General features: G+C 42.9%; 19 protein-coding genes and 3 long non-coding RNA genes across 54 annotated transcripts in view; 8 read left to right on the top strand and 14 right to left on the bottom strand.

The window, feature by feature from the left end:
* LOC120957098 (reversion-inducing cysteine-rich protein with Kazal motifs) overlaps window positions 1–41,252 on the top strand; it is a 53,572-nt gene extending 12,320 nt beyond the window's left edge. For all 6 annotated transcript variants that reach the window (XM_040379102.2, XM_040379101.2, XM_049609283.1 and 3 more), the window contains 5 exons: window positions 23,875–23,930; window positions 34,792–35,272; window positions 35,353–35,769; window positions 37,854–38,963; window positions 40,144–41,252. In XM_040379102.2, the coding sequence (XP_040235036.2) occupies window positions 23,875–23,930; window positions 34,792–35,272; window positions 35,353–35,769; window positions 37,854–38,963; window positions 40,144–40,943 (2,864 nt within the window). In that variant the 3' untranslated portion in view covers window positions 40,944–41,252. The remainder of the gene's footprint in view (window positions 1–23,874; window positions 23,931–34,791; window positions 35,273–35,352; window positions 35,770–37,853; window positions 38,964–40,143) is intronic.
* Window positions 12,450–14,272, top strand: LOC120957101 (general odorant-binding protein 45-like). Its single transcript, XM_040379107.2, has one exon. It carries the CDS (start codon window positions 12,865–12,867, stop codon window positions 13,933–13,935), a length of 1,071 nt encoding a protein of 356 aa, XP_040235041.2. The 5' UTR covers window positions 12,450–12,864; the 3' UTR covers window positions 13,936–14,272.
* LOC120957100 (general odorant-binding protein 45-like) lies at window positions 18,342–20,694 on the bottom strand. The gene has a single exon (XM_040379106.2). The coding sequence runs from the start codon at window positions 19,660–19,662 to the stop codon at window positions 18,445–18,447; it is 1,218 nt and encodes a 405-aa protein (XP_040235040.2). The 5' UTR covers window positions 19,663–20,694; the 3' UTR covers window positions 18,342–18,444.
* On the top strand, window positions 29,710–32,690 carry LOC120957102 (uncharacterized). The gene is made up of 2 exons (XM_040379108.2): window positions 29,710–30,762; window positions 30,841–32,690. Exons 1-2 carry the CDS (start codon window positions 29,983–29,985, stop codon window positions 31,003–31,005), a joined length of 945 nt encoding a protein of 314 aa, XP_040235042.2. The 5' UTR covers window positions 29,710–29,982; the 3' UTR covers window positions 31,006–32,690.
* Window positions 33,466–34,768, bottom strand: LOC120957103 (uncharacterized). The gene is made up of 2 exons (XM_040379109.2): window positions 34,106–34,768; window positions 33,466–34,027 (listed from the first exon to the last, which is right to left on the bottom strand). The coding sequence occupies exons 1-2, from the start codon at window positions 34,664–34,666 to the stop codon at window positions 33,839–33,841; spliced, it is 750 nt and encodes a 249-aa protein (XP_040235043.2). The 5' UTR covers window positions 34,667–34,768; the 3' UTR covers window positions 33,466–33,838.
* A 1,874-nt stretch (window positions 41,253–43,126) lies between the features above and the next one.
* LOC120955364 (digestive cysteine proteinase 1) lies at window positions 43,127–45,713 on the bottom strand. The gene is made up of 4 exons (XM_040376192.2): window positions 45,531–45,713; window positions 44,748–45,068; window positions 44,359–44,616; window positions 43,127–44,277 (listed from the first exon to the last, which is right to left on the bottom strand). Exons 1-4 carry the CDS (start codon window positions 45,571–45,573, stop codon window positions 43,256–43,258), a joined length of 1,644 nt encoding a protein of 547 aa, XP_040232126.1. The 5' UTR covers window positions 45,574–45,713; the 3' UTR covers window positions 43,127–43,255.
* A 732-nt stretch (window positions 45,714–46,445) lies between these two features.
* Window positions 46,446–47,893, bottom strand: LOC120955365 (39S ribosomal protein L39, mitochondrial). The gene is made up of 5 exons (XM_040376193.2): window positions 47,750–47,893; window positions 47,486–47,668; window positions 47,174–47,416; window positions 46,658–47,103; window positions 46,446–46,564 (listed from the first exon to the last, which is right to left on the bottom strand). Exons 1-5 carry the CDS (start codon window positions 47,808–47,810, stop codon window positions 46,505–46,507), a joined length of 993 nt encoding a protein of 330 aa, XP_040232127.2. The 5' UTR covers window positions 47,811–47,893; the 3' UTR covers window positions 46,446–46,504.
* A 1,870-nt stretch (window positions 47,894–49,763) lies between these two features.
* Window positions 49,764–55,652, bottom strand: LOC120955363 (sister chromatid cohesion protein PDS5 homolog B). The gene is made up of 7 exons (XM_040376191.2): window positions 54,548–55,652; window positions 52,156–54,469; window positions 51,251–51,387; window positions 51,096–51,172; window positions 50,759–51,021; window positions 50,329–50,682; window positions 49,764–50,259 (listed from the first exon to the last, which is right to left on the bottom strand). Exons 1-7 carry the CDS (start codon window positions 55,015–55,017, stop codon window positions 50,116–50,118), a joined length of 3,759 nt encoding a protein of 1,252 aa, XP_040232125.2. The 5' UTR covers window positions 55,018–55,652; the 3' UTR covers window positions 49,764–50,115.
* A 7,897-nt stretch (window positions 55,653–63,549) lies between these two features.
* LOC120955970 (uncharacterized) lies at window positions 63,550–71,371 on the top strand. Its single transcript, XM_040377257.2, has 2 exons — window positions 63,550–64,091; window positions 69,302–71,371. The coding sequence occupies exons 1-2, from the start codon at window positions 63,861–63,863 to the stop codon at window positions 71,201–71,203; spliced, it is 2,133 nt and encodes a 710-aa protein (XP_040233191.2). The 5' UTR covers window positions 63,550–63,860; the 3' UTR covers window positions 71,204–71,371.
* On the bottom strand, window positions 65,650–69,295 carry LOC125907401 (uncharacterized). The gene is made up of 2 exons (XR_007452614.1): window positions 66,184–69,295; window positions 65,650–66,101 (listed from the first exon to the last, which is right to left on the bottom strand). It is a non-coding gene; the product is annotated as an uncharacterized LOC125907401 (long non-coding RNA).
* A 45-nt stretch (window positions 71,372–71,416) lies between the features above and the next one.
* LOC120955969 (centrosomal protein of 131 kDa) lies at window positions 71,417–76,545 on the bottom strand. Its single transcript, XM_040377256.2, has 6 exons — window positions 75,890–76,545; window positions 73,515–75,771; window positions 73,166–73,442; window positions 72,013–73,089; window positions 71,650–71,943; window positions 71,417–71,557 (listed from the first exon to the last, which is right to left on the bottom strand). The coding sequence occupies exons 1-6, from the start codon at window positions 75,914–75,916 to the stop codon at window positions 71,425–71,427; spliced, it is 4,065 nt and encodes a 1,354-aa protein (XP_040233190.2). The 5' UTR covers window positions 75,917–76,545; the 3' UTR covers window positions 71,417–71,424.
* A 1,155-nt stretch (window positions 76,546–77,700) lies between these two features.
* LOC120956684 (signal recognition particle receptor FtsY) lies at window positions 77,701–83,220 on the top strand. Of its 3 annotated transcripts, none has more exons than XM_040378356.2 (5): window positions 77,701–78,079; window positions 79,157–79,168; window positions 81,596–81,837; window positions 81,947–82,123; window positions 82,206–83,220. In XM_040378356.2, exons 1-5 carry the CDS (start codon window positions 78,061–78,063, stop codon window positions 82,290–82,292), a joined length of 537 nt encoding a protein of 178 aa, XP_040234290.1. In that variant the 5' UTR covers window positions 77,701–78,060; the 3' UTR covers window positions 82,293–83,220. The 3 variants fall into 3 exon arrangements, with proteins under 3 accessions (XP_040234290.1, XP_040234288.1, XP_040234289.1); XM_040378354.2 differs by having other exon boundaries at window positions 77,704–78,079; window positions 81,914–82,123; XM_040378355.2 differs by lacking the exon at window positions 79,157–79,168 and having other exon boundaries at window positions 77,706–78,079; window positions 81,914–82,123.
* Window positions 82,499–85,036, bottom strand: LOC125907402 (uncharacterized). The gene is made up of 2 exons (XR_007452615.1): window positions 83,989–85,036; window positions 82,499–83,843 (listed from the first exon to the last, which is right to left on the bottom strand). It is a non-coding gene; the product is annotated as an uncharacterized LOC125907402 (long non-coding RNA).
* Window positions 85,037–85,167: 131 nt separating this feature from the next.
* LOC120954918 (plasma membrane calcium-transporting ATPase 1) lies at window positions 85,168–150,970 on the top strand. Of its 20 annotated transcripts, none has more exons than XM_040375245.2 (6): window positions 85,169–85,300; window positions 88,994–89,014; window positions 93,112–93,777; window positions 111,056–111,113; window positions 124,582–129,080; window positions 141,411–150,970. In XM_040375245.2, the coding sequence occupies exons 5-6, from the start codon at window positions 125,492–125,494 to the stop codon at window positions 141,446–141,448; spliced, it is 3,627 nt and encodes a 1,208-aa protein (XP_040231179.2). In that variant the 5' UTR covers window positions 85,169–85,300; window positions 88,994–89,014; window positions 93,112–93,777; window positions 111,056–111,113; window positions 124,582–125,491; the 3' UTR covers window positions 141,449–150,970. The 20 variants fall into 20 exon arrangements, with proteins under 20 accessions (XP_040231176.2, XP_040231184.2, XP_040231179.2 ...); XM_040375260.2 differs by lacking the exons at window positions 85,169–85,300; window positions 88,994–89,014 and adding an exon at window positions 89,628–89,765 and having other exon boundaries at window positions 124,582–128,774; window positions 128,982–129,011; XM_040375259.2 differs by lacking the exons at window positions 85,169–85,300; window positions 88,994–89,014 and adding an exon at window positions 89,628–89,765 and having other exon boundaries at window positions 124,582–128,774; window positions 128,982–129,080.
* On the bottom strand, window positions 111,124–122,749 carry LOC120954920 (uncharacterized). Its single transcript, XR_005751754.2, has 4 exons — window positions 122,660–122,749; window positions 122,286–122,544; window positions 122,152–122,204; window positions 111,124–122,084 (listed from the first exon to the last, which is right to left on the bottom strand). It is a non-coding gene; the product is annotated as an uncharacterized LOC120954920 (long non-coding RNA).
* Window positions 150,971–161,721: 10,751 nt separating the features above from the next.
* On the top strand, window positions 161,722–165,893 carry LOC120957073 (uncharacterized). Its single transcript, XM_049608286.1, has 2 exons — window positions 161,722–163,007; window positions 164,796–165,893. The coding sequence occupies exons 1-2, from the start codon at window positions 161,722–161,724 to the stop codon at window positions 165,190–165,192; spliced, it is 1,683 nt and encodes a 560-aa protein (XP_049464243.1). The 3' UTR covers window positions 165,193–165,893.
* A 16,556-nt stretch (window positions 165,894–182,449) lies between these two features.
* LOC125907220 (uncharacterized) lies at window positions 182,450–190,580 on the bottom strand. The gene has a single exon (XM_049608285.1). The coding sequence runs from the start codon at window positions 187,550–187,552 to the stop codon at window positions 185,321–185,323; it is 2,232 nt and encodes a 743-aa protein (XP_049464242.1). The 5' UTR covers window positions 187,553–190,580; the 3' UTR covers window positions 182,450–185,320.
* Window positions 190,581–193,481: 2,901 nt separating this feature from the next.
* On the bottom strand, window positions 193,482–196,092 carry LOC125907344 (protein toll-like). Its single transcript, XM_049608966.1, has 3 exons — window positions 196,010–196,092; window positions 194,466–195,936; window positions 193,482–194,409 (listed from the first exon to the last, which is right to left on the bottom strand). The coding sequence occupies exons 1-3, from the start codon at window positions 196,090–196,092 to the stop codon at window positions 193,969–193,971; spliced, it is 1,995 nt and encodes a 664-aa protein (XP_049464923.1). The 3' UTR covers window positions 193,482–193,968.
* A 27,938-nt stretch (window positions 196,093–224,030) lies between these two features.
* On the bottom strand, window positions 224,031–226,991 carry LOC120959435 (protein toll-like). The gene is made up of 3 exons (XM_040382814.2): window positions 225,815–226,991; window positions 224,838–225,365; window positions 224,031–224,781 (listed from the first exon to the last, which is right to left on the bottom strand). The coding sequence occupies exons 2-3, from the start codon at window positions 224,991–224,993 to the stop codon at window positions 224,398–224,400; spliced, it is 540 nt and encodes a 179-aa protein (XP_040238748.2). The 5' UTR covers window positions 224,994–225,365; window positions 225,815–226,991; the 3' UTR covers window positions 224,031–224,397.
* A 3,759-nt stretch (window positions 226,992–230,750) lies between these two features.
* On the bottom strand, window positions 230,751–251,555 carry LOC120957371 (caM kinase-like vesicle-associated protein). 5 transcript variants are annotated; one of them, XM_040379557.2, is made up of 10 exons: window positions 250,634–251,555; window positions 247,172–247,362; window positions 237,929–238,019; window positions 236,194–236,397; window positions 235,746–236,087; window positions 235,531–235,683; window positions 235,326–235,470; window positions 235,015–235,225; window positions 232,326–233,125; window positions 230,751–232,265 (listed from the first exon to the last, which is right to left on the bottom strand). In XM_040379557.2, exons 2-10 carry the CDS (start codon window positions 247,203–247,205, stop codon window positions 231,207–231,209), a joined length of 3,039 nt encoding a protein of 1,012 aa, XP_040235491.2. In that variant the 5' UTR covers window positions 247,206–247,362; window positions 250,634–251,555; the 3' UTR covers window positions 230,751–231,206. The 5 variants fall into 5 exon arrangements, with proteins under 5 accessions (XP_040235491.2, XP_040235493.2, XP_040235495.2 ...); XM_040379559.2 differs by having other exon boundaries at window positions 232,326–233,122; XM_040379561.2 differs by having other exon boundaries at window positions 232,326–232,504; window positions 250,634–251,551.
* A 1,035-nt stretch (window positions 251,556–252,590) lies between these two features.
* On the top strand, window positions 252,591–261,504 carry LOC120954908 (transient-receptor-potential-like protein). 3 transcript variants are annotated; one of them, XM_040375221.2, is made up of 9 exons: window positions 252,591–252,876; window positions 256,544–256,627; window positions 256,744–257,239; window positions 257,313–257,455; window positions 257,532–258,139; window positions 258,216–258,882; window positions 258,974–259,337; window positions 259,409–259,631; window positions 259,696–261,504. In XM_040375221.2, exons 3-9 carry the CDS (start codon window positions 256,811–256,813, stop codon window positions 261,216–261,218), a joined length of 3,957 nt encoding a protein of 1,318 aa, XP_040231155.2. In that variant the 5' UTR covers window positions 252,591–252,876; window positions 256,544–256,627; window positions 256,744–256,810; the 3' UTR covers window positions 261,219–261,504. The 3 variants fall into 3 exon arrangements, with proteins under 3 accessions (XP_040231155.2, XP_049465358.1, XP_040231156.2); XM_049609401.1 differs by having other exon boundaries at window positions 256,706–257,239; XM_040375222.2 differs by lacking the exon at window positions 256,544–256,627.
* A 62-nt stretch (window positions 261,505–261,566) lies between these two features.
* On the bottom strand, window positions 261,567–275,022 carry LOC120954909 (uncharacterized). The gene is made up of 3 exons (XM_040375224.2): window positions 273,758–275,022; window positions 273,195–273,664; window positions 261,567–264,615 (listed from the first exon to the last, which is right to left on the bottom strand). Exons 1-3 carry the CDS (start codon window positions 273,910–273,912, stop codon window positions 264,452–264,454), a joined length of 789 nt encoding a protein of 262 aa, XP_040231158.2. The 5' UTR covers window positions 273,913–275,022; the 3' UTR covers window positions 261,567–264,451.
* Window positions 275,023–286,468: the final 11,446 nt, after the last annotated feature.

Genomic DNA, 286,468 nt, shown 5'->3' with positions numbered 1-286,468 from the left:
GTATGGCGTGTTTTTTTTTTCATTGCCCCGTGTTTGGTATTTTAAAGCGTCTGCCGAGTTAAACTGTTGCCTCATAAAATGTAATTTACCCTTTCATTTTTTACCGTGGGATCCCCTTTTGCAAGAGTCGGTACAGACAGGCAGGGCACTGCAGTTCCATCCGGTGCAACACTTAGCCTCAGCGTCAGCCCTTGGTCTTAACCCGCTAATTGATTGAAGTGATATAAAACGGTATATAGCAGCGGTTCATTTCCTCCCGTTTTCGCTAGCCAAATGCTTTTGCCAGCTGTCAGCAAGGAGTAAAGCTTCACCGTCCTCTTGATGCTTTAATTAAGCTGTCAAGCGGGGATGCGCGGCTCATGCAATGTAAAACGGCTCACGGTGTTATTTGATGCAGACGAAATCATCTGGCATCTTGTGTTGGAGTGGAAGTAAACCATAAAAATCATGGTTTAGCAAAAATGAATTATTGGAAAATATTTCCCACCACTCTCTTGAAAAGGAAGTGTTGCATTGTTAATAGTTATTAATCAAAATAAATTAAAATAAAGCTACTTCCGGTGCATATTCCCTGATGTTGAGTGACAGAGTAATATTAAACAACATTCGTCTGATGACGAAATTTAATATAGAATCATAATTGGAATGGCTTTTTAAACATGTTTTATTGCGTTCATCACATCCAACCTTGGTACGATGGTACATAGACAGACGGAATAAAAAAACTGGAAAAATGTCTGAGCGTATTCATTTAATCATAAGTGGGAGGTATGCAACGCGGCACAAGTAGAAGCACTCCTTTCCAATTCATTTACTAGCACATGTTTTTAAACGCGAAATCAAAAGGACGATTGCATTTTATGGTGCAATATGCAAGACCTATTATATTACTGCAGCTTTTGATAATATTTGTTTCGTATCGCTTTGATTTCACATTCCATTCTGCTGGAATGCATGCAATAACCAACGCTTTGATTATTCAACAATTGAAGCGTGCTTAATGTTCAGTAAGCTCAGCCATCAATGGTATGTTTTGAGCAGCTATGCAAATTAAATGGTTCAAGAAGAACGTAGACATCAGATGTAAGCTGTAATTAAAATTTATTCAATTTATTTTACTGGGTGAGATGAAAAAACTGCAACAAGCTTTTATTATTTCCGACTGTTATTATTTCTGAACCGCTCATCTGAAAGATATCAGATTTATTCCAGTGGCAGCTCATTATGTTTGAAAAGATTTGAAAATTAAAAAAAAAACTTAGCTTTGCCAACAGAACTTAAAAACCCGAAACAATGTGAGCTGCCATCACCGCCGATGGTCTCTATCAAAAATAGGTCACAATAAAAGCGAAAATATATCGCCAAAATATTTGGGAGCTAACCCTGGGCACGGAAACATTTCGGCCACATCCCTTGGACATCCCAACAGAACTCAGTACAAACGCACGCAGCATGCACCAGCCACGAATGGTAACAAAACGGGGTTGCTCGATTCGTTTACACTTCACGATGACCTTCAATATCACTAGATGCCAATCCGTTGAACTATTTTGATACTATTGTGACAGTAAGGTTTAAACTAAAAAATAATGGGCCAAAATACCGCAGAACCACCTTCGGACAGCGTGCGATGGCTTCATCGACCGTCGGAAGGCTATTATTTGAGCCAATTCGAATAAATTAACAATTGATTCTAAAATATGATGATATTTCCGAGATGTTTTGCTTTCCCTTAATATAATTAAAATTTGAATTAAAAACATATTCAGTTTTACTTTGTTGCAGTTTTTTTATCTCACCCTGTAGTTTCTCATGGCTGAAGTTTTCATTAACATGATAATATAATGTTCTACTTTCAGTTTATATTCTAATAATTTAAAATGACTACAATGCCTCAGCTAAATAACAAAAAATGCGCCTCAAAGTTTATGTATATTGAATGTTCTATTTAAATAACACTGAATTAACCATTTTATACGATTAATCGGAATAATAAGATCAAACACGTTACGCTTCATTACAATTGAAGGCTTCAACACCTTTTTTAGGTGTTTGTATGCTCTCTTTTAATTATTAATAATTAATATTTTGTTAATGTAGTGCCATTAATCCGAAAATGATTGTAAATTATTTTTTGATCGACTGTGCCACCATCCACGGAAAAGATTTTATCCTTTCTTGCTTCAAAATCAAGAAATTGACAGATTTTCCATTGGTTATAGTAGCTTTGTTGCACTTTTTTTTTATTTTTATACACGCATATAAATATAATTGAATAAAGCCATTGTATACAATTAGCATCCTCAAGTGGAAATGGTATTGTAGCGACCTTGGCCGCTACGATACCGTCGTACGAGACCGTCGATGACAGCTGATAACGGCGGCCGTATCCGTACAGGCGGCTAAAGTACACGAACCGTGAAATAGGAGAGGAGGTGAGAGAAAGATCATCGTGAGAATGGAGAGAGGACAAGGTTGACGATCGAAGGAGCCAACGGGCGATGGCGGTAAAAAGATGAAGGAGATTCTGGTGTCGGTGCTTGGCTTGATCGGAAGTGTAGTAATTGAAATAAAAGTTCTGGTGTTGGGGAGCATAAAATTAAGCATTTTATTTATAATAAATAGTTCTAACCGTTTCATCTGGTGACAGCGGTAAAGCGCAAAATTTAGCGCATATAAAGTCATTTCTGGCTGGTGTTCTTAACCCGGGTAATTTGGTAACGGTAAATATTTTAGTGATAAGTGGTGCAGGGAAAACGCAGCGTCATAGTGGTAATTATAGCTAGTGAATTAATTTTAATATACATATATTTAGTGGCCTAATAGTAAAGTGCATAGTTATTAAAATATTTTGAAAAAGTTATAGTGTCAGAAAAAAAAATCTTTATTTAGTGAATTTTTTTTTATTAATCATAGTCACATATTTTTTCGTACATATAACATATAAGGTAATGAACAACAAAGTTCTGTCTCTTAGGAACAGAACTGTTCAAATTAACACCGAAAATATAACAAATATTCGTATCACCCAGACTGCAAATCATTTAAATTCAACAACAATTAGTGAAGCGTGTTTAACTAAAAATTATAGCTTCAAAGAACGCCTTCAAATACTTAAAGCAGAGCTTCTTAATCAAAGCGCGGAACTTGATAGAGCAATAAACGGATCGCATAATAGCATGGCTTACGAGTTTCCCATTAAACAGGCAATGCTTTGCATTCCTGAATTTAACGGAGATGCAAGAGATCTGGATGGTTTTTTGTATCAGATTGAATATTTTGCAAATCAGATTCCGGAGGGAGAGGCTGAAGAGGATTTGATTCGCACAGTTATGTTTAAGTTAAAAGGAAAAGCAGCTGGTTTTTTTAATCGTATTTTGGACGATACGTGGGAAAAGGTGAAGATGAAATTGATTAGACAATTTGGAGAAAAATTTGACATCGAAGCCATTTTTCAACAAGTTGAGACGCTTCATCAAGGGGTCAATGAACCTTTCTCGGAATACAAAGAAAGGGTGTTAACACTAAAAGAGCAAATCATCAATAATGACATAAATAACACGGAAGATTCATACGCGATGAAAAATTTAAAAATTCACTTTTTGGCCGGTTTAAGGAAGCCAGAATTGCAAACACTCGCGAGAACAAACAAACATTTACATTTTAATGAACTGTTAGAATATCTCCAGGAAGAGGTAGTTCAAATAGAACACATCCGAAAAATAGAAGAACGATTAAATCGTACAATGATTTCCGAAACAAACGACACCATAAACAATGCTCTTTTCACCAATTCAATCCACAATAGTGTTGATAACGGAAGCTCATCCAGCCCACATGTCCAAAATCGCGGTATTACTAGAAACCAGCAGTATGTAGATTTTCGGAATAATAGTAGAACACGCTGCGATAATTATATTAACAGCACTCAAATGTCAGACCCGAATCATTTTGGGCTACCACAACATAACAGCACTACATACAATCCTAACATTACTAACAACACCAACAATTTTTCACGGCCAAAAAGATTTCCAACGCCGTATAGAAGCTATGGTGCACAACATATTCCAACACAAAACAATTATTCACAATATACTCCAACACAAAACAATCATCCACAAGGGCCTTCTCAATACAACCATTTTAGAAATACATATAATCCAGCCCAATCACATAACAGTACAAATCAAAAAAACTACAACACGGAACACTAGTCGGTCTAAATAAAAATTCTAGTGTTCCCATCGTTAAAACTGATTTGTTCTGCCTTAGGGCAGAAGAAGCACACACAATCGAAAGGGATCCGATAACAAATAGTGAATACATACACAATTATGAATCACTAGATATAGCATTCACTAAGGAAGGTAAACTGATGGTTCAAATTTTATCAGAGAGTGAAAAGAAAAAAAAGATTAATTATCTAATTGATTCGGGAGCATGTTCGAATGCATTGAGTTGGGAATTAGCAAAAGAGCTTGGGTGTTCTACAATAGATTATCAGGATAAAGTAACGTTTTCAAGTTTTAACGGAACATTATCCGACACTGTGGGTTCAATTTTTATAAATTTATACGTTGGGAAATCGTTGTATAGAACAAAATTTTATGTTATAAGAACACTTGGTGTTCCTGGAATAATTGGGGCAGAATTTTTAATAAAATATACTGTTAATGTTGGGGAAAACTTTCGAACAATAAATTTAAAGAAACCATCAGGTGAAAAAATAGAGGAAACAGAAAAAAAATGGGAACAGAATACAAATACTGTTATCGATGATAATAATACTATACCACAAGATAATTTTGAACTTCTCCCAAATATTGAGAAGCAACTTACAGATTGTGATTTAATTGAAACAAGCAAAAGCACTCCATTGGTGGGCTTAGAACGATTTGGGGAATTAATGAAACAAATCAATATCGATCATTTGGATAGTTCAATGGCAACGGATATGAAAAAAATTCTCATTGAGTATAAGGATATATTTTACTTGCCGGGAGATAAACTTACATATACCCAAGCGGCAACGCATGAAATCGAAACAAGCTCTAACGTCCCCATTTACAAAAGGCAGTACAGATTCCCTGCATTATTAAATAATATCATGGAAGAGCATGTAGAGGAAATGCTGAAACAAAAAATTATAACCCCAAGCAAAAGCCCATGGAATGCACCCGTGATGTGCATACCAAAGAAATCTGATAGTGAAGGGGCACGAAAATATCGTATTGTTGTTGACTTTCGTGCGTTAAATTTAATAACAAAACCATTTATATACCCTATTCCGAGGATAGATGATATTATGGACAATATTGGAAACAGTAAATTGTTTTCAACAATTGATTTGAAATCGGGTTTTTTTCAAATTCCCATAGCACGCAAAGACGCTGCAAAGACTGCATTTTCAACGTCTAAGGGACACTATGAATTTTTACGAATGCCAATGGGTCTTAAAAATAGCCCATCAACATTCCAAAAACTAATGAACACAGTCCTATACTCAATTCAGCCTGTCAAAGCGTTTGTCTATCTAGATGATATTGTGGTGTTTGGCGAAACGGCAGAGGAGCATAATTTTAATTTAATTAAAGTTCTTAAAGCGCTAATGCAATACAATCTTAAAATTGAACCATCAAAATGCAAACTTCTTCATACAGAAATTAATTATTTGGGACATACTATAAATGAACAAGGAATTAAGCCAACACAAGGAAATGTGAAAGTTATATTGGATATGCCAACACCAAAAAGTATAAAAGAATTACGATCGTTTTTGGGAACAATTAACTTTTATGGTAAATTTATCCCTAACGTGTCTGAAATCAGGAAACCATTACACGAGCTACTGAAGAAAAATAAAAATTTCGTTTGGGATGAGCACTGTGAAAAGGCATTTGAAAAATTAAAACAATTTCTAGTTTCAGAGCCTTTGCTGGTACGACCAAATTATAAAGATACCTTTGTCATTACAACCGATGCTAGTGATTATGCTCTTGGGGCAGTATTATCCAATGAAACAACGGTAGACAGACCAATTGCATACGCTAGTAAATCCCTTGTAGGAGCGGAAAAACGGTACCATCCTATTGAAAAGGAACTTTTGGCTATTGTATGGGCCGTTGAATATTTTAAACATTACATTTATGGGCAAAAATTCCTAGTTTATTCTGATCATCGACCGTTAGTATCGATTTGGAGGCTCAAAGAAAACTCTCCGATACTATCAAGGTTAAGATTACGACTCCAAGGGGTGGAATGCGAAATTCGCTACAAAAAGGGAAAGGAAAATGTAGTCGCTGATTTTTTATCAAGGCTACCAGAACTTAATCGGAACGAAATACAAGAAAAACAAGCAAACAAGACAGTAGCCGTAGTTACACGTCAACAAAGTAAACAAATATTAGAGTCACTAAATAACAAAAAAGAGAATAATGTACAAGATGATGTTGTGAAAGACGAACAAGAAGATCACTGGGGAAATTTGTTAAAAATACATTGGGATGGGGATCTAAATGGCAAGGAAATGCAGAGAAAAGAACAACTAGATAAGATTAAACAAACAGTTAAAACCAAATTTAAAAATTACAGCTCAGATCTAGACAGGATTGAAATTGAAAGAAGCGAAGTCAATACCGTGCTTCAAGAATTTCACGATGCCCCATTAGGAGGACATGTAGGGGTAAGAAGAATGAAAAAAAGAATCAAGGAGTTGTTCTTTTGGAGAGGAATGGATAGTGACATTGAAGGGTATGTCAGATGTTGCAAGTCATGTCAACTCAATAAGATAGGAAAATTTAACAAAATCCCTATGCAGATTACCACTACCTCGAAATACGCATTTGAAAAATTATATATGGATATCGTTGTCCTACCAGAATCAGAGGGGGGTAACAAGTATGGGCTTGTCATTCAAGATGATCTTACAAGATATCTTATAGTTATTCCCTTAGAAAACCAAGAGGCAACAACGGTTGCAAAAGCGTTTGTTGAAGGGGTAATCTGTCTTGTAGGTACCCCATCCGAACTAGTAACAGATCAGGGCACAAACTTCATGAGCCAAGTCATGAAAGACACTTGTAGGTTATTGAAAATTAAAAAAATTAATACTTCGGCATACCATCCACAAGCGAACGTAGTAGAGAGAGCAAACAGAGAGCTAAAAATTTATCTGAGACAATTTGTGGGAAAAAATTATCAGACGTGGGACAGAGTATTGCCATATTTTGCGATGGAGTACAATACTAGTGTAAACTCCTCTACTGGGTTTACGCCTTACGAATTGGTATTCGGTAAGAAAGCTAGATTGCCAACATCAATATTCCATAAAACAGATCGTAAAAAGTCATATACGGATTTTTGTGAGGAGTTAAGAACAAAACTAAGGGAAATACACGCTATTGCTAGAGAAAATTTAATTAATTCAAAAACAAAGAGGAAAGCAAAGTATGACCAAAGTACAAATGAATGGCAGCCCATGTGGGGAGAAATGGTTTTGGTGAGGAATAACCAAACAGGTGTAGGGCAAAAACTACAAGGCATTTGGAGAGGGCCATATGAAGTAGTGGAGATACCCAGCAATCAAACTTGCGTGGTAAGAAATGGAAAAAAGTTGGAAAAAATTCACAACAATAGGCTTAAAAAGTTTTATGATTAAAAAAAAAAAAATAATAATGAAAAAAAATGAATAAGGTTGATACCAATATACCAATACGTCAATAGATTAGGCATAGATTTAGAGATAGGGAATAACGGAAGTATGGGATATAGATAGCCAGATAGATAGGAGTTATCATACATAGGATATAGATAGTTAGGTAATTAGGATTAGTAGTAGGATTAGGATTAGGATAGGTAAATAGGATATGAAAGATTTAATTGTGAATAGATATATATAAACACAAGTATAATAATGCATTAAAAGAAGAATCGAATTATGAAATCGCGCAGAACTTTAGCAATTATACGGTTTTTATATAAATCTATGGAAAAAGTTGTAAATTAGGAATAAGGATTATTAAAAAAAAAAAAAAAAAAAAAAAAAAAAAAAAAAAAAAAAAAAAAAAAACTAGAAGAACTAGCACCTCATAACTTTTACGCGACACTTTTAGCCTACACACACGCACACATCAGCAAAATTGTATACGGTACACTATACACACATGGAACAGCAGCGAGCGGAACAATAGAAACACGGGTTCAGGGAGGTCGGCACAACGCCAAATGTAACACCAACAATGTTACGAGTTGCTTTCGTCTTCACACATGACGGCACCGATGAAGACGAATTTTATGATAGAGGTTGAGCTGGTGAGGTTGAGCTGTAGATTGAGCGGCGCAATTGAATGATGAGGCATCGAACTAATATGCAAATAGCTCCCCCAGCATGTGTTCGACTCACGGTTAGCAGCATTCAATTTATAACGAGCGGTCAGAACAATATACCCTATCAAATAAGAGAGAAAGCAATTACACAAAACCGAAGCATTATCAAATTAAATAGATATACTTATTTAGCGAGGTACACCAGCACCAGCACACGTCTATTGAAAGCACGAGGAAGGTTTGCCGGATGCGAAAAAAAAAGGGCAAAGTTCGGCAATATCGATATGCATGAAAAAAAACAATCCACGTCGGAATTTTCTTGCTAAAGCTTCGTTAAAAAAAAAAAAAAGTGTAATGACATGTAGCGACCTTGGCCGCTACGATACCGTCGTACGAGACCGTCGATGACAGCTGATAACGGCGGCCGTATCCGTACAGGCGGCTAAAGTACACGAACCGTGAAATAGGAGAGGAGGTGAGAGAAAGATCATCGTGAGAATGGAGAGAGGACAAGGTTGACGATCGAAGGAGCCAACGGGCGATGGCGGTAAAAAGATGAAGGAGATTCTGGTGTCGGTGCTTGGCTTGATCGGAAGTGTAGTAATTGAAATAAAAGTTCTGGTGTTGGGGAGCATAAAATTAAGCATTTTATTTATAATAAATAGTTCTAACCGTTTCAGTATGCTAATATTTAATTCTGGCTTGTAAAATCATGTAATGTTTCACTCTAATGAATGATTTTTCCTGTAACTTGCTCTAATGATATTGCAAATACGATACAATTAAAAATATTTTCATATTTACTTTAACCATGCAAATAACAGAAACCAATTTCTCCATACAATACAGTAAGATGGCTTACTGACTGCTCCACGGACACTACGTAACCCGTCGTTCCACCGTTTGTCACCTTTGATTAGAATAAATGCTGCTTTAGCTCAGCTGAAGCCAACAGCAACAAAAAAAGACAACCGCACAGCACGCAAACCCTTTTTCCCGAACGATCTTATCCAATCGCCCATTTATAGCTGTCACGTTGCATTCCGACGCACACGTACATACCACACGTCCCAGTTTACCGTGCGCACATCAAGCTGTCCGATTCGATCATGCAAACTGCAATTGCATTAGCCGTCCCATCGCCCACCGTACCCGAGGATCGTGCGGTTTTGGCTCTTCCGGAGCATGATCGCCACGACCCACGGCAATGCATTGTAGAACATTGTGGCCAAGCGCAGCCGTCCCATGGTGAGCGCAGGCAGCGAGTTGATTCAGCTTAACCATATCCTTTGCCCTGGGGGCGTGAGGAGCCGAAACACGGTATTGCACCCTCAGCGTGCATTTGCATTTGGTTGCATCTTTCCACCAAAGTGTGAGAGCATCGGACTGCGCGGTACGGTATGGTAGTGCTGCGTACACTTCTTAGTCGCACTTTGACAGACGATTTATTTTCGATTTTTCGCAACACGCCGGGGTACCATTTTCCGTGGCCATAAGTAAATACGAGGAGAGACGAACAGGACAAAAAAAAACAACAAACCACAACTCGCCTGCAAATCCCGTCAACTGCAGCACGCTCACGCGCCTGGCAAAGTTGCGTCGATAAACCCTGCAAACCACCACGAGGGTCATAAATTATTTTTGTGTGCTTCGCACAAAAATAAATCCCAAACCGCAGCGACGTTCCCGGGGGCTCATGTGAGCTGTGTGAGGAGACTTTGGGGATGGGCAGAAGACACCACCAGAATTGGAGAACCTTACCCCTCTGGCGCAGGGTGAAGGTTCTCGCACATTTCGCACAGTCCCGCTTTCATTCTGTTTCTCCTCCTGTTATTGTCGCTTGTTGCGCTTTGTTTGCTCAATTTTCTCGGCGACACTTCCCGCTTCCCAAAACGGTGTGAAAATAACGGGCGCGTGAACGGCGCATCGAAGCTGATGAGTGCGTAAGCAGGGCATGTTTTTGTTTTAAAGAGATTTTGTTGAAGGTTTTTTGTGTTGGTTTTCGTACACTACTTTGCGTAATTCTATGTTTGATTTAATCGCACCACTGTCACACAGTTCCCGTGGCTGTGTAATCCCAACGAATCGAGAGCATCCACGGGCCACAGCCCACGGCATGTTGGTAAAACATGTGTAATAAATTAATGTTGCTTTCGGTTTGGCGGCTACGTTGGTTTAAAAAAATATATATATATGATCGGGCACGATCACCACTCGGCCAGGGCCATACATCCTCCGGACGGCGGTATGTCAACGTGACAAATGTGACAGCTTCGCACAGAGTATCAGGCCATTTTTCTCCACTGCTCGTTGTGCGTACGGGATTAATGACGCTTCCTATGCCCAGTGTCGTGTCCAATGTCGAGCAAATCTTTTGCCATGTAGGAAGTAAAACGGTGAATAAAAATCCCTTATCTAGCACTCATTTCTTTCATTTGGTGAGCGTATGTCTTTGTCCCACACGTTGTGTTGATTTGTTCAAAGACTCATTGGACAATTTTATGTCCCCGATGAATCTGTTTTTTTTTTTTTATCGAATCTTCCCTTGCCTAACTCAGCACGGCAGGTAAGCGCCATACGGTGCGTGCGTCCAGTGCGTCTCGTGCGTCCATTGCGTCCCAATAGGGCTGATACATGTAAGGTTATGGTTATTTATTTTCCTGAAGTTAATGACGGTTCATTAAGGCGAATCGGGCGGTGCACACAGCCCAGCCAACTGGTCCGGCAGTTTTTAACGCTCGATTTCAATCAGGCGGTAATAAAATAAAGCGCTTCATTAAGTGCGTGATCCGTTGGCGTGATCTCGGCACCGGACGCCACGACCAGCAGCAGCAGTAACAGGACGCCCGGTTTTGCTAGTTTCTGGGGACGTCTTCGAAACTCTCCGACGGTTTTCTTGATTTCATGGGCGGAGATGCAAATTATAGGGAGTGGTGCGTGCGTCGCTTCTTGCGCATATGCTTCTCCCGTTGTTTGGTCCCGTTTCACGTTGCATCAGTTTGTGCGACGCGCTCTCTCTCTCGCCTTCTTGTCTTGTGCGAACCCTTTTTCTTTCGCCTGCAAGGGTTGCATACAACGCAACCCTGACCACAGTAGGCTGTAGATGATGAGGATTACTTTGAGTGATTTTATATTCCCGTCTCGGTGCCGTAATTTCAATGACGCTGGTTTATGATGAGAATTTAATTAACTGCACAATCGCGAAAACCGCGCTGGTCGCCGATCGACCGAAACACAAATAGGGGCCCTTTGCTTTGGGACAGTAAAATTTATACCAGTATTGCTTTCAGCTTTTTTACCTGCTATTATTGTTATTATGATCGTTTTACATGCAAGAAACAAGAAACACGACGCTACATTCCGCGTGTGCACCTGAGGGGTTTTTCATTAGCAATCAGAGCTGCGGTTTGCGATAAAGTTGTTAAGTTTGGAGCTTTGGAAGGTAGGAAGATAGGGATAACGCTGGGAGAAGAAACACCGTAAATGAATGCGTTTTTGGTTTCTTTTTTACGGTTTTCATTGTGCAAGTGTGCAAAAGAAATGAAAACAACTGACTTTTACACGTGAAAGCGTTCGAAAAATGTGTCACTTTTTTGACACATTTTAACGATTCATTCATGAAAGTTTGTGATTGGACGTTGGAGATACAACGTGAAAGTGCAAATTTTTTGGCTATTTGACTGGCAAAAACTTATCTTTGGCAACTGGTTTTAGTTTAATTTATTGTAGCGAAGAAAAAACAGCATCATTGTAAACTTTTAGATGACAACAAACCAGTTTCGATGCAACACGACACCGCTTGGAGCATTTAAACCATAACAAAATGGCATTTTTTGCACTTCCTGTAAACACACGTCTGCGTCGAAGCGTGTTGGTTTTATTTGTATTAATCATATAAGCCTGATTGTTTGCAAACGCATAAGAACGTACACCGCGAACTGTCCAGTTGGCCTAGTAACCGGAGCAGGGTTCGATAAACGTTGCGTTCGTCTGAAAAATAAGAAACTAAAGTGTCGGATAGTGCCCTCGCAGTGGTGCTCCACCGTCCACTGACCTCGGTACCAAACCTGATGGAGGAGAAGGGAGGCAAGGGAGAAGGATGAATTGCAACCCCTGATTGCGTCACACCGCACGCTGCACGTGCAGTTTGGAGTCAACATAGCCCGCGACGGCGGACCCTCTGCCGGGACACTTCGGGCTAGTGCGGCGGGAAAATAGATGAGCGACGGATGCGCCACAATCGGTGGTACAATCCAGTGGTGTGCAGGACCGCACACTAGGGGAGGCAGACCGAGACGCAAGGGGTGCCTATAAAAGCTCATCCATATTCATGTCGGTCGTATCAGTTGAGCGTTGCCCGGGACCAGGACCACCCGCCACCAGCAAGCGCACGGACACTCGACCCCGACCGGCAGCGATTTACGGGAGAGCGCGCGTACCAATCGGGACCGATCGCGCACATTAGCGGTGCATCGTAATTGCCGTACAATTATTGGTAATTTCTCATAATATCTTGCACACGCCATCGTCAGCAGTATGCAGCGACGAAACGCCAGTGGAGGGGGGGTTGCCGTATTGCTTACGGCGATCATGGCACTGCTCCCGACCGGATGTGACGCGTCGCTCGATGTGCCGCATCTTACCCTGTCGAAGAGCTTCTCGCGCGCGCTGCAAGACTGCATGGAGTACCTGCAGGTGCCGGGCTACCGGTACGCCGAGTACGCCGCAAACAGCTTTCCCGACGATCCCGAAACCAAGTGTCTGCTCCGGTGCGTGGGTCTGAATCTGCGCTGGTGGAACGACACCACCGGCATGCAGACCGCCGTCATCGAGGGCTTTTTCCATCCCGATCCGCTCGACGAGCTGTACGAAAACCGCACGGCGGAGTGTTTGCGTAAGGAGCTGTCGCACGCCGATACGACCGACTGCTGCTGTTTGGCGTACGACAGCTTCCGGTGCTATCTGCAGCACTACGGCAACTTGGTACCCTGCGCCCGGTTCTACCCGGAGGATGAGACGAGATTCGTGCGGGCGGCACAGGACTGTATCGAGTTTCTGCAGATACCGCACAAGCTGCTGAAGAGCTACAGTGCCGGCAGCTTCCCTGATGCGCCCGAAACGCGCTGCCTGCTGCGATGCTTCTTCCTGCGCACCGGTGTGTTCCACGTCGACACGGGCTTCGATGTTGAGCGGTTGTATACGCGTGACTACGAACAGCCGGACGAGCGCTATCTGGCACAGGAAACCGAAGCCAGGCTACACAAGCTGCGCGGTTCCACCGGTGACCAGTGCACGGAGGTGTACCTTGCGTATCGGGATGTGCTTGGCGAGTTGGGCAGGGCGTACTATGAATACGATGTGCTACAGGCGGCAGCCGCCAAGATGACGGTGTGCGAGGTGGCCGTAGAACCACCAGCAATGACCACCACCACTACCACTACCACCACCACTCCCACAACCACTACAGCGTGTCCTTCCACGACCGAGTTCAACTACAAGGAGCTGAACTGTCAGAACTGTGGGCGATTGTTCATATCCAACAACGGTCGAGTGTCGTGCTGCAGGTGTATGAAGTCCTCCACACCGTTCGGCAAGTTCTTCTTCTAGAAGCTCGTGTGTTTGCTTTGAGCGCTAAGTTTGGTTTAATAATTTATTACTCTATCAGTTAATAAAAGGTTTAGTACACATTTGATGAAACGCCTATCTCATTCTAAGCTGCATAATTCCGGAATGTGTTGTCCATGACATGAGATGTCCAAACCGCACGCGTAAGCGCGGACTTGTTTCACAACAATTAGAAGCCATCCCAACACGGACAGTGGCCCGCTAGTGACCACACAGTGTTATTTATGTCTTGCCACTCCAAAACAAAACGTGCGCTTTTGTGCCACATTCCTCGTAACCAAATGCATTCCGTGCGTATGACGCGTGAGTGCGCGTTATGTAAAAGAGCTTTTGGTTGCGTATGTAAAACAAATCAACACAATGCATTAAAATGTATTTCGTTTATTAAAAAAACATAAATATCAAATAGACAACATGGCTATGGCTATACTACCTAAAAACTACGTCCAAAGTGTTCTGCCTTGCATGTACGGTGGAAGGAGGGATAGGGCGATCGTTGTGCGTATGATCGTGCCGGCAGTGCTGACAGAGCCGTTGCTGGCTTATTAATTTTGTGTGATATACTGACAGGTGCTGGTTTCGTACATGGTAGTGGCAGCTCAGGATAGACCATCGGTTGCGGGTTTACTGTTTTCTCAAAGGGTCCTGTCCTACGTACCGCGGGATACAACGTTTCGACAGGCACTACCTTTGGGACTGATCCACATGTAGAGCACACCGGTGGCCGATGGCTGCATGTAGGCGACGTGCACTTAACAACGTGCACAGGAAGTGTTGGCTTCGGTAGTATTGGTGGGAAAGCTACCCTTGGCACGACCGGTTGATAAGAAGCGTAACTGTAACCTTCTTCTTCTTCTACTTCTTTTACTACTTCTGCAGCAACTACTTCAACTGATAGTGGAAGCACTTGTTTGTCCTCGCAGCACACACCAAGATTCGTGAGTGCGATGCGGGACGCCTCAGCAATGATACCGCTCGTATACCCATCAACACCGATACCGGTCAAACAGTCGCGGTGCGTGTTGTACACTTCCGAGCATACATCACAGCCGGACATTCGAACGCGATCGCGGCAGGCTTTCGTTTCCTTGCTCAGGTACCGCAGATCGTTCACCTCTAGATCGCGCACGTAAAACCGTGACAAATGTATGCCACTCTCGGTAGTGTACAGGCCGGTTCGGTGATCGATACAGTGGTACAAACAGCGCGTCTCCGGCACATCCGGCAGATCGCCCTTGCTGTAACACTGCAGCAGATCAGTCGGCACACGGAGCACGGTTAGGCAGTCGAGGGCGGCCTGCGTCGCCTGCAGCTTCGTCGCGGGCACATACTGTGGGCAGGTCACTAGATTACCAAACTCTCGGAAGTAACACTGGAAGGTTTCGTACGCCTGGCAGCAGTTGTTCGGTAATTCCGCTGTGTGTACATTCCGCTCCAGGCACTCACTCGTTCGCTTCTCGTACTGGCGATCGCCCAGTACGGGCTGGAAATAGTTCATGATCGCCGGAACCTGTAGCCCACACGTGTTGTTCCACCAGCGCAGATCCGTACCGACGCAGAAGATCAGACACTTGGTTTCCTCGTCCGGCGGAAACTCGTACGCTAGATACTGGACCAACCGATGCTTCGGCACCTGCAGATACTCGGCACAGTCGTGCACCGACTGGAGAAAACTCTTCTCGATCGTCAGTCCCTTGGTGTCGTTGGACAACACTTCCAGTGGCATCAACGCCAACACGCAAATCGTCAGCAGCACCAACTGCTTCATGGTGACACACCTTGTTTTCAACTTGTCCGTACGGCACGCAACACCGGTACCGAGTGGCGCTTACTTTATGTGGTAACTCGTGAAATGATAAACGGGTTATATACTTTTACCAGACTTAGGGCGTTAAAGCTTGCAGTTGCGGCTTCATGTGGCACGTAACCTATGTTGGTGCGTTGTCCACGCTCTGTGTCCATCTGTATTGTTGAGTGGAAAAAATAAAGTTTATACGTCGGGTGGTAAGCCGAAGATGTGGAACGTTGTTGTCGAAACTGTGAAGATAGGCTGACCGGATAAGGCTAGATAGATTTCGATAGGATTTTGGTTACACTGAATTGTTTACAGCAGTTCTCAGCACTTGATCACGATCCTGGCATTTTTAGCTGTAAACAGGCAGGTTTGCTTACAAAATATAGAGCAATGTGAAAGGCGCCTATGAAATAAGACCCAGACTTCAAGGTTAGAGATATAAAGAAAGAAGCATTCGTTGTCCATGTTTACAAATTTCTTTCATTAAACGCTGTAATTGATTGTGCGTAATTGGATAGGACATTTGAAAGTGAGAACAAATACATTAGCCACTGTTAAATTTTTTTATCGAGCCTCAACTTTATTATTAATTAAGTTATTTTGATAGCATGCAACCATAAAAAACCACATTGATCAACAACTTATGTAGTTGTTGTGCATAACCCAAAATGACTTATCTACAGATTTTTGTTTCTGATTTACTTTATATCCTGCGCTTTGAGTGTGTCAAATATTACCACTATTTTGTTTAATTTTAACAGTTTTTCGCGTTTTAATCATGCGGAAAAACCCTATCTGGTTGCGATCGACTTATCCAAAGTAAACAATATATCAGATGACAGATCGAATACCGCTTCTGGATAATAAATCCGAAACCCGATCATGATACCGACAACTATATAATTAGTTTAATTATTTATATATTTGAGACTTTGTGCCTACTGGCTTCATTTACCTCAGAATACCGACCAGTTTATTGACTTTTCTGTTCCTAGTAGTGATGGGCAAAATTGGTCAGCAGCCAGATTTGGATTGATTCGAATCCGACAGCTTTCGGATTTGAATCCGGATCAATGCTGGCGTAAGTGGGAAGCAGGGCGGTTTGGAATGGAATAGAGTTTAGCCTTTATTGTTAAATTGTAGGAAAAATTTCACCATCCATTGCCATTATTCAAAACAATAAACTCATAACTACACTTCGTAATATACATTCCTTTATCTGCACTATTCAGTGCCACTAGACTCGACATATCCACGCTACAAGCTATCAGTTTCCAGTAAACTTTCTGATCAGATACTCACGATTTATTGTTAGCTTTCAGAAACAATTTGGATTTAATAAATTTATTTGTACTATTTAACAAGGTATTGAACGTTGCGCTAAATTGTTTGAATTATTTGATTGAAAAATATTTAGAGAATGGCAACTAATTGTATAAACTTGCAAAACATTTACGGGAAACTGTTTGTAAATTGTTGAAAGAATCCAAACGTATTAAGGAAGCAAACCATACATCATGAGAACAATCATAAACAGCTGTTTGCTTATATGTGTGGCTATGAATACACCAATGTTAGCTAGGAACTAGGGTTGCTTGCAGGCTTAGTTTTTAGTGTAAGTATTTGGTTCTACGCATTAAGCATGATAATAAAACGGATTCAATGGGTTTTTTAATTTGATAGGGGTAATTCAATCGGAGCCAATTGAATCTGTATTCGTTCGAAGCAGCGGAATTCGAAGCCATATTTATTTCCGAGTCAGATCTGGATTAATAATGACGTAATAAAAGTGGATTCATGAATCCAATCCGGAGTTCCCATCACTAGTTCCTAGTGATTGTTTCCAAATACGCTTTTCAACTTTAATTAAAGTTATGTTAAAAAGACCGAATAGTTTCTGCAGTATCTTAAAAAATGTATTTAAATGTAGGGTATATTGATTGGTAGTTTTATTCATTTTTATAGTAGTAGAACGTCCTTCTGTTATTTGTCAGCCATTACTTCGTTAAAAAATAAAGTAATGCATGGCTTTATTTTTAAATGCAAGGTCCAGCTTAACCAGATTAAAGTCTTTCTGCCTATACTAGTATTTGTGCCTTTGCCTTTTAAATAAAATAATTTAAAATAAATAGCCTTTTCTATACCTTTCAATAACCACATGATTTTGTACAGGTTTTATCTACTGTCATTTTTTTTGTAGATGAGTTGAATATAGCAAGCAACTGCAAAACAACTGGATGAGGAATGGCCTAGCTCTTTGCTCATTTTAAACCTTCCAATTACTATAAAATTGACATACATACTAAAGTATTAAAGTATATTTTTACGTCTGAATAAAGGAGCTAAACTTAACGGGGAACAAGATTTTTTTTTTAAATTATTGAAAAAAATAAGAATGAACTATAAACAATTTTAACGGGCGTTTGCTTTATATCAAGCTTTTGCAAATTTTTCTTTTTGAATAGTTCAGTTTTTCTCTTATATGTATCTTTTCTTTCAATTCTTGTTTTCAGAATGCAAGTAGAGAATCATGCCTTTCAAATTCATTTGGTTTCATTTCAATATGTTTTATTGAGAGTTGTCATAAATTAAATACTGTTCACTAAACATAATCACTACTTTAGGTAAAACATAAACCGTCTATAAAGAGAACGACTTATCCAATTGAATACATTTTAACTAGCGCAACACGTTCACTAGTGACCTCGGCCACCACATCGGCTGCAAGAGCTCATGCGTGACTTGTAGCCAGGATACGACAGGTTGTAAACCTGTCCCGTTCCTGAGGCCTTGCTGCATGTTGGCGACGGCTTTCGGCCACCGTAAGACAGTGCTACCGCCGGCTGTACGCTAGCCGCTGGTGATGAGTAAGCTGGTTTGGCCGGCTCATGCCGGTTACTGCATACCGAGCAGGGTGGCTTGGTCGGTGCCGGATAGCCTTTCGCAGAGCACGGTGGCTTCATCGGACACTTTGTCGGATGGTAGGGCAGATAGTTTGTGCTTGGTGTGTGATCTGAAGTGCAACCTACACACAGGTTAGTCAGTGCAATCTTGGCCGCCGCCGTAATGATACCGGATGTGTAACCTTTCTCGCCCAGCCCGGACAAACACTCCGTGTGTGTGTTGTACACCTCCGAACACTTGTCACATCCGGACTGGCGAATGCGATCGCGACAGGCCTTTGTCTCTTTGCTCAGATAGCGCAGATCGTTGTAGGCCGCATCGCGTACGAAGAAGCGCGGAAGCGAAATACCATTCTGCGTGTACAGTCCCGTCCGGAGGTCGATGCAGTGATACAGGCAGCGAGTTTCGGGCGAATCCTCCACCGTACCGCTTGCGTACACCTTCAGCAGCTTCTCGGGATAGCGCAGCATTACCAGGCAGTCGAGTGCGGCCTGCGTCGCCTGCAGCTTCGTCGAACGCACGTACTGGGGGCAGGTGACCAGGTTTCCGAACTCCTGGAAGTAGCACTGGAAGGTTTCGTACGCTTGGCAGCAGCTGTTCGGTGAGTCGATCGCTCCCACCCGCCGCTCCAGACATTCCTTGGTGCGCTTTTCGTACTGCTTGTCACCCTGCACCGGCTGGAAGTAGCTCACAATGGCGGGTACCTGCAGACCGCACGTGTTGTTCCACCAGCCCAGATCTACTCCGACGCAGAATAGCAGACATTTTGTCTCATCGTCCGGCGGGAACTCATTGGCCATGTACTGGCCCAATCGTTCCTTCGGGATCTGCAGATACTCGGTACAGTCGTGCACCGACTGGAGGAAGCTCTTCTCCACGATAAGTCCTTTCGTGTCACACTCGGCGACAATCAGATTTGGTGTCACCAAAGTAAACACAACTATACACACCAGCTGCTTCATTTTGCCGATTGTTTGCTCGAGCCTCTGTAGAAGTGTTGTGATGCCCATTTGCACCCAGGCATGAGTTTATATACGTACTCAGTTGTTGGTAACACGCTGCTCCGCCAAAAACCATACAGCACGTTTGTAAGCATTTGTTGTCGTTTTTTGTACCAACTCGTTCTACTATCATGTGCCAGTCAAGAAAGTAAAGAAAGCATGCGCTTATACGCTCTGATGTAACAAGGGCGTGCGTTTACACAACTACGAGCACGTGAGACAGTTTGTTATGTTTTTTGTTTTCCCATTCGGCTGGGCGCAATGCGTGTTCCAAAAGGTAAAACTGGCATGGTATGAGAAGTCTCTTTGAATTTGGCTGATGTTTCCACTTCTGATTGTGCTCTTAGAAGCGGTGCTTCTTAGCGGTAGACAGGAAGGAAACATTCGTCTAGACAGTTTTGTTTGTTTTGTCTCCAGATGTTGAATGCAGACAATGGACTTGCAAAGATGTTGCTGCAAACTAAAAATACATTCATATGGCACAGGTTTATCACCTTCTTCATCGATCGATGTCTTATTTTTCCCCCAAACAAAGCGGCATCATCCTTTTGGTTATTGGGTTTATCGATGAATAGTGTGGATATCCATCTGTCAGCAAAACGAAATCCACACTTCGATATTCAATATTCTGAAACGTCAAATATTCAAGCACATTTCCTCAAAGGTGACCCGCGAAGTGCTTGAACGTGGGTAATACAAACAAGAAACGCACCTCGCATCTTTTGTCGGCATCATTTTCACACACTTTCGCACTCATGACAAACAGAAGAACGGTCGCTTTGCGAGGTGAGATATCTCGTGCCCCGGAACCCAAACATTTCCCTTAGAATGGGGACACACACGCACACTTTGCTTTGCATGGGCGGCGCGCCGCTGTTCAGCTTCTTCGATGGCGTGGAAGGGAACGACTACGCACTCTTGATGTAGGCCAAGAACTTGTCGTGCCGTGGTGCGAAGATTTCGTGATGATAGATGATGAACGGTGATGCGAACTGACGGAGGACAAACTAAATTTAGCCGCGCGTTTGTCCGCTCCGCTTGACGCGCTTCGCTCGATATGGAAGCGAGACGTTGAGGTGATCTTTTTAATGTTTGGATTTTCGCACCCATTCTCCGTCTGGATGCAACATGGCGAAACGGGGAATAATTATGTTTCCCCGCACAAAAAAAGGGAAAAGCGATGGTTCCGGGGAAGCTGTGCGAGTCCCATGATTTAGTACGGTAATTTACGCGATACAACAAACAAACGAAGTGAGGTTCTTTCCGTACCGAGTTACAATAATTTATACTCTTGCTTATTATGCCGAGTTTGGAGCAAAAAAACAAGGTTACAGATCAACCACATCCTCGAGTAACACCAGCAGTGCTCAAGTTCATTGACTATCACGTTTGGTAACACATCTGGAGAAAATTACTATTAAAAATAGCTTCGTTTGAGCGTTTAGGATTTGGAGTGTCCTTATCATTAAAGAAGCAATGGATTTTAGGTATTAGTTTTCTATTAAATACGTTTTGCCAAGATAAACTCTCCAGAGAAAAGCCAAAAAAAGAGGGATGAGCCTTATAGCAAAGAGGAAAAGGAAGAGTCGTGTTGCAAAACGTATCACTTATCGATCCTAAGGTTCTGTGGTATAATTTATGTTGAAGCGTTATAACATTTGTTATATCCATGTAAGCAATCATTACACGACTGAAAATGCTGCGCAGTTATTTTGGAATACAAGTATCTGCTGCCAGCCCAATGTAGTTCCAGATCATCTTAAAATCTCAGATATTTAATTATATTAACAACCGCTCAAACCGAGTATAAAATAGCACTTACCACTAGTGATGAGTCAAGTACCACTTTTCACTGTGTGGTGCTGTGGTACCACGCACAGTCTACTGTGCTGTGTGTGCGTGGTACCACACTTAATGTGTGGTCGCACAGTAGCTGTGTTCCCGCACAGTTTTTGCACAGTTAGTGTGCTTTGCACACTTTTTGTGCTCCGCACAGCTACCACACAGTTTGCACAGTTTGTGTGCTCCGCACAGTTATTGTGTGCTCCGCACAGTTTCTGTGCTCCGCACAGTTATTGTGCGAGCACAGTTACACCGCGCTCTCGCATCAATCGAAACAAACATCATACGGACGTCACACGAGGCGTAAACTTTGACGTAAACTGGATTAAGCCATACAACTCTATAATCTTTTGACGGGAAGTTTATGCTCTCCCATACAAATCAAGCGTGAACTTTTTGAGTTTACGCTTCGTGTGCCGCTGGTATAACCAGCAAATCAGAGTCGAACAAACGTGAGGATTTTCCGTCAGAAATCACGAACAAACAAGACAAACATCGTCTCGAACCGATCAAATTCACAACAAATGTGGTGTCTTCTTCGATTGGTGTCAGAGCGCGGTGTAATTGTGCGCGCACAATAACTGTGCGGAGCTCAGAAACTGTGCGGAACACAATAACTGTGCGGAGCACACAAATTGTGCGGAGCACAGAAACTGTGCGGAGCACATAATAACTGTGCGGAGCACACAAACTGTACGGAGCACAGAAACTGTGCGGAGCACACAAACTGTGCGGAACACACAATAACTGTGCGGAGCACACAAACTGTGCGGAGCACACAATAACTGTGCGGAGCACAGAAACTGTGCGGAGCACAGAAACTATGCGGAGCACACAAACTGTGCGGAGCACACAAACTGTGCGGAGCACAGAAACTGTATGAAGTACAGAAACTGTGCGGAGCACAAAAATCGTGCGAAACACAAAAAATGTACAAAGTGTGACACCACAATTTTATAAAATGTGCAGTTGTGCTCGCACATTTTACTGTGCTGCGTGTGCGTGGTGGCACAGTGCTACTTGACTCATCACTACTTACCACATACATAGTTCAATACGGTTGTATCTACAGTCTAAATTAAACGCCAAACAAAACAGCGATAGTTCTTTATCATCGCAATGCAATAGCTCAGACGGAGATCCCCTCATGTATGTCTCTTAGTTCAGCTCGTAGGGAGTGAACTTTTGTGCTTATTTCGTCTCTTGGTGACAGTTTCTATCACCTGAGAAAAACGGATTTTATTTTTGTATAACCGAGGTCTTTGAAAGCTTGGCTGAAAAACCGCTGAAGAATAGAGGCGCATGCAGATCACAAGTCGTATTATTCACACCAATCTAAGTCGTCATATGGTACGATCTAACAACATACTCGCCATAGATTCAAGCTGTTACATTGTTTTCCGAGTTGACAGCAACAGTATTTTTCAACGCCAAAGTAAAGAAATCAGTGAGCCAAACCCATCAATGGCCAAACCGGCAGGCTTAGTTGGTACCGTAGTTGGTTGTTACACCAATAAAGAAGAGGAATCACGGTGTATTTAACGGACTTCTTCCATGCATTTAACAGAGCACCCATAAACAGAACCGCCTACGTGCTCTATCAGCCAACTAACTGCGTGCCATAACATATGATAAAAAGCACAAAAGCATTTGGAAATAGAATACGAAATTGAACACAAAACTTTTACTCCTCATATAACCCTTGCTTACCTTTTCAAACTTTGGGAAGAGTTGCTTTATTTAAACTAAATCCAACAATTGCACCAAACCTGCCTTTCCCATTTTATCGCTTCTTTTGTAAACTATGCAAATCCTTCAAAGCGACTCTCAAACTTTCCAACGACCATTGCAGCTGCAGCAACCTTGCCCTAACCTGAATTACAACCAGGTGAGGAAAGTCCATAATCCCCATTCCAACACACGATGGGCTTTCATGTTTCCCATTGTGCCGTCAACTTTTTGCAATCTTATAATTGATTCTGGGCTGGCACAGCTTGATACTATTATGGGTAGGGCAGAGCTTAACATTTGCATAATAAATTTCACTCACCTTCTTCTTCTTCGTCGTCTTCCGGTGCCTTTGTGCGGTACCTTAAATCCGTCTGCTCGATTTAACACCAGCGCCGAGCCCACGCAAACTACGCCCGACCTGAAAAAGTGCACCAATCAAAATCGGTGGTAGAATGCAACGACGAGTTACGGGGCTGGTGCTCTGCCGTACGCAGTTGAGGGTTATGTACGCTGTCGCCTGCCGCGTTTAATTCATTATCCGTTCATCTGTGCCTGTCATGTTGCTTTATCTTCACGACGAGCGGTTCAAGCGCTTACCGATACGTACGGGCATGTATCTAATATTTCCTTTCCTCTTCTCCTTCACAGATGTGTTCCGATGCTGTGCCGAGGTTCAGGGATCTTGCAAGGCGGCCTGCGAGAATGTAAGTATCAATCAACATCCCCCCATTCGAACGCACCTTACTTCCCGCTGAGCAACAGCACCCGATCGAAAGAAGAAAACAAATGTCTTACCTTGATCGCATCACAGGATCATGACGATGAGAGAGTACACGTGAAACACGCGATATGAGAACTGGTGGAGGTTATGATGGATCGACGGAGCAGCGATATCGTAACCGCACGTCGAGCACCCTTCGATAAATGTCTTACTTAGCCACAGGTCTTCCAAATCTTAGCCAAACCAATGAAGCCTGTGTTGCTTGGATGGTTGAGCATGTAAGCATTTTCAGAAATGGTTGTTCTGACGTTTCACCCGTTCCCGTGTGTTTTTTGGTAGGGCCATTATCGCTGAAGAACCATCTGTCATTTTATTAATTTTCCAAATTCATATTCTATCCCGGTTTCTCATACCCCTCTAGACTGAAAGTTTCCTCTCCCTGTCTCCTGGGGCTCTCGACCCGGGTGCTATCCGAAAATTCAAATTAATGTGTGTGCGCCATGCTGCGTACTGGTAGCAAGGCTCAAATAAATTGAATAAGCAAGAAGAACCGAACAAATACAAGGCAAACAAAACGAAATTTTATTCATAAACCCCCTAAACGTGGGCCCCCCTTTATTCGACACCAACGAATTTCTTCTTGGAAGTGAAATCATAAGAATAAGCAAGTATGATTTATTTCGCTGGTTGCTTGTGGGGTTTGGTCGCTGGTCCCACATACAGCCATACTGGTCTTCAGGGAGTTATGCTCAAGTTCTCGGTATTTGAAACTTCCTTCCTGGTGTTTGAAGCATTTTTGTTCTCGAAATGATCACATTGTGTTGCTTGTTTTTTCTCTCTCTTAATGTTTTATTTAATCCACGGGAGTCCTCGCTGTTCGATTATCTTGATCTGCGTGCCCTTCCTGTGTTGGCTCGATAAATGTCGGCTTCTCCCACCCATTTAGCCGTGGTTTGATGATCGGGAGCTCAAAAAAGAAAGAAGATTGAATGCAAAATTTTGGAACCTACCTTTGCTCATTTGAATATACGGCGGCAAGTGCGAACAGACAATCATCAGTGCTAATGTTTTAGGTGATAGCGTATTTACGATTATCGGTTTTCGATGCTGTTGCATTTGATAGGAGTGTTTGTGCATTATTGGCGTATGATTGCAAGTTGATGGAATGTTATTAATGTGTATCAAAATAAATTACTGCTCTGACCTGTTCTTTGTAGATGATAATATTTAGCACAGCTTTGCATAAGCCAATCGTTTGGTACTTATTTTAACGGATATATAGCGGATATTCGATCCTCCCGTTTTCACTGTACGATTGTTTTACATTTACATTTTTCAACATACACCTGTTCTCATTTTCAAGTTCTGTTCCTGTTCTCATGAGTTCTCAAGTGAGAATAGGTGTAATTGTGAATCAAACACAGCTACAAACAGATTCCCGAAAAGTTTGTTTAAGATTATTTATACTTTTTTTCGTCATTGATGCTTTCTGTAATCTTAAAACTTCAACTCAAATTACACAAAAATCGCCAAAAGTGCAATTAACAGAAAAAGAAGAAAATTTGAAGAAAATCTGCAATAAAATGTAAAGTGAAAAAAAATGAGAATGATCAAGAGCTCAAAGCAGTGCTGCAAAATGTCACTGTCTATGTCGTATGCCAACCAGGCCGTCCTTACGAGAAATAAACAAAAAACTCAATGTCAGCGTCATTATGACATTCCTTTTTATACAATTTTGTTTGCGGGATATGCGTCACATCTTATCTAATCCTAACTTTCATATTATTGTATTTTCTCAAGCGATGGCACCGGAGGAAATAGGCTTATAGAATTTAATGTCATTAGATTTTCTAGATACGATCGGCACCACAATTTAAAAATCGTATAATAAAGGGTCTTTTGGGAAATAAACCAGCTCGGATGATTCAAATATGACAAAATTTTCCATGAATGTATATGTATAAACTCAGTTTGAAAATACCCTGTGTTAGATGCACCACTGAACACAAACCAATATATGAGGTTAAATTTAATTAATACAGAAGATAACAGTGTCATGCCATAATGTAAGATTGTTACTCAATTATATAACAAACCAATTCCAATGCCGCCTCCAGCAAACCTTAGCTGCAGCTTAGTTAGATAAACTTTATTGATGACGCATCAATGCACAAATAAAACAGCTGGATGAATTTTCTGTGTAAAGGAATATTTACCGGATTATACCTTATCTCGTGACGGCTGAAAAATTGACGACTTAAAGGCGTGATAAGCTACCGCTAACGATGGTCAATCGAATTTATTTCGCAAAAGCCGGTCTCTCGCTCTCTCCCTGTTTGACTGTCGTGGAAACCTGTTGAAACACCACGGCCGAACTTCGTTTCATACCGAACCTTTAGTATACGAAACCGCTGTCGATCGGTGCACGGTTTGAAAAATTCGTCCACAATCTGGTTGAAGGTTTTTAATTCGGCTCTTTTTTTCGATCCCCTCGATGTCAGGCGAAATGCTTTGCGGTTACGATTTGTTGCCAGTTTGTTTTCAAGTTCATTCTAGCGTTCACCTTCAACGGTTTCCACGCGGAAGGACAAACAGAGAAAATCTACACACACACAACAACAAGCAATCGTCGTCACACGATCAGCAATAAATTATGAGGCATATTTCTTGACCACTGATTCCTCACTGGATCTTCACCTCAAAAAGATGGGTGAAAAAGAGAGATACAAATAGGTATGAATAAGGGAGAGAGAGGAGGAAAAGAAAAAGTATCTCTTCCATGCACCTTCGTCAAACGGCTGGAATGCTCATGAGATGACATTCACTCGATATTAAGATTCAGTTTTTGTGTTGTGCTTTGTTTTAATGACGATCGAATGAAATTTCTGATGGAACGTACTTCTGTCGTCATGTTGCTGCGGCACTACAAGCACACACACACAGTGAGAGCTCCAATCGGTTTGTTTTTTTTTTTTTTGAATAATTTTGAATTTTTAATTAACCAACCTCCGAACGATTTCACCGTTTTTTGCTTTTGGGAAAGGGATCAGCTAAAGGTTGGCCACGGTTTGCCACAATTAGTTAAGCTGACACACAACAGACAAAACATCGGAGAGCGAGATATTTGATACCACGCTCCACCAAACAGGGTGGAATGCTAATGTAAAGTCAACAGGTTCTCGGTTCTCCGCCCAAGGACGTTCAGTCAACTTTACAGACAATTTCAAGTAAACGAAGATAACTGTAATTAATACTCACGCAGCAGCTAATGATCCTGCCCGCTTGTATGTGTGTGTATGTTTTTGTTTTTTGTGCCGCCATCAACGACACGTTCTATTTAGAACTTTCACTTGCTTTGGTTTATTGCGAAGCCGCAGCAATGCCCACATTCACTTGCACTAGCAGCAAACACACGACACCCGGGATGTGAAGATTGATTCATTAGTGGAATCATGATCCGTTTCCTAATACGCCCGAAACGCTGCCGACACGGTCGTCCTCTATATTTGTCACCATCAACGTCCTCTGTCCCGTCCCAAAGGACGATGCTGGCGTAAATTGACCACATCGCGCACGGGATGTGCATGTAGCGAATTCCTTCCAGACTGATGCGTGGGCTTTTGGGATGTGAAGTGAAAACGCACCCGATGACGGTTTAATGGTGCAGCTACCAATTAATTAACACATGGCTCTGTGGCCAATGGCTCGGTCCGTCGGCTTGGCTGGCTGGTTGGTCCAATGAACGGAATGCAATTAGCCGTCGGGATGAAGCGTCACCAAGCGAAAACCAGTTCAGCTTTCGTTGGCATATATTCGGAGCGTTTTCATTATTTCTCTCCACGCCGGCCTCCGTTTCGCTGCAAAACGGCCGGTCAGTATATTATTACATTGAATTTACGATAACGTTTCTCACGATGGTGGGTTTTTAGCATACACATTTCATAGAAACGGAGGGTGTTGTTGTACTCTTTGCATATGAAATTAAGTCGGTGCTGTGATATGGGTGACCGCGAAACATGAGAACGATCATTTGATTTCTTTCCTATAGTCGTCTGAGTCTGACTACCTTTGATGATAGTTGATAAAATCCATAGGTTTGGACCTGACTAACTTAAAATGAGCTATACTTGATTACCGTGGTTTATGACATTTCGTTTCAAAAGATCTTCAAACTTAAATCAATCGTGTATGTTACTAGTTTACATGGCATGTTCGCATGCGTATTATAGGTCATTGTTATCATTGTATTGTCCTTCGGCATGGCTTTATCTTCAGAATTACTTTCAAAAATAATGTAAAATTATGTTTCAAGATACGACAATCGCTAAGCATGTTGGCTTAGACCTAACTGTTCTTGAATAAGCATGTTTAAAAATTCTGGTTTTTGCAATCTGCTCTTCTGTCAGTAAACCTACACCTAACGCTTATGGTTTCCGTTGTTGCGGAAATAACAAAAAAGGCCACCTCGTACCTGGCATTCACGCATGATGTTAATATTTGTAAGAAAAACACCTAGAACGACCCTTTTTGTCAGCTAATAGATTGCATAATATTTAACAAACGTGAATAAAATATGACTCCCATTCGCTCCATGCATGCCATAATGTTATGTGAGAAACATGTTTATCCAGTTTTTGCCTAGTACTACCATGGCTTTTCTCACGGTACATTTGATAAGTCTACGGTGTCAATGTACACCAGAGCACAAAAAAAAACCTCGAATTGAAAGGAATCTCTTATAGAGTGGAAAGAGTAGTCCATCATTATCTAAATTGTGACCCAAATGAAAAAAAAGTTATGACTTTTTCCTTTCAACCTGTACAAATGCATGTAGCCTGCAAAAATCCAATTTTATTTGTAATTTCAATTCTAATAAAATTCGAATTCAATTCAGTTTCAATAAAATTCAATTTTATTTTAAAATCTAAATGCTGTAATCATACTTCACACAGCTCATTTTGTGCTCATAATCTAATGTTTTGGATTTACTACCACTTTCTATCCTTAGCTTATTTAAGAGCAAATTTTCAAACAATACTGTGCTAAAACAGATGTTTGTATCATTTATGGTAATTTTTTCTGCTTTAAAAGACGTTTTTAGACAATCAAATTACGAAATACAGATAATTCCAAATAAGCTGGTTAAAAACAGGTGCGGTAGTGTAAACTTCCCATCACATAAAGCTCACTTCCCTCAAGAAAAAGTCAAGAATGTGTCCCAAAGTTATTGTGATTGTGGAGGACATTTCGGTTTTTGTACTAGTCAAGTTTATTCTTGGGCGTTTTTCAGTTTGTATGACTTTAAAATCTCAGATACATTGAGCGATTATAAGTATCGCCCAATTCAAGCCCCGAATAGACCGTGACCCCATACGTAGGACTGACTATTCTGCTATATCAATCAATCAATAAGTCACTAAAAGCCATGCCCACTAGTGTGTGGGACAGGCAAGCCTTGACTGACATCGGTTGTTGAGCCAAAGAAGACGAAGAAGAGGATTATTCTAATGTATAATTATGAAATACTAAACATACGTAAAACCCATAATTAATTTAAACAAACAAATAAGCCAAATTAATTTATACGCGTAGACACGTCGAGAAAAATTCTGCCAATATGATAAGTTTGTAATAATAAATGGAATAGTAAATCGAATAAACACAGCATAGAGTCTTTTAGTAAAACATCGGAGATTTGAACTAACCCAAAATTAAAATAAAGCACAATTATATAAAATACCATTTGATTAAAAGTTTTCAAATTCTACGACAACAAAAGACTTCCAACAACAACAGAAAATGAACGCACTCGGTCAATACTTGAGCCTCGCCACGATCATTACCGAGCGCAAAGTAAAACTGAACGATCAGCAATCAACGCATATTCCACATGCAAAAATAAACCATACATCTCTCAACCTGTGCAAACCCTTTTACGCTGTTGACCGAGCCGAGCGTTTCATGCCTCGCTTATTTATGTTCCATCCGTTGCGCTTTTTACCCTCCGCACCACCGATCGGATACGATCACGTAAAATGCCTTCGGTCCACGTTGTCACCACATCTGCGCAGAGCTCCGGTCACCATCGGGAAGGTGAAAATGGTAAAAAGTGTCCACCCAGCGGTGCAATTACTGTTTGCCTACGGCAAATCGATAAATCAATCCTTCCGCCCGGACCCTCACGCCCAGCTTTTCTCTTTGCTTGGAGGCGAGTTGGGTCAGGTGCGTCTAGGGTTCGGACGAAAAACCACCACCTCTCACATCGTTATCGCCATTCGCTAGTTAAAGATCGCGTTCTAGACACTATGTCCCGCATCGTATCATTCATCAGCCCTGTTCCGCTGTTCTTGTTGCTCTCGCTGGCCACACTACGCGGTGACCCGTTTGTTGCGCTGCGTACATCCACCACCAATCGGACGCTGCTCTGCTGGGCCATAAAACTGTCCCCGACGGCGTACGTCACCGATGCGGAGTGTGTCCGGTCCCATCGAAAGCACCAAATTGTGATGATTTATGGTGACATTGCACCGAACCGGACCGTACAGGAGCGCTTGGGTCGAAAGGTGGCTGGCTTGCGGCAACCGGCCTGTCGCTATCGGGTGCCTTCGCTGGTGCTGGTCGGTGCCCCGGACGACAGCGAGCGATCCGTGCTGAATCGAACGGTACGCAACTTTATCGCATCCTACGGTATGGTGCAATGCGAGCAACAACAACAGACCTGCCGGGAGTGTCGAGTGCTGGCAATACGACGAAACCTTCCCTGTCCGGTCACACCCGGCACGATGGCCGTGGTGTACAGCGACTGTCTTAAGCAGGTGGCGTATGCATTCGTAGTGTACAGACTGTACAGAAAGTAAGCACCGCAACGTCTTCTATCTCTCACTCCCTACTAGCTGGACGCCATCGAGATCGAACACGCTGCCAAGGTTACGTCGCAGTGGGACACTTGGGCCTGGACGTTACGGCGAAAGCTCAAAGCAACACTGTACACCGATCTGGAACGGATGGGCCGGGCGCGGATGGAGATGCTCAACTTTATGACCGCAGCAAGACGCTGAACTGGTCAACTGGTCAGCGAACGAGTCGTTCGCATAAAATGTTGCAGCACGGTCGTAAAAGCTTTAGTCGTTTAAAGTGCAGTCCGGTGCCGATGTGGACGTGCTTGGTTTGTGTCCTAGAACAGGTGGCGGTACTACTTCTGTACCCTTTCCCGCCACGAGTGGAGAAGCATTTTATGGGATCAAATGCTGAGTAAATTCTCACAACAGTTGCATATTGATTGCTCGCCACTCGACTCGATACGTGGGCTGCAATAAAACAAATACTGTAGATGCATGCGATAATGAGGCGACAGAATTATTTTATTGGTCTACTATTGAAACAGCTTGCAGGTGAAATAGTTCTTTTTACTGTTTCTAGATCAGGGGTGCACAACTGGTAATATCTACTGTTTCTTCGCCCGCTAATGTTTGATATTTCGAAAGCTCTTTAAATTTTAGAATACAAATGTTCAACCACGATGATTCAACCACGCTAATTTTATTTTTTTTCCTTGTAGTATACACTAATTGTCCTTGATTTAGCAGAATTTATGATTTGGCATATTTATTTATTAATTTATATGTTTACAATTTATATCACTACACTGAGCCGTAGATTATTATATAAAAGATTATTTTATCACTTAAACTTCTAAACTTCCATAATGTTATGCGTTTTTAAACGTGAATATGTAATGAATATAGAATATAATAATGTAAGAACTAATGACTAATTCCCATATGACATTTTTAGCTTATTTTATTCATATCTGTTGAATGGTATTCATGAACTTCCAACAAGAGATAGAGAGAAATAAAGTTTTGGCAAAAACTGTACCGAAACATTAATTAAACGAACTTCCTAGCGAGGAACTATTGATGGATGGATAGCATTTTTTCCCCGAAGTCGGATTGATCCGGGTCCAGGCTGACTCGGAGTTTGATTCGGAGTTATTCCTGATTTTACGAGTGGGATAGGGGGGAGGTCAGGATCTGGACTCGATCGGACTCGGTTGTGGAGTTGTGGAGTTTAGCCCAGTTTTGGTCCAGAGCCGTCTTCAGTTTTTCAGATGCGGAGTCGAAGTGCCCTTAGGAAGCAATACTAGAATGCTCACAATCATACGTTTATGTTCATCGAGGGTCGTTATGTTTCAAATTACAGATAGCTTCAAACTCCGGACACACATCTTGTTTTTATTTGCCTTATTTATATAAATGCCATGCTCTACTAAAATCAATTAAAAATGTATCTGACCTGTAGGTCCTGATGTCACAGCCCAAATAGCCAGCTCGAACTCCATAGCTGATTTGCGGCTGTTTAGCGAAAAATCGTTTTAATGTCTAACTTTGTGGGTGATTAAGAGATGAAACGGTACTTGGTGGAACCATAAAGCTTTTTAACAAGTACACGGTACTCTTTGGAACCTTTCGGCTTATTAGTACTATCTGTACTAATGTAGGGTGTAATGTGTAATGTGTAAAGGGATCTGTGTAATGTAGGGTTGAAGATGGAACTTTAAGGCTTTTTAAGAATGTGTACCGAACTTGGTGGAACTTTATAGCTTTTTAATGCATGCCATCGGTACAAGGTGGGTCTTGTCAAAGTTTCAAAGACAGACACCGTCAATCATCTCATTGTTGCTACACAAGTTAGATTAGTTCTTTGAAGAAAGGATTTTGAGGGAAGTGATTGTGATTGTACAGTAAATTGTGTGAAATTTAGTGTAATCCATGAATGTTTAAACATTTAAAAATAAATACATGTACTTAAACAAAACCAATCTTGTTGTCAATCTACAATTATTTCATCGATGACGCTTGCTTGAAAATAAAACACAAAGAAAAATAACCCTCGGCACCGTGGCACAAGGAAGCTGCTTAGGCGCTATTTGGAAGGACCACCTGGAGCTTTAATGCTGTTTATCTACTGCAAAAGGCGAATTCAAGCAGCGATCTTTAGCTTACCAAAATTGGCTGCTTTAGCAATTCTGGCTATTTGGAAGTAATTAAATATTTTATGTTGGTCAGTCTTCAAATCGACGCCAGTGTAACTTCTTCGCTAATTCCTATTAATATCCACGTGCATTTGCAATGAAATACATCGGGATCCATTGTAGAAGTGGTTACTAACGTGAAAAAACAGTGTATTATCAAATTGTGCTCTGAATTTCGTTAAAATCCTTTGTTTAATTCTGTCGGGAATTCAAAGCAAGATTTTTTTTATTTTGTTTTCAATTCCGGACAGTGCCGAAGTGTTAAATTGCATTAAAATATTTGTTTGGACATTAATAAAAACATGAAGAGATATTTGAAGAAAGATGTGCCTGATGACTTAATGGCCGTGCAGGAAAGATCTTCGATTCGCACAGCAGTACTTTGGTTCAATTCCAGAGGAAAGTCACACGCAAACCCCATGTAAGACCGTCGTCCTGTCGGTTCAGGAGGGCACTGGCCTTCCGGACGTAAATATAAATGAAAAAAGTGTAGTTTGTGTGTTGATAAAAATATTAGAAATTACATTTTGAGACCGTCCGGAATATGAATCAAAACGTCCGTAATTTGAAACATGAGCTGGAAACTGTTCGGAATATTAATCAATATATCTTCAGTAAACTGAGTAATGCCGGGGTACGACCGATTAAATATGAATTAGTAAAAAAATATTACGTGCCAAAAATGCCTTAAATATTCGTAATTCGAAGCAATACATACACATACAAGTATTAAATAGATCATAAAACTGATTTTCGATCATAAAACTGTCGTCAACTCTATATTTAATACCTATTGCCTACTGCACTATCGTTTTTCTTGCCCTCATCTTACAATTTTACTATAGCTGCGGGGTTCCTTATATTGAAATGGCTGCCGACCCCTGATCTACAACACTGTTATCGGTGTAGAAGGATTGCCTCGCCTTCTCCAGAAACATTTTATAGTAACGTATGCTTTCTGCGACAAAGCTACCGGTGGCGAATCCATAAGACAAGATGCCCACCAGCTCACTGTTCTCGTTGAATATAGCGGCCCCTGGAAGACCCTGTTGTATCAAGCGAAAGACATTCAAAACATGTTACAAAGTTTTCCATTATGGAGTTATTTTTTCTGCTGAACCTACCTCAATTGTTTGCAACTTTTCGATGTCTTTTCCTACTGGCTTGAGACATATCTGTCGCCCACAATCAAACACTGCGTATTCTTTTTGACATACCCTGCACTTTTGCAGCTTCATGCGAACGTTCACTTTCTGTAGAGACTTATCAACTCCTACAAGTGTTAGATAATCTCCATTTTTCACATCACTCATTAAGGTATTTCGTGTCAACGATCGATGGATGCCTCCACACTTCACTTCCATTACTCCTATATTGTGACTCAGAAAAGTGTACTTGGGATGTAGCTCATAACTAGTTACATCACACTGTGTCTTTGGAGGAACCATTCGAGAGTCTTTTGTACTGGTCAACTGCAATTCCGATGGCTTACTTGAGACTAAACAAGCAGCAGATGTAACGAACAATTCACTCGCAATCTCAACAGCATTGCACACATGTTGTCCATACTTTTGAATGGATTTGACACTAGGCAATGCTGCTGCGAATGTTAAACGATCCTCACTTAAACCTGTCGACAGCAGGCAGACAGCTAACAGGATCAACCTACACGCTGGGTAGAACATTGCTCGACCTCTTAACTTCCGGCTCTGCAACTGGAACTGTTGCGTGGGCTACTAATCGCGACTGCATTTATAGCGTTACCGCTGCTAACCTATATGTGTGTTTTCTTTCTCTCTTTTCCCCGCAGCTATCGCTGGCACGCATCGCCTCCGAACCAGGCTCCCGGGAGGCCAAGCTGCTGGACGTGCGCAAGTACTGCCCCCGGCAGCAGGTCCCCTTCTGGCAGTGCATGAACGAAACGATGGCAGCGGTCCAGCGGGGAGCCAGCTGGCCGGGGCGCATCTGCTGTCCGCTGGCGATGTCCGTCAGGTGTCAGCACGTGTGCGCTACGGGGTCATCGCAGGACGATCTACGGACGGGCTGTCGGGCGAGTGATGAACAGCAGCTGTACGGCTGCCTCAAGCGCCAGGAGGACGGCCATCGGTGCTGCAGCAGTGCCCGCACCGCCGAATGTCTTGACGCGTGCGGACAAGTGTTCCAGCGCTACCAGACCCCTTCGAAGGCGTTGCGCGAACGGGTACTGACGGGTTGTCGCACCAACAACAGTAACGTGATGCAGTGCATCAAGGGATTCATCGATGTGACCTTCAACCGGAACCTGAAGCGATGTAAGTTACCACAAGCGTTCGTAACCTTCCATCGATCTTATCCTTTCCCTCTTTCTCTCCCATACTCCCTGTCACACCAGATGTGCCGTGCTGTGATGCATCGCCGGAACCAAAGTGTCGCCGGGTCTGTCACGAGACACTCACTGCCGGCGGTTCCGACACCGACCCGTACACGGTGGAGGAAATGATCGATCTGCTGCAGCACCGGGGCGGATGTGGCGCACTGATGCCAACGCTGCCGCTGTGGAAATGTTTCCTGGAGGCCGACAAGCAACGGTCCGCCGGTCAGCAGGCCAACTCGAACGAGGTGTCACGTATCAACCAGATTGGTATGGATTCGGCCAAGCAGCACTGCTGTCTGAAGGCCGAATCGGTCCGATGTCGGCGCCTCTGCTCCACGACGTACGCGAACGAGTGGACGACGAATTTGGTTGACTTTGAGCAGGAATGTTTGGCGGCACCGGAAGAACACGCCCTTCGGCAGTGCATCGACGAAGGTAAGGTGTGCGAATGGTCACACGATACGGTGCGGCCTCGATGCGCCGCCGTACACTGACCCGGGGGGACGTTCCCCCGGGTCCCAGGGGTTCCAGGGCCCTTATCTGTGCATGTGTGTGTGCGTGTCGTGATGCGTTAAGCTCATTCACTATTCGTTACACGATGCAGCGGCGCCATGCGGGAAAGAATTGTTTGTTTCTTTGTGTATTTTTTGCTTGTCCCATTTACTTTTTTTGTTTTCTTGTTCATGTTTACATTCCTTTTTACTTTGTCTTGTCAATGGAAATAATATACACTAATGCATGAAAGCAAACCACATGAAAAGTTGTGTTTTATTTCTAGCCATATTAACTGCATGCTTACGTAAGCTATTAAGAAATTTGTGAGTTAAGATATTAATGGGCAATTATCCGTGAAAACTCCAAAGATGTTTAGTCATGGGAGTGCAATATTTACACGATTCAATTATTTATAAAGATTCACAGATTGACAGGGACTTTCAGATGTTCACATGGAACAGAGAAGAAGCCTGGAATCGATGCTCGGGCTGTTCGGAATGACAGAATTCTATGACAAAATTTTATGGTGTAACGACTTATTGTGCTTCGCAATAGTGGTGGGTCAAACGATTCAACGATTTCGGATGGGGTATTCAACATACCTTGACCCACCCCGACCCGAACTCGCTGCACGAACGGGTCAGAGTTGCCTATGCTTTCTTGAACCTACTAGAATCGTTGCACCTACTGAACCTACTTGTACCTTTCGGATCGGCCCGATCGACTCTGAGTCGCTTACGGATGTTTCCGACCCGATAGGTTCGATCCGATCATCAATATACTTCCGATAGTTAGCTCTTGCTGGGGGAATACGGGTCGTGAAAGGATTCGTTCCGTCAAGCCTTTTCCAGAAGCCAGCGAATCTATAGAATAAACAATCCTTTTTGGGCGCTTCCGACAGCACATTTTCTGCAAGTTTGCTCCAATCGTTGCATCAATGACTGAGAAATCGAAACAAAACCCGATGCAACTCGGCATTAGAACCAATCGAACCTCCATACATCCTCTACAGAAGTAGCTCTTTTGAATTCTATAACTAAACTGTGGTTTGGCGATGCTACCGAGACAGTGACTGGTGTTGAGTGAGTGATTTTTATTTTTATTCAATGTTACGATTTTAATACTGGACCGATGGTTTGATTCCAATCAAGACTCTTCTTCTTGTACCTAGGTCTGTGTCTATCCAGTTGTGTGCTAGTAACATGACTGAGAAAAGTGTGGAACAATTCTTCTACCGTGTTTCTTCTTCGGTTGATAAGTGCAGTTTGGGTTAGTTTAGGTCCTCGTTTGACCTTTGCACCTGTCCGTATGCTAATAATCCAGTGGTCTTGCACCCGTTTCGAGGAGAGAAACAATAAAGAAATTTAGCAAGTGGATCAAGTGTGCACATTCGAAGACGATCAGGAAAGAAGAAGGTCCTCTGCCTTCGGAATTCAGGCCTTAAATTCAAATCAAAACGTCTCATTAGTCTTCAAACATTATATTGCACTAATGGTTGAAGAATTAAACCCATAAACAAAGACTACTCATATATTGCTCTTGCTAGAATTCTTTCCCAGAGCGATTACTAGCTTAATAATTAGCTAATAATAGAGATTAGAATTGGTAGCTTATGCTTCACAAACATCATTCGAGAAAGTGCATCTGACCAATTTTGAATTAATGGAGCATGTAGGAAGAGATCCCATTTTTCTCCTAACCATTCATCAAAAGTCTTTCAACAGACTTTAAAATTATAATGATACTTATACTACTCAGTTCAACCATTATCAATCGAAAATTTAGGAACAAAATAAAATCAAATAAAATAAAATAATAAAATAAATAAAATTCCATTGTTACTAAAATCAAAAAAAAAATCAAAAATATTTATGTACCACTATTACGAACCAATTGCGAATTGCAAAATTGCTAAGCATGTCTCGCATGAATCTCCCCTCCCTCTCTTCAACCAATCAACCTTACACTCTCCCCCCAAAAAAAACCCACGTGTCCACATATGTGCTTCGCTTCTCCCGTTGCAGTCGACGAACCGTGCGAGCTGGGCTGCGATGGGCTGTCGTTCTGCAGCAACTTCAACAACCGGCCAACGGAGCTGTTCCGCAGCTGCCGGCAGCAGTCGGACATGGCCGCCCGGAGCGACGTGCAGCAGTGGCGCCAGCAGGGCTTCCTTCCCTTCCCGGGCAACATGCTGCTGCCGATGCGCAACGAGACCGAGTGTTCGTACGAGATCTGGAAGTCGATCGCCTGCACGCTGCAGATCAAACCGTGCACCAAGGGCTACCACACGAACCACATCTGCCGGCAGGACTGCTACGAGGTGCTACGGAACTGCGTCGACTGGGAGCGAATACCGGGCGGCCATACGGTGTCGTCGCTCTGCCAGCAGCTCGCACCCCAGAACAACTCGCTGCCCTGCATCTCGATGGGACGGTTCCAGCCGCACGGTTTTGGGGCGGCCGGAATGGACGCGGACCGGGAGCGCATCATAGCGGACGTAACGCTCGTGTCACCATGCAAGGGTAATCCTTGTAATGCGACACAGATCTGTGTTGCCAATCGCGATGGTACATTTGGTTATCGCTGCGTTAACGGATGTCCACTGGGGGAGGCTTCGTCGTACCTTGTGCCGGTTGGAGCGTTCGTGCGTATTCCGGTGTCGGTCACGCAGAAAGGTTGCCTTAAAGTGTGCCGCTGTGGTGAGTCGGGTCGGATTGAAAAGTGTCAACCACTGCCGTGTATTAGCTACGATTCGTGTACGCTGGCGGGGAAGCGGTTCGCGCATCTGACGCACTTCTACGTCGAGTGCAACGTGTGCAGTTGTTTCGCGGAGGAGATTACTTGCACCAAGCGACAGTGTCATGTGCCAGGGCTGACGGTCGATCGATCGTTCACCAGCTTGCCGTGCAACTGTCCGGCGCACTATGTGCCGGTGTGTGGACGCAACGGCAACACGTACCCGTCGGCCTGTGTTGCCAAGTGTGCCGGCATACAGGAGGGTGACATCGAGTTTGGACCGTGCCGGGCGCGAAACCCGTGCGATCAGGTCGACTGTGGGCCGCTGTCCGTGTGTCTGCCCGACTGGAACGTGTGCCTGTCCGGGATGCATAAACCCTGCCCACAGTATCGATGTGGTAAGTGGGGAATTACTTGTGTACTAGTGATTAGAGGTAGTGTGAATGTGAAAAAATGTGTTTTTAGTAATACTTTCTACACAACAAGCTTAAATTTGATTCCTGGTGCATCTGATGGATGAATATGTTAATTCAAATTAATCTCTTTTAATACTCTTCATTAATATTTTCCTATCTTCAGAGAATTAGTTGCCTAAAATTATCGACGAACGACAAAAAAAGATTATAGGCATCATCCATTAATTACGCAACGCATTTTATTATACAGGTTTTTCCCGAGTTACGCGAATAATGCGTTAAAGAGACATTCGCGTAGCTCGGATTTCGCGTGAGTTGAATATCACGTTTTACAACCAAAATATGTTTAATAATGATTTTTGGTTGCATTTAGTTCATTTATGTAATTTATTATTTATTTAATGCAATTCGTGTAGAAAATTAGGTTATTTCTGTCTTTTTAGAGATTTTTTTTTTAATTGCAGTTTATTTTTAATTTGATGGATGCAATTTATTTTTCAATTCATGGATAAAATTATACCGATTTGACATCTGAACTGTCAAAAATATAAATTCTCGTAACTCGAGTGTCGTGGAACTCGGAGAAAGACTGCAATATTAACCCATATCCTTTCGAATTCAGTCTGGTATTAAAGAAAATGAGATTAAGCTTAAAGCAGTGTAGTGTTGGTAAAATCGGGATTCAGAGGATTCGATGACTCATTCAACAAAAAGATTTATGACTGATCGTATCTCATTTGACGAATTCGACTTGCATTCGGAGAATCGCTTTTGTGGATTCGATTGGGATTCTGATTGGCGGTTTGAGCTGAATTCAAATAAATTTCGATCAAAATTTCTGTGAGAAGAGATTGGAGGATCCAATGATGGCCAATTGGGTTTTAGGCACAATTCGATTACACTGCACAACAGTTTTAGTGTTACGTAATTAATGAATGGCACCTTGAGAGGATGGATGGCACCTAAAATGGATAGGATCAGTTTGACCATTTAATTACCCTTCATTTGTGCGTAAATACTTATTTTTGAGAACTTCTGTTACAGAAGTATTATTGAAAAACTCAACATTTCTTTCTCACTTTCACTCAACCTGTATACGTACCTTAAAACAGAATCGATCGTACAACTAACATCCTCCCCTCATCTCAATCTCTTCTTCCAGTCAATCTTACCTCCACGAACTGCTCCACCATCACCGACATCCGTGACACGAGCCTGGGCTACCATGCGAACCTCTGCAGCATGGCATTCGAACGAGCCTCGTACGCGTATCAGGAGAAGTACCGCAAGGTCTGCGAAACCTCGCGCCGCCGTAGTCAGGTGTGCGGCGTGAACGGTGTCACCTATCGGAGCGAATGTGAAGCGTGGAGCGATTACTCCACCGTCGACTACAACGGACCGTGCCAGGAGGTGGGCCTGATCAGCCCCACGCTCGATGCCCGCTGCTCGTCGATCAAGTGTCCGCGGCGAAAGCTGACGAACTGTAATCCGGTGCTGCCACCCGGTGCCTGCTGTCCGGTGTGCGGCACCGCCCTGCGCATCGTGTACTCGCGCAAACAGATCGATCGTGGCCTCTACGCACTGAAGGGTCAGTCGACGGAGTATCTTACGCTCAAGTCGATCTTACGCTCCCTGGAAGCGCTCCTGCAGACGGTCGAATGTCGGCTGAGCGGTCAGCTAACGTTCGAAAACGATCTGTATGTGGTGCTGGAAACGTTGAGCCGAAATCCGTCCCGCCTGCAGACAGAAATTTGTGCGCGGGAAGCGGAACGGCTCGTGACACTGGTGCGCACGCAGAGCCATCGGATCACGAGCGAGCTGAACCTGAGCGCACTAACGGTGGCGACACTGGTGACCGAACCGAGCGGTGCCAGTCGCTTGTACAGTAGGGTAATAGCAGGTTTAGTTGTAACGATAGTAAGCTATCTGGTCGGTGCCACATCATGGCAGTCGCGACTGTGAGTTTAGTGAATTCGCACGTGCCAAACTAGGGTGTAGGGATGGGAGGGAAATCAGGGATAGAACACACCAAAAGCGTTTGGTTCCATCACTGAAAAAGCCACCAAACTGTGATGCTAGTTCGTAGGTAGCGTAGGAGTACGGGAGCTAGACGGGGGACGTTAGCATTATGACCGGTTGATTCGTTCGTCGTTCGCCAAAGCAAAAAAACAACAAGCAGCAATCATTGTCTAGTCTAAGCTTAGCAGAATTCATCACTCGTTTGTAAGGAACGATGCCGCAACGCCATATAATTTAACGATACTTTCCTAATGTTGGGTTTACAATCATTTGGTGATATATCCGAAGATTTGTCGAAATGTTTGATTTTTTCCTGGTAATAGCATCAAAAGTAAGTACACTTTTAATGTGGTAAGTAAATATCTACTTAAATCTATGCAACAAACAATTGCTGCATTTACGCAAATATCATATTGCGTAAAACAGGGCTCGGCAAACTTCTTAAGATAATGGGCAAGAATTAAGCAATTGAAAAGCCTACAGGTCAGATATTTCAATGATGCCTTCTTATTCTGATAGACTGTTTTGCATTTGAAAAATGATGAAATTTGAGAAATTTATCAAACTTCAAGATTTTCAAAAAGTTGTGCTATTGCTAAAAGTTCTGTTTTTCAATGATTTATTTTCAATTAAAATTTAAATTATGCTCATAGCAGTTGAAGTGGTTCGGTGCTTTTTGTATAACTACACTGTGTTTCATAATGATATACTCACCCAGTTTTTGCCCATTTTTGATCGGAAGTATAGGAACCAGGAGCCTCACCAAGTACATGAGTATCGGAACATTTTTAAACAAAAAATCTCTACAGATTGCACAAACAAATATATTCAATAGATTTATCAAAAATCGCGCAGGCCTTTACAATTGAATTAACCATTGGATCGGTAAAGTTTCAATTAACCCTTATTCCACAATACAAGTTGTTTTTGAAAGCACATATTGCCAATTTGGCCGGTCTGGTGATACAGTCGTAAACTCGTACGACTCAACAACATGCCCGTCATAGGTGTAAACCTCAAATGGACCATGCCCCCATACGCAGTACTTGACAATCCTGCTATGAGGTAAATCAATAAGTCACTGAAAGCCAATCCCAATAGTTATACAGGCCGACCTTGACCGACAGCGGTTGTTGTTGTGCCAAAAAAGAAGAAAAAGAAGAATGTTAAATTTGTGTTGCTTGAAACACCCACACTTATTTATTACACACAATATTTCTTAATATCTAGAATATTTCATACATTTTGTGTATTTTTTTCCAAAATATTGTTCAAATGCAAAAACGTGACTTTTTTCTTCTTAAAATTTCTCTGATACACGAGGATTAACGAAAATCGTCAAAAATAGTTGATGCTATGATTATAAAATGCATTGTATCAGAAATTAAATTCCAATCTCAAAAACTTTAATAAAAAAAACTCAAATTTTATCTTTACTTATAAATGTTTTTTTTTTATTTGCTTTTATTCGTCAAACTAAGATTAGCTGCATGTTCAAAAGGATAATTTAAAAAAAATCTGGTTTCAGTTGTAACTTTTTGCAAATATTTTCATATTTCACCAAATCAGACAACGCACGTTCAGAATTTACGGCAATAGATATCCTACAAATAATGATATCACCAAATACATTTTGCATGGTTTTCCCTTATTTTCCCACGTACAAAAAAAACCCTTTATACTCAGCGGTACCGGCCAAACTCCGAGGAACTTTCGTCGCGATCTTGTGCGATCAACGTTTTTTAACGAATGAGTTGACCAGTACGGGTAATTATTTCATACTTCGTATTATTTCAATTCGTTTTAATTCTGCTCTTAAACATTTGCCAGTATTTTTAAACTTTTATAATATACGCATTCTATTAAATTAACAAAACTTAAATTCATGTGTCCTCTGTAAAGAATACCCCTTTCATGCTGTGCAAAATTTTGTCACTGGCCAGATAGTTTCTGTTGAGAAGCCCTGGCTTCCAACGTTGCCTATTCTTGCTTCCAACGCAGAAAGCACGCAAACAGCAATGCAAACAAAGCAACCTTCTCCGCAACCCCAATTGGCTGCGCTTCATATGAGAAAGGCAAACAAATGCCGCAAAAGTGTCGGTTGAGAGATGACAAACAAGAGGTCGTTGACTTTTACGATGAAGCATGTTGTAAGAAACATTTTTTTTATTGAGAAATTCATGAAATTCATACTTAAACGAAATAAACCCCCCGTTTATACCAAAATAACACCGGACGACGCTCCGGAGCCGCACTCACATCAGCACATAGGTGGCGTCAGTCGTCAGACCACAGTTGTTGTCCTTTACCGCCATCAGTGCGTACCCATCGTTGCCCCAGTAGTTGGACCACGAGTTCTTGATCAGCCAGTAGTCTTCGCCGTTCAGCTGCCCGTACCCGACCGCCAGCACCGCGTGGTCCAGCTCGTCCAGCTTGTTCTTGCACTCCGGCTCGTAGTACACGCCGTTCGAGTAGAAGCTGAATGATTTGTGTCCGGCATCGATCGCGATCGACAGTGGGCCGTGCTTGAACAGGGCCAGCTTGAATGCGTCCGGATCGCCCGACGTCACGTTCACCCAGCCGGTGATCGGTGCGTACAGCGTCATGTTCTGCACGTGACAGTACCCATCCTGTCCAAGGTAGCCACCGTACTCGTCCTCCATCGGGACACCACCGACCTCCATCATCCACTGGTACGCGCGGAAGTCTTCTCCACCGTCGCACCCATTGTTACCGTATCCCCAGGAACAATCGATCAGGGCCTGCTGCGAGAAGCGCACCAGCTTCTGTGTCTTGCGGAAGTACGCGCCCTCGATATGTCCGATCGTACCGAACGACCAGCAGGAACCGCACACGGACTGATCCTTAACCGGCGTTACCGCACCGCTAATGCGCCAGTCCCAGCTGTCGGGCAGATCGGCCATATGTTTGGGCGTGTCGTACGGGAACGGTTGGCCCCCGTTGTAGGTGCCGGACGAGCGGAAGCCACGCAGCGCCTTCAGCTCCTCCTCGGTCCGATCGGCCAGATGGTTGACGGCCACGGTGAAGCCACGGTTGGCACGGTTGTGCGAGTGGATGAAGCGCAAGTTCTGCCGGAACACGTTCAGGCGACGCTCGTGTTCGAGCGGACTGGCGTACGATTTCCCATGCTTGTTCTTGAACCGACCGAACTCGTTGTGGAGATGCTCCTCCGAGCGCGGATGCACGAACTCCTGCATCGGGTTGAAGGTGGCGTAGTGTCCATTGCCCGGGCCGGGGAACCCAACGCATGGGTCGCCTGTTGGGGGGATTGAAAAGAGGTTCAAGGAAGTTTAGTGTGTTTATAATTAAAAAGAAAACAAAACAATGCTACACTTACTCAGCTTCACCTCGAACACGTCCTCCGGAATGTCCTGATGGTCGTACGATTCGTAGTCGAGGTAGTAATGGTCGTAGTGCGAACCGAGCAGCGTATTGTAGCCCTTCATCTCGTACCGGACCGGGATGGGCATGCGGGCGGCCGGATACTTGGGCGATTTCACGTACCGCACCCAGAGCGTGTAAACATTGCGCTTCTGCCCGATGACCTCGGTCAGCCCGAACTTATCGCACTGATAACCGCCACATTGCTCCGTGCCTGGGGAGAAAGAGAGTCGCGGAATGGTGCGTCGCATTAGTGATACGATTCGCCACTTGTTTACGAACGCGATCGATCCATCCGCTGGTCCCGATCGGTTGAGTCACCACCGATCGACGGGGCGAGCTTACCGAGCAGCTGGAAGTCGCGCACGTACGGCAGGATGCCCTGCACGTCGATCTTGTACGAAGCTGACCCATTAACCTGCAGGCAGGTCTCTTTGTTCATCTGGTTTTGCGTCGTGACCGGGGCCAGCTTCAGGCTGACGCCGTAGTCGCCCTGCTTGGTGAGCTGGTACGTCTTCACCATGCCGCCATAGTAGTCGACTCGGGAGCGTCCGTTCGTCTTATCGTACCAGGCGTAGAATGGTTCGTTGATTTCCGCGTACGGTATCGTCAGCATGCCGCTGACCGAGTACACGTCGGGCCATTTCGGGGGTTTGGTGGCAAAAGCTAGGCGATGGGAGAAGGAGAAGTTAAATATTAAGCGAGACGTGTTTGGCAAGCGATGCCGAAGAATGAGCGGGAAGCGGAACATAAAAAGCATGCACCATTTTGTGCCCCTTGGATGACCCGCTTGGTTTCCATTGCTAAGACGCCATTTACAAAAGCGATTCTAAGTGGCGTAATTTTGTGAAAGTATTTCATGGTAGCCTGAGAGACTTTCTGCTTTAATATTTTTGAATATTCCTTTAAAATTTATGATTGTTTCAATTTTTTAACAATTGGATTTAATTAAAGCTCAATTATCTTGTTTTTTCTGACACCCTTGCCACTTCCTAGACGACGCACACGACGCTCTCTAACAGGGTCATCCAAGCAGGTTGTGCTTATGCCTTCGAAAGAGAGGGCTAGAGAACCCAAGGTAAGGAAACCGTAACTTTACGCAATTTTTAATAACTCCCTCGTACTTACCGCCTGCCAGCAGGCAACTTAAAACTACCAGCACGAATTTCATCACAAGAAAACACACAGTGACAACACAACACACACACAGAACTAATCCTATTTAAAATCTGCTCCACTCAGCGCATGGACGTCCTTTTCCGTTGACGGTCCGCGAGCAATTGTGGTTCGTCGGCAACGGTGTGGTCGTCTTTTACTGCGCCACCGCGTCTCATCATAGCAGGCCGTTGTCGGACGAACGAACACATCAACGCAGTACCCGGCATCGGTCGTGTTGTGTGTGTGCACTTGTGCGCTTCTTCGGGTCGCTTACCCGGGTACTGTGAGGTGCCCGGTGTGAGGAGAACAGATTGATTAAACGGCCATTATCGCCGTCAGACAGCGGCAGCAGCAGCATCCCCAGTACAACGGGGATCTTGATTGTAGTGGTGCCCTTTTTGAAAGCGTTAGAACTGTTCACTTCCATCACGTTTTTTTGCTCTTGTTCTCCCGTAGACAGGCAGTGTCCCGATAACAAAAGCAGGCCCTGGAAACGCAGGGTTCGTTTGCCGCCTGCTGTGCCTGCTTGGTCTTTCTTTTCTTCTAATCCCCCTTTCGTGGTGCGTTCTTTCCTTCTTTACTTTGCGTAACCTTTTTTTCCTGCATTCACTTTTCTGTTTAAGCTTTGCTTTATGTGCATCAGCTCTTGCGCTCACGTGTTTTACAATGTTGTCCTGCGGATTAAATTGATGCGCTTTTGTCCGACTGCACGGAACGTAATCGTGCGCATAACTCTACTAGGGGGTTATGATAAAACGTATTATATTGATGAAGAGGGTTATTTTGTAATTCAATGTGAAATATTTCTAAAATATTTTACTAAAAAAATATTCAAAATATGCTAAATCGAACAAAAATAAAAATATGTTAAAATTACAGCAAAAATTCGTATTGAATGTGTTTTGTTTTTATTATTCACTGATCCTTCTAATTTATTACACGCTTTATGCTACTTGTTCTGCAACCGTATCCTCAAATGGTTCATTTGGTAACTTGGCCGAGTTCTAAACACATTGAAGGAAAAATAGAAATATTTTGATGAAACCCTTTAATTCAAGCCCAACAACCCTTTTTACCTTCTTCCAAAATACACTTACCAGCTTCCGCGAACGGTTCTCCAGTATGTTGTACGCAAAGTGGCCGATGCGTAAAACGGCCGGCAGCGCAACGCCCTGCATCCGGTAGAAGTGCTTCCCCCTTTCGCTGCCCTCCTTGATCGGGTGTGACGCCGAGATCGTACACCGGCCGAGCAGTCCGGTCGAGCCCATCATCGGTCCCTTGCTGATGTCGACATGCTCGCCCACCCGGTACACCGTAACCTGGCCATTGTTCTGGGCCGCCACGCTCGGGATCTGTTCCCGCTTGAACGGATTGTCGTGGAACATTTCTAGCGCCAGCTCACTGCTCACATCCAGCCGCTCGATCGGGAGATCTTGCTGCGACAGTTTGATCATTTCGATCGATAGCGCACGCAGCTCGGGGACGGTCGGATTCCAGTGCTCTTCCGCCAGTACGATATCGTGCACGAAGCTGCCAGATTTAACTGCAAATAAGGAAACGAAATAGAATTTCGACACGCTCGAAGAAGTCGTTCCGCTCCCTACTGTACGTACTGTTCGGTTTCGGGAAGCTGTGTAGGAACAGGCCCGCTTCCGGCTTGAAGCTCGCCTGCAGCACGGCCCCGAGCAGAAAGGAACAGGAGCGCCAGAACGCTTTGTTCGCGATGTGTGGTTCGGGCGAGGTGAAGTTCAGCAGCTGCAGCGTGCACGAATCGCGCAATGGTCGACGCATATCCCACGGCGTTTTGTTGTCCAGCAATGCCAACGCCGACTGCCGGCAGTACTTTTCACCAATGTCTGCACAGAAAAGAAAATCCAATAGATGTAATCAACATGCCCAATCTAGCCCTTGAAGAAAGTACTTACGCCTCGCACAATCGTACGGTGTGGAGAGTTCCCGGTTCATCACCAGCGTCGTGTCGTGCGGTAGGCCAAGATATCGGACCTCAATCTTTTCGATACGGCCCACATTTTCCCGCTGTCTGCGCTGTTCGTCGGTGAACAGTTCGCTCGCCTTGGCAGTGCTTTTCGAAGCGACGGAATAGTGCTCTGAATCAACGGAAGGTACCAACGCGGTCATGAAAGCTCATTTTAAGAGAAATCATTTTAAAAACAACTTTTGCAACTTACTCTTTATCACATGGTGTAACTGCAATGCTGGATATCTGATTCTACGTATATTGAGAGACATTTTTAGTGGTTTTGGGAAGTATATGGTCGCGAAAATGTGTTTCTGTTTATTTGCCCCCGGCACTCGCTTATGTCACATTTGTTTTGGGGCGCAAGGGAAATGTCAAAACCGGCAACGGTAGAGCTCTGAGCCGCGCCGGGAGGTTCTGCTGTTATACAGATGCTGTAGTACAGTTTCAAAAAAGAAGACGTATAACATTTACCGAGCAAACGGACGCTAATGAGCTATTTAAAAAAGAGGAAATTAAAGTTGAAATTGAAATGTGGATCATTCAAAATTTAGTTAAATATCTCTCTCTCTCTCTCTCTCTCGCTCTTGTTGGCCTGCTCACGATAGAGGACGTCGAAGTGACACGGCCCGGTCAACAACAATTCTCCAGGATGCTCGGTCCCTGGCTGCAGCCTCCCATCCATGCAGACACCCGATCTCCGACAGGTCTCGCTTCACCTGGTCCAGCCATCGAGTTCGCTGTGCTCCCCTGCGCCATATGCCGAAGTGGGGATCGCTGTCGAACACCTTCTTGGTGGGACATGAGTCCGGCATCCTCATGACATGCCCAGCCATCGTATCCTGCCATCCTTCGCCATCGTCAGGATGCTCGGTTCGCCGTACAGCTCAGCAAGCTCGTGGTTTATCCTTCTCCTCCACGCTCCATGCTCGAACACATCGCCAAAGATGGTCCGGAGGATGTGTCGCTCAAACATGTCCAGATTCTCCGGCAACCAGGTACCTCGTCTTCGTCACAATGATTCTCAATCCAATTCTTGCTGCTTCGCGTTTGAGTCGGATGTACGCCTCACACACCTTCGCTGTTGTTCTGTCGATGATATCGATGTCATCCGCGTAGCCAAGAAATTGGAGATACCGGTAGAGGATCGTGCCACGGATGTCGTTGTCTAGACCCGCGATTCGAATGACACTTTCCAGGGTGATGTTGAAGAGCAGACAGGAAAGTCCGTCACCTTGCCTCAGACCCTTGTGAGGCTCGAACGATTCCGACGCCAATTTCGATACTCTCACCTTGCACTGCACCCTGTTCATGGTGGCTTCTAACAGCTGGATCAACTTCCCAGGGAAATGGTACCGCTGGATGATGCTCCATAGCTCATTCTGGTCTATGGTGTCGTAGGCCGCCTTGAAGTCGATAAACAGGTGGTGCGTAGGAGTCTGGCGCTCTCGGCACTTCTGGAGGATCTGCCTCCAACAAACCCATCTTGGTAGCTGCAGACAAAATCTGTAGCAAGGGGCGCAAGTCTGAGAACAGAACAGGATCTGGGACAGGATCTTATAGCCGGCATTAAGGGAATTAAGCAGTCCAGCCTGTCGCCCTTTTTGTAGACTGGGTGAATGACAGTTTCCACTCCTCCGGTAGTTCCTTCTGCTCCCAGACTTTTACGATCAGCTGATGCATTTCGACGGTAAGCCTCTCCGGCCCCATCTTGAAGAGCTCGACCGTCAGGAGATTTCCTTCCTTTAATCTCTTGTAAAACAAGCGGATGAAACATGAAATGTATGTAAACTGTTTTAATAAAGAAAATAGTAAAAAAAATACCCCAAATGCGTCACTTTACCGTACTTATTTTTAATATATTTTTGTCACTTTTGTAGTCAGCATCATTATAGCTACAGGTGCTGTATTTCATAGTCTCGCAATTCATAAACGTTTAAGCTTTATGCTTAGCCCCCTCTCTGGTATTCAAAAAAAGCGTTCGTTTCTTTTTTACCTTTTTCGCAGAGTCCTTTCTGCTTAACAAGGTTCTAGCAGTACGTATTGAGAAGTATCGTGTCGCGCCCTCTCTTTCTCTGTTAACAAAAGTAAAAGGCCCGTTTTGAGTATATGCAGCGAGAGAAGGTGGTAGTGATCTGATAGTTAATGCCCTCTACTAATGTTTTGCGGAATCACCACCAGATTCTTTGCTCCTTTTAATTGAGCAACACACACACGCATGCATGCAGCCTTCCGAAGAGTTGTTTTTTTATTATCAAAGAAGGTGTTTAGCAAATATAATCAATCGTTTACAGTCGCTTCGGTGTCCAGTGGGTGTGTGTGTAGTTACTTATGTTCCAAATTTGGATCTATGAGCATGTCTTTAGCTAACCTAACAAAAACATCCTTCGCGCGCCGTCCTTATGGGCGTTTGTATCCCCCACTCGTCGCTTCACCCGTCTAGTCTTTGTGTGTGTCACTGTACATAAATAACTTATAGCATACATCAATCTCGCAGTTTTATAAAATAACCACGCAGCACGCACGCCGAAAGGGCCTCCTATCGGATGGGATGGTGGCTTTGGGGCCCGTCATTGCTTATAGATTGGCACCGTCGGCTGCTTTGTAGGTTCGCTTGGGGGGTGGTGGACCGGTATCTTCTCCCTCGTCCTGCCCATTGTTGTGTTCGTCATCGTCGTGAACTGCTTGGCGAGCGAATTTCGTTTTGAGTTTGTTCCGTTCCTAAAATACAAAAATACGAAACATTAATACACCTCTCTAAAAAACAGAATTAACTCTCCCAATTTTTACCATCGCTGACGAACTAGATGTGACCGGTAGTGTAAGCGATGAAGAGGAGGACGCGCAGGCTGTCGCGCTGGATGACGAGGACGAAGCGGATGCGGAAGTGGTCGGGGCTTGGGGTTTGGGTTTGGCCGCAGGCGCCAGTGTCTTCGAGCCGGACGGGACCGCACTGCGACCGCTCCGATCCGTTAAGTTGTACATGTCATCGGGAATGTAGTAGCGCGTGTTTTGGAAGTCTTCCGGCTGGGCCTGGAAGTACATCGACGGTATGCGTGCCTCGGCCGGTGCTTCCCGCATATCGTAGAACGTTAGACGGGTGAGTATGAGCCCCATCGCGACATCACAAATGGCCCACAGTTTCTGCAAAGTGGAAGGAAACATAAGAACATTGTTGTCGCAACTTTACACGCGTCTACGATGAGCGTTGAAGACTTACGTGATTCGTTTCCTCGTCCTCGGGCTTGAGGGCGTCCTTGTGGTGTTTAATACGTTCGATCAAATTTTTGTAGAAGCTAAAGCAGAAGAACTCCTTGTTCATGACGAGTGGTTCCAGTACGAGCCACAGGCACCGTTCTATCTGTCGCAGCTGGGCCGGATCGTTTGGGCGCGTAAAATGAGGATCGTGCGTCAGAACCGTCACGGCAAACACGAGCATATAGTCCGGTAGAATGTGTGGCAGCTGACTCATGCCACGCTCAACTGGAGGATGAGATCGAAGGGAAACCGATTAGCTGCGAACGATGAAGGGGACGCAACCTCATTATGACGCTTACCTGTGGTGAAGTTTTTCACGTACTCTCGTCGTCTGTTGACGTCTGTCTCTATGTTGGATCTGATTTGAGCGAACAAACTGTAAAGTTTAATAGGAATCATAAGGACTATGTTAAATCAAATCTTCGAACTTCTGTTTAGCTTTCTCCGCACTTACGTTTGATCTGTTTCTCTTCCGCCGAGCGCATAGTAGCCCATGAAATCAAGCGGAAGGCACTTGTGCGGAATGCCCTTGCTCAGGCCTTTGTGTAGCTTCTTCACGAACGTATCGCGCACCTCCGGCACTGGATCAGTCTGAGAATAAAACACAAACAAGTAAAAATTCGATGCCCTCCGAACTAGTGATGGGAAAAGTTAAGTTTTTGTCGGAATCGATTCCGGCTAGCTCCGAAGTTTTCTGGTATTGGTTCCGGAATCGGTTCATCGGAAACGAAATCAGATGCGCAATCGGAATTGAGTCCAAAAACAGAATCGGCACCGAAATGGAGTCAGTATCTCCATAAGAATAGGCGTTTGGGTCAAATGATGCTACGTATTGATAGCCGCAAAGAATCCAAATTTACTTGTAAACGATCCATTATCATGGAGATTCCCGGACAAATTTCGCTTCTGAAGCTTATTTTTTTCAATTCAAGAACTGATTCTCATTCCGAAGCTAATTCAATTTCTGGAGTCAAGCCTGATTCCGTTACCGGAGTAAATTGCGATTCCCAGGTCAATTCCGATTCCGGAGCCGATTCTGATTCCGGATCCGATGCTGATTCCGGAGCCGATTCCGATTCAGGAGCCGATCCCGATTCCGGAGCCGATTCCGATTCCGGTGTCGATTCTGATTCCGGAGCCGATTTCGATCGCTGAATCGATTCCAGAGCCGATTCCGCTGGAATCGAATTCGGAATTGGCTGCGGAATCGACTCCGGAATCGACTCCGGAATCGGAATCGATTCCAGCATCGAAATCGACTCCAGTATTGATTTCGAACAAGGAATCGGGTAGGTCCGATTCCGACCTCCCCCCCCCCCCCCCCCCCACTACTCCGAACCAATCATTTCCGTTCCCTACCATCAACTGCGACAGGTTGTAGAACTGCTCCGCAATGAACTGATCCCCTACGCCCTTCTGCTCGCAGATCTTCAGCATCGCCTTGCCGGCACTGAGGCGCAGCCACGACTTTTCCGCCGCCGACAATGCGCCGCCCTGCTCGAGCAGGTCGCCCTTCTTGCTGATGAACGCGTTCAGCATGCGGAACGTCTTCTGCGCCGACAGCACGTCCTTCTTCAGCCCGAGCAGCCAGCGGGCCATCGTCTTCAGCCCCTCCACCTTGCAGCGCGTCTCCTCCGGCAGGTCCTGCTCGTCGCACCAGTCCTTCGCCGGTACGTTCGACCGCCCGTCCGAAGTTTCCTTCACCAGCAGCTCCTTCACGATCTTGCGCGAGATAATGTTCTTGATCTGCACGTGGAACTTGTCCGGCAGATTGTACGCGATGTGCCCGAGCGTCACGATCGCCGTGCGGTAGTGCTCGCTCTGCGGGTGCAACGTTTGCTTCATGCCCTCGACAATGTCCGGGAAGATGTCGATCGCGCTGAGGTCCGATCCGGGCGCACCCGTCGCTAGCGGATCTACGGCAGCGCTGTTGCCCGTCTGCGTGTTTACGAACATACAGCGGATCGCGTGCTTCGCCTGCTTCGGTGTGCCCGCGATCGCAAACTCTTTGCAGAGCGGGGCCAACTCCTTCAGGATGGCCGGGTGCGACTCGATCAGTGACTTGTAGCGGCCAAGGTACGTAAACGCCTTCAGCACGTACGGCGCCACGTACGGCTCGTCGAACGACAGCAGCCCGATCATGTGGCGCAGTATCTCGTCGTGCTGGAAGTGGGCCGAAAACACGTACGCCAGCACCGTCAGCAGCTTGAGGCCCCGCTCGCCGGCCGAATCCGTCGGCAGGCTCACCTCCTCGATCACCTCTTTGCCGCCGTTCATGCACTCCTGGATCAGCTCGATCAGCACGCCGATCGACTGCTTGTCCACCATCACCGAGGCGATCCGCTCGAGCAGCATCTTGACCGTGTTGTAGTACGTGTTGGTCATGATCGGCTGGCCGAGCTTCTTCAGCACGATCGCCATCGTGTCGGCACACTCCTTGCACGACACGTCCCGCTTCAGGATCGTCTCCATCTCGACGATCAGCTTTGGGTCCTTGCGCATCTGGGCGGAAAACTTGAGCAGCAGCTCCTGCGCCTTCACCGGGTCCGGCAGCTGCTTCGCGATGTTCGTACACTTGACGTTCATCTCCTTCAGCACGGTCGGCGTGAGATCCTTCAGCCGGTGCAGTTTGATCCAGTCGGCGACGCTGCGCCGCACCTTCAGCTGGTTCTTCTGCAGCTCGATGAACGCTTTCGTCGCGTTGTCATCGATCGTGCCGAGCAGCTGGTACAGCTTCTTCATGCGCTCCTCGGCCGGCAGCTGGTACGGCACCAGGCAGGTGATGAGCAGCCGCTCGACCAGCAGCCGATCCTCCACGCCCGTCATGTAGTAGCCGTGCAGTATCTTGTCCTTGATCCAGTTGACGGCCTTCTTCGTGGCCGCCGGCACATTCGTGTCGCTGAGGTACTTCTTGTAGATCATCGCCAGCCCGTTCATCGCCTCCTTGCGGATCTTGTACTTCTTGTCGAGCGTGCGCTCCTTCACGAACTCGAGCAGGTCCTCCGACTCGGACACGATCTGCAGGTCCCGCTTGGCCGTCTCCACAATCGCCATCACCACCTCGTAGCGCACCGTTTCGTCCGAATCGTGCTGCCGGATGCGAAGCGTATCGATGATGTCCTTCCGCAGGCTCGGATGGTTGATCAGGAAGTGCATCGTGCTCTGGACGCACTTGATACGGATCGGCACGGCAATGTCGTAAAAGCGGCCGAGAAACTGCTTCCACAGCGGCCCGTACTGGCGGGCGAGCGTTGAGCCTGGCTCGGAAAACATGCGCGCCAGCGTGGACACCGCTTTCAGCCGTTCGGCTTCGTGCGTCGATTTCAGCTTGCACTCGAGCTGCGGCAGCACGGACAGCAGGATGCTCGGCGTGATCACGTTCAGCTCGTAGATGACGTCGTAGATTTTCGGCACAATCTGGTACTGCTTTTCGTTCTTGTCCAGTATGAGGATCTGGTTGAAAAAGGCTTGCGTGTACGCCTCGAGCCAGTTGGACGTTTTGATGATGAGTTCCTTCGCCAGTTCGTATGCGTTTCGCTTCTGCGTTCGCAGCGGCTCGACGATGTTGATGTAGATCAGATCGAGCAGATCGTACGACACCGAATCGGACTCGGTGATGAGCGGTGCGAGAACGTCCAACATGAAGGATTTCACTTTCGGGCTGTGTTCGTCACTGAAAAGGGAAAGGAAGAAAGCATTAGAACGCACACTAAATCATTGGGAATAAAATGTTGGCAACACGATACTTTACTTGACAATTTTAAACATTAAACTAAACAGCGTACAAAACACCTCCTGGCAGTCCTCCAGCTCGAAGCACATGTTGAACGATTTCACGTACGCGAGGTTCTCGAGCAGATAGAAGTAGCGCTTGAACGCCGGATCCTTCGGATCGCGCAGTCCATTCAGCTGCCGGATCAGAAACATAAAGATGCCCTTGATCTGGTCCTGATCCTTGTACGGTGCTTCCGGTGCGTACACGCGCAGCACGTCCGCTATGCAGCAGGCAATCAGCAGCTGCACGTCCCGGGACGGATGCTGCAGAAAGAAATCGTCCGCCAGATGGACGGCCAGCGGAATGTACTGCGTGTACATGCCGTCCTCGTCCTGGCCCATCGCCTGCAGTGTGTGGGTGAGCGTCTTCAGCCGGCGAATCAGCTCGTCCTGCCCGAGATCTTCGTTAATCGGCCGGCATCCCGCCGGGTACGTGATATCGCCCATCGTTCTCTCCGCCGCCGCTCACCGCACCGCGTTCCTGGGTCGTTCTGTGCCGGATGTAGTGAAGCCTACTGCACACGGAGGCCAGATGCTTTTTTGCTCTCTTTCTCTGCACAGCCCCAGCAGTCAAATGCGAGCTTTTAACGGGATCTTTCCGTCTAAAAAGCGCGAAATTGTACACTCAAAAACTTTTCCGGGTACGGAACTACATTCGATTATTTATTGCACCGTAGGCCATCATCTTCCAAGCGCCACCGAACGAACAGTACACCAAACCAATGTTTTGTTCCACCACCACCACCACAAGCGCGTTCTATCGCACTCGAGCCGCTTTTCAAGGAATAGCAACACACACGGCAGCAGCAGCAGAACCAGTCTTTCGGCAGAAAATTGACGCGCTTCTTGCGTCCTTCGCTTCGGTTTGTTATGTTAACCGCGTACACGCTCGTCCGTAGGGTAAAACTCTCAATTTACACTTCCACACCTAGCGCGCACTTGCAGCTTGTCAGATTGGGTAAGAAAATAGTGCTTATTTTGCTGTTTTTGGTTAAAAACTTGTTAAGAAATAAGAATAAAATTCTGCCCCGCTTGCGTTGGGAGAAAAACCTTTCAGAATAGTCAGACGTTTGAAGCAGACGATTGCTTTCCTTGCATTCGATCGTTTCCTTCTCTTTCACTCGCGAAGCGTCTGATGACTGATGAAATCGTTCAGGTTGGTTCATTCGTTGCAGGATTTTAGAATTTGATGACATAAGTGACAGTAGTAGACCATAACATGCATTTCGATTTGGATGTTATTTTCGTCGATTTCAAATAAACAATCACTTGAATAAGGGTAAGTGAGGTAATTTTTTGTTTCATAGAGATAGATAGAATAATTCTTTATTTGTAGGAATTTGCTGATGTCATCCGGGAGTATTCCAAGACGATTACGTAAAGGTTGTTTCGATATTTGGTTTTAAATTCTAATTATGGTGCTGAAGCTCCACCAGACCTGGAATGTGTCCTGGAACGATCTCTAGCCTTCTCTAGACGTTAACCCTGGAATTTATTTTAATGACTATTATGTCCTGGTATTGGTCCGGGAACTAGTCCTGAACCTAGTCATAGTTTATGGATATAGTCCTTAATTTATTATTACATTATTTTTGAATGAAATTTGATGCTAAATCTAAGCTAGTTCGGGATATATTCTCAGATTGTTTTAACCTGAAGTAAAGAGCCAAATAATTAAGTATAGAACCATTAAATTTAAGTGTTTATATTCAAAGCTTAACTATAGGAACAACCCGTTATATGATTGAAAACAACATGTTTTAGTGTGCGTGATTTTTTGTTACGTCTGTTAATTCTTATAAAAAATATTAAAAAATATTGTAATTTAATGGTAAACCTCGAGTTACAGCTCGAGTGAAAAAAATGTGTGTTTTGCTATATTTCATTAAATATTATTCAGAATATGGCTTAGCGTACACTAAAAGAAAGGAAATTAAATTCCACGACTGTTTAAACTAAAAAACTTAAAATTTCACGATCATTTTCTTTCGACCTGTTACCCGGGCTTATCTGAAAAAATAAATTCAAATTCGTACCATTACAAAAATGATTTATTTCTATTTTTCGATCATAAACATGTGTAAACACTTAAAAATAAAACTAAAATAATTTATTGATGCCGCTTTTCGAATCATGTTTCACTCGACCTAACGATTAATTAGTACCCCACGAACATCTACCGCTCTAAGTTGCCAAATAGATAAAGTTGTCATTTTTCCTCCATACAGTCATATTCGTTTCCACAATTGTAGAATTAGACCCATTTAGGAGACACTCACAAGACACATCCTTCACCCGTGAGTCCTCATTGCATCGCACAGTTTGCACCAAAACTGCCACTACAATCATTTAAAGTTGCCCTTCCGGCGCAGCACAGCCGAACTGCAGTCACGAGTTTTGGTCGGTTTCAGGCTCACACCAGCCCTAATGTCGGCCAGCAGCCGATCGTTGACTTCTTCCGCCGGAATGCTCTCGGCGGACGGTTTCTTCCAGACGGTTGCCTTTGATGCTCTGCTCGGTCCACCCGTCCCTGCCAGGAGTGGTGGTGGTGGTGGCGGGGCCAATCCGGAAGCTGGCGGAGGTGGTGGAATCGACGTTGGTTGCTCAGAAGAAGATGCCATTGCGAATGTGTAGTTTCGAGCTGGAATGCACACGGCAAGTCTTTTCCAGCAAAGAGGATAATCAACTCTGGACGTGATGTCTCTGCAGGCAGTGTTGTAGCGTGCAAAGCTTGTTTCCGATAGCCAAAAATCGAAACAATATTCTGCTGAATCACACACTCGGAAGCAAGGGTGGTCGGTTTATCTTATCAACAGCCACAGGTATTAGCGTGCCAATATGATTCACGCACTGGAAGTGGGCTTGCTGTTCCAAACCCCAAAAAAGTGCAACCTTTTTTCACCCTTACTATCGGACAATTCCCTTTTGCCGAACTATGCAACGTATGACTCGCAACGATCGATGCAACGGATGAAACTGTTCGAAGGTGAAGAACAGAAGTGAGCTATCCCATATTGTTTGCCGAAATTTACGGATCACACGCATACTCTCCAGCAGATAGTGAGTACACTTGCGCAGAGTACTTACACATTTACCACTGCGCCGGAGCGGGCGCATCCCTTGCGCATACCCCTCCGTTGCGGGTGGATTGATTGCTCGCACCGAAGTAATTACGCGGGGCCAATACCGCAACACATGGCACAGCTCGAAATCATAGTTGGTACGAATGGTAGGTAAATCATGAAAAATCCAACCATCCCACCCCACCTGTACCTGTGGGGAAGGTCACTTATGGTTCCTCCCGCTGGTTCGTTTAATGTTGCTCTTTGTTGTTTTGGGTAGGTTTGTTTTGTTATTTCCGTCCTCCGTTCCGACCCCCTTCTCAGTAAAGCTCCATCCCCCACAGGCGAATGAAGATACAAATCAGCAAAAAAAAAAACTGGAATGAAAGTAGTTGATGGTGGTTTGGCATAACTCTTTCTCTCTCTCTCTCTCTCTCTCTCTCTCTCTCTCTCTCTCTCTCTCTCTCTCTCTCTCTCTATCTCTCTCAAACATCGTGATTCATCAAGCCCAGGCAAGAAACCTCGAAATGCATGTTATTTGGTCCGGATCAATATATTTTTGACCACTCCATGGGGTGTGTTGTTTCATCACGTTCACCAAGATAAAAGCCGTCGCCATCAAACTGGTCAGCACGCGACAAGAAACCCAATCAGTGTCCCTCGTTTCGTTCGCGTGAGTCATATGCGGTGCGATGGTCATTATAACTGGACAGTGGGGAGTTTTGTTTTAAAATTCATTGTGCTAAACGACCGTTTGGTGCTTAATGAGCAGTTTAGCAGATATGCCATTCATCTGTCTTGATCAAATTTCCACAAACACGAACTATCATACAGAGTTGGAGTACCTCCAAGAACTCTATACATTCCCAATCATATCACTCATATCAGTCGAGGACAATGAGTTTCTTTTTCATTTGTAGGCGGGCTAGGTGGCAAAAAATGCACTAAAACAGCCCTCTCTCTCGCATGACGTCTCGATCGATCAAAGCGCTTAATCCTGCGGGTGGGGTGTTTAATCAGAACTGCACACGATGAGCGCATTTGGGTGAATGCATTCTCTTATCGGGCTTGCAAGATTGTACATATGCAATAAACTTCTTAACCATCTTCTGGTTTACCCAGCTGCATGAGAAGCGATAAGCTCGTTCCCACTTTGAACCATCATGAAATACACGAGGTAGACTTCTTGTAGGACAAACACGCAATTTAATCGCCTCGCTGAGGGTTAAGGCCTTTGTCGGGCGGTCGTTTCGAGACGTGAAGGAAGTAAAGGAATAGGAAATATATTGTGCGGTACTACCGTTGCGTGGATTACCTTGATGCTTTACGCAATTGCAATTAAGAGATGCACGACGTTAGTCTATCAAGTGCTCAAGTGCTATTAAACGTAGGGTACGGTGGGGCAAAAGTGCTCGTTTGACTCAATGAGATAGTTGGTTGTTATGAGAAAAAGCGAAAAAAATAAGATAATGGTAAGTAGTATTGGTAGTATTAATATTATTTTTAGTAGTAACAGTAGTACTTATAGTAGTTAATAAAGAATATTTAGTCTCTTTAGATAACCAATAAAAAAAATTCATTTAATTCAATTTGATTATGATCATGAAAATCTATGAATCTTGTTTTAATTTGATTAGTTTAATTTAATTCATTTTATTTAATTCATGTGCTATTTTCACAGTCTGCCTAGTTTAATTTAAGCATAATTGTAATGAAAGTAATTCAAGAACGTGACGAAGAAAAAAACAATTATATAAAAGAAAACATTGAGAGTAAAAAAATCTACTAAACTTTGAAAACAGAAATTAAATATAAAGAAGTCAATAAAAAGATAAGGAAGACGGACAAAATGTAATAGTACGAGAGCAAAAAGAACTTATGGAGGAGTTGAAGTTAAAGAGATCATGATAGTAGTTAAACCATCTGAAATAGGACAGAAAAGGATCATTATAACAATACAATGTATTCATAATCATATAGGAGACCGGCGACGAAGGCCGCGGGATGGTACATATAGACAAATAGCGGCGAGCAAATCGGAAACATCAATAGAGGAAACAAGTAACCCGCCGATGAAACATGCTTGGCTTACATGACGTCGATGGCTTAGTGACGGCAAATTAAACTACTGCAATCGCGATTCATAGGGAGGTAGTTGTGTAGAGCGAAATTACGTCGATATGCAACCCTGGTTAAATGTCTTGGAATATTTTCTAATCTAGTGCATCCCTCAATACTAGAGGGACTGAAATAATGCTAGCATATTCCAAAATTTGACGAACAACATTGGACGAGCCGCAGAGAGTTCTTAAGCAGGAAAGATCTCTAAAATCAGACGAAAATCAGTGCTTTTACATATTTTTTACATATTTAAAACGTACTCGCAAATGACTGTCAAAATTCAATAAACTTTTCCATTGTTTACCTCACATGTGGTAGCCTCTTTTTATAACAAAAAAAAGTTTCGAAAGAAAAGCTTTTAGAACAACAAAGGAAAGCAGCTCCACAAACTAGGTAGATTCTATTCCATTATTTTAATCAGTATTTCTCATAATTTGAATAAATAAGAAGACAGGGATGTTCTCAGTGACAACTTGCTAATCAAGATTTTATTCTTAACTAGTTACATACTTACAGGGTTTTCCAACGTTTTTTGGTTGATTTTCGAAAAAAAGCTTGCTTCCCATATTTTTACAGGATTTTTCGGGCGTTTACCAGAAGTTTTTGATTCTACTGTATTGATGTCCAATCGGACGATACCAATACGTGAGATCGAACTTAATATCCCATAAACGATGAATAAATTGTGAGATAACCCATAAAAAATTATGGGAATCAATCAGTAAATCGTGGGTAACCCTGTAATAAAAGTTATATGAATTTTGAATGGAATTGGTAAGTCAAACGGCATTTTACAGCGCTTACCTCGTCAGGAAAATGAAGTGGAGTTATCTGTGAAATGGAGTCAACGACAGATACATTTCGGAATTATTCCTTTAATATTATAGGCCCTTTACTCATAGATCACCGATTTACGTTCACGTTTTACCACGAGCACTAATTGTAACTCGAAACAATATAATTTATTTTGAATAAGGTTTATGTTATGCTCAATCATTCTTCTTGTATTATTATTTATGAAGTTTTTTTTAAAACCCGTCTTTTGTTCAGTTACATTTTCATCACTGAGTTGTACTCGTAGCGTAGTAGATGGATTTATTTTAATTTGGTGGGAATTCAATAGTTGCACACTGTTTTGCTGGAATTTTATTTAAACCTTTAATAATTGAGCCACATTTCAGTCACGTTTGTAATACAAACCCGGTGTTAAAAAACGTGTTGAAATCTATTGGCTTTAGGATAAATTCCTATGTTTGTTTGTACAGTCTGTTCCCGAGTTACGCGGTTTCTGCGTTCTCGACGAATCCGCGTAACTGCCATATCCGCGTAAGTCGAATTTAACGTTTTCTGACTAAAATGCTATTGAATACTCGGAGTTTTTTATTCAATTTAGTACTTTTATACATTTTATCAATTATTTGATATAATTCGTGCAGAAACTTCTAATATTTCTGGCTATTAAGCGGTTTAAATTTTTTAGCAAAAATGCATTTAATACCGAACTTTAAGCAAATTAGACTGATTTGACATGTGATCTGTCAAATTTAGAAAACCGCGGATCTCCGAATCCGCGTAAGTCGAGAACCGCGTAACTCGGGAACAGACTGTATAGCATAAGCACAGGGAAATCAATAGTTACCACAATCGGCACAAGGTCAATAGTTACCAAACAATCTAAGTTTAATGAATGAGTTCTGACCACAGATTTTGTCAATTTTCAAATAATTTTGCCGGCGAATAAAAACGACTTTTTTTAAACGAACATTCAAATTTGAATATTTAATAATTATATAATTAAAAAATATTTTTATTAAAATTCTATAATTCAAAACGAACGAAGTAAAAAGAGAAATTTAACTTGCTCTCAAATAGTTTTCAATCGGTGATGGTGCGCACTTTTGCTCCTTCTTACCATACAGCTAGAGTTGAGGCTCCAGCGTTACTGCGCTTACATTATCTTTCCAACGTTAAATGTAGCAATTTTTCTTTACTTATATATTCATAAGAACATTTTCCTTTAAAATGTCATATTCATAAGCACGTTCCCGATGCACAACCGGTCTCAGCCTAAAAGAATCTTTACAAAAATAACTCCAGCCACCACTACCACGATCATGGATCCCTGCGATCACGATCACTTGAATGATTAATAGCCTTTGACTCATGTGCGACGCTTGCTGGAGGGGTAGTGTGTGTTTTTTTGCCCCCTATCCCTGTCCCGACGTTCCTGTGTAATATATTCATCACCGGCCCTGGCCACATGCACGCTGCGGTCAGATTGCATGCAAAAAGCGGGTGGTGGGACCCATCCATATTGCACAAACACTATCGTAACGCTATCAATGTCACAGTCGATCGGGGTAAATTGACGAATGAAGTCCTCGCTGACTGTGTAGCAAAATAAAACATAAATTGAATTTAAATTGATAAGTTAATTGATAGATTTTATGGAATTCCCTGTCGTGGGGTAGATCGATAACTCGTTCGATGATGGGAATGAGTCTTTACCATAGCATTTTGCCACGATTTGGAGTTCTTGCAGGTTTTGATTTTTACAGAACACAGTATGCCGTCATATCTCAGAACTTGTTACCACGATCGTTTTGTTTTGATGGGAAGAATTTAACTAACCATCACTTAAAAACACAGTCCTCTTCCACTCTTTCGCACAGTTTCACGGTCAACTCACACACTCTCCCAACCCGATGGGGGGATTTTTTTTATGTTGACTGATGTTAAATTCAAAACAGATGATGAATCACCGACCTCCTCTTCGACGGAGCGGTTTCAAGTGAGGAGGAAATATGAGTCGACAGCGAACCCTTCCGGGGGTGCCACTGGATTGGCGGTGCTGCTGTTTGTTTGTCTGCCACATCAGAGACAGAGAGAGGCAAGGGAGCAAGCTTTAAACTATACGACCATTAGAGATTTTGCGCCGTCGACCCGCCGACTGAACAGGTTACTGCGGCGCGAGTCGACGGTACAGAGACGATTCAGCAGCCAGCGTGTCAGGTCGAAAAGTGGTGCTGCGAACGCGCACGTGTTGTTTGTGCTTGTGAAAGGAAAGCTGTGCTGAGCCGGTTGTGTTGTGCCGGTTTATATTGTGGACGTACCAAAACGATTTAACGATCTTTTTTTCTTTGCTGTTGTTGCTGTCTGGTATGATTGCTTTAGTTTTCGGGTGGATCGAGATCGAGCTTTAAGTTTATTTAACGGCCCAGGTTTTTTTTCGGGGGGAACCTGCTGCTTTCGCTAATTTGTGTAACAAATGCTGTGTGCCACGGGTTGGTGGGAATTTCGTTTCTCCTTTGCCGGCGCGCATTTTCTCGCCCAGCTAACCCCCTCACTATCGGTGAGCCAGGTGATAGTAGGTGGAGCATTTTAACCGATCTGCAAGACTGGCCAGAGACTGTGTACGAAAACACAACAAGACATGGAATGTTAAGCATGCTGCCCCGTGCACAGCCACTAGAAATTGTAAGCAGATAAAACAACATCACTGCGGTGCAAAAACAAGGGCGAAGAGAACTAAACAGTGTGATAAACATACGCAGCGGACAGCCATAAAGCAAAGCTCCTCACCCTCTTTTCTCCGTCGTTCGAACTGCTTCGAAATCGAAAATCGGAACCCACCCACCCCTTACGCTGATAAGATAAGGGCGCTTATCTTAACGCGAATCCAATCTGCAAAGGGGAAAGAGTGCTAGTGTTAGTGGCTGTATGTAGTAGTAGAGGTAGTACCAGTTGTCATCGATTTCAGCGCTGGAAAGTACACGCACCACATCGGGGCAGTGGCGCGTTTAGTATCCAGACAGTGGCGGGACGGGTTAGTCGTCTCACGTCAAAGGTACCTTTGCTGTGCTGTGCGCGCTCGCACTTCAACCCGATATTGAACAGTCTGGGGGAAGGGTGTTAAGATATCTGGTGCCCTTGGAAAGGGGCTAATAGAGGGTGTGTTTGTGTGTGACGTGGACATTCCTGTGAGACTTCCGCGTGAGAGGGTTAAGACCTTAGTGCAGTGCAGTAAGGTTCAAGTGCTGTGTGGCATAGGTGATCGTAATTTTGAAGTGATCTTGCAGACTGTCATAGTTAAAGTGTGGTGCGACCATGACTCCACCACCGCCGCCACCTCCACCAACACCGGGAGCTACGGTGCCGATCGCTCCACCAGTTGCACCCAACTTCACCGCATCCGTACCGGGGCCGCCGAAAGGTACACCGGTCGGCAATGGTGGCGATCATACCGATCAGCTGATGGCTGCCATTCGTAACGGGATCAATCTGAAGCCGGCCAAAACAAACGATCGCAGTACGGCCGCATTCATCAAGCAAGCTAACGTAAGTTTAGGGCACTGTAGTAACTAGAGTGGAAAGCTTAAAGGGTAGATCACTTATGATTCACATTCCCTAACACTGCTGCTTTAATCATCGAACTGCTCAATAGAGGGCGCACACGAGGTACGTGACACTCTCGAACCGGTGCAAACGGTTATCATCTCGTGCACGTTGTTCAGCTTAACTTCATATCCCTTCACACTTTGGGTCGTGGAATCGCTTTATTTTTTCTTCTCTCGATCACGTTTAATCGAGAGCTAGTTTCTGTTTGCACGTGTACGCTTTCGTTGGGAGGGAAATGGAAAGATTGTTTTCATACTTTTAACAACAACTTTGGGCTCCATCAAAGGGGGAAGAGCGATAAAACGATAATAAATAAATACAGCCCAGGGTTGTTTTGGAAGGTGTAAATTTGCAGCGCCCAACCAAACCTACCAATTCAATGTTTGAGGAGATTTCCTTTTTGGGGCTTAATTTTTGGCGGCCTGTTTTTATGACTTTTGTTTCACTTTGGCAAAAAACTTTAGCTTTACCACGTCCGATTTCTCGTTGGATGGCAAATTCCCCTTCGCTTTGTGTATTTGTGTGTGTGTGTGCGCGTTTGTTGTTTGAACAGTCGCGGATACGCTTACAATTTTTATTGCAACGATGCGCTTTCGTGATAAAATGCTAATAATCTTCCGACCGGACCTGAGAAAATCCTCTTCCACAATCCCTTACGGGGTGAGGCTTCTTTTTTATTCTTTTTTCATTATCATTCGGCGCGGGCTGACGTCAACCGACTCGGATGCTCATCGCTTTGGTGGTGAGGTTAACTGGTTAGGGTGGACCGGAGCTGACGGAGGCTTTGTTTTGGAGCAACTTCCATGTGTACACAAGCAACCCCGGGGCAGGTTCGTCACTGTTGTCTTTAGAATGCATTATTAAGTGGGTTCTGGTTGATGTAGACTGAAAGTGTGTGTGTGTTTGTGTTTGTGCGCATGTATCGCGTCCCCCGGGCCAAGGATTGTCAATTCTCAACGCATGAACGCTAGAGGATCTCTCATGAAGATATTGCGTTCTATAACTTCAAGGTACTGAAGTCAATCCGTAGACCTCCTGTACCAGATATTTTTTTTTATTCGTTATAATAATATTAATAATGCATTTATATCTTATCTGGAAGATATTTGCCTATGGACGATAGCACTTAATGTCACTTATCCTGATCGATTGTACTAAAAAATACTTCTATTCAGCACTGTCCAGAGTGTTTGAGATGATTAAGGCATATCTAATCAAAGTCTCTATAATCTTAATGATGATGTATTTATCATATGTCCTGAGCCAAACGGTTCAATCGAGGAATCTTCTCCAACTCAATTACAGATAAACCGTAGAACTTTACTTCCGACTTTACAAATAGTTTTACATGAAAGTTCTTCTCATTGATCCACATATACATAGAGGACATACATTATGTAGACGTTGTTCAAAGCCTCTTCATCAAATATGTTTAATTATTATTCTAGACATGCTTATTGGGAACTTAATCTTGCTCGTAGTAACAAAAACTGTACAATATGTATTGCAATAAACTTGTTTATTCCATCAATTTTTCGCGGAACACGTCTGTTTACACTACGGAGCACAAGTGGTCCGTGAACCATAGGGTGAAGGTAACTGCTCTAAAGGATACGTAGAGTATGTAAGATCTAGAGCCATTTATACTTTAGGATTTCTACCGCTAGTGATCAGTCCGAACATGTAAGTGCAAATTGGACAAAGGATAAGAAAATTCTTCTCAAAGAGAATGAACAATTATGTAACGTATCTTTCTAAAGCATCTAAGACAGTAAGTTTGTACACAGCAGACAATTCCTGGCTTTAAAAAAAAACTTAAACAAAATAGTTAAGAATACGTTGGATCATCAGGCATATGAGGAGGATAAAGGACAGCCATGAACCGAGCTACACCGAGAATGGTTGCCAACCTGGCCATGTTAGCACGACGTCCTCAACCGTGAGCGACTCCTGTACCAAGGGAAGAAGAAGTAGAAACGTAACGGCACATACACCTCGGTCTTATGATTTTACGACGGTCAAATTCCTTTACCTTGCTTGGTGTGGGGGCGCTGTATTTTGCTCTTATTATTGTTTGAGGAATTCCGTCTTATCGTGCGCTGGCGGCTTGTTTTAAAAGCACCAACCCGATAAGGAGAGTTGCGCACGGGGCAAATTATAGATCGCTACCATTCACACAAGGTTGAACCTCCCATTAAATACTACTCTGCTGCGGTGATCTGTGAAGATGATGTCTGTTTGCAAAACATAACCAAGTATTCCCCCTTCCAGGCCTCAATTAGCTGCTCGCAATAGTTCCAGCGAATCTCTCGCAACGTGTGATGTCGTGAGATTAAAGTCACTTAGTACCCTGAGACACGACAATAGGTTTAGATTGGTCTAGATTAGCAAGCTGTTAGCATTACAGGTGTTGAAGTGGATCCAATGTGGAGGCGCGAAAATGAAAGTTTCCCACTTGAAACTGTGAACCGAGTTCCCATCCGCTCCGACGGTGGTGGACCATCCCGCCGTCGCGAAACCGACGCTTGCAACAATGCACCGAACCGTGGGGCTACCGTGGGAAAACAAAACGGGCACCGGGGCATGGGGATGGGCGTGGTGGGCATGGGAATCTAGCGTCGCTACTGCTTGCATTACATGCAAAATGTAACATTGTGTTGGGGCCAACAACGATGCACGCAACGCCGGCGTCCGGCGGGGTAGGAATTGCACGTGCAAAACAAAGAAAGCAATGGTCCGATTTAAGGCGGTTTCCGGAAGCGGTGGCGTTGAATGGGCAGAGGTCCGCCTCCGAAGGCCAGCTCATGCAACTCGATTGCATCTGCTTTCCTGGCTGTTGTCGTGAATGAAGAGCTTTCGTACGGTGGGGCTGCCTTTTGTTTTGCGATGGCCATCTCTGGCCTGGGTTTCTAATCTGCCGCTGGGTCACAATCGATGGTAATGGAATCGTTTCGTTACCTTTGTCTACGGGATTGAGATGCTGTAAGCTGCTGGTACCTTAAGAGGACAATGATCATTTGTGTCTGAGAGGTAATGGAGCAGCTTTTATAATGCGGAAGATTTCTTCGAGTCATGAATAATATTAATATTATAGATTTAATGATTTTACAATGAAACGTACTTTGCGGTTATTGTTACCTTGTACATTTTTATTGCTACGTTTATTACCCGGTGTCAGAAGCCTCCAGTGGTGTAATGGTATATGCATACAAAATCCCACAAAGCTGGATACGGTTCGATTCCCATTTGGACCGTGCTCTCATACACAGAACGTACAAGTGCGTGGCCATAAAAACTTTACATAGAGCTTCAAACCCATTAAGGTTTGTTGTATCGACCATCGACCTGGGAAAGACCCACAACGCGACAGACGAAAAAGGGGCGTCCAAAGGCTTATGTGTGTGTTATGTGTGTCGTGTCCAACCTTCCTTCCCCCAAATTGGCTCCGAAAATGCATGATTTTTTTTGCAATAATGATCGATTAATCGCAAATTTCGGACACAATCAGCGCGCAAATATATAGCTTAACACCGACAAATCCTACCCAGCAGTAGTAACTGCGGCACCGCAATGACGCACGCCAACTTACGCAAGGGTGTGTGTGTATGTGTATTTATGTGTGCAGTTGTTGAGAGTGGGGTAGCCGACAAATCATCTTCAATTAGTAACGGCCAGAAATCGAACATTGTCACCTTGTAGATAAAGCCGATCGAAATGGACTGATAAAATGCCATTCAGCACACCGCCACACACATATCTAAGTGTGCCCAGCGGTACAGCACAAGCCAAATGTAGAGGAGTGTAAAAGCAGAGCAAAAGCTCTGGCGATGGCTGTTCAAAGTACGGCTTGGGTTTCTGCAACTGTTTCTCAATGAAATAAATGGTTTCAAGTTGGTTGGTAAGTGGGTAAAAGTGAATCATCCTCATACCGTGTTGATTGTTCTTTTAAGTCTCGCTAACCGACGGGCTTGTTCGACTTGTGTTGTATCGTTCATTACGCCAGTGCAGTTGTGGCGCATTCGTTTGCACAGCTTGACTAATTTAGTACACATGCCGCTGGCGGGTATTGATGACAAATGGTGCGTTCTATGTGATGGCCTAGAACGTGTTATTTCGGTGTGAATGTGTTTTACAATTCTAACGAGCAGAGGAAATAGCGTAGCATGAAGTCACCAATGCTTCAATGAAATCAGCTGTTTCAAGCCATTCTGAGAATGGTTGAAATTTTGAAGAAAATATTCAAAGTGTTTGGAAGTATGCATTTCATTTTGAATGAATGGTAAGACTGAATTAAATCATGTTGGTATTAACTGATAAAATGGCGAATATACGATGAATTAATAAACAAGTGAAGGAATGGAACGGGTGTAGGATGAATTCCTAAGTGGATCACGGTGCGTGCTAAAATAAGAATAGAAAGCCCGTAGGCTGTCATGACAGCTTAAATCGTAAGCCATAGCACAAGTAGCAGTATTTAGAAGCCACTTCAAATACATCAATCATCCTCGCAAGTGTATAAAATGTACACAAATTCCTGTGGACATTGATAAATTAAAGCAAATTATGGCCCTAAGCGACCACTCCTGCTAAAGTGTGTAGTGGGAGAGCGTGAGAGAATTTTTTTTTATTCAGGAGGGACGGTTTTGCCGTATTGCTTATGCATGAGAGAAGTTAAAGGAACATAAAATTAAATAATCGTAAGAGCCCGTTCTGTCTAGTTATTGCTAGATTTGGATGGGATCATTACTATTTTAGAATAAGGATATATTTAGGAACAATTCAAATTTGGGATCAAGAGAGTATCGTGATGTGTTCCTAGACTGTAGTAGGTTCGAACTCAATTCCTGGACCTCGAACCTCGTAGAGAAAAATAGCTTCATGATCAGTGATCGTGATGATGGCAAACTTTGCGACCGAAAGAGCCAGGTGAAGAGCCAAATAGCTAAACCAAGCAAAGAGCCGCATGCGGCTCGCAAGCCGTACTTTGCCGATCGCTGGTCTACAAGATCAGTGCTAGATCAATTCGCCTGTGAGATGTCTGGCTTGCAGTTTATCATATCTCCAATGCGTTACGCAGCCCTAATAATTATAAAAATAATTTGAAAAATAAAGCAACAATTCATTTACACATTGTTTTTTCACTATTTTAGGGTGTACTTGATGATAATGACGAACCTGCGCCATCCGTTCTGTACGACAAATCTACCTCCATAGACGAGATGAAGGATGCGCTGCAGGCCGAGCTACGCAACACACTTAAGCGTAAGATCAAAAAGCAAGATCTCGAGGAAGGCGACTGTCGGAAGAATGAGGAAATTGAACGATCGATCGAACTTACGCGCAATGAGGTACAGCTGAAACTGAACGGTCCATCTCCAACGCCCGATATGCCCAAGGTTGACAATCCATTGAAAACGATCGTTGATCTCGTCGACAAGGAGCGTGGCATTGCTCCGGTGAAGCAACCGAGCCCAGTACTGGGTGTACAGAAGAAAGCTGTCTCAGTACCATCTACACCGACAGTACAGCCAGTTGTCAACGGAACTTCCACACTGCGGAAAGTGTCGGCAACGCAACTCCCGAATCACAATGGAACAACGACTGTTATTCAAATTCAAAATGCACCGTCACGGAACGTTGCTACAGCGGCAGTTTCCACGCCAGTCACAAAACCAGCGATCACGTCGATGAATGGTACCTCCGTTAAACCAGTCAATGGTGAGGTAAAAGAGCAACAAAGTCCAACACCAGTTCCGGTCTGTAAAGTGATCTCAAACGGGTCTTCTACTGCGGCTAGTCCACAAGGTTCTCTCTTAACAGCCAGCGTAACGTCTAAAGCTGGTGCTAGTCAAACGGATTCGCCGATAAAGGTAACTCCTGGACGTATTAATGTGGCCCCGTCTAGTCCTGCAAAGCTGGCAAATGGAAGTATTCCGACGGGTAGTTCTGTGTCGAACGGAATTGCATTCAAAATTAACAGCTTCCAACCGAAATCACCTCCAACAAGCTCTACAAATCAAGATCCTGCTAAGATAACGAACGGAAATTCCTACTCAAACACGCTTCCAAGGGCAAATGGAGTATCGGCTTCGAAGGCCACTCCCAAAACATCGACCGGAGCCATTCCGACTACGTACACTAGCACCGTAAAAGTGTCCATCGGAAGTTTTGGAGATAGTTTGCGTGGAGCCAGCGGTAATCCAAATGCGGGACTACGAAACGGCAATCCTACCAAGTCCTACGAACCACTTACCATCGATACGACATCGAACGGGGGAGCAAGCACCGCCAATTCGTCGCCAACCACTCCGAAAGAACTGCTGTCGCCACAGGTACGAAGTGGTGCCGCTTCGATACGGCCGTCACAGATTCGAACCCTTACCAAGGCGGGCAGTGTCGTCAGTCACACGGACATCCTGGAGACGGCCAAACCGGTCAACAAGCTGCCTGTAACGTTGGTCGAACCGGCCCCCGTACTGACTGCTGCTGCTGCCGTATCACCCCCACCGAAGGTGCCCATCGCCAACAACACGGCGCCTCTTCCTTCACCATCACCCGCCAAAGTGGAGCGTACTCCGTTGTTTGAGAAGGCTAACAAAGAGCCACCGAAAAGTTCATTGAATCGGTGGGCTGACAGTAGTAGTAGTAGTGGCAATAGTTCAGTTTCCGGCGGTACAGCACGCAAACTGTTGCTCACACACGGACGACCCAACTTTACGATCAAACGATCCAACTCACGGCAAGGGTTCGATGTGGATGTGGCAGATTCGAAAACCGATTCCGCTAAGCCGGTCTTTCGCATTCTAACAGACTTGGAGAAGATGGAACAGCAGGCAGATGAGGGTAACCAAACCGTAGTGACCGGTCCATCGCAACAAGCGTACGTTTCCTTTGCGAAGGATCTTGCGAACGCGCCAAACAACCATCCGGATGTAGTAGTGGTAACGAAAACCAGCTCGAGTACGGCCCCGACCGATCCGTTCCTAGCGAACCTGAAGGACATTAAGATTGACATTAGCGAGATGAAGATAGTGAATGCGAAAAATTCGTAGATTATTGAAGACATTTTTAGAGACAATTGACAACCCTGGGACTTGTAGGTTAGACATAGGACGGAAAAAGAAGAATTTTTCAATAGCGTTGTTAAGGTAAACTGTACACAATGTTTCGTCTAATGTTATTACATATAAAATAAATAAATATTCCAAATCGTAAACATACACCAAGCCCTACTAAATGCGATGGAATCTACTCAGTTTTTGTCGGATGTATCCTATTTTGTACAGTAATCCATACGCTGCTGTCGTATGATCGCGTCCTGCTTCAAGCAACGTTCCTTCAGCCCGGCAATCTCCTTCTGAAGGGCCGCTATAGTGTTGTCCTTCTTTTCAATTGCCTGTTGCACTCTAGAATACGGATTTGGATAGAGGATTTGTTTTTAAATCATTAGCAATCATTAGCATGATTTTTCAGCAAAGTTGTCCACTAAAGCACATACCTGAAATAGATCCGTTCTATCTCCCGTTCCCGCTCGCGCTGCATGTTCGCCATATCCTTCTGCACCTCCCGGCGTGCCTCATCGCGCATCGTTTCCTTCTCCTGTAGTAAATCATCGCACAGCTTCTTGGCGTGATTGAGCTGTATTTCGGTCTGCTTGGCCGTCGCCTTCATGTTCTGCAGTGTTGCCTCCGCCTCAGCCAGCTTAACGCGCGCATCCTGATACTTTTGCTTCATCAGTGCTTCGGAAGCTTCCGCTTCCTTCTGCTCCACTTCATGCTTTTCTTTTAGGCGACTAAAACATCAAACAGAAATTGAAAGTAAAAATATACGTTATCGCTCATCTTCAGACGTCTATCATTACCTCATTTTGGCATCAAATTCCTGTTGATATTTTTGCGTTTCCGCATCGACCTTCGCCACGATGCGATCGATTTGCTGATCCCGTTCCGTGCGGCATTGTGACCGGATCTCGTTTTCCCGCTGCTCCAGTTCCAGCTTCGACTTCCGCTCGTGCTCCCGCTTCCAGATGGCAAAGTCGGACTCGTACTGCTTCTGCAGCTTCTCCAGCTCGTCCTGATGCTTCGCCTCCCTTTGCTTCAGCATCTGCACGTACTCTTTCTGGGCAAAGTCGAGATTTTTCGTATTTTCGCGCTTTAGATCCTCCAGCTGGGAATCGGCGTACTGCGCCTTGCGGGCTGCCTCCTTCTGGAGCCTTTCCTTTTCCAGATCGAACTCGCTGAGCAGGTGCTGTCGCTGCTGCTCGAAGATGTTGCGCTCCTCGGTTACCTGTCGATCGAACCGTTCTAGTAACGCTTGCCGTTCGCGCTCCAGCGTAGATTCCCGCTCCTTCACCAGCCCTTGCCGTACGTCGGCCTCCTTCTGTTCGTACTGTAGCTTCAGCTCCTCGAGCGCACACATCATCTCGTCCTTATGCTGGCGCTTTAGCTCGCCGATTTCTTTCTGGTGCGTTGCCGTCATCTTGTTTATCTCCAGCTCTAGCCCCTTCACGGTAAGCTCTTTGATCTTTTTCGTGTTTTCCCGCACCCACTTCTCGCGGCGAATCTTCTCGGCGGCCAGGGCCGTGTCGCGGGCACGCTCCAGCTCCGTCTTGAGCCGATGCTCCCAGCTTTGGTTTTGCGAGTCGAGCCGCCGGGTTAGCTGCGTTACCTTGTCACACAGCCCCGACTTATCCTTGATCAGCTGATCGATAAACTCCTGATGCCGACCGATGATGTCTTCGTAGTGCTTTTTCTGCTCCTTCAGCTTCCCCTGCAGGGCACACTTTTCCGAGCGAATTGCTTTCGCCTTGTCCGCCCGCACCGTGGCGATGTGGTTTTTGGACAGCTGCATCGCGTTGCTTAGTTCGTTGGCGCGCAGCGACAGTTTGATCACTCGCCGAGCTAGCTGATGCGGTGGAAGCTCTAGCAGGTCGTTCATTCTGTTTAGTCCATAGAAGAAAGAGCAAAGGTTTTGTTAGCTATAAATGAATTATTTTCTGGCAGAGGTACGCTCACTTCGGTATGGCTTCAATATAGTCCGGTTCGGCAGCAAAATCCAGCTCGGAGCGGTCCGACTCTGAGGGTAGCACACCCGCAGAACCGGCAGCTCCTTTGAATGCACTCTTCTCACACTTCAGCTCGACCTGATCGAGGTAAGAGAAAAGGTCCTTTACCTTGCCTTTGGCCGGTTGGTCCGACGGTTCACCCTCACAGCCGGAGCTGACCTGCGAATCGGTGCAGTCCAATATGTTGCTCAATCTGTACTCCACTTCATTCTTGAGTGCTTGGAAATCTGAACCGCGAGAAATAGGGAAAACCTCGATTAGTTAGAACGCATACAAATTGGGAAAAAGCCCAGACCTACCTGACTTTTGTTTGGCACTTCCACTTACGATCGAATCATCGTCATAGTTCGACTGAACGCTACTACCGACCTCCTCCGGCTGTTCCAATCGCGCCCTCGGCACACTCTCAAAGCTAACACCATAGCCCGTAGGTCCATCGGTAGATTCCGGCATCCCCAAGGTAGAACCACCCTCAGTAACAGTACACTTCCGCTGCTCCTCTCCAGCTACATCGTCTAGCACAGGTCCATCTGGTACGGCCGGGAACGTATCCTCATTACATGACATCCAGCTCACCACCTTATCCATGTGAAACTCGGATATGTTGCTCTCCTCTCGGCACAGACCTGCCGAGAACTTGCCCGAACCAGCACTCCCCCCGTTCGAGCCCGTTCCGACGCTGTTGTTTTGCTTTTTCGCATTACGCAAAATGGACTTGTGCGCATCGGCTGACTTTGGCTTCTCCTTGCTGCCTTTCTTCAACAACAGTGAGTTCTTCGAATGTCCCGATTTGCTTCCGGTAGTGCTGCTGCTACCACTTCCACTTGCCAAACTGCTCGCACTGGCGCTCACAATGTTCTGTTCCTTCACCTTGAAGTAATTCTTGATCACTGGATTCGAGCTACTATCTAGCCGGTTCTTTTCCGTGTTTGAAGACTTCGCCTTGCCGGACGGTAGTACGACCCCCGATGCGAACTGTTTGTCCTTTGGGGCACTTTTCGTACATTCGTTGTTCAAGTTGTGCTGGATCGTATCCTCCTTTTCGTCCATCGATCCGCCCAGGCCGGGTAAGCTGAGTCGGTTCGGCTGTCGTCTCGCTGGCGATTGCTCGGTGATTATTTCATTGATACACTCATAGTACTCATTGATGATGTTCTTCTCCAGCAGCGCGCCACGGCAGGCAGACGGACGGTCCAGTTCAGCATCCGTGTCCTCGGTCGTGCTCTCGATCGCTTTCGTGGATACTGAGTTGACGAACAGATCTTCGGGCGTGTCGGAGGGTGTAAAACACTTCGGATCGTACGGTTTCGATGGTACCGAAACATCTCCCACGGAAATACGCAGCTCCATGTCGTGGCGTCGGTTAAGATCCGCTATCTCCTTCTTGTACTCTTCAATGATTTTGTTCGACTCTCGCACATCACAAACGGGCGATGGGGAGGAACCCGTTCCTAATGTTGCCCTACGGATTTCCAAGGTAGACTTGGCCGTATCGTCACATTTCGTCTCATAGCCCGAGCTGGCTGTAAGATCTTCCTCAAACTTCACACTACCAAATCTCACCGACACTTCCTCCATCAAGGAATCTTCCTGAAACAGCCGCTCGTCGTACATCGCGCTGCTGGAGGAGAATGGTTTCTTACTGTTCGTGTCTTTCGTCTTGCTCGGTTGCTCCGATTTCGCTTCCTTGGTGCTGGTGGCGAACTCATTCTCCTCGAAATCACTGTAATCGATCTCGTACGGTTCGTTGGAGCTGAACGAAACCCTTCCGGGAAGATCAATCTTACGGGACTGTGAAGACTTTTCCGGCGATGTGTTGTTCTTCTTCGCACCGCCGCAGGAGCTAATTTCGATCGCTTTCCGGTTGAGTGGTAATGCGACCATAGGCAGCGGTGGAGATCGTTTCTTTTCCTCGCGGGTACTTCCACCCGCCCCCTTTCCCCTCCAGATGCCTTCCAATTCGGCCTCGTTGTTTGACTCCTGCGTGTCATCCATCTCGTCCATCGTGCTGTCCGCTTCGTCTCGATCGGGATCTTCCTCCTCGGTACTGTCGCGTCTCCTTCGGCGACGATCGACGTTAGTCTTCTGTTTGCTTCGTTTAGTAGCAGTCCCGCTTCCCGTACGCTTCCGCGGTCTGGTGTTCGCCACCGGTCGTGTACTACTCTCTATTGCTTGCGTTTGCGATCGCTTGTGCTGGCGTATGCGTTCTGCGCTACTACAGGACGAGCCACGTGTTGATGTCGGTGGCACAGACCTGGCTAGTGTTCGCGATTCCCAGTACCGTGGAATCGGTTCGGCCAGTAGGCTTTTCAGTAACAGGCTGGATGAGGATGTACTGCGCTGGTGAAACGGTGACGTTGCTTGGTGGGGTATGTCCACTGTACTTCCGTTTGAAGATGGCCGCTTCCGGTAGTGGTACTGCGTGCTGTCTGCCGACAGTGGACGCCTTGGGTGCGGTCCGGCCGCCGAGCAGGGTCGGGTAGGGTGTTGCAAAGCGGACCCTGGCCGCTCTCGGTATTGGTTTGTGGTGGTCTTCTCGCGCGTTGCTAGGCTAATCTGTCAGCGAGTGAAAAGATGGGGGGGGGGCGTGTCACATCAAATGTCACTTTCGAATCTTCAAGCCCTGACCTACCCTGTGGTTGGGGAGTAAACGGTAAACTACACTGAAACTTACCTGCGAACCATACAAACTCAATTCCATACTGCTGCAGCAAAACCTTCACTACGCTTTTTCACAAACAAGCATTGTTTTGAAGGAAGTTTTCACTCATGAAATTCACAATTTCTTTCCACGATTTTGCAGGACGCACCATACGCTTCAAGACTGCTACAAAACTTCAAATGTTTTGTTGTTGAATAAGTGTAAATATGGCAACCGTTAGCTATGGCAAGAAACCGCTGCCAATGGCAACCAGGACACAGGGCGACAAGGGACGCGTTGCCATGGAGCCTAGGGGAAGGCAAAACAAACAGAAAAGCAAAGATGCAGCGAGACCACGTGCTCGGGAGTGCACCTGAGTGGTGGAGGCGCTCTTTAATGTTATTGTTGATCGCGAGTAGATGTAGGGCAACGACACAATCTAGAGGAATTCACGCATGTGACGCAATTTACAGTGCTGTATAGGATTGTGGCAATTCATGTGTGAGCTTGTAATAGATTTTATTACCGAAATATGAATGTCGCTCAATAGGAGGAAATAACTCAACTTAGTCATGACGAAGTTCAAGCAACTCAATGTTTTAAAATGATTTTTTTTGTATATATTTTATCTGTAAAATTAATAATATCTTATACACATAGTTTTATATGAGTAGTTTATTTCATAGATTTATTAACAATAATTTGGCAGTTTCAATACCTGTGGATAATTGAATAAAATAATGAAAATGAAGCCTAAATTTTTGTTTGATTACACCTAACATTTTATTAATTCGAGTATAAACTACACATGAATTTAGAGTACCACCAGGGCGGTTAAACGCCTGAAACTATGCAATATGAAAAAATAGATTTTAATGTTTATTAGTCATGGAAATATTTAAGAATAGCTTCAGATCACTATTAAAATAGTTACAACCGAATGAAATTAAATATCTAAAGCACACAAACTCCTAAGTGCAATACTGTTTAAAGCCGGGCAAAGTATTTGTATTTGTTGTTTTGTTTAAATAAAATAAGATGGATTGGCAGTGTTCATATTTAAAAAAATAATAAAAGTAAATTGCTAAATAAAAGTAAATTGATTCTACAACATGTCATAAAATATGTCATAAAATATCGCAATCGACCGCAAACCAGAGCGTTACCTAACCATACGAGAGAAGTAAAACCTGGCTAAATTGAGAGAGGAACGTGAGAATGAGAAGGAAAACTGCGGCGCTGAGAGGAAACCAGAAGGCTGTCGTATACACCAACCGCTGCATGCAAATAAATGCGCAATAGAAATTGTTTTGAATTACTTGACTTAAAAATCAACACTCCTTTTTATTCATTCAATAATTATTAAACTCTGTAGTGGAAATAAATAAATGAAACAAACTAAAGAAATGGGACGTGAGTTAGGCCAAGACTGAAATTTCGCTTGATGGAAGGAATGTATGCTAGCGCCATCTATCGAGGACTAGCCGTAACATAGGAATAGTGTTCTTCTTTGCTTTCAATGGATTTTAAATCACGATTTGAGTACAGAAAAAATGTTTAAAAAATATTGCAATTATAAAACGTAGAGAATAACAATTTTATTATCCCACTAGAGAGCGATATAACTTTAAGATTATTTAAAATCATTTTTCTTTGCCAGCAATGTTATTTCTAAACGATGCAAAGGGAAATGGGTGGGGGTGGGGGAGGGGTTGAAACTGAGAGAGAACGTGTAAACAACAACATTCCCCCATTCCATCCAACCATCCAACCAATCTTCTCAGAGAGCGTATTTCCGTATATGTTCGTTGCTGCCTGCTACAAACACGCCTCGTGCGCATTTGCCAAGAGAAACATCGACCAGGCGCATTATTTCGTTGACATAGCTCGCGTAGTGAAGACGTACATTGTCCCGGCGACAGAGAGCTCCCGTGTGTTACTTCCACCATCCCTTCGTCTCCCCACCATCCCCGGAAAGCGAAACCAGTTCCGGTAGAATAACGACGAACCTGCAACCTGCATCTCCAACCCGTTTCCGTGCTTCTTCCTTGACTTCTGGTGCACTTTTAGAAATTCGGGCAGCTGTTTGAGCTGTGCATTGCGCGTGTGTGTGTTTGCCCATCCAACCAGGCACAGTTCAAGGCCAACCGTTTTCCACTTGATTTTTCCTCCGAAACGACGCTAACCAGCGAAGCGGCCAAAAGATGTTCAGTGGAATCACTGGTAAGTAGTTACGAACGAACAAGGAAGGAAGACAGTGAAAGGGTGAATTCTGTTTAAGGGTGCATTGCTGAAAAAGACTCCAATATGGAGATGAAAATAGTTACATCCATCCCGCTAAACCGCACCTTCGCGCAAACGTGCGCGTGAAACCGCATCACCTCCACAATTCCATTCCAGTTGACTATTACGCATCAAGTTTTATCCCTCCTCACGCATCACCCTTACACGGCAGTGAGCACAGACATTCGAATGCTTTAGTTCTAGTCCACACCCCTTCCCAGTCAACGCACGAACATTCTCAAACGTTCTTGCTCTTCTGCTGCTGCCGCGTCCTTCATGCAGAAGGAAGCACCATTTGCATGTTTTGTCACCACACAGGTTTCATTATCAACAAAAAAAGACACTTAATGTTCCCGTAGCATTTGAATTTTAATCGGTTTTGATTACGTTTTTTGTTTGTTTTTTGGAGGTAATTCTTGCCTCGTCTTCTCTCCAGACCCATAACAGTGGTTGGGGTTGTTTTGTGTTGTTTTCCTTTTTTATTATTCGTTTGCCCTCCCTCTTTCCGATCCCGGTCGGAGACATATGATGCGCCAGTGTGGCGCGTCCGATCGGAATTCCAATCATGCGCGGCTTCGTTCGCCGTTACGGTTGGGAGGAAAAGATGCGCTGTTCCCTCCAGTCCCTCGCCCACCCATGCACCCATCCACCCATCTTCGCAGCGGGTCAAGCAGTTTCGTGGCCCCCCCACATTGGTTGGTGGGCGCTACCATTTGTTTTGGCCTTTGGGGTGCCCCTCACCGTAATGAAGTAATTGTGTTCGAAGAAGCAGTGGTCCCCGCTATAATTTGATTAAATCGTGTTCTAATTTATTTAGATTTCTCGTACAAGCCGTTATCAAGGTGTAGAAGAATGTCTTCGTTTTCGTTCTTTTTTTCGTAGATTTTCTGTAAACATGTTTTGTTTGTAATTTGTTTTGATTTGAAAAGATCACGTGCACAACACATGATCAGTAACCAATGTATGTGTATTTATAATATTTTAAAACCATTCCTTCCCCTTTACTGGACGCTGCAGGTGGAGCAAAGTGTAAGTGTACTCTCACTATGGCTTATCGTTTAAAAAATCTCTTTTACGCTGAGGTCAAAGAGTCTACAGACGGTGTGACCTAACCAGGGTATCAAGGAGAAACTGTAGTAGACTGATCGATAAAAGTGTAAGGTCCGTCGTCGCATCAACAGCAGTGCGCCAGTGGAATGCGCTGGAATGCGATGACGAATGATAAATGGTTACATTAAATTGTGCAGACATTAGGTCTGCGGTACTGATTCATCTGCAGAACCAGCCCCAAGCTTAGCCGTGTTCACCGTCTGCTTCAAATGACATTGAATACTAATGTAGGAGGAGGGTATGAATTAGTTTTAAACGATTTAAACGACGATGACGTAATATGGAAAACGATTTCTCTGAAACACCGTTTTTTATGATAGTTATTGAAGTCCCAGGGAGCATTCCAACGTTTGTAGTTCACCCATTTCTATGCACTCTAATCGTCTGTGGATCGAAATGAACGGCAATAAACGTTCCACACGTTAGAGAGAAAGAGCAAACCGAGACCAAAACCGGCACGTTTCACAAATTAAGATACAATCGGGCAAACGAATGAGGCTAAAACAATTCACCAACACCACAGCCCGTGTCACACATCATTCTGTGCTTTATAATAGTGGTTGTTGATGTTGGATGGAGGTCACCCACCATCGCGGTTTTTAAAAATCCGTTCATCAACAAAAGAGGAGCCCGAGGTGACATCAACATTCCTTTTCCTTCTCGACTTTGCCATTCTCGTTCGACCGGTAAAGGACACTGCGGATATTGAGCAAAACATACATCTTCCGGTGTAGACATCGAGCAAATCGCCGGCACTATAAGGCGAACATTGCTCTACTTGCAAAGGTGATGCATTTTATCACAATCTTGCAACTGCAAATGCATTTTATCGCATTTCTTTCAAGCAAACATTGCATACACCCCTTCTAGCAGCAGGGTTTTGTTGATCCAATATAATCCGCGAGTGTGCGGATGGGCACAGCTTGATGAGGCAGATGATTTCTTGGTTTAAAAATAGCTCTTCTGCTGTATCTTCTGGTTGCGGCGAGAATCGAGAAAATCACTTCCGAGATACGCGGGAGCGAAAGACGGAGATTTCGGAACAGTTCGTAACATCTGAGGAAGGTCGCAGAAAAGCTAGAGTAAAAAATATAGAACTACATTAAACATTTATCGCCCTCTAAAACCACAAGAACACCAGCACACCAGGGGCTAGCGGTGGATGGAGAAAATCTTACGACGTTGAAGTGCTTTTTGCTCTGGAACAGTTTAAAGAGGGTAGCAGTAGCAGTTTACAACCATTTTTTAGCTCCTAACGTGCATTCGCGTAACCACAAAAAGGAGAGTCAGCAGTAGTACCGCCGAGCGATCGATTTCAATTTTGCCCCGCTTGCATGACATCATCGGATGAGCGGGGGTCGGTCGTGTTGCTGCTTACGGCAACACCACCACAGCGGATTCGACCAAAAACGGTAACTCGGTTTTGCTCGATGATTGGAGTGTTTTGATATTGTACAATTAATTTTTGTATAAAAAAGGTTTGAGATCCCAAGAAATAAGTGTAATTTTGTACATTTTTTCATAACAATCGAAACGATATGCCAATGTAAATTTAAAGAACCCACTACCGTACTGTATCGATCGTACCGGACCTTGCCCTACAGATCGATACAGTGACTTGGCCTGGATACTTTTGGAAGCATTTGACGGACGGACGGTCACGCACCGAGAACGTGTTTTGGATGAAATTAATTCAAAATCAAAAACTAAATCCCCATTTGAACACGCGGCCCATAAGTTTTGAAAGCCAATCGACACCAAAACCAGACCTCCCCCACAATGTAATAGTACCATCTCTCATCTGTGCCATCTCAAAAAACATCATACACTCACACTCAAGTATTATGATACGTTTGAATGATCCCCGGTGCTGGTCGGTGTGGTCGTCGCAGCAATGTTCAACATTCTCGCTGCTCTGACCTTGGCTGCGCGCCGGCGGTCTGTGTCTCTCACCGCGGTGGAGGCCTCCCCACCGATGACATCAGCCCTCGGGCACGGATGGGAGAGACTAACAGCACACGGTCCCGTGGCATGCCACACCGTGCATGTATCTGACTAGCATCAACTTAATGCTAGTGGTATGAAATGTGATGCAAAAAAAGGAACAAGAAAATGAGAAACATTTTAAATCACTCACTGTACTGTGGTGTCGATCATCACACATACGTCTGATCGATCGGGCGCGTTTTGTAAACATGGAAATATTGAAGCCCGAACGGCGGTTACTCATGGCGACAATCAAGCAAGCTGGTGGCGTTGTTTGGGTTCCTTTTAAAGTGCTAACAATCACATCGTGTTCTTATCGATCGCTTCTTTCCCTTTCCCACTTTCCAAAACGCTAATTAGCCTCGTTGAAGAACCTCGGCAGCAAGGCCGAAGGGCTGTTCGATAAGAAGAAGAAGGAGGCGCAAGATCTGGCCAACGAGAAGGTACAGGCCGCCAGCAGCATGGCCGAGGAGCAGGCGAAGAAAACGCAAGAATCCTTCAGCAAGACCAAATCCGACGCGGAAGCATTGGCATCGTCGGCTGCAGGAGAGATTGATGCCACCAAGCAGCAGGCTGCAGCTGCTGCTGAGACAACGTCGCAGGTATGTGTCGTTTGTTGTTCTGTAGTTATGGAAATAAAAATGAATAAATTGCTTTTTCTTTACGATCTCTCCACAGGCGGCCGGAACGTTGATGGACCATGCCAAACAGGCGGCCGAAAATGCCATCGCCCAGAGCGCCGTCGCCGTGGAGCAAGCCGTCGAGGAGCAGATGAAGGTGGCCGAACAGAAGGTGGACGAGGGTATGAAGCGGGCCAGCGAAGAGGTCGACCGGAAGCTACAGGAAGCGAACCGTGTGGCCGATGAGAAGCGGGGCGAACTGGAGCAGGTAGGAAAAGGGTGCAGAGAACCCGTTTTCGAGAGTTGCTCAGTTCTAGGAACTCATCAATTCCGTTTATCGATCCTTACAGAAAGTGAACGATGTTGCCACGAAGGCCCAGGAATCGGCTACCGCCAGTGCTGCCGGGCTGCTGGGCAAGCTGAACCTGGGCAAGTAAGCCGTGCCGTAACGAAGGTCGATGGCCAGAATCTCCAAGCATGCAACAAGATATGAGAGTGATGATGCTTCTGCACCAGGCGAACGGGAAGAGTAATGCCGCTTTCGCTGTCGTGTCCTAGTCGGTGTGCACAGTACACGCTTCGCGGTTTCGCCATCTCGAAATGCCCGTGCAACGTGATGATATTAAGCTTTTCGTTTGGAAGATTTTGTATTTTTTGTTTGTTCTTCTTTACAACTATAATTAATGTACAATTAGCATGCTGCAGCACCGGATGTCTAGAAGATGAAGTCACACAAATAACAGTTGCGATCACGCGTTCGCTGTGAATATTGCTGCCTCGTACAAACAAACCACATATATACCAATGAAAATGATTGCCTTACGCCGATGCCGAGGGGGGATCCGATAACCGTTCAACCGGAAATGGTAAAACTCCCCGCATTGGTGCTGCACAAGAACAATAGAACCGGAATGCCCAACGGCACAACAAATAGCAAAGCAACGTTATGCCTAATATGTGATGCCTTATCGTGCCGCGTTGAATGTTTGCTTGATGGCTACAAAAATACAGCATCATGTCACAATCATTCTACTACTACTCGATGCAGTACAGCAGCCAGTGTATTAGGTGTAGGCACTGCAGCAATGCAGCACTTTCTGAATAGTTTTCCACCAATCGATGTCGGTGTGCAACAATTTTAATGAAGCAAAAAGAAAGTAGAGTTTAACGTTTAACAGTTTAGTTTGTAAGTTCGCTCGAGAAGCAAAGCAAACAAATATCATTTCGGTGTGCATAAATTCGACCGATTTCAATTTGGTTCAAAACATTTTTCCCTTATTTTTTGTGTGTAACAACCTCCAAAGATTGATGGAAATTGCTTTTTATACTGTAGTGGCAAATAAATAGATCGATATACAAACCAAATCTGGAGCTTTCTTTTGCGAATATTGTAGTTATTTTTAAAGACTGTTGACCAATTGCGAATTCTTGTTGGCAAGGCACTGGGGAAATAATCCACGAAAAAATCCTATTTTGAAATTGAAAATAACGTGCGTTTATGTTTAGCACGCGTGAAATAAATGGGCTACTTTCGCGCACAAGATTTTGAACGCTGATGCACTATGGGTGGTTAAAACAAAAGAGCGAGTAAAATGTTCTACTTATTGGCCCCTGCCAGACACACAAAAAAAACTTTCTATTGCTGTCCTTTTCTTGCTATGTGTTTCGACAAGTTTCATCTTATCATGACCTATATAGCCTTCTAATTTTTTGAGCAAAAATCTATCCCAAGTGTCACACATCAACACGCATACAACATCTACAGTAGACTGTCGTAGGTAATGATTCAACCCAAGTTGTTCTGGGTTTGCTTTGATATCACCGTGATATCCCTTGCTGTGTCCAGTTGGAGCTTGGTAGTAGTAATGGGTAATCCGGAGCGGAGTCATGGATCAACTCCGACTCCGGTGCGCAAAATATGACTCCCCAAGTGCCACAAATCCACTAAACGACCACTAAACGGCTTCTAAACGACTCAAGTTCTCTACCTAAACGGAATATAGAAAGACTTTGTTTAGCAGACGGCAAACGACTCATGCATTCTAAAAATAGCGAAAAAGATGGTGGCGCCCCAAGTGCCACAAATCCACTAAACGACCACTAAACGGCTTCGAAACGACTCAAGCACTGTACCTAAACGGAATATAGAAAGACTTCGTTTAGCAGACGGCAAACGACTCATGTATTCTAAAAATAGCAACAAAAAAAAGCTGGTGGCGCCATCTGTTTGTGGGATACCCAACCAGTTGAGCTTCCTCGCTTGGAGGAGAGCTTTCTCGTTTCCTCTGTACTGTTGTATGGTTTCGCATTGAAGTTATGCATCGCTAGAACTAGAACGGCGATGCGATTGTTTAAATACTAAACTCCAACCGAAACCATCAGCACTGAAGCAAGTGAGATTTGAGTAATGGTCGTTGGTGTTGATATCCACGTATCTGACCACACGACCATTCATATAGATTTTTGCTCAGAAAGTTATAAGGCTATATAGGTCATGATAAGATGAAACTTGTCGAAACACATTTCAAGAAAAGGATAGCAATATAATGATGAGTTGTAATACGCCATCTATTGATCAAAACAATGAAGCTGTGGAGCTTTCATTTTTTTCTATGGATATTCAATTTTCCAGTCGTTTAAGCTTAATCTGTGGCGCTTGGGTCCGACTCCGGATCATAGCCGAATTTGATTCCGGATCAGTTTGGATCGATCCGGATCGATCCGGATCGATCCGGATCAGTCCGGATCAGTCCGGATCAGTCCGGATCGATCCGTATCAGTCCAGATCGATCCGGATCAGTCTGGAACAATTTCCCTTTTGATCGAATGTTAAACATTATATCAAAAGTTTAAAACTGTTATATTCAGTGAGAGTCGAATTAAATAATCAATTAAGTGACTAAAACTACCCTTTACTTACAAAATTTTACAAAAATAAGTGATATTTTGGTTAAAAATCACGAGATTCGACTTACGTGGAAATTCGCGGTATTTTGCAGCCATTTTGGGATTTCGATCCATTATGCGTGTATCTCGGGGATCGCCCGTGTGTTGAAACGATGGTTAAATCGTAGTGAGACGAGCTCAAAACAAATTACGGGAACTAACCAATAAATTGTAGAGACCCCGTAACGGGTTTCAAAGTTCAAATTTAAAAGTCGACCAATTCAAACTAGACGGCAGGACCATTGCACGCCCATTGTGCCGGATGACAGCTGTCAAACGGGTTTGCTTCGACCGCGGCTGCACATAAATATGCAATGACAATACATTCGAAGAAAATATAGCCGAACCGCTACCCGCTTATCCGCTTCGACGGGCGATCTTGGACAGGTCGGAATTCCGACGACGGCAGGAGCGTCTAACAAATTGCAAACAATTGCCCCCGGGTTAGCCGTACAGCGGATTTGTGCGAAAAAGAAAGGATAAGCTTGCGGAAATTTCGGTAAGTAACAGAGTGTGTGTCTGTGCTTTTTTCCGTTTTTGGACATCGGTTTCCGCTTTGCCCATACACGTTTCATGGTTCTCCCCCGAGGGTGTCGGTGCGATCATTGATTTTTCATCCTGGTATGTGTAGGTGTAGTGTGCGAAATGAAAGTTGTGCGTGTGTTACCCGGGGGAGGATAGGTTAAGGTTTCTGCTACGACCGACAAATTGAAAGGCACAAAACGCTTTCCCGTCGTGTGATTTCTGCATTGGAGTGGGATTTAAAACTCAGGTGCAAATTTTCCTAGGGACGATCTCTCAACCCAATGGAGAAAGCGGTGTGTATGTATGTTCAGCTATGTTTGTGTGTAGGTGTGTGTGTGCACCGGGCGTTCATCTTTTTCGCGTGTTGGGGCCATCAGTGTGCGTAGCGAAGGAATTTTTTTCTTTGGTTTGTTAAAAGTTACACACTCCACCGAAGTGCCGTGAAAGAATACGTGTGTGGAAGCATGCGGCGTGTGTGCGTGCTATCGATCGATTTCAATCGCCCAGGTGGCCATTAAAATCGCTTCCAAACGTCGCGCGCGCCCGATAATGCATCACCTTCGTGTGCTGACGGACGTGGACGGTGTGTCCAAACTAAAGGTGACTGACGCGAGGAAGCTAGTGTGCGAGAAAGGTCGATTGTTTGATCTGTGTGTGTGCGTGCGTGTGAGTGGATGTGTGCATATAGCAAAATCCATCCCCAAGCGCGGCCTACTGTGCCCGATTTCCGCGGGTACTCGGAGGCAATCTCGCGCATCGCCGCGCAGGTGATAAGGGCCAAGCCGTGCGGGTAAGAGGTGCCATGGTTCGGTTTTGTTTACATCCTTGAAGGCTTACACTTTCCTTTCCACCGTTGCAAGCGCAAGCGAGTGTGCGGACGTTTGGCAAAGCTCACCTCCGACCGCCTCCCCCGGGGGTTGATTTATGGTGCACATTAGCAGCGGCGACCTGGATGCAATTGCTCTGCTACCCGATAAGAACGACGTGTGCCTAGGAGAAAGCCCGAGCAAGCCTGAGAGACGCGCCGTCACAATGGTGACAGGTAAACACACACATACACACAAAGAGCGTGTGGCTGCGGCTCCGGCGGCATCGTAGTTGTCCTCGACCAGACCGGGCTTTTTTGCAGTACCCCCGTCCACCCGACGGACACGCTCTTACCAGCCGTAACGACATCCGGGTGGCAGCCTCAATTAGTGATGAAACGGGGGCCTGGGCGTCATGTGGCCCCGAGGCGAGAGAGAGAGAGAGAGAGAGAGAGAGAGAGAGAGAGAGAGAGAGAGAGAGAGAGAGAGAGAGAGAGAGAGAGAGAGAGAGAGAGAGAGAGAGAGAGAGAGAGAGAGAGAGAGAGAGAGCGAGAGAGAAGGTGTTTGAAGCGCGTGCACCTGAGCGTGTGCGCGGGTGCATCATGCCGCACCGGAGACGTGTTTTTTGACTTCGCTTTTTTTTATTTGTTTTGTTTTAGCGAGAAGGCCATCGAGAAACGGGGGTGTAACATTTATGCTGTCCCCTGCCTAAATGCTTAAAGCCTCCGCACTGCCACGTAGAGAATGTTGCCGAAGGTCGCATCTAATTATTGCAACGGGGGGAAGCGTTTCGGCACCATTCACGCCGTTACGCTCCCTGCCGTGGAATGTGCTCCAAACACACAAAGGGGTCGAAAAGGAGTGGAATTTTAATCGAGTTTATTGTCCTATTTCAGTGTATTTTTTTGCGGAAACTAGAAGAAAATCCGCACCAGAAAACACCCGCACCGCCACAAACCGCGCACTGGCGGACAGAATGCGAAATGTGCGGAAACCGCTGCTAATTAGGCGTCCGGGGCGCCCGCAGCAACAACAACAGCATTGATTGGGCCCTTTTTTGTGCAAGGCTTTTTTCCATTCCATGAAGAAGGGCACCACAACAGGCACATCACCACCAGGCTGAAGGGTGGTCCTTTTACAGTTGAGGGCTATTTTTAGCAGAATCGAACCGAAGCAGAATGGTCGAAAAATAGGCTCTCCACCCACCTGCAACACCCACCCCCTTGTGTGTGTTAAATTATGAAAATTGATTAGCAGCTTCGCGGGGGGAACCGGGGGGCCACGACCGCTAAGGACACGGGGTGCTTTTGATTTGCACATGACAAAGCCAAAAAATCAATCTTCCATTTTCATTTATCCCCACGCTCTCATATGGCCGGTGCGGAATCATGCAAAAACTGCCCCACATCCCCTCCTCCAACCACATCCGGGATCATCGTCACTCCTCCTTCGCATTTTCCCACAGGCACGTTGCATAACAGCGAGCTCGAAATTGAATTTTCCACCTTTTTCGAGTCGCGAAAATCGATCGATCGCTCGTCCTGCCCGTCCACCGCCCGCCGGAGCACACCGTACGTATGTGTGCTCGTGTTGATTCGTGCTCGACCGGGGGGAGAGGGACAGGATAAATCGGTCGGATTCAGCACGGATCAGCACGGGAACGCACAACAGGAACAGGTCGGTTGAAGTAGATTCAGATTGTGTGCATGCATGGGTCCGTTCTCCTACAGACTCCCTGCGATCGAGCGTGGGGACGTTCACCTTCATCACGCTTTGCCCCCGCCCTCCCCTCCCCCATGGCTGTTGTGTTTGGTGCATCTGGCGTCTCGGAGTTTGGCGTTTTGGGCATGATGTGTGAAACGTTTTTCTAAATATAAACATTCGGACTGTGCCTCCGCTGGTGGTGGTGGTGAGCTCGAAGCTGCCGCTTGCTTCCCCATTGGAGGGGCTTCCCGGAGGAGGGAAAGGGAGGATGTTGCTATGAGAGTAGAGGTTTTCCTTCCTTTCCCCCCCGGTAGTATCGCCAATCGGGATGTTCCTCAGCCAGCCGTAGTCGAGCGTTGTTGGGCTAGCGTTGGACCGAGTGTCTGTGTGGAATAATTGGTCGGCTATGGGGATATAGAGGAAGATAGGAAACAAAAGTAGGGCATAAGCGGGGTCACACACATGCACACACACACAATGAGGACATGTGACCAATAATTCATGCTAACATTTTGATTCGACATTTGGAGACTGCAAATTGTTGTAATTTTGTTGGCAATTCTAGTCACAAAACAGATTTAAAATGTTTCAATTTTGCCGTTCATCCCAACCCGAGGCAGACTGGAAGGGATATTTCGGAATGTTAAGGAGTTTTACGTTTAAATAAATATCATTGTTGTCTACATCCTTTAATAGACCTCTTAGAAATAAATATTTAGAAAAAAAGGCTTTAAGAAAAACATACGAAAGTAACTGCTTAGATAAAAATCCGATAAATAGAATTGTACAGAGAGAAAAAAAAAAATGTTCCAGCCTTTGATTATTATAAATATGAAATTATTTACGTGCTCCACATTACCGATCACTATTTGTGCAACTATTTCTAGCTGCATGTTGATAAGATAGTTCGCCTATAGCTATCTAATCTACATTGCGCCCCTCATTCCAATACTTGATAAGAGGCTAAACGTATCAACTGATACGTCGCGTGATATTATAATTGCAAAGCAATTGCGCGAGATTGTGTCTGGTTCGTTTTGTAGGTTACGACCGCGTCAGTTCGTTAAATAATGCATTGTTTTGTGTTACATCATTTTTGGTGATATTTTTGTTTATTTTGTTCTTTAAAAAAAAGTCTGAATTTCTCTTTCTTTTAGGCGACCAAACACACGCGTTCGGTGAGTTCCACGGGCTTGTATTAATTGCGTGTGGGTTCCTTTTGGCACCGAGATCGGGTGAGGGCTTTTCGATAAACAAGGCTCACACAAGCTCATGGCCTACTGCGCTCACATCCACACCACACACAGCTGACTCACACGAGCTGAATCCATCGAATCGGGCTCTTCCCCGTGCTCTTGCTCTCACCGTCTCAGCCGGAAAAGCTCACGGGAAAATGTGTACCGCTTTTCCAGCAGCTCTTCAGCAAGTGCGCCCCCCTGTGAAACTATTTCTCACGCTTTTCCCTCCACATGCCACCGCTCTTTTGAGGAAGATTGAGTTGTTATTCCCCGTGCCCTCAGCACACATATTGCAGGGTACGCCGAGTGTGCTCTCCGTTCACCATCTGCACGCGAAACATCCATCGCGCTCTCCCAGCATGCATTGGAGCATTGAAAGTTCTCTTCGCAACCCTTACATTTTTGGGACTGACGGGGTTCTCTCTTGCTCGCTCACTCTCTCTATAGTATCGTACATATGGCCCAGTGCGCTCCCACCGAACACACAATAAGGTGTGGGGGCGGCGGTGCGGATTGCCCTTATGAAATTGGCCCCCGCGATGTGAGCGAAGTACCGCCTCGGGAGCACACTGTCAGTGCGAGAGCACACACGCTGCAAGTTCGCCGCAAGTGGTCGCGCGCTAGTCTCGCTTTCCGTGTGGTGTTGGTGCCTGTGTCTGCTTGAGTGTGTGGCAGTTTTCCGTTCTGCAAGGTGAAAATATCTAGATAGTTAGTGGCGCTCGCTCGGACAGGGGTGATTTTCGTGAGGCACCTTTCACCGATTGCTAATTAGCAGCAGGGAGCAGAAAAAGAACTCTTGCGTGTTGCGTGAAACACTAAATTCTATGCACACCTTCACACACACACACAAACACATACGAATGCCATATGCAGTGAAGCACAGGTGCGTTACACTGTGGGATGATCTTTATTGGTATCAATCGATTGGTCGACTCCTCCGAAGTGACACATCAGGTGAGCGAACAAGAAGAGCGAGGAAAAAACCGCTCAATAACCTATAATTTCTGTGACCCTGAAATATGGAATTAGAGTGTGTGTGTTTGTGTGAGTGTTTGAGAGTGTGGTCCATTTGGTAGTAGGAGAGGGGGAGGGGGGAGGAGAGAGGGAACGAGGAAAAGCTCTATAATAGCTAATGCATGGATGGATATGGTGTGACGATGATGATGATGGTGATGTGTTGGCAGTGGTTGAAAATTTTCGTCTAAAATCGATCAGATCGATCACATATACTACCGATGTGTGCGTGTGTGTGTGTTTGTGCGCGTGTGGGGAGGAAAAACGAATAGAAGAAAAATCGACGTTTTGGTTCGTGCCTGTGCTCCCCCGGTTGGTTGGTCGAGCGCAGCTCTGGGGGTCAGGCTAGGCGGACGGGTGGGGGGCGTACAACCAACCAATATTAGGCGACTATATTAAGAGCGCAACACAAGCATATAGCTGGTACGGCTGGTTCACATTAGACACAGCGCCGACAATCGAGCAGACCATAGTCACAGCCGTGGTGGAAAGTAGATTTTTTCTTTCTTTCTTTCCTTCTGTTGGCCACGGACTGCCGCCGCTTTGATCGCGCACATTTTCGTTGAATTTTAATTTAGAATCGCGCGCTGTTTTTTTAGGGGAAGCAATAGCTCACCCCACTACCACCATCCTGAATCAATAAAAAAGGCGGTCGAAAGTTAGTCGACTGTGCTTCCTTTCCTGCCAGCGCGAACACACAATTAAAATTGAACCATCGTGTACGAAAATCACTAAAATGTTCCGTGATTGACACACACAAACACATGTGTTTGGTTTGGGTGTTTTTTAGAGGCGAAAAAAAAATGTGTAAAAGTGCACGGTATGCGTGTGTGTGTGTGTGAAATGTTCTTACGGCTGTGTTTGCTATAGGTATAAGGTCACATTTTCGCTTTGAATCATGCTCGTCATCGGAAGAAATTATGTAATAAGTTTTGTATGTGGACGTGTGTGTGTATGTCGTGCGGTGGTGGTGGTGTTCGTGGTATACAGCATTTCCCAGCTCTCAGCTCACACAATTTCCCTCACCGAGTGAACAAGAACTCCCCGCTCGCCTTACATGCCGCTTTTCATCCGCCGCATCCTACTTCCTCACCAACAACGATCAAGTCGGACGGACGGACTTGCCAACCTTCTCGGTTGTTGGTGCTGTGGGTCGATTTTTCTCACCCATCCAGAGCCTTCTTGTTTGAAGAGCCGCAGAACCATCCAAAGAGCGAAGGGAGCAAAAATCGAAAACTCTCAGCGCGTGGGAAATCGGTGAAAACGTGGGAGAAAGAAAGTGAAAGGAATGGGGAAGGGGGGTTCTGTGGGGACCATGCGTGTGTGTTACGGGAAAATGAGGGAGAGAATGGTGTAATGGCTGGCTTTCTCTAAAATAGCTCAACCGAGAGCAAGAGTGAGCTGCGCTAGCCAAAGGAAAGGTGGAAAATTTTTGACGTGCGGAAACCGTATGTTTGTACGGAAATAGAGGAGAGGAAAATTGAGTCTCTCAGCGTGAGAGTGTGAAATGAAAATCGCCAGAGAAGTTGTGGGAGAAAATTGAGCAAAAGCTTTTGAGAAAACTCGGCAAATCGTGTAGTCGTCGTGGTGAGAGAACCTTCCGCGGTGGAGCCAACCAACCAACAAAGCAGCAGCATCATCATCATCGTCAACATACGAAAGAATAGGAAGCAGCAACAAGGAAAAACTCACAACAACAATTCCACAGAACGATACCGTTTTGTACAGTCGCGAGAGGAGTTTGCTCGCCCCCGCGTGCTGGAGAGTAGAACCTATCTCTCGCCACATGGGGGGTTTTCCTCCGAGCAAGAATTTTCCCGAGAAAACTACGAGAGAAAGGATATGATGTGTTAGCCGTGCGACGGTACTGAAGGGCTCACTCGTCAGTTTTCCTCACAACGTTGGTGCGGCCGGAGTGTGTGTGTGTGCGTAGTCTGGTTCGTTGATTAAGGTGGTCACCTTTGTGTTTTGGTTCTTTTTCTGTTTTTTTGTATCCACCCCGCTCCTCTATTTGGACGTGATAGCTCGGTAGCAGGGACTTTCGTCCATTGATCCATGGTGCGTGGTGTGTTACACAATCTCCACTCTAGTCACACCGGGACATATACGGTCTATCCTTGCCGGAGGCGTGGGGTGTTGGTGTTCAGTGTTGATTAAAGATCCAGAGAGCACATTGGTGACACGGGGCCAGGGATTGGATGTGTAATTTTGACGTGAAAAATCCTCGAAAATGGAGGCAACGACTCGAGCAAAGTGATTAAAAGTGGCACATACATCACAGCGACGACGGTCCATTGGATGTTGGAAAAGAGAGCGCTTGAGAGGGAATACTTGCAGTTTGATAAAAGAGAGTTGGTGGTCGTTAGTGTGTATGTTAAATATGTGTATGTGTGAGTGTGTTGGAAGCAATAGAGTGACGTTTTTGTTGCTGTGGCATGTGGACCAAACTGAGCTGTCCTGTTCGTTTGCCATGGTTCCGGAAGCAATCTCTTCCAGTAATAAGTTTCCTCCTAATAGAATATCTCTTCAAGTACTAAGTCGAGGACTTGGCAGATATCTTTAGTTGTTGTTTAGACTACAAATTGGACGGAATATCTCACAATAAGCATCATCCTCCTGGTAGGACATTCTAAGTATTCATCACCTGAGACATTGGAGACATCGTTTTATTGGAATAGTAGATACCGGAAACAGTAGATACTTGATATCTTCTTGTTAAGTACACTCTGCTTTGGTAGATATCTGGCGATAGGTTGTAATTTAGAAATTAGATGAAATATTCCGTCAACAACATGCTCTTGGCAAGTGTTGACAGAACAACAAAGGTCCGCGTCATCTGAGACACTGAAGTACATTGAAGTGTAGTAGGCATCGATTGGTTATGTCAAGCCTCCCCTTCACAGTGACGTGCATTCGCCCTTCCGTCTGTGTGTCAGTTGAGTCAGCCAGTGGTTCCGTATCCACTCAGTGTGGTGTGTCTATCCTTTTGGTTGCTTATTGGTCTCTATCTTTTTCTATTATAGCCAGCCGCAGAAACACCGAACCGTTAGGAATTGTGCGAACGACCACCATCACCGATCACCTGGAGAAACCACGTACGGTGCCCGCACGTGCACACAGCTGCTGCAGCACACATCCTCCTCCAGCTCTAGCTTCGTTGGTGTTGTGACAGTGTGCGCTCACCGACGGGATGGTGTGTGCGTGTGTGCCTGTGCACGGGTTTAGTGTCGTGTTTGTGTAGCTGTTTGTGTATGTGTGCGTGTGCGTTGTGGTGTGCGCCCGTGAATCTCTTCCGCCAATTGATTTTCCGCGCAGCAGGGCCTTTGCTCGACCCTCCCTCCGGAAGTGGATTCGACTGCTGGTGGCTTTTCATTTTACGACCGGGCCAATTATAGATAGTATTATATATAATAACGTGCAACGGGGGAAAACACGGTGTGAAAATATCTCACGTCACTACCACCGGAGGTTGTGGTAACTGGGTGTGCTGTGTATGTGCCGCCGGTTTGCTATTATCTCGTGCTGCTGGAAGTAATTGTGTGTTAAGGTGTGTACTACTACTACTACTACTACTGCTGCTTGCCCGTTTTGGAGATCCAGTGCCGGACCGAAAGGGCGGAAGTTTGTTGTTGTTAGAAGTCGGATGTATTGTGGGGAATAAGTTCGTAAACTTCAGAAGCAAAATTGAGGTAAGTGTGCTCGTATAAAAGTGGATGTTGAGGGGGATCGCATGCTAGTTAAGCAACAAAAATTAGCAGTATGTAGCATGATTGCATCGCTCTGTGTGCATTGAACCGTCCCTAAATCATAGCGCGAATAGTCCATGCTTATTGAGATACGGTCGGTTTTACATAATTATTTGTGAAAAATCGATTTTCCTTCCGACTGGCTAGTGGTGAGCCGTAGCCTCAAAATCAAACGTCGCTGGGAAGTGTGCGTGTGTGTGTATGTTGGTGAGAAAAGGTGACCCAAAAGCGGGTCGGGAGCGTTCAAATGCACGAAGAAGTACTTGCCTTCGTCGTTGCTCAGTTAAACGTATGTCGAGAAGCGGCATGCTCACCCGTGAGATGTGTGTATAGCTCTCACTAAGCTGGGATTTTGTTTTTGCACTTTTGGATTTTCCTTCACTTCAGGTTTCTGCTTGTGAGGAACTCATTTTCTCACTGTTCGGTAAAAGTTTTCAATTTTTGAGCGGGTTACCTAAATCAAAATTCTTCCCGTTTTTACTGTCAGAGAATGCAAGAGCATGAAGCTTTATTTTAATTATTATTTAATAATAAAAGGTATCATTTTTATGATATAATTCAACATTGTGGAGTTTGAGGTAGTTGCAATCATATCAAGCAATTTGATAGTGTGTTCTGTATATTTTGAATAATATTGAGGACATCAATGTATGCTCTTCTAGCTCTTGATTGCATGTGTAGTATGTCCTCTGACACGAGAGCAGCTTGCTTAATTGTTCCACGAAGCAGAAGTGTGCCAACGAGTATCGATTTTAAACGTCGAGAAAAGACACACTTGTCCATGCCCAGCTGAAGATTCTCTGAATGTTTGCTGTGGTGGACGCTAAAGGAGGATTTGTCATAATATGCATAAAAATCATATAGATTTTGTTTTGCTTATTAGGATGTTCAGACATTGTTCTTCTTTTCGTTTTATTTGGCGCCATAACCTTAGTCGGTCTAGGCCTACCTAAGCCGCTAATGGGATTGGATATTTGTGACTAAAATAATATTGAGCCTGCGAAGACTTATAATTTTTGGAGCTTTTGCAAGCAATAATTAAAAATCTCTGCTGATGTGGAGAGCAACCTTAGTTGTAGGTCACTGTCCAAGTATAAAAGCTTCTTTTATGGACCAGCAATCTGTAACTCATTGGTTTTTACCCATAGAAAATTAGTAGAAATTCTCCAAAGAACGGTGAAAGTACAAGGTCCATACGAGATTCGAACATAATGACACGTATGGATTTTAGGTCGTACGTCTTGACGACTTAACTACGGGGCCGCCATAATGCATGTTGGTTCAAAAGTAACCCTATTCCCCCCCCCCCCCCTAAGTAATTCCTCGACATCTTTGATTACAACTTGGTTGCGCTTTTATCATCAAATGTAGTTTTTTAGTGTTGCCTTCTATCTTGTGACATTGTCTTTCATAATTGAAGGTGCTCATTTGAACAATATGCCCTTTTGTCTTGGTGTTGCGTGATTGCGATTGTCTAATGTAACCGCTTTCAAGACGCTTCGCGATGGGAACTGTGTCTTTCCATTGTTTTGTGATTGTGTGGTGCACTAAGAGAATAGTAAATTGTTGCAAGTTAATAAAACATTGTTCACAGATGAAGAATAGTTCATTTATCTTGCTAGCAAGCTGATTACTTCAAGTTTTCTTGTTAGAATTGGCTTCAAGATTTTTTTTTTCAATTTGAAATTTAGAGGACGTAATAATTAGAACAACACTCACATCAAAATCACTCTCCAATTGATCAAACACAAAATCATTTAGTCTCAAAAGCTTCAAAACCCACTGTAAAACCAAGATTATTAAATACACAGTTATTATACAACAATTTAAAATTGCTAAAATGACCAGAAATATCGTTATTTATACACCAGCTGTAAAATCATTAAGCATACCCAAGTATATCTATCATTTGATGTAATGGTCGTTTGTTTGCCATTATCTCGTAAAATATTGGGGCACTCTCGAAGTTATCCATTGCAACCAAAGCCTTTTATCCCTTCTTTTTAAAGCCTCAACTTCAAAAGGCATTCCTATATACAACAATGCCATAAGTTTGTAGACGCTCGCCTAAAGATAACGCTGGAACCCGTTAGAATCGGCAATGGGTAAACACAACGGGCCGAGGTCTCCTGATAAGTTGGGTTATTGAAGCTTTGCTGTGTTGTTGGTGGAGTTGTTTGTGATTGTTAATTTTTGTGACGGATAGGCTCCACTCCCCATCGGGCGGCACACATAGGAAGTGAGTGAACGAGAGAAAGCCAACCAGATAAGAATTAACGCACTCTACTCTGCCTGTGTGTATGTGCGTGATATGAAAAGGGGAGAGAATCATAGTCACGCTCAGGGTGAAGGAGTGAGTGTGCATGCACTGGAAGAAATTGGTGGTCCCAAGGGTCTGGAAAGCACACTAAACTATGGGTAGGGTGAGTTGGACTGATAACACGCAAGAGCTCGGCATGTTGTGGATGCCACATCATCGAACAAGTTGTTGACCTTCCCTGCTCTGGTGAAGTACGGTGTGAACTGAGCTTGAACTTCTTCCTCATTTCCATCATCGTTCTCTCGGGGGCGAAGAAGATCATTGCAAGCTGATCAAATATCAATGGCCATAGACATAGTGATGACAATCAGTCCCGTACCTTCTATTGTTTTTCCCAGCGACGAAGAAGTTCTCAAAGATCTAGCGAGATAAATCGTTCCTAGATGCTTGCTGTCAGATTATTGATAGTAGATTAAACAGCATACGGGGGATAGGGGCCGCCCTAAGAAGAGAACCAATGCCTGATAAGGGTGAAGACGTAGGATGGGTGCTTAAAAACTGATACGGAACCGGAATCGCTGCACATACGTACATACTGTCCGTTCGACCTAGAAAGGTCAGTCGTTGAACCGACCCGGGCATAATCGGTCAGGAGAATCAGTGAACGGTGAGGTCATGATCCGAATCAATCGCTAATTCTTCGAATCGATCTAGAAAAAAAAACATTAATTGCATGTACACACCCAGTGGCTCAATATGCGTGAGATCTAGACATTTTTTTATTGACAACTTAAATAGCTAAAAAGCGTACCGTGACATAAGGGGAGCAGCAACAAAAAAGGAGTGGAATGGGGGGAGATTTTTAACAAAATTATTTCTTTTAGCTCTGAGTATAGCTGGTGTGTGTGTGCGTCTGCAACTGTGAGACGATGCCTAGGGTTAAACATTCTCCTGTCAATGTGCTGCTGCTGCTGCTTCGCCAAAGCATCTTGCTGCGCGCCAGTGCTAAATGATGTTTCGATCACGCTGTTTAGATTTTCACTTGTCTTTCAGCGAACGGGTTTGACAGGTGCTGCAGGCGGATTGAAAAATTGAATTTTCGCCAGAATGTTTGCATGGAATGGCCGGTGGTGGGAGGCTACAATTCTACAGTGTGTGTTGTAATTATGTGTGTTCTTTTGCTTGCCCTTCTTAGTCGTCGCCGTCAGTGCGTGGTTTGCAATTTGAAAGCGAGAAATGACCGCTGTCAAGCGACGGATCGATCACCCTGGCAAGATGATGGACCTGCTGGTTTCAAGCTATGATGTTTACATCATCGTTCTTTTACTCGTGACGGGCGAAAAAAAAACGATAAAGTGTACTATTTTCCTTTTTCTTTTTGTTCCAACCTTACGGTTCGTACGATTTTGCATGAACAAACCCCCCCAATCTTGGGGTGCATCTTCTACTGAAATGGCCACTGTAGGCTGCCCTGTTGTTGGTTGCGCTGTTGGTGGGCTGACAATATAGTTGTCAAGTTTATGTGCCGTTTTTTGTTTTTGTATTCGTTAGTGCTGCTCAGTGGTAGTGGATCATTAAGCAAACCGCCGACAAGCTGACGATAACAGCAGCAGCGCATGGTTATTGTGCTGTGTGAAAAAGTGCAAAATATGTGTGACCAAAAAGGCGAAACCCTGAAGCTCCCCATGTAAACTGAAGCTGGATAGTGTTGGGATTAGTGGAAATGGTTGCACTTCAGTGTAGTTAGTAGCAGCAGGTGGCAGCAGTTTTTAAAACGACCGTTGAAGATGCTGAAAAGCGAGAACAGAGAGTGAGAGAAAGAGACCATTGTCGGCAAAGACGTTTCTGGTTAAGGTTTAGTACACTTTTTTTCTCGTAGCAGTGTACCGAACCACCACTGACTGAGTATTCTGTTTCTTTTTCGATTCTCTCTCTCTCTCTCTCTCGCTCTCTCTTTCTGTCTGCTCTGTGTGTCTCAGGATAGGATTCGTTGTATTTTTCCTTTGCGGCTTTCGGCGGATTCGAGTTTTTCTTACACGCGGAGGCGGTAACATTCCATCCGGTGCAGGGTGGTATAGGAATGGAATTTTCCTCTGTTTTCCAATCCATTTTTCTCAATTTTCTTTTTGGAGAGGGAACATTGAAGGTTTAAAAAAAAACAACTCTTCAATGCGCGTTCGGATTCGATTGTGTTGGAAAAAATGTAGTCTTGTTAGAGCGTTTTTCACTTGTGCCAACCGTTTTCTCTCAGCACCCTCAAGGTGCGCGCGTTTGTTACATTACCTTGGCGCGTATGGAGGAATACACATTGATCCTATTTTTGTACAATCGAATCGTTGTTTGTCCCCCTTTCCCCCCTACTATCACCCCGCTTTTAGTACGTTATGTGGGGCGTTGTACACTACGAACCTACCAGGGGTGAAATAGATGGTAATGCAAAATTGATGGCATCTACGTAATGATTTATTGATTTGTTCTTCTTTCCTAAACACAGAATTACTCCTGTTTTTTATTCTATTTACCATTTTGCTCAAATCAAACCACCGGCTTTCGTTAATCAAAAGAACATCAAGCCTAGAAAATGCAACCAAACTCACTGAACACGTTCGCTCTAGCCGATCAATAGCGCTCCTTCCCTTGACTGGGATACTATTTTTGTAGCAGCAAAATGGAGCAGTCGTCAGTAGAGCATTAGTGGTAACAGTTTTAATCTCTGCAACACAGCATGTGCGTGGGTTTTCAAGTAGAGAAGTAGAGGTTTTTATACTTTTTTTGTATAATGCCGACAGACGCTCAGCCAGAGCCAATATCAGTTGCACGCTGTTGCTACTGCAAGTGGATCATAAAATTAAACTCGAAAGACTGCCGGGGTACAACGGGCAGCAATGGGGCTGGTTTACACATACTCTAGCCCGCCGTCGGGCATGTTCCGGCAGTAAAAGTTGCACCACCGGTGTGAGCTTCTTCCCTTCCCGGCCCTCTCAACAGGGTAACGTCGCACAACACACGCGCACACGCATCTACCCCGTCTGTGGATTTTCTTTTCTGCTCGGGTAGGTAATAGGTTTAAAGAGTGAGGTTTGTCGACGGGCGATGGATGGTTCAGTCTCTGGACGCGCACGGCCATATGGATTTTGCCGGTATCCGGGGCGGTATGTCCAGTGGGGCAGTAGTCGTGTGGGGGTAAAAGGGTGTGTCGTAGTTTTTTTTCCAACAGCTTGGCTCCGCAACATACACACAACACCGTTGGCCATTTCATCGTTGACCTGAAAACGAATTAATTAGATTTGAGTAGTAACAACAGCACGCTCTCGGTAGCTGCTAAGATCCCTGCATAGGAATGAGTAAGGAAAATCGGATTTTTTTTTAAAGAGCTGTTGAAACCCGTAACGTAGATTACACGGGGCGGGAGAGAAAGAGGTAGGATGGTGGTTTATGCCCGTTAAACGCAGAAGGTGAGTCAGAAGCTAATAGAGATTAATTTTTGATTAGCAGACGAATCGCGATTAGTTGAGAGAAAGCAACACTCAGAGTGTGTTAGAGTACACAGTAGCTTGCTGTTATTAGGCTGCGGTCTGTCTGCTATAGAGTAGTAGAAAGGGGCATGGTCTGACAATCTCGACCAAACAAATCAAACGACGCTTAGAAAAAAAAGCATTTCCTCGACAAAGAAAGACAAACATCGCAGTAATAATTATCGGTGTAGTTCGATAGTTACATACGCTGATAAAACAATTAAGGTTAATATTACGGATAGCTTCAAACTTTGGGTATTCTTCATATTTTTATTGAATTTATTCATATCGTGCCTCAGGCCAAGTCGATTTTTAATTTTTCGTGAATGTCATGATGTACTAAATTCAAATGTGTCTAACTCCTGGTGGGTCCTGATGTCGCCATAAATAAATATTTTATACGAGGCTGTTTCGTTTCAAACCGATTCTAATGCAATTTCTTCGATAATTCACATTAATATGGTACATTGTAGTATTGAAGTACATTGTAATCTATTGTTGATATAGTTATCTACATGAAAACAACAATGAATTCAAAGCAAGACGTTTTATCTTGTTTAAAATTTCAGACAGCCCAATTAAATTGTGACTAATCGCACAAAAATGACAGTGATAATAGCATAAAAACAACGACATATGAAGGTAGATTAGACGAATGGATTGATGATCTTATTTTTTTTTTAATTTGGAAGGTTTGCTTCAGTTATGTCAATTATGCAGAGGTATGACCTATAAAATTTGAATTAGTAAGAAACTATTCCATCCCAAAAATATCTTAATTATCATTAATTCGAAGCAACACGGTACCTTGACTGTGAGATGCTTCCAAATGCTTTACAATAGGCACAATTGGAGCTCAAGTTCTTTTTTATCTTCCATAGTATTATGAATATTGCTAATTTTCAGTCATTCATTTCATATTTTTCAAAATGGATTAAAATTTAAATTTTATTGCTTTCATCCAAATATTAAAATATCCAAAACAACCAAATATTTGAATGCTATAGAATGTCCAGAATGCTCTTGTATATATATTCACTGTATGTTGTATCATAAAATATAGCTTAACATTGTTATTAAGATTGGATTGGTTTTTCTTTTTTTCAATATTTGTTAAACGATACCAATGTAAATTAAACAAATTCTTCATTTAACACAATTTGTATGCGTGTAGTGAATGGTAGTTTCATATAACAGACGACATTGCACTGAAAACGAAAATAAAATCTTGTTTCGTTGGCTCATTCGATCGCTGACAAAGCGCTGTCTCAGTGAACTAATTTTGGCTGTGATTTTCAAGTGAAATGATTTGTATTTAATCGTGCCCAATTGTGGTGATTACATTTTTCGCCTACCGACATTGAGATACGTTTGAATATGAATGGAAGAAGCTAATGGTAGGAACAATATAGCAGGAAATAAGCTATCTGGGCTCTGACTCGCTCCAAAAATCCCCAAACCCATATCGGACAATCCTATGTGTGTTTGGCTTGTATATAGTGGAAGTGTGGACGTCAGGTTACGCTTATATCTAGCTTTCTTTTCAATACCCTTTAGATTACATAATGGTGGGCTGTAAAGGTGCGTGTGGTGTGGTTGGTTTTATATTGGATCAAAACGACGATGGCGGCCCACAATAAATTGTGTTCCGTTCGTGGTTCTGCACACGCAAAAGCAGTTGGCATTGAAGCTGCCAAAAAAAGAATAATGATGCGAAGAGCGCCAAGCGAGGAGCCGTCCCAACATGGGCAGAAACCGCCGTCATCCCCATATCCATCATGTTACCTCGCCACGGTCAAATTGGCATTGGTATTTTGGGGTGTGTGCGTGAGCATGTGTTTGTATGTGTATGTGTTTGTGTGTGTTCATAACAAACCTCCACCGTGACACGTTTGATGAAGAAAAGATTTGGCCACATGCGTGATAGTTTTGTTAAACGTATTGAGTAGCACTATTGTTGGTGCTTTTTTGTTCCGTCAGGATGAAATTAGTGTCCATCCATTTTAAGGATTTTACTCTTAACATGCAATGAATATTAACTCTTAAGGTAGAATTTATTTCAAAAATTGGTGGCTTAACGCTATAATTGAAGAGTAAAATTAACCTAAAAGTAAAATATCATGCCACATTATTGTAAGGGGCACACTAGTCTTAGCTATAAGTCAAAATGCTCATATATCGTTTATTAAAAGAGCTGGCATGGACCATAATAGCAATGAGCTGGTCCCGGGCTAATGTAATTTAAAAGTGTACAAGGAGACATATTCTAAGATTATTAAAGGAAACTTTGAGGTTCCTGGGTGGTGTTGTCGATTTAGTTGTCGGCTATATTCGTATCTTTTACTTGTGGTTGTTACTAGTCAATGAGTCTATTAAAATAAATGCCATGTGTTGTGATTCTAAATGGCAAGGAACTTTTAAGTATGTACATTGGTATGTACAGTTAGAATGCACACACATTCACATCAGCTTAATCGTATTTGAAAGTACCGATAAAGAGCATCAGCCAGCATTTGATTCACCATCCAGGGCCAATCTAACTATTGCCCTCCATGTGGAATGTGAAAAAAATGATAATACTGACCTAGTTTTCTACTCTGGGTCTTTTTATTTTATTATTACGATCATCATAAGCCTTCCAAAAATCAGTATTCGAGAAAGAAAGAGAAAGAGTATCTGATGAAGGGAATATAAGCAACATTTCTACACTTTTCACGTTTTCTCATTTGTTGACATTCTCATCGAGCGAGTGAGTTGTGTTGTGTGTGTTGTCTTCCTCAGCATCAACACTTTTCTCACCATTAGATATCAAATCGATCTTCTCACCTCAGATATGAAATAATCTTATCTCAACTCAGCGTACCCGTCCTCTTGAGAAAGATGTTGAACAGATATACTCTCTCTCTCTCTCTCGTCCGCTGTGTACGAGAACTCTTCTCTTCCCTTGCAATTGGTGAGATGAGAGAGGCAGGGTTCTAGTCCAAACCGTAGCGATCTTGAAGAGGTGCGCCTCTTCTCACCAGCTCTTTTCTCATAAGTTTTCATAATTTTCGCTTGCGCCTCTCTACGATGTGAGGTGGTGATTTTCCTCATTTGCTCATTTTCTCGCGCGAAGAGAGACGATACACATTCCCGTCCTAGATGGCGACACTTGCTCCGGAGTGTGTGAGCTCATATGACGTGAGAGACGGGTTTGGAAGCTTGCCCAAGCTTCGAAATGGGTATGGCGGCATCCAGCAGCTGCTGCTGGGCTAGTAGAGTGAACCACCCGGTTGGTGGTAGTGTGGCGATGCTTGTAGGGAGGTAGGTAGGTGGTGGTGGTGGTTTGCCAGCATCAAAAACCTCTTGTGTGTACGAACAACAGCGGATGACAGTTTTTCGGTCAAGGGGATCGAATGACGTCATAAGCGATGAGATGATGAGATTTCGACGGCGCACCTTGTTTCCTCCCTGTAGCGGAGTACGTCCCGGCAATGTACCCGGAGAGACCGACCCCCTGGGGTGGCAGATGACTTTTCTCAACTGCTCCCCAGGCGCGCACTCGAAACGACGGCGCCCTACATACACATAAACACACACACGCACATGCACACAAACATACACTCATGAAGCTGAGGGATTTCTCTTGATCTAGCCTGGGCTGTTGTAGAGCAGGAAAACGGATAAAGGCAGGGCCAAAATCGGTTCTAAAAGAGAGTGTGTTCTTCCATTAGCGAATGGATTGTTTGAAAGGATTATGACTGAGGATGTGAAGGGTTTGTGTGAGTGTGTGTATGAGTGTCGCTCTTATCGAAGCAAATGTCAGCATTGTATCCTTGTAGCCTTGTTTCGAGACCGACGACGAAAAGTTCCCCGGGAAAAGGTCGCATTTTATGACAAGATGTGTTCTCGGACCAAACCGCCGACCAGAATGTTCCCCGATCGATCTCTGTGCAAAAGCGTTGTCTTATGTAGAACGAACGAACTATAAGCAGTGCAGAAGAAACACATACACTTTGTGTAAAGTGCGGTTGACTGCCGCCGTCGCCGCCGGGCGGAAATGAAACAAGAACGTCGATGAGAGTTAAAGACGGCAGAACCCCCCATGGTGTGGCGTGGATAGAAAACGGAACTGCTTACAGCGACAAAATAGTGTATTATGGGTACGTTTTTGCTTCTCTTTTCCCTTGCCCGGGGGGAGCCATGCCATCCCATACATATGTGTGCGCTTGAATTTGGTACAGCGAGAATGTGTCTTTAGCACGATTTTGAGCGTGAGTAGTGTGGGTGGGATTGCGGGGGATTTGGATGTGCGATAGTGTTAGAAGCTGAAAAACCGCACCACAAAAAAAAAAACACCAAACGGGGCGGGCAGCTCATTTGCTTGCTCATCATTATTTATAATTCAGCATTCGTTCATCTTGTCGGCAACTGTTGTTGTTCGCTTCCCTCGCTTCTTCCATTGTGGCCGCGCCCGCTGTGTCTCTATTTCTCTAATGGCTTAGGTGCACGCTGCTGATGCTTTGTCACTTTTGCTGCACACACGCACACGGAGCGCTTGTGAGACATCCTAATGGTAGTTGACGCCGGGGGTGGGTGGAGGCTTTTATTTGCCTTTGCCTCGCCTAAAATGCCGGTACGATGATGCTGCTGGCCGCCGACCGCCCATTCCACGGCCTCTTCGTTGTGTGCTAAAGTGGGAAATTTTGATGAACAATGTGTGCTGCGTGGGTGTGTAGTATGTGGATCATAGAGACATTTTGGTGAGGCGCCCATACACACAACAGCGGTCCCAAAAATGTCCAAACCCCACCCGGCAGTGGTTTTGCTTCTTTCTCCGAAGTGTCAAAATATGCCAATGAGGTGAGGGGGTTGGATGTTGGAGGAGTCCCACCAGAGAGCGAGTTGTAATGCAGAAGTTGCAGTCAGTGGAGAGTTGTCGTAAGCTACAATTTCTGTGACGAATGAGTGGTTTGAGGCTGTGAGTTGTGAGATTCGAAATTGGAAAAGATATGGGTATGTGTAATGTAATGGAATTGTTTAACGATTGCCAAGATTTAACAAACATTTTTACTGTATTTTAGATAGCGTGTGAGTCAATTTGAATCCTAGTTAATTGTTATGCAAATTGTGTTTGTTCTCATTTCAAATTTCTATGAAATTTTCTTTTGTTCAGTAGGATTTTGTATTGTCCATTTTATGTATTTTTTCTGTTATTGGGTTTAACATATTAATCGTATTAACACGGGAAAACACATTTTAGAAAATACCCGAAATTTTAGATTTGATTTCAGACAAGTTTGAAGTGAGGTAAACTGATACTTTGAGTATATTTGGTACATAGTTAGCGTACTTTCTGAACTTTACGTAAAGGTTATTTTTGTTGCTATATATGACATATGGCGTTACGACATATTGTGACAAATTATGATAAATATGTAGCAGTAGTAAAGCTAAGAAACCCTTCATTAATTTTAGCTCAGTGGTAATCTATTCTCAGTGGTAATCTATTCTCAGTGGTAATCTATAAAATAATCGTTTTATTGTCATTCTTTACTTGAAAATATAAAAATATTTACTAATAAATTGATTACTTGTATATCGTATTTTAATATTACAACATTTTCACAACTCAAGACTTGTGTTGCGTTAGAACGATGGGAAGACACGGTCATGCAGTACCCTAATTCATATGGCTTTTTACTCTTTATGGTAAACTTGGTAGGCATGTTTTAAGGTCATGTCATTAACCTTTTCATACATTTCGCTTGGAGAGGAAGCATTAGCAATAATATGGTCATTATCTGTTTTGCTAATGCGATATGAATTGTTGTATACCATAACACTCTATCAAGCCGAAAATTATTCAATTACTTTTTACTAAAGATCAACGTCCTAACCCGCCATTAAAAATCATCATCAGTCATAAACAAATTTATCGTTTGAAATGAGAAACCATCAAACCTATAAATTAAATCAAAATGCAAAAGCACGCAAAACACATTAGCACAAAGGGTCATTAACCTTAATAGTGTCATCGATTGTGTGTATGGAAAAAAGGTGGAAGGTGTTAAAGTTTCCTATAAACGCTCTTTTAATTAACTGAACTCGACAAATCGCTACGTTCCATACGTGTAAACTTTCAGTATATGGAAAAGGCTTTCACTTCCTTTTCGGATCGCTGTTGGGCAATCGATTGCCGGTCACATTCAACTGAGCTGTCGATCAAGCCTTTGTCGTACGTGATGACATTTGTATATTGCTTACTTACATATCAGTGCGTTCACAGTTTTACTTGTTTTAGACGTATTTTTCACATCTGCAAAATCAAACACCCACCGAACGTTGGATCTGGATCTGAGTTCTGCATGGATGCATTTTTGGACCGTTTATCTGTTTGTGTCGGTTGTTCGCAATATGCTGCATTGTACGTTCACAACTAGCGAGTGCATGATGCTACTGTGACTATAAAACGTTCAAATGGATCTAAAGCGCAGCCAAAAACACACCCATTTGATCCTGTTCGATGAGGTTCAGATATTTGTTGGATGGAATGTTTCAAAACTCTGTTTTCCGCGCCATGTGTTGTGATGATGTACGTTAGTGGTGTGACGTGATGATGATAAGGGTGGGGACAGTTTGGAAGCAAAGCGAAACATATGCCGGGCACAATGCAGTTGTTTATGTGCTTTGTTTATGCGCTTGTGCTGGTTTGATCTGTGAGCACATGTTTCCGCACGACCGCGTGGCCGTGTGTTGAAAATGTCGCAGAACGGCACCGCGCGTTTTCAGTGCACGCGGTTGACGTAATAGTTTTCAGATAGTATGAAAACGTGGCCATGGCATGAATCGATAAATGTTTTGTTTCTATTTTTTGGAGGGTTTTTGTTGTTGGTGCCGTTGTTTTGCTATTGAGTTTGAAGGGTACTAAAATAGCATTGCATGAACGGTAGCTATTTGATTATGCCAACCGGTATATTTTTGGTGTTTGTGTAGCGATGGGATATGGAGGACGGTGGCGAGTTTGATCTTTCGTGCATAGCATTCGTTTATATACCGAATTACACATGCTGCTGCTCACAATGTATTTGTATATTATCAGTGTAATGTCATAACATCACGTTATTTTGTCAATGTTTTTTATCAACTCAAAATCAACGTCAATTTAGGATCGTTTTATTTGTAGGTCTGATAAACAGCTTTAAGCAGTCTTTGGAGAAGCAACTACTTCTTTTCTGTCAAGATAGTACATTCTTAACATTATTGAAATTAATACGGAAATCACTGAAATCATTTCAAATATTTGAATCAGCTTAATTATATTGATTCTTTTCAATGACGTTTAAATAATCAAATTTGAACATACGTGTATGTGAAGCCAATATTGATTGAATTCCATGGTAACATTCTTCTCAATTTCACGTATGGAGCTAATTCTGGTGTTATTTTTAAAACGGGATAAGCACAAGACACAAATGATCGTCAAGCTGTCTCGTTCGCTCGGTGCTAGCAATCACTCATTTTGCATAATCTGCGATAACTCCCAAGTGTGAAAGTTAGTTCCAATTTTGAAATGATGCAAGAGAAAATTATACTGATTTATATTTTTCTCAGTAACAAAAGTTAAACCAGAAGCTGTCAGCTATGTTACAACTTCAACTTCAAAAGTACGCTTTTGTAACGTTAGTAAAAGTAGCCGTTCATGCGTATTGTACAACAACGGTTCCTGGTTTAACTGGTCGTTTGATGAAAGGTGTCCTATTACCTAAAGAGGGTCATTACCGATAAAGTTTCGAATTTCTTCCAAGTCTTTCATCTATCCAATCGCACCCCCCCGACCCTCGCTCGTAATCCAACCGCGCGCGTATGTGGTATGGATGCCCGCCTCGTGTAGGAAATAGAACACTAAACGTTTCCTTACTATTTTTCTATCTCTTGAAGATCGCTTTCTAGAAGCCTCTCGCGTCCTGCATTCTGCCTTCCATCTCGTTTCCCTGTGCGTTTGGTGCGGTAGACGGTAGCATTATTTTTCACCATTATCCACGAGAGTGGCCGAAGGAAATCATTCTTTTTTCGACTTTCTATTCACGTGCAAGTAAAAAAAAAGCAATGGTAAAGTGTGGTGTGTGTTGCTGGTCAGTGTGAAGAGTGATGCGCGCGGTCGGTCCACGAGTTAACGAGACGCAGGTGCGTTGAGAAATGATACCTATTTCTGGACCTAGGTTTCGTGAAAAAAGTAGTGACCCCGCGCTCCGGTCTCTATTCTGTTCCTTCGGCGTTTGATTAGTGAGGTATGTCACGCACTCTGGCGTATGGAGAATATATGTTGGCTAAGGGTTTTAGCTAGCCTTTTGTCTTGTGGTTTTAATTATCGGGAGCATTTAGAAGCTGTTCAAAAAACTGTCATGAGCAGGTTTTAGGTATTACATAAGAAATTTTCACATTTTCAGTTTGTGTCCTCATGTGGGACCTCATTGACAGTTGTAAATCGACAACGTTTTTAATTTTTACACTTTTTTACAAAATCGTTGTGCTTTTATGTCTGTCTTTAATTGCTTTGCTATTAAAATGTTTTTGATATTACACGGTTTTTCAAGTTACTTTCGAAAGTAAACGTTGTTATTCACCGCGTTTAAGATCCACATAAATCTGAGATTTCATTTCCATGATAATAATTTTTAATTTCTTCAGCATGATTTTCAACACGACTCGTCCTGGATTGAGTTTGACAGTTTTTTGTTATGTGTTGAAAATAGTGTGTTGAAACTGAAATTTTATTGTGAAGCAAATACACCATCTGATAGCTGTTGGAAAACATCTTGGATGCCGTGAATAGTTATGTGCACAGTCGAACGTGACTTGGAAAATCTTGTATTACAGTGTTTAAACTTTCGAATTTAAAAATTGTTATTCACCGCGTGTAACATGTTAATCCACATCAATTTGATATTTCATTTTCATCACAATATTGTTTTTTAATTTCTAACACGACTCAAGTTGGATTGAGTTCAGTTCAGCTGGAGACAGTTCTTTATGATGTGTTGAAAATCATGTGTAAAAGCTGAAATTTTATTATGAAGCAAATAAATCATCTGGCAGCTGTTGGAAAACATCTTGGAGGTGGTGAATAATTATGTGCATATTAGAAAGTGACTTGGCAAACCCTGTATTTGGCACTACAAACGAGCTTGTGTTGTTGTGTAGTATCTTCATAATAAACAATTATTTAATTATTATGTTTTAAAACAAAAACCATCATGTTTGATCGATTGAATACCCAAAAAAGGAGTTATTATTCTGCTCCGTGTACCAAACTGTTATCGAGTTTGTCGTATCAATTTTCGTGCTGCTAAAACGCATCTAAACGCCATTCATTGACACACATTTTCTTCCGCTTCGTCGTGCCCAAAGCATCCGTCTGTACCGGTTCCACACGGATGGGGACACTTGGGCGCAGTGTTTGTTTTCAAAAAATGGTAGACAAACATTTCAACACCGACCGCGCGGCACTGCGTTTGGGGGTACCGGTTGTACGCACTACAGCTCTCCGCCCGCTCATCGATGGTATCAAACTTGTTCACTAATTAACAACTTCTTTGCTACGTAAATTTTCATCCATCCGTACGCGAGCAGGCATGACGCCAGAGTGACGGCAGACTCTGACGCACCTGATGGGCAGGCGGACGTCGATAGCTTTCCGCAAGTGTACACCACGCAGTGTGCTCTGCTCTGATCCAGTTTATCGTCCACTTAGCGAAGGCGGTCGAATGCGTATTGTTCTGTCCGCGAGGCTGACTGAACTTAGCCGACAGGGAAATGAAATGTACAGGAGACGAACCGCCTGTGTCTGGGTTTGGGAGCGGTTCACGAAGAAGTTGCTTCCGGCAGAGCGCGCTCTAAATGCGAATGTGTTGCACATGACTGGCCACCAACCTTTCGATGATTCGTGCCGATGAGTGTGCTTCTTCCAAGTAGGAAAGGCGGCAGGAGGTGACGTCATTCGCAATGTTATGGTACAGTGACTGCTTTTAGGAAAAAGCTTGATGACGCGGGGAATTGCGCGCTGCTGCTCCACTTAACGCTGGAGAGCGCCGCTGAGCGTGTTCGGATCGGACGTCATCGAATTCATTTGCACCCTCCCTGGAGCGTGGTACCGGCATTGAGGTCATAATGATTGCAAAACTAGGTGATAACACGTCACCAAAGCGTTACCAGTGTGTAATGTATATGGCACACGTGCGTACCTTGTCATATGGTCGCTGTTCCCACGTTAAGCGTTTTCAGAAGGTTGTAGCAATGAATTGTACATGAAGCTACAAACAAATCAGAGAGTGTTTGAGTCATTGTACCGGTTTTATGAAACCACTGATTAGTTGTGACCTGGAACAGCTCCTCTTTGCTAAGAGTTGAGCAGAGCTTAATCGTGCTAACGGCAGCACTTTGTTTCTAGCCTTTTCGTTGTAATTGGCAAGCACAGGTCTATTTTTAATTTCAACAGTTCTAAGCACAAAGCGATGATCCAGTTAGCATGATTGCTGGACTCGGCCTTTCAATTTCATCCCGAGGTCATTGTGCTTCGACAATCCCCTCCCATGGTTCATGGCTAGAAGTTGGCATGCGAATATTCGATCGATTAACGATGCTTGACGATTTATTCTTGTCTCAAATTACCAGCGCTAGCGGGCGCAACACTTGAACTTAACTCTTCATTTGCGTTGAAATGGCAAGCGGTTTAGCGGATGGAAAAAATAACTTTGCAAACGCCAAGTCAAACCAAGGGACCTTCTGCGTTCCCATAAGCCACTTGGGTCGACCTCAACAGCAAATCCAATAGGTCAGGCGAGTTTTCAATAATGAACGAACCGTATTCATTCTGGTTGTGTGATGAAAAAAAAACACGAAATTACGTAACTTCTCTTCTCGCGTTCGCTTTCGTTTCATTTTCCCTATAAGTAAGAAAGTCTTTGTGCTGCAAATGCGTGGATGGTATCGGATGACGTTACTTTTGTGCGACTTGCGGGGGCATAATAGGGGTGGAATAAATATAGCATTTGTGCAGAACCTCCTGACACCTGATGGTTTGGTATTTATGTGTTTAACCTGCTGGGTGAAATTCACACGCCTTTTCACAGGGTAGTTTCACGTGTCAATTGGCGATACGAAGAAGAAGAAAAAGAAAATCGGCACGCGTAAGGTCAACATTACTAGCCACACCACTGCTCCCCCACAGTGAAGAAGGTTTTTTTTCTCGTTTAATCCTTTCCACATTGACGTCCTGATGGTTGGGGTTTTGCGATCGGCGGATGGATTTTGCGATGGAAGAATAGGATTGTTCGATTCCTGGAATCAATTGTAAAAATAGAAACACATTTTATGCTTCATAAATTGAGAGTGAACGATGGTACCAGTAGCGGCTTTTCATCTGACGGTATAATTAATAAAGCCTTTTCCCCTTTTTTATTTGCAGATCTGCCCGCACAATCGTCGCTTTAACTACTATTATTACTAATGAATTCTAGTATAAGGTAAGTTCGAAATTGCATTATATTGCTTCATTTGTCAGGGGGAAATAAATCCTCTACTCGACTAGGCTTAGACAAGAATCTAACTTAAAGATCAATACATAACGTTAATTTCCTGCTCGTACGGATTCATTACGAAATCAGCCAAAAACTGAAATTAAAATCCGCTGCAACGGTTGTAGCAACTCACGGGCACACGGGTTCCGAAGCATCGCCAGAGCAGAGGGGTGGTCTTGGGGCATAGGCAGATGGAAATATGCCAGCATTATTTAATTGAGTGGGAAATCGACGGATGGTGTTACGACCGATCGATTCGATTAATCCACCGTGTTTGTGTGTGTGCATCCTGTGGTGGATTAAGCCGGCGAAAGGGGGGTTAGGTTAGGGTACCGTTCCAACGTTTTCGGACGAGGTGTACAACACCCCGCCCCGATTAGGTGCGAGGAAATTGCGAATGTTTATTCTTTCCCGTACATCGAAACTGCTGCCAAATCCTGCCATCTAGTACAGGCGCGCTGTTGTGCTGTACTCACATGACGGGGGGTGGTAGATCACGGTACGGTGCGCAAAGGTGGTACCGGAGGTGGCCATCCAATAAAATTTCCCAAACGTCGTGTGGCGGAGAAACCTTGAAGCGAGGTTGGAAGCCATTGGCATGGTGTGGGTACCAATACTATCGCTTTTTTCTGGCAGGTTCGGCTTTGCCTATCTAGCACACGGTGGTTGGATTTTCGATAAACAATCGGTGTAACCTCGACCAGTTTAATAAACATTCATCTATATCGATCCGCTACGGGGCGACTCCGAGTCACGAGGATAGAACATCCGAGTCGGTGCACATTGGGGAATTCACTGTCGCGTAACCCTTTTCCCCCAACCGATAAAACGTATGGATCAAGATTGCGACGAGTTGGACATTGATGAAGGCCTGAAACACTGGCCTAACTCACAGGTAACGCGGAAATTCTATCAAACAAGGGGTGAGAATTAAAGGTATACGTCTATCGCTCGGCTAGAGCAGCTAAAACGGCTAGGAAATGAGAAGGAGTAAGTTAGGATCATTACCAGTCGAGCATTCGAGCTCAATGTATGATTCTATATATAGGTAGACATAAGTTCTCCGATGACAAGCCCTTTAAACTTGTAAATTGCTATAAAACCGATCATCTTGCTAATGTGATTTTCGGAACAGTCGGAAGCATTAAACTGTGTGTCGTCCGGTGGAATAGATGGAATAGGTCGTGACTCGATGGAGACACACGGTGTGTGAAGAAGATACCTACCGCTTTTTGTACAGCATGATATGTACCGAAAGTCGTCCACAGTCCTATTTCTGGACACGAACCGAAGATCGCATTGCTGTCTTGCCGTATTTCCTCCAATTTCTAGACTACAAAGCCAAGAAACTCACACACGCACGAACAGCAGACTGAAATCGCGGTTTTTATGGGTGAAGAATCCGAATGGTGAATTGTACAGCGGCACGTACGCCCGGCACGCTGGTGCGTAAGGTCGACGACTCGCGGTTAGCGGTGGGTCTCCCGCCGGTTTTAGAGGATGAGCCGTGTGCTGGTGTTTGGGAACCGTTTGCGATCGCAGGACTTAACGAATGGCGCACAGATGTGCGCGCACACACAGTTGCGAACAAAAACCTCCGCACTAGAGCAGCCGCCCTATCACCACCTGCAACAAAACCGACGTGAAGGTAGGGTTTGCACGATTTACGATCTTTTCGCTTTTCGCGCTCTTGGTTTCAAGTCCAAATTATCTCCTCCTCCGCACTCCGGGACGAGACGATCTTCCCTATACGCGTTGGTGTTCTATTCTGGAGGTTTATTGAAACGATAGCGAAAGGTATTTTCAACTCGCTTCTTTGGATTTTGCGGTGCTGTGGTGGCCAGTGGGGGACTCCCGCTCCTGTTGCGTAGGTCGCGTCGAGCCGAGGGTGCGCAAACGTCCATTTTGTTTTGACGTTTAGTTTCCCGGCCTATAGTGGACCGCCGCGCCGCGGGTGGTTTACACTGTATTTATAGTCGGTGGATAATGGAGGGCGTAGCTTTGCGCAAAAAAATGAACCACACACACAAACGCCCGAGTGAACATCTTTACTTTAACTGGCCCGTATACACATATTAACGTGAACCCCCGTTAGTGTCCGGTTCGGCCGGGGGGTAAGCTGGTTCTCGTACACCCGGCAGTTGATTTATCGGACAAATATTAGCGAAGCTTGGGATTTAAATTACAAATTTGTTATCCTTATGTGTGGGTCGTCGTTTGTAACGAGAAGGGGAGGGTTGGATGTAGCGGGGAAGGGGTACGTGAAACTAAGCAGAGCAATGCGTGTCATGCTGGTTGTGTGCGCTTTGTTGCTCCAAGCTGCTCGGATCGGATGTAAACAGCATCGGAGGAACAACTGGGTGTGCTTGTAAGGTGGCAATATATGCCCGGTTGGTTCTGTACAGGTGAATTATTTTCTGAACTTCTTTTTTCCTTCACTTTTAAAATCGTACTTTGGTTGCCAACAATTACGGGGACATAAATTAAGGATCGACGTGTATGAGAGGAGATGGGTGGTACACGTTTGTGTGCCGGTTTTTAGCTCAGAGCTTAGAAACTTTTAGCTAAATCTACGCTTCGTGCTGCGATAGCCTGTGGTACGGCCAAGGGGGAGGGTTCCACGCGGTAAGATCAATTAAAATAGCTGACTTAGTAATACTTTTTCGATGCGGTTGTGTGCACAATAAGTGTGTCCGATTGTAAAAGCGAACGTCATCGGGCGGCCCAAACGGACGTCATTCCATCCGCCAAAGCTGCGCTAGAAAGAGATAATTAATCAGAAGCCTTTTGTGTGTAGCGTGTGTGTGTCTGTCGGGTGCCACCCGGCGGCGATCGTTAAACGCTGTCGTGTACACGCTCTCTATACTGTCAACGAGAGTGGTGCGCGCACATTCCACAGATTTAAAATCGCGCGAAATCGCACGGCGGCGTACAACGCTACCCTTACCCTCGCACGTAATTGCACTTGCGCCGCGTGGAGGTACCGTGAAGCTTTACCCCATTGGAATTGGAAGGGCTTTGGTGCGGCGGTGGGCGATGAAGCGAAGCGCAAACTGATTGACAAAGCGCGGGCGCGCGCGCACAACCGATGTAACCAATCAGTTAAGAGCGGCAGAGTGTTGTGTGTCGCCCAGTTAACGTGAGAGAGCGGACGCGACAAATGTCATACGCGCGATTGTTTGGCTTGCGATCTCTCGCAATCGCGGGCGGTTACCGGGCACCACGATTTTTGCCATCCTCCCCAATCTCCAGTGCACGATGGTGATAATGTCAGGCCGCCCAGCACATTACATCGGGCGGTGGTGGTTTCGCGTGACGGATTGTGCTATTGGTTGTCCCCACTTCCCCCTCACCCTTCGGTAGTAACGGACTTGTAAAGTCTATCATGAGTATTTAGTCGCACGGGTTGCTCTTCGGCACGCTAATGTATGGGAACTTGGGGTAAAACGGTCATGCTAAGCATGTTTTTTTTTAAGTTTTATGATTTTATCTCTTCAATGGTAGCCATTACGCCTAGGCCTTACGCGGTCATGCCGGGTTCGACAAGCTTTCGAGACTTATTAGTACCCAGCAGCCGACCCTTGCTATAAGTTATCTCAGAACAATATAACTGACTCGTTATTCTGTACTTCTCCGATTCATTTTGGGATTAAAATAATTACAAGGCTTCTAAAATTCTAATATTTAAAAATATCTTTTTTCTACTTGGCGTGACGGCTTACGCGGATATGCCGGCCTTTTTAGGCTTTCGAGTAAAATTTCTTGCTAACCATTGCTAAAATTAAAGAAAAAAATGGAAAACATCATCTCATAATCTTAAATGTAAAGTAGAAAAAATGAATATTGAGGCCCTTCACGAGTCTAGTCAGCATTTTGTATGGAGTTTGACAGTTGGAGGCTGAAATCATGCAAACACTCCATACAAAACCACACATAAACCTAGCTTGCAATTTTCAGTCTTGATTATTCTAGCCTCAAAGCTAGAATTAGATTCGAGTACCTGCTCGAAAAAATGGCAAAACACGGTGTGCTTACATTTACCCCAAGGTGCATTGAAGAGATCAGGTGGGTGAATCTAGAATCAAAGTTTATGTAGACCAGGTGGTCTCATAGGTTGTATTTATAACCAAATTTGAACGTCATTTTTTAAAAGGACGCGTGAAAACTTTAGCTCTAACAGGCTTTCTGGTAGCTTGACGAATACACAAAACATTCTTAAAATCTTCATTCAGAAGCAGAAGCGATAAAAATCAGCCTTCTAAATACATAAACTTAGGAATAAGTCTACCTGTATATTATACCCACTTTGATAGCTGCTCGAAAACTGCACAATGCAAACAGATGACAGGCTGAATTTTCAGGCTACGAACTTAAAACGGAAAGCGCCCCATTGTTAGTTTTTTGGTCGATTTGTAGTCAAAACTTTAATACGCAATTTGTACTAGCGGAATTCAAATTCATTGCCTTCTTTTACATTAAAGAAGATCATCCTATATCTAAGTTATTTGTTAAGACCCTATCACATTGAGGAATTTGGAATAGATTTGTTTCGTCAAAACGCATTTGACAGCTTTTATCTCGGCCGAATAATGGATACGTCTTGCTATCAAATAGACGAATGCTTCTACACAAAATAGTTATTTGAAACAGAAAGACATGCTTTACTTAAATTCCGTTCCATTATTCCAAGTGTGCTATACACTTGCGGAGGGAATTTCTCTTTCAAATGAGGTCAGCGACAGATAAATTCCGGAATTATTCCTGTAATGTAATATGGCCTTTATAGAGCGCTTTCTGCTGGTATCACAAACATAATGAATCATAATTAATATTTCTTCTGATAGTTTTTTTTTATAACTGTCGATATAGAAACCGACATAGTATGGATAACATACTGTTATCAATACATCTTGAGCTTTTGAATTTATTAGTCCCGTCTAATAATGGGGGTCCATTTTGCCCCCTATGCCCCGTACACGTAACCGCAATACCACTAACACCACCAGCGCCATCTAGGTGCATATTACCATCCAGTGAGCCCACATTCCATTTTGTGACATATTCATGGGTTTTATTTTTCCCTCTGACCACGGGCAGGGAAGGTGCGGGCATTGGGTATGGCACTTGCTGGGTTATTCTTTTTTGTTGTTATTTTTGTTGTATCTCGTCCAGTAAAGCTCTCTCGCCGGCCACTGCTCTTCGGTTTCTAGTTTCATGTTTCAGTCACTGGAACGTTCAGTTTATCGTTGTACATTGGCAAAAGGTACTAAAGGCAGGTGTGGTTGAGGCTCATCATGCAAACTTGGGTTGTGGTACGTAGAACGTCCAGTTTTTGTTCGTCTTCAATTTGTCCCGTTCCAGGTCAGTGGCTGATGTTGTTGTACGGAGTAGCCTTTCCGTGTTTGCAGGTGAAGAGCACAAAGGCACACCATGAACATTAGTACTTTTTGTGGATGTATGTTTGTGTGTGTGTCTGTGCGGTGCTTTTTGGAGTAGGTGATGCATGTGGAATTTAAATTATTTCTTCATTTGCTCGGTTGTTCAAAAGCATATCTCCTCCACAGTGGAAATTGAACGTATGGGCAGGGCGGTGATGTATGTGTATTGTTGTTTGTTTTATTTTTCGCTAGCAAAAAATTAGCTGCCATAAAAAATCATACTAAACGACTCTTTTTTACGCACGCGGTGAGGGCCACGCATGGTTTTTAAAATGATTTACGTTAACGCGCTACATGCGCTGCTTAGGGTTACGTGTTGCCAATTTTCAGCAGCGCAACAACAATATCTAGCAAACTACCGGTCCCAAGGTGAAAGAACAGTATGCAAACAATGGATGGAAGGTACAGTGAGTTAATTATACCCATGGTTTGTCCACTTTCAAAACTCACCCCCCTTGTTTTGTTGTTATCGGTTGCACAAGCCGAACACTCACAGCAAAGTCAACGAGACGACTAAAGTTTGTTATACTGGTGCACGATGTGGTAACGAAAGTGGAATTTGTAATTACTACTCACTCATCACCACATGACAGGAGGAAGTTGCAGATACGCTTCTTTTTTTACTAGGTAATTGTGTGAACTATGTGTTAGAATTAGACATAGAAATTTCTGTTTCACCGTTCTATTCTTTCGTACTTGCGAAAACATTCAGAAAAGGGTATCAATTAATAGCACATCTACTTTCTGCGCTTTGTATAATCACATTCTGACACTTGAAAGCTAATAGTGAACGTTGTTACTAGTGTTAGGTTTCATGAATCTTTTGTTGAGATTCATTCATATGAACCTTTAGCGATGAGGGATTCAAATGTCGAACCTAACCTCCAATGACCTTGAAATCTTTAAAGATTCATAAATGTCCAAAGATAAAAGAATCTCTCAAGATTTATGATTCTACAAGGATTTATAAATCTCGAAAGATTAATTAATCTTCAAAGATTAATGAATCTATAACATTGCTGAATCCATTAAGATTCATTAATCTCCAGGGATTCGTGAATGTTTAAACATATATGATTTTCAAAATATTGCATTTGCGCGAATTTTGGAGATTCATATATCTTTCTAACCAAGATTCAGATTCATTGAATTCTTGGATCTTAATCAGTTTTACTCAACACTAGTTTTTACAGGCAATAATACGCCAACGGTTAGAAACACCGAAAATGCAGCAATGTAGCGTTGTCGTCTCCTAAAACACTCCAATAACAAAAAAAAAACTTCATTAACATAAGTTTAGTCATCCATAACTGCTGATAATTGTAAAGCTGCAATTTATCCTAATGAGCCAAACACGCTACTGTGTATGCCTGACGTCCTTCAGCAGAACTTTTTCTCACTTAATAATGCACCACGTGCGCTGCTGGGTGTGTTGGTTGGTGGGTTATGTGGATGGCTTTTGGGATGCGTTTACGTTTGCAAACCTGCAACTGTAATGAAATGCACTGGCCGTGCTAATGGATGTATGTGTGTGTGTGTTTGTTTTATCGAGGTTTTGTGGTGACCTAGCCGGAATAATTTCTTACAACAGACCGATGCTCACTTCTTCGTGCATTAATGCTACCTATCTTCAACCAGATCGATAAAGTAGTGCCGTTCTCTACTACCTATTACTACTATTACTACCTCAAGCAACGCTTTATGGTTGATTGTGTTATTATTTTGATTCGAAAATATTGATCTGAAAAATATATTTAAAAAAAGCTAGAATAAAACGAAAGCGTGTGGGAAACGCACCACACATTGCAGTAACGATCGACGTTTCCATTCGGAATCGCAGTGTATGTGTGTCTATATTTACATTTTGATGACCTCGTTTGTTGTTTCTCTAAACATCTTGTTTGGCTTTGGAACGGTTGCGTTCAGCTATCGATGATGATGTACTCGATGATGATACACGGACGTAAAATTCTAATAGAAATCGTTGCACCCGTCTCCTGAAACACTACCCCCATAAGTGACCGGCCACCAGCCTCGTGGCCGCGCCATACCGATGCGCTGTGGATACAGGCGCTCATGCATATACACTGTACTGTGCAAGGAACAGGCAATTAAGCGAGCTATTATCGTTTAATTGCTGATTGCATTGGTGCCAACGAAAATTACTCATCAAAGCCGATTTATTTGTTGTTTGATTACTATCTCAGTGGAAGAATACATTTTATCGCTTTGTGAAATGAAAATGAATACATTTTAGCAAAGAAAATCGTAACTACAGGGAGGGGCAGTTACTTATCGGTGAGCTAATTACAAAACTTGAAACAACTGCTAGAACAACAATAGCAAAAGGGGACATGTTTAAAGTTTGATAAAGGTGCTTGGTCCTTGAGAATCTATGCTCATCAACACAAGGGCGATGTTGTTGTGTCCCTTCTCACTGTGAAATGCAAACCACTCGGGGGATACTGTCGTCGACGTGGTCGTCGGTTCGCCCGACAAGTGTTGTGTATGAAAGTGTTCTAAAGTGCCGATAAAAAAGGTAACAAAATAGTCTTGTGTACATGGTCTATTTGAAGTTTTTGGGATCTCTCCCCCGTTTTAAGTGTTTATTGATTCTCCCGCTTCCTTGCGACGGCATACGTTTTACACTTTCGCAGTTGAGCATGCTTGCTTTTTTAGCGTTTAGCATTCGCGTAAGTGTTTATGTGTCATCTTGGGCAGTTCGTCACGGTGCCAATGTTTTGCTGCAATGTGGTGGCGGGTGTTTAAGAGTGTGTTTCCCTTTTGATGCGTGGCCATACGCAAGCCAGTTTGGTGTGTGCATCGTGCTAAACGTGTTTATTGCTTCGTGAAGTTTGTTTGTTTTTTGCTGGTACGGAACTTAATAATTCGGTGTGACTCAATGCTAAACAAAAACCAATAAAGTAAAAATGTGTGTGCCACATTTGGAGTGCGATCACTGTTCCCGGGGGGTGATGAGTAGTTCGTATTCCCCGCGAATTGTTGACGCGGCGGCATACACGTACAAATACGATTGCCTCACGTAAATGTCAACTCTCTTCCTTACCGACGGTAGTATACCCAGCAGCGGGTACGACATTTACATACTATCGGTGGTGTAACGTGCAGTAGCGTACCGACTACCTCCTGCACCACCGATGTTTGCATTGCATTGCAACTCAACTAGCAATGCATTGAGGGAGAGAGAGAGAGCTATAGAGTGTGGCACCGGCACGGACGGTCGGTGCGTCTGTGTCGCGAGTTGGTTGCATCAAACCAACTTGTTTCCGAACGAGCTCTGGAGGTTGGAATTTAAATGAACTCACCAATGCACGCGAAGTTGCTGCAGTGAAGTAAACCTGCACTGCATAAATGTAACGTTCATTAGTAGTAATCGGGCATCGGGTGAGATGGGACGTGTTTCCTTCACATTGGAGGATACGGTATCCTACAAACATGGTAAGCCTCGATACAGGGAAGATTTTGCTTACTGCTGCTGCCTCTTCGGCCGTTCGTGTGGTGATTACAGCGGAAGTGGTTTGTCTCGCCATAACGTCGAAAGCTGAAGAGGTTGCCCAAACGCCCCTTCCCCCTGGTCTCAAGATGCACTTGTATCTACACAGAGCGTCTCTAATGAAGCCATTAGCAACGACGTCCGTTGGCTTTAGTTCGTGGCAATAATGTTGTCTGTTCGCAAATCATTATCGGCAGATGCTCGCAACGCTGGGATATCTAAGCTATTATCATCTGAAAAAGCGGTAGATCGGTGGTTTTAAATGTCTCTAGTCGGTAGAAACCTTTTAAAAATGTTATCTACTACTTTGCTGTATCATTCTGCTGAAAGCCTCAATGTGACAAAATTACATTGTTTTGGCCATGTTACATTAAGGCGTATTCAGCTATATCAGCTACATAATGCTTAAGATTAATTACACGATTGAATCCACATAGTTACCGATAGATAAGATACATTAAACTCCTTGTGAAGTCCCTCCAATTCTTCAAAGAGCTATCAGGAGCCTGGCTACGTAAGTGGGTAATATCAGCTCGTTACGAAATGTGAGAATCAAAACCGCTCTAGCAAACCCTCTACATACGCCTTATCTCATTTAGAGTGTCTGCCTTATCGCCGGTTGCTTATCAGGCCGACTGTTAGGCTAAATCCGCATCAATTAGATAAAACAGCTTTTGAAATAATTCAATTTACAGTTGAATACGTCAATTATATGGCAAAAACCGTAGACCGTCGATACCGTAGACGTTCGCTGTCCGGTTTTTTTTTTTTATCAGTTTTATCGCTGTTATGGTGTGAATTAATTTGAAACAGGTTTTGCTCAATGTCCTGTGTTGCTGGTGTTTCCAATCGCACGTAGATTAGATTCCAGTATACTCTGTTAGTGCAATCTGCCGAAGCTTGTTGTGCGGCATTTGTGGAATTAATGTTATCTGCGTTTCTTCTAACTAACTTGTATCAAGGGTTACGATAGTGATGGGAATATTTCCTATTTTACGCAAAGGAACCGTATCTGTTTCTCATCAGGATAGAATCAGAAGTATAATGTTGGTCCATTGAACCTAATTCCAGATCGAAGTTATAAAGCTTCACTTCGTTTTCTAGGATTTCTAGTTTATCCAAGAAACACAACGACCCCAGTAGGTTCGGATCAAAATTCTCATCTCTAGTTTGGGGTTCGTTCTCGCATGAGGCTAACCTTGTTCACAATTTGAAATACCCTGTAGATTCTTGATTTCGAATTCGACAAAAGAAACCAAATCTACAGGATTCAAATGGCCAAGAATACACTTTAAACTAGTGTTTAGAATGTAATAAAATAATGTGTTATTGACTAACGCTGACCTTCTGGGAGGTTAAACAGCGTGTCACGATGGTGGTATAGTCCGAGTGGAGAGCGTACGACACGACCATGACCGAATGTTTTATTGCACTGGGTAACGAAAATAAACAAAATAACGCTACCCACCACCACCAGATGTAAACGTCATCATGCCCGAAGCTGGCCAATGTTCGAATGACACACCACGATCGAAAACAAGATTTGCCGCCGCCGGAGGCTAGAGCAAGTGATCGCGCTTGCAAGTGTTTCGCGATTCCATTTGCACGCTAAGGACGCACCTTTCAGGCGTGTGGATGATAAATCGGAAGGTGTCCGAAAGAGAGCGGGTCGACTTGATCGTTGGGGGGGAAGCAATCGACGGCCGGCATTCAGTTGAAGATATGGTGGTCAGGCATATCTACGCGACTGGTTTTGGATTTGGGACTACTCGGCCTGGTGGTGGTAGAGTGAGGCTATTGGGCTCGGTTAGAAGAGACACGTAAAGGCACGGGGAATGCATAAATATATGATGCAAAACCGGTTTTCAAAGCCCATGTGGCTTTGGCCGTATTGGACGGTGGTGCCGGCTTGGTGTGCCATCGTGTTTGCGACATGTTGAGGGATTTTGCAGTTCAATCTCTTCCCTGTGGAATTATAATTAGTTAGGGATTAGCTGAGAATTCTACGAACACAGAGCTATGACGCGTTTACCACACCATTCCTTCAAATGCACCCGTTTTGTTGTGAAACTGTGTTGTTTGCCACTGTTGAGAAAGAGAATGTGAGAGAGAGAGAGAGAGAGCGAGAGTCAAAGATAAAATATGCGCAAGGTGTAAATCACCTACCGAAACGTTTTTTCTTTGTTGCCTATACGTTGCTCACAGTGATCGGCGGAGGAACCAAAAAAGGACCGTAGATGTATCACACCTTCCCCATGCTCTGCTCCACGAGGGAGAGATCAATTCTGATGACGTAAGAGAGCTTTGCACAGAGCCCGTTCTGTTCCGTTCCGGTTTTGCTTGATCGAGTGGGCAAACTTGATGACGCCACGCGCAATGAAGTATGCCCGGGCTGTGAAATAGTGTCGATGAGAAGTTTCCAAAGCTCGCAGCACAGTGGTATTGAAGACGTTAGTGTTAACGGATAGGCTCACCGGTTCGCTGTAACACTGTTGGGCGCCGGCAGGTTGTTTTTTAAGATGATCCTTCATAATACATACCTGAGAATTAGTCATCTTTCAGTGAAGAAAATATCGCTAGTGTCAACGATCTTCCACTAGCGCTGACTAGCAAGCCTTGGAGTAGTAAGTATGTCACTCGCGAAGAATGTGTGTTTTAATACAGTGGTTAAACGATTCTGCGCCTCCCTCTGTGACGGACTGCGACTGAATTCCCGGTTGTTTCTCAGCTGGAACGCGATGCAGTCCCAAAACAGATGGCAGTGTTTTTAATTGCGTATATTCACTATTAGCTGTGAACTTGACGTCGGGTTTCTTATCACAGCAATTCTTTACTGCATTGTCATAAAAAAAACCCTGGCTTGGAGGGGCTTTTAGAGCAGATCGTGACAAAGTTCAGCTCGGTGAAGATGGACTTTTATGTGTGTTTGCTTTCTGATATCATATCCCACTGATACACGTTGCCAGTATCTCACGAATCTCCGGACGTGCTTTAGTGCGTACATTTACATTAGGATCCAGGCTTTTAGGGGCTTATGGTGGAATATCTGCAGCATTGGATGATTGAGGTGCTTTGGCGATCATTTGATGAAGGACCGAAATATGTGATCGAACTAAACCTTTTGAATAATGGTGATTATTCTATTGTGGATAGCGTTAACTATTTATAACAGGGATCTTCTGATGAATTTTTCAACTCAACTTTTACGATCGACCACTCGCGTAAATAGTATGAGTGAGCCGTTTACAGTTCAAATCATTCTTCAATCTCTAGAAAACTAACAACTCACTCAGAGTGAATTGAGTCATGTATGAGAAGATCGTATTCGAGATTGGAGAGTGAGTGTGTTGAATAGGAAACGAGTGATTCACTGCACAAAATGAATGACAAAATAATGAGTGAATGATTCAAATCCTTGCAGTCACTCTGTCTTTTTGATTCCTTTCATTGCCATTCTTATGCACTGCGTTGTGTCAATAGTATGAAGATAATCTAATGATTTCAAGCCAATGAGATGGCTTCGATTTTGACCTAAAACAACTCACCTCATATTCCTGCATACTCTAGTTGGTTAATCGCTCGCAGGCGGATTACACAATCCCGCCACTTCGCTCGGAGCACGTGCGAACCCCAGTTCGCTACACAGCCTTGGAATGTGTGTTCGTAAAAATGGACAAGCGACATCCCATCCGATTGTAGGGGGTGAGCAAACAATCGTAAAACAACGAGAAATTTGAGCACCTTAAAATGACTCCAGTACACGTTACAGTTGAAAGATGCAGAATTTGAAGTGTATGTTGTACATGACGTCCCATGTGTGCCCAGCTAAACGCACCGGAGACTAGAGTAATGATAAACGATTCTGTACGGCTGTAAACGTGATATCTGCTAGAGTTGGTTGATGATATCCATCCCATCCTTCCCCGCCGTGTAGCGGCGATTGCTGCTGATAAAAGTTACCTGTGCCGTGTGTCGGTCCTCTGCGTAATTTGCTGTGCCGTACATACACAGAGCACGGAACGACCGCAGTGCGTTATTTACTTAGCGGGCGAAGAAACTTATCCTTCCTTTGGCGCACTTTTCGGAGGGAATAGTGCAATGAGATCACAACACACACACATACATCGCCATCCCTTGGTAGAGACGCGCGATATCTTGGGAGCTACTTTTATAAATAGACCGCACTAGTTGACCGAAAGCTTCCACATCGCCTGCCGTGTTCGTACGATCATCCTCTCGATCGGTCGAGTTTAGGTGTCGGTCTCGAGTGTTGGACGGCTGTTCTTGGAGAGCTGCATTTTCTGTAGGAAAAACATAAGCTTGTAAATCCATAGTTTGTACTCTTTTTGATAGTTGGCTTGTACCAACAATTTTGTGGAAATTTTAGTTTATAATAAAAGAAAATATATCCGTGCGGTGAGCTATGTTTGTAATGTATCTGTTTTTTTCTGTTACATTTTAGATAACACATCGTGCCACTACATCGAGACAGGACGGTGACAGTATCTCGATCGATCCAAAACGGAAGCGATTCGATCGACGTGAAGCTGCGTGTGATCGCAACAGAAGTAGACCGTGCCATGTCGCTGCATCCATTGCGCCCATAATTACGGTGTGCGACATTGGGTGGTCCGACGGCACCATTGGACTCGCCACACAGCACCGCCCGGGGAACGCCTCACCGACCCGAAACGCACTCCCGATTGGTGGCGGGTTTGGCGGACGAGGATGCAGATGCTGCACGATATGATGACGTTGCTGACGACAGTGCTAGCACGCCATAGCTTCTGGTGACAGCAGCTCCTTCGCACGCCCAGATATCATCAACACGACGACGGGTCCTTCATTGGCGGCTGGTGGTGTCCAGCAGCAGCGACCGCGCGTTGTGCTCCAGCCGTGTGTCGGTAACCGGAACCAAACTGTGTTTGTGTGTGTGTGTGTGTGTGTGCGCGCATAAGTGTCCGTGAAATATTTCGCTTGAACAAATAGTAGCAGCAGAAGTGGTGCATATGTGTGTGTGTATGCTGTACACGATACTACACGTTGTGCGTGAGGTTCGGTTTGTGTGATTGATTTCATTTGAGTTGTGTGTCCAGTTGTTAGGGTCGAGTGAATCGAAAGTGAGAGCTGTCTAGCGGGGGTGAAACTAAAACATACACACACATACGGAAAGAGACCGGAGTGGTTGGCGGTTTTTGATAGAATATTTAATACCAAAGGCCTAGCCCCTAACGACGACGGCTCGTGATTGCTCAGGCGTGCACGTGGTATAACTTAGCATAAATCGTCAACAGTGGCGGTGTGTTTGCGAAGAGGGTGAGCATAAGAAGCAGTAGAACGCAGCGTAAGGTATATAACATACCCCCGGCAAGATGGCGACTATCGATGGACGACCGGCCCAGTACCAGATCACGCAGAAGAATCTGCGAGAGATCATGGAGCACCGGGGCCGGGAAGCGGTAGCAAAGGTGAACGAGTACGGCGGCGTGGGGGACATCTGCCGCAAGCTGTACACCTCTCCGAACGAGGGGCTGAGCGGATCGACAGCCGACATTGACCATCGGCGGGAAACGTTCGGCTCGAACGTGATCCCGCCGAAACCGCCCAAATCCTTCCTGACGCTCGTCTGGGAGGCGCTGCAGGACGTGACGCTGATCATCCTGGAAATTGCGGCCATCATTTCGCTCCTGCTGTCGTTCTACCAGCCCGCGGACGACGACGAACCGGTGGTGCAGGACGAGGAGGAACATTACTCGTGGATCGAAGGTCTGGCCATCCTCGTGTCGGTGTTTGTGGTGGTCGTCGTGACGGCATTCAACGACTACTCGAAGGAGAAACAGTTCCGTGGTCTGCAGTCCCGCATCGAGGGCGAGCACAAGTTCTCGGTCATTCGCGGTGGCGACGCGGTCCAGGTGAACATTGGCGACATCGTGGTGGGTGACATCTGCCAGATCAAGTACGGTGATTTGCTGCCGGCCGACGGTATTCTGATTCAGAGCAACGATCTGAAGGTGGACGAATCGTCGCTGACCGGTGAGTCGGACCACGTGAAGAAGAACGAGTCGACCGACCCGATCGTGCTGTCCGGCACGCACGTAATGGAGGGCAGCGGCAAGATGGTGGTGACGGCGGTCGGCGTAAACTCGCAGGCCGGCATCATCTTCACACTGCTCGGTGCGGCCGTCGATGAGCACGAGGCCGCCGCCAAGCAGAAGAAGAAGGAGGCGAAGAAGGCGAAGAAGGCGGCCGGTGCAAAGGACGAAATCACCAACAACAGCCACGGTCATCCGCAGGGCATCCGCAGCCAGACGACGGTCGACTCCATCACCTCGGACGATGGTGGCGACGAGGGCAGCAAGAGCGGCGGCGGCGGCGAAGGTGGCGGCCACGGCGGCAAGGAAAAGTCGGTGCTGCAGGCCAAGCTGACCAAGCTGGCCATCCAGATCGGGTACGCCGGTTCGACGATTGCCGTGCTGACGGTGATCATCCTCATCATCCAGTTCTGCATCCAGACGTTCGTAATCGAACAGAAGCAGTGGCGCAACTCGTACGCGAACAATCTGGTGAAGCACTTCATTATCGGTGTGACGGTGCTGGTCGTGGCCGTGCCGGAGGGTCTCCCGCTGGCCGTCACCCTGTCGCTCGCCTACTCGGTGAAGAAGATGATGAAGGACAACAACCTGGTGCGGCACTTGGACGCGTGCGAAACGATGGGTAACGCGACGGCGATCTGCTCCGACAAGACGGGCACGCTCACCACCAACCGGATGACGGTGGTGCAGTCGTACATCTGCGAGAAGCTGTGCCTGGTAACGCCCCGGTTCTCGGACATACCGCGCGTGGTCGGCGAAGCGATCGTCGATGGCATTGCGCTCAATTCGGCGTATACGTCCGGCCTGATGCCCGGGCAGAATCCGGGCGATCCGCTGCAGCAGGTCGGCAACAAGACCGAGTGCGCGCTGCTCGGCTTCGTGAACGGGCTCGGCCGCAACTACCAGACGATCCGGGACGCCAACCCGGAGGACTCGTTCACGCGCGTGTACACGTTCAACTCGGTGCGCAAATCGATGAGCACGGTCGTGCCGAAGCCGAACGGCGGCGGCTACCGCGTCTTCAGCAAGGGCGCCTCGGAGATCATACTGAAGAAATGTGCCTTCATCTACGGGCAGGACGGGGTGCTAGAAAAGTTCACCCGCGATATGCAGGAGCGCCTGCTGCACCAGGTAATCGAGCCGATGGCGTGCGACGGGCTGCGCACAATCTGCATCGCGTTCCGCGACTTCGTGCCCGGCAAGCCGAACATCAACGAGGTGCACTACGACGGCGAGCCTAACTGGGACGACGAGGAGAACATCATCAGCAATCTGACGTGCCTGTGCGTGGTCGGCATCGAGGATCCGGTGCGGCCGGAGGTGCCGGAAGCCATCCGCAAGTGCCAGCGGGCCGGCATCACGGTACGCATGGTGACGGGCGACAACATCAACACGGCGCGCTCGATCGCGACCAAGTGCGGCATCCTGCGGCCACAGGACGACTTCCTGATCCTGGAGGGCAAGGAGTTTAACCGGCGCATCCGCGACAGCAACGGCGACATACAGCAGCACCTGCTGGACAAGGTGTGGCCGAAGCTGCGTGTGCTGGCCCGCTCGTCGCCCACGGACAAGTACAACCTGGTGAAGGGTATCATCGACAGCAAGGTGTCGGCGAGCCGCGAGGTGGTGGCCGTCACCGGCGACGGTACGAACGATGGGCCCGCGCTCAAGAAGGCGGACGTCGGGTTCGCGATGGGCATTGCCGGTACCGACGTGGCGAAGGAAGCCTCGGACATCATCCTGACCGACGACAACTTTAGCAGCATCGTGAAGGCGGTTATGTGGGGCCGCAACGTGTACGACTCGATCGCCAAGTTCCTCCAGTTCCAGCTGACCGTCAACGTGGTGGCGGTCATTGTTGCGTTCATCGGTGCCTGTGCCGTGCAGGACTCGCCGCTGAAGGCGGTCCAGATGCTGTGGATGAACCTGATCATGGACACGCTCGCGTCGCTCGCCCTCGCGACGGAGATGCCGACGCCGGACCTGCTGCTGCGAAAGCCGTACGGCCGCACCAAGCCGCTGATCTCGCGAACGATGATGAAGAACATCCTCGGCCAGGCGGTCTACCAGCTGGTGATCGTGTTCGGGCTGCTGTTCGTCGGCGACTGGTTCCTGGATATTGAGTCCGGTCGTGGCCAGCCGCTCAATTCGGAGGCGACGCAGCACTTCACCATCATCTTCAACGTGTTCGTCTTCATGACGCTGTTCAACGAGCTGAACGCGCGCAAGATCCACGGCCAGCGGAACATCTTCCAGGGCCTGTTTACCAATCCGATCTTCTACTCCATCTGGATCATAACGCTCGTCTCGCAGGTATTCATCATCCAGTTTGGCAAGGTGGCGTTCTCCACCAAAGCGCTGAACATGGAGCAGTGGCTCTGGAGCGTGTTCTTCGGGCTCGGCACACTGATCTGGGGCCAGATCGTGACGAGCATTCCGACGCGCAAGATGCCGAAAAAGATGGCGTGGGGTCGCGGACACCCGGAGTCCGAGTACACCGAGGCGATCCGGCTCGGCGAGGAGCGCTACGAAACGATGGACAATGACAAGAAACCCCGTGCAGGTCAGATATTATGGATCCGCGGCCTTACCCGGCTGCAGACCCAGCTTCGTGTTGTACGTGCATTTCGATCCACATTAGAAGATTTAGAGGAACGCCGTTCCATTCATAGCTTACATAGTCTTAGAAGTTCACGCAGTCATCCCGGAGGCATGAGCACGAGTGGTACAATGACTAGTCAAGGTCTCTCAAATCTCTTATATCCACCAGGTTCCAACATCCAAACCGGCCGGCTAATAGGTACTAATGTTGGCGATCTTAAGTATATTGATGAAGATCAAAGACTTCATAATAATCAGCATATTATAGGTATAAACAATAAAGTAGAATACAGTATCTAAACAAATTCAAGCAAAAAACAAAAACAAAAACAACAACAACAAACAACCCCAAAAACATTCACACACACATACCCACACTCGAAACAGACACATACATAGCATACCTTTCGATCCAAAACAACACAATGTTATACATGATACAGAAACACACACACACACACACACACACACACACACACACACACACACACACACACACACACACACCAATAATACAGCTCATTATCTCCTTCACGTTATGTATGTAATTTGTACACTCACACATACCGGGAAACAATATCCCACAGTTAAAAGCCACATTAAACAACCCACAACAACAACAAACAATACAAGCAGAAAGTGCGCAAATTTTGATCAACCTTCTTAGCGCGAAGTCGTTGCGCATTTGCGCAAAGCGCAAACCCGACCCGAGTTGAAGAAGAGAATGGAGAAAAACTATATCCGTATGTTTTCCCCCTTCCTTCTGTTGGTTTACGTTATTGTTTTTGGTTCAAAGTCAAACAACTTACAAATCGTTACAACACACAAAGATACGAAAAAAAACTCTAACCCACACACACGATACAGTGATTGTTACATCTTACACTTATGAGTTGCTCTTTCGTTCGAGAGCAACTTCCAATCTCACCATGTGCCCTTAATCCATTGCCATTGGTTTTGTTGTTTTCGGTAGCGAGAGATGTTGATGAAGCTGAAGATGATGATGAATACGGCTACAGTTAATTGTTACTACACACGATCCATGCACGGAAAACCATTAAAATATATCTATATATTTACCACCCACACATTACCAAGTACATCAAATGAAAGCAAAACACTTGAACACATACAGATACCTGTCGGTGGAACCTCTGTAGTGCTAGCAGGACCTTTTGATAGAAAGTTTTTTGAGAAGTCTTTCCCGACTGGACGATATATAGAGCTTTTTGGGACAGAATGGAGACGACGTTCAAGAAGACGGACGCGACACAAACACGTACACATTTTAACAACTATTTACCGTTCTGTTTATTTTCTTCTCGTTATTCTCTAGTATTAGATAGAGCACGTTACTATTAGGAATTTGAAAAAAAAAAAGATAAAACGATAAACGAACTCTGTTTGGAATGAAAGCATTACACATTTTTGAAATCACATTCTCTTACTCTTGGATGTCGAGTTGGGCGTATTAGGAATTGTAGCATTTTCGAATTTACTATCGTACTGGTTAAGCACACCAACCACCAAAGTGTAGGCGCGTGTGTATGTGTTTAGTAGGAAAAGTACTTTAAACCAGTTCTCTTGAGTGTATTCCGATAAGAATTTGCAAGCAATCGTAATATGAATAGGAATATTGGAGTAGTAGGCAGAGCAGGAAAGCATCTTGGTGGTGTTCTATTAAGTGTTGACTGTGACACTTTGTATTTTTTTCTAGAACACTTGACTTTTGAGCTAATCTATACCCCCACCCGTCTCCTCCTGTGTCCTCCTGTGCAGATTTCCTTGCGAGGGAAGGCAGATAGAGAAAACAAGTCAATAGATTTAGAGCGTAACGAGTACTACTAACACAACGATTTACTTAAATACTGATGTTCGATGAAAGTTTGCGAGATACGTGCGTTGAGGTTGGAATCACTTACAGCAAATGCATATTCTAGGTTAGCGATAAAACGAAACGTAACCCCCTCCCCTTACACGAGAAGATATTGTGTGAATAGTCAGGTCGAAACGAGAACAGGATATAACAAATGCCAATACTTACCTGCACGATGCTGATACTAAAATACGGTCTGAACTCATTGAAAATAGTGCGCTTTTTAGTTAGAACTGTCAGCCAACTATCGAACAACCAACTAAAACGGCATGCCAATGCTAGAAAGCGTTCAACTATTGACTTCTGACTGTTCGAGGTACACATCAGTAAAGGAAAATTAGTTAGTCATTACTAACGTGCGAGCGCGCACACACACACATACACATATACATATACATTTAAACATATATTACTAATATATAATAAATAGACATGTAAGAGTGCTGTCACGCCATTTCATAGACACAGACACACGTACACTTTTATCTATACACTTATACACGCACACACACACACACCCAGGACCACGCACAAAACCATGTGCAGTGTCAATAGTATACTCCTTCTTTTTTTTTGCTATGCGAGGCCCTGTTAGATTCCCATCAGCAGCGGAGGGATCATTAAGTACATTATGCTTCATGTCCTGTTTATGTGTGTGTGTGTTTTTGATGAGTCGCTTAACTCTGTGTAGTTGCGCAGATGTTGCCCAAAAATTGCAGGAAATTCCTAACCTTCTATTTAATTGTTATATACACCAATAGGAGAAAAGTGGAACTCTGCGAAGGCCTAGAGAAATGGTGGGAAATGGTTAGAGACACAAGACACCACCAGGAAACGCCAAACACATGGGACAAGGGATACGAACACTATTGGACGATGATGAAGGGAAGACGCGGTACAGTTTGAAATGGATCACTACCAACCTTGGGGACTACAACTATACCACTACGACAATGACTTCCACGACTGTTACTTCTGGTTATTTTCTTCTTCTCTCTGGTTCACATACTGACGCAGGATAATTACGCCAGAGGACTTGAACAAACGAAGAAACGACTACCGTACTACTACGACTTTATACGACCATGGCACAGACACAGACAGATGGACGTAACAAAACAATGTATTAACCGCGCACGTGAAACTAAACTAAATAGGACTGCATTGCCAGCGACCATGAGACATTGATCTCACTCATCGAGACATCTCGAGAAATCATTGCATATGAAGCTTTATTTTGCGCTCAGTAGCATCAATGTAGTACAGTCTGACTTCACCCGTGGAGGTTGGATTGCCTGTGCCAACTGTCGAATTTGTACTTATATTAATTGGTACGGGTTTCCCCATGTTTTTACCGCGTTTTTATATCAACCGGAGGTTGCTTTTAAGTTCAACCTTCAGCCAACTTTCGAACATCCATCTAACAAGCATACCAACTATAAAGCGTTAACGTATTGAATTCCTACTGTTGCTACTGAGTTTTTACATCACAGGCTTTTATTGCATTTGGTTTTGCTTTCTTTAGGGCATGAAATGTGCCTTCATTTTAAAGAAAAGGAAAACAAAATACTGCATGGGTCCATTTAATTTCCAAAACACAGTGCAATTCGGTTACTACTTGTTGCCAACAGAGTAAAACACCGACAAGTTTCGTTTAACAAAACTTACCGACTACTATCAAACGCATTGGACGACAACTCACGAGTGTAGGAAAACTTTGGTTGTATTTTGTTGAAATAAAGCTCGTTTCTAAACTTAACGCACAAACAGGAATTTTCCGTAGTCCACCCGCGCGAATACTGTCGCAATCGTCCAGATGGGTTCATTGATTGTTCACCCTTGGACAATGCGATAATCTTCTTCGTCTTGCGTGATGCGTGAAACAATATAGGGACAATTAAAGAGATAAAAAAGCTAAAACTGTTGTAAAATGTGTTCACATTGGTGAGGAAAAGCAAACAATTTACACACTGTAGCTGAGTTTGATTTCCTTCTTTCTGCGCATACACTTTCGTTTAGTTAAGCAATTTATCGTGTTTTCTCCATTAAAGTTGTGTTCCTTGAGCTTAAACGTTTAACTGTTTCAGTTTGTTTTTCTTTGGTTCTGTTTAAAATGATATGATTTTGTGTTTTGCCGGCACCGTGTTTTGCTAGTGTGTATATTTTTATATTCAAAATAATTGGTAAATTCTGCAAAACAAATGCGTGTGTACAAGTGTGTGCGTGTGTCATTTAGTTTGTCTCTGTGTACGCATTGTTAATAGAATGTTTTTCTTTAGTATGTTATGATTGTTGTTGCTCTCAGTATATAATCGCACGATCGGTATGAGAGAGAAAAGAAAAGAGAGAGAGGCATTAAGATGCATTTTATTGGTTATCCAGCTTCTTTGAGGTGATCTTAAGACATCTTTCACCGGGGGTTGTAGGTTCTTTCGTCGCAAATATCCTGTTATTTTTTGCCCATTGCCCAGTAAGCAGTTTTGATCAGTTTTAGGAGGTTCCCTCAGTTTCTCACAAATAGAAGGTTTGTGACAGATTTCATTTACAGGTAGAAACAGCCAGCTAAGTAGAGTCCAGGGTGGTTTTGCAACCGTATTATTTTTAAGCAATTGTCTTAACTGGTAGTTGAAAACCGTACGAACAGTCCTTATTGCTAGTTAGCTCAAAGAGAGTAAGAACGATCTAACCTAACGGTCCCTCATTATGCAATGAAGTATTACGACCCAATTTGCTTTGATACCGCAATCGATTCAATCGATTCATCAATGCACTGTGCCAGAACACTTTTTTCACACGTGTCACGTGGTTTGGCAAAAACCCGACAGGATTGAATGACTAGAACGCGTGTCTAATTGCAGCGTGTAAGGATATAAAGTGAGAGACAATTAGCATAAAGCAACGAAAGAACGAAAAAAAAATCCTATAACCTCCGGGCTTGGAATTGTTAAGTAAAAAAACGATTTGCAGCTAGACTACTGCACACCTCCTCCTATATCCTTATCCCGCTCCATTCCTTTATGTACTTCCGATGATAGCGCCTTCCTTGATTTGATGTTGTTACATGTTGTTGTTACTTTAGTTTAAGTTGTAATCCTTAATTAACTATTAATGATTAATCTATCCCGCCCCGGTGCACGTTGTGTTTTTAGTAGTTTAATAAGATATGGCTGCAGTGAGATCAAACACAACAGGCGATAACATGTGTACGCAAAAGTAGATAGAGAGAGAAAGAGAAAACGAATGCGTTAACACAGGAAACAAATGAATGAGAGAAAGCTTAAGCGGAAAGCGTTACATTTTTGTGTTATTAAGTCAGGATATCTATTTTTTGTTGGTGTTGCATACATGTTGCGCCCGAGCATACATGTCGTCCTGCGCGCGCGAGAGAGCAATAGCAAAATGCATCTGTAATTATTATTTATTTATCTATAAACCACTAATATAATTATGCCGCCCGGAAATTTATTATGCCCCTCCTGAGATACCCCATTTCTTCCCATGTAATAGTGCGTCGCAACCGTCCGCTCGCCCTCCCTGGTTTTATCGTACGCTAATATTATTTACAATTCATGCATGTAAACACAAGCAGCACACTTGCGCCCGCGCTTGACGATAGGAGGGAGAGGGCTCGATGGAGGGGATGCGATCAATGAATGAATGTAATAATGTTGTAGTCCAACCACCTCCCGTTCGGGTTTGGAAAAAGTTGAAAAATAAACATATAAAGGCAAAATCCTCCGCGCGCTTAACGCAACGCTCCCCATCAGTCACCTCCCCCTCCGGAGACTACTAACGCAAGAAGTCTTTTTTATATTTTAGTTTACTTTCGATTTAGTATATTTTGTAAAAAAAAATACAGTGTGTTTTGAATACAGCAAATGAAATAAAATGAAACAAACAACCATAATGTGGCTCTCAAAACGAACGCATACGCCGCGCACCCCGTATCTGCTGCACAGTAATATCCAGCCCATTGCGCGCCACTGTAGGAATGCCGTGTGAATGTTGTGTCCCTCCCTGTCCTGATTTGTGTTACTTCCTTCTAAGAATTTATTCTTCTCCCTCAATTGCTCTTTAACCGTGGTTTGTGTAACGAATAATAGGAACAGGCAGGTGAATTCAATTTTCTAACTTTGCAACTAGCAGCAGCAGTAGCAGCAGCATACACACACACATATAGCAGACATCCGCAGTGGTCCAGTCTTGAATGCCGCTTGGATTAATCGCGTCAGGAAAAATGTTACGAGCTTAAATAAAGGGTCGAACCTTGTCTATACCCGTGTAGTTGTAGTATAACACAATGCCAGCTCACTCCAAATTCGGCCCTGGTGTTTAACATGTGTGTGTGTATGCGCCTGTGGGTGGATTCTGTTCTCCATGGTTTTGTTCCTATTGCTGTGGTATGCTCATTTCCCAGTACTTTGTTTTACATTCCGTTGTTCTCATGTTACCTGCGTCCTGTTGGGTTGGCGGTTGTTTTAACGATTATATTAATTTCATGTTTTTTCTCTCTCTTTTCTTTCCCGTTGAATGATATGTTTCTTTCACTTTGCTAGTTGTCGCCCTTAACAGTAAGGAATTGCGATAAGTGGTTATCTTTATTCTTGGAGTTGTCCCCGTTTTCTTTCCTTACCTCATATGTTGATGTCTCCAATTTGTATAAATGTTCTACCTTTCTTACTTACTATTTTGTTTTCTTTTGATTTTATTTATTATGTATGTGTTTTTATTTAACTTAACTTTTTTTTTCGTCTTTTTTTCAGCTAGCCTAAGCTACAAGTAGTGCCAAAATAATGTATCTTTTTCTTTAATATGTTTTGTGTATTTTTGTGTTGTTGTATTAATATTTGTAAAGTTTTTTATTTTTAGAAACTGGAAACAGACTCACCTCACTCACAACAACAACTACTACTACTACTAACCGCAGACAGCTGCCACAAATCCTCAACTACACTTATAGGCTGAGCTGAAGTCTTACAAGAAAATAATGCAGAAGAAGAAAAGAACTATCAAGTATTATACAAAAGATATCTAACGAGAAAAATGGAAGAAAAACTAGGAAATAACAAGTACATAACAGGCAACAGTAGCTATTGAAAGAACCAAAGAAGTAAAATACAGAACAAGTTAAACACGCACACACTCGTGCACACACACACACACCAGTACAACACATTTCAACACACAACAGCACACAAGGAACGAAGAACGAGTGAGTGGATGGGTGATGGTGCGCTGGTCGGTGATTTTGGTGACAGGAAACGGAAATTAGTGAATGAGAAGAACAAAAACAAAAACTCCCATATGCTGTAGCGAAAATGACGAACAATTAGGCAAAAAAACAAAAACAAAAACAAAAAAACGCATCGTACCAATCCTGATAGCGGCTGATAGGGATGAACTGCTGCTGTGTACAGTGTTAACACGTTCGCTCGTTTGTATGTTTATGTTTTTTTACGTTTCTGTTTCATCTCTTGTATGTGTTCTGTCTGCATGTGTGCGCACACTGACGAGAATGCCATGGATGCGTGTGTGTGTGTGTGTGTGTGTGTGTGAATAACCGGAAGTTAATTAAGTATCACGTTAACAAAAAAAAAAAAAAACAAAAGGATAAGCAACATACGCACAACGTGTGTATATGTGGTCAAATGTTACATAGTAATTTCCTTTTAAATCGTGGCGATGCATTAAGGGTTGTTGGGTCGTAATGTGCTTTAAAGATGATGTTCAATGGAATGTATGTGTGTGGTGGTGTATTGTTGAAGGCACTGTCTTTGCCCACTATTACTCCTTGTACTGTGATTATAGCCTTTAAAAAGGATTTAACCCGTTTCCACCGGTGGTGGTGGCATGCCTCTCTCGTTTGAGCCTCTCGATTGTGGGTGAATGTATTATACAAACATGTTTTAAGTTTGTTCCTGTTTTTCGTTCGCTACATTCATTAGCGTACACGTACGTAGAGATCACCGACTCGTTTTTATTGTTTAACAAACTCATTTCATTGGTGCAATGTTAGTTTCTGTAGTAGGATCCGACTCCTATCATAGTTCCACATAGCAAGTCATAGACATTTTGCATAGCGTTCTTTTCATGTTTTTTTGTTGTTGTGTAAGTCAAACCACACACACTCCCTCCGAACACTGAAACACGTTTCCAAATCACTGTAGTCGTAGAACCCACAAGATCATCCCACACCATCCCACACTAGTAGTGTGAGTTTCTTGTTGTGTACGTAAACTGTAATCAGAAAAAAACCCATCAAACTATTGTTTAAATTCGAAATGTTTGTGAAATGTCTATACGTATCTACACGTGTGGTTGTGCACCCTTTCTCCGGCCCGGTGGATGATGAATGCTCGGATGAATCAGTATGCAAGCGTGTGGTGTGTACCAAACATCACGTGCAATTTGTTTAGTTTTGTGTCCACCTGTTGTCTCACGCCCCACCCAGTGTACATTCCGCTTGTGCCCTATTCATCTAGCGCCCCTAGTGTGCCTGTGCCGCCTGTTGTATGTTTATTGCCTAGTTCATCAGTAGTCGCGGATATGCAGTAGAGCCTGTTGAGCCGCTTGTTCTCCTGTTTGCGCAAGGATGATGATGATGATGACGATGATGGTTCGGTGTTTCGGGTATCCCACAATTAAAACTTCCATATCGACCGTATGTGTGTGTGTGTGTGCTCTCTTAGATATGCATTTGCAGTAACTCGCCGTCTGGCTGACCAAATCCCAAGTTCCTGGCAATCTGAAGAACCCACAAAAGAGCAGCTGCTACCACACTCACACATGCGAAGTGTGCTCTTTATCTCTTCTGAACTCTCTTGGACTAGGGGAACAAGCTGCACAAGTGTCCGCGGTGGAACACAACCCTTCATCCCGAGCCGAGGAAAACATCGTCCGAAATGCCTGCCTGCCTGTGCCTGTTTTTAACCTCTTCTGTTGCGTGCTGCTCTCTCTCTAATGGCCGAACCGTGCGATGCTTGGTGCAAGATACGCAACTCTAGCTCTCTCTCTGCCGTTCTGTTGTAGTGCGCCTCTGTTTTGCAGTGATAGTGACTAAACCTTGTAATAGAACCAAAACGAAACGAAAGAAGAAAAAGTAATACTACATCTTAGAGTAGCGTGTAGTAGCTGTGTTACTACTGATCATTACTGAAAATACTTCCGTTATCGTTGGTACTGCTCTTCTTCGCTCTATTCCATACTACACTAACCACCACTGCACACTGCGCAAAGGGTGGCGCAATTAGAGGAGAGGTGCGCATCTCTTCTACAAAGATGTAATATCCAGCTAGCTATTATAGCTATGAATAGTTTATTAGACGTAGAACCCGTTCTGTTTAGTTGTAAGATGACACATACACCCACAATTACAAACAAACACGCGCACATAAACACAAACACCTACCCCAAAAGTATAGTATTAGAACACGTCACAACACCAACACACACAGTTCGTGGGTTATGGCGTGAATCAGTAATAATAATATGTCATTAATATTGCTTGTCCATATTTTAGACTCTGTTGTTCGATTTTGTTCCCTACAAAACCGTTTGTTGTTACTAATGCAATTATATCGTTGCCTTACCATTTCTCTTCCGTTTGTTAGTAATGAATGAATGAATGTGTTTGTTTTTTTTTGTTGTTGTTTGCACCCATTAAGTTTGCAACAGTAATCAATGCAGGGAAAAAAGTCCAGCTTTTTCTTTAATTAATGCCTCAATAATAAATGCGCGCGACAGTATTAAAATTAAAATGTACTTACCAATGTACGAACCCGCCTTTACGAAGGAAAGCAGGCCCTTTTTGCTGCAAAACAAGAAAGAAACCAAAAATATGGCTATGCGGGTAATTCTTTTTTTGTCTTCTTTGGAGCCGTTGCTTCATCAATGCGAGATTGGAGCGAGGACCCATTCCTGTGGGGAGTTTTTGGCTGCCTGGGATATAGTTCCATCTCTATCCGTATCGTGGGCATAACGATTCTTGTTACGATTTTTACGTTGTTTGATTCTTCCTCCCAACATGTGCTAATCTTTTACTATTTCTTCATTATCAGTTTCAACTTTCAACACAATCTGAAAGCAGTTCTTACATTACATTACGACACAAACTCAAAGACACACCGACATATGCACACATACACAAATCGTTCAAACAATTTGCAACAAAACATTCTTTCTTTACAACATAAGTGTCTCTACAAAACAACAATTCGATGTACTGTTAGTCAGCATCTACCCTTTCTGTCAGTGTGTCTCTCTTTTCATGTAACGTTGCTCTCTGATGTTTTGTTTTAGTTTTGGTTTTGTTGAAATTTTCTTTTATTTTTATTCTCTCTAAATCTCTCTGTTTTCTCTTTTTTCTCATTACATTGTTAATTGTCTTTTTTCTTCTTTTTTCATTTATCGTTGTCAATGTTTAGTTTCTTTAAGTTATTAGCTCCTTTCTATGTGTACTTTCACACTTTCCCTTACCCCTTGTAGCGTACATGTTTTCGATCTGTCGTTTTCCTTCTACCTTCCTGTACTATTAAGTTTTCTTTCGTTTCCCTCTGTTTATAACTTTTGTCTTATTTCAACCTAAAGATTGTCTCTGTGTTCGTCAAAACTGAACACTTTTTGTTTGTTTCTTTTTCACGTTCTCTGCGTAATCTTCTTGTCTTGTCTTTGACACACATTGCAATACTGAGTTTAGTTCGCTCAATGTAAAGATTTAGCGAATAAACACTTCCGTTATACTTCCATCTTTATCGTATGATTCGATTTGTTCGAATTATGTCTTCATTTCTTACCTAATGTCGAATTGGTTGTTTTGTCAATATGGATTTTGCGAAATGTCGTAACGTTTCTAACATTGAACAACTGTGGACAGTGTGAGTGTCATTTGTTAGCTTTCAGGTTGGTTCCCTTCACCAATACATTACAACGCAACATTGTGTGTAGTGTATTTGTTGTACAAGGCGGAAGAATAATGCACACCACAATGAAAGCAATAAATGAAACAACAGCAAAGCAAAAAAAACTACAAAACAAAGAAACACATACTAAAAAGACGATAAAAATACCCCATTTTATACCCACAACTTGTAACTTGCTAGAAATGAAAAAAAAAATGGAAATCTGTTTCTACTTTATTTAGTTAAACCTGTTATTTCGCTGTTCTTATTTTCTATCCCATTAAACATTCCTTCCAAGTAATATCCCGTACAACGCTTTTCCACCCTTTGATCTCTTCTTTTTTCCCCTTTCTTTTCTGTACTACTTAAAAACATTGCTGCTTGGCCACCTTTGTTTCTTCCAAAACTTTTATACTGATAACACTATTTATCTTTCTCTCTCTCTCTCTTCATCGTTTTTGCTACATCTATCTGTTTTCTACTCGGCTTGGTGTAATCTTCTCATTGGAACGAAATGTTTGATTTGGATGATAAACAATGTGAAATATGGCGTTTAATCGCCAATCGTCTCGATGAAAATAGCACGAATAGTTTTATTTCAGTATAACTAGTGCATTTGAAGAACAGAAAACAGTTTTAAACATTTTTTTACTTTTCGCGAATTCGAGACCTGTGTATTATAAATAATTATTCTCAAATGTTGTATATTATAATTCAATTCGATTGACCACTACTACTAGCATTTGCGTTTGTTTGTGTCCCTTTGTGTAGAACATCCTCAAATTGTAATACATTGCTCTTTTATCAAGCATTTAAAAAAAGCAAAAGTAATGAAACAAAAATTGGAAAACTATTCTCTAAGGAACCATTTTAGGTTTCAATAATACAATGTTGCACCCAAAAGTTTTACCTCTTTGCTATCGACATGGATAACACTGTTTCATCCTATGTACAGCACCGATTTACTACTTACCTTGTATTTTAAAACGAGTTGTTTATGCACAGTAAAATCTTACGAAAATAGCTTTGTTTGATTGTATTTCAACATGATTACTTTAACTATATTACTCCGCAAGATGGAGTTCACACACAAACCGTGTTTGTTTCCCACGTTCCAAATGAGATTGCAAAAAAATCATCCATAACTCACTAATGCACCACACTTTGTTTTGCGATCTTCCTTTATGAATCTTCATAGTGTCTTCCCTCCATTCCTACATGCATTTTCTTCCTTCTTCCTATTTCTTTAATTTTTTCTCTTTTATTTTTTTTTCGTTTGCTTCTTTTATGCTACTCTTTTCCTCTGGTTTTACCATTTTTCTACTTCTATCTCTCCTTTTACTCTTTTTCTCCATCTTCTTCTTCTCTTCTTCTTCTCTCTGTTCTTCGCTGGTTCTATTTTTCAAGCGCACGCTCGAAGGAGATTCGCGGTTGCATGATTGTCCACGATCGTAATACCCCCTCGTAATCTCCTTCCTGTTTGTAATCTTTTCTAATATAAATACACAACAAATATATAAACCTTTCTGCTCTGTACCGCTTTCACAAACTATCCAACCCTATCTCTTCTTCTGCATATACAACTTTCCCAGTCCCTCCTGAGCTAATCTAATCCGTTTTCCCTATGATCCGGTTTGTTCAAACGAAACAAACTAAAATACATGTTCCCCGCTCTTTCGAACATCCTAACCCGAATAACATCCGCTCTCCATCCTCGCCAAGCTCCACTCCCACCCGAAAAGAAAAAAAAAGAATCAAAAATCGTCTGCCTAAATTTTACTGAAATGTCTCTCTCAACTTTCCTTTCTTTTTTAATTTCTTACAGAGAAATTCGCGGTATGGACAAAATCGACAACAGTCTAAAATCAGATTCCTTCCTTTGCTCTTGAATGTATAACATGATGAGATGAGGAGATGAGTTAACCCTGAGACAGAATGAGCTGAGAACAGTAGAAGGGAGTAAACAATTCGAACAAAAACTCACACATAAACACACACACATACACTCAGGGTGTGGGTGAACCGCGTTGTAGAAAGCTTTGTGTGTCACACGGGTGGTGGCGTCGCGCGATCCATTTAAACCGAGATAGATCACGCGCCGATCGTCCTAGGTCGTCGCCGAACATGTTGGCTAGGAGACAGTGAGGAAGCGTTACTAGACACAGAAACACACAGAGAAATACACAAACACACACGGTACCTTAGAGCGCGAGCGCGCATGGCTCTAAATGATGCTTCAGCTGTATAGAAACAATGCACTGGTAGTGGCGGCCGAACTACTGTTGTACAGGTGCAATCCCCACGACCGCTGCCGCAGTCGTATTTAAAAAGAACCAAAAACAAACCATATTAGTAAGGCAGAAGCAGTACACTGCATCAAGGGGATGAGCAGAGGCAGCGGGGCACAGCAACAGCAGCAGCGGCAAGTATCAGCAGTATCAGCAACAGCAGCAGTAACAACAGAAGGCAAAGTTTAATAGTTTTATAATGAAAAACATACACACACAATGATTCCACTGCGAGACCTAGAGCCAGTAGAAAGTGAACGCGCATCTTCTCCATTTCGCGGAACAGGAAACTAGGATAAGGCCATGCGCGCGTGCCGCACTTGCGTTCTTGATTGCTCCGATGATCGATGGTCGTTGTTGTTGGCGCACGCTTCGATATTTGCTCCCTGCGATCGTAACCGCCTCTGCGTGTCACTTTATCGAGCTTTTGCGGCACGACGAACCACGTACGACGGTGTCACAGACGGAGAGCAGTGCGCGTTCCAGTTAAAACAGCCGGCAGTTGCGATAGAAAACAGTGCGTAAGGAAACCAAAAGGTATCCTAACCGATCGTTTTGGTAGCGAAAGTGTTGAGCAATAGCAACTTAAAATGAAGAAGTAAACAAAAAATAGTACGAAAAGAGATAGTTAAATGCACGGATTCGTTTGAAGCAGATGCATTAAATTGTTATCAGCATGAACAAAAAATCACAAACAAACAAAACAAAGCTGAAGAAAATGAAAAAAAGCAGAACATAGCGAACATAACAATTTAATTTAAACGAAACAAAACATGTGCAAAAAACGATGAACACAGAACAATTTATCGAGAGAGTATTATTGTGTACCGTTTGATGTTTTTGTTCGAACACGTGTGTAGGCTAATGGAAAAATTAATTATACAAGAAAGGAAAAAGTTCTATGTTACACATCTTATTATTAATGAAACAAACAAACAAAAAAAAACGTCACGATACGGGGCGCGAACGTCACAGGACAACCACTAAAGCAAGGACGATGGAAAATGTCGAAAGAGTGTATAGAAAAAGAGTGTTGAGGAAGATTTGAATGCTGATGAGAAGAGCGTTGATACGCAAAGAAAGGAACTCTCTGTCAGGTGGTAGAAATAATCAAGGACACAAAAACACGTACACATGTGCACTCTTTCACACGCACATACACAAATACACACACACATACATTGATGAATCAAAAATCGAATCGATTGATAGTTAAGCAAGATTCACTCCTTCCCTCCTCACACACTCTTCCCCCATTTGCTATCTAGGATTAGTACTAGTGCACTACTAACTTATTTTAAATATAAAACCCCCCATCAAATGCGACAGACTAGTTAAGCGGAAAAGAAGAAGAATAAGAATAGAACGGAAAAATCCATTGGGAAACAAAAGAAGCAATCAAAGTTGACTCGTTTTTGGATAGAAAGAGAGAGAGAGGTGAAAATTACGAATTAAATAGTAGGCAAGGAAGCTAAGAGTCCGTTTCGCAACATTCACATACGGGTTTTTGAGAAGCTAGGTACAGTTTTCGGTTCCGGTCCGGCACCAGTGTTTCGGTCGGTGAATGGTGAACGGTTTTCAGTTTTGGCACACCTACCATCTTAATGTGGCCCGAGCAAAGCATTGAAAGCAGAAGAAATGAAGCACTTTCGCGAGCAATCGGCAGACACTGGCGAAGAGGAGAAGCGCGTTGTGTGAGGTCACATTCGGGAACGGATGCGGGTGAGCACAGTGGTACAACCAAGAGCAACGGTAGGAACAACACACCGGAGGGATACCTTTTGATTGGGTAGTAGAAGAGGGACCGTGCAGTAGTAGAGTGTGGAATTGGACCAGACAATTGGATAACAGGACCTTTATCCTTCTGCCACTTTTTCCCCTCTCCTGTGTATATCCGTCGATGAAGAGGGAAGCGATACGGCTGGATAGCAGCAAACGGTTGAAAGTGCAGCGTGGATTGTGGCGTGTTTAGCACGAGAGAGAGAGAGAGATAAGAGAGAAGATCTGTGATAGTTTGTGCGTGGTGCTGCCAGGTGAAATGGTCTGCATGCTGGAATGTCGTGATCAGTTGTGCGCGTTGAATTGCGGGTGTTTGTCGCTTCCCCGTTTGAAAGTTGGACCATTTTGTTTGCAATGACTTTGTCGTTTCGTCTGTCTGATGGTGGTGGAATCGCACGCTCTCGAGGATTGAGCTAGAAATGACCCCACCATCCCATATGTAATCCCATTTCGGATGTAACTCTGCGCCGATGGTTTAATGTCGTCAAAATATGCTGTTTAGTTAACATTAGACTGTTGTTGCTATCATTCTGCTTTTTCGGACAGCATCGATCAGAGATCAAATCTCAAAAGATTCTGTCGTTTTAGCTATATGAGCGAGTGACGTCATCGGACATTTCATGCCTCTCAGACTTCAGAGTTCGAAGAACTACCTGGAAGAAGAGTTGGTTCATTATGTTCAAACGCCATATTTCGGCCGACTTTGATTGCTTGGGACAGAGTTGCAACAAATGTGGTAACACCTTGAGCGCTACGTGTGTGTTGAAATGTGTGTGTGTGTGTGTGTGTGTGCGCGTGAGAATCATTGTGCGTGCGTGCGTGTGTGTGTGTGTGAGAGAGAGAGAGAGAGAGAGAGAGACGGAGTGTTTGTAAGCGTCGAAAGCATGTTAGTTACAGTTTCTTCGAAACAATCGTTGCCCGTTCTCGGTTTTTGTGTTTCATTAGGATTAGGAGCGAGTGTCTCCGGTTCGTTCTGTTCAGTAGCCAGGAGAGAGGAGTAATAGTGATAAGTATACAGTAGTAGCCTTTTAAGAAAGTAAACCGGCCGCACTCGGTCATACTTTCTGTCGTCCCACCCCCCACGCAGCTTCCCCACGGGAGTGCGCGAGCGCGCGCGGGATGGGAAAGCGGGAATCGGAAGCTCGGGAGGATCGTTCGGAAGCAAACACTACCAGTTACACTTAAAGTGACAAATTTCTATTTCTATAAGTAAGAGATACAGCACTTTACTTAGTGATAGCATAAGTATAAAGTACACAGATACACACACACACAAACATACTATAACAATCTAGTGCAATACACAAGATATCGAGACAGTGGAGTGGATACCAGCTGGAAAAGAAGGCAAAACTCGAAAGAGAAGATAATTAATCATATAAAACAACAGCCACACTACACCCAACCAACCAACCCGTGTACGTACGTTGACGTTTATTACAATTGCACAGAGTTTTGTTTATAAAAATTTGAACGACCGATCGCACGCGATCGCAGCTAGTCCATACAACGCGACCGAAGGAAGCAAAGCGATATACACGTGGCCAGTAAAGTTTATTGTGCATGTGTGCATGTGTTGCAGATCGACTAAAACACCGGCTTCGCACCATGCAGTATGTCGAAATTGTTACCGAAAACCAAAACAAAACAAAACAAAAATGTGTGCGTATTAGAGCGAGCGAACGTGTGTTGAATACCACAAACAACCAAAACGGAGCCAACCAAATGATAAAATAAAATAAAACTAAAATAAAAGTAAAGTTATCCTCCTTCGCAATAAAGGAAACCAAAAACACACCCACGCCCTTAAAAAGTTATCATGTAACATCTTACAACGGCAACAACACCCGAAACTTGAATGGGGGAAACAAACTAAAAAAAAAAATAATGCAAAACCAGAACTTACCGAAAACAAAAAAATAACCAACCAACCAAACAAACAGTGGAAAAGTTGACCGCAACATCGTTTGAATGTAGTTAATTGCAGTAAATAAAGGCATTTTAATGACAACAAGTTTCGATTCTCGATTCTTTAACGCTAGCAAATCGAAAAGGAGGGGCTAATGGTAGTGAACAAGGAGAATTACCGTGTTGCAAGTGAAATATTTCAAGTACTAGATCCGAGATAGTATCTACAATAGTTTAATAACACTCGGTAGTGACCAGTGTGTTGCGCATGACACACAGACGGAGTTGTGCGATGGGTAATACAAGGAGGTAGGAGGAGTCGTAATCATTTGTTTGGGGAAATATGAACATTCGGATGAGCTAATTAAAACCCATGCACACTTACCAAAAACATGCAAAACGAAAGCGTTCTGGTAACAGTGAACAAACGCACTATGGAAGCAAACTAGCACGTACTTGAAATAAAAAATTAAAACAAAGCAAACAAAAAAAATAAGAAAACTTACATGATGTAAGTAAAGAAAGCGTAACACCAAAGTCAAAGAACTTAAACCAACTCGATGATACATCCCTTTCCCATCCGCACCGCGGCATAACGCCATCCTCCGAAGTGAGGTGTCCTGTACGAGCGGACTTTAAGCATCTGTTCTTCTTTCATCCCATTATAAATGGCGTCGCTTACGATATATCAGTAGAGTATTCCGATACTGTAGTTTTCTGGTCTGGATTAATGGGAACAAAGATTTAGTTACTTTGTCATCCACTTTCTTCACTCTCCCTCAAGTGCTGCTCACAATCTATGTGTTCTCCCTTTTGCGCAAATGTACATCTCGCTGTGAAGCAAAGAAACCCCATTGACCTCATTTTGGTTCCGATTCTTCGATGGTCCCCTAAAACAATTTCCCATTTTTGTGACATTGCGTCATAAGTGGCAGCATTGTACAATGTCTTTTTGTTTTTGCTACTTCTTCTTCCAGTATATGGGATATGGCTCTTACGAAATAAGATTGTAATGTAAAATATTCGCACTCGCGGTTAGTCAAGAAAGTATTAAAGGGGCATATTTACTTACATAGTATAGATAAATAAAAAAAAAAAAAACACTCGGGGCTGTAATGCAGAACTCGGGCCTCGGTGTCACTCGTCTCGGTAGAGATAACCAAACGGAGCGGAACTCAGCCAGGGGTTTGGAGAAGCAAGTGGGGGTTGGGAGCGATAAGAAGCAATTAGTGACATTATTAGTAGTAGTCGTACGGTAATACTATTTATTATGACGTTTCTGACGTTTGTTTATTGCGTGTGTGTTCCACAGCAACCTTGGCTTATCTCTCCCCCCTCCCAGCCACACTGTACTCTTTCGATCGGTAGAGGGGAGAAAAGCATTGTTTACTTAGGAATCGTTAGCACATTGGTGCGTTACTGTTCGTTACCCGTTTTGGATGCGTTACGTTGGTTAAGTTATGTTTAAGGGAAGCGGTGTTCACGCCCTCTTACTATTTAGACGATTGTGTTTCGCGCATGTATTGTTAGAGTTTTGTTCAGTAGAAGTGAAAATAACAACAGCAAACATACACACATTCTACCCGGTATGCGTACTCAATAAATGGTATGCGGTGTGTCGATAAAGTGGACACTACTGTACGTTTACCACTCACCACATCCAGCCACATCCAGCGCGCATAAATGCGTTTTCAGTTGTAACACTTCATAACAGTTATAACATTAAACTCTAGAGTATCTAGATGTGGAGCAATGGTGCGTACGAGGCGTAATTCGAGATAAACGATAAAAAGGGCTAAAACAAAAATGATATCTACGAATGTAGAAATAACAAACAAGTGGAGGTGCAAACCATACCAGAGGAAGATTTTATCGAGGCGAAAAAGCAACTGAAAAAAAAACAATAACCATAAGCCAGCGTACCAAATACAACCGCAAGCAATGAAACAGTACGTTGTAATTGCACTACTTGATATGTAGATGTTCCTCTCAGTTTGCCTTTTCATTGAGCTAGGACAATGACTTATAAACACTTTATCCGAGCGACACTACCATAATATGTGTACAATTGGTGCGTTACTCAGATGTTTACAAACCGTTTGGTTCAAAATCATGGCGAGTGAATGCGTTTCTACGGGGAATTATATTCCCAGATATTCCCTTCCCTATGTTAGACACTTTCATTTACCGCTGGTTTTCTAGAGGCACGGTGACATTTATTGTGATTTTGTAATGATTTCGAGGAAGTTTCTTAACTGTATTCGACCGATTAGGACTACTATGCTGAGTTTAATCATGCGCCTCTATTGTAATATCTCATCCGCTGTTGTAGTAATGCTTTTGTTTCATAAAACCATGCAAATTAATCCTTGTTGTCACCACGGAGTTCGAGGTAACATGACTTAATGTCAATGAGGATTGCCAACTGTGTTAGTTACCGTTGCAGATATGTAGATTGAGAATATTAGTATTTGATTTAATGTTGGTTAATGTCAGATTTTATTAGACATTTTATACATTACGAGGAACTTAATGCTCCTGTAAACTTTTGGCGCTCACCGTGCCTTTACCATGCGCTATATTGACGACTGCCGACAGTGTCGTTTTCAGATAATTTCTTATAATTGTTTACGTTGTAAAATCTTCCAGAGGACCGATTTTTTAACAACCAATAGTGATCGCTACCCTACTCCACCATCGCCTTTTTCTTCCTTCCCCACCTTCTGGGTTCGATAGTCCCCGAGCTGTCTGCTTCCCGGTATAAATGAGGAAGTCCTCCACCCCCCCGTGGCAGAAAATTCGTACTGTCGATATATAGTTAAAAGTTAAAAAAAAAAAAACAAAATCAAGCTTTAACGAGTAGAGAACACTAAATAACCCAGCTCTCCTCTCGACACTCTCGAACTGTAAATCTCTCTTGTACGTTAGTGTATGTGTGTATATCCTCCCTAGCCGGTCAGTCGTGCCAGTCCCTATCTCCCCGCCGGAGTGTCCTCGAACACTTCAGTACCCCCGATTCTTCCTCCAAAATTTGTTCACTTTCTTGTCGTGTCTTATGTTAGAATTAAAAAAAAGAGAGAAAAATGTTAATAAGATGTTTTCCTTCCACTAGCTTTTGGGATGCGGTACAGAGGACGTGTGTGTGTGTATGTGTGCTCCCATTTAGCTACTGGTCACTAAAAGCCTTCGAAACTAAAACAATCCCTTGGTGCTGGTGCACAACAAAAAAGAGTGGAAAACAGTAATAAGAACAGGGCGGTACACAGGCTGGCAATACAGAAGTTGTTTCAAACCGCAGAAATAACATCGCAAAGTAAGAGGCACACATGTGTTAAACCGCACGTGGCGAGAACAAACACATGCAAGAATTTCACATGTTTTCTCTGGTTTAAGTTTGTATCATAGGAATAGAAGAGTAATTAAATAAACAAAACACAGAAGAAAAAACAACCAAATCACATTCAAAACGTATGTATATCTTTAAACAAAACGGATACGATATTAAGTTAGGGTTTAGCAAGGGAAACATGACATAACACTCACTCACACCTGGACACATTGACACACAAAAACCTTGTTACAAAATAAAGCTATGAATGATAAAAAAAAAAAAACAGAAACACACACGCCTGTTTGTGTGTCAGTGTAAGTGTTTGTATTCAAATCCGAGTGAAGATATCTACTTAGAATTGAACGTCTTGTTGCAAGGCGCGTTTGTCCGCACATCTAGGAGATGTTGATGTTTTGCTTTCCTTCGTCCTTTCTCTATATAACAGGATCGTTGTGCATGCAAGTGGATATAGGTGGTATATCTTCGAATGGATTTTACACACAAACATATACACAAACACATGTACTTACAAAAAAAAACAGACATTATACACCTTCTTAAAATAAACACCTCTACTTAAGACCATCCCTTGAGAGCTTGTTTGTTTTAGCGTGTGTGAGGAAGTGTGGTGAAACATTTAATAAACGCCAAAGTGTTGCTCGAACTTTACCAAAGCGCAAGCGATAGTAATGCAAAGAATGAGTCTTATTAGTGTATTAGTAACACAGCAACGCGGGAACAGTCATATGCAATTTAGCCTGCGTTTCGGATAAGGGCTAAAAAACATAATAAGACACAACACTTAACGGTAAACAGTGCATACACTTACATATTACACAAAAAAACCCAGGGAATGTAAGATAGAGCTCCCCCCCCCTTCCCCCCTTTAAAAACAGGAAAGAATGAAAAAGAGATTGTAACCCACCCTATATGAAAAACAATTTTTAAACGGAATACGTTTTACCTCTTGTTCTGTTGAGCGAAAAGTGCGCTGCAACAATGTAGAAAAGGTAACAAGATAATAACAAGAAAGCATATATTTGAATGTTCTTGTTTCTTGAAGTACTATCATATTCTATCTTTATCTTTCCTCTTTTTTGCATTTCATTATCAAATTAGAAGTGTTTATTTATTCAGCGTGTTAGTTTGAGCCTTCTCGTAACCTTTTTGGAGCGTTTTTGAGAGAGAAAAAAAACACTCATCACAAAATTTAACAGCGTAGGAATTCCTTTCAACATTTAACAAACTAAATCAAACTTCACACGAAGGAACCAAAACTATAAATGAAAAAATGAGACAAAAAAAAAACAAAAATAAATTTAAGAACAACGCTCGAAGAGTTAGAAGAGAACAAAGATAGTAAGAATGGTTATATCTAGTCTAAACTAATAGTAGTTCATAAAGGAATACACACAAACACACAATATAAGATACGATTTAATTCATCCACAAAAAAAAGTTAGCGAAATTTAAACACAAAAGTTAATAAAGCAAATAGAAGTGACAGTGAAAAAAGTTCTAAAAAGCACTAACAACACGTGCAAAACCAAGCGATACAGAGGACGATGATAATAAAGAGAGGAAAAATCTTTTAAAAATAACCATACCAACTCAATGATGCGACATTAGGCATCTGGGCTTGGTTAAAATGACAGTTTACGGATTGCAGTTCACCCAGCACTATTACCGAGTACCAAGGGGTGTAGTATTATCGACACTCGGACATTGCAACTGGATGGCTTCGAGACGATGTACATTCAACCGGCAACAACATGCGATCTCCTCTCACATTCGCCATTTGCATTCGCGGTTTTAGTACGTTAGGGCGATGATTGCGTACTATGTATCATTGCACACAAGACGAATTAAATAACTTCTACCCATACTGAGTAATAAGTAATACAAGTAAAGTTTAAACGGAACACCGCACATAAACACCTCATTAACACGGACGAAAGCAGAATAGAAACATCTGCAAAAGAAGGTAAATGTGAAATGGGAAAACTTACGTGCGCAATAACAACAAATCGTTTCGTTCTTCAAACAACTCGAACAAAATAAAAATGATATGAAAACTTATTGATTTTACTGTACATTGTTATTGATGATTACAAATAAAGTCATAGATATATAACATTAAAGAGGGGGAACGAGAAAGAACGGAATGCTAAAGAAGCATACCAAACAACAACAGCAAAATGGAGTTAAACAAATGAAAGGAATACATAAAAAATATTAAAAAAAAACAATAAAATTCATTGAAAAAATACATCCCAAAAATGTTGAATCATTTAAGGTATGTTTTATTAGTGTTGTTCTACCTCCGGGTAATTTAATCTTGTTGAAAGTGATATCACAAAATAGTAGCAGAGTAGATACAGTGGCTAATTAAATTCACTATGTTCGCAGTTTTCTTGTAAATACTGTGGACCAGTTCTACAGTTCTCCAGTGGACCAATACCAGTTCTCAAAATAGACTTAAAACTTTGATCTCATTCTATAGTCAATCTTTCTGAGCATGCTTTTAAAAAAAAGGCACTTTATAAAACTTTTTTTGTCTAATTCTGGCCAAAATAATCAAAAACACCATAATTGGAAGTTAAACAAATTCTATTGTTAATGATTGAATTTGTCAACTTTGAGGTTAAAAATTGAACGACCAAAAGATTATTTTTATTTTTATTAAGGTTGACCAAAAAGATTAGATTATTTATTCGTGTTGTATAGTTAAAAAGATTCAAGAAATCGATTAACCGTGCATCTCTTTTAGTTAGTTGACAATATTTTGTTGTTCCATTTGAAGCCTGCTGGTCCTTTCGACTGCCGTTCGAACACCGTGATCAGTCTGTTTGCCAGAACGAGTATGATTTCATTATTGATTCCAGAACCAGTGTGGGTCCAGTATCGGTTCCTAGACTGTTATAGATTCGGTAACAGGTACAAGACCGGCATGAGATTATGATCAGTTCCTGAACCAAAATGGCTTATATATTTGTTTTCTGGACCGCTATGGGTTTGGTTTTGGTGTTAGATTTTTTAATGGGTCTAATGTATCATTAATATTATCTACAGCTGTAAATTTTCTTGAATCATTTTCTAAATTTGATGGTATTTGATGGAATCCAGACATGAGATCAAGGGTGTTAATATATAATTGTTATTTTATTGTAACATTAGATGCTTAACCTAACTAAAACCTAATTTAACCTAACTAAACTATTAGTAATTTGAAAAATCTCCTTAACGTGTCTTTACTGTTCGGCGTATCAAGTGAGAGTGATCTACGTTTCCGCTCCATCAGCGCTACCACTATAGCGCAATGGTATTGTAACGCCTATACCAGCAGTAACGCTATAGGGTGGCTAAAGGCTTTTATATCACATAATTATATTTTGCTCTCCATAGCTGATTGAATACTGAATCTATTCTTGGCAATGACAATTTATCTGGTATAACCAGTTTGTTCAGCTGCCTGAAAACTACTACACGTCTCCATTTTTGTTATCATCCGTTGATTTCTTTGGAACCAGTAAAATAGGTGAGTTATTTGGGAAGACTGAGTATTTAATTATTTAATTCTTAACCATTTTGCCTACTTTGTATTTCATCAGCCTGCGAGTGTATTTGTTTAAATGTTGGTATATACGTAGGAATATTATCGTTCAATTCATTTTTTTCACTGTAAACGTTATTAGCAGTAATTGGATCATGCTCTATGCAAAATATATCGTTATATTCTGTTACAATTTTCTTCACAGTATAAATTTCTGAAGTGGGAATTTTATCTCAATAAATTATAAAATACTCAAATACTTTAAATACTTTTTCACCATCTTCTTCGATGCTATGCTGATTTTTTTCTCCCTGACACGTAAATGTAATCATTTCTAAATGATAATTTATTGAAAATTTGTATAGTTTGTAAAAGTCTGTGCCTAATATACCATCTGCTTCTATATTGAATTCATATGGAAGTAATACAAAATCGTGTTCCAATTCTAGATTCTTGAAGTTTATAGTGGATGTTGTACTTCCTTTTGAATAAATTGGTGTATTAGATATCCCTTCAGTTAATGATATTGTATCAGAACGTATTGGGTCATGCTTTTTTCTAAAATGCTTGCTTTGCATAAATGTATTGATGTTCCTGTATCAGCTAGTAATATTAATGATTTATTTGCTATGTTCAATCTTAATTTATTATTATTATTATTATTATTATTATTATTATTATTATTATTATTATTATTATTATTATTATTATTATTATTAATATTATTATTATTATTATATTATTATTATATTATTATATTATTATTTTACGCTCTAGATTGCTTTCTCCCCTGTTTCTATTCGTTGCTAAAGTGAATTTTTTTCTTCTTTCTCGATTGTTGCTTATCTTTCTCTCTTCACGTTGAATTTGGCGAACTGTACTTAAAATTATCCATGTGACCATATTCAGGAAACTATAAGTGTAAAGTTGTAAACGGTTCAATGTCTGGTAATATGTGTAAATAGTAGGGTGCGTCTGATTAACGAAATATCAAACGCAATTAGAGAAAAAATAGAAAAACCTTTTAATGGACTAATAAAGTAAGTTAAAAACGTGAGGTTTGTTTCATTACTTACATTTACATACCATTATAATTAAAATTGAATGAAAGGAGCAATCAAATTAACCTCACGTCTTTCAGACATTCAGCCGTACCGGTGAACTCGTTCGTACCCGGGAACGTTCGCCGCGACGCTCATTTTCACTCATTTCATAGACCTCATAGATCAAAATTAGATCAATTAGATGGATCAAAATTCATAGATACAAATTTTGAAAACCGTGTAGGTTTTTTATTGCCTAACCCACTGGTTTTTCGACAATAGAGTTCACCAGTACCGCCGATTGTTTAGTGCACTAAAAATCGTGTTTTTGAACTATTTTATTTTTTTCCAAAGCTTTATTTCAATATTTCGATTTTGACACATATAGTTACTAACTTATACTTTTTTTAGTTACGTATATAACAGACACTCCTTTTTCGTATTGCTTTTGTTTACTTTTATGATATATTTAGAGAACACTTTTCCTAGCTTGAAACCCCGTTTGATTATATTCTAAAGTTGCAATACCTTAATGGAATATTGTTGCTGCTGATGATGATTTTACGTTACATCTATACCAGTGCTTGCTGTTTAATCTGTGTTTGGTAGGAGAAGTCAGGGTTGGCTCAACATCGATATTTGATGAGCAGTTCTAAGATGTCGTCAGTCGTCGCTCGATGTCTTGTCGGGGTTGGGAAACTTGTCCATTCTCGCATTAGCTTTAGGGTTTGACGCGTCGTTACCCATTTTATAACTCTCTATTATGCTGTGTGTAATTGTGAAAAGTTAACTTTTTTTAAGCTTCCATCGTTTCTCGTTTCAACCTTACTCTACTGGTAAATCCATCGCATGAGCGTTAATACGCTTTTACACATTGGGATAGGTTCTCACAACACTGTGTACGGGTAATGTTTGTTCATCAATTAAACATTCATTCTGCAGTACACTGCAGTAAATGGTTTTTATTTTTCATTCTGCACTGCACTGCACTTGCTTCTGGCTGTTTATAAACCGTTATTATAGATCACTTGGGCTATCTTCATTGATTAATTTTCCGTAAATTCACATTTCACACTTCTTGTTCATACGCCTCCAATGGCTTTCCACGCGTTAACACGTCACTTACTCTTTAGTTGTACGTTAACGTTGTACGTCTCACATTTTGCTTGAATTTACATAAACATCTGCCCGTCGATTGCAGATTAAGGTCACAGTCGCCATTTAATGTGGTGATCGTTCATACACAACTGGACGTCGAGCACCGTCGTGGTAGGTCAGTATTTTGCTGACTTGAGCCGAGGTGGAAGTAAACTTAGTTCGAAGTGCACTTTTCAACACTTGATCGTCTAGGCGATCATAGAAGCCTTTAAGAAATTTCTCTTACTGCCAACGTTTGGTAACAATTTATAAATTGAATTGGTGCGAGGTGTTTTTCGATGTGTGCCTAAGCTGTGGTTAGAATGTATTGCAAAAGGAGGTTTCAACTGTTGTTGCTAAAGAAGGAATGTTTTCGTCGCTGAGCTTGTAAGTTGCTGTGCGTTATCAGTTCACCTAGTTTGGCGTAGTAACGCCTGATATGCTTATTATGTATGTTTTGGGTGTTTTCAATAAGTGTGTCACAATTGTTTTTATATGAACGAAGTGGCCTGAACTCTTCCAGGAATGTCGGTAAAGTGTGATATGATTTGCTGAGCGTGGTATCATGAATGAGTTTAAATAGTGTGATTTGGCCGAAGTGTGTTATAATGTGTCTATAGCTGACAGTGTGGTTTATAATAAGTACTGTATATCAGTTATGCTACACTCCAACACCCGGCAGAAGATCGTGTTTTTTTTCGAAAATTGAGTTATTCCAATGCGTCCTAGGTGTACGTTACGTTCAGCGATTGATATCGTAATGTTGCAAGAACTGTAGAACAAATTTACTGCCATTCATATCCAAATGACTATATGAGTTTGACATACGGTGTGCGTTATTGACTACAGTTCGCAATTTGAAGCAAAACGTATGCACAACCTTCATTGAAGGTAAATTTAAATTTTAAACGCAAAAAATCTTGATTAGTTTGTTTGTAAGAAATTGAAAAATGTTAACAATATTCATTTGGAATTGGAATAATTGAAACACGATGAATTGCGAAACATATACATCATTCGATAAAGGATTTTTCAAAGGTTCTGATAATGTTGGAACACTTGACTTTGATTCTTTCTGAAAGGAACTTTATGTTACGGGATGTGGACCCGATGTCACCCTTTTTGGATAGTGTTCGGATGGCTCAGATGTTCACTCAGGGGCACGTCCAGATAGCTTGGTTTCTCTTGGTTTGAAATGGGAGTTTTCAAACAATGTGTGGTGTTAAAGACGATTGGGGTTTGTTTCCATTTTTCAAGTTGTTGAATGATGCAAATTTAGATTTTGACGTTTTATAAAAAAGGGACAATGCAAAAGTTTCATTGAAATATATCGCAAAGGCAATTACGCTTTTGCTATAAGGCGTCATCCATCAACCACGTAACGCAAAAATTGTGATTTTTCGACCCCGTCCCCCCTACTGTAACAAACTGTATCATTGGAAAAACGGAGTCAAGAAGACGTAAACGGCAACGAGACACAGATACATTGTAGTCAAACAAATGATACGAAATATTGAAAGCCGATCGAATTCTAAGGAACGAATCGTTTGCGAATCGAGTACATCCGGAAGTTTTTTTTTTCGCAAGCATGGATAAAAAGAATGAAGGCGAAAACATTGATAAGGTTTTATAATGGTGGATGATATGACCATATACAGTAAAGTGCGTGAAGTTGAAAATGTTGATAATCCAGATGTTTGCAATCGAAAACATGTGCACTCGCATATATGATGAGGAGGGTGGGGATTCTTACATATATCGTTTCCTTATCATCATTCTCACAAAAAAGAGATCAGAATAGAGGGTAATGCTTTACGCGATAAGATTACCCGCCAATTTTATTTCTTCGTTTATCGATTACAGACCACTTCAGTTCAATCATTCAGCTTCTCACAGTGTGTTGTTTAGACAGGGTAAAGTCACCTGGGTAAGCTAGAGAGAGAAATAGACCACCATCAAAGTTTGTACAAGCAATAGGATCATTTTCAGTTTGTGAAATGTGGTGTTTGTCGTGTATTGACGATCTTTTACCGATTTTTCCTTCACTATTCGTGCAGACTTGTATTTTGATGAACGGCTGGTTCAACAATGATTAGTCGTTCTCAATTCCATCGCACATGCTTCAACATTTTGTCCACCTAGTTTGATATGATAGAATCTAAAGTACAAATTGCTCATTTCTGATGGGCCTATGAGTTTAACGAATGGTGGACATGTTCGTACGCTTGAAGACTCTACCATGGGAATCATCTGTAATAGATTACTAGCATTCCAAAAGTTGTGTATTAAAGTAAAACCTCGAACGCGCAGTATTTGGTTTCATTGAAAAATCTAAAATATTAGGACAGCTTTTATACTTCGCAAAGTTAAATTTATTCGAACCGCCTTACCATTTGGGTGATAGGTATGACGTTATTTGTCTTTTTTTTAATTTATTATTTAACACAGCTAATAATAGATGTTTCAAAGCAAATAATAAATTAGGCATATCAAAATATGGTCCAAGTGTATTAGGGCAAGTGGATTAGGGCAAGTGGTATGACAATTGTCTATAGTGGTATGACAATTGCAGAACTGCAGAATTAACCAAAACAGACATCCAAAAAAGCTCCTTTTGCTTATGAAAAATAAGATTACGCACTCAAAGATGACACATTCGCCCATGTAATCAAAGGTGTATATTTTTTTCTTTTACTTCGAGTTCGAGTGTTTTTGTAAACTTAGGGTTAAAAACGGACTGGCAGACGAAGGCGCGAGACCGTGAGCGGTTTCGGACACTCCTGAGGCAGGCCAAGACCGCAAAGCGGCTGTAGCGCCGGATAAGTAAGTAAGTGAATGGTGTAAGTAAGTAGGAATTAAACAGACAAAGTATGATAACCTTCCTCTTTTTATTTGACGCGTTATCGTTCTAGGTTTGCCTTTACTACTACTGGGCTTGGCTATCAGTGACTAATTGATTACCTGTACATGTAGTTGAATGTAGTTAGCACTTAGTATGGAAGGCATGGTTCGAATGGAACTTGTACCCATGCAGGTCATGTTGTTCAAGTCGTACGAGTTGACGACTGTACCACGGGATCGGCCTAACGAACCATATTTTTGAACACAAGCTCAAAAAGACTAATTTGTCGAATCGTATCAACATTTAGCAACATTTTTTTATTCGATTTAGCTTCATTTATCAGCTTCATCACTGGTCAAGATATTTGCAGAAATTACGAACAAGTTGTGTCTACCATCGATTTATTGAGCAACCAAAATTTTAACACTTTTAGTGTATGACATTATTCAAACAATACGGCTCAATATCATAGTCTGCTTTCTCTTATCAAAAGTGTAAGAAGACAAGAGCTATGAATTGATTTAAATGATACTACAAATTTCTCTTGTTACAGTTAAAATCATCGTTGAAAACACCAACTCAATCTCAGTTTAATTTGTACAGTTTCGATTCAGCGACAATTTGAACCAGGTACTCATTGCGTCTTATATTTCTATCGGCCGCCAATTATTACACGATATAGGTGGGTTTATTGTATGTATATTTACAGGAACCCAAAACATGAATGGACAAGCGCAAAAACGAAAAGCGTCATTTGACCATAGTGCAACAGCTGAAAACAATGACTCGATGCCGTCAGCCAGCAAAATCTCAAAACCATTGGATGAAAACGAAGCCAAGGGAACGTCTTCCTATCATGGTATGTTTTACCACCTACAACTAGGAATGATTATACTTCTTCGAGCTTTCAATCTACATTGCGAACGACAACTACCAAAATTCGAGATCACGATGGAAAACAAGGATGGCGGCAAGTTTGACGATATAGTCCTGCACTACGAAAATGCAACTGTACCCAAGGGTACTGTTTACATTCAAGCTAAACATAAAGATCCAGTGGGAAAGTTGAAGTCTATTACACATCATGATTTACTTAGTGGACTTACTTCAAAGGGTCCTTATTCCATCCCTACCTACTTTGCGTCATATCTGGAGCTTCAACACCATCGAGAGGATCTATCCGAGCATAATGCTAACGTCTTGAAAGCGTCCCATAGGTACGTTCTGTGTACTAACGTAAAGGTAGATGATAAAGTTACGATAATTGTACCCCAAGCACAACCATCTGCTGACGGCATCTCACCTTTGCTAGACAGTATCGGTGGAAAAAGTTACGTCATAAATCAGCAAAACAATACCATACAAAATAGGCTAAGAAAAACCAGTTTGGAAGAGTTAGGAAAGATGCTTGCATCTTGCATTAAAGACAAAAAGGAAATTAATGGTGAAGATTGCTATATCTTTCAACTGTACAGTGATTTAATTGGAGCCTGCGTTGAAAAGGTTAAGCCGGGCGTATACAAGTTGATCGAACAGCCACAAAGTACTGCAGGAAAAACCCTTGCCGGGATGATTCAGACTGCTCTAGGAAGTAAAAAAGACAAATCAAATGCACCGAAAGAGAAACCCGAAGCGACACACATTTTGATAGCAAGCAGGTTTGAGAAACTCCTTTCCAACTCCAACTCAGTCAATGAGCCGTATGCAAAAGTTGACGCTATGATTGAACAATTTAGTGATAAGTTCTTGTTAGTGTGCGGTACAAAAAATGATACAGAGCTGCTGGAACAAGCGCTGGGGCTGATGCCACCATGGGTCAATGATAAGAAAGATAAGTTTGAAAATCTACAAAACATACTCCTTCACGCTCTGAGAGAAAATCCACGTGATGATATAAATCTGGAAAACATTAAAAAGAAGTTCATAGAACTGAAAGTAAACGATAGTTACTGTAAGATTGAAAAGTCTACCAAGCGATATTTAGACGGCGAAAGCAATTTGTATTCAACCATTGCTTTAGAACCTTGCTCTCTCAGGAGTCTTAAAATTCATAATTTCTTTAATGAAAAGTCATGCGATCGTATTCATCGATATTATACCACAGCTAACATGAAAATGAGTTCAGTGATTGTGAAACAAACGGCACAGCTGCTTGACTACAACTGTCTAATTGTAGATAGTACAGGAGGTCAATTGAAAGACAACTTGTGTACTGTTCTTTTAGATGTGATGAAGTTTATTTCCGAGGTCGGACTATCCACTAATACTATTATAACGATTCTTGGCGCATTGGACGAAGAGCTACTTGCCAATATTGAGAATCATGCAAGAGCCAATATAATTAAACTCATCGTCATTGAACAAGTTGCTGAAAATGATCTACCAGAAGATTGTTTATTAGTTAGTGATCTTACCAAGGAGTCAAGGGAACAGCTATTTGAGCGATATAAACAGTTGTTTCTTTTTGAAACAACAATCGCTCTCAATCAGATTGTGCGAAAAACGGACTCGTTGAGCATGTTATGCAAAGTTCTGGAAAGATATGGTCATCAAATCGATCAAAATGAGGTTAAAAACATAAATCAACGGAACTTTCAAACGATAAGCTCATGGTACATTCCGCGTAGTCTACAGCCATATAATGATGATGAAACAAAGTCAGAAAATAGTGTCGTAGAATCGAAACTTCGATTTGATGGCTTTCATGGAAACTATTCTGAGAAACCGTCTTTTGATAGTTTAATACTTCCTGGACAAGATACAGTTGAAAGGTTGGATGTAGCCATCACATCACAAGCAAGTCTCAACTACCAAATGCCGTACAAGTTTAGTAACCAATCGAAAGTGCACATCATTTTAGATGATGCGGGGTGTGGAAAGTCCTCCTATTTCACCTGGCTTGCGTCGTACTTATCGCGCAACGATCCCTCTTTGTGTGTGATTCGTATGCATGCTTTTAAGTATTCTGCGGATTTCAACGAATTGCAGAAAGCACACCTCACACCTGTGGATGATATAACCACAATCAGGATCTTGTTCCGTCTATTTCAACTGACGCTGTTTGCAACTACTGTAAGCATTCTATCCGCGTATGAATCGAATGAAATTAGAAACCAGGCCAAGCAAACGGTTCAAATTTTAGCAGTTTCGGGCGGAAAAGTAGCGCTTGACGATGGCACGGCAACCACGTTGTCCCTGAGTGTAGAACAATTGCTAGTGGTGCGGTTGTTTGTGGAAAAGCTCAACTCATCGCAATTCGTTATCATTTTTGATGGATTTGATGAAATTGCCCCACATTATAAGGATTTTGTGATGTCGTATTTGGGCAGACTGGCTACTTTTGCTGGAATTCATAAGTTATATATCTCCTCAAGGCCATACAATTTCATAGCGGAATTGAAGAAAACATTCCATAACTGTGAGATATACCAATTAAGCCCGTTCTCAATGATAGATCAACTAAATCTCATATATAATTATCTTTGGCGCATGTCAGCTGATTGGAAAAAATGCAGAAAAAACGACCGTTATCGTGTGTTGTATCTTTTGTATGTTCTAAACTTCAGAAGAATGAGCAAACTAATGTCTACGCCCTTGTTTTTATACATGAGATGTGCGATGCTGTTACCAATACTGGAGCGGTATGTCGATTTTTCTAGCCGAACTGTCGAAAGAGCAATAAGCGACCAACAGTACATTGATCAACTTCAATTAGTATCGAATTTTGTAGAGCAAAAGTTAGTAATATTGAACGCAGATAAATGTGGCACAACCGATACAGCACTACTCATTCCTGCTCTGCAGCAACTAACTTTGTCAGCTAACAAGGATCGCAAAGAAAAGCTAAAGCTGTTTGCGATTCTTACCCTTTTTCATGAAGAGGAACGAAAACGGCTGTTGTCAAACGAAGAACAACTGTTAGTCACCAACTACCTAAAGGAAATACTTCAAGGAAATGAAAAGACTGGAATCATTTTAGGTCTCCTAGATGACATACCGCAGTTCGGCCATCGAATATTTGCGGAGTACTTTGCCGCTTGTTGGTTGTTTGGCAACAAGGATCGATTCAGGGAAGTAGATTTTTTCCGATCGAGATCCTACTGGACGGACGAATTTTCTCTACTGCGAGACTTTTTCGATCGAATGGTTTTAAGGGAAAGCATTGGTTGTGAACTGCACATGGCTGTGCTCAACCGATCGAACGCACAGGTGGATGATATACTTCACACCAGTCCTGTAGCAGTCGAGAAGAAGGATGCTCTTGGACGTTTACCATTACACTTGGCTGTTGTGGATAAACGTTTACACCATCGAACAGTTACTGGAAAACTTATCAGAAGAATCAATCAATGTGAAGGATGGGCTTTTAGGCTGGAGTGCATTAGATTATGCGTTTGTTTTTGGAAAAATCAGAATGATTCTCACGCTGTTAAAACATAAGGCGATAGTGCATGAGCAAACCTTACTTGAACTAACAGTTGCAAGTAAATTAGGTGGTCTATTAACCCATGCAGATCTATGTGGACAATGTTTGAACGCTTATGAACATACCAAAATGTTCGCAGAAAGCTTTCATCGAAGAGTGGTCGAGTATTTGCTCAACGAAAAACGTGTTGACATATTCCATCCTCAGGTTGATCTACACGACGCATCGATCGTTGAGGCAATGATAGTAGATAACATGCAAGATTTATTTAAACAATTCGTCATTCAATCGAGAGGAAAGATTGAGGAAGCCAAATTCATAGCATTGTTGGAAAAGCCAGGCATATATCGAACACACGATACGACAATGATTATTGCGAGTGAGTTAAACGTTTCTCTTCCAAAGGCAGTTGATAATGAAGCACTAATTGGTACTCTGAAGTTTGCCATTGAGAGAAAAAACATGAACTCTTTTATTTTACATTTCCAACAACTCTGCTTTAATCTAAATATTCACACAGTTGAAGATATGGAAGACATGCCCTGTGTTGCTGAAGAAGAGTGTAATTTACCGCCTATGATTGTAGATACATGTTCCTCTTCCTGTTGTATCAATCAATCCGGAGATGAAAGTGTTGCTCTAGGAGATGTAATCGAAAGTCTACTAATTTACGCAGTGCGAGAAGGTAACCTACACGTAATCAGGTACATTGCTTGCAAGACTAACACCATCATCCAGAACGAGCTTATTCGAACCATCATGCAATGGTTAGTGAAGTTGAAGAGAAACATTTCTCATGAAAGATGTATACCTGCATTCAAATACCTCCTGCATCAATCAATCGATCTGCACAGTATCGACGATGAAGGGCGCAACCTACTTCATTGGACGGCTCAAAACGGTTGTGTTTTCATGTTGCACTGCTTGATTGACAAAGGATTTGATTTGTCGGAAGTGAATTCAACTAACGGATGGAATGCATTTCATTACGTTGCTTTCTTTAAGGATGACACATGGGCTGGAAACCAGCGAAAATACAAATTATTGGAATACATTATGGAAGCTTATCAAGTGGATTGGTTCGGTCTCTTGACAAGTATGTTCGATCCAAACAAGTTTGGCAGCCTCGCTGTGAGCCTTTCTCCTAATCAACACAGCCAGTTTAAGAATATTGTGACCGAATCACAAGTCTGTTTGATGGCGATGTTTGTTTTGTTTGACAAACCAACAAGATCTGAGCTGCTTACTTCGGATGAACTACGCGATGGTGATCAATGCTTGCAGGACATTGAAAAGGCTTCAGATCTTACAGGAATAGTACAAGGAGTTCGAGATGGGATTCCTCAGTTCTGTCATAGAATTTTTGCGGAGTACTTTGCTGCTTGTTGGATGTTTGATAACAAGGATCGATTCAGAAAAGGATCCTTTTTCCGATCTAGCTCCTACTGGACTGACCAATTTTCTCGAATGCGAGACTTTTTCGATCGAATGGTTTTAAAGGAAAGCATTTACTGTGAACTTCACATGGCTGTACTCAACCAATCGGAAGAAAAGGTGCTTGATGTGCTTTTCAATAATCCTGGAGATGTCGAGAAGAAAGACGATCTTGGACGTTTACCATTACACGTGGCTGTTGTGGATGAACGTTTAGAAGAAATCAACCAGTTGTTGGAATATATGTCTGAAGAATCAATCAATGCGAAAGATGAGCTTTTCGGCTGGAGTGCATTAGATTATGCTTTTGCCTATGAAAATAATGAATCGATTGACATTCTATTAAATCTTCAAGCTACTGTAGATGAGAATGTCTTGGTCGAACAAACAATGACAAATGACTTAAGAGATTTATTGAACCATGCACATGTCTGCTTCAAATGTTTAGAGACACATGATTATACCAAACTGGCTTCAGATCGCTTTCAAACTAGCTTAGCAAAGTATTTGCTCGACGAAAAACGTGTTGACATATTCTCGCCCCTGCCTGATTTGCAAAATGTATCGGTCTTACACGAAATCGTAAGGTGTAATATATATGTATTATTTGAACAAATAGTATTACGATTTAGTGATAAGATTCCGGAAGAAACATTAATTGCGGTTTTTGAAGTAGCATTAAAGTATCGAGCTATCAATATTGCAATGATTATTGCAAGTGAGTTAAACGATTCTCTGCTTAAAGAAGTGGATAATGAAACACTTATTGATACTGTTAAATGTGCTATTAAAAATACAAATATGAAAGCATTGATCGTACTCTTTCAACAACTCTGCATTAATCTAAATATTCACACAGTAGAAGATATGGAAGAGCCGATGCACTGTGATGTGGAAAATGATTGTGACTTGTCGTTTGTGGATGTAAATCACTATCCCACTAACTGCTGTATTCCAAATCATTCCCTATGTTTTGAAGATGAACCGCGCCCTGAACGAGATGTAATCAAACGTCTACTAATTTACGCACTACAAGGAGGTAATTTACAGGTAATCAGATACATTGTTCGTAAAACTAATACCATCATCCAGAACGAGCTTATTCGGAACATCATGCAATGGTTAGTGAAGTTGAAGAGAACCATTTCTCATGAAAGATTAATACCTGCATTCAAATACCTCCTGCATCAATCAATCGATCTGCACAGTATCGACGATGAAGGGCGCAACCTACTTCATTGGACGGCTCAAAACGGTTGTGTTTTCATGTTGCACTGCTTGATTGCCAACGGTTTTGATTTGTCGGAAGTGAATTCAAGAAATGGATGGAATGCATTTCATTACGTTGCTTTCTTTAAGGATGACACATATGCTGGAAACCATCGAAAATACAAATTATTGGAATACATTATGGAAGCTTATCAAGTGGATTGGTTCGGTCTCTTGACAAGTTTGTTCGATCCAAACAGGTTTGGTAGCCTTTCTCCTGATCAACACAGCCAGTATAAGCATATTATGACCAAATCACAAGTCTGTTTGATGGCGCTGTTTGTTTTGTTTGACAAACCAACGAGATCTAAACTGCTTACTTCGGATGAACTACGCGATGGTGATCAATGCTTACAGGATATTGCTAAAGTGTCTGAGCTCACGGGAATAGTACATGGAGTTAGAGATGGTATTCCTCAGTTCTGTCATGACATATTTGCGGAGTACTTTGCAGCTTGTTGGATGTTTGATCATAAGGATCGATTTTCCTTTTCCGATCCGAAAGGATCCTTTTTTCGATCTAGTTCAAACTGGACGGGCAAATTTTCTCGAATGCGAGACTTCTTCGATCAAATGGTTATACGGGAAAGTAATTGATGTACTTTACAACAGTCCTGCAGCTAGTAGTTTTCAGAAAATAACTCCGAAGATACAATCAATATAAAAGATGAGCTTTTCGGTTGGAATATTTTTCGATTTAACAAATGTTTTCGAACAATTATATAAACATGGTAAATTTTATATCTTCCCTGCTCTCAATCAATGCAAACTTAGTACGATAAGTAAAGGCGTTAATTAAAGAGTTTTACAGGAAACAAGCTTTCTTTACAATTACAAATACAACAGCTGACACCAGACGGTGCAACGGAAGAATAAAATTAGGGGAAATTATGGAAATAATTATGCTAAGTTCGGCCATGGTCTGGGTTAGATAGGTTCAAGGTATACAAGCTTTAGAGTAATAAGCGCCATCGAAGGTGCTAACAAAAATTAATCGAGAGAACTTACGAAAACTTACAAACAAAACTAATCGAAATGAAACTTAATAATACGTCAGCGACAGTTTAAAAAAAAGTCGAACAAAGATACTCACAAATTGTTACATTCGTAGTAACAACCCTTTATATGCACCCGATGCATTTGTAGACCGGAGATGGATAAAAAATACCAGAAGTATGTGACTAATTATAGGAACCATGTGTGCAAAATAGTGCTCACCACCCTTTTAAATATTGCGGATCTCTTGGCTTTGAAAATACATTAAAAGCGGCCCGAATTTATTGAAGGCATACATTTTATAGACTTAGTTCTAAGTTTTTAATCAAAAATATGTTTAAATGTTATTCTAGACGTCCTTGATGAAAATTTAATCTTGACTGTGGGAAATAAACTGCACGATATGTATTGAAATAAACTTTTCTTAAAAAAACTTTTTTCTCCTGGGCCACTTCTGTTAACGCCACAGACCACAGGTAGGAGACCACTGAATTTCTCAATCTAAAGGCAGGGTGATATTGTCCGTACTCGCTAATTGTAATTTCGATTTTTACTAACGCATCAGGCGGCGACTGATAGGCATTTTACCAAACAATATGGAGCTGCTTCAGAAAATATCTTATTTTCCTATGTTTTTCACTTGAATTGGACTGGAAAAGCTTTATAATTGATAGATAAATGATGTTGTGCAAGTGTTTTAGCCGTTTTCGCATTAAAAACGGTAAAAAACAACTTAAATTTGAAATCCGGAACGACTATTCCCTGGATGACGAAAAAAAGATTCCACCAGCCGCCACCAGATGCGCTAGTGAAAATAGAAATTACACTAGCGAGTACGGACAATGTCTCCCGGCCTTAACATACCGACTGTAAGCTGTGGCCTCGTGGTGTTTATGTCAACACTACTCTTTAAACAACTCTCAGCGTTAGTACAAGTAGTCTTAAGTTTATCTTGCATTGAAGATTGAGGATCAGGTGCTTTATGTTGTTTACTTACTTATTTATTTATTCGTTTGCCAGTACAGCCTGTTTGTAATATGTTCTTGTCTTGTTATATATGATGTTCATTTTAATAAGGTTCGAAGTTGATCAGATATAATTACCAACTGTGAAATGTTGTATAATAGCTAGACAATATACGTAACAAAAATAAAAATCAATCATGTATTTTGCACGGATTACTAACAAGCAGGATATTGCATAACATGCAGATAGTACTATCAATTTGTTGAGAGTTATTAGTAATTGTGTTCGGTTGCAAATTTATTAGTTTGTATAGCACTGGACGGTAGGAATGGGAAGTGTGTATAGCTCACGACTGTGATCAAGTTGAGCGAAAAATTTAAAGATAGGAGGTTTCCTATTTCCTAAACATTTTCATGAAAGCGTTGTAAGAAAGGATGAGAGCGATCACCAAGCCAATAGTGTAGAATGAAGTAGGGCATATATGGTTTGTTAAGTCGTCGAAGTAAAATATATCGGTTGCTTCCACTTGGTTCCTTCCACGTCTGTTCGACTTGGTTGTCACTTTTTGTTTGTTTATTTTTATAGAGACTTTGAGCCAATTGGCCTCATTCACCTCTTTGTTGGTTGTCACTGAGATTGAGTGTTTCCAGGGACTCGGCTTGAGACACGATCGCATCACTATTGTTCATATACAGATTATCCTCGAGATAGCTTCAAAACCGTTCGAGATAGATGTGTAACGGATAAAAAGGAAATGGCAAAAAAATCAATTATTGGATTCAATCATTGTTGTTGATATGGTTGTTAGTTTGGTTAGGGCCAAGGATAAGAATGCGCAGTTGAGTGGTACCCCGCAACAGCGTGTCAGGCAGCATCTTCAATAACTCGTTGTTTTGTAAATTGAGCTCCTTCAAGTTAGGTGAATCACGAAATAGATTCTCCGGAACACTTTGCAGCAGGTTGCCGCTGAGGTCAACTTTGCTTAACTTGGTAGCTCCAATAAAGAGTCCTTCCGGAAGCATGGTTATTTTACAGTTCGATACAGACACATTCTGAAGCATCGTTAGTCCTGCGAACAGTTTATCACCCAGCACCAGTCCGGAACTATGCTGATTGTCTGCATGAAATACCGTAAGCTTGCTGTTATGTTTGAACAGTCCGGTTGGTAGGCCTGTGAACATGTTCCACTCCAGATAGAGGTTTGCAAGGCTAGGCAACCTATCGAACACGTCCTCCCGCAGTGTCATCAGCTGGTTATAGGTTAGGTCTAATGAAGTCAGACTTGGCAGCTCAGCAAACTGTTCGATATGCTCCAACTGATTGTGGTACAACGTCAATGATTCAAGGCTAGGCAAATCGGAAACAAACTCAGCAGATAGGGTGGTCAGGTCATTTTCCATCAACTCGAGCGTGATCAGTTGACTCAGTGGGTGTAACAGTGCCTTATTGGTACGACTATCACCGTCACCTTGGCGCAGATCGAGCCACGTTAAGCTGGGCAAGTGCTTGAACAGCTGTGGATTGTCGAGCGGCATGCGGGAGGAATTTTTCATCGACAGCACCTGCAGTTTGGGCAGGCTGGCAAAGAGCTGTGGATCAAGTGATATTTGGTCGGAAAATTTCGCATTATCGACGAAGAATAACCTTTGGATGGAGGATAGTTCGGTAAGGTTGAGAAATACTGAGAGCAGTTCCACAAGCGATTGATTGCCGACCGGGAGTGGACAGTCCTGATAGGCCAGCTCTTTGAACGCGAAGCTTTGTAGATTGGGAAGATTACGAAGCAGTTCAAAATTGGGTTTGTCGGAACAAGTCACTTCCAGCTGGTGACGGTTTGTATACAGCGTAAGTTGAACATTGAATCCTGGACATGCAGCTACTGATTGGATGCTCGACAGCTTTTTAACGGTGCAACTATTGCCGCTGGCGCATGTCGTCATTAAAACCAGCAGAGACACACACAACAACCGTTTCGTGATCATTGAAGAAGACGGTATAACGAGGGAAGAAAGTAAATGGTCACTGTTTCTGCTGTCCGTTGAATAACTACGAAGAAAATATAAGCAATTTGGTTGCTCATTACACACATTTAACTAAACTGTCGATGTCGAACTTTACACTAATCGTTCCAATACGCACCTTCGAAACGACCAGACGCTCCTATACTTTGGCATTTACGAAAGTCGAATGAAGGTACAACATACTTTGTACTTGATTTTGTTTGATTATGCAGTGGCGGCTTTAACAATAATGGCTTTTAGCAATTAAAAATGTTTCGTGCTGTTTAAGTGGATTGGTTTTGTTTACGATTAGATCGGCAGTAGTTGATTGAAATTGAGTTTCTTGTTTATTGTTTTGTGTTTAAGTCCTCAACTCCGTGAACAATTTTCTGCTTTTATTCCTATATTGAAGAGGGGTGTTGTATATATTTGAAGAGACCCGTACACAGTACTCGATAAGTTCGACGAGCATAAGGTACGAATCGCGTGCAATATGCTTGCACATCATCATACCGTACACAAGGGAAGGGTTTCTAAGTTACCGTTATTGGTTGATATATGCCGCAAACACAAAAAAGCGAGTGATTAGCTTGAGTTGCTTAACCCCCAGAAATTTGAAATATGGAATATCAAGAAGGTCTGCATAAGTTGAGCAAGGAGGAGATTATGAAAATCGTATTGGAATCGAAGCCAATGGCGGCTGTAAAGTTTTTTTTCTTTATTTTTATAGAGACTTTGAGCCAATTGGCCTCATTCAACAGGCTGAAAAGATAATGTGTAACATATCTGCTATATACACGCTATAAAGTATAGACACATTGCAATACATTTTGGAAAGCCAAATCACACCATTGCAACACATTCATTATAACACACCCAGCAAATCAGATCATACTATAGCAACACAACCGGCCACAACATTGATACAAAGCAATTAAGAAATAGGTGAATCGGGAACGCATGCAACTTACACCAAAAGCGCAGCGTAGGTAAACATAGACGAACACTTAACAATTGAAATCGTTTATACATCATAACCATAAGCAGGAACAGCTTATGCATTTTAACCCAAAGCAGGAACAATGTATACATTATAACCCAAAACAGGAACTAAGTGACAAAAACCATCGTTCTTGTCATCAAAAGATAAACAGAACTTACTTGGTGAAATCAATAACGTTCAACCCCGGAACCAGATGTAAGAAAACCACAACCCTTCGATGTTTATAAATAAAACCACCACCGATTATGGCAATTCACATTTTTCGGTCTGTTGGGATAGGACTATGCCCCTCGTGCATCTATCGACATCTCATTTAAAGAGTTTAGTTATGTCCCCCTACCCAAGGTAAGGACACTAAACTCTAACGATTCCAGAAACGAAAATCTTTTTAGGATTTCTATGATTGCCTGAACGAGTAGGGGAAGTCGGGGTTGGTTCGACACTGCGGGTAAGTTCGACACCTTGCCGTTTTTGTATTTATAGAACTTTTTGAAGACAAAAAACTTATACATATTATTTATGTCAACTGTTTCGAATATTTGAGTCACATTTCACTGATCAGAAACCTGTCAATTGTCAAAAAACAACAAAATAAACACATGGTGGTTCTGATTGACAGCCGATGTAAGTTTTTACTTCTGGGACTTAAGGAATTGTGGCGTTATTTCAACAAAATTATAGTTTCGATGTTAATAGTATTGTTTTATAAATACTATTGATTAGTTCTGTATCACAAGGCGTAATTTTTACATTAATCTATATAATATAAAATGTCACTAAAACTTGTGCGGCTAATGGGGGTAAATTCGACACCCCACTTGGTAGTAGTGTAATGCTTATTTGTAGCATGTTAACTTTGTTTATATCGTAATTTGAAAGTGCCTGTATTTTATAAAGATGTCCCTTAACGATGTACGACAAACGTAATAATCAAGCTGAACAAACACGCAATTAAAAATACCGTAGAAGCTTTAAAATTCAAGATGTCAACAAACCTAGGAAGTTATAATTATGGAATTTAGCTATTATTCTCTCACAGAACGTTTGCCAAACTCGGACTCAAAACATGTACTTTGTATATGGTTTAGACTTATGAAAGTTAATATTGTTATGGCTTTAACCGTATTTTAGGCTTACTTTAGGCCGGGTAGGCTTAACTGAAGAAAAAAATAGTCGCTGGTTTAGAATCATATTGACCAATGTTCGATTTTTGGCTTTCGAGTTGGCAGAGACAAATAAAATTGAACACCCTTCGATTTTATAAAAAAAGAAAAAGATTACTGGAAGATGGCCAGGTTATTTTTTTAAAGGAATCTTAACCAATTATTCCGTAAACCAGATGCTATCGCCGCAGCTTCTACTACATGGAGTCTGGTCCGATGCTATTTGAAATGAAATTTTTGTTCTTGCTTGTATCTTAATTTTTTCGTATATTTCAATACTGTTTTGTGTTAATTTTTCGTAAAATTGGTACGAAATACTTTGTTGAACTTCAATGAAAACTACAGGCCATCAGAGTTTGCTATTTTGAACGCTAAAACCAATGTGTCGAAATCACCCCTAAGGTGTCGATTTTACCCCATCATGGTGTCGATCTTACCCGCACTGCAGTCGTGACGCAACAAAAAACACACTTTTTTATTTTTATCAAAATGTTATCAAAATCAATCCAGGAACCGTAGTTTCTCGTAAGATGGTACATAATACACCAAAAAGCTTTTTCGATGTCTACTAGTAAGTTTACATTGGCAAAAGTATTGCAATCAGAGGAAAACCTTAAGGTGTCGAAACTACCCCCAGTTCCCTTAGTCGATAAGTCCGCTTCAATGTAGAATCCACCTCAGTTTTGTCTATTTCAGCTAAACGATGTCCTTCCTTAACGATGTTTGAAGGTCACCCTGGCAAGCGCGAGATCAAAATTATTACATGGGGACCGTATCCAAAATCCAACTTTCTACAGGTGATCTAGTCTGAAATAATTGGATATGATATGATTCCATATGATCGGAAGGATCGCAGGACACTGTTCTTAGTTTTTATAAAGTTGAATCAATCAGATGATGTTAGTGTTGGATTTCCACTGGTCCAGAAAGGGAGGCAAATTATTATTTTATTATTTTGCATTTATTATTTTGCAGTTTTCTGACCATCGCTAACGGAGCATGTTGGTAAAAGAGACATTGCTTTGGGCCGACACCATGTCAGGCCCTCCTCCCTTAGGGGGAAATTTTCTCCTGAGACTTTTCGTATGGTGTGACCTATGCCCCCGTGGAAAGACAAAAAAACGAGAATGATCATCTAAAGCAGGGGTCTCCAAACTTTTCAGTTCGCGGGCCGCATTGCTTCACAATCAACCTTGTTGAGGGCCATTTTGACGCTACCTTTAGAATGAGTGGAAGTTCAAATCTCGTTTTAATAAGAAAATACTATTGAAATATATCAAATTTCTGCAGCTTTCTTTTATGGAATCTCGATTTTCATCTTTCAGAAGTAAAAAAAAATAATCTGTTAGAAAAGAAAGCTATTTAAATTAACCTTAACCCAGCCCTCGCGGGCCGCATTAAAGGCGCTTGAGGGCCAAATGCGGCCCGCGGGCCGTAGCTTGGAGACCCCTGATCTAAAGTATTTGGTGCTTCAAATGGCAAACAATTCTACCTTGCCCGTAAGCCCGTTCATCGTCGGTAAAACTATCAAGGACGCCGTTGGAAGTGATCTTAGTGTGTTTGGCCGCAAAATCGACAGTGGAAAGGGGCTTTTGCTGAAAACCAGGAACCAAATCCACTTCGAGAAGCTACAAAAAATTACAAAGTTAATCGATGGAACCTTTGTGAAAATTACACCTCATGTGACCATCAATAGTGTTCAGTGTGCTATTGTTGCCCAGGATCTAAAAGGATTAAGTGATGAAGAAATTCTTGAGAACTTGAGTGATCAAAAAGTAATTAATGTTCTGCGCTTAACGCGTAAAATGAATGGAGAAATTGTACCAACATACATTTTTCTGCTGCGAATTACAGGGTTTTCAATGATATTATTGACATGTTCAGCGAGTTGTTGACTCGTTCGAGCATATAATTGACTCTTTCAGCGAGATATTGAATTGTTCGGAAGCAGGCGTTGACATGTTCGGCGATACTATTGAGCTCTCGTTTGTTTTGTTTACACCCTGTGCCGAAGCGTGTATTTTTCATTCTCAGAAGTCCTAAAATTAGCAAATAGCCATTCCCCAAGCTTTTTAATAGATTTATTAGTTAAATCTGGTTTGTCGCTTAACATAGGAAATTCTAAGAAAGGCCGATCGGCCACCAAAGGCGCGCACGTGCCTTAGCGCAGACAATTGTCTTTTGTTTCACTTTTCATCCCACTTGCGAGCAGGCTTCACACTGTTCATATTGTGTCATTGTTTTACAAAGCAAATACAGAGTTCTTAGTATTGTTTTCGCTTCGCTCTCACCATATGGCGCCCGTAGTTCCTAGCATCGTACTATTTTGCTTCGACACCTGTAATGCTACCGTTAGTACAGAATTTATTCGCCTTGGCAGTATACAAATAAGAACTAGAGCCTATTACCCGAAACAAATGCAGTGTTTTAAGTGTGGACAGTTTGGACATACACAGATTCATTGTAAACTGTCGCCTACCTGCATTAGCTGTTGTTCGCGCAACGCGAATGTTCTCGCAACGCGAATGATAAGAACTCAACCCGTTTGTAAACACAACACATGTGTCATTTGCGCACAGACGGAGAAACGGGAAGCGAGTGTCAAAAACCACATGGCGATACAGTAGCAGCGAATAAAGAACTCTACATTTTTCTACAGCAAAAAACCCAGTGTTATCACTTGAGTTATTCCAACATTTTGGTCCAACATTTTGGTACAAAAACAATATGCAAAATTCATTGACCTGCAAGATGAACTGTTGCCCCTAGATGAAGGCAATGAAGCGGAGAATCTTGCGCTTCGACAAACCGTGGAATCAGCGTACTATGATGCTGAAGCTAATTTAGCTAGTGCTGTTGAAGCAAATGATAAAAAACCATGTGTACCAGCATCTAACATCAAGCTACCGGACGTGAAGCTTCCCGTCTTCGATGGCAAGCCACAAAATTGGTCTAGCTTTCATTCGATCTTTGTTGCGATGATCGATAGTGCGGAGCTGTATTCAGGCGTACAAAAGTTGTATTACCTGCGTACATCACTATCCGGCCCAGCACTCCAGCTAATACAAAGCGTGCCAATTCCGTGGCATGGAATCTGTTGCTCAATCACTACAACCACCCAAAGAGATTGAAGCAGTTGCATGAGGAAGCATTATTTGAAGATGCTGCGCTGAAAAAGGAATGTGCAAATGAACTACGCAAACTGATAGAAAATTTCGAAGCCAATGTAAATGCATTAACCCAATTAGGCGAACCAACTGCTCAATGGGATACGCTTCTAATACAAATGCTTAGCCGTCAGCTCGATCCGTCAACACTACGAAGCTGGAAAGAACATTCGGCAGAAAAGAAAATCGATTCGTATAGTGATTTGGTTGCGTTTCTGTACCGTAGAGTAGGAGTGTTAGAAGTGTTGCCATCAACGTCATCAGGTAAACCGCCCAAGCAACGTGTATTTGCATCAACCACAATGCCGAACAACAACACCAAGGGTTGTGCTTGTTTCATTTCATTTCATTTCATTTATTTCATACAATATCCGCCATCAAGGCTAAATATAATAGACTTAAAACTAATTTAATACTAACAAATAAACAAAATAATTCATGAAAAACTAAGCCTAACTAACCTAGTCTTGACCTAGCAAAAAAGAAAAAAAAAAACAAGAGTAGAGCGTAGAGACTATCATAAACTTAACAAAAACAAAAAAAAAGAGAGTAATAGAAAACTAAGGAGAATAATTAAAGGGAATTAGAAGAAAAAATACGGTTACGGAAAGAGTTAAGAGAGGAGTCGAAATCAAAGAGATAGTAAAAGTGGTTAAACAACCTGAAACAGGACAGAAGAGGGTCATTGAAAGTATAAAGAGTATGACGTGTTTCAATTGACAGAGGATCACGTGGACGAAGAGAACGAGAGGGAACATACAGCGAGATGGACGAGAGTAAATCAGGAGCATCAGTAGCAGAAAGTAATAAGCCACCAATAAAACAAGCCTGAAACACTTGGCGGCGGAAGCTTAAGGAGTGAAGATTGAATAACTGCAATCGCGTTTCATAGGGAGGTAGTGAGGCAGCACCGAACAAACGACGAAAGGCAATCCTGGTAAAGAGGCGCTGAATGCTTTCAATTCTCGAACAGCCATCAATAGTGGGAGGATTCCAGATGATACTTGCATATTCAAGAATAGGCCTTACCAAAGCACAATAAAGGATTCTTAGGATGCTTTGATCTCTAAAAATAGAGGTAAAACGTAAGATAAACCCAAGGGTTCGATTTGCTTTTAGTAGCACCTCATCAAGCTGCAGTTTAAAGTTAAGACGACAGTCAAGTATAATACCAAGGTCACGGATGGACATAACACGAGAGAGGGAAGCGCTAGAGAGAGTATAGTTAAATAAAATAGGAGAAAGAGAGTGAGAGAAAGAAATAACAGAACATTTTTCGGGACACAGGCGAAGTAAATTGGATGAACACCAATGAGCAAATGCATTGAGGTAATGCTGAAGTCTCAGACAATCAGAAGAAGAAGACACAGGTAAAAAGATTTTGATATCATCCGCATAAAGGAGATGACCATCAGGAGGTAAAACATTACAAACATCATTGATGAACAAAGAAAACAGAAGTGGACTTAGCACACAACCCTGAGGGACACCTGACGTACAAAAAAACTCCTCAGATAAGTACGACCCGGTTTTAACCCTGCATGATCGATTACTTAAATATGAGGACAGCCAGCTAATAATGCCATCACCAAAACCAAGTTTAGACAATTTAGCTAATAATAAAGAGTGAGGCAAACTATCAAAAGCAGCATGAAAGTCGGTGTATATTGCATCAAGTTGGGTACCGGCTTCAACAGATCTAAAAATATTGGAAATAAAAGACATGAGATTAGTTGAAGTAGACCTACCAGGCATAAACCCATGCTGTTTAGGGCTAATAGCTGAACTACAACTATGAAGTATGGTTGGAAGGATACATAGCTCAAAAGTTTTGGCTGTGGCGCAAGTTTGGGTTATCCCACGATAATTAGAAACAATGCTACGGCATCCCTTTTTGTGTACCGGAAAAAGCCAACAGGATTTCCAAAGAGCAGGAAAAACCCCAAGAGAAAGTGAAAGGTTGAAAATTTTAGCAAGGTGTGGAGCAAGCACGTCCTTACAGTTTATTAAAACAGAGGCAGGAATGCCATCTGGACCAGGAGTAAAAGAACGTTTCAACCCAAAGAACACCTGTACAACTGTTTCAGAGCTAACCGAAATATCGGAGAGATTAATTAAGTTCTCTGGCGTGTAGAGTAGCCCACCCTCAATAAGGTTAGGGTCACTAACCGGTGGCTCAAACATTTGGGAAAAATGTGCAGAGAATAGCTCACAGATCTCAACAGGCGTAGAGGCAGTTCGAGAATCATGTACCATTTCATTAGGTAACGTATTGCACCCTCTTCGAATCCTAACAAATTGCCAGAAGGATGCTGGATCAGAACGGAAACGCGATTGCAGTCTACTCGAATAGGCCTCAAAACAAGCCCTGTTGTATAGTCGATGCGCAGAGGCAGCGTACTTAAATAAACGAAAGTTGAAAGCAGATCGGTTCAGACGATACCTCCTAAGATATTTCATTCTATCCTTTTTCAGGTTGCGAAGAGTACGATTGGACCAGGGAGGATTAGGAGGGGAACGAAAAATAGGTGTACATGAAAGGAGTGTAGAGGTTAACAAAGCATTAAACGATTGGACAGCCTCGTCGACCGATGTACATTGATAAAAAAAGACCAGTCGGAACGAGATAGAATTGAATTAAGTTTACGATAGTCTGTGAGCCGAAAATTATAACGAACTCTCAATGAATTAGGAGCAGAAGGTAATACATTCATAACCCTACTAGCCCTAAATAAAGAAGACGGTAACGCAATTTCTAGAGCAGGATGATGGGCATCCTGGGGCACGAGCAGTGACGAAGCAGGATACACAGAACAACAAGCAGCTGCAGCAGAGTTGGAGAGCACCAGGTCCAAATAATGATTTAAATGGTTATGCACCCCGTTCAGCTGATAGAGTTCATGCAGGTTTAACATATCCAAAAAGCAGGAATTGGATGTATTCGAAGAAATATGTGGCACATAATGTCTTATAGCTGAAGATGAATCTGGCCTTACTGCGGTAGAAAGCGACCACTCTAACGCAGGTTGATTGAAGTCACCCAGAAGGATAAGATGATCATTCGGTTTCATTTGCATGTATGCATCACTGATGAAAGCAGAAAGGGATTCCAAATAGTTGCGGTCGCTGCTCAAATACGGTGGCACATAAACAATCCCCACATAAAGACGAAACTTAGAAAGAGAAACACGTATACATAAAGCTTCAAGCGTGGGTTGATTAATGTTAAGTGCCACAGAAGGATATCGAACGGAACATGCAAGTAGCACACCACCCCCACGCGAACGTTCGTTGTTTAACCTGCTTCGATCACAGCGGTATATGTTGTAGGCATCACTATCAAGGACCATGTTGGATGGAATCGATTCATTTAACCAGGTTTCAGTAAGGGCAAGCATTTCAAACCCTGATTCATTCGCAGAAAGGCGCAATTCATTGTATTTGGTGCGAAGGCCTCGAACATTTTGGTAATATATCACAAATGGGTCTATTAATTGTGAGCTATCCGTTTGGCAAACGGGCTGATCTGTGGTGAGCGGTTCGTGTTGCTGAGATTGGATTGTGATTGAAGCCCCACCCCCGGTGATAACTGAGGCGGTGTGGGAGGAAACTCCAGTTGAATAGCCTCTAGGATCTCGGTCATCTGGGATGGTGATAGAATCACGCGCTGTGGGGGTGGCGATCGATGTTCCAAAAAATGATCCGGATGAGCGGTAGTTTTTGGCACAGCTGAAGAGCAATTTTCACTATTTGTACGATGCGAAATAAGCTCAGAAGGGTCAAATCGAGCCCTTTCATGTACACGTTGCTTTGGTAGGCCACGAGCAACAAACTCCCGAACAGTAAGTGAAACTGGCCAAATAGTAGACTGCAGCGCAAGCTCCTTAAGAGATTTAGGAACACTCACTTTGAACGATATGAAGGACATCGAGTCCAGGTTCACACCCTTTTTCGTGAGACGGTAAACATTAATATCGTCCGTTGGTAGCACAGCTTTAAGCCACACACGCATATCATCAGCCGAGACATGCGATTTGATGTTCGTGAAGTATAACCATACTTTCTCGGCTATGCCCGTGTTGGTGGTGTTTTGGTTCAAAACAGGATCAGAAGATGCTTGTGTATTTGTTCGATAGTTTCCAGCACTAACATCACTAATCGGCTTAGTACGATGATTGTAGTGGTTACAGTTGTCAGAATCATCCACAGTGTTGGTATCGTTCGCAGCTTGGATATCATCAGTGAGCTCCGTTGAGTTAGTAAATGTACGGCGAGCGGAAGCTGTTTTAGTCGTTCTGGATGTATTTGTGGCATTGAGCGACGATACATTAGTGGATGTGTGCGATCGCGATGCGTTGCTAACAGACGGCTTAGCTAATATGGGTGTTAGCGCTCGCTTATCAACGAGAGCGAGTTGTTGCAACAGAGACCATCCTGTGTACACGTGCGATGAGTTTAAAAAACTATCCTTAAATGCAAAACAAAAGGTCATCACACAGCACAAATTATGTTATAATTGTCTTCGTCCTGGTCATCATCTACGTGACTGCAAATCTACCAGCACCTGTAAGAGTTGTCACAAGCGCCATCATACACAATTGTGTTCTTTACCACAACCCTCGCCTACTGTACCGTCATCAGAAGAAGATCAACGAGATTCTCCGACCACGTTAGCATCAACATCGGTCGTCGAGTCGATCACATGTGCTTCAACAGGTCAACATAAGACAGTCCTCCTGGCCACTGCCACTGTCATAATCGTTGACGATGAAGGCCACAAACACAACGCACGAGTGCTGCTAGATTCAGGAAGTGAGAGTTGTTTTATCACTGAAAATCTAGCCCAGCAAATGAAATCAACAAGGGAGAGAAGAAATCTATGCATCTCTGGAATTAGTTCCACCAACACAACCGCAAAGCAGAGCATCCGAGCGACACTTCGCTCGCGGGTTGGGCGATACTTTGCCAACCTACAGTTCTTCATACTACCAAGAGTCACGGGGAATCTTCCATCGTCATCGATCGACACAACGGGATGGAACCTGCCTGACAACATCTTTCTTGCGGACTCTCACTTCGATTGCATCGGCCGAATTGATGTCTTGATCGGCGCGGAGGTCTTTTTCGACATCATGAGACCAGCTGGACGAATACTTCTCGGGAAGGATCAACCAGTCCTTGTCAACTCGGAGCTCGGATGGATCGTATCGGGGCCAGCCGTAAGTACACTCACACCTACTTCACAAGCTTCTTCTATTACAGTCAACCATGCATCTACAACGGTTCAAGATGTTCATAAACTTATGGAACGGTTCTGGGCAATAGAGGAAGGTGAAATAGTCAACGCACAATCTAATGAACATGCAGCGTACGAAGAACACTTTCGTCGCACCGTTTCACGAAATTCTTCCGGACGCTACGTCGTGCGTCTTCCACTGAAAGAACATCTTCTCACAAAACTAGTTGACAATCGCAAGGCAGCAGTTCGTAGATTTCATTTTTTGCAATCCCGGCTCAGTTCTAACAACGAATTTAGAAACAGCTACAGCTCATTTATCGATGAATACGCTGAACTGGGGCACATGAAGCGCATTTCGGAGGAAGAATATAAAAACACAAACCAACATCATTATTACCTTCCACACCATGCGGTGACGCGTCAAGAATCACTAACAACCAAGTTGCGCGTTGTCTTTGACGCCTCCAGCAAGACATCTAGCGGCATATCGTTGAACGATGTTTTGATGGTAGGGCCAACAATTCAGGACGATATCCGATCAATCATCATGAGAGCACGTAAACATTCGATCATGATAGTCGCTGATATTAAAATGATGTACCGTCAAGTGCTAGTAGATAATCGTGATACATCGTTACAACTCATCGTATGGAAGCCAACACCGTCCGAATCACTGCAAACATACAAACTGTGTACCGTCACATACAGTACAGCTAGTGCGCCCTATTTAGCTACACGAGTATTGTCACAACTTGCCGATGACGAAGGCAGTAGCTATCCTATTGCAGCCAAGGTATTGAAAAAAGATTTTTACGTCGATGATTTACTTACCGGCACTTCCACCGCAGCCGAAGCTTCACAACTAACTGCGCTTGTTTCCAAAGGTGGTTTTACTCTACGTAAATGGGCCACGAATGATGAACAAGTTCGCCAAACCATCTCAAAAGACAAACTTTCAGAAGACGAGTCATTTTGATTCGATCGCGACCAGATTATCAAAACTCTCGGTTTGCATTGGCATCCATTGAATGACTCCATGACGTATCGCATCAAACTATTTGAAGAAAAACTGATCACAAAACGCTCAACGTTATCGGGAATTGCACGATTATTCGATCCAATTGGCCTTATCGGACCAGTAGTCGCGATGGTAAAAATATTCATGCAATCTCTCTGGACACTTAAGGCCAGCGATGGCTCGATATGGAACTGGGATACTGAGCTTCCAGAGCAGCTCCAGAAACAATGGCTATCATTTAAAAATGAGCTCAACTTACTTAACACAATACAAATACAACGATGCGTTCTACTAAATGAAGCTACCAGCGTCCAATTACACATTTTTGCCGACGCATCCCAAACAGCATACGGCGCTTGTGCCTACTTGCGCTCAACTAACAAGGCAGGCCAAATCAAAACATCACTAGTAGCATCTCGATCGCGGGTCGCGCCTCTTAAATCACAAAGCATTCCCAGACTAGAACTATGCAGCGCCCTCGTAGCAAGTGAGCTATACAAATCTATCCAGCAAGCTATGCAGCTAGACGCCGATATCTATTTTTGGCTTGACAGTACAGTCGCTCTTTACTGGATTCAAGCATCACCGTCGAAATGGAACACCTTTGTCGGCAATCGTGTGTCCAAAATACAACAAGCCACTAGCAGTTGTACATGGAGCCACATAAACGGCCAAGAAAATGCTGCAGATCATATTTCACGGGGATTAACTGCAAGCGAACTCGTCAACTGTGACCTTTGGTGGAATGGCCCGCCATGGCTCCAACTAGATCAAGAGCAATGGCCCAAACCCCAACTGTCATCTCAACTACCATCAGAGGTTTCAATAGAAGGTCGGTCGATCACTACTACAGCTGCTGCCACCAAAAGTCCCCCATGCGATGCAATACTGTTGGTAAACGAGTTGCTATCCAAGTTTTCTGACTACCACAAATTGCTACGAGTAATTGCATATTGCTTTCGAATGAGAACTAAACGTGATTCTTCGCAAGAAACTGTCGTTATTAGCACAGATGAATTATGGAAAGCTGAAATCAGAATCTTGCAAGTGGTTCAAAGAGATATCTTTGAAAAAGAATGGACTCAGCTCCGTCAAAACAGTCCTGTTTCCAACAAATCCAGACTAAAATGGTTCCATCCGTTTCTTTGCGATGATAATCTTATCCGCATTGGTGGACGTTTATCAAAATCTAATCAACCATTTGAAAGCAAACATCAAATATTGTTGTCAGCAGGACATCCTCTGGTAGAAATGCTGATTAGAAACTTGCATAAAAAACATCATCATGCCGCACCGCAACTATTGATCACCATCCTTCGTCAAAAGTATTGGGTCATAGGGGCCAGATCCCTAGCTAAACGTATTTGCCATGAATGCGTACCTTGTTGTCGTGCTCGTCCTCGGCTGCTAGAACAATTTATGGCAGAACTACCAACTTCACGCATAACACCAAGCCGACCATTCTCAATAGTGGGAGTGGATTATTGGGGTCCCATCGGTCTATCACCCATTCATCGCCGTGCATCATCTGGTAAAGCATTTGTAGCTGTCTTTATCTGTTTCGCTACAAAGGCTGTTCATCTCGAGCTCGTCGCAAACCTTACCACAGCCAAATTCATCCAAGCATTTCGTCGTTTCGTTGCTCGTCGTGGGTTATGCAGTGACATTCATAGCGACAACGGACGGAACTTCCTAGGCGCCTCCAGGGAACTGCGAGCATTGGTGACGAGCAAACAACATCGAATTGAAATCATCCAAGAATGCACGTCACAAGGAATGCGCTGGCATTTCAATCCACCGAAAGCGTCACACTTTGGTGGGCTATGGGAGTCAGCAATTCATTCTGCTCAGAAGCATTTTTTCAGGGTCCTTGGCAAAACAACTCTGCCTCAAGATGACATGGAAACGTTGCTTTGTCAAATTGAATGCTGCCTCAACTCACGTCCACTGGTTCCTCTCAGTGACGATCCGTCTGACTTAGAGCCACTAACACCAGGCCATTTTCTGGTCGGAAGTAATCTAAAGGCAGTCCCTGATAACAAATTAGAGGATATACCATCCAATCGTCTTAAACATTACCAACTGGTACAAAAGCTTCTACAGCAGATTTGGACAAGATGGAGCGCAGAATATTTGGCAACTCTTCAGCCTAGGAGCAAATGGCTCAAACCACCAGTGTTGCGTTCTGGAACATGGTTTGTTGGTTCCTTTCCCCCTTGACGCCTCTACGCCCTACGTTGTGTTTTGTTGTGTCGTCTTCGATCGCCAAAGGAGACAAAGTAAAGAACACGTCCGGCTCGTATCGAGTTTCATGCGCTAGTGCCGCTTTATTCGCACACATACTTAATCACAAATTGTCGATCGGCAGTGCTGCCAGAAAATACATTTAACTTTTAATTCCCAACTGACAAAACAACCGCAAACAATTCAAAATGACCGTTTCATAACCCTTACATTCCAACATAGCGGCCACCTAAATTTACCAAATTTACCTCTTTCCATTACTTCACAAAATGCCTGACTTTATGATATCTAATTCACTCGCTCAAACGGAAGAAGACTAATCCTATTCGCTGGCCTCTTATACAAGCCGTTCCTAGTCCTAATACTAACGACTCTCACTACGCCATCTGGGCCAGGAAATACCTCAGCGATCCGTCCCATTGGCCAATGGTGAGGAGTCTTCCCATCCTCTTTCAACAGGACCATTTGTCCTACCTTTAACTCTACTACTGCCTTGCCGCGTTGATGTTCGTTATGTAGTTCGCTAAAATATTCCCTACGCCAACGCGCCCAATGATTCTGTACCACTCTACGCAATTCCTCATACCGCTTCAATCTATTGATTGGTACATCACCCACGTCAGGCTCCGGTAGAGCGTTCATCGGAGCCCCGATTAGAAAATGCCCCGGCGTCAATACATCAAGTTCTTCCGGATCCTCCGACAACGGTGTAAGCGGTCTGCTGTTGAGTTGAGCTTCCACTTGTGCCAGAACCGTCGACATCTCCCCAAACGCCAGCTGCCGATCACCAACAACCTTCAGTAGGACGCGTTTTGCCGCTTTTACCGCTGCCTCCCAAAGGCCGCCAAAGTTCGGTGCATGGGGTGGGATGAAGTGCCACTTAACGCCAGCGCCAACAGCATACCTCGATATATCCTCCACCGCCGAATCGCTGTTCATCAACGTGTAGAAGTCATCGATCACCTTACTCGCTCCTTGGAAGTTGAGACCGTTATCGGAATAGACCTCGCTGGGCAAACCCCGTCTTGCCACAAACCGACGAAACGCCGCTAGAAATGCATGAGTTGATAGAGACTCCACAAGCTCGATGTGAACAGCCTTTACTGAAAAACACACAAAGATTGAAATATATGCTTTTTCAGCTGCTGCTCGGCGATGCACCGGCTTCAAGTAAATGGGTCCACAGAAATCAACCCCTACGATCGAAAATGGTCGAGCTGGCATAGCACGCGACACGGGTAACTGTCCTGGTGGTTGTTGAACTAACATGGGATTCATCCTGAAGTATACCAGACAGCCTCTGCAAACACTATTGACCAAAGATCGTCCTTGAATTGGCCAAAATTCTCTCCTGAGTGCGCTCAATGTTTCAGTTGGCCCACCATGAAGTGCCAATCGATGATAATATTCTGCCATTAGCCTAGTAAATCGTGACTTCTTGGGTAGCGCCAACGGAAATCTGCTACAAACTTGCATAGCTTTGGCGCGATGCAAGCGGCCACCAACTCGGAGTAAACCATCACCGTCCAAAAAAGGTCCTAATGTCTTCAGTGATGATTTGGGACGTACCGTTTGCCCAGCAGACAACTCCTTGATCTCAGCCGCAAAGTAAATCCGTTGTTCTCGTTTAACCAGTCGAATTTTCGCCTCTGCTAGCTCGCTCACCAACAAAACACCTTTTGTGTTTAGGATCCAGCTTTCGTTGGCAACAACGAATAAATCTCATACAATACGCAGTGATCCGCAGTAATTTGTCATAGTTGGAAAATCTATCATACCAATCATCGCTCTCGCTACTTACTGCGGCCACCAATGAGCTCTTCCTTCGTTCCAATAACTCCTCTTCGGGAATTGCCAACACACCGCTGGCATTCTTCTTCCATTCTTCCTCTGATAGTTGTAACCACCCGGGACCATGGAACCACAGCTTCGATGCTAACAGCTCGTTCGGTATAGCTCCACGCGATACAATATCGGCAGGATTGTCAACGCCCTTCACGTGCATCCATTTGTAGCCATGCGTCAATTCCTGAATTTCGGATACCCTATTCGCTACGTACGTAGCCCAAGAATGGGATGGTGCTCGAATCCAATGCAACACGATTGTCGCATCAGTCCACATAAAGGTTTCCACGTCTGGAATTCTCAACGCTTGGCGTACCACTTTCTGCAACCTTGCTGCCAGTAATGCTCCACAAAGTTCTAACCGGGCCAAACTGACTCTTTTCAACGGCGCAGGACGAGACTTTGCAGCAAGCAACTCAACTACCACTTCCCCGCTGCTACCAATCGTTCTAACATACACGCATGCCCCATAAGCCACTTCAGATGCATCCGAAAAGCAATGTAGTTGAACAGCAACAGGATTATGCACAACAGCATGGCGCGAAAACTTAACCTCCTTCAGCAACCCGAGTTGTGATTGAAAGGCATACCATCGTTCTTGCATGACAGCCGGTATTTCTTCATCCCAGTCATCAGTTGCCAACCACAACGATTGCATATTTATCTTGGCCCAAGATGTCACAGGAGCCACCAGCCCCAAAGGGTCGTATATACGTGCTACCAAAGAGTAAACCTTTCTACGGGACCAGCTCTCGTTGTTCATCTGAATGTTCGAGTCTATGTACAGTTGGTCCGATTCTGGTAGCCACGCGATACCTAGAGTTTTTAATGGCTCCTCTGGAACTTCGCCATAATACACGTTGAAAACGAGTGTCGTCGGGATGCACCTTGACTTGCAGATACATCTGTTTTATGTCTGCCACTAATGCCACGTTCCTCATCCGAAATTTCAGCAACAACGCCAACAAGTTCTCCTGAATCACAGGACCAGTCATTAACGAATCATTAAGAGACTTACCACCGTCGGTAGAGGCCGATCCATCAAACACAGGTCGTACCTTTGTACTGGTACTGGACGCCTTGATTACCGGATGATGCGGTAAGAAATAATGACCATGCGCTTCCTCAGAATCGGGTTCGCAGCCACTTTGACTAAAATCCCTTTGTCGATGTAGTCGTTGATAACCGCCGTATACTTTTGTTTCAACCATGGGTCCCGATTGAAACGTCGTTCTAACTGCAAGAATCGTTTTCTCGCTATCGCACTGGACGGTCCCAATTGGTTCTGTAAGTCACACTTAAATGGCAGCTTCACTATATATCTCCCTTCACTATCCCGCTGATGAGTTTGCACAAAATGTGCTTCGCAATCCCTTTCTTCCTGACTATGTTGAAGCGGCTCACGTATTTCTTCAATAATCCAAAAACGCTCAATTAAATCGTCCAACCTAGTACACGTGCCACAAGTAACATAATTGCTACCTTCAGAAGCCAGCGGAACTTTCCCAGTTGCAACCCATCCAAAAACAGTGCTAATAAATGTTGGGAGCGCTGGTAGCTCGAGCCTAATTTTACCACGGTTGTCCGGTTTCAAAAAAGTCGCGTAAAATTCGGAGCCCAACAATAAATCCACTTCAGCATCACTATCGAAATTAGGATCCGCGAGCACAAAATTCATCGGGAGATTCTGCCTGCTAATTTGATTTCCAATTACCGGCCTGTAGCTAGAAATTCTCGGCAACACTAGAAACTGCATACGTTCTTGATAGTTACAACTTTTAGAACGTATGACAGTCGTTACCGACGTCGTTATGTCCACTTTCGAATGTCCAACTCCCGATAATGCCGTTTTACTTTCGTATTGCGGTAACTTAAGCCGCGCAGCCAAGCCCTTTGTCATCAGGTTCACCTGAGACCCACTATCGATCAATGCTCTTGCTGACAACCATTTGTTACCACACGCACGCACACTCACTATCGCCGTTGATAATAACACAGAAGTGCACTCTCTGTTCGATGACGCGTTCACCACCACATTTTGCGTGCCACTGGTAGATGGAAGTTCTTCACGAACCGACGGACCGATCGTTTCACTTACATTTTCACCGTGTAGAAGGGAATGATGTTTACGATTGCAAATATTGCATCGCGCACGTGACCAACACTTGGCTTGAAAATGCCCTTGCCTCAAACAATTAAGGCAAAGCTTCTTAGCTTCAACCACTTCACGACGACGCGGCAACGTTAAACTCCGAAACGAGTCACAATTTTCCACCATGTGCGATCCATCACATTTTGCGCACTTTGCTTCTGCAGCCACATTAGACGCAACACGACGTTCACTTGTAGATTTGCCCGCCGCCATTGGCCTATCCACTGCAAACGCGTCCATTATGCGCGTCTGTGTGCGCAAAAAGTTTAACAAATCCGTCACCGTTTTTTGCTCACTTTCTTCAACGTGCCTTTCCCACTTTTGTTGGGTGCTTTCGTCCAACTTTGAAATGATTATCTGAATAATCAAACATCCCCACTGTTCGGTCACTTCACCTAACTGCTTTAGAATTTGTAAGTTCCTTTCGAAACAATCGATAAGCCCATGAATACCCACCGTGTTCATGACTTTCATCCGTGGCCATTGTAGCATCGCGTTAACATGACGCTTTTTCAAAATATATTCGTTAGAATATCGCTTTTTCAAAGCATCCCAAGCTACGTCATAATTCGAATTGCAGGCTTGCAAAGTATCCACCACCTTCAGCGCTTCACCTTTCAGAGAACCCTTCAAATAAAGCATCTTTTCAACCTGCGACAATTTCTCGTTCTCATGAACAGTAACAACAAACATGTCGTGATACGGGAGCCATTCGTCATATTTTCCGGAAAATTGAGGAAGCGTCAACTGAGGCAAACGAACACTATTATAATCATCGCACACGCGTTCCTGTTTCACACTCGGTATCTCCGCTCCAGCCCGCAGCTTTCCCAATAATTTTCCTTTCAATAGCATGACTTTGTCTTCAATCTCACCATAAAGCACATCGTTATCTTCACTGTAATCTTTTGCGCCAATATTTCGAGCCAAAGCCTGAAACTCCCTCCAACGCTCGTTCAATAGATCAAGACGAGGCGTCAATTCTGGGAAATCACTCTCTTTGTACTGCGCCAAAAACGTGTCGATTCTTGTCAACGATTGCACGACTCGGTCGCGCTCGCGCTTTAGGATAATCATATCCAGTTCTTCTGCTTGTGTGTGTTGCATTGTATTGTTCGAACCCGATGCGTCAGAGAAACCGGCAAAATCTTCACTAACCGACATTTCTAATACGCGACACAAAATGCATACACACGCAAAGAACACCCACTAGCACAATGATTTCTCACGCTTTCGCGATTTTTCTTATTCAGAAATCCACCAACGCTCGATACGGAACTTTCAGATTTCACACGCGTTACGCGAATTTTGCCAAAAGAAATCACACAAAGTTCTTCACTTTAACCAGTCAAACCAAACCGCAAATATTAGACCATCCTGGTCACGGCACCAATGTTGCGTTCTGGAACATGGTTTGTTGGTTCCTTTCCCCCCTTGACGCCTCTACGCCCTACGTTGTGTTTTGTTGTGTCGTCTTCGATCGCCAAAGGAGACAAAGTAAAGAACACGTCCGGCTCGTATCGAGTTTCATGCGCTAGTGCCGCTTTATTCGCACACATACTTAATCACAAATTGTCGATCGGCAGTGCTGCCAGAAAATACATTTAACTTTTAATTCCCAACTGACAAAACAACCGCAAACAATTCAAAATGACCGTTTCATAACCCTTACATTCCAACAACCAGTAAAAATAGACGTTGGCCAACTTGTTTTGGTCAAGGACGAGTCAACTACCCCATTGCATTGGCCGCTAGGACGCATCATCAAAACACACCCAGGCGATGATGGAGTAGCACGAGTTGTGACATTGAAGACAGCTTCTGGCGAATACACTCGGCCAATTGCGAAGCTGTGTCTTCTTCCAGTAACTTCAATGGTTCAGAACTAACGTCTGAAGGGGCCAGTATGTTCGCGCAACGCGAATGTTCTCGCAACGCGAATGATAAGAACTCAACCCGTTTGTAAACACAACAACACATGTGTCATTTGCGCACAGACGGAGAAACGGGAAGCGAGTGTCAAAAACCACATGGCGATACAGTAGCAGCGAATAAAGAACTCTACATTTTTCTACAGCAAAAAACCCAGTGTTATCACTTGAGTTATCCCAACAGCTGTGGTATCCCTGCGCATGGAGAGTGCACCGTAGACCCCGTATGCATCAACTGCAAGGACAACCACAGCACCACGTCTCGTACCTGTCCCCGTTACCTTCTAGAAGAGCAGGTCATCAAGTACAAAATCGACAACAACTGTTCTTACGGTGAGGCACGTAAAGCTCTCCTTAATGATACCCAATCCACAAATTCTAGTCCCATTCAAAACCGCATCATATACGCACAACACACACACAGTAGATAAAAAAGATACCCAAATTGAAGAACTCGAGAAAAAGAATGAATCTCTAGAAAAAATAATAGTTTTGCTTTCACAAACATTAGCTAAACTAACAGAAAAAAAAATTGAAGATCAGGATAGAACTATGACAAGAATGTGCAAGAATGTTGAAAAGAGTCTGGAAAAAAGAATATAGAATCTCAAATGGAAATTGAAGATGAAGAAAGTGAAGAAGAATGAGACGAGTTTAGCACGGAAGATAACACTCAAGAAAGCACTGAAGAAGAAACTGAAGAAGATCATCCCAACCTAAAAAAAATCATCCCCGTCTCTCCCTCATTCCAATCGCCCAACCATCCCATTTTCAATCCTTCTCCCTCTGCCACTACTCAAAAATCTCTTAAGTCCAAAACGAAATCTGTAGATTAGTTTTTAATTCCAATATCAACTCTATCCTTTTGATATTAAATGTAAAATGTCTTCCCTTTTCCTATCCTTCTGTTCTTCAAACCATCAAACCATCAACATTAGCCTGGAAAGACACACACTCCAGTCGCCACCAACAAGTGCTGTCGCGTCTCAGGATCGGCTACACTCGTCTTACTCACTCCTATCTCCAAGAAAAGTTCAACCCACCGTTATGCAACTTTTGTTGACGTAAACATTACCGCGCGGCTACATGAGGTGAAATATACAGCGAAATGAACTATTTGACAGGTGAAATATCTGACAGGTACAGCTAAAGGGTTGGGGGAGACACAACATCCGCTTTCGAAATTCTATTTAAATTAATATATTCTTAAGCAGAACATTCCCTAATTAGAAGAGATCATGAACTGTTGACTGAAAATTGCCGAAGTACTCGATATTGAAGTTATTTAATGGATTTAATTACGATTTTGTGCACGTTATTTGTTTACATTGCACATCAGCTGGTTGCTGTGATGCTTTATCTGTCAGATATTTCGCCTGTCAAATAGTTCATTTCGCTGTATATTTCACCTCGTGTAGCCGCGCGGTTACGGTTCGTCACATTCTCACTGATTGCCATGGATACACTACCAAACATAGTGTAAAATAAATCGATTTTTCTTTTAGTTTTAAGCTTAGTTTTAAGGTAATCGAGCCAACTCGGATTAAGGTTTACGCAAGGAGGAAATGCTTTGCCTAAATGATACGGCCAACTAGGCCGTTCTGACGAAAAAAATGCTTGGGTTTTAAATGTCGGGTTTTAAGTAGTTTAAGCAGAGGCGAACTAAGCCAAAAGGCTCAAAGTCTGTATAAAAATCAATAATAAAAAAAATCTGCTGCACATACCAAACACGGATCCTCGTGTAAAGTTACCATATTCAAAGTGCTCATTAATAAAGTTCATTAAACATCAATAGAAATAAAAGGAAACAGAGGAAAATTCTTAATGGGACACCTGTATCCAACGCAGAAGACTAAACCATAAGTGGAAATGGTCAATGCGAGCTCACTGCCCAATCTGGGTTGGCAGGCGAGAATGGACAGAATGGAGAATGGACAAGCTCAAAAGCGGAAGAAAATTTGCAAAAATAGCAAGACTTTTAGATAACCTTATCAAAATACAATGCAAAAATATTAAAATTTGATTGGATAAATGAATGTCAAGGAACGTTGGATACACTTGGGGGAAAAATAGTATCTCCTACTATATTAATACATCCAGATTTCACAAAACAATAACTGCAGAAGCTTCAGATGTAGCATGTGGAGGTTTCCTATCACAACTAACGGATGAAAATGACTATCCAAAAGTTTTTGCTGGTAAAAATTTTAAACCGTGAAATAAAAACAGATCTATAATAGAAAAAGAACTAACTGCTATACACTGTGCTATCAATTATTTTTAACCATACGTATATGGAAGAAAGTTTTTATTTAGAACATACCATAGTGTACATGTTTACATCGAAAAATCCCACGTCAAAACTCACACGAATAAGGTAAGACCTCGATGAAACCGCCTTCGACATTGAATACTCAGCGGGAAAGGCAAAAGTGTCAGCTGCTGTATTGTCAAGATACATTATTAATTCATATGAAAAGAAATAGAAAATTTGAGCTCGTGCTGTACAACCACAATTGCAATAAAGCGCAAACAAAACAAAAATCCATTTAACAAAACTGCAAAGACAATCAAAACATTTGCGCTGCATTTCATATGGATAATTGCAAAAAAATAAATTTCAAAAAGCTGAATATTACAAAGTATTTAAATCAAGCAAAGTTTGGAATCAGAAGCCAGTCCGACCATGAGGACAGCCAATGCGTACATGTGAGAACCAAGCGGGCGACCAAGAAAGGGTACACCTTGATGGGAGTCAGAATAATAAATATTCTGATGCTGCCAATTCAAACGCTAAACTACGCTTGAATTGGGTAGGCAATATCTCCACCAAGAGAATCTTCCAATTTCAAACCATCAAGGAATCAAAGTCAAGTCGTTTTAAATTGTCGGACTGTTTTTCAAGTGCCAATGCTAGATAATCCACCTTCTGGTACGAGTTCCTGGGCTAGGCCTTACGCGGAATGGTTCAACGTCGATTAAGGAGAGTTGACGTATCTGGTTCTGACTACTGAAGAAGGAAAACCGCTACCAGACCCGTTCATCGTAGGCAAAAGTCTACAACAACATGTTGGACGACCGGTAGAAGGTAACCTAATTAATAATAATTCCAAATACCTCTTGAAAACCATATCATTGTCCCACTACAGAAAACTACAAACACTAACAAAACTCATCAATGGAACACTTATCACGATCGCACCCCACACTACTCTTAATACCGTCCAATGCGTATTTTCTCTTCTGATCTTAGTAACATGACGGATGAAGAAGTCATTGACAATTTAAAATATCAAAAATGTAAGTGGTTGTTGAAAATGGAACAAATATTTCTTTAAAGCAAAGTTGTTAAAAACGTTAATTATTAATCGGTATTGACCGTAGCCAATATTGACCACCGAGAAGTCGGTATTGAAATCGTTCACTCTCCCGTTTTGGTAATCATTTTGGTAATGATACCAGAATAATGAAATTTGTATTGAAAGGGACTTCAAAAGAACCTCAGAAGAGTGATACAACAACAGCTGATTGAAAACGACTCAAAGTTTGTGTCGACTTAAGTGGTTGTTGTAAATTGAGCAAATGCTACTTCACAGCAGGAGCTAATGAGAACTTCAACTTTAAAGTACTTAATAGCTAGAAGTTTAGATCACAATTTTCGCTTCTGAATATACGTAGATCTGCACTGCTTGACCAGCCGCTGTCGAGAGATTCGGTTGGGACTCCAGTCCATTCTTGCCTGTCAATCCATATTGGACAGTGAGCTCAGCATAACTTGTCGACCTGGTTTCTCGTTGTTTCTTCGCTTGCTTTATCACATTGTTTAGCTTCGCTATTGGCTGATTTCTTTTTATCACAGTTTTCACAGGTGTGAACGTTCTGCATTGGGTACTTGTTCTTGTACTTGGATGATGTGTACAGCGTGAACTCTTTGCGTTTATTTGTTTAGTTCTGGACTGAATTTTCTGAAAACTTTGCATTTGCTCAAATGCATTTTGTTCACGAGATTCACTTGCATCTTTGCCTGTTAGCTTGATCACGATTAGTTGAATGCTGATCATCAGACGTTGGAAATCACTTGGTGGTTTAGGTTTTTTTCATCACTTCTCGATATAAATGATCTTGCACTTGGCGACTTGTATTCTCTATGAAGATGTAGCCAGTTCAGGTCTTTCGCCAGTTTTTGATTATTTTGATTGCGAAATACACTTGCACGTCTTTTAATATAGAGTTGGCACATTATTACAGTTTTTCTGTTTCTGTACTCTTGCATTATTTTCATTGGCACTTCACATTGTGTTTGGCTATTCCGTCAATTCGGACGCACGCAAGCTAGGATATGAACATTTGGAATATCCTAAATATCTTCGCAAGACATCTTCCAAGTTGAAACTATCAACAATTTACTTTGGATGATAGAACCTCCGAAGCTCATTAAATGAGACGACGAACTAAGGATGGACATGGTCCGGTCCTAGCGGTTCAACAGGATCTGACTTGACTTGGCTTGTCGCGAGCTAATTTTTACCAAAGCATCGTTACTGTTTAGTATTACCTGTGTACTCGTGCAAAACAAGTGATTCTTTCGCCTGGATTTAAATTATGGCTACCGATGCTTGGCTGTTTTACCGGTAGCTAAATAAGTATATTTCTACCCGTTAAGTGTTAGTGCAGTTCTACCTGTTGTACTCTTAATCATTTAGGTTTTTAGTTCTGATCGTTTTTACCTTCGGTCATGTTGGTTTCTTGCCTCTTAAGTGCAGAGCTCTCCTACCTTTTCAGGATCACGAGAAACGTAGCTTTGTAAAAATATTTTGTAGACATGGTTCAAAACTATTTGAAAAAATATGCTTAAATCTTATTCTACATATGCCTGTTGATAATATGATCTTTATGATTATAAGATAATATGAAACAAATCTTTTCCGGACTTTGTCTATTAACGTCACGGATTATCCGTGGCCCGCGGACTACAAGCTAGATGCCACTGCTTTAATGTATCTTATTTGTGCTCGTCGATGTCATGAAAAAAAAATCTTTAAATATTCGCAAATTTATATGTAAAACAAGAAATGGGAGATTTCCAGTACACTGATGTACACAAAGGTTATATGTGTAAAAAAATATTCGACCGCATGTCCTCGGTGCGGAACAGTGTGTTCGAGAAATGTGCCGCAGAATCAGCATTGCATCCGAAGAATTCAGGTATCATCAACGATTTCAAGCATCATACCGCAGTCTTGGCATTGACTAAGACAGATTCGGGAAGGGGTCCCGCGGTCTTGAGATAAAGTGTGAAACCCTGTAAGCTCGATGCGTTCTAGCGTCAAATAATAGATATTTGCTACAATAATCGACCTTGGCTTATTGTTCAGGCGACTAAGCCACCCGATCTGTAGTTCTACCGATTCTTTCGAATAGTGTACCGATTCATGAACTCTTTATGCAATGGTGGATCTAACGGTGGGTGGACTTGGCGGGCTCCGGGGATCATTTGTCGAGTATGTTTATTGTTTCCAGATTATCGAGTATGGCTAGACGAACACAAGGGGCCTCAACTCTTCTAACCGCCTAGGTTTCTGATAATCCGCCTCTCTACAAGTATCGCTGTATGTTAAACTACGAAAGATCAGTGATGAACAGCTCAGTTCATTCACGTTCACTTGAAATAACCGAAATACCCGTCCCTACACTGTTGGCATCGTCTTTTTCAACCACGTTGATGGGCAGTGTAGTGGTGGTTGGTGTTTTTAGTGGATTTCGTTTGTCCACGGATTCCATGCACATGTTGTCGGTTCCCTGCACACCCTTCAATCGACGCTTATGAGGCATGGCGTAGTGCAACTTCTCCCAGAACCACGGATCGTCCCAGCGGACGTACGTGTTGGTCTTTAGGTACGCCTGGAGCTGTGGATCAAGTTGTTCGATATCGCCAATATCTTGATAAATGATGGGAATGACGCGGTTGCACTTGTCCGCCAACGACTGTAAGTACGCGGTGCTAAACTCAATTTGGCCCCAAACTGACTCGAGGTAATTGAGCGAGAGGATGATAATCGTGCGTCGCGATTCTTCAACAGCTTTCGTAATCTAGAAGAAGTCACATTACAGTCACAAGTAAATAGAAAACGCCGATCGTTACTAACCTCGTTGGCGATCATCTCCCCCGGCATAAAGTCACGCACGTGCCAGCAGATTTTGAAGTTGAGCTCTTCGCTCTCGAGCTTCGGCAACAGTTCCTTTGTGACGAACTCCTCATCCTTGTGTGAGTACGAGATGAATGCGTCGTACCTCTTATTCATATCAATTTGTTCCTCCGTGGCAAACCACTGTAGCAAATTATGCTTGAAGAGCCACACTTTGATCTCTAGGTTATATTTAACGTACAACCATATGGTGAGTATGCAGCCAATAAACGCCACCGCAACTGCTGCGCTAACGATATACAAACGAAATAATGTTAACCACGCACACAGCTCTTTCAGTGTAGCCGAGTTTATCGGTTGTCCGTCAATGCACTGAAGGACAACGTAATCGGTAATGCGCGCTGCATTATCAACTGCAAATGTAAGCAGTGGGTTTGCACAGTCACACTTCCAAGGATTTGACGACAGGGTGATGTTAAGCAGGGTGGAAGACTTGAGCTTCTGTATGAAGACCGCATCAATCTCAGTTAATTGGTTGCCAGATACATCGAGTAGCTCAAGGTTTTTGGGCAGACTTTCTGCAGACAGAGCGATAAGCCTATTGTTTGATACGTTAAGCCAACGAACGGAATTCCATCCTTCACCCTCGTTGGATAGGTAACGGATATTATTCTGTGCCAGATGCAGCTCGATAAAATTGCACTCGATGATCGAGGGACTGTGGATGACGGGCACGCGGGTAAGGTTAGACGCGGTGCAGTTTACAATGGCACACTGATCCACGGCCCGTTTGTAGCATTTACACTCAGCTGGACAGAATCCAGAGGAAGCATCGATGGCACAAATAAGATCCTCCAGTTGCACGTCTTGCAGTTGGAGTCCAAGCAGTTTTAACGGCTGAGCGCATTGAAGTCCCTCTAGCATGTCGGATTTACTGGAGTACGATTCTGCTTTAAGATATGTTACTAGCGGGTAGGACATGCAGTCACAGTTAAATGGATTATCATTTAGCTGGATTGGACCATTGAAGAGATGGTGCGATGGAATGGAGGTAAGGTTGAAGTCGAGATGGGCTATCTTATTTGACTTCAAGTTGACCCCCTCAAGGTTAAAAAGAAATGAGAGTTCTGCATAGCCAATATGTGTGATCAAGTTATGCGACAGGATAAGCGTGTGGAGGCTTTCCATGAAATTTTGAAACGGTACAAATAAGTGGTCGATTGCATTGTACGAAAGATCCAGACGTCTAACTTTGTGCAAAGTGCTAAAAAGGACCCAGGATGAACTGTTGATTTCCGTATTGCCAAAAGTGGCACCATTGTTCTTTGCATGCAATGTAAGTCGGTTGTGATCGAGCTTTAGCGATGTTAGAGACTTCGACTGAGACTTGAACGCATCCACATCGATCAAATACAACAGGTTATGGCTAAGCTGTAACTTGCTCAAATTGCCTAAAGATTGCAGTAGATGCCTGAAAGAAACGGACGAGATAAAAGTAAATTATTTAGATGTATGGTCAGTAAGGGAGTATTCATTGAACTTACTTGTTCACCGTGGTTAGTTTGTTATGGCAAAGATTAAGAGTTTGTAGCTGAGCGGCATCTGCCAACAAGGTATCTGGCAACATGCTTTTTAATTTGTTTTTCTGTAAATTAAGTTCTACCAAGTTGGACAAATTACGAAACAAATTCTCTGGCAGACTTCGAAGCTTGTTGTTACTGAGATTGATAATTTGAATCTCGGTGGCTCCAGCGAAGAGTTTTTCTGGTAACACTGTTATGTTACAGTTTGATACAGACACTTTCTGAAGCATTATTAGCCCTGCGAAAAGTTTATCTTCTAGTACAAGTCCGGAACTATGCTGATTATCTGCCAGAAAGTCCATCAGGTTCTTGTTCTTTCCGAACAACTCGGCGGATAGTCTGGTTAGTTTATTTGATGACAGGTCAAGTCCTTCGAGTTTTGGCAATCCATAAAACACGTCATTATGTAGTGATACCAGTTGGTTATAACCGAAGTTGAGATGAGTCAAACTCGATAGCATAGCAAACCGTTCGACTTGCTTGAGGCTATTATTGCGAAAACTCAAACTTTGAAGATGAGTTAGATTGGAAACCAATTCGATTGGAATTATTGAAATCTCAGAATCTTCTATGGAAAATGTCTCTAGTTGCTTTAGTTGGTGTGAACATTTTCCAGGAATACATTTGTTACTCGTAATGATGAGATTATTTAAATGAAGAAAGTGCTTGAACAGGTGTGGATTATCGAACGCGTTCGTAGTAAGATTATTGATCTTTAGAAGTTGTAGATTTTGAAGTCCGGAAAATAGATGCGGATCAAGCGTTACTTTGTTGGAATGTTTCGCATTGTCATCGAAAGCTATCGATCTGATGGATGACAGTTGGGTGCGGTTGAGAAAGACCGAAAGCAGCTCCACAAGCGACTGATTGCCGACTGGAAGGGGGCAGTACCTATAGACCAGTATCTTGAACGTGAGGCGGCGTAGTTCAGGATAGTCTCGAAGCAGCTCAAAATTGGGTTTATCGGAACATGCCACTGACAGGTGTTGGATTACGTTGACATACGTAATCTTAATTTTCATTCTTGGACATTCCCAAATCGAGATAGTTTCATTCTTTTTTGTTGCGGTGCACTGGTCATAGGCACTGGTGTGTGCTGCCAGTAAGACCATCAGGCAGTACATCCAAACTAGGATCATCGTAAAGGTTAGGAGATGAAGCGCGATGTTTTCTATTAAGTTATCTGAAAAAATACATAGGGGAAGGTAGGTAAAGACGGACACGTTATAGGAAATGGTAAAAATCTAGGTATATATAAGTGCAACGATCATGAAAATGTGCATACATTATTGTAGCATATCTGCTATACAGAACTTATTATATTACACACTATCAGCTATAGACACATTGTAACACATTTCGGAAAGCCAAATCATACCATTGCAACACATTCATTATAACTCATCAGCAAATCAACACACCCAAGCAGCAACACACTCAGACCATACCGTTCATAGAAAAAACAATTGAGACACATTTATCGAAAACAACCGAAACGCGCAACATAAGCAATTCAAGCTGCAGTAAGCAAAGTGGACAAACTGAGAACGCATAGCAACTTAACGCTAAATTTAGCGCTGCGTAGGCAAAGATCGACCAACGCACCCGTTCCTTGGCTAGAACAGTTGAATTTTTCTAGAACCTTTGTAAAAACACTAAAAGCGCAGCATAGGCACAAATTGACAGACACCTCACTCCAATACAATGTATAAATTGTAACTCATATCAATAAATGTGAAAAAAAATGTGATAAATGTGATAAAATGTGGTAAATGTGATATGAGGAAGAAAAAGAAGAGGATAGAAGAAAGGCAACGACGAGAAAAGATACACGTGTAAAAACCGATAAGAAGAATATAATAATTAAAAGCTAACTAACAAAGTCACAACAGTTTCCAGTAAGGGAAACCTCCTAAAGGTTTTTATGATCGCCTGGACGATCAAGTGTTAAAAAGTCAGCTTCGAACAAAGTGTTATTCCACCTCGGCTCATGTCAGTAAAAACTGACCTACCGCGACGGTACTCTAGGTACAGTTGTACGCTCATCACATTACATGGCGACCGTAGCTATCGCCTAACCCATTACATTATCTTTCACTCATGTTTTATCATTAAATGTGTTGAAACTTTTAAGTTTTCATCAACTTTTGCGTTTTTTTTTTACATGAATGAAAAACATGATTGTTTTCGTCCAGTTTTGAAATGTGTTTTGATATGTGAAAGATGGACACCATGAAAGATAAGACGACTCCGGACGGCTTCTGACCATTCCTACTAACAAAGTAATTAAGCACACAGAGTGAGGACATGCTTATTTCACTCCGAGGACATGAAGCGCCACGTATATCGTGATAATTGTTATCACCAAATTCACAAAATGTCATCTTCAAATTCAAAAGGTCATAACACCTTGTTAAAAAATGTCATTAACTTGATCACACGTCACGTTGTCTAAAAGACTCACACCTGTGATCATTACAGTAGAGTACGCGACGATGCCACAGATTTTGTTTCAGTCATGAGTGACATTTTGCAGCTTTGATACCTAAAAAAAAAAACGTTGGAAATTGAAGAGGTTTATAGTATTTTAACATATCCTGTTGCTTTCCACATCATGGTACGTACATAAACCAATTCTAGGCCAATTGTAACGACGGATCTTTCAGCCATGAATTTAGAAATTGTAAGCGGCGCTTGTAATCTATCGTAGAATGCAGCATCTAAAGCATTATTGAAATATCGCGCACTAACAGCTGACGTTGCTCCAGCTTACAGAATAACAGTCTAGAACATCATTTTAGGAAATTACTCCGCGAAAAGTCCACGACCCCAGTATTTTTAAGAGACTTGGTAATAGCTTAAGCCATTTTCCACCATGTTAAAATTCAACATTTGATATTTTTAATCCCATAGAATTTTCTCATCTATTCCTGAACGACTTCATATCAGTGTTTCCTCTTAGAAATAAATAAAATAAATGACAGTTTTTTTTTAACAATGATCACGACAACTCATTCATGTAATTAAACTTCCGGAAATATGAACAATACAAGTTGTAGAGCTTAAGATCTGCAGTAGTCAAATTAGATCCACGAGGGGGCACACTATTGAAAATTTATTTGTTTCGTGGATTTAAACAATTATGCATATATTATGCCAAAAATGTTCTCAAATGTGTAGTTTAACTTTAAGTTAGGATGCTGCATTGTTGATTTTTTTTCAAAAATTACCTTTTTTATGCATTTATGAGAAGAGTTCATCTTACCCGCAGTGTCCTTCTTAACCTACCTTCCCCTAATTAGTAGTTTATTGATTTGCTTCAGAACAGCAGGTTTCAATCAGGGAGATGTGGGGGAGGAATTTACCTCTAGGAAACCAATGCCAACAAATATCACCGTAAACATCATAAAAAAAACCCTGACTGAAACTAAATTTATGTCAGTATTACGCACTCTATTGTGATGATCAGAGGTGATACTCACATTGTTCGCGTGAATAGTGGCAAGCTAGGTAAACATTTAACAACAAATCATTGTCACTTACTTTGCCAGCGCTTTTTCTGACTTTGACCAAAGCTGCAAAATGTCACTCATGACTGAAACAAAATCTGTGGCATCGTCGCGTACTCTACTGTAATGATCACAGGTGTGAGTCATTTAGACAACGTGACGTGTGATCAAGTTAATGACATTTTTTAACAAGGTGTTATGACCTTTTGAATTTGAAGATGACATTTTGTGAATTTGATGATAACAATTATCACGATATACGTGGCGCTTCATGTACTCGGAGTGAGATTAGCATGTCCTCACTCTGTGTGCTTAATTACTTTGTTAGTAGGAATGGTCCGAAGCCGTCCGGAGTCATCCTAGGCAGTCTGGAGTCGTCCAGGACGATTAAAATTAAATAGATTAAACTGAGTAGATTAAAATTAAAATGATTAAACATTATATAAAACAGTTTGGGTTATTCGATATTCGTGGCCAAATCGGGCGAGATTTTCAGGTATTTTTCACGCAAATTGAGTTAATCCTGAGTTATATGTAATTTTTACTGGCGTCAATTATCCTGAATTATAGCCTAGGCGAGCGAAAATATGCTATTATGTATTGAGTTCTCGTTATTTACTCCGAACAGTTCACAGGAGGTTTTAAAGGAGTTTTTGCTCAGGAAAGTAGCAAATCGAATTAATAAGATGTAAGCAATGACCTTTATCAACTACAGCCAGGTAGGGTCAACCTGTCAGGCGTTATGACACAACTGTCAAATACCAGGGTTCATATATAACACATGTCTACACTCCGAATCCGGATCAGTCCGGATCAGTCCGGATCAGACCGGATCAGATTGGATCAGTCCAGATCAATCCGGATGGGTGTGGAAGCAAGTAGTTTCGGTTGGTAGTGCCATAAAAGCAAGGATATTTTAATTTTGACTGAATTTAAGGGAAGCATGCGGAAACTATAAGAAAAAATGCTGTTTTTAAATCTGACGGAAAAGGTAAATATCATTGCAAGAAAGAAATATCTAAAATAGAAATAAAATTGTTATACTGTATCGTACATACTTGATGCTTTACTAGGAAGTAAATGAACTCATCAAGATTTTTTTTAAACCAGAGGTGTCAAAACTACGGCTCGTGGGCCGCATGTTGTCCGCGAGAGCATATAATGCGGCCCTCGATGAAGTTGCAAAAGCTAGAAAAGATGTATTATTACGACGTTTTTAAATAAAATTGTATTTTTTACCCGTCTTAGACAAAAATCAAGCATTAGTATTACAAAACTGTACAAGTCTCGTTAGTATTATGTTATAAAAATGAGATTTAAACGATCACTCATCAGTTAAATGTAGCGTCAAATGGCCCTCAACGAAGTTATTTTTGAAGAAATGCGGCCCACGAGCTGAAAAGTTTGGACACCCCTGGTTCAAATAATAATTGACAGTTACAGTAGAACGTCGATTATCCGGGGACGGATTAACCGGCGGGCGGCTTAACCGTGCGTATAAATCTGACAGCTGTTCATACGTACGGCAAAAGTTTGCAGCGATAATCAATTGGGAAACCAGTTTCTTGTGTAGCTCTGTAGTGTCTAGGGGTATTTTCGAAATTCATTTTTGTTCATGAACAGTTGTTAAACCTACAGTTATTGATTAAAATAATATTCTACTAACGATTAATCGATTGATTCTAGGTAAATTAATAATAAAACTAGTGAATTTGATATGTTTTATATGCGTTTGACATTTCTTGGACCATTATCCGTGCAAATCGATTAACCGGCAACTGTCCGGTCCCGAGCTGCCCGGATAATCGACGCTCTACTGTATTTTGGAAATTAGCAATTGCCACGCAACCCTAAACTACTCGCCCGGACTCTACCGGACCCGTTCAGACTCATTCAGACTCAACCGGACCCATCCGAACTCACCCTGACTCATGCGGAATCTTCCGGACTCATTCGGTCTGATTCGGACTCATCCTGACTCATTCAGATTAATCTGAACAGATCCGGGCTTATTTGGACTGATGCGGATTGATCCGGATTGATCCGGACTCATCCGGAATGATTCGTACTGATCCGGACTGATCCGGTTTGATCCGGACTGATCCGGATTGATCCGGACTGATCCGGATTGATCCGGAGTAGAATCCGGATATGATCTGGAGTCAGAGTCATATTTTGCGCACCGGAGTTGCAGTTGATCTATGACTGCGTTCCGGATTACCCATCACTACACGCATGTCGAACGAGATACAGCACATGTCATAAATCAATTTTCATTTCCTATTTTTTATGTCACAATTTAAATGCAGAAAAAGAAAATAGCATTCTTTTGGACCGCGGCTTTTAATAATTTACTAAGTATGACCCATTACCTGAAAAGTTTGCCACCCACTACTTTAGAAGAACAACATAAACTGGGTGAAAATTTTGGTGACGTTACTCACTTTTCAATGGGAGATCCGTTCGTTCTCTTTTGTATGGTGCAAAATCCGTGATGATTTGATTGAGTTGTAATGTTGGACCAAATGAGTTCCAAATGAGAACCGGTGAATATCGGTCATTCAGAACCAGGGGCGGATTAAGCAGTACGCAAACTAAACCGCCGCGTGAGGCCCCGAGAAAACGATTTCACTTCGCCCTTATAAGTACATTTGCTTTGCAATCCTTCTCTGGTTTAGAATACCTCATACAACTTTTCGCTCAATACGTTAAGCGGTCACCCGAATGTAGGTCTTACTTGAGTTTCCATTCGTGTTAAATAGCCACTGATCAGAAATTAATGATAAATTTACACTTGTAAACATTAAGTAATTATGGTAACTCTAGTTGCCTTTCTTTACACTTTTCACTAGCACACTTTAGAATAGCGCTTCTCATGGTCAGATCATACGAAGCCTGTTAAATTCCGTCCGTTGCCGCAAGCTACTATAAGCGTTCTGTGAATCTCCACGAGAGTGCTAGGGCGTGAGCGTATCAGTTGTTTCACAGGGTCTCATTCGGTTGCGCTAGATTTATGCACCCTTTCATGTATGATATCGATACCGGCAATACGACTGAATGTACTGAATGTCAAATGGACTGAACAAGCAAATAGAGACCAATCAACCGCTACACCGATGATGTCAGCCGGCTACAAAGTACGTTCTGCATCTCAAATCAAAACAGCTGGAGGATTTAACAGCTGCCAACGTTCTCATATGTTTTATCAGGAAGTTGTTCTGATATGTTTTGCACCAATGCTTAAAATTGATCTAAAACTTGGAAACCCCTCCAAACGTTTCACTTCGCTGACCGTATTGCTTCGCAAATAATAGTAATTTTAACGATACATTTAGCTAATGGGTAAACGCTTAAATCTTGTTTTAACTACTTAAAACGTAATAAACGTAACGTAATAAACTTTTGTTTATTGGGGGACATATAAGAATTGCACTTCAATCAACCATTTTGTTTTTGGATCTTTCGTAAAATATTTGTTTGTGTGCTTACATTATGTATAACATACATTGCAGTATATAGATTTATGTTTTCTTAATTTTCATTTTTTTTTTGATATTTTCTAAATTAAGTTGGGGATGGTGTACCTCTTGAAATAAATAAGTCACGCCTTACCGAATCCCGGAAATGTCGTATGCTGTATGTCGTATGATTCTCGCCGATGCAGAGCAGAAATTCTACGAATTTGCTCTTCAGCATCTTGAACAGTCTGGGCTGTCTACACACGCATGTTTTCCGCCTTCTTCCCGCAAACGCAATACCCTAAAGGAGGCCCGTGGCAACTTTGTGAAGGTTAAAATAAATACAGTCTGAACTCACTGATTGAACTTCGATTCACTGCCAACTATTGAATAAGTGCTTTTTAGTTGGCTCGTTTTTCCATACAAACAATTTCTGAAATTTTTCTCGGCATGCCATGAGATTTTTTGTGAATTTTTCAAAAACCGCGTCTCCGTACAAACGCATGCTTTTTAATTGATAATTATTAAGCTTCCAACTATTGAATTCTGGCTGCAGTTAGTAATTGTGACTATTTTTAAAGAAAATCTAATAGTTGCTTTTTAAAGACGTATATCATGCTTAAATAATAGAAAGCTATAGATTTTTTGTATAATCTTTTAGTATTTTCTTATAAAGACGAAAGTTAAACGTCCGCATTAAATACAGGCAACGGAAAAATGGCCCTCAACACTATTATATGTGAGGCAATGCAGCCCGCGAAGTGAAAAGTTTGGAGATCCTTGTTCTAGAGCATAGCCGCTGCTTTTGGATGTTTCGTTCCCTAGGATCAATGATGCATGTTGCATCAATTCAGCCTGTGCTGACTGTACACGGATGTTACAGGAACTGTTAGCGTCCCGATTGAACGATACCTTGAATGTAGAGTGTAGCGTACGTCCCCCTGGTCAGTAGCAGTAATTCCACTCGAAGCTACTGCGATTGCAATTTTTGATTGGTGACACCCTAGAATAGATTCGTGCCGAAACGGCTTCCCGGTGCCACCAGGTCCATCAAGGAAATATATCTATCCATTGTGTGTCTCCCTCCACTGGATTGTTCTGTCAAACCGTACTTGTCCACTGCTGCGGTAATTACATCGTACACCGTTCGTTATTCGTTGTTTAATCGGTTCACGTTTACTAATATGTTGTTTAGGACATCGAAAGCATTAGAGTACTCTACGTCCACTAGGGAAAATATTTCGGCAGCGGATATGGCGCACTATATCAGGTCTGGCTGTACCTGCAAAAATGCGGCTAAATGCGGCATACTCGGAAACATCGTCAACCCCTTCCGCCTTGAGGTTCTCGATAGCTCGCAGTAGCCAATTCTGTTCGGAGTCTTCGATGGTGTACTGAACCTGGCGAAGGCGAAGTTTTTGGGCTGCGTAACGTCCTATCTTGACAGTCCGAACAAATCTGACTTGCCGCGGTCGGAATTGGTTTTATTTATACTCAATGTGTGCGAACAAACGGCGTCCACGGGCCTGCCCACGCCCGAATGCAGAGCCGATGGCATACGATTCTATCTTCACCATTAATTAATAAATATAAAGGCATAACAAAGGCAAGAACAAGGCAAAAGAGACAAAGAAAAATTTCTTCACGGCTACACATGTCCTTTTGAAGCGTTGTCTATGCGTCTCGCTCGGTATCACTGCGGCATACGGCAGGTAAGCAGTACAAATGCTGCTACCTGATACGCACACATGTTTATCGAACACAACTATTCGGTTCGGCTCGGTAAACTTCACGAGGACGCCGGAACAAAAGGGCGCAGACTTTTTCATGATTTTGTATGACTTCGGCTGTTTTGGACCTTGCGTGTAGGCGCAGACAATGGGTTTCGTACATTTGGTTTTGGAATGTGTTTTTGTCCTAATTAAAGGTTATTGATATGAGTTGCAATTTATACATTGTATCGGAGTGAGGTGTCTGTCAATTTGTGCCTATGCTGCGCTTTTAGTGTTTTTACGAATGTTCTGGAGAGTTTAAACTGTTCTAGCCAAGGAACGGGTGCGTTGGTCGATCTTTCCCGCACGACAAAATCGAGCAGCTTTGTAGCTCGGATTTGCGATCGCTTTCCGCCAAAAGCGATCGAAAAAGCGAGCACAAATGTCAGGGAAAACGCTTGGATTACGATCGAAGAAATATTTCCATTCCAAAATTTCAGCGCTGAAAATGTCTAAATATTTCATTTATAAATATGCAACAATTTTGAATGCGAAATATTTCACAGCCATGCGCTGTGAAATATGTTTGCAGTTTGAGTTTGAGAAGTTTTCGATCGCTTTGCGCAGCGGGTTGCCTACGCAGCACTTTTAGCGTTAAGTTGCTATGCGTTCTCTGTTTGTACACTTTGCTGCAGTAACGCTTGATTTGCTTATGCAACGCTTTTCGGTTGTTTTCGAGAAGTTTGTCTCAATTTTTTTTTTCAATAAACAGGATGGTCTGGGTACGTTGCGATGATGTGGATTGATTTGTTGTTGTAATATAATGAATGTGTTACAATAGTGTGATTTGGCTTTCCGAAGTGTGTTACAATGTGTCTATAGCTGACAGTGTGGTTTATAATAAGTTCTGTATAGCAGATATGCTACATTGTTTAAAGATAATATTTAAAATAATAAACAAATCCCGGACCTCGTCTATTAACGGATTATAAGTGACCCGCGGACCACAAGCTAGACGCCTTTGTGTATCTTATTCGTGCTTGTCTATGTCATGAAAAAAAACTCCCAATATTTGCAAATTTATATGTAAAACAAGAAATGGGCGATTTTAAGCTCGATGCGTTCTAGCGTCAAATAATAGATTGACAATATTGGCTTGTTGTTCAGGCGTAAGGTAATCTGATCTGTAGTTCTACCGATTTTCTAATAGTAAACCGATTCACAAACTCTATATGCAGTGGTGGATCTAACGGTGGGCGGACTAGGCAGGCTCCAGGGATCGTTGTCCAGTATGTAACTTTTGGCAGATTATAGCCCTGCTTATTGGCGAGAAGGACTCGACCAAGGTGTTTGAAAATGACAAGGTGAAGTTGTTCAGAGCAAAATGACATTTCTCGACTTGACATAACTGTTCCGGGGGCTCCGGTATAAAAATCGGGGAGGGCTAGTAGGGTAATGAAATTTGTATACAGAGAGTGACAGATGTCTCCCACAATGTCGCCCAGCAAAAGCGATAAAAATCAACCTTCTAAATACATTATCCTTGGGCTCGACGAATACTGAGCACTCCCGTCCTCCATTTCAAAACAGAGAGCCTCAACTCTTCTAACCGCCTCGAGCCCTGACAATCTGCCACTCTCTACAAGTATGGTAATTTTCCAATTGTTGCACACTTTCAAGGGATTAGCCAACGTATTTCATATGTTTGAGACGGATAAAACCACAATATTCTCGTTATTTGTGTCTAGCATATACAGTCAGAATTGATTAGTTGAACGCTTTATAGTTGGCATGCTTTTCAGTTGAACGCTCGATAGTTGGCTGACAGTTCAATTAAAAAGCATGCATGCGTTTGTATTAGTGATGGGAATAGTTCCGAAAATTGAGGAACGGAACGAACCTGCCAATCTGGGGAAAAGGAACGGAACGCGGGACGTAGGTTCAAGATGACCTGCCATGGTTACGCTTTTTTGAGTTGCTCACTTTTATATATGGTTAACTTGAAAGTATTCATTGAATATTGTGTAATATATTTTTTGTACAGTAATCACACAGTTTCAATTAAAACAAAGCTACATAATAGTTTACTGAATGTGTAAACTAATCTTGTACTAAAAGATAAACGCTTAACTTAAGTATCTCGCTATACAATTCGTTTTTAATTAAAAGGTTAAGGCATTTTGTTGTTTTAGTGTTTACTGAAATTAATCATTATCCCCTTTTTATACTTTTAATAAAGAAGTTAATCAGAAATGTGTTATAACGCATATGAAATTTGGATGCAAAATCAAAAAGCTTATATGTTTAATAGGCTTTTTTAAATTTTGTATGGATTAATTTACACTACACTGATTTAATTAATATTTCTTAATAGAAGCAGATAGCATCGAATAACAGTGGTTTATATAAAATACATAGACTGTTAAGTTGTTTCGGTAGGGTTTACATTATACTGTACGGTGAACTACCGGTGTGAAACTGTCCAGTAGTGCACTTTAATTGTCCATAAGAATAGCGCTGTTTCACGGAGCGATAAACGGCGTTAAAGAAATTATTGCAGAAGGCTAAACGTGTAATACACCCTAAATATTTAGTTGCACAAAGAAGATCTCAGGTAAAAATTCAAACGAGTTCTTTGGAGATGCATGCGCAACGAAGCAGCTTAGCACCCAACACATTGCAATTCAATGCAGTCCAAATAACGCACCTGTACTGATAACATCCATATGGCAGAAGAGAAACATTTCATTCATTGCGCTTACCGCCAGTGCAGGATTGTCTCTTTAAATTTTGGCGATTAGCTTCCCACCAATCACAAATCTCTATCCTTCTCTGGCTTCACGGCTCAGGTGTTGTACCGTTATCTCTTGGACTGAGAGAGTATGGCTTGCGCTGTTATCACTCATATAGAAAGAATGTGTGTGTGTCCATACTAGAAAGAAGCAAAAGAGAAGAGAACGCCGTTCTTTACCGGAACGAAAAGAACGCTGAGAGAAACAGGTTCAGACTTTACCTGCTTTCTTTGTACGTACCAAATCGGCCCATCGTATGAAAGAGAGCAGATGATCGTGCGTTCTAGACTGGATCGAAAAGAACGCAGAGAGAAACAGGTTTAAATTGATCCAGGATGATTTGTTTACAGCAAACCGGCTCATCAATACAAAGAAAGTAGAATGTCGTGCGTTCTAGGCCGGATCGCAATAAGCACTGAGAGCAACCGGCCCAGCACAGATCGCCGAGAACGCTGAGAGCAGCCGGTTCAGATCGGATCGATAAGATCGTTGATAACAGTCGGTTCTGGTCGGAGCAACAGTCGCAAAGAACGGTGGGAGCAACAGGTTCAGTTTGAACCTGCTTGGGTTAAAAATAAGGATTGCGGTCCGGATGCTTGCATGCTGGAACGGACCGTACCTGGCAGGTTCGGAACGCAACGCGCCACTAGTTTGTATGGGAAAACGGTTGTTGAAAATTTCACAAAAATCTCATGGCCTGCCGAGAAAAATTTCATAATTTTTTTGTATGGAAAAACGTGCCAACTAAAAAGCACATATTCAATAGTTGGCAGGGAATCGAAGTTCAACCAACGAGTTCAGTCTGTATCATTATTATTTAAAAACAGAATGTATATTTGACGCAAAATAAACACTGTCAAAATTATAGCACGGTGTAAAAAGGAGGCTTTGGGCTGTGCAATAAATAGAATCGAAGCATTCACCTTGTTCCAGTTATTGAAAAAGTGGATTAAAGTTTTAAAAAAATTACAAAAAGTTCAAAATTTTAGTATCGAATCGTGAGATTTAACCTTATTTGTGTGATTAAAATCAAAATATATAAGTGTAAGTTGTTCCAAGGGCGAAATAAATGTTATTTTAAGAGACACAATTCTTAACAGCTTTGCTAAGATATCCATTTGTTTCAAATGATCGAAATCAGTTGAAATATTTTCATCTGTGTTTAAATTTTTGTTAAATGCTTTTAAAAAAAATATTGTGGAATGCGTGTCAAAAATACTCACTATAAGGAATAAAGGCTTGAGTAGAAAAATGTAAGCTTTCACAATGTTTTATTAATTTTTGGATTAACAACAATTTACATGCATTGTGCCATAATTGGGTGCGCAACAATTGGCAAATTACCCGATTACTATTTGTAAAGGAATGAAAGAATAGAGATGATCTGCTCAGTTAATTCTCGATCACTTTAAAGATCCGAAATGCCCGTCTCTACACCGTTGGCATTGTCCTTCTTAACCACGTTGATGGGCAGAGTCGTGGTGGTTGGTGTTTTTAGTGGATTTCGTTTGTCCACGGATTTCATGCGCATGTTGTCGGTTCCCTGCACACCCTTCGATCGACGCTCATGAGGCAGGGCGTAGCAACTGCTTTTTTCTAATTTTTCTCACAGTGAAATATTATTCCGCACTAAGATATAAAACTCATCAATTGCTATTGAACAAATACTTAATGAGGAAAACAAAATGTGAATCCATTATAAAATAAGCTAATTGTATAAGAAGATTGTTTACGTTTTTTGTTATTGTTGCGTCTTGACAGCTAGGGCTACGTTCATCCAGCATATTGTGTACGTATATTCACTGGGTGAATCGTTAGCGATGCGTTTTGAATTGTCGATGTATTCGGTCCGTTGGACTAAGAACAAAATTGTCAACCATTGTCGTTAAAGGATTCGGAATATACTGACGTGTACGCCACACGCTCACCTTAAAACCTGAGTAATTTTCACTGCACTTTAAACTCAAAATATCACAACGTAGGGCCGATCACGAACATTTCATTTGTTAGGTTTAAGCAGTTTTAGCAGAGGTGAATGAAGCCAGTAGACTCTCTATAAAAAATAACAATAATAAAGTTGCGAATGTTGCCTGCACAGTACGTTAAATTGTGGCATTAATTCATTGGTGAGAATTGCTTTTAGAACGTCCTACAAATGGTAGTTTGAATTTATCCCTGAAATTGCAGGAAGATAACAATCTCCCTGAACATTTTACATAGAAATTTGTCAAATATAGTCGATTTATATAGTCCGCTTACCTGCGTCGGTAATTCCATAACAATCCTAAACGTTCGATTTCGTCAGCAATGGAGAATGTTCCGGTTAACTCTAGGAAGATAGCCTGCAAGGGCATATATGATTTTGCAAGTAAGCTTTAGTAATTATGTTGAATGTAAAATTTATCAAAGTAGTTATCTGTATTAGGTATTTTGTATCACTTTGCGATTAAATTGGAATGCTTGCTAGCAAAGGGATCCATTTCCTAGGTAAGCCGATCAGAACCAGACAAAGAACCGAGTTAGGAAATCGCTTGCTTACTACTTCACTATTCAGCATCCATAATGAAATATATAATGTCATTATGTAAATTTGACGAGCACAATTTACCTTTTTTTGGGAAATTGCAGAATTGAAACAGAAATAACCTTACACCGATTACTTACGTGAAGGCGGACACCACGAAATTGCTCGAAAGAGGGATTGAACCGTCATAAGATGATTTATGTTTAAGGTCTGAACTATAAGTGATTTTATTTTTGTAATCTTTATTCTTACGTTGTAACATTTAAATGAACATAATTTAATCGGTGTTTGTTCAATTCGGAATCGTTAATATTTTTTCTCCTGTAAGGTTAAGGTCGCAGTCGGTTGCTGATGTGTTTACGCTTTGATTTCTAACTGTGATATTTGTATTCAATTGTTCATGTTTATTATCTCTAATCGAGAGATGCGACTATACTCAAGGATCATCCGTGACCGCGAGTGAAGTATGTGCGACACTAGGAATAAGGGGAAAAATCAAGTTTAACACTTTAAGCGCCGCGTCATATGAAATCGCACGACGGCTTTGTTCACCGCTCAGCTCTGTATCTGACGCTCAACAATTCTCTTGATAACGAATGAGGTAGGAAAGAGAGAACGAGAACGACATGTGCTACGCCGCTTATCGAAATGAAACAAAAGAGTGATAATAGTCGCACGAACAATTGTCGCTCTCATCGCTCTCTTGTCATGCGCTACGTGCTCACTCCCAAACTGTGACGTCAGGCCGGCGATCAAAGTGTTAAAATGTTTGTGTTGATTTTCACTTACTCCTATTGAGAGATGCGCTTATGTATATGTGTCGCGATCAACCATGATCATTGTGAGTTATTGGCGAAAGTGTTGTTGTGTTTTATTGCGATTATATTTACATTTTCTTTCCGTACTAAATGGATTGTTGGATTAATTGGCTTTCGTTTGATTAATGCGGTCTAAGAGAACATCGATAGTGAAGTGGGTGGTGAGAGGAAAAAAATATCGGACTAGGATTGCATTCCTTAACTATGTATGTAAAAGCAGCAAATATTTAGATTCTACTAAAAAATCGTTGTTGAGCTTTTTGTGTCGCTTTTGTTTGATCGGATCAGTTTTGAACCGTTGTTCACAAAATTGATAAGGTTCTCATAGCAGTTTCAAAATAATTTCTAAAAAACTTTTTACATACTTTGGTTTGCATTTTCAAAACAATCATTACAGGCGCAAAAAAAAATTTTTTTCTGAAAGTTTTTGATATTCGAAAAAAATATGTTTTAATAATTACTCTTATAAAACTTATAAAGCCTTAAAATAAGTTATAAAAACACTTTTTAAAAATCGTTCAAAAATGCATTTCTGTAAAATCTTTGTAAAATATCTTATTTATATTTTTAAACGATTTTTACATGCGTTAGTTAGCGAATAAAACCTGTTTTTCTAAGTGTCTTTATAGTTATGGTACGACCATAAATTTGTTTTTTCGTCATAAGTCGTGTAAAAATGTGTAAAAAAAAAATTTAAAAAATATACGAAGATGTGAAATAGTATTCTGCACAACTCATACATTCACTATTTTTATCTATCTCTTATGGATTTTTCACAAATCGCGAAAAACGACTGTCCATATAGTTGTGGTAGGCGCTGTATAAGCGCAAGTTCAGTGTTAAAGTGCAATGGCAGTTAACCGACAGTGCTGTAATGAACATTATTTTCCCCGCAGTGTTTCAAGTGCAAGTGATTGTGACGCAAAACCGAAGAACGCTACGAAGCTCCACAGTCGCAGCGTGAGTGAAAGAAAACCAACTGACGACAATCGACGGACCACGCAAATCGGAGAAAAACGTCCCAGGAAGAGTAATTCGTCAAAAAACCATGTCCTCGAGAATATAAGCTGAATTAACCCGATCTACGATACAAATCGAGCATCGACAACCGCATCAAGAGATAGCGGAAGGATGGACAGTCCTACAAATACTCCAATCCGCCCATCTCGGCCAACCGAGATCGCTGATTCATCAAACATCGGAGACCATCACAGATTCATCCGAAATAAATAGTGAACTTATCATCACTGCAAATTCCGCCTCGAGTAAGAAATTCCTGTCAAAACATCATTACAAGGGAACACGTCCGGTTAAATTCAATTCAATTGAATTCAATTCAATTGAATTCAATTCAATTGAAGTTTATTCAAATTGTCAGCCTAATGGTTTCACAATTCCTAAATCTAACCTAAATCTAACTTCCAAACTTAACCTATCTTAATTCCTAATACTAAAGAGAACTTTTGAGCACATGAAAACAGATATTAGATTAAAATAGAAACATAGGAAAAGAAAAGTAAATAAGATTAGATATGATAGTCGGAAAAAAGAGGATGAGAAAATGAAGAGGATAGGGAAGAGTATCAGGGAAAAGGATTATAAAGGATTATAAACGGGGGTGGGGAGGATCTGTGCTAATATTAAAAGCGCGAACACACAGGAGAAGAGGCTCGTTGGAACCAAATGTGCTGTGACGAGAAACCATGTTTGGTGCGCTACGTGCCCTTAAATTTTTAGAGGATGCGTACAAACCAATCTGCTCAAGGAGAGTGGGAGCATCGATGTGACCATTGAGCATGCGTCTGATGAATTGGACGCGCGCTTGGGAGCGTCTTACTTCCAGGGATTCTAGACCTAGCAAATTGCAGCGAGATTCGTAGCTGGGCATAGCGGCATTGGGGCCAGCCATTCGTTGAAAAGCGAACCTCGTGAAACGCTTTTGGACCTTTTCAAATCTTAAGATCCATCCAAAACGGACTGGACCAAAGACCACTGAAGCGTATTCCAACGTTGATTTAACTAAAGAACAATAAAGTAACTTGATGCAAAGTGGATCACGAAAATCTCTGGTGAGTCTATATATAAGCCCCAGCGTTCTAGAAGCACTTGCGAAAACCGACTCTAAATGTTCGTTTAGTGATAATTTATCATCCTAAAGGACGCCAAGATCACATATAAGGGAGGTTCGAGACAGCACAGAATTAGAGAGCGAATATTCATAACGGATAGGGTTGCGGTTATGACAGAAGGATATTACAGAGCATTTTTCAGTGCAAAGACTTAGCTGATTTTAGGAACACCATAAAGAGAATGAGTTAAGAAACTCCTGGAGCCGAATGCAGTCGGTGATGAACACACATCACGCAGAAGAGCATTCCGATAGAGGGAGTCTTGACGTGCACAATCCGGGGAACATAAAAAAGCATTATCTCCTAGAACCAGCGAAATCCTTCATCGAAAAGGAACACCTAAACTCGTACCACATACAAATGGACGTAAGGAACGGCCAAACAGGTCTAACGATAAACGTTGCCTAGTAGTTTGTTTTACCAAGTGGGCAGGAAGTTTTCGATCAAGGTTCGGAACAATTATATTTTGTCAAGCCAAATTTGTGCAACCATGTGCAAGGGAGCATGGCGATTGAAAGGATGTCACGATTCAAATCTTAATGGACTTTATAAAAACAGTGTAGATGAACAAAATATGGTTTGTTACAGATGCAATTGAGCGTTAGTGGGTGTGCAAACTCAAAGGAATTTTGAGTTCAAAAACTCACAAAAGAATTGATTGCCGAACCGAACGCGTACGCAGAATTAAAAATTGCGTAAGTAAGTATCATATAATGCTTCACGTTGACACTAATCTATCCGATAACACGCCTCAAAGTGAAGGTGTAAGACAAGAAGTTTTAAACAGCCATCATGGCACAGAGCCGGTATGATTAACGTTATATCAAATAGTTTCGGTTACACTGATTTTTATATGTTACTGATGACACTCATTGTTTATGAGCAATCCGTCACTATGCATGCCTTTTAGTTCCAGACTCATCGCTTATTCTGTTAGATACAGATGTAGCGGACTCACTGTTACTATAGGGTGAAACTAGATCGCTTCAATAAGCTTGGTTGTAGTGAAGGCAGTCCATGACCATACGGGCAGCCAAAGCGTACAAGTGAGAATCAAGTGGGTGACTAAGAAAGGGTACACCTTGAAGGGAGTCAGAACAATAAACATTCTAATGTAGCCAATTCAAACGCTAAACTACGCTGAAATGAGTTGGCAATATCTCCACCAAAAGAATCTTCCAATTTAATACCATCAAGGAATCAAAATCATGTCGTTTTAAATTGTCAGACTGTTTTTCAAGTGCTAATGCTAGATAATCCACCTCTTGGTAACCTAATTAATAATCATTCTAAGTACCTTTTGAAAACACGATCATTGTCCCACTATAAAAATTTACAAATTCTAACAAAACTTTTCAATGGAACACTTATCACCATCGCACGCCACGCTACTCTTAACACTGTCCAATGCATGATTTTCTCTTCTGATCTTAGTAACATGACAAATGAAGAAGTCCTTGAAAATTTAAAATATCAAAAATGTAAGTGGTTGTTGAGAATGGAACAAATATTGCTTTAAAGCAAAGTTGTTCAAAACTTTAATTGGTAGATACCGAGTAGTCGGTATTGACATCGTTCACTCTCCCGTTTTGGTAATCATTTTGGTAATGATACCAGAATAATGAAATTTGTATTGAAAGGGATTTCAAAAGAACCTCAGAAGAGTGATACAACAACAGCTGATTGAAAACGACTCAAAGTTTGTGTCGACTTAAGTGGTTGTTGTAAATTGAGCAAATGCTACTTCACAGCAGGAGCTAATGAGAACTTCAACTTTAAAGTACTGAATAGCTAGAAGTTTAGATCACAATTTTCGCTTCTGAATATACGTAGATCTGCACTGCTTGATCAGCCGCTGTCGATCGAGAGATTCGGTTGGGACTCCAGTCCATTCTCGCCTGTAAAGCCATATTGGACAGTGAGCTCAGCATAACTTGTCGACCTGGTTTCTCGTTGTTTCTCCACTTGCTCTATCACATTGTTTTGCTTCGCTATTGGCTGATGCCTTATTATCACAGTTTCCAGGTGTGAACGTTCTGCATTGGGTACTTCTTCTTGCACTTGGATTATGAGGGGAACTGGGGGTAGTTTCGACACCTTAGGCCGCGGGGCCATGGGGATTCTCAACGCTCATTTTCTCAAGCACTCATGAGTGCTTTTGAGAAAACCTCGTTCTCAGCGTTTGTCGAATCGGAACAAAATCGGTTTTGAGAATCTTTGAGAATCTTTGAGAAAGTTGACGATGCAGCGATCGGCTAACTGAAATATAAGCAAATGTGCTATTTGTTTTTCGGTAATCACTTTGGAAAATGTATTCAATGTTTATAATTGAAAAAAAAATAAAAAAATGCGATCAAAAATATATTTTCTATTTAAAGCTCCAAATAAAGCATGAGTGACTTTATCAGTTTCTCAAAGTGAGAAAAATTGACGACGGCCACGGGCTCGCGTCTGAGAACAAGATTTGAGTGCTAGAGAAACTTAAATGAGTGCTTGAGAATGTTTTCTCAGCTTGAGAAAGCCCCGTGGCCCCGCGGCCTAACAATACGGGACGTGCATACAAAAAAGAAATCTTCGAGCTAAACCGTATCCGGCTTTAGCATTTCCGGGAAACCACAAACATAAAGGTGTTGATAAGAGTGCGAACTATTGGAGTAGTACGTGTCCAGCTTATTGACGTGTGTTGATTAGTGATGGGTAACCGGAATCGCACCCACGGCTCGGAATCGCTTCCGAGCATTGCTACTCCGGCTCCGATTCCGAAAAATTCAAATCGTCGATTCCGCCCGGAGCCGTCCGGAGCCGTCCGGAGCCGTCGGAGCCGTCCGGAGCCGTCCGGAGCCGTCCGGAGCCGTCGGAGCCGTCCGGAGCCGTCGGAGCCGTCTGGAGCCGTCGGAGCCGTCCGGAGCCGCTAGTCGGCAGCTGGAGCCGTTGGAGCCGGTCGGAACCGTTGTAGTCGTTGGAGCCGACAGAGCCGTCGTAGTCGATGGAGCCAACGGAACCGTTTGGAGACGTTGGGGTCGTCGGTGCCGTCGAAGCCGACGGAGTCAGTTCGAGCTGTAGGAGTCGTTGTAATAGTCGGAAGTCTTCTGAAGCGCTTTAATTTCCCGATATCAGCGATGATTTCATTTAAAAAAACAGCTTACGAGTAAAAAAATAGTCTTCTTCATTTATTGCTCTGAAGTTTTTTTGTATTTTTTTTAAACAATAAAGTCAAAAACAATTGTTTGCTCCGTATATATAGGGAAAAATTATGAATCAAACTATTATTGATCTTTATTTTCATAAAAGATGGACGGATGATTGATAGTTATATTCTTTATCTTGTCCATGTGCTATCGTGTTATTGGGTAAAAAACAAGTGCGGCCTAAACCATACACGTTAGCCGATGTAAACAACCGTGCAAATTTGATTCATTTTTTTCCTATATATACGGAGCAAACAATTATTTTTGGCTTTATTTTTGAAAAAAAAAACACACAAAAAAACTTCATATCAATAAATGAAGAAGACTTTTTTTACTAGTAAGCTGATTTTTACAATAAAATTATCACTAATATCGAGAAATTAATGCGCTTCAGAATGCTTCCGACTATTACAACTACTCCGACGGCTCCGACGGCTCCGGACGGCTCCAACGGCGCCAACGGCTCCGACGGCTCCGCCGGCTCCGGACGGCTCCGGCTGCCGACTAGCGGCTCCGGACGGCTCCGGACGGCTCCGACGGCTCCAGACGGCTCCGACGGCTCCGGACAGCTCCGACGGCTCCGGACGGCTCCGACGGCTCCAACGGCTCCGGACGGCTCCGGACGGCTCCGACGGCTCCAGACGGCTCCGACGGCTCCGGACAGCTCCGACGGCTCCGGACGGCTCCGGACGGCTCCGGACGGCTCCGGACGGCTCCGCCGGCTCCGGACGACTCCGGCTGCCGACTAGCGGCTCCGGACGGCTCCGGACGGCTCCGGACGGCTCCGGACGGCTCCGGACGGCTCTGGACGACTCCGGCTGCCGACTAGCGGCTCCGGACGGCTCCGGACGGCTCCGGACGGCTCCGGACGGCTCCGGACGGCTCTGGACGGCTCCGGACGGCTCCGGACGGCTCCGAACGGCTCCGAACGGCTCCAGACGGCTCCGAGGTCGGAGTTTTGCACCTACCTTCCGGAACCGCTTCCAATTTTGGCGGAGTCATTCGGAAGCGATTCCGGATTTTTGTTGAATTTACCCATCACTAGTGTTGATACGGTGATCGGTAGCCAATGGTCATCGCCCCGGAAGACCCGATTATCCAACGAAAAAGCGTGGCGGCAATACTACCCAAGCAGCGGATCTGAAGGCGACCAGAAGACAGGGGTACTGACGACACCGCGGGGGATCACCTGAAGACGACCTCGAGCAGGACAAGCAGGGGCGTTGTAAGAGCAGCAACGACACGACGACACCCATCCAGATCGGCAGCGACAGCCCAGTTACTTTATCCACAGGTTACGCAAAGTGAGTAGTATGGATATCATATTTAAAAGCAACCCGAAAGGCAATTGCAAGCTATGCAAGAACCCCGATGAGTGGGACACACAAGTTAATTGTATCGAGTGTGACAGATGGTTACATTTCAAAAGTCTGAAGCTAGAAGGTCCCGTTAAAAAATATGTGTGTCCAAAATGCTACACAATAGCTGAGGAACGCAAGGGAAATAGGGAGGCCTTAATGCAAACAGAGAGGCTACTAAAAGAAAAAACTGAAGCGGAAAAAAGAACTAGAGAAGAAAACGAAAGGTGTGAGAAGGAAATCGAAAGACTAGAAGACATATTAAGAAATGAAGAAATACATAACCAATCCGACACAACTCACCTACAAGACGACCTACAGACACTTACAACAAACGTAAATAAAATGGCAAACTTGGGTTTTGCTCCACGCAAGAAGACAGTTTTAAAACTTCCGGATTTCTATGGCAATTATAGAACATGGCCTCGTTTTAAACTACTGTTCGAAGAAACCACTCAAACAGAAAAATTTACGAATTTGGAAAACCTTACACGGCTCCAAATTCACCTTAAGGGAGATGCATTGCGATCCGTTAGCGGGTTGATGTTGAACCCAAGTAACGTGGATGCAATCTTGGAAAGATTGGGGAGGTTATATGGCAACCCAGTTAGCATTTTTAACGCCTTACTAAAAGACCTTATGGTGGTTAAACGGGCATCTTTGGAAAATCCATCTTCGATTATTGAGTTCTGTAACGCACTGAATAACATGGTGGAAAATATGACCATGTTGAACCAAACGGAGTGCTTGATGGACCAAAGGATCCTTACAGATCTGGTCGCAAAACTCTCTCCGGACCTTAAAACCAGGTGGCTCAGAGATTCACTTAACGAGGAAGGTGACAAAATCAAAACCTTGAAAGATTTCAGCAAATGGTTGAAACCAACAGAAGACGTGGCGATCACACTTCTTGCTATGGAAGGTGGTCAAAGAGACAGACCGGCGAGGCTGAATACTCACTATTCAGCCAGCCATCAAATTTCAAATAAAAGCTGTCTAATTTGCAGCCGTCCTGCAAACCATATCTTGTTACAAGCTAAAGAATGCCTCAGTAAACGAAAGATGGAAAATGCTGAAGGAGAAAAACGTTTGCACTAACTGCTGCAAATTCTCTAACCATGCGGCCATTAACTGTCGCTCAAGGCCGCAGTGTACAGTGGATGGTTGTGGACGACGACACAACACCATATTGCATGAAGAAAAATTCAACTCAATGGGCGCGGTGTCAAAAGCACATTTAAATTTTCATCAAAACTCGGAACAATACCTATTTCAAGTTCTGCCAATAACTGTCTATAACGAAAACAACTCCATCGAAACATTTGCATTGATAGACCCAGGATCCTCAACAAGCCTCATGACAGAAAGCCTAAGACAGAAACTAAATCTGCATGGCCCAAGGAAGCCGTTAACACTTTCGTGGACAAATGGATGCAACCAGGTAGAGGATACAAGCACGTCGGTATCTCTGAAACTCAGAGGTCCAAACGGCAGGCTGCTTTATGTCAAGGACATTAGGACAGTAAATGAACTGGACCTACCCACTCAAAGCATCAATGCAAACGTGTTGAAGAAAAAATTTTCCCACTTAAAGACGGTAAATATTTCAAGCTACAAAAATGCTAAACCCACCATTCTGTTAGGACTTCCACATGCTTATTACACGCAAGCTGTGGAGTCCAAATCAGGAGCGCCCAATGAACCAGTGGCACACAAAACACGCATTGGTTGGGTCGTATTTGGAAAGTGCAGAGATGGTGATGCAAAAGAAAATCAACATCTTTTCACAATACAGGATAAGAAAGAGGAGGAAGAAAAGTCAATGAGGGACCTGATGAAAAGGTTTTTTTCAACAGAAGAATTTGGCGTAAGGGAAACCAAATTCACCCCAAAATCAAAGGACCATGAAAGAGCCCTAAGTGTAATGAATGACACACTGAAATATACAAATAATCAGTATGAGATTGGCCCACTTTGGAAAGATCCCAATGTATCCTTACCAAGCAGCTACGCACAGGCGCTAAGAAGGCTCGAAAGTCAAGAACGGAACATGAAAGGTAATGACGAGATGAAAACCTGGTATAAAAATCAAATTACTGATTATGTTCAGAAAGGTTACGCTCGTAAACTAACACCATTTGAATTGCTGAATAGAGATCCAAAGATCAATTACATTCCCCATTTTATGGTCATCAATCCAAATAAGCCAACTCCAAAACCAAGACTGGTTTTCGAAGGGAACCTGGCTTATTGGGACTGGTTGCAAAGAACGAAGGGATTTCACTTAACTCTACTCTCTTGTCCGGACCAGACGCCACTACGTCAATTTTTGGAGTATTAATCCGCTTTCGCGAATACCCTATCGCCTGTTCAGGGGACATCAAGGAGATGTTCCATCAGATTCGGATCCGCAAAGAAGATCAAGTGGCTCAACGATTTTTATTCAGGGATAATCCACGCAACGAACCCCAAGTATACGTTATGAACGTCATGACCTTCGGTGCCACATGCTCTCCTGCTTGTGCCCAGTTCGTTAAAAATGAAAACGCCTTAAAATATAAAGACAAATACCCCACTGCAGTGGAAGTAATAGTAAAAAACCATTATGTTGATGATTATCTTGATAGTTTTCGGACTATCAATGATGCAATCAAGACTATTAACGAGGTTTGCCTCATACATGATAGAGCGCATTTCTTTATGAGAAATTTCGTTTCTAACTGTCAGGAGGTAATAAGAAGCATCCCAGATGATAGATCCTCACAACAAGAGCTGCTGCACATCTCTAATAAAGATATAAATTTTGAGAAAATTTTGGGGCAATACTGGGACGAAACAAACGATGTGTTAAGGTATAAGCTTAAGCATACCCCGTGTTCCATAATTTCAAAAAGAGAAATGCTAGCCTACTTGATGAAAATATATGATCCATTGGGGCTAGCAGCAAACTATACTACGCAAGCGAAGGTCATCATCCAAGAAATTTGGAAAACAGAACTGGATTGGGATAGCCCAGTACCAGAACGCATAATGGAACAATGGCAAAGATGGAAGGAAAGAATAAAGGAACTAGAACACATACAAATACCTAGATGCTAATCGGTGGCTAGCAATATCGAAGTAACTGAGTTACACACTTTCGTTGACGCTTCGGAGAAAGCGTTCGCAGCAGTAGTGTACTTAAGAACATTAACAGAAAAGGGGATTGACGTAAACATAGTGGCGGCAAAAACGAGAGTGGCACCAATAAAACCACTCTCAATCCCTAAGCTGGAACTTCTAGCAGCAGTACTCGGAGTCAGACTCGCCGAGACTGTGAAGGAGGAATTAAGAATTACCACTGATAGGGACTATTATTGGTCAGATTCCAAAACCGTCCTAGGATGGATCAATGCCGATCCACAAAAGTACAAACAATTTGTGGCGGTAAGAATTGGAGAGATTTTAGATACTACCAATGCTAGTCAATGGAAGTGGGTCTCCTCCGAAAGTAATCCTGCAGACGAAGCAACCAAGGTAGTTACAAGAAAATCTATATGGCTGAATGGCCCAGTATTTCTTAAACAAAGGGAAATTGAATATAGGGACCCCAAGCTAATCATTACTCATGAAGAAATCCGTCCAAATCTTATGATTAAAACCATAGAGAAGAGAACATTCAACTTTATAAAAACCGAATGGTGTTCAAATTGGCTAAGACTGAAGAGATCACTGGCAATCAATTTAAAATATATAGAATTTTTGAAAAGCAAGGTCAAGCGATTAGCATTTTCTCCGATAGTAGAAAAGGAAAACCTGGATAAAGCAGAAAAACTCCTATTGCAAAAGGCACAATGGGAGATATACGAAGATGATTTAGTTCAGCTTTCACTCAATGGACAAGTCTCTAAAAACAGCACAATAAAGAATCTCAATCCACAAGTAATAGAAGGACTACTACGAGCAAGGGGACGATTAGCAAATATATGCTACCTCTCCGATGACGTGAAACAACCCATAATATTACCCAAGAGGCATCACGTGACAGAATTGATCATACAGCATTATCATGAACGCTACATGCATAAAAAGATGGAAGCAGTTATTGCGGCAATCCGGCAAAGGTTTTGGGTAATCGACCTTAGGGCCGTGGTAAGAAGCGTGATCAGCAAATGCCAGCGTTGCAAAAATGAACGCGCACGTCCCATTGCCCCGATGATGGCCCCCCTTCCAGAAAGCCGAGCCGCTGTGTTCAAAAAACCCTTCACCCATACAGGTGTAGATTACTTTGGACCCATGACAGTGTCAATCGGAAGAAGGGTAGAAAAAAGATGGGGAGCGATATTCACGTGTATGACAACGCGCGCTATACATTTAGAAATCGCTAAAGACTTAAGTACAAATTCCTTCATAATGTGCCTAAAAAATGTGCAGCATAGGCGTGGAAAGATTTGTCACATATACAGTGACAATGGTACAAACTTCGTTGGGGCAAACAGGCAAATAACGGAACTCATCGAAAGATGTGCAACCAACGGTATCAAATGGCACTTCAATCCCCCGGCCGCGCCTCACTTTGGAGGTGTATGGGAGAGAATGGTCCGAGAGATCAAGAGCTTGCTGCCAAATAATGATAATATGCCAGAAGAAGTATTAAGATCGGCCTTTATCGAGATCGAATTTATTCTCAATAATAGACCTCTTACTCACATCCCCCTCGAAACTGAAGACGACGAACCTCTCACACCGTTTCACTTCTTGATAGGGTGTTCCGGAGAGGCCGAACCTACGCCAGCCGGGATTTCAGCAGCTGAAGCTAGCAGAAACAACTGGAAGAAGGCACAAGTTATCATCCAAAACTATTGGGAACGTTGGTTGAAGGAGTACCTCCAACATTAGCCAAACGAGAAAAGTGGATAGAACGCTCAGATCCAATACAACCTGATGACATAGTCGTCTTCCCAGACGAAAAACGCGTGGGTAGGTGGTTAAAGGGCCGGGTAGTAGAAGTTTATCCCGTTAAAGACGGGCAAGTTAGATCCGCAAAGATTAAAGTTGAAAACGGCGAATACAAACGCCCTGTTATCAACTTATCAGTACTAGAAGTAAAGGGCAAGAAAATTGCAGACGTACCTTCGTGGGGAGTTAAAAGACCGGTCAACATCGCCTACGTCAAGAAATTAGCTGAACAATTAAAAACTCCTCCTGCAAAAAGGAGGAAGCATCTCGTAAAACCTTATAATGGCCCGGTATCTATGCATTCTAAGCCTGTTAGCCGTATGGAAACTAACAGACAATCTTTCAGTTAAACCAGTTGAAGAAGCTGGTATATTCTTCGACCACGAAGGAACGCTTCTCTTGAAAAGGGGTGTGTGGGAAACAACCTTCCACACGAAAATACACCCCGAAAATGACACAGAGACTTTACTGACAATGGAGAAAGAGGTGACCACAGTATTCAAGGCACTGAGCGACATGGACACTAATCTTCTAAATTTGAAATTGACATTACAACAAAACATTCGACACGCACTTCAACTCTCACAGACTGCAGTAAAAAGACGAACCAAACGATCTAGCGGCATATTTGGATTTTTGAAAGGTATTCTTTTTGGAGAAGACGATATTGACGAACAGTTAGCCCTCTTTAGAGCTTCTGAAGACCAGAAATTGAAACATATATCGGAAGACATGACTCATAAAATCAAGCAGGGTGACAGACTTAGAAACGAACTTAATATGAAAATAGACCACATTATAAAGCATGTCAAAGAAACAATCATGCTAGCTGAAGACATAGTACAATACATTACGACAAGGTATCTAGAGTTAGAAATCCAGCCCCTTAGCATATTCGACTCGACGAAAATTTCCGAGAAGATACAATCAAGGTTACCCGATGGGTATATAATTCTAGACCACCCCCGAATTTCTAGCAAAGAGTTATTTAGGGGAGAAATAATAGTACATATTGAAAACGTCATCGTTTCGCAAGAGAGATTCGAAATATTCCATATCACTGTAATACCAAACCTAAAAAACTTTACAACTCTGGACTTAGATGAAAATGTAGTAGCTATAAACGATATACACTATATATACCCTACAGATATTACGCGATACAATAGCACTCATCACGTGTCCTCCGATGTAGCCGTTAGAAGAGATTTGGATTGTATATCCTCATTATTCAGACATATAAAAACAGAATGCTTGTGTGGTATAAAACCAATTAAAAACTCAATAACCAAATTTGTAAAGCTCTCCCAGCCGAACAAAATCCTATACTACTCTTCTCATCCTAATGAAATATACCTCAAATGTAACAAAACACTGACACATCCCGCGTATCAAGCTGTGGTAATAACACTTAGCCAAGACTGCAAAATACAGACCAAGAACATAGAAATCCAGCCAACCATGAAAATTGAAGCTGTAGAAACAAAAATGTATTTCAAGCCGCTGGCCAAAATACTGAATTTAAGCGCAGAGCAAAAAGAAGAAACAAATAGGGATCAGCTCTACCTCATAATAATTACAAGTACAATAGCCTGCGTCGCCACTTTAATATTAGGAATAACCATAGCATTTATTATCAAACAAGTACGAGCTAAAATGTACACTTTACGCCCCCCGCCGTTTAAACCGTCACCAAATAGTAGCCCCTCTACGAGGAATTACGGGGGTCAGGATGTTGATGACAGCGCCGCATAATTAGGTCATCACGGCCTGGGAACTGACCGACCGAACGGAAACAATTGTAAGCAAATCTAATGTAAACAATATCGACCAAATAAAAACTGCTGATCGCGATCGATCAGCAGAAAATTAGTATATAAGTTAGGAATAAGCATGAATAAATCGACTTTCAAGCACAAGAACTCAAAGACTAAGTTGTTTGTCTGTTCGAAGCCAAGTCGGACGGTAAAATCCTCCTGTCTTGGCGCTTCCCAACGAGTTCAGACTCGGTGCGGAAAATATACCCTTCAATCGACGCTTATGAGGCATGGCGTAGTGCAACTTCTCCCAGAACCACGGATCGTCCCAGCGGATGTACGTGTTGGTCTTTAGGTACGCCTGGAGCTGCGGATCAAGTTGTTCGATATCGCCAATATCTTGATAAATGATGGGAATCACGCGGTTGCACTTGTCCGCCAACGACTGTAAGTACGCGGTGCTAAACTCTATTTGACCCCAAACGGACTCCAGATAATTGAGTGAGAGGATGATAATGGTGCGTCGCGATTCTTCAACAGCTTTCGTAGTCTGAAAGAAATCACATGACAGTCACAAGTAAATAGAAAAAGCCGACCGTTACTAACCTCGTTGGCGATCATCTCCCCCGGCATAAAGTCACGCACGTGCCAGCAGATTTTGAAGTTGAGCTCTTCGCTCTCAAACCTCGGCAACAGTTCCTTTGTGACGAACTCCTCATCCTTATGTGCATACGAGATGAATGCGTCGTATCTCTTATTCATATCAATTTGTTCCTCCGTGGCAAACCACTGTAGCAAGTTATGCTTGAAGAGCCACACTTTGATCACACTTTGAGTTTATCGGTTGTCCGTCAATGCACTGAAGGGCAACGTAATCGGTAATGCGTGCTGCGTTTTCGACGGCAAACGTAAGCTGTGGATTTACACAATAACAAGGATTTGACGACAAGGTGATGTTAAGCAGGGTGGATGACTTGAGCTTCTGTATGAAGACCGCATCAATCTCAGTTAGTTGGTTGCCAGATACATTGAATAGCTCAAGGTTTTCGGCAGACTGAGCGATAAGCCTGTTGTTTGATACGGTAAGCCAACGAACGGAATTCCATCCTTTACCCTAGAAATTCCATCCTTCACCTGCAATATCAACAGACTTATTCAGTATATGCAAACAATTCAGCGGGTTAAATAAGAAACACGGTTGCTTGTACGTAAAAATCAGAAAAAAAACATATTTAGCTATCCATTGTTTTGGTATTGCAAAAAATGAATGTTAAACTACTAAACGTTAACTTTTACCGTTTTACCATTGTTTGGATTAGTTTAGTTTAACCGATATGAGATTTGCTAGTTGGGTGCCAGTGAGTGTTAACCGGTAAACCGTTACCGTTAGATAGTAACGCTGTAACACCACGTGTATAGTTTGCTATAACGGCAAACGGTTACGGTTAGCAACTCACATCACAGGATCTCACGTTTATAGACCCTCAATGAGTCCCTTCGTCTATGGAGCCTTTATAGTGCTCAGAGGTCCGCGATAAGACTACTGTACTACTGTATACTGTAACAATATTTGCTAGACTTACCATTCGCGGCGCCTCCAGCGACCACTCAGTCCGCGTACCGTTAAATCCGCCATTGTAGAGGGGCGTAGTAGATTTAAATTGAGGTGACCAGATGACATGGAGGCGTCAGTCATTAAGACCAGGATAATGAACTGGCAATGGAGAGAGGCCGTGAGCGAATTCGGACACTGCTTATTGTATGGAACAATTGGACGATGGCGGAACCAACATTCGCGGTGGCTAGAGTTGATGGGCGCACATAGTACTTTAGGACCAAAGATCAGCGAAGGCAGCAAGTTCAGAAAGGATTTAAACCTCGTCCTCCAGTTTATACGATTTTGATTCATCCAAACTTATTCAGGCAACTGTTTGAATAGGCCTACAGTCAGTACTGTCTAAGGCAACTTCTGGTGTGGATTCTTCACTAGATGGTCCGTAAATAAGCCAAATTTACTATTTTATTTATTCCGCAAAACATCATCTCTAAATGTAAACAAAAGTGTGATTAACAGATAGACAAAACTAATGGCTACTCGAATCGGAAAGAGTTATTCACTAGTGGAGAAAATTATTCACCGGTGGATTCGAGTACAATAACCGATCGAATAAAGTTTATCTTCCTTTGATCGCGATCAGCCCCAGTGTGAATACAGTAATAATACTCTATGTTAGATCAATAGCGCTGGGGCCGATTTCTGTACGCTCCGCTCCACTCGCTTAAAAACTACTAGGGGGTTACAACAACAAAGCCTAGAACTCCTGGTACCCGATGGGCGTTATCATCAGTAATCTCATAAAAATGGGCTATTGATGAAAAAGGGAACCACTGTTGCACAGTCTTCGTTTGTTGTGAGGTGTTCGAGATAAGCCTATAGTGACGTGTGTCATTAGCAAACTGTCTTTTCACCTCGCTAGCTTTGCTCGGCGTGCTATAGGAAGCAAACGTACGGAATTGCATAAACAAATACGCAATACGCATAGAAAAGCGTCTAAGAGAGCTAAAGCCATAGTGTAATTCATGCCGAATATTGCAGGTCTAATTAGCTCTATAAGACGGCTTCACGTTCACGCAGAAGTAACTGCAGAATCAGAATGCTCCTTATAAAACGTACTACACACACATACACACAAGTATACACAATTGTATCACTGATCTTAGCCTCTCTGCAGGGTAAGCAATCATCTGACTGACTGGTTTTGAGGAATCATCTGTCTGGTGTACGAAGGCATTAAAGTTTATTTTGATATTCGCTTTGCACTTTCCTTCCTGCATTCCCATGCAACAATCAAGGCTTGATTCAATTCGTTTCAATCGCCGCAGCTCAAAAATCGACCATCCCTCACGCCCATTAGGCCGCGGGGCCATGGGGCCTTTTCAAGCTGAGAAAACGTTCTCAAGCACTCATTTAAGTTTCACAGGCACTCAAAACTTGTTCTCAGACGAGAGCTCGTGGCCGTCATCAATTTTTCTCACTCTGAGAAACTGATAAAGCCACTCAAGTTTTATTTGGAGCTCTAAATAGATAATATGTTTTTGATCGCATTTTTGATTATTTTTTTTTTCAATTATAAACATTGAATACATTTTCCAAAATGATTACCGATAAACGAATAGAAAAATTACTGATATTTCAGTTAGCCGATCGCTGCATCCTCAACTTTCTCAAAGATTCTCAAAGATTCTCAAAACCGATTTTGTTCCGATTCGACAAACGCTGAGAACGAGGATTTCTCAAAAGCACTCATGAGTGCTTGAGAAAATGAGCGCTGAGAATCCCCATGGCCCCGCGGCCTTACATTGCGTTCTTGACTCCCCTACCACAAGGCTACAACAAGTGGAAATCTCAGTGAAATTACTCAAACACGCAAGCCATTCCGGTTGCCTATGTAAACTCAGTGCACATTAATCTTAAACTCTACGACCAGACACCAGGGTATGATTTTCATTTTCAAAGTGATGTAACTTTTTATTCAAAAATGGTAGATATTACAAAAATCAAGATGTTTTCTCATTTTGTCAGGTTTACTGCTCTGTTGAGTACAATACAAAAGCATCCCAAGCCATAAAATCAACATGTTTTCTCGCTCTAGATGGTATGCTGGGCTGTTGGGTACAACGAGAAAATTTGTTCATTTTGTTAGTTGGTTTATAGAGTATGCTACCACGAGCTGAGATTACACATGCTGCCGGTGGTTTTTGCGTGCTTGGGTTACATACTAATCACCCACCGAGTTTACCCCTGCCGTTAAAAGGTGGACATTTTGTGTGGAAGCAACTGTGCTTAGTTATTCACTTGCGGAGAAGTAAGTAATTTCACAAACAAAAACCGAATACATGTCATTGGGAGAAACATGCGAGACAAGAAGAATAGTTTTAAGCTTAAAATTAATCCACAAATTGAAAGAGGCGAATGAGGCAAATTGGCTCAAAGTCTCTATTTTCAAATTTTCAAATAAACTAAACCAAATAAACCAAAATGCAGTAGGTAATGTAAGCAAGTGTGTCTGAGAGTGCTAAAGACGAAGTAAGTGAAGTGTGCCAAAGAAAAGTCTGGAAAAGCCTCCGAAGAGCGAAAAAGTTCCAAACATGCATGGTGTTGATTTGTTAATTGATTCGTACGAGCGATTTGTAGTCATCGTTATCATCTGAGGCTCAGATTCTGAGCTATCATCGAACTCAATACGATTTTTCGATTGAACCGTTTGTCATGTTGGTGTCATTTGACACTCATTTTTTCGCGCCATATGTATTCATTTTACTTTTTTTTTCGAAAACTAGTATACCAATACAAACACGAGCTACTTTGCTACTATGCTACAAAAATTCGATCGTTCCGCTGTGTATGGAAAAACAATTCACGCCGCATTGTGTTGCGGAAACATTCGAATATCCGAAAAATGCAAAAAAAAACAATGCTCTCGTAGTATTTAAATAAAATTGGCAAATTGGAAATAGCTATCGTTGTTGTTGAATGCTTTTTTATTCAGGAGGGATGGCTTTGCCGTATTGTTTAACTGTTGAATGCTTTGGATGATAAAGAAAATTATGTATGAATTATTCCAAAAAACGTTCTAGACTAAAAACTGAGCTCGACAGCTCGCATTGACAGTTTGTACTAGATTTGTAGAGGATCTTGTAGAGGTATGTGTGCGATGCAGGACACGATCGACAGATTGTTTTAGGAAGAGAGATCATTAACTGTCCGGACAGACGGTTTTAATGTGTCCCCTCAGACCAGCTTTTAATGTGTCGTGGACGTGCCATATTTTTTTTTTTTTTTTTTTTTTTTTTTTTTTTTTTTTTAATTGCGTATAATAAAATAAAATATTAAAAAATATTTATTTTTTATAATTTATATTTTAATGTGGTAATAAATAAGCAATAGTACCATACAACAGAAAAGTGAGAGTACAAAAGAGATAGTTTTATTGTCAAATAAGCGTGAGCGCCGATCAAATTGTTTTGGATCGAAAAATCGTGTTGAGGCCGTATATTTTCTGATTCTACCCAGCAGATCATCCAACCTGACCTGAGCGAGAAAGCATTCGCTCGATTTTGTTGCTTGGGAATTGCTGGTTTGTTCGTCAAGATAAGCTGTTTTAGTTGCGCGAATTTGGCCAAAGTCAAAATGGTCTGTGTAGCAAACGTGTCAAAAGTTCATAGGGTTATCAGTCACATGCAGGAGCATCTCGAACAATTGTTGGAAGTTGTAAGTTGCTATCGCAATATATTTAAAACTACCTACATAGAAAATACATGCATATTCACAGGCAGTGTTGTACCTTGGCAAAAATGATTTATTGTTATTATAGAGACTCTTAGCCCATCGGCCTCATTCTGCTCCTCTGCTTACTCAGAATTTATTTTAGAGTGTTTATCGGATCAACTTTTTGGTTCGGTCTAACCTTTTGGGTTGTCAATCGAGTAAACATTTTGTATTATCGTATGAATTGAAATAGAACTGAGTTTTGCTTTTATTTTTCTAAATCTGTTATGAGTATTGAATTTAATGCTTTGACTGTCGTGATTATAGCAAAACCTCACCATTGCACATCCATTTTTGCAAAGTTCAGCAAAATTCAAAAACAGCCAATCAACTTATACCAAATAAGCTCTCCAAATACATAATAACAAAGAACCGAGTAAAATTTTTCGCTGAGCTAGTTGAAGTGAAATATTTTTTGTCACTAAAAATCCAGTTAAAAAAATCCAAAAATATTAACATTATTTTGGAGTGCAGCGGTATGGTGCTGGATATCATGAACGGATTTCACCACGAAAAAACAGACCAGTATCTACCACATTGGGGTACAGTTGGTGATCAAAAATGGTTCATTGATGACTCAAGCCATGTAGCACTACATACACTAGTGCCACACACATAAAAATCTTCAATTATCCAAGAAATTTGCTCATTTTATCCAGGTGGCCGTCTTGCCCCATATGGTTGGCACTCTTGCCCCATAGCCCAAAAAACACCGTCATTTTTTACCCTATGTAAAACGCTTCAAAACTAGTTTTGTTTGCTAATATTTCAACTCAAACTCATTTATAAGTGAGGAAATAGATGTAAAATGGTTATGAGATTCAAAACGGCTTTTGATAAACACGTTTTAGTGAGTTATAACATGAAATGCTTGAGGTGGCACACTTGCCCTAAACTCCGCTACACGTCGAAGGTGTAATCAAAAAGCTACTACGCGTATATGACGACCCCCTTATTTGGTTTTTTTCCTTGGTTTTGACCTTAAAGATAATTGTTATGCACGCTAAAATATACGGTATATTCAACACCTCAATTTGTCTTACCTGAGGAATAAGCACAACCGCGGACAATGATGAAATGTGTTTGACCGCTTTTTTGAAAAATAAGAGAGTTAATTGCTTTGAAGAATGATTTGTGCGTTGGTTTCTTAGATACTTGGTATATTAATTGCATTAATTACTTGTGGAGAGTTTAATTTTACGTATATTCTTTATTTCAATATCCATATTTTAAATTGATTTTTGCTTACATTTACAGAGCAACATTGACGTACCCCTTACGAAGATAGCGTAGAGTATCAGAATTCTCTCTGCATTTTATTCCCATCTTTTGTGATTCACTTTGAATTGTAAGCTACATACTCTCTACCTAATCACACTTGGTGCGATAAGGCACTACAGCGTATTGTGCCTTTCCTCTTCTTTTCTCTATAACCATTACCTCCTACGATCGTGTGTGTGATCTATACAAAAATATGCTAACACTGAAACTGCATCACTTCACTACTGCTTACATCACCGATAAGTAAAGCTACGTATAAATACACATGGCGTATAGAAAAGAGGGTGCGTATTGTATGTACAATCATCTCATTGCTATCGAACACCCTCAAACACCCTGATTGTGAGCAGAGGAATCCGTCTATCCTACTTGTGCGTTGTAATGGTTGCCTCTAGCTGTGCTTGGATCTGTTTCACGGCCGAACTGGCTACGGCGTGCCGCTTCAGGAAGGTGTTGATCGTCTTCATCGATCGATTTTCGACCGCCTCCATCGCATCCCAGTCCACCGAAACCGAGCTGCGCAGTCGTAGCGCACTGTTGCGCAGATTGTTCACCGTCACCGTGTCGTCGAGCGTGGTCTGACCCGGGCCGGTGGGGCTGAGCGTACGGGGCAGTCTGGCGGCCGACGTGGAAAGATCATCCTGTATACCACTCCGTTCGAGATAGCGCCGTGCGACGGAGTTAATCGCCACCGGCACATCTCGACTGCTGAGCTGATTGACGCGGAATTTGGTACGCTTGATCGAAGCCGAATGCGTTAACTTGCTGCTGTCCAATGCCGTTGACGATGATGACACATCGAGACTCTTGGTTGGTGCGATCGATCTCGATCTGCTGCTCTCGGAGGTCCCGACAGTTGTCACACTCGAACTCGCATCTTCCACTACAATCTTCTGCTGTTTAACGATCGTTTTGCGCACCGTAGTAGTGGAAGCGATCTTTCCCGAGGGTGTACTCGAGAAGGTCGTAGTGGTTGTGGTCGTCGTCGTCGCCGTGGCCGCTCCTTCTGGATCTTTTTTCTTCTTTGTCGTTGACGACGTGGTCGACTTCTTGCGTACAATTGTACCGACTGTATCTATCTTTTCGCTTACCGTCGTCTCCTGCGATTGTTCGCGCGATAACCTGCCAGACGCGTTACGATCGCAAAACTTCGTATAGTTCTCCTTGAACACCGAATCTTCGTTGCAGAGACTGATAGACTTGGGCAGGAACCGGAACGTGGGCAGCTTGAACGGATCGTTCGCGAGGAAGTCGGGCCGCTGGGCCAGCTCATTCAGCTTGTTCTGCGCCCGGGAGGTGCGGATCGTGTTCACCTTCGACTTGAGACTCTCCAGCTCACTGTCCAGCTCGAGGGCAGGTGCGGGGGTTGTCGGTGTGGTGACGGTCGATGCGTTCAGTGCCGACTGCTCCACTCCATCCAGTGCCTTCACGTTCGTGAGGGAAAGCTTTAGTAAATCGGAAAGTTTGCGCAAATCGTCACGTACCTTGTCCCGGTGTGTATCGGTCACCGCGTCACCATCACCCGCGGAACCGACGGTCCGTGGTGGGTTCGGTTGGGCAGGTGACCCTGGGTGTAGAAGGTGTAGTGGTGTTGTTGGGGATGGGGCCGGATCCGTGCACACGCTTGCCGTGGTGTCACAGGAGGACGCAACAGAGTCACTATCTGCGGAAAGGAAATCGGACGACACGGACGTACGGTTTGGCCGTCCGTTGGATGCGTTTGTATCAGTGTGCGTGTTGTTGGTGTGTGGGGATGAGTTTGGGACGGGATGCGGCTGCTGGACGACGATGACGATGGTCTTTGATGCCGGCTCAAGACCACCGTCGGTATTTGCGCAAGCTGGCATTTGCTGGTTAGCAGTAGGCGCTCTTTCCTCTAAGCTACTATAACTACTAATACTGCCGTTACTATCACTACTGCAAATACTTCTACTACTACCACCACTAGCTGCGTTACCACCCTGTACCGCAGGTGCCTCATCGTAGCGGGCGCTGTTAGACGTCACACTGCGCTGACAGCTATCAAATCGCTCACTATTAGTAGCCGGAAAAGTGTTAGTTGAGAGCGACAAGCTGTCGGATGCGTTCGACTCTTCTGCTTCAGCTCTTGTTTGTTGCGTCAACTCCAGCACTATTGGTGGTTTGTCCGGATCGTAGTGGTGTTGCTGGTGCTTCGTTTGCTGCTCGTCGTAACGGCGATGGACATTGTAGTTCGAATCGCTACCCTGATTCGGTGCTTCATTTTCGGCGTTACTCTCTGCGTCTTCATTCACATCGAGGGCTACTACATGTGCGACACGTTATATAGAAGAAATAGCAAATCGTAGCAAAGAGCGAAATATTAGATGCTTTGTACAGCAGCGGCAATCTACTAGGATGCATGCAAAGCGTAAATTACTAAAACACACACACACAAACATATTTAACTCTTGGTAACGTTGCGCACCATTGTTTTTTACGCGCGGAATATGCGTTTTCTTAAGTATACGGTTCATAGTCGGTTCTAACTCTCGTTTAGCAGCTCCGGTGACGCCGCTTGCAGATCCATTCGCTTACGGCAAGCTATTGCAGCATTATCACCATCATCATCATCATCATTATCATCAGCATCATCAGCGTTAGTGTGATCGACACAGCGAACGCATTAAAAGCATTTTCGAAGAAATCATCCACGAAGCGGTAGGTTAGAGACACGTAAAGGAAGGGAAAAGAAAGCGAAGAATTCATAAGCACCGAATATAAGCAAAAATATAGGCGAATGTGCTTTTTAAGTTGAACACATCGAGAATGGGCGACGAATAAGGGTGGAATGATTAGATTGAATTTCCAAATGGCTTTAAATATTCCAAAAGACTATGTTGTTGCAACGGATTTTAAAGGTTTGCAAAGGATTGGATTAAAGATAAGTGGCAATGCGAAACCATTAAAAAATTAAGATAATGCACTCTACTCTCTACGGGTAAACTGCCGCTCAGTCAAACTCAAACTGGATGGTCATGTTAGTTAGCCATAGGGTCAAAAGAAAACCACGGCAAAACACAATTGTTACCGGCAAATCAGAGTGGATGGTGAACGCAATAAAAGGGAGAACACATTGCATGAGGAAGTTGGTCACAGGGTGTAGGGTCTAAAATACTATCAACTATCATTTACATTTCCATTTCCTGCCCAGTCGTTCAGTGGTCGTCGTCGTCAGTTTGTGGAGCGAAGGTACTACGTCGTTCCGCGTTGCGATCGTAAGCTTGCGTCTCGGCTGGTGTCGGCACGTGGAGTGTTTTTGTTTTATTTTAGTACGTTTATATTTACATCGAGCCAAATCGTACCCTAGATGCTAACTAACTTTAAGCGACAGCTTCGTGTGAGCTTCGGGGAAAACTAATGAAACTATAGGGCAGGTAGGGCGTAAAGTATCTCTAGCTCTAGAGCGGGAACAGTATACTCAATTTACTGTCCCGGTCTGTGCGGGAATGCAAAACATCATTATCATTGTACCGACCGACCCGAACCGACACCGTTGGACGGAAACCAAATTGGATATGGGATCGAAACGAAGGAAACGGGGAATAGAAAGATGGAAAAAGATAAAGACCAGTTAAAAATGGATTCGGAGTGGTAGAGCTGTACTAATCGGAGGGTGACGGTCGTATGAAGGGATCTGCTGTTGTTTAAATGTGACAAAACGGCAGTGGTGAGCTTATGGAAGTGGAAATGTGTATTTAGTTTAGTGCTTTATTGCCAATGCACGTGCTTTTTGGTGTTAGTTGATTGGGCCGTTTGCTTTAGAAAATAATCTCGCTTCATTCGAACTGCGCATATCCTGCCTTTGATGGTGAATGATGATAGTGATTACTGATGATAGTAATGACATTGATAATGACGATGTGAATGTACTTGAATGAGGACAGTCGTTTAGAGTTCTTTTGTTGCCAAATAAAATATAAACAATGAACAAAATATCCATTTCAAACAGCTAATCGGCACCGCTTGGTAGCAAATTTAGCAAACGATACCTTTCCCCTTCTTTGCAAGCTAGGCGTCAAACAATGCTTTAACCCTCAGCACATTTCTATACCCTCAAGAGTGCCATTTAGCTGAACGGAACGAACAATAAAAAAAATGGAGCCACAAAACTATGCGCTACGCAAACGGGTCACGTGCGGTTTGCCGACTAACCTCGCGCTATGCTGCCCCTCCGGCTGCCGGACGTGTTGCTGCCGTTCGCTAGCCCGGCCAGCTCCGGTAGCGTGGGCCGTCGCAGCTGTACGGTTTCGCCGGACGGCGCAATAATGTTCTCCGTGTCCTGCTCGAACGCGTACCGATTGTTGGGCGTTTCGTCCCACTTGCCTACCAGTTCCTTCAGATTGTCCTTAGCAATTTCGGCGTTCTGTAAAAAGCAGAGAGAGAGAGAGAGATTCATTCCATTTGTGAGTGTGGAGTGAGACTAGCGGGTTTCGAATCCGGCTTGAGTCGTGTTTGTCGCCTACCGTCACATTACTACTGTTGTTGTTGCTTTCCAGCAGAATCGGCTTGAAGCTGTTGGTGAGCGATGGTCGCCGATTCGTTGGATGGTACTGGGGTTTCCGCTTGATCCACTTGTGCTTGAGCGCATCTTCCGCTGTCAGACGCTCCCTGGAAGGATAGTACACAGTGTTAATGAATTGACATTGCTATAACATCGCTTCTGCATACTTTTGTTCCTTAACCAAACACCGGTTGATGAAGTCGATCGCTTCCTCCGAAACGTTGTCGAACGCTTCATCCAAGAAATCGTATCTCCCAATCGTTATGTTGCCCATCGTCTGAATGTCATCCTCACCGGCAAAAGGTGAAAGTCCGGAAACTCTGCAAAAGGGTACGTTATTAATCAACCAATTTCATGTGCATCTTCAACCAGCAACACTCACAGCACGTAAGCGATCACACCAACGCTCCACATGTCCGTGGCGAACGAGATCGCCTCAAAGTTGACCACCTCCGGGGCGACAAACTCGGGCGTCCCGAACAGCACCTGCAGCTTGTTGTCTGGGTCGTACTCGCGCGCCAGCCCGAAATCGATGATCTTGATCCGGTTTCCGCTCTCCGTCAGGCAGAGTATGTTCTCCGGCTTCATGTCGAGATGGATGATGTTATTGCCGTGGATGTACGCGACCGCATCGCAGATCTGGCGCATAAAGATCGAGCACGCCTTCTCGGTCAGCACGAACTTTTCGTCCAGCACTCGATCGAACAGTTCGCCGCCCTCCACGCTGGTTGAAATAGAGAAAAGGAAAGAAGAACGAAGGTTAGTGTAGGTGTATTTAGATCGATTGAAACGATCGCCCCGTCCCCGTTTGGACGGTCGGTGCTACTTACAGCTCCATCATGACGCAGAAGGTACGATCGAACTCGTACGCCGCGTACAGCTGAGCGATCTTCGAGTGGTGTAGCACGTTCATCATGTGCACCTCGCGCTCGATGTTGCGCCGGTCGCCCTTCTTTACGATCTGGATGAATTTGGCCGCCAGACGGACGCCGGTCGACTTTTCCTTGCATTTGTAGACTACGCCGAACTTTCCCCTGCCGGACACCGAACCAAGAAAGCAATAGCGGTTAATGATGGTCGGGTAAGTGTTGCACTTAACAAGCTACTAAATCCTGAGATCGTAAAAAACTTTTAACAACTTGGCCAATTGCATGTAAATAGTATCAACCTGTGTTTCTTGTGTTACAGCTGCCACACGCAACAACTGTTCTTAGGGACTATCAGTTTGCTCCTCGCTTTGTACCATTTGCTCGACATCAATTTATTTTGACATTTTCACAGTACATATTTCGAGCTGTCATTTACCGATTCGCTTGGCTACAGACCGCATTCCACTTTGCTGCGGCGTGCTAATGATAAATTACGCCGACCGGACCAGACGACCAGACCATCTAAAAATTGATTTGCGTTCAAGCTCGAACTGCTCGAATATGATATATTAATCGGTCTCAAGAGGATGCCTGCCTCGGAAAGGGACACTTACCCGTGGGGCAAAACAATCTCTATTTGGCTCAAAAGCCGAAGCAAGCTGCCGGTTGTTTAACATGTTCACTTCTCTATTAATAACCGTATGATCAATGGACGCACCATTAATAAGCGATGACGCATTCAATCAGGAATGTCCACTAATTACTCACCAGCTTCCGATTGATTTCGACGTTGTTTGTGTTTTTCTTCCCCATTTTCTGCTCCCAACACCTAACATGGTTTGCTGGTAAAGTTGGCAAGCTGGCAAGTCTTATTCATCGTGCACAGACCGGGAAGCCTTTTGCTATTAACATCGCTACACGTGCAACATACCGTAGGTTGTTGCAGCGGGAGTGGCCACAAACATTGACATCGCAAAACATTATTCGTGGTGTATTCTTTTGGCTGCCAGAATCTTTCCCACTAAAACTATCAATCGATGGACCAGTCCTGGCACGTTTAGCACCTCAGACGTTAAAGACATCGCCGTACCACGTGAGTCCAACCCTCCGACAACTAATTTGACCCCGTGGGCACGAGGACGAGCACCCAGGCAATGGCGACTCATGGTGAAACCATTCGAGCGAGGATTAAGCAGCCACAGCTCCCCTCTCTCTCTCTCTTCTTCTTTTTGCCTATATTACTAGACTAACAGGTGCTTCAACAGCCACTCTGACATCGTTCTTCGCTGTCGCGTCACACTCGTGGACGCGACCAATTGCGGATGGAAAAACATTCTACCTCTACACACACACACTCACACACAAATGTATTTTTCCCTTGCCACCCGGGGTTTCACCCGGGAAAGGAATCTACATGACCCCGCACACGGCCAGACTGCTTAGGCGCGGTGTAGATGCCACGAGAGCATGTCAACGGATGATGAAAGATGGACAATCGCCATCCCGTGTCGACGCTAACGGCAGACGACGCGCTAGTGACGACGACGGCGACTATGGCGACGGTGGCAACCACAACACGACAACGGGCGCTTGCTTGCTTGCTTTGCTGGTGCGTTCTAATTTTAGCCCACCTGCCAACAACCACCACCACGCAAAACACACACAACCTCCATCCCAGCTTGGGTTTGTTACTGACCTGCCAAGCTCGGAGCTGAGCTCGTATATCTGTTTTGGATCGATGCCGCGCTTAATTTCCACCTCTCGGTACGGGAACGCTGGTGGAATGTCTGTAAAGGAAATAAAAGGGGGGAAAACTATTACTCAAAGGAAAGTGAAATACTCTTCAAAATGAAAGTTGAAGTAAAGGCAAAATATCACATAATGAGTAATAAAATTGTACAATAATCTGTACTAAATTTGAGTACATAGCGAATTATACATATCGAATGTTATTCTAGTAGGATCAAACGCATCGTGTAGTTCTTGTTGGGATGAGGGGTTTCGTTTAATGACTGATATTCGACTCTTATCAGTTACGTTCTGCTCTAAACCGACGATGAATTTAAAGTCACAACTTGAGAGCAATGTACTCTAAACAATCTCAGCAAAAACCTTGGCGGGCCGCATTGTTTCACGAATATCGTTGTTGAGGACCATTTTGACGTTACCTTTAGCTGATACATGATCGTTTAAATCTCTTTTTAATGAGAAAATATCAACTGAATGTATCAAAATTGCACCACTTTCAATTATTGAAAATCTAGTTTAAATTGAAAAAGTAAACATTGAAATTTTGATTAAACTAATAAAAATAATAAACTGTTTTTTTTTAAAAGTCATCGCGGGCCGTATTAAAGGCTCTCCAGGGACGCATGCGGCTCACAGGCCATAGTTTGGAGACCCCTGTTATCAAACATTGAAAATCTTTTATCGGAAATCTGTAAACAGTTTTTCAATCAATACTTTAGAAATGACAAATCCGAAAACAAATTTTAAAAATAACAACATTTTAGAACTTTTTTTGGGTTTGTTTAGTTTGCAAAATTTAGGAAAATTTTAAGAAAAAACTCATTATTTTCATATTGATTTTCCCAATTTTGGTAGAATAAAAACTAATGAAATAATAAAATCTTGCTTCATTTTGTTTTTTTAATTATGTTATTGGACTCCGATAGTCCTGCAAGAAAAACCATTGAATATCAAAAATAGAATTTTTACTGCACCTATTTGGATTTTTTAATTCATGAATATTTATAGTTCTTTATTTAAAAATGTTGATTACAACACGTACAACAGGAAGTGATATAAATGCACTTGTTAAGCCTTTTAAACTGTTTGAAATTAGCTGTTGAATGCAAATGAAAAAAAAAAATATACTGTAGCCGTAAATGATTTTTTGATCTACTTTTTAGTACTCACAATCTCTCCCTACTAGATTTCAACAGAAAGAAAGCAAACAACTGCGCACTTTCACCGCACTGATACAGAAGCACTCCTTCTGCTTAAATCGACCGTGAGTATCTTTTTGGGGGAGTACACAGACACACACACAGTCACCCACATCCGAAAGTCCAAAGTGTCAACAAAACCCGACAGTGACCGTTTGTTGACCGCCAAAATTGCTACCATGCGATTGCAACGAATGTCACCCGATGAATCGATGCACCCCGTCTTCGAACCCGAGGCAAGACGTGATGTTGAACATCCCCATACTCTTGGCACCGATCGAAGGAATTTCACTCCTGGTACGAAGTGGCGGGCGTTAGGGGCGTCACGCGTTGAGGGTGCACTGTTTTGTCTGCCATAGCGATCAGATCCTTGTTGGAAAAGTACCCAGGCAAACACATCACGGCGGAGGGTCTCGTTCATTGAAGTATGGATATGGACTTAGAGTTCCGGAATGTTTACTTGTTCGCTCAAAACTTTCGCGCTGCAACAACCGAGCGTTAAACGATCAGTTTCGTTTAGCCGTACGATCGTACGAGTGTCAATTGGATTAGACCGTCGTCAGCGTTCAGTAGCGACCGAATAGAATTAATTAATCCAACTGTATGTATACACGTCCGTGTGTCAAACGGCTTTACAACAACCCCTTCCCACCGCTTAATCTAGTGACGCCAAGTAGATGACGAATATATCACTTGAGGACGTCGACACGGCTGTAACTGGCGTTGAAAATTCGCGGAGAGTCAAGTGAAAAATAAATAAAAAAAGAAGGCATAAGAGACACTCCCCGAATCCATATGCAAAACGTTGTTTATTTCCCTGCTCGTCTTGGCAACGGACTGATTACTGCCTCGATTGAGGAAATGATGTTGGCAAGCGAGCTGCATCATCATTCAAAAGGAGGAGGAAAAATGTAAGCACAAGGGTCACGGTGGGCCAACCAACGATGTACTGTCATGTAGTTTTGAATACTTTTAGTCACCAAGATACAGCTTCCGAGGTGGAAAGGAAACAACCGAAAAATTGAAAAGAGAAGCTCGAGGAGACCTTACATGGCGATATGGCGTGGTTGTTTGACATGCAAAATTGTGAAAAAAGGTAAGAAACTGTTGAAGCTGTTAAATCTTTTGTAAGAGCTTTCATCTTCGTTGCTTTGCCAACGATCTCAAAATTCGTGTTTGAATTTGCAAAACGATGCGAAAGGCCTCTAAAAAAACAACTTGAGCGATTTAAAAATCAATTTGCGCTATTGAAAATAGCATCGGTGCGGTGAAACAACAACGTTTGACAGCTAAAGTGAATCTTGAGCTTCTAAAATTGTTTTGCTGACATTCTATTCTGACTTGTAAAACCCTATAATATAGTTGTTATATAACTTAGTGTCTTGAATACATAAATTAGAGCCTTAAATTCAACCACCATTTGTTTAAGTAAATTATTAACATATAAAGGCCGGGCTACATTGACCGTACTCCTGAGTGTAATTTTGATTTTCACTAGCGCACCTGGCGGCGGCTGACCGAAGCATTTTTCCAAACAATTTGGAGCCGCTTCAGAAAATATGTGTTTTTTCCATGTTTTTAACTTAATTTGGACGAGAAAAGTTTTGTAAAAGGTAGATGCACATGTCTTGCACGCATTGCATCCATTTTTGCAATGGAAAACGATGGAAAAACTACTAAATTTTGAGATCCGGCAGGTCCATTCCCTCGATGACCAAAAAAAGCTTCCACCAGCCGCCGCCAGTTGCGCTAGTGAAAATCATAATTACACTTGCGAGTACGATCAATGTAGCCCGGCCTTAATGTTCCCCTGCTAGCCCTAGTAAAGTCTTTTTAGGCCGTCCACAAGGACAGAGGAGGCGTGGTAGGCCCAAACTGAGGTGGCAAGATGGCGTGGAGGCATCCGCCATTAAGGCCAGTATAACGGACTGGCAGACGAAGGCACCATGAGTGGTTTCGGACACTTCTGAGGCAGGCCAAGACCGCAAAGCAATTGTATCGTCGAATTAGAAAGTAAGTAATGTTCCCATGCTAAAAACTAAAAACAAATATAGTGAACTCAGAATCGAAAAAATGGTACTAAAATATAAAAGATCAGAGCAAAAAGTCTAGAGCAAATATGAAAATCACAAACATAGTAAAAGAGGTTAAACCATTTCAAACAGGATCTATAAGATTTTGTTGTATAGAGACTTTGAACCTAATCGCCTTATTCGCCTCTAATCGATCCTTTACTATGTTTAATGGCTATATAAAGAACGAAACACTTCTATTATTTGAGAATTTTAACAATGAAGAGGCATACAAACTCTTCATTTCGTTATCCTTTGGCCAAACTAGACCAACTATGAGTGGGGAGTAAAATAACAAGCAAAAAGAGTCTGAATTAAGATTCGGACAGAGGATCGTGAGTGATTGTATTTTTTAACGCAATATTCGGTCCCAGCACAATTTTTCGATCGATCCGGCTATCATGTTGGTGTCATTTGACACTCATTTCGCCTCCATGTGTTCATTTTACTGGTATTTTTAAAAACTATACCATGACACTCACGAGCAAAATGAACTATGCTACAAAATTCGATCGTTCCGCTTTGTAAGGGGAAACATCAGCGACGCATTGAGCTGCGGAAATTTTCGAATATCAGAAAAATGCCATAAACCAAAGTTGATGTTTTTGAAAAACGTTATGAAAAAGCAAGTTGGTAAATGTTTGGTTATTTTTCAATAGTTTTGGTGATAAAAAATCATTTGATTAATTATTGAAAAAAAATAGTTTACCTACACTAAATACTGAACTCGTTGGGAATCGACTTCATGTAGGGGTATGAAAAAAATAATTATACTTCCAGTTTTACGTGAGCGCCTATCGATTTTTTTCGGTCGAAAAATGGTGCTGAAGGCCGATAGTCTGTTGTTATTGTGATTGAAAATTGAAGACAATATTTTCAAACATCGATTGTATCGTCACTGATATTCCTGATACATTTAGATCCAGGATCAAACTACAAAAATAAGTTTTTTTCTTTAATCTTTTAAATTTGAATTTGGCCATTTTGAAATTAACATTAAGCAATTCCAACTGCAGATATACTTTTAGTTTTTTGAAAAAATATATATATATATATTGAAGAAGCTTTTTTGGATAATTAAATCGAATGACCTACAATAATGATTCCTACAATGCCTTAATATGATCGAACGTCTTTCTGTCTATTCGGCCTAGTCAAAAAAAAAAGAAAACTAGAAAATAATTTGAACTAACAGTGGCATTGCCAATAATGTAATTGCTGCAACAAGCCGCACATTAATTCATTTGCGTCAAGGATACTTAAAAAGCTTCATGGTTCAGCAACAAACAATATTCAAAAGTACCCAACCATTTATATTGCCGCATAGTTTCCGCACTAAACCATTTGCTAAATACTAACATCCATGGTATTTTTATCTTAATTACCAACATTATTCGCACTGTCTCTCGGTGCTCCGTCGCCCCACCACACTCAGTTCCTCATCCAATCGATTACTGCTTCAATTGACCAAATAATGTTCGCGTGGGAAGCGGGAAGACATATCTACATCGGCCGGCTAATTATTATTAGCCACGGTCAAACTGGCGGCCAATCCAATGCAAATGCACCCCGGCATGACCTTGAGCACAGCTCATGTCATTGGCGGCTAGATCGCGGCTCACAACATCCCACCCTCGGTGATATGGGGAATGGGTTCGTAAGGACACGCAAGCTTCTGACGAAAACTGCATCATTTCCTGTGTGTGTGTGTGTGTGTGTGTGTGTGTGTGTGTGTGTGTGTGTGTGTGTGTGTGTGTGTCTCTTTTTTTGCTTATCCCGTTTGCCCATCACTTTCATAGGTTAGATAACTGCGTCCTCTTCTATCTCCCGCTCAGTAATCGATCTTCTTCCGGGATGGAATTTGGGGTGGAGTCCCAGCATGGCGATGATTTTATTTCGGGAAATTGCGATCATCGTCCGATTTCAATGTACCGGCTCGCGAACGCTCAATGAACGTGTGTTTTGTTGGCTGTACCAAGCGGCCATTGCTCTGTGCGCTCTAACCTCAACCTAACCAAACAAACTCGCAAAAAAAATCGGGTCAATCTACACGTAACCTTGGCTGTAGCGAGCTCTGGGAGAGGTAACTACAACAGTAAAAACGAAAAATAAAAACAGATGATACCGGTGGTTCATCTCAATCGAATCCATTCATTTTTTTAAACACTAGGTTTTGCCCGCGTTCTCTTGTTCGGACATTAATCTTGGCGCTGTGTTTTGGCTTCTAAACAACTTGGTTTTTTCACTAACGCTTGGTTGGTTCTAATTTTCGTTCATCGCTCATCCACTTGTCGTTTCGCGCCGTTGCTAATACACAACTGCACAAAAGAGATGCCCAGTGGTGGAGCAGAAATGAGATAGAGCACAGAGCGTAGACGATATTCAAATATAATCAAACGATCGTTAACCACCGATCGGCGCATAATCGACATTATCGGTTTGTAGTGAAAATTGATCGGTGGGCGCAAAATTGTTGTTTTCTTTTCTACCCCTCCGGTTACAAAAACAAGCTAGAAGCAATAGCACACAAAGACAAGCGAGAAGCAGAAAAGCGAGTGTTTTTCGCATGAGGATGAGATGCTGCGAAACGCAACGCAAAAGCGGTTTATTTCGATCACAAAAATACAAATAGTACAAATACACGCCCCAGAAGAGCACTACCATATTTTTTGCAAATACAAAAAAAGACAAAGCTGTTTGCATGACTGCTTGTTTGATGTGTTTTATTTTTAGCCCACTTGTTATTCCAATGCAATAACGTTTGGCTATTCATGTACTAAAATGAATGAATTCATGTACTAAAAGTACTAAAAAATACATTCCATCCATGGGGGTTACAAAACATGGCTTTTAATATACTAATTATTTGAAATTTCATTTATATTAATTCAATTTACGCTTTACTAAACAAACAAGATCAAGCATATAAATAAAAATGAATTAAAAAAAAACCTGAAGTTACAGGATATTAGTACAATACAATATCTAAACAGTGTCTGCCCTCTCTTTTTTCCTTTTCAAGAATACAAATAAGTCTCTAACTGACCTTGCACTTTAGCGATACATAATTTAACATCTCGTCCCCCTTGTCAACACTGCGTCCCCCACACGCTATTTTTGATTTTGTAAGCAAAACTAAAAATCTACCAAAGAAATGGGCTACGAGCGTAAAAGTGACCTCCAGCGTGACAATCATTAATCTTTCGCAAAACTTTCTTTTGCTGACCGGGAACATAAAATAACATTAATGTTTCATCCTATTTCAGTCACACTCGAAAGTCCAACTTGACGGAACAATATATGTGCGCGTGACATTCTATGAGTGAAATGTGTGTTCATGCCTCTCCCACACGGTTTTGTAGTAGAAAGGCGGTTTCTATAAGAATGTATGAAACATAGTGTTTAAAAGATTTTGTTAAACAATTCACTTTTTATCCTGTTGGAATAGATTCAAGTAGTGTAACTTCTGCTTACGTTCTAAACATGCTTTCGCTATTAATTGTCGACCAAACCGGGGCACTAGTTGAAAGATCACAATCTATATAGCGTTCACAGTTTCTAGTACCTTTTTTCTTCGACATTAATCATCAAACGCGGGAACGTGGCCGATTGTCATGAAATTTGCTGCCAGGTTCATTTGCGCGTTGGACAAGCGTAGGAGACAGAAAAACAGAAACGCCTTTCCGCGCAAACAAATAGCCTGTGCGTTGCATCCGGCCAGATGGAAACGGCGGTTAAAAGCTGTCGTGCACGCGTTTGTTTGTTTTGTGGTCGTAGAGGTTGTCATAGGTAAATTCTTTCGCACCCAGCTCAAAGTGCAAAGCGAGTAACGAGCAAACAAAGCCGACGGCAACACCGGTAACAATTAAAGGTGTTAACAGACGGTAGCTTGCTAGGTGCTTCAAGTTCAAGATGATAGTTTATATTCTCAAGAATGTCACACCTCGTCAGGCAAGTTGTGAATATACTGGAAAATGTCAGGTGCCGTCTAAAAAACTGCTTTGCTTCAGATTACTATTTCATGAAATGTATCTTGTTTTTTTTATTAATGTAGTTATTGTTTAATTTTAATATTGATTGTCTTTACAATTTCGATTGTCATAAACCCTTGATTTAATAAAGATGAATTTTGTTATAAATAAGCTACAAATAAATCAAATCAAAGTATATAATATGAAAAAAAATTAACAAAACTGTTATACAATGGAGACGCACGGTTGTTTATATGCAAGCGCTAATTGTATCCACTCTTACATTTAAATTATGCATCATTTTCATTTCTTTAAATTTTGCTAGAACATCGTGCCAATAAGATCACAAAATAAAACGTAAAACTCTAAAAATCAAATCTAACAAAATTTGGGTAAAATGTTTATTTCAAAGGTAAGGTAAGCTGGAATTTTCGTTTAGCCTTCATATTTTGCTCAATAAACGTGTTTGTTCTAGGCCGAAGGAAGCCAATAATAGATTTGCTTAAACACTTAAGCTCAGATTTTAAAGCAGATTTTAAATCAAAAATAAAGATTGGCCAACATGTCGCGAACAAAAAGGACTACAAGTGACAAATATGGCAGCTCACGACTAGTTATTTTACTTATTTTCTAGTTCTTTATTCTTTAAGTATTATTGCTTCCACATCCAAGGAAATATTGTATTTTTACACTTAACGCGCCAGTCGGATGCGTCACTCTTTCTGCGACGTACAACATATACGACAAGAGAATAGTGCTAGTAATACGTTTGCTTACTATTGTACATTCTTCTGATCCTCTAAGACACCCGTTAAACATTGCAAGGGTTGCGAGTAGTATCATCCGCTTATGGTATATTAAATAATCTTTTTTTTTTCTTTGTTTTTTGTTTACGCTGTTATTCGTCGAAAAGATCACTATTTCTATTTTTGTGGATTTTTGCAAAATAAAATGTCAAAATTCAACTATATACATTGTATCATGTTGTTTATATAACAAATGATTAAATAAAATAGTATGTCCATCGCAAATAATACATACAATATTTATATTTTATATCCTGTGCCGATATCTCTATGTGTATTTTATGTTATAATCATATGATGTTATGAATTGTCTTCCATTTGAGCAATTCTACCATACCAAGAATTTGATTATGTGGTGAAAATAAGTCTCGTAAGTATGTGGAACGCTGGCGTAACCACGTGTGTCGTAATGTGATAAAAAAGTCAAAGTACTAGGCGTCTCCATCGTGCGAAGTCGCTGATAGCAGTTATGACAATGATTGTGGTTGTGATTTTTTTCCAATTCTACTTAACACTTTAAGCGCCGCGTCATATGAAAGCGTATGACGGCTTTGCTTACCGCTCATCTTTCTCTCTGTGATTCTCATTAGAACGAACGAAGGAGGAAAGAAAGAACGAGAACGACATGCGTTACGCCGCTTATCGCATTGAAACAAAAGAGTGATAACAGCCTCGCGAGAAATTGTCGCTCTCATTTTGCCATGCACGTGCTCACACGAAACATGCCGATGTCAGGCTGTCGGTCAAAGTGCTAACAAGCTAGTTTACAGGTAGTCATTACCTTAAAGCAGCAATAAAATGTTCAAATGTGTGTTGGATGACAAACACTTTCTTACGGTATTGGCAAACACTAGAATTTACTACTGAATGTTTACCTGCTACGAAAATATTTCAATAAAATTATATTTAATTGTTGTTCAGAGTTGTTCTGATACGATAAGAGTGTTTTCACTGATGAATATTTTCATCTAGCATGAAGTTTAAACATTCCCAAAGGTGTATCGGACAGATGACTTGTACAGTTAAGAATAAGAAAAAAGATGCTTATTCCAGAGTTAAAATATGTTCTATATATATTCTATATATGTTCTATATATGAACGTTATGCAAGCTCTACCAAAACCGTAAATGTGCTAACTTACCTCCGAGGGGATCTGTTTCATCCACGTGAATCATTTTTGTAGCTGATGCTTTTCCGCTGCTGTAATTCAACTGTTGTGTGTTTTAATTCAACGATTCAACACGTTTTTAAAAGTCCTCTTCAATGTACTGTATTTGTTTTCAGATGATTAATTTCTCCTAGCTGCAATCGTGCCCTGGTTGAATATTTAATCTGAAAAAAAGTAAATGAATACTTAATAAAGTATAAAAAAGTTCAATAACTAACATAAATGCTTAATAACTCTATGTGATTGATAGGCATTAGTAATTAATTTAATATTTTCATCCCTAAACTGTCAACCAATGCAAAGCAATGTCCCCACAAAAAAATCTGTTAATGAAATACGATCGCGATGTACACCTTCCCTATAGATCATTTCTCATAGCAGCTCTGCCCTGTTGGCAGCTACCGTAAACAGTGCAATGAAAAGTCGTTAATTCATTGTCAAACGTAATTGGTGTGTAATTACTGCACTTGAATTACAAACCCGGCCTAGCCGGCGTAAAAAGCGCCACCATCTCGCACCCTTCCCAACCGCCCTCCCAAATCCTGCGTTCATACCTCTCGTAAGCGTGAACCACAACTAATGTACACAACAGCTGCCGGGGCACGGTCTCCGAGTCGCCGAGTCGCCGATGTGAACTGCACCGATCGATCGATAATGCTTCAATGAGTTCAAATTCTTCGCATGGTTTAATTAGCCTAGGGCTAGCCCCTCCCGTTGCCATTGCTCCTACTACTACTACCAGTACTACGATTACTATTGTTTGTCGCTTTACTTCTCGTACCGCCGCAAACAATCGTCATTTCACTTTCACCTCCATCGCGACACGGGCGACCGAATCCGATCCGAACCGCCATTCGAAGGGAAACGATCATCAACACACACACACACACATGCTCTTTCGTCTTTCCTCGCATCCACCCGACAGTCGGACAGTATGCCAACTTTTACCAACCCTGACTCTTGCGCGCGCGAAAGGATGGCCAACGGTACCGGGTGCTTCGGGAGGTTAGGGCCACACGCTGTGCCGTGCTGCTTCCCGCTTCCGGTCGCTTCGCGTGCGGGCAATGTGGCGTGGGGCACGTTTTATTTATCATTCATTCACCTTTCACCCGTGGCGGAAGTGAGGATTTGGTATAGGGTTTTTTTTTTGCTGTACTATTTTCACTTACACTGCCGGATTAAGTCCGCTCTATCGACGCTCGTTGATTTTATTTCCCGCTGACGGGGGACGTCTGCCCGGAGGATTACGTTGGATTTATGATGCAAACCGGGCTAATCTGGTGCTGTTTTATTACGCGTCGTCTGTGCGTGTGTGGCGTTCTACTGTTTTCCCTTATATGGCGAACCGCGACCACCGTTCACGATCATCGCCCGGAAGGAAGCGATCCCACAATGTAAACAAACTGCGTCGAAACTAATCGGAAAAAGTAGGTGTTCCGATTATCCGAAACTGACAAACGCACACCACCGTACAGCCATATGCGTGTCGTCACGGGCAGCACACGCACACGCCGCTATTCATAGTTTGTGGACCCACAGATGCTCGCTCTGTGTGCGTGTGTCAGTTTTTTTGCGATGTTTCTGCCCACCCTTTGCCACAAAATCACAAAATGGATGCAGCGAGACACCACAACCACCACCACCACCATCCTTGCCAATTTGCACCCTGGAGCGGGCAAAAAAACACATACCGCCGTCACGCGTTTTTCTTTTCGGCATTCCGGCCTGAATCTGGGTCCGAACCTCAACCGCCACCGGGTGGGATGTTTTTGTTGCTGGTAGTAATCCATCCCTGTCTTTCTCTCTCTCTCTCTCTCTCTCTCTCTCTCTCTCTCTCTCTCTCTCTCTCTCTCTCTTTCTCTCTCTCTCTCTCGCTTTCGCTCGCTCTTTTCGCTCAAAAGGCACCAAAAGTAGAATGGAATGGGGATGCTTATTTTTGGAAATTGCCGACAACGACGAAGATGGTGAGCGAGAGGCGATGAGTTCGACGTACACAGCCACAACACAACTTCCCTTTTCTTTGCCACAGGCCATGTCTACCTTCTCCTATCGCTTGTGCTGGTGACGTAACGTGTTCGCCAAAAGCGCAAGACCAAATTGTCGTCGTTCAACCGGTGTGTTTGTGTGTTTAACTGAATTTTCTGAAGAAGAAATTGATCACTAAATAGAAGACGGCAACAGCGACGGAACCGATCATCTCCGTGTTAGATGGAACGCACACACAATCACACCAGTCCTGCTATCCGATCGTTCACGATACCAGCCCAAATGCCAGAAATAAACATCTTCCCACAAGCCCTTCTCAAGGTTAGAACTGCTTCACTTCCTTCCCCTGGCACGGTGGTATGGCCGGTGGTAGTCGATTGCGTTCTAAAAACGATCGATATCCGTTCGCGCCATCTGGCGGGGAGTTTCTGACGATCCCCCCCTGTAAAAGAACAGCATCCGGAGAGCATCCGCGGGGAAGTGTCTGTATCTTTTTCTGTATGCTTTTGTTTGCACATTCCAAGCTGCCCACTTACGTCGAGCGAACCCAGCCCTCGTTCTCTCTTTCTCTTTCTTTCTCTTTCTTTTTCACCATCTCCTCAGCTGTCTTTCAAACGCTGGCGGCGTTCGGTACGGACCTTGGTCCCTTTTTCATCGATTCGCTCTTGCTTTCTGCGGGTTCTTTTCTTTTTTTTTTTGTAGGTTCATCCCAGACAGATCTCCCCTTTCGCCGTTGCGTGTTTAAATGTGTACCTTTGTAGCTGTGTATGTGTGTACATATTGTCCCGTGCATTACGCGGCGCTAAAGACGCACCGATGAAAAGTGCATTCCTTACGCCTCGTCGCCATTATGTCGCCATTATAGAGCAGGCCGGTAGTGTGTGTGTGTGGCGGGTTTCGTTTTAGTGTCTTCAGGCTTTGCTCCGTGGATTACGTGGTTTTCGAGATAGTATGACTGTAGTGCAGCAGGATCCGCTTTATCTGTCACATTTTGGGGACAGAAAGCAAGCAAGCAAGCTGATGTTTACCCTTCAATGTCCTCATTTCTTGAGCCGTCCGTTCAAACGTGACACAGAAATGGAGGCTTGGTTTCGCAGTGAAAATGTTTTACCGAAAGCGCTTTGTCTGCCTGTTGCAACCAGCGTGTCTATCCGGCTGGCTGCGGAATCGCCGGCGATCGATCTTGCTTTAAAAAAAGGGTGGCTAGCGAAACGAGCACAAGCTACTGAATTGCGTAGTTGTTATTGTTTTAATGCATTTTCTAAGTAAATGGAGCTCTTATTATCTTTAGGATGCATATAGCATTTAGGATCACAAAGCAATAGATTTCAAACTGATTTTATCGAATTCTGACCTTCAAAAATTTCCCACTCAACCTGATCAACAAAAAAATATTCAAAAAAGTATCATAATGATCCTTAAAATGACACGTCATTACAAATTATTCACCTTTAAGTGTGCTGCTGATACTGCTGCTGCTGCTGTTCTATTCCACCACAACAGGTAGTTGTCGTCGATCAGAGTCTTCCGAGTGGCAAATATAATTACACACACACGTACACACTTTCGCACGTATCAGTATGGCATTAGTTCGCGGTTGAAAACACACAATCGATTCGCGTTTTTTGTTGTTTCTCTCTTTGCTTCACACACAAAAACACACACAAGGGCGACGTGAATATAGCGCAACTTCTTCGATCCTGATTATTGTGTTCCTGGTGTTTTCTTCGGGTTTTATTTCTTCCTTTTACTTGCTCGCTTTTCACTTGCTTCCTAAGCGCAGTACTAAAACGCACTTGACTTTTTCGTTCTTTTTCCTTACTTCAAGAGGAAGATGAGACCCCAAGGTACGCAAACTTACGTATTAGCGAACTATGTAACGTTAGACTCTCTCACACACACATACGTGTACGGTTTCTTCCTTCGCAGTACGCACACACGCGTCACACTTTGGCAAAGGGCAAACCACACGAACCTGTGATCGATCGATCTACAGCGCTGGATTCTCTTGCTCTGCTGTATTCCGTTCTCCTTTGCGCTGTTTTGTTTTCTCGCTCCCGAACGAGTTGGGAAAGAGCTCCTGGAGTGGATTGCTTTGCTTAACTTCCTTCGGTATCGACTTTTCCACCGGACAATCGGTACACGGAACTGGCAGACTCAGAGGCAAGCGAACCGTTGCTGTAGAACTTAATTTCTTCCTTTTTTTCTGCTCCGTTTCTCGAAACAAGCGCGCGCACCAACCGTTCGCACGTCGTATCGCACCGAGAGCAGCACTGAGAATCGCTCACTAATCTGCGCCCGGTGCCGAAAAATGGCTTTCCGTTCGGTGCGAATCGGGCACCCCTTACCAACCTCGGTCAGCGCGATCGTGATCTGGCATGCGGACGAGTTGCGCAGTGCGCGATTTTCACCCCGCAGCTGCATCGACTGCTTCCTGCAGCGAGCGTTTACCCAGGAGCATGAGTGCCACTGTCTGTGGGGCGGAAGAGAGCAAAAGAGCAAGACACTCACGGAGCCAGTGTCGCAGTGTATTCTGGCAGCAGCATTTTCCCAGCAATTTTGAGACATTTTCTGAGTGCTGTATGATCAGAGACGCTTGCCGATCGATCGAAGAAGATCGCAAGAGAGTTTGAATTTGTCGCTCTGCGCATTTCGCTCACGATCGGTTCAGTGAGTGAGTTCACAACCGCTGACGCGATGAATCAACCCGAAGGACAACACGAACATTAGGCACACTGTTGAGCGGACAGCCGCAGGCACGGAACGGAAATGAACGGTCGCAGGAATGTCGCAAGCCTCCCATGTGCGCCGGCACAACGCGCGGCGATCGATCTTGAACCTTGCTTTTATTTCTGGCACAAGCTTGGTTTCCCCATTGCAAACTGAATATCGGCAACGAATAGGCTCGACCATCGCCTGGCTGTTACAAACTGTCGGTAACCGGTTTTTTGTTTTTTTTTTGTTTTGCGAAACCACCTGCTTGCGCGGCTTCTTCCTGTGTCGATGTAACGCTGTTTGACCGGTGCGGAATTCAAGGAGGCGCCTGGTCGGTTACAGGTGTGCAATAACCCTCCCGGGGCCCGTACGGCAACACTGTAGCGACCAAGCCGCTTAGCAAGATCGATACCAGCTTTCTGTGTTTCGCTTTTTGCTTCCACACCCAGTTATAATATTTTCCTCCCCTGCTGCAGCTCCAGCAGAAATCAAAGAACATAACTCGCCTGGGTACGGTTGTACCGGTGCATTAGCAGCAGGTGCGGATGCTTGTCAGAACCTTCCATCGCCACACTCACTAACAGGATTAGGCACACATTGCCACTGACTTCTCCGTTCCATGCCCGCGCCACCATGGAGGTTGCATGCTTTCTTTGCGCTAGGGCCAAATCTATAAAACACCGGACAACGTTGGCCGACCTTTTTGATGGCTTCTGTCTGTCACACCGTGAGCACAGAGTAGTTTGGTAGTTTGCGCCCAACGCTCGCTCGGCCTCGACCAGTGGACATCCCGTTCTGTTTTTCCCTCCTCATATTTCCTCATTCTCTATTTGCCTACCTGGAGTCTGTTTGTGTTCATTAGCGTGTTGAGGTGTGCAAGTGCTTGGTGATCAAACTTCTGGTGCAGATCGGCTGTGTCGGGCAGGAAAATTTTGCGAAACATATTGTGGAATCATCAGTTGCTGGTAGTTTAGCCGGTTCGTTGAGTATCATATTGCTTGGATTTGTAGTGTTAAGTTTACAGTAAAAAGATGATTTTATCCTCAGTCAGTGACGCGTTTGGTGAAGTGTAAATCATGTGCGGTGACCTGTGACAACTGCAAAGGAGATACAAATTATTTGATGCAAAGAACTGTAATACTAATTTTGCCAAATTTGTACTCAAATTTGCTAAAAACTTAACCGTCTTGTTTGCATCGCGCTGGACTACGTGCTCTTGTGATGTTTTCTTTGCGAATTCGTGTGTACGCCGTTACATCTTCCATTGTGAAGCTAAAAATACAACTTTCGTGTCGAAGAAGCGTGGCAAAATTAAATTAACACCACTTCTGTATTGACACTCCGATAAAGACGCAATTCGCCCATTCGCAACGAATTACCGCACTTGGTCAAATAGGATTCCGAACATATCATTGCCATAACACGTGCCTTTCTTTCCAGATTGATCGTTTATCTCGATCTAATAAGCGAGAAGTATGCTGATATTGTTCCTTAATTGGTTTAATGACGTTCTGGACTAATTGTTTGAGTATTTGCTTTACGCTTCATTTTGTATGCAGCAATACAGTACAGTGAATTTTGGATCCTTTTTCAGTGATCTTGAAAACGTGGAAAAAAATCTCTTTTGATCTGTCCGTAGCAGTATATCATCAATTCGATGATTTAATGTTTTATCATCCTATTGTGAATCGTTACCCACAGACTCTGTAGAAGTCAGCGTTGTCTGTATGAGACACCTTATTGTCGGATTTTTTTAATTTGCTAATAGTTGCTGTCATCTGCGAGATGATTTTATTCACTTTTTATAAAATTAGAGCTTCATTTCAACATGAAACTCTTGAGATGACTAATATATTCGTTAGCCATAAAAAAACTGTTTTTTATTCAGGAGCAACGGTTCAAAAAAGCCGTATTGCATACAAAAAGATGTAAAAATAAAAACAAACAGACCATTTTTTGATAATGTTTGCATAAAAAAACTGGATTTCATTTGCAAACTGTAGAAAATAAAACTAAGAGACACAATTTTCTTCCATGAACATCTTGTGAAAGGTAATTATTTAAGCTTACTTGCAAAAATAAACCTTCGATCTTTGATAGATTTATTTTGGCGAGCTGCCTTTCGTCATTTATACGGAATTTTCGCCATGGTGGACGAGGACATGCAGGCTTGTTTTTAAGATCTACTTCGTTGTTTATCAGTTTATCCTCCTCAATTTTTGAGTCAAATTTGTTGGAGTAGAGCTAGGGCCATGTTGGTCAGCTGGGGGATGTTGGGCCGGTTCACGTACTAGGATGTCATATCGAAATTCACCTAAAATGGTCGCCATGAGGATTGGCGTCATTGCTTGCCGCTGTGATGCTTCTGAACGAAGATGCTTCACTTTGTTGGACTTCACGGTTAGCGTTCGGCTGATATAGGTGTCAAATTTTGTAGGTAGACTTATGGGATGTTATTATTGAAAGTGAAATTAACGTTTTGTTAGTGCGAGTTATGATAACCAATGAAAAATCCACCATTTCGTCCATTATTTTTTAATGCAAACTAAGGACCAAAAATAGTTTATGTTTTCAGATTGTCTTTGACAGAGAGTTTGAAGTTATTGTCTTCGAGGTTAATTGGAGCTCGGTTATTATAAGAGCAGTACCCGATACTTTATGTACACGGTCTTTTGGTAGTCGATGCCAACAAGATCTCAACGTTAGCTTTAAACACAACATTATGGGTTTGTTATAATCAGAACTACATACTCGTTTAGAGCTAAATCTACCAGTTGGATAACAGAATCCATTATTTATGCATCTATGGCCGGCCCCAAAATACAATCGTCTACTTGCACGACTTAACGACATGCGACGTATAATATAAATATAAAATCTATATAAAGATGAAAAATACATTATTTATAGCTTAGACGATAGCCAGAAACCGTTAACCGTGAAAAAGTGCCGAAGCAACCATGGCTGAAACATTTTACGCCTGAATGTATGTACTCAGCTGTCATCCTGTATGGTTCGTTGACTAGTGATGGGCACAATAGGCCTGCATCCGAATGTGGATTGATCCGAATCCAATTGCTTTCGGATTCGAATCCGGATCAACTCCGGAGTTTATGACGGGGGAGAGGGGAGTTGTTGCGTTTGAATAATTTCCTTTTTAAGTTCTTTTGTAGATTTCACCATCCTTTGTAAATTATTCATAATAATAAACTACATTTCTTAATTAGAATTACTTATTCTGCACTATACAGTGTTATTTTTTTTGTATGGTCTTCTCATCGAATATCATCGAATGTTATCGATTTAAACTTCCCGCTTCACGGTGCGACGCCATTTCGCAGGATTTCTGGTTGCACGGTATCAGTTCATGGCCACATCATGCATATTCTGTTCCTAATTTTTGTTAAGTATTTAGACTGATAAACAGAGAGTGGTCAGAACAAGATCTTCCAGTTCATCATATAGCGTTCTGGTCATACTCTAGATGTGCAAACATGCTGTAATTGTGGAATGGAAGTTATCTTGCGAATCAGATTGGTCCTGGTAAATGTTGACAGGATGTACCATATCAGGATGTTGTGTTGTGCAGTTATCTTCACGATTCTCAGCATGAACAGTGTCAGATATGGGTAGTTCACTATCCTTGTTGTTATTGAAACAGTGGTCGAAAACATAAAACATCATTTTTGTAACGTTTCCTAAAACAATCGTTTTTAAGACGATATTTTTAGGCTCGTATTTAAGAAGGTTTTTTTGTTCTGAAGATAGACGTTTTATGCTTGACTTTTTTTCAAAATTTTTCCAATAGCATTATAATTGTAAAATTTTCGTGGTAAATATTCTTCAGCACGAATGAGGTTTTAGAAAAACACGCTTTCATGAGCAAATGGATCGAGAAAAAACGCACGAAAAACATTATTTAACATGTACCACACACATATGCCTCAAACAATTACTACGACACTTCTCCTTCTGGAAATAGTTTTATATTGAATGATTGCTTATTATCAAAGCTCTTATTTGCCTGAGCGAAAATTAAAATCCTAGAAGTGTTCAATATTTACCGATTGCGATCTTGATTTCACATTAGCACCGAGAAACGCACCAGAAACATACATGATTTTACTCGTGAGGCGAGATTTTGCTCATTATGAAAGGTATTTGTTGAGCTATTAGGTTTGCTCGTTATGTGAAAAACTCGTAATAAGCGGTACTCGTCAGAAAAAATTATCATAAATTGTAATCAATATATTGCATAGCAACAAAGCATTTGGAGTGAAATATTAGTTTCAAACAGAATAAGAATTATTTAAAACATCGTTCAACATCGTATGTATTTATAAACCATTGAAAATAGAAAATAGCGCTCGATCAGGTTCTCGCCTGTTCAATTTCATTGTATTTATTAAGCTCCATACTTTTAACTACACACACACCGAATTTACATTACAATAAACTACAATCGGCAACTGAATACGTTTCCAATACAAAAATACATACGTAGTTACGCTTCAATGAAGGCAACATGTGGCCTGCGCAAATATGAGTAATTTACTTTTTCGTGTGTTGATCTTATTCATCTTATTCTTATTCATTCATAAGCAATTGTTTCTCTCATTTTCTCTCTCTCTCTCTCTAATTCAGTACTTAAAAGCGTAGTTGACCATACAATTCCATTCCATAAGCTAGTCTCCAAAGATTCGACATTCAGCGTCTAGCGGAGTGCAGGTAAAAAATCACTACTCGATCAGTCGTTTTTCTAGTCCTGAGTGTGCGTAGTGCTCACAGAATCTTTGATCTACCCAGTGTGTTTTATTGCTCTTTCTTCCCACCGCCCCTCACAGTGCTCTACGCCGATGTGTGCTCTGAACTAACTAGTCAACAACGTCAGCTTAAAAACCGCTCCACGCGATGGGAAACGAAAAGAAGGACCCCGGCGGGGTCGGCGTCCAGATCGAGTCACCGTCCCCGGTGCCGTCCGGTTGCGGTGGTTCGGCCGCCTTTAACATGATCACCAACATCAATCTGCCCGTGCCACTGTCGCTCGAGGAGAAAAAGTTCCTCCTCGCGGTGGAACGTGGCGATCTGGCGAGCGTCAAGCGGATCCTCCAACGGGCCCACCGGCGACGCAACGTGAACGTCAACTGTGTAGATTCGTTGGGGCGAGGGGCGCTGACGCTGGCCATCGAGAACGAAAATCTCGAGATGGTTGAACTGCTGGTGATCATGAATGTGGAGACGAAGGACGCCCTGCTGCTCGCGATCAACGCGGAGTTCGTCGAGGCCGTGGAGTTGCTGCTGGAGCACGAGGAGCTCATTCATAAGGATGGTGAACCTTACGTACGTTACTTGTTGGATCGCGGATTTAATCAATGGTCACACTTACCTCGGATCGTTTTTTTACTTTGCGCAGAGTTGGCAACGGGTGGATATTAACACAGCCATGTTCACGCCGGACGTTACACCGCTGATGCTGGCTGCCCACAAAAACAACTACGAGATCCTGAAGATTCTGCTCGATCGTGGCGCAACCTTACCGATGCCTCACGATGTCAAGTGAGTGGGGAGAGGGTTTAAGCTTTCGGGTCGTTTTGAAGCTTTCAACTTCCTTCCTTTTCTGCCCCCTACACAGATGTGGTTGCGATGAATGTATCCGTCGCTCGTCGGAAGATTCACTGCGCCACTCGTTGGCCCGTGTGAACGAGTACCGTGCGCTGGCAAGCCCGTCACTGATTGCGCTCAGCTCGCAGGATCCGCTGCTGACGGCGTTCCAGCTGTCCTGGGAGCTGCGCAATCTGGCCTTTGCCGAGCAGGAGTGCAAATCGCAGTATCTGGAGCTGCGCCACCAGTGTCAGAATTTCGCGGTGGAGCTGCTGGACCAGTCCCGCAGCTCGCAGGAGCTGGCCATCATTCTGAACTACGATCCGGAATCGCCGCCCTACATGGATGGCGATCACATGAAGCTGACCCGGCTGGAGCTTGCGATCGACTACAAGCAGAAGAAGTTTGTGGCCCATCCGAACATTCAGCAGCTGCTGGCGGCCATGTGGTACGAGGGTGTGCCCGGCTTCCGGCGCAAATCAGCCGTGGAGAAGATTGCCATCATCGTCCGTACCGCGGTACTGTTCCCGATCTACTGCATGCTCTACATGATTGCGCCGTCCTGCGAAACGTCCAAGTTTATGCGCAAACCGTTCATGAAGTTCTTGATCCATGCGTCGTCGTATCTGTTCTTCCTGTGTAAGTCATACGCGTCAACTAACACCTTGCTCTGTTCCTCCACTCATTCCGTTTTCCTTCCTCTGCAAATGCATAGTTTTGCTCATTCTCGTCTCGCAACGGGCGGAGGTGCAGGTGGTGCTCCTCTTCGGCACGGAGAGCATGAAGCGAGCGCTGCAGGAAGAGTTGGCCCGCCAGCGAGGCAACGGGCCAACGTACCTCGAGTGCCTCGTCGTCATCTACGTGATGGGCTTCATCTGGGAGGAGACGCAGGAAATTTTCAAGGAAGGCATCCGCAGCTACCTCCGCAACATGTGGAACTTTATCGACTTCTCGCGCAACTTCCTCTACTGCTGCGTGGCGCTGCTGCGCGTCGTCGCCTACATCCAGCAGACGTCGCAGATATCGGCCGACCCGAGCACGGCCTACATCGCGCGCGAACACTGGGACGACTTCGATCCGCAGCTGATCGCGGAGGGTCTGTTCGCGGCGGCCAACATCTTCTCCGCCCTGAAGCTGGTGCACCTGTTCTCGATCAATCCGCACCTGGGACCGTTGCAGATTTCGCTCGGCCGCATGGTGATCGATATTGTCAAGTTTTTCTTCATCTACTCGCTCGTGCTGTTTGCGTTCGCGTGCGGTTTGAACCAGCTGCTGTGGTATTTCGCTGATCTGGAGAAATCCAAGTGCTACAGCTTGAAGGGTGGCCTGCCGGATTGGGACAACCAGGGCGATGCCTGCATGAAATGGAGACGATTCGGAAAGTGAGGGCGTGATTCGTGAGGGAGATCTCAAACGATCGTTGGCATGCATTCACACGTTATTTTCTTTCATTTCTTCCCCCCTTCGTTACAGCTTGTTCGAGTCCTCGCAGTCACTGTTTTGGGCCAGCTTCGGTATGGTGGGGCTGGAAAACTTCGAGCTGCAGGGCATCAAGTCATACACGCGCTTCTGGGGCCTGCTCATGTTCGGTTCGTACAGTGTGATCAATGTGATCGTACTGCTGAACCTGCTCATCGCCATGATGTCCAACTCGTACGCGATGATCGACGAGCACTCCGACACGGAGTGGAAGTTTGCCCGGACGCGCCTCTGGATGAGCTACTTTGAGGAGAGTTCCACGCTGCCGCCACCGTTCAACATCTTCCCGAACATGAAGCACGTGATGCGCCTCTTCGGCAAGAAGAAGAAGCGTGATCTCAAGCGTGAATCGACCATTGTAAGAAGTCCTATCCACCCCCTTCCATCCGAATGAATAATTGTTTTGTTGTACTCCCCACACAAACACAGCGTCGTAAGGAAGATAAGGAGCGGGCCGAACGGTACACCAACGTGATGCGGGCCCTTGTTTGGCGCTACGTCTCGGCAATGCATCGCCGCATGGAACAGGATGCAGTCACCGAGGACGACATCAACGAGGTCAAGACGGAGATCTCCGCCATGCGCTACGAGCTGTTGGACATTTTCGAGAAGAACGGCATGGATGTGTCCGCTGTTGATCGCAAGGAGAAGGGTAAGTTGTTGTCCCGATTGCATTCCGATAACAGGACACCTGATGTGCTTTGCTCGTCTTGCAGCCGTGTTGGCGAAGCGTATGAAGATCTGGGAGCGCCGGCTCATGAAGGACTTCCAGGTTGCGCCGGTAGAGATGACCGAGCAGGAGGCCGAAGAGGAGGAGGAGGAGGACGCGAATCCTCTCGCCCGGTTCCGGCGGGTCGCCAAGAAGGTGGCCAACAATACGACCTCCGCCAAGTGGGGCCAGGTAATGACCGGTGTCGGCGTGGAGATAAACACGCAAATCGGTCGCTGTCGCAATCGGGACAGCTTCCGCCAGCAGCAGCAGCTCCAGAAGGCCATGGCCGAGGCGCGCCGTCTGGTGGAGCGCAGTCCGTTGCCCCGCTCGCGCAGCGCTTCGCCCGGCATCGAAGCCTACGCCGACGAGACGACGACCACGCTGCTGAACCTGCTGAGCCAGCTGGCCGAGGAGGGTGACGCGTCGCCCGGTAACACCCTCAACCTGCACGACGCGAAGAGCGGTGCGGCCACGCCGCTGAACATGCTCACCGCGCAGCTGCAGGCCGCCCTCAGCAAGACACCGTCGCCGCGCATGGGCAAATCGCCGAAGCCGGCCGGCGGTGGGCTCAGCGTAGCGACCGGCGGTGGTCGCTCACGCTCGCCCGGCGGCCTATCGCGGCTCGAGGGCCCATCGGTGGCCAGCAAATCGCCGCTCGCGTCCATCGCCGGCAGCAAATCACCTTCTCCGGACGGCACACCGGCGCCGGAGAAGAAGAACAACCTTCAGGTGAAGTCACCGCCCCCTCCGCCCATCATGTCGCCACCGCCTTGCAAGTCCCCTCCGCCGTCCACGGTGCAGTCACCTCCGCCGCCGATCCTGCAGTCGCCGCCGCCGACCATCCACATCACGCGTACCGAGTCGCAGCTGGTGAAGAAGCAATCCGGCTCGAAGGATAGCAACGAGTGCGAGGAGGAAACGGGTGCTCCGTCCTCACCTCCCCCAGCGGCGGAAGTGCCAACCGTCGTGCACAGTGACGATCCGGATCCGCTCGTGTCGGGCGTTAACTCGCCGCCGAAGGTTATCAAGCGCAAGGCGCCGGCACCGGTTCCGGCCGCGTCCACCGGGGAGGACATTGCTGTGGCACGCCCGGTTGCTGTGAAACCGCAGCCCGGGCAGGGTATGCTCCCACCGCCACCGTCGAAGGAGGACGGTGGTGCCGCCCCTGCCGGCACCATCATTCCAACCTTAAGCACCACACCGGCAACGCCGCTTCCCTCCCACAAGGCCGTTGCTGCTCCCAGACCACCGTCACCGTCGGCGCCTCCAATAGTAGCTTCGCCGCCACCAACCGTCGCGAGCCCACCGCTGGTGCCGCTCATCAAAACCGAGCTAATGGCCGACGGTGAATCATCGGAAGCGGGCAAGAGTTGCTCGATCGGCAGCAAGGAGAGCCTGATCGTTGGCGGAGGCGACGCGTCGGCCGATGCGGCCCGGGCCGCCTCCTCGCCGGTCTGTCTTCGTCCGTACCGCAAGGTGGACGATGTGACCACCATCAAGCGTCAGCCGAAGAGTGGTTGGCTGTAAACGAACCGGGCCGATGACCTGGGGGCGTGGAAGGCAGCTTCGTTGTGTGATACTCGCATGAGGTGGTGGTGATAATGATAACCTAAAAAAATACAAATAGAATTTGAATCAGCAGATGCACTTAACAATTCCAACTAACTAAACGAAAAAAGGCTTAGCATCTGCAGACAAGAAAAAGCTTTTCCACGTGAAACCTATGTTTGTTGTATTTGAAATTTACCAAATGAATAAAACAAAAAACTGACTAAAGGCATCCTTTTGCAATGAGAGAGGGCCGCCAACCAAACGATCGAACTTTTCTCTAGCAAACGTCATCATGAGCTTCCAACACACCGAAAGCACCGTATATATGTTCTTTTGTTTCCAATATGGGTTGTATATATTTTTATTTCTGTTTTCCGTTGGACATCGTGCATCGGTGCCGATTTGTTCCACTAGATACAAATAGATTTAGATTAGTGATTTCCCGCACTGCCGCCGCTTTGCCTTTGGAAGGACCACCAACTGAACCAAGGGTACAATGAGTATACGGCTCGGCGAAAAATTGAAACCTCTTTCACTGTTGCCCTATCATATTGCACATTGCCTGGTTGCGGATCGTGGTTCCTTCGCCAACGTTTATCCCCATTCTCGCTAATATTCACCACGGTTAAGCTTCCTATCCTGACGTCTCTCTGTTGCTTGCGGAATAGTATTAATGTATCTGATTTTATATCTTTAACATGAAGCAGGTCTCTTTTATAAAGAGCAAGTATATTGTTTGTGTACGAGTTGTAACTGTCACCCTGTCTATTGATAGCTTTTATGTTTAGCTCATATTATAAATCATTTTAATGTTTCAAGTTGGGCGGGGATAATGTATGCAGGATAATGTTTTGTAATTGTGATTGTTGTATGTTGATTTCGCAGTTTTCGCTTTCTCTCATCGCACATCGCACCGCCTCTATCTCGTGGCAATTGGGTTAGATATTTTCTATCGCTTGTCTTTACACGTTTCTTAGCACATATCTAACAGGAGATCAAACGGTTCCGAATTGCTTGCAATCCTAGACTCTCGCGCGCGCGCGCCCATCTAAGGACCAATACTCGCAACAGAACAATACACTAAAACAAAATTAAGGATAAGGAAAGGGTGGGTACTGTTTACAAATCAGGCTCGGCATTGTAGCATTGAGTTTAGCGCGCAAATTTGTTTCGCTCAGAAGGCGTACTAGCTACGCTTCTATACATTCGTGGGTTCCTGACATCGTTTGCTTCCTTTGTATAAACACATCGTTTAGTGTTCCCTAAAACAAATCAGAGGTTTCCTAATTTTATGAACTTTCTTTGAGAAAATATATCTTCTACGGTATAAATTATTAATTTTGGGTAAGAAATCACTAGGTGTGATAGAGTGAAGGAAAAGGAGAGTTTACTGTTTATCTTTATATTGCTATTGCATTTTTCGCTATTTTGTTGTGTCGTTTGCGGATATATGTTGTTACTTTTTGTATTGTTTTCTTCTTTTTGTAGTTTGCTCTCCAAGACGATCTTTTCAACGCTTATCATTACTGCCCACTCTTGCTATTCGACTATGGTAACGATAAATGTTGTTTCACCCTATGTTGGTTCCCGACAGAATACTCTTTTCCAATGCTTTGGGCTTCGATAGAAAAAGGAACGATTTGATTTATCCTGTAACTCAGATCAATCAAATCGTGCCTTTTGTTGTGCGCACCCTCGCATCATAAACGTAAATGTTTTCCGAATTTTACACCATTTTCCACTCTCGATTTGGCACGAGAAGTTACATACTAGTGTTCTGTTAGCTTGCTCCTCCTTAAATCATACTTAGGCGTTTAGACGAAGAATTATTATATCATACAAAATACCCGCTCGACGATGTGGGATTCTTTTTATAGTTTGAAGCACATTCGTTGAGAAAATAAAAGAATAATGAAAAAGACTAGGAAAGTAAAGAAAGCAGAGAAACGCCTGTGCTAAAAACATTTATCATTAACTAACGCATTATCACAAGTGTTTGTGTGTGTGTCTGTGTGTATCCGTGAAAACAACGTTACTTCTTGCATATGCGTTAGTATGAGATCACTTTTCCAACATGCGAATGTTGCAGATCTGGTCTAACTTTAATGTTAAGAGTATATTTTCGAACGTTCCGTGCTGTATTTTAAACTAATATTAAAAAAAATCGTTTCCGCCTAAACCGAACAATCAACACATTTATGGTTAATATAATGGTTTAAGCTCTGGAAACGATTTCCCTTAAGATAGCATTATAAATCGTGCTTATTTTTTTACAACGTAAAAGAACAATGTAATACAACATTCCCTTCTGAGGTCATTCATTCGTGTTCCTATTCAATTGCACAACCTTGTATACTGTTTCATTGTCAAGCTTCCTTCAAGCGATAGATCAGACACCGGAAGACGCAAAACAATTTATTTTGTAAGTTGTTTTCCATCTCCTGTGTCTACGGATTGATCCATCGGTCATTGAAAGCTTGAATAAATCAATTAAACAGCGTACGATGCTTGTTGCCTCCCTACAGCTTTTTCAAATTTCTTATGAATGTTTAATTTATTTATAATTTGTGAACTCAAATATAGTACTTATTCAAAAAATAAAACTAATAATATGTACATACACATAAATATACAATTACAAAAATAAAAAAATCTGAGAGATACTTCTTGCAATAAAAAGTAACCACAGACCAACGAAAAGAGAAGTATTGCGGGGGTTGTGTGTTTATACGATCAAACTGGTTAACTTACAAGAATTACTATAGTTATGGATTTCGAAAGAATGCAATATGAACATTGCAATTAACCCCAACTAACGTAAATATCAAAATTCTGGTGTAAATATGGTTCGAAAAATATAAGAAAAGCCAAAAACAACTATACCAAATAAAAGGTACCGCTGCTGTCCTTGGTTGCTGCAAACACGGAACACAAAGTGTTTCCTAGCTCACATTTGAAGAGTTACTAAGAGTAAAAAAAGATAACTGTTACGACTATTGACAGACAGTACGGTTTCCGGGAGCGCTCGCGCACTTTTGCCAGAAAGTAATGTGAAGCAAATATACCCTATATTCCGACACTGTCGCATTACACTGACGTCGCCGCCGTACAGTCGTGGAATAGTGTCCGCTGGGTGCTGTTGTGGAGGAAAGTAACGTGTTTCGATGGTCCAGAGGTTTCTCTCATGTCAGATGGCACACTGAAGTGTTTTAGTTTGCTGTCGATGCAGAAGCCTCCTGCGGACCACCGGCAGCACCATCACCATTCTCGGACGACGAGGAAGAAGCACCCATCATCATGCGTACCTTTTTGGCGGAAATTTTCTCCACCGCAACAGTAGACGACAGGCGACGCTTGCGTTCTTTCAAAAATTCTGAAAAGAGACAAACACAATGATATGTTAGATATGCGGGCTACACATTAAAGAACACATTTAAAATTATTTTTTGAATAAAGCAGTGGTTCGGTATGGAATGATAAACAATTTCCTCCCTTGATCTATCCTTAGGATGAAAACTGAATACGATTGACGACCGCAGAACAAATACGAAAAAAAGGTCATCGAAAAGATCACCAACGACGACGATCTAGCTACGTGTCGGATCGTGTTGGCCGGATTGCAGAGGGCCGGTCAAACCACCACCGGTCAATAAGTAGACGAAAATAGCGAAAAGACAAGCAACCACACGAAGAACGCTTATCAAATTGAAACGATCCCGGGAGAGCGAAGCGTTTGAAAACAAGCCAGTTTGAACAGATAAGACACAGTAGTCGGCAATCGCTCGCGTAAGGGGAGCGGACTCTAATTCTAAGTTGCTGTAGAAAGCGATAGAGACAATCAAGACCATAAACAATTTGCTACGGCCTTTCAATGCGATTCGGTTGTGCCGTTTTGTGCCTTTACTAGAGTACATGGCGAACTTGAAATGAATCATACGACAGACAGACTGACTACACACGCTGTGGTAGACAAAGCTTCTCTCATCTCTCCCTCTCTGATGTAGCGTACCTTCGCGTCTCATACTGTGCGGACTACATTTATCTAAGCATTAGCGTCGCTCTAACAAACAAATTCAATCCCTACTAGAGACAAAAGCGATGTTTGCTATTTTTGAAGATATAACAGCCTTTTTAGAACCCAATTAAAGTGAAAAGGGACTTGACAACCGGCGTTTCGACCATAACTGACCGCAACGAATCGTTTGTGTCCGGCATAGAAAGCAAGCAAAATACGATGCAGATGCATCCTTCAGGACCACAAAAGCGCTATCAAAACGCGCGCGCTCAAACGCTTAACGAGCTTCAAAGTGACCGTTACTAATGTTTCGAAAAATTCCTGTTTCGCACAAAACCCATATTCACCGCTCCCGAGCGCAAACAGATGGTAAAGTAGGCTCTGCACGCTCGATTAACCATCTTATCCTGTCGTCGTCCCCGTCGAAACACACCACAAAACACTCTCTGGCTGGGCAGCATTTATCTGGCGTGCATTTCGGAACCATTTTTGACAGGAACCACCCGAACCGAAACATAATTTATGCACCGTATGTAGGCGCTGGCCGAGCTAATTTCAACGACAACATCACCACAACAACGTCAGCGCGTAAAGGCCAAAAACCGCTGTTACGGTAAAGCTTCGATGCACTTCTCTCATCTTTTATTCATTTATTGCTCATTTTTAGCCCGTGTACGAATGAACAAGAACCGATAAACCACATGATCGACAGGAAAGATACAAAAGATACCTCACCCAACGCACGTGGCCTACGGTATGGTACGTTGCGGATCATATGGCGCCCGTGTGTAAAACGATTGTAGGCGGAATATTCGCTACCGGTTCCGGTTCTAGGCGTGACACACACAAAAAAAGGAATTTTAAACCCGGCATAATGGGCACATGCCATTTCCAGCAGCGCGTAGTGTGAGTAATTTATTCAAATGTATGCACTACATTTCTTTTTTAAAAGCTTTTAAAACATTACCGGAACTCTGCAACGCCAGTACCCTAAAAATTCAATTTCACCTCACATCTGTTAGACACGCCAAACCTTTTTTGCTCGAAAGGGCAAACGTCCTTCTATCTCTTGAACCACACACATATCAAAGATCACCGAAAGCGCGTGCCATTTTTCGACTTGTAAGCAGCAAGAAAAAAAACTCTTCAGCGGCACCACATCTGTTACGAAAAACACAACCAAAACACGGCCAGCCAGGTAATTGCCGAAACGAGGTGGTTTTGTTGATCGCCGAGTGAAACAGAATGACTCTCGTACGCATGCCTTGAAATGGCACAGCAGAACGATTGGAGGGATGAAAGAAGAAAAAAGCATCTGTTCCCTTTAAAAATTGCTTCGTAAGAGGCTTCCGTTTCTTCTTTTCACACGACACGGTCCAAGCCTAGACAGAGCGAGAGGAGAAAGTGTGTGTTGGGTCGGACTTGTTGATCCTCAGAGCCAGTGCTACCTGTGCGTTTTTGTCAAGCCTGTGTAACCTCCGTCAGGGAGGGTTTAGTCATTAAAAAGTCAGTCGAAAAGAAACTGGAACCAAAATCTTAATTCCATTAATAGTTGGCGCCTAACTTTGCCTATGCTATATGCGAACTCTGGCTGCGAAATAGTATTGGTAACATTGTGAAATCAAAACAAACCATCTAGACAAGCGCGTTGCGCGGCGATGATTGTAGCGAAGTTTGCGCGGGAAATCAAGAGTTGGAATTTCAAGGACAGCAACAGTTCCTCCAAACTCTCGATCAACAACGTGTTTAGAGGATTGGATCCTTCTATCACAGCATAACCTTTGCTATCTTATGCTGCCGTGTACGGTCCAATGAATTTGATTCTTCTTCTAGCAGACGCTTTGTGGGATAGCTTGTTCTTATCACAGCACGTTCTTTCCCTTACACCGTCTGATAAGCAGCACAGCGCAAACATATCGTATTCAAAATGGTAAATAGCCACCCGCTAGGCCTGCCGTGGTCTAATCGACAGAACGCGACGAGGCAGAGTGGCGTGTGTCGGGGTGTCACACCGTCAATGAGCACGAGCAGCATGAAGCAGATGTTCCACCCGCAAACACATTTGTGGTTTGTGTGTGGAGGAATTTAATTGCCACACAGCAAACAAGAGGCACTTCTTCCGCGACGCAGCACAACATAGGAGTACGTCGTCGTCGTCGAACGGCTGGAAGCTCAACAGTAGGTCATTCCTGACATGCTCAGTCTGGTTGACACTAAGTGGTTTATTTTGATTGGCATTAGAAGGGATATTATTAATGAAAATGATCCAACCGGTAGAGTTTGTTAGTGGATTACTACAATGTTCATAAATGTTTAAGATAAAAGTTATTTTATGCATAATCACACGAGCTTGTTGAACTGATCCTGATTTTTGATCGTCCGTCGGAAGCGATTGCAAAAAGAGCAGCAAAAACCAAGCTCCACAGTTCCAGGATCACGTTTGGACATGATTTTTTATTCCTTTCGCAACGCCACTCTCCCGGCAGGTCCATTGTCGTGCATCGGGCGTCACCTATCTCGAACAAGGCACGACACTACGAGGCCGGTACGGACGCGCCGTGGAGCACACGCCAAAACGTGTATCTTTGCAACCTCCCGTTAGACAGGATGAAACGTGTTTACGCTTGCGTCGCGTAAAGTAACTGTGTTCGCGCGTTGACTCAGCCAAAATAGCAACCCCAAAGGGCAGCAAAAGAGGATGGTAGCCATGCTGCCCGGGTGAGTAGGGGTAAAAACAAGTGAAACGATAGGAGTCTGTCTTTCTTGAATCAGGCAGCGGTAGGCGGGTAAAAAGGAAATCAACCACAGGGTAGGCGTCTCCCGTAGGGGTTGTTTTGCAGCGAAACACAGGTCGCAACAAACAAACCAACCAGTGCACCCGACCAACACAGATGATGATGAAATTGACCAAAATCCACCTGGCAGACGACAGGCAAACCCTTTGCTTCGATTATTTACCCACACTCCGGGTACAGCCCTCGCCGTTGAGACCCTTCAAGACCCAGTCTTTGGCCCATTGTATGTGTTCCTTCTTCATTACGGGCGCGTTACTCAGCACACCTTTTGCGAAGCACTTTTAAATTTCGTACAAACATCTCGCGACGTAAACAACACAACAGATCCGCGTGAGGAAGAGAAAGCTTGCCAAAAGGGTGCAAAAGATAAAGAATACACACAAAAAAGCAGGTCACGGCGGCAGCGGAAGAGAATGAAGACTAGTATCGGGCAAATGAAACACTTAATGTTCCAGAATAATGTTAACAAAGTGAATGGTAAGCAAAAAAATTGTTCTAAATTAGTCGATCCATTGATTTATAAATCTCTTAATCCATCCTTCAATGTAAGCAGTACACAGTGCCATTATTTAAGAATTAAAAAAAATCATTTATGTTTTTCAATCGATCAAAAACATTCGATTTTTAGCATCACAAAAATAATAGTTTATCATAAAAAATAGTTTAAAAATAGTTACTGTTAAGAGTGATGTATCTTTTTCTTCAAAATCAGAACAGAAAAATAAACAAAAATAAGCTCCCCAAAACAACCAAAAATGGAACGAAAAAGGTGAAAGAACAAATCGTACAACACAAGCGAGAAAGAGAACATAAGAAATAAAACTGTACATCACTCCACAAAAACAAAACACACTAGCAACACGCAAGAGCGAATGGTAAAACAACAACTACCACCATCATCACACAGCCTGATTGCACTGTGCGCAGCGGCACCAGCATAAGACCAATTTTCTTCAGTTGAACTTTCATCGAAAAGTGCATCGCTGCAGTGCGTCGCGGCCGCAGAAAACCCGTTCGTCGGTTTATGTTCTGCTGCCAACTGCCGCGGTGATCGATGGGGAAGGGATGATGATGAAAGCATAAAAACAGCAGCACCAGTACTACGAACCTCGATCAAGAAGGAAGAAAATCCCCTATTTCCCTTCCTGCCGCTACCGATCACACCGGGGCAAGTGATCAAAAATTGTAAAAAAGAAGGAACTCGTTTCAATGCAGTACAAAACAAACGTCGCTTCCTCGCCGTGTTTCTGGTTTCCACCGTGACACTCCCGGGCGAAGGATTTATCTTTGGCTGGAAGACATTAAAAAAACGATGCTACAAAGGTAAGAGGAAAGATCTTTCCATGACTGCTGCTGCCTGATGGCGAAATTCGGTAGTTCGTGTACAAGAGCGTTACACCCCGGACGCCACGATCACTCGCGATCGTTAAATTGTGCCCTCGGGATGGACCCACTATCGTTCGCTGTGGAGCAGCAGCAGCAGGCACACACACAGCACGGACGCAGTAAAAGCGGAAAAACACACGCCAGAAAAATAATAATAATTTCATATTGCTGCTACCACGTACAATCTCGCTTTACGGGTGAGCCCGCGAGAGAAGATAAATAAATTGTACATCGAATGGCAAAACCAAAAAAAAAAACAAGACAAAATAAGGACGGACGAAAGGATGTGCTTTCGTTCAGCGTACGGCAGGTCTACAACCTTTGTCCAGGTGTCCACCACGGCCCAACAGCGGAAGGCAGCGGCAATCCGGTAGCGGTTTTGCTTGACGAATTAATGCAACGGACGCTTTGTTTTGTTCGATTATTCGAAAACAAATGGGGGAATAAAACGGGATGTGATAAAATGCATACGATCGGTTGACCTCCATATTATGGAACGGAATTATCCAAGCTTATCAAGCTTTACGTTTAAATTAGCAAAGAAACGTTATTTTATTACAGGTTTTTTTTGGTTCGATTATTTTGCATAGCAAAAGGCCGAAAGTAATTTAATTTGAGAATTCAACGAACATGAATTGTGTTGTTTTGCGGTTTCTTTTAAGCTATTATACCTTAAAACTATTATTATCCGCCATAGGTAAACCATACTACTAGCAATTAAATACCGACCAACAATACAAAAAGCCCTTTATTCCACATTGCAATTACGTGGAGCAAATCACCCTAAACAGTGTGATTAAAAACGTTTTCTTTTTGTTAATGAAAATACGCACAGACGGAATGTTGGACAGGAATACCCTTTTTGGAGTTGCATATCCTCAAATAGAAGGCACATAACATCCGGAACTGCACACGGTTCAAAGCACAATGGGGCTGGGATCGCTCAATAAAAAATACCGTTCTTTGATTTTGCCTGTGTTTGAAACGTTAGTCCCACAATAGCGCACACCATGCAGCAGCACCCAACGCTGCGGGATTTTGAGGTTGAAATACCGTACTACACAACGGGCGCAGCCCCCGTACAGTGCCTTTCTTACTCAATATACACCTTTAGCTGCTAGGGACCCCTGCTGGTAGCAAAATGACCTTTCCGACCGATGATTCTTTTCACATCCTAGAACGAGTATCGATTTCAAGAGAGGGATGATGGGTTTGCATTATTTCTCCAATTTAGACGTAATTGCAGCAACCGTAGGGAAACAGGAGAAACCCCTGAAAATTTTACTCGAGATTTAACCAAACATGTTTCGGTGTAGAAAACAAGCAAAAAAAGAAACCCCGGAAGGGACACCACATGCCATCTATTACGACGAACGGGCAACACGTGTGCACTTTCTTTCTTCCGGTTCGGAAGGTAAAAACTAATTTGCAAAAAATACCAAACAACTACCGGAAACATTGACCATGGATGACCTAGATAAGGAGAAGAAAAGGTAAGGATAGCTTATCCTATCTTTTTTAACATGTTTACCATAAGAGGCTAGGGTTTGGTGCATCATCAATTAGCTAACGGAATGTCCCGTATCCGGTCGCGATAGGAGAGTTTTAAAAACATAAATTCCAAACCATTGGTTGAAACACAGGTTGAAAAGGTCAGCAATAGTTTAAAACAACGAAAAAATGCTAAGAATTATGCTTAGACATTTGGGCTACATCAGAAACCTAGCTTATTAAAATCATTCCATCAACTTGGTGAATAGTAATTGAAGTTATTATCCGTACAAAAAATGTTCCACCGATTAAGCCATGCTGAAAATGATCGCTTCAGCTTCATGCAACCATAACAAACACACAATTGTACGTTTTATTTTAGTTGAAGAACCCGTGAAATATCTCCCATCGCAACTGCACACTAATTACACCAAGAACACTGGGGCAAAAGGGTGGCGGCCCCCCATTCTCCGACGAGGGAAACATATGGAGCATTAAAATCGCGACTGGAACAAGCTACAATTGTATAATTACACCTCAACGCAAGTGCACGAAGCGCGAAAAACAGAAAAGAATTACTCTTAGGACGGCTGTAGCTGTAAGACGAGCTCAATTAAGTACATTCGAAAAATGTTTCTGCTAACCGTGAAAGGTGCAGCAATTTCTTCTGTTTCTGTTCAAAAATCAAGAAGCATAGATCATCCAAAAGAGCAGCATAACTGTCATGCAGGCGAGCAGAAACATCCTACGCGTGAGGCGAGGTTCTTGAAGAAGCCCAAAAGAACAAAGGCAGACAGTAATAACGACCTTTTCTTCTCCCCCCGCTTCTTCTATCTGTCTTAGTAAGAGCTAACAAAAAAAACCCTCGAGAAGGAACCCCTCTGCTGAGGCTAAACGAGGGTGTGTAATATGGAAAATAGATCCGAAACAATGGGGATCTGTGCGCGATCGTTCCATGCATTTCCGTGTCCCCTTTCTTTCTCTCTGCTTTCCGTTCGCGCAGAGGAGCATGACACGGGCGTACACGCGCTGCGTTGCCGAGCAGATGTCGAGAATATCGTAAGGGAAATGAAAACGGAACATACATGTCTCGTCGGTGGTTTGTGTTTTAGAACGGCTGGCTGGCCGGTCAAAAGACAACAGTGTGAGTGGCCAAACCAAAAAACCGTTGGAAAAAGCGACGAACCATAAAACACACTCGAGGCTCCGCACATGCGCTTTTATTGGAGGTTGCCGCTGCTTGTTGGTTTGATAACAGGAAAGCAAAACAACACGGAACGAGATCATACACACATATCATGCGTATTGACCCCTTCTGGAGGTTCCACACAGTGATCATATGTTCGATGAGGTCAGTAAAACGAATTCATTATTTCACGCTGCACCTTCTTTTACGTCGCAGGAAGAGAGAAGGATAGGATAAAAAGGGTAGCAATACACAATCTTAAGATTGCTGCCTTGCCACGAAGGATATATTTTTGTGCACCCCCGCGGAACGTATTATGTATTTTTCTGGTTTTTAATAAGTTCAACGGTTACGATTCATTTTTTTCATCCTTTCTCTGAGAAAGTATACTTTGCTTCGTTTCTTTTAGGGGAAGATTTTAAACACCTGGGTGTCAGTAACCTTAAGGCTTTAGGGAAGGAATAATCGATTTTCTGGAACAAACGTATTTTTTTTTTGTTCCGGGCAAATTGATGAAGATTCCCACACGATTTAGGGTAAATGTGCCATACTGTGTGCGTGTAATTGAGAACGTTTATATTGGCTTTTTAGTTCGTTCAAGCAGTAAATTAAACACTTGGGCAAATTGTCTTCACTCCGGTGAAACCAGGGAACAGAAAGCAGATCGATTCTTACCACAAGTAAAAAAACCATTGCTTAGTGAAGGTTCCATTTCACCTCTTTAGCAAATTGATACTCTTATTGCTAATTATTGACACAGAAAGAGATACAAATTCTTTCACCTTCCCATCATAAAAAGGGGAAAAAGCAATTCCCGACCAGTCAGCATCAACCGTGCACACCAAGTGTTAATTGGCGGTCATTAAAAATAATCAATAAGGCGTGAAGTAACGTTAACAGAATGCATTCCCGATGGTACGATTTTGATTTTGTATATTTTTTTTTCAGGGCGAAAGTTCCAATAATTAGCTTTGTTTTAATTATTGTTACCAATGCACCCATACATAAGGGCGGAAAATGGGCAAGTATACAAAAGGAAGGAAACGTATCCAAGGACCCAGCAGTAAGCACAAACTCACCTGTAATCTGTGGCTGTCGCAATTTCGAACCCTTCGAGGACGACGGTTTTGGCGACTGGCTGCGCGCCGCGCACTTCTTCTTGGGCGAGCTGGGCATTATCGGGTAGGTCTGGACCGATTCCTGCTCTTCCTCCTCCTCTTCGGCAGGTGACAATGACGAGAGCGTACCATCGAGAGACTCCACACTGCTGCCCCGGTTTGCACGTTCCGCCCGCTGGTCCATCAGTTCGTCCGACGAAAGGATGTCGACCGAGCTGCTGCTGGTGCTGCTACTGCTACGCTCCAGTCCCGCCGGTCGCCTAGTGCCCGGTATCACGTGTGCGGCCTGCGTCAACGTGACCACCGGCACACGGTTCGTTCCCACCGGTTCCCACTGCAGCGGACCGTCCAGGGGCTTTTCGAGGTTGAAGTTGAAGTTCCATTTCTTCCGCTTTTCCTCGCTCGCCTTTTGCATTTGACTTTTGTAGTAACTGCGGATAAGATGGAACAAAAAGGGTATTTAGCAACATGAGCAATGGTAGAAAGGGATTAAATAAACATATTCCGTTGTAAAGTACACTTACTCCATGAATGCTTTCGGTTCGACCGAACCGAACAAATTGCGCTTGGTGCGGTTCAGCAGGCTTTTGGCCGGCGACAGTCGTTTGTAGTTTTTGATCGGCGGCACCGGGGAATAGTGCAGCCGCTCGATCGTCTGGTTGTACACCTGTGCACCCATTTTACTAATTGCTTGTGAATATTGCTTCGCGCACACACCACCACGGGAGGCACAATGAAAATGCACGCACGCTTGTTTTGCAAATGTTTTCGGCTTGCTGCTGCTGGTCTGTTTGTATACACACGCGCACTGCTTCTGCTTCTTTCACTTGTCAATCTGACAAGCCCCGCACAGCGATTCGAGACGGGTCGCGAATCCCTTGTTTTTTGCTAAGATGGCGTCGTGCGTTCGGGGCACAAATAAAACCTTCACTGCGTCGTTCACAGTCATTCACCCGTGATTGCACCCGTTTCGATCGGCACAATTTAATCGGCAGAGTTTCCGTACTTTCTAACACCCTTCCGAGACGGTCGTCAAATTTTCAACACGCCCTTTTCATACTTTTTGTATAAAATAGAACGCGATTGCATCGCTCCCTTTATCGTTCGCTTTCGACACACGCACTGCGGCGATCGCACTCATACACGCATACACACGGGTGCGCACTGTTCTTTGTTGCCACCACTACTACCACACAACCGTACACCAGCGATTTTCGATGGCCCTTTCCACGCTACTCACGCAAGCGCACGGGCATGTGTTTGTGTGTGCGGGGTTTTGTCGTCTCTTTATTTTTCAAGCAAGCTTCAATTTTGAGGTTATGATGGGTAACCTCGTAACGGGCGTAACCTGTTTATAGTTTGCGTAGACACTGACGTTTATGGCTTGCGTTGTTGTATTTTCACTCACTTGTGGTGTAAGCTGTTTGTTGAAAATCTTGCCCTTTTGCAACAATTTTCGTCACAAAATAGCCGCGCAACTTACAACAAGAACGGAGCCAGTATATTAACTCTTTCGAACACACACAAAGAAGCGTACCCTTTTAGCGAGATTTTACACACGCGTCGGTTTCACCAGCGGGAAGGCCTTTGCCTTGCCGTTTTAAAACCACGGTAAATTTTACTTCACCAAAACGATGTTCCCTTGCTGCTAGTTAACTACCACCAAGTCACTGATATTTTACACCAACCAGGTCGGATATTGCGATGGGGGAAATACGCACAACAGCGAGAGCTCGATCGAGACCGAACTGTACTCGCCGAAGTTTTCAACAGTAATGCGGTGCGTTATAGGCGTTACATGCGATGCTAGCGGAGGTTCGCTTGCTTTCGTACACAGTCCACACGCACACACAGTATCAATTGAAAGAACATGCTCGCATGTGTGTATGTGTGCGTGACGGTAGAGGGGAGTTTTAAACATTAGAGACATGGTGAAGAAAGGTATTGAAATTGAGCGTATCACACACAGGTAAATATCGTTACTAAAAAAATATTTTTTTATCTAGAATTTATGGGAAATTTTTCCATAGTTTGGAATATTGATCATATTTTCCGTGATGTTTACGTTTATTTTAATTGTTTTTTTCTTTCATACACATAACTCGTATTCGTTCTACGTATATTTCGAAATAAGTATATTTTGGAATAACGTTTAGTGACTTGTATAAAATGTTTTTTTTTTTCTTCGAAAGCCGAAATCTGAGATATTGATATATTAAGTAAACTGTTCAGATATGTTTTGTCACAAATTCATCATATAAAATAAAGATGATAATCATACAAAACAAAAATGTGTAAAAGTTTAAAAAAACAATAAAAAATTATTATTCCAAAACACAGTTTTGCAGGTTTTGTGAATCATAAACATCGTATAATTTTTTTTATATTATCAGTTTTACAAAAACAAATATATCTTCTTCATTTGGCACAACATTTGGTTGTCGGTCAAGGCCTGCCTGAACCACAATGGGCTTGGCTTTCAGTGACTTTTTGATTTATCCAAAACAGGATAATCAGTCCTACGTATAGGGGCTCGGTCCATTCGAGGCTAGAACCCGTGACGGGCATGTTGTTAAGTCGTACGAGATTACAAAATTATATGGAAATGGCAAACAAACATTATATACAATACAATTATATATTAATTTGAAAAAATCATAAAAAGTAGTTTAAAAGATAGACAAAGGTGTTTATTTTTGTAATGCCTTGAATTTATTTTATAATAAAAGGCACAAAAACAGGGTGGAAACACCTTGAAAATTATATCAATTTATAGCACAAGTGCTAGTAAAAACAGTGTTAGTAAAAATCCATCATACTCAACATTTAAAAATAAAATAACATAAACTAAAAATCAACCATGTTTATGCTATGTTGACATACCCTCTAGGGGTTTTATGCTTGCGCAACGCATGATGCCATGCGCACGGAGAAAAAGCGAAGCTAGCGCATAGCAGAAAGAAGAATTATGTTTTCTTTTTCCACACCACACAGCATTAACCAAAAAAGTTTGTTCCTTCTTACACGGTCCTTCTTTTCTCCACAACTAACCTTGATGTGTAGGGAGTTTACGCTTTGCTCTATCTTTTGCTTGTATGTCACACTGCATCTCGCTCCACACTGCTCTATCTGTCTATTTCTCATCCCTTTTTGCTTTGATTGCGTCGTTCGACCACGTTGCGTGGCTGGTTTTTAAATCGCCTCCAATCGAATAAAAGGCTTGGTCGGTAGTCGCGGGGGGTTTCTTGCTCTCGCGGTGCTGTTCTTTTCGTTTCCTTCCAGGGTTTTTTTTTTATATTCAGGCTTGGGATTCAAAGCCACAACCACGAGACCACGCACATATCGTTCTCGTAGCGTCGTAGTCGTCGGTGGAGATTTAAAAATGATGCCCGTCTCTTCCCCGCCGTGTGTGCGTGAACCGTTCTGGAGTTGCGTGCTGTTGAGCGATACTGCGTGGTGCGTTGTCTCCGGAGTTTTGTGTCTCGTGGTTTCTGCTCCCGCATGTGCTTATCATGCCTTCACGGGGCAGAAGATGGGACTTTTTTCTGATTTTTCTTTTCAACGTTTTTAAATTTTCAAAACAACCGTCGTTTTCGGAGTTTCTTTCCCCTTTTTTGGTGCTGCCCGTCCGCGTGGTTCTTCCGTAGATACCTGTTCCTCGTTCATCATCGCTTTGCCCGGTTGCTTGGTTTTAATTCTTGTTTTGTTTCTTGATTTCAAAACTCCTTCCATCCGGACGTGGGAACGACGTAGGGAGTGGGGGCTGGGTATTTTAAATCCTTCGCTACGGATGCGATGAAACGGACGAATTTCAAACGGTTGTGTTTCCACGCTTTACGCCCTGCGCAAACGCCTACTTTGCCTCGGTGTGAGCGCATCACGTGGTGGAAAAGGAATGGTTTACCGGTGACGCATACGCATATCGGATACTTTTATGGACCGTCTGGAACGGACGCGACAGGTTTGAACGTAGCCAGCCATGCAGCACATGGTTGGAGCACGTTTGAGCACGTTTTTCGATTTGAAATCGGTTTTGGGGATATCAGTGTGATTTGGTGGTTCCCTTTGTTTGAGCCCACTTTGAACTTATTAGGGAATTTTATTTCATACATGAAACTCAGATCCAACACATTCATGAGCTATTAGAATCAAGATAATCGTCACTTGCCATCAAACAACTGTTTCGTTCGTATAGGACCACCGGGAATTGAGTGAACCCTCGAAGATGTCCCACAAACCCATCCCGAGGTTTCGGAAGCCCTCAAAATGCAAACATTTGGTGGCCTATTTGCCAACTGCCACGTACGAAACGTTAAACTGATGTATCCAACTACCACACAGGTGAATCGAGTACGTCTCGTTTCATTTAGGCGATGACACCAACGCGTCATCCCTTCTGGGAAGACGACTCTGAGCGGATCCGAAGGGTGCGTTCTGGATCATACTTCCTTGGGGACACTGGAAAACTGATACTTGAGCCTTTAGCCAAAAGGTTCGATGAACGCTGTACAAGACGGTTTGTGTGTCTTTTTTCGACGCTCTCTTTACCGATTTTTACAAATTGTGCCGAGAGAAAAAGGTTTGCTTGAAAAAATAAATAAACGCCCTTTGAAAATCGTACCATTAGCCAGCTGTGCCATTCGTTTAGTTTCGTTCGTTTAGATTGTGATAAATGATGCCCTGTACATCATCGTGTCTTTCGTCGCATAGTACACAGAGTACAAATAATAATGAAATATATCATAAACCGGAGAGAGAGAGCGATGCTGTCACAACTATGCAACTAGATAAATGTAGCCCGGTCCAAGGGAAAGAAGAATTGTCACCCGTTCGGAGTTCCGTTGTACCAGCAGAACTCAACTACACAGCGCACTCCCATCATTGTTAGCTGAGCGGCAGCGAAAAGACCCTCGCCGAACCCATCGAAACCCATATAACGGAAGCAGGTCAGTCAACTGAAAATATTACAACACGATCGCAACAAAAACAACACGATCGCAGTACGAAATGAACTTTTGCTAATCGTTTCGCGACAATTGATATAATTAATGGTAAAATGGTATTCCTCGGGCGAAGGCAAACGGGAGCGCACTTTTGCGGAAGGGTTTCGCAAATTGACTGGGCAGGCAGGGCCATTGATCTGTCGGTCCGTACCCCCCAGTTTTTTTTTGCTTCCTTCGCTGTGAGAAACTCAACGATATTGAACTGCGTGAGCATTCCACCGAAAACACGGAAGATATTGAAGGATTCGATGCATTCGGATCAAGCCGCCGACAACACGGACAAACTGTGCGTCGATTCGAAAGTAGCACTTTTGCTCAAGACAAATATGCTGTCATTTGGTACAATTAACAGACTACTACTGGCCCGACAAAACGGGCGAAATAGTTTTGGGTAGAGTTTCTGGGACGAAAAGCCAACCGGAGCTTCCGGGGTAATTGGTTCGGGATGGTTGGGACGAACGGAAAACACTCGTTCGTTCGTTCGATGATCCCAAGACGATTGACGATTGACGATAGTTACCCGGTGCAAGATGAATGGGCGATAGGAAGATAATTAATCTTGCTGGATGGACTTTGCAGGGCCTGGAAGGAGTTCCGACCGTTCCGGAGCGCAAACACTCGAACTGCTTTTTTTGAAGGATATAAGGGGAAAGTTCAAGATGATGTGATAATTTGCGAATATTATCCTCGAACTTGTTTGTTTGTCTGTTTGTTTTGGGGTTGTCGTTGTTCGTTCGATTGCTAGCCTATCGGACACACGCCTATTGAATAGCTATCGTTTTTAAACTGATGATTAATGTCAATTTAAAGCATCTGTTTTCGTCACCTTAACGAAGTACCATTTGTAACTTTCTGGCTCTGATCGTTTGTATTTGTTAGAAACGTTTCACACGTTGTGATGTGTATCATTAGATATGTTAGCAACTATTTATGTCAAGAGACTTTATACTTCATTTAACTTATTTATAACTGTGGGAAAAAAATCCTTCTCGCTTACAAAATAAAACATGTTTTAAATAATTTCCCCATTGTTATCGTTGAAAATTAATGTGCTGTGCTGGTCCCGCAAATTTAACCACAAACGTTAAAAGCGTTGCAATGGAGCTCATTGTGATAGTCAAATTTATGAACCAAACTTTCACTGCCGAAACCAATTAAGCATCGAGAACAGGAAAATTACCTTCCAATCGCCAATCGGGGCTCTAACCCGTAACCGTCGTAAGTTATTGGAGTTGGATTGGTTTCGATAATAGCGCCTACCAGCGTCACTATCAACAGCGAATAAATTTCACCCGAGCACAATCGATCGGTTGACAGTTTCTGCGTTGCTTGGATGCCAGTTCCACCCAGGGCTTGTAGCTGCTACACACCGTGGCTATCATAAATTCGTGTCGCGCCTTTCGTGCGATGAATTTTTGGCTGTCCCTTCAGCCTTCCAAATCCCTGCACAGCGTACAGAGATAGAGAGTTGGGCGCGGAAAGGATCGCTGCCGGAAGGAATGTTGCTGCACGGGATGGAAAAAAAGGATGCATCGGCGCCGTGTGGATGATGATAATGGACGTTTGTCACAGTTCGTAAACTGTGTTCTCATAACGGCGGCGGCGGGCCCCGAGCAGGGGAAGAATAGAGCAGCGGTGGAAAAAAGGACCACCGAAGGATCAATCAGCAGTCTCGCATGCGGACGGTACGGTTTGTTGAGTGATAGAAGCTAGGGCAGCTTAAACGGGACAAGGATGGTAGGCATTTCCCCTCGCCAAAGGGAACATTCGTACCATCGAGTAGCATAACACATTTTATGTACCATGGCGAAAGTGACGAACGAGAAACGCTCCGATCTTCTGAGTGCGAGTGCGTGTGTGCTTTTGCGATTGCTCTGTTAGGAGTCAATCTGTTCGCGCAGCACTAGAACTGCAGCTGATAATATTCAACTGCCACCATAAGCGGCCTAAGTCCTCTACCGAATTTAAACCACCTAGAAATCAATAAACTATCCCGTTTATTACCCGCCGTATCTCATCACGCCAGCTCAAGAGAGAGTTCCCCAAAAGCACAGGGAAGAGTGTCTGGAGAGAACACACACACAAAACGGCCATATGCAGATGCGAAACATACGTAATCATATTTTATGCTTTTCCGTTCGGTACTGCCATTAGCATCCAGTGCATTCGCACGGTTCGTGGATGCCAGGGTACATCTCCTGCGCCAGCTTAATCCGTCGCGCGTAATGCAATTGGATGCAGTTAAAGCGATTTGCTGGCATTATAATGGGTGGAAACGACGCAATCATCTAATGCGGTGCCGCAAATGGTAGCGACGATACGTTTCAATCCTTTTAGTGCTGGCCCTAAATCATTCACCGAGTGAAAGAGTTAAATAAAGTCTTAAAGCACTACTAGGCAGCGCCGCTGCAGCTCGCAAAAATCGTTCCTTTGAGCATTGTTAAGGCATACTATTGCTGCCAGCAAAATAGCGTCCAGATTGTCTGAACTCCTGTGAAACCTGTGCAAGTAGCGCTAAGACGAAGAAAGAAAAAAACGTTAGAACTGTGTCCAAATCGTTTACCGTGAAAGTAAAAAGGGACAGTATGCGCGCGCAAAAAAGGGACAGCACTTATTCATGGTTCAAGAAGCACCGCAAGAAATTGACCGGTTGAGAGCTTCCACCAGGCCAGACGACTTTTTTAACGCTGTTGCAGTTCCACTAGCATTGAAGTCTAAATCAACGGTCAAAAACTGTGACCTCCGGGGGTATGACACTCCCTGAACGACAAGTAACTGGGGAAGAACAATATGGGGTGAAATGTCCGTGTGTATTGTGGGAACATTGGAAACAAATCAAACAATATTTTCAAGCACCACTGCGCACCGCACCGTGCTTCCGGTTGATGTTGATTGCGTGTGAACTATTGGAAAGCGATCAGAAAATTAAAGGCGGCAAACCCTTTGGCAGTCGTGGGACACCACATGTAGGAAATTTTCTTCGGCTGAGGGAGTGTCTTTAACGGTTTTTTTTTAATTTAATCCCACATATGTCAGTTGTTACAGTAAATTTCCGTGTAATTTGTAAAATATTAAAGTATTTTGAGTTGTTTTTTCTAAATGTGTTATGACATTTTTCAGCATTTATTGACGAACAAGTAGTCCTTGAAACGGGTTGAAGCAATCATGTCATGAAATGTTTTGCTTGATCGTATGCTTCATTGATCGATCAGTCGAGGCATGGCAGCTACATTTGCATGCGAACCTAGTACAAGCAAAGATAAAGAGAAGTTAACACAAGCCCGACATCTTAAAATAATCATTACTGACCACTGCGGCATGTTGAATCGAAAAGGTTCATGTGAAATTATGCCAAGAAATCGAGGCTACTGAATAGCCTGCGGGTCCACCGTCAATGAAGGTGTTCCTGTATCTTCACTGTTATTATTCCAGCTTTACGTGCTGAGGATCGGTGGGGAAGTCCTTCGCGTCCCGGATGGTGTACACCTTGAACGAGCTCTTTGCTATTGATAGCAACAACCATTATCTTTACTACCCTTGTAATACCTGTTCTGTTTTGCATAACGTCTCCGAGACACTGTACGCAGTAACGGTGAGAACACCATCATCCTTTCTGTGAAGCGTGAAGCAGAGTTTCCCACTGCCCTTTGATCTACTTTTACGCGGGTTGGATGTCGAAATGCATCAGGATTCCCACCAACCATTACCGTTGCCAACGGTCAAAAATGACAACGAGCGGGCGGAAGTCATTCGTTCAAGGTTACGTGCTAGGATCCCGTGAACCAAGTTCGCGCTGCTTCCCACCCAACCAAGTAGAACTTGTGTAACGAACTTTCTTCGTTAGAAAAATACCCTTCTGTTGACAATCTTGACCGTTGACATCTTCAACAACAACATCCGGAAATGTATTTCAGCTACCTTTAACTAAAAGCACCCCGCCAAACAGCGGTGATCTTCCCCAGGTGATCCCTAACGGACAAAATGTGGGCAAACGGCTCATCATGCTCGTCATCTTCATTCGCAGCGGAGCAGCGATGCGAAGCCGCGGAAATCAAGATCTTATCTACGATCGCTCATTGTCTACGGTGCAAGTGGAATGTGAAAAATGGTGCGCTCAACCAGACCGGTCTTTGTGGGAGCTTGTCGTGACGATCAGTGCCGAAACCCCGGGCTTTCTGTTTTGGTTCGCTGCCTGACCTAACCTTGACTGTCGGAAGGTGCAGAAAAATCCATGCCATTTATGCAACGCCGAGATACTGGTGGGAATTCCCATTCCCGGGCTTTGCAAAGTGCCATCATCAACGCCACCAGCAAAGCCGGGCTTCACCTGTTTCTGGGGCGCTGGGAAAATGAGGCAGACAAGGCTTCTACCAGGCGGAAGTGGTCACGCTCAGCTGAGCGTTGTGTGAATGGAATCCCCTTTTCCCTCTTTTTGGATGCATGCTAAACGTTGCTGCCCGTTTGTATCTGAGTGTGTTGGTTTGATTGTCGGCTCAAGATTTACCGCAGGTGCGCTGAGATGGAGATTTTTGGTTTTCCGGAGGGATTTGATTACAGTTTAATGTGCACCGTAAAGGCCGGTAGGTGGATGAAGAAACGTACAAGTGATTAAAGTCATCCCTGTTTTCCGTTCTTGAACCTTCTCTTGTCTCTGACTGGATGACTTACAGTTCTTGGGTCATTGCCTAAGCGCAGAATGACAGACGTAGAAGCCGGAGGAAGGTGCGTAAATAATCTTGGCTTTCCTTTCTACCCTACCCCTACATGCATGGCTTCATCAGCCTCCTCTTTCCTGTACGGTACAAATTTGCAATTCTCCTTTCGGTGTTGCAATTTTCTTTGTGGAAAGGAAACGATCCAGACCAGAACATGACCAGAACAGACCGGGGATTGTTTGGTCAAATCTTCAAACGGAGGGGTTTTCTAAACCGTCCGTACCCACTTGAGCTTGGCAATATCGTTTTACACGTCCAAGTACACACGCAAGCAATGGGCAAGAAAAAGGGATCGCCCAAACGATCAACCAATCGAACTGCTTCCTTTGCATGGAGGGGGGGGGGGGGGGAGTGAACCGGAAATTACCCATTTGGAGCCTCTCCTTACGATAACTTCTTTCGCTTCCCGTCAACCGCACGATGGGTAAGCAGCCTCAACAAATGAACCTCTAAAAGGTGTCCAATGAAGGACAGCACGCCAACGGGGAAAGAAAGTGTAGATTGTCTTTAAAGGGTGCGCTCAAATTATTATCATACATTCTTTCCGTTAAAAAGCTTTGTATATATTCACACACCAACACGCGTGCTTGTGTAGTTGTTTCACCTTTTAATTCCTTCAAGGGAACACTTTTTTTCCCACCAACGGCCGTATCCGGTCACCGAGTAAGCGAAGGAGGTGTTCGGCGTGAAGGACAATTTTAATGAGCATCCCCTTTTTGTTGTCTCTGTTGTCTTCGTGAATTGCGGTGTGGGTTTTGGTGTAGGTAAGGGGAAGGTGCTCCGAAGGGTAAGTCTTCACCCGGATCCGGTGGGCTTTGGTGAGCTCGTGATTCTGCTGGGCGGGAACGAATGGACGAAATTAAGAAAGTGAAGGTAGGCGTTGCACGAGAGGTGCCAAGTTAGACTGAAAATTGCTATCATTACGGTGAATGACACCAATACACCTAACAGTGAAAAGGGAACTAAAAATGAGCAGGAGGTGTGAATGTGGTCAAAACGTTCGTGGTGATGAGTGTTGCAGAAAGATTACATATTAAGGGAACTGAGGTAATTTATGACCCAATGTTCAATGTACAGTTTGAGTAAGTTTGATCAAATTGGAATGAAATTTAAAGGACGTTTGAATTCAATTTAATAAAGACATTTTTAATTTAATTTCAAATCAACACATGGTTTAAACAAACAACAACTATTATCTTATTTTTAACAGAATAATTAAAGTTGTGTTGAGATTAAAGAAATGTGCATGATTTTACTAAATTAAATTAAAATACATTTATAAAGTTCAAAAAACATCCATGGCTTTAAATGAACATTGGGCCTGTCTGGTGGTACAGTCGTCAACTTGTACGACTTTAACAACATGCCGTCAAGTCCCGTATAGACCGTGCCCCCATTGACTATTTGACTATCCTGCTATGGTACCAATAAGTCACTGAAAGCCAAGCTCACTTCACTCACACACAGGCAGGCCTTGACCGACAGCGGTTGTTGTGCGAAAGAAGAAGAAGAAGAAGAAATGAACATAATTTTGTATAACTATTTGTTACTTATGACCCAATCCCCCGTTTACAACCTTGTTCTTCACAAATCCCTGTAAATTTCGCGCCTGTTTGCACCTTCTCTTCGAACCATAAACCGTGCTCCGTATTTGTATGTGTTAAATTTTGAATCCAAAACATTGAATCAGCCTAAACTAAGCATAAAACAAGTTCCGTTGAGCTCGCAAATAAGTATTATAACTGATCATTACTCATCAAAACTGCTATACTAACTGTGCTTTAGATTTTCAATGATATTTGTGGCTACTTGTTTAAATGGATAACGTATTGGCAGACGAAAACGTTGAGACATTATTTGAGAAGCTAAAAATATCTTCGATATCAGATACTCTTTGATAGGGCCGGTCTGGTGGTACAGTCGTCACTCGTAGGGGAAAGCGGGGCAAAATGGGCATGTGGGGCAAAATGGGCACCCTCTATTTAAGCATTATTTGACTACAAAGATACTTTCCAATGCTAAAAATGCATTCATTAGAGTGTTCTATGAACACCATGTAAGTTTCATAACCCTTATATAACAAATAACTAAGAAAAATGCAAAATAAGGTTTAGCAGTATATTGATGTAATTTTTGCCACTTCGAAAATAAGCTTAAACGTGTGTCACAGGAATGCGTTGAAGTTGTTCATGATATATTTTTAAAGATATGATATTTCTTTACAATTTGTCTGAAGCAATCAAGGCGATTGAATTCGTATTTTTACTAATATAACAAAAAATACAAAAATGCTTCACGTGGGGCAAAATGGACAGTTACGCTTGGGGCAAAATGGGCAGATGCTTTTGACATCTGGCGCTTGGTGAGGCTATGGTGTTGTATTTGTCGCCTCAATAATGATGACAGCCACAGCTTGAAAAGTTTCAATTTTGTAGATTTCAACGTGTAAAAATTGTTTTAATGTCGATAACATATTTTTGGAAGAATTTTAAGGGCTTTTCTGACCAGCAAAACAAAAGATAGAACGAAAATATATTTCACAAAACGTGCGCAAAAGCATAGACCATCACCTAAGCGCCGTTGTTGTGGCCCATATTGCCCCAGTGTTTTGACGTTTCGCAGTTTGTTTACATATGCCCATTTTGCCCCAGGGCTATGCCCATTTTACCCCGCGTGTCAAAATAGCTTCTCGTAAAACATCATCTTTTATTTTACATTGTTTTCATGATTTTTAGTTGTTTTCATCCTGTTTGGCAATTTTAATCCATAGATAAAGGGTGGAGGCATACAATAATGAAAGAAAAATTGTGTTTTGTGACATATTCAAAGGAATATTCAGTAAACTGCTTAACATGCCCATTTTGCCCCGCTTTCCCCTACGACGTAACAACATGCCCGTCATGGGTTCAAGTCCCGAATAGACCGTGCCCCCATACGTAGGACTGACTATCCTGCTATGGTAACAACAAGTCACTGAAAGCCAAGCTCACACTTCACTAGTGGGTGGTACAGGCAGGCCTTGACCGACAGCGGTTGTTGTGTCAAAGAAGAAGAATCAGATACTCTTTAAATTAAACGTTGTTTTTAAACTGCTCCATTGTATGACTAACCTTTTGTATTATCAAACTAAAAGGTTAAAATGGTTTAAACTATTCAAAACCTTTTTAGAAGGTCTCATTAAGTAAATTACACAAATTATAATAAGAATCTATTATAAGAATCTAAAAATCCTCAATTGGGGTGGGTATTCAAAGCTTCAAATTCAAAGTTTTAAATTCTCTATGTAGTTTTTTTTTTAATTAGCAATGGTACTATTTTATTCATAAAATATTATAATCTGAGCGAGATTGAAGAAAAAAATTATGTACTTGTATCATATTTGTACAAAAATAAACCAAAACATAATACCAACAAAACGTGTACACTAGTACTGTAAAGGCCAAGCATTAATTAACGACATTGCAAACACGGACTTTAGTCCAAATGTTTGTAAGTGTTTTCTGAAATTGAAAATCGG

The sequence above is a fragment of the Anopheles coluzzii genome, chromosome 3, assembly GCF_943734685.1.
Source record: "Anopheles coluzzii chromosome 3, AcolN3, whole genome shotgun sequence".
Lineage (NCBI taxonomy): Eukaryota > Metazoa > Arthropoda > Insecta > Diptera > Culicidae > Anopheles > Anopheles coluzzii.
The sequence above is the reverse complement of the archived record's forward strand: the minus strand, read 5'-3'. Positions and strand labels throughout refer to the sequence as shown.

What these genes read in the sequence shown, in the direction of transcription:
- LOC120957102 (XM_040379108.2), top strand. Translation starts at nt 29,983, where the DNA reads ATGCCTTCGGTCCACGTTGTCACCACATCTGCGCAGAGCTCCGGTCAC. An exon ending in ACAGCGACTGTCTTAAGCAG is followed by an intron (nt 30,763 to 30,840) that starts GTGGCGTATGCA and finishes ACTCCCTACTAG; the next exon opens with CTGGACGCCATCGAGATCGA.
- LOC120957073 (XM_049608286.1), top strand. Translation starts at nt 161,722, where the DNA reads ATGCTCTTGGACGTTTACCATTACACTTGGCTGTTGTGGATAAACGTT. An exon ending in AGTATGTTCGATCCAAACAA is followed by an intron (nt 163,008 to 164,795) that starts GTTTGGCAGCCT and finishes CGATCCAAACAG; the next exon opens with GTTTGGTAGCCTTTCTCCTG.
- LOC120957101 (XM_040379107.2), top strand. Translation starts at nt 12,865, where the DNA reads ATGCAGCGACGAAACGCCAGTGGAGGGGGGGTTGCCGTATTGCTTACG.
- LOC120957103 (XM_040379109.2), bottom strand. Translation starts at nt 34,666, where the DNA reads ATGTTCTACCCAGCGTGTAGGTTGATCCTGTTAGCTGTCTGCCTGCTG. An exon ending in AAAAGTTGCAAACAATTGAG is followed by an intron (nt 34,028 to 34,105) that starts GTAGGTTCAGCA and finishes TTGATACAACAG; the next exon opens with GGTCTTCCAGGGGCCGCTAT.
- LOC120955365 (XM_040376193.2), bottom strand. Translation starts at nt 47,810, where the DNA reads ATGTCTCTCAATATACGTAGAATCAGATATCCAGCATTGCAGTTACAC. An exon ending in GTTACACCATGTGATAAAGA is followed by an intron (nt 47,669 to 47,749) that starts GTAAGTTGCAAA and finishes CCGTTGATTCAG; the next exon opens with AGCACTATTCCGTCGCTTCG. An exon ending in ACCGTACGATTGTGCGAGGC is followed by an intron (nt 47,417 to 47,485) that starts GTAAGTACTTTC and finishes TTTTCTGTGCAG; the next exon opens with ACATTGGTGAAAAGTACTGC.
- LOC125907344 (XM_049608966.1), bottom strand. Translation starts at nt 196,092, where the DNA reads ATGTTGCCAGATACCTTGTTGGCAGATGCCGCTCAGCTACAAACTCTT. An exon ending in AAACTAACCACGGTGAACAA is followed by an intron (nt 195,937 to 196,009) that starts GTAAGTTCAATG and finishes CGTTTCTTTCAG; the next exon opens with GCATCTACTGCAATCTTTAG. An exon ending in GGGAGATGATCGCCAACGAG is followed by an intron (nt 194,410 to 194,465) that starts GTTAGTAACGAT and finishes GACTTCTTCTAG; the next exon opens with ATTACGAAAGCTGTTGAAGA.
- LOC120955364 (XM_040376192.2), bottom strand. Translation starts at nt 45,573, where the DNA reads ATGAAATTCGTGCTGGTAGTTTTAAGTTGCCTGCTGGCAGGCG. An exon ending in AAGTTGCCTGCTGGCAGGCG is followed by an intron (nt 45,069 to 45,530) that starts GTAAGTACGAGG and finishes CCCATCGCCTAG; the next exon opens with CTTTTGCCACCAAACCCCCG. An exon ending in CGTGTTCGAGGTGAAGCTGA is followed by an intron (nt 44,278 to 44,358) that starts GTAAGTGTAGCA and finishes TCCCCCCAACAG; the next exon opens with GCGACCCATGCGTTGGGTTC.
- LOC120954908 (XM_040375222.2), top strand. Translation starts at nt 256,811, where the DNA reads ATGGGAAACGAAAAGAAGGACCCCGGCGGGGTCGGCGTCCAGATCGAG. An exon ending in CCGATGCCTCACGATGTCAA is followed by an intron (nt 257,456 to 257,531) that starts GTGAGTGGGGAG and finishes CCCCCTACACAG; the next exon opens with ATGTGGTTGCGATGAATGTA. An exon ending in TGTTGATCGCAAGGAGAAGG is followed by an intron (nt 259,632 to 259,695) that starts GTAAGTTGTTGT and finishes CTCGTCTTGCAG; the next exon opens with CCGTGTTGGCGAAGCGTATG.
- LOC120954909 (XM_040375224.2), bottom strand. Translation starts at nt 273,912, where the DNA reads ATGGGTGCACAGGTGTACAACCAGACGATCGAGCGGCTGCACTATTCC. An exon ending in GAACCGAAAGCATTCATGGA is followed by an intron (nt 273,665 to 273,757) that starts GTAAGTGTACTT and finishes TCTTATCCGCAG; the next exon opens with TTACTACAAAAGTCAAATGC. An exon ending in GCGACAGCCACAGATTACAG is followed by an intron (nt 264,616 to 273,194) that starts GTGAGTTTGTGC and finishes GTCTCTTTTCAG; the next exon opens with AATTTTTGAAAGAACGCAAG.
- LOC120956684 (XM_040378354.2), top strand. An exon ending in CTGCTGAGACAACGTCGCAG is followed by an intron (nt 81,838 to 81,913) that starts GTATGTGTCGTT and finishes ATCTCTCCACAG; the next exon opens with GCGGCCGGAACGTTGATGGA. An exon ending in AGCGGGGCGAACTGGAGCAG is followed by an intron (nt 82,124 to 82,205) that starts GTAGGAAAAGGG and finishes CGATCCTTACAG; the next exon opens with AAAGTGAACGATGTTGCCAC.
- LOC120955969 (XM_040377256.2), bottom strand. Translation starts at nt 75,916, where the DNA reads ATGGAATTGAGTTTGTATGGTTCGCAG. An exon ending in TGAGTTTGTATGGTTCGCAG is followed by an intron (nt 75,772 to 75,889) that starts GTAAGTTTCAGT and finishes ACTCGCTGACAG; the next exon opens with ATTAGCCTAGCAACGCGCGA. An exon ending in TATATTGAAGCCATACCGAA is followed by an intron (nt 73,090 to 73,165) that starts GTGAGCGTACCT and finishes TGGACTAAACAG; the next exon opens with AATGAACGACCTGCTAGAGC.
- LOC120954918 (XM_040375250.2), top strand. Translation starts at nt 125,492, where the DNA reads ATGGCGACTATCGATGGACGACCGGCCCAGTACCAGATCACGCAGAAG. An exon ending in TAATAATCAGCATATTATAG is followed by an intron (nt 129,081 to 141,410) that starts GTATAAACAATA and finishes AATTTCTTACAG; the next exon opens with AGAAATTCGCGGTATGGACA.
- LOC120959435 (XM_040382814.2), bottom strand. Translation starts at nt 224,993, where the DNA reads ATGAATAAGAGATACGACGCATTCATCTCGTATGCACATAAGGATGAG. An exon ending in GGGAGATGATCGCCAACGAG is followed by an intron (nt 224,782 to 224,837) that starts GTTAGTAACGGT and finishes GATTTCTTTCAG; the next exon opens with ACTACGAAAGCTGTTGAAGA.
- LOC120957100 (XM_040379106.2), bottom strand. Translation starts at nt 19,662, where the DNA reads ATGGGCATCACAACACTTCTACAGAGGCTCGAGCAAACAATCGGCAAA.
- LOC120955363 (XM_040376191.2), bottom strand. Translation starts at nt 55,017, where the DNA reads ATGGGCGATATCACGTACCCGGCGGGATGCCGGCCGATTAACGAAGAT. An exon ending in TTAATGTTTAAAATTGTCAA is followed by an intron (nt 54,470 to 54,547) that starts GTAAAGTATCGT and finishes TTCCCTTTTCAG; the next exon opens with TGACGAACACAGCCCGAAAG. An exon ending in CATCTAGTTCGTCAGCGATG is followed by an intron (nt 50,260 to 50,328) that starts GTAAAAATTGGG and finishes TTTGTATTTTAG; the next exon opens with GAACGGAACAAACTCAAAAC.
- LOC120957371 (XM_040379557.2), bottom strand. Translation starts at nt 247,205, where the DNA reads ATGATTCACGTGGATGAAACAGATCCCCTCGGAG. An exon ending in ACAACAGTAGTAATGTGACG is followed by an intron (nt 235,226 to 235,325) that starts GTAGGCGACAAA and finishes TGCTTTTTACAG; the next exon opens with AACGCCGAAATTGCTAAGGA. An exon ending in GAGGGGCAGCATAGCGCGAG is followed by an intron (nt 233,126 to 235,014) that starts GTTAGTCGGCAA and finishes TCGCACATGTAG; the next exon opens with TAGCCCTCGATGTGAATGAA.
- LOC125907220 (XM_049608285.1), bottom strand. Translation starts at nt 187,552, where the DNA reads ATGTCGGTTAGTGAAGATTTTGCCGGTTTCTCTGACGCATCGGGTTCG.
- LOC120955970 (XM_040377257.2), top strand. Translation starts at nt 63,861, where the DNA reads ATGACTCCACCACCGCCGCCACCTCCACCAACACCGGGAGCTACGGTG. An exon ending in CATTCATCAAGCAAGCTAAC is followed by an intron (nt 64,092 to 69,301) that starts GTAAGTTTAGGG and finishes TCACTATTTTAG; the next exon opens with GGTGTACTTGATGATAATGA.